The sequence below is a fragment of the Macaca thibetana genome, chromosome 18, assembly GCF_024542745.1.
Source record: "Macaca thibetana thibetana isolate TM-01 chromosome 18, ASM2454274v1, whole genome shotgun sequence".
NCBI classification, from domain to species: domain Eukaryota; kingdom Metazoa; phylum Chordata; class Mammalia; order Primates; family Cercopithecidae; genus Macaca; species Macaca thibetana.
In genome coordinates, this window is record NC_065595.1 from 46946359 (window position 1) to 47234716 (window position 288358).

General features: G+C 36.4%; 1 protein-coding gene and 1 long non-coding RNA gene across 3 annotated transcripts; both read right to left on the reverse strand.

The window, feature by feature from the left end:
* Nucleotides 1-10822: 10822 nt before the first annotated feature.
* On the reverse strand, nucleotides 10823-193128 carry ASXL3 (ASXL transcriptional regulator 3). 2 transcript variants are annotated; one of them, XM_050768312.1, is made up of 12 exons: nucleotides 192969-193128; nucleotides 163479-163561; nucleotides 126044-126152; nucleotides 124652-124760; nucleotides 109015-109136; nucleotides 99945-100062; nucleotides 98888-99007; nucleotides 79562-79725; nucleotides 30499-30595; nucleotides 28199-28304; nucleotides 21869-23825; nucleotides 10823-19164 (listed from the first exon to the last, which is right to left on the reverse strand). In XM_050768312.1, exons 1-12 carry the CDS (start codon nucleotides 193020-193022, stop codon nucleotides 15451-15453), a joined length of 6753 nt encoding a protein of 2250 aa, XP_050624269.1. In that variant the 5' UTR covers nucleotides 193023-193128; the 3' UTR covers nucleotides 10823-15450. The 2 variants fall into 2 exon arrangements, with proteins under 2 accessions (XP_050624269.1, XP_050624268.1); XM_050768311.1 differs by lacking the exons at nucleotides 163479-163561; nucleotides 192969-193128 and having other exon boundaries at nucleotides 126044-126884.
* Nucleotides 173100-179400, reverse strand: LOC126941566 (uncharacterized). The gene is made up of 3 exons (XR_007721356.1): nucleotides 178774-179400; nucleotides 176986-177172; nucleotides 173100-176012 (listed from the first exon to the last, which is right to left on the reverse strand). It is a non-coding gene; the product is annotated as an uncharacterized LOC126941566 (long non-coding RNA).
* Nucleotides 193129-288358: the final 95230 nt, after the last annotated feature.

Sequence of the window (288358 nt, forward strand, 5' to 3'; positions counted from 1 at the left end):
TTAAAACTAACTTAACTACCTAATATTCTATGAATATAATTTTTAATATTACCTAGAATGGCTTTGTGAAGTTGCATAGTTGCTTTTCCAATACTTAAAAGTTGCTATTACTTTTAATAGCCATAGAAATCTGATAACAGAAGTCACACATATTCAGAGAAGAAATGTTGAAGAATTCAGAAAAGATAAATAAAATTACTCACAATCTTCACACCTAGAATTAAACATTAACAGTCACTTGCAATTATATATATTCTCTTTTTTGATGTAGAGTTGTTTTCTCAGCAATAACAATTGGCTGGGTGTCATGGCTTATGCCTGCAATCCCACACTTTTGGGAGGCTGAGGCGGGAGGATCACCTGGGGTCAGGAATTTGAGACCAGCCCGGCCAACATGGTGAAACCCTGACTCTACTAAAAATACAAAAATTAGCCAGGCATGGTGGTGGGTGCCTGTAATCCCAGTTACTTGGGAGGCTGAAGCATGAGAATTGCTTGATGGGAGGTGGAGGTTGTAGTGAGCCAAGATCTCACCACTGCACTCTATCCTGGGTGACAGAGGGAGAGTTTGTCTCAAAAAAGAGAATAAATAAATAAACAGGTCATTTTTACATAACATTTTAAGTGCTATTTTTCACTCAACATAGTACAAATTACATATCATATCATTGGTTATTTTTCTCAATATTATATATGGTGATTGCATATTATTCCCACATGGCTAGACCAATTTATATAATCGGTTCTCTTTTGTTAAATATTTGCCAATTTTTCTAATATTTACTCTTACAGATAACTGTTGTGAAATTTGAAGGCTAGGTAGCCAATGATTTTCAGCCTTCCAATATTAAGTGGTAAATTAATAGTTTATATAGAGAAAGATTCTGGTACAATGTGTTTGTTGCTTTCTGATTAGAACTTTCTGATTAGAATCACTTAGAGTGATCCAACATAAAAACCTCAAGGGTGAGGGCCAGAATTCAGCATCCATTTCAATGCACTTTGAAGTTTCAGAACCATTAGCAATCTGAATAAAATTATATAGGCTGAGGACCTCAACAATAACATTACTAGAAAATGCACAAACTGGGAAGAACATTTAGCTTTCATTTGTCTCAATTTCTTCCTTTATTAAGTGGAAATGATAATATATCCTAACGTTAGGGTAATACTAAGGGAACAATGGTGTTTATCAAGAGTTCATTTCCAATTTCAAAATGCAGGCTTTGAAGACTCTGTTAGGAAGAATATGACTCTTTGAATACTAGAGATCATATATTGTGATCATAACAAACAACAAACATTATGCTAAGCAGTATATATGTATTCTACCCTCACAACAATCTTGCAGGTTACCGTAATTCCATCTTATAGGTAAGCTTGGACGGTCAGATGGGTTAAGTAACCCAGATTACATTGTTTGTAAATATCAAAATCTGAATTCAAACAAGACTTTCTGGTCCTATGGTCTGTGTTCTTTCAACTCTAGTATTCTGTCAGGCTATATACAGAAAGGTAGAGGTATAGCCAGCCAGACGAAGTTTCTTCCTGGTTCAGTACACAGTTATTGTATGCTTACTGGTTTCTCTCTTCCCCCATGGTACTTAAATATGGCAAGTGAGTATTCAGAGCAGATGCTTTTAGAGTTTATTGAAAGGTAAACCTTGAATTTATGTTTTTTGGATTTTTTAAGCCTTTGCATTTTTAATTGTCAAGTACAGGTCAAGTGGTGTATACAGTGTTCAGAAGTTTTGAAAAAAAGTAACAAAATACTCCACTAAACAAAAACATATCTCTACTGACAGTTTTCTTAAAATTTACAGCTAGCCAGGTGCAGTGGCTCATGCCTATAATCACAGCAACTCTGGAGGTTGTGGTGAGAGGATCAATTGTGCCCTGGAGTTTGAGGTTGCAGTGAGCCATGATACGCTACTGCATTCCGGCCTGAGTGACAGAATGGGGAAACAACAGGTGCTGGAGAGGATGTGGAGAAATAGGAACACTTTTACACTGTTGGTGGGATTGTAAACTAGTTCAACCATTATGGAAAACAGTATGGCGATTCCTCAAGGATCTAGAACTAGATGTACCATATGACCCAGCCATCCCATTACTGGGTATATACCCAAAGGATTATAAATCATGCTGCTATAAAGACACATGCACACGTATGTTTACTGCGGCACTATTCACAATAGCAAAGACTTGGAATCAACCCAAATGTCCATCAGTGACAGACTGGATTAAGAAATTTTGGCACATATACACCATGGAATACTATGCAGCCATAAAAAAGGATGAGTTTGTGTCCTTTGTAGGGACATGGATGCAGCTGGAAACCATCATTCTTAGCAAACTATCACAAGAACAGAAAACCAAACACCGCATGTTCTCACTCATAGGTGGGAACTGAACAATGAGATCACTTGGACTCGGGAAGGGGAACATCACACACCGGGGCCTATCATGGGGAGGGGGGAGAGGGGAGGGATTGCATTGGGAGTTATACCTGATGTAAATGACGAGTTGATGGGTGCTGACGAGTTGATGGGTGCAGCACAGCAACATGGCACAAGTATACTTATGTAACAAACCTGCACGTTATGCACATGTACCCTAGAACTTAAAGTATAATAATAAAAAAGAAAAAAGAATAAAAAAAGTACAGCTATTCACAACAAAGAAGACTGGAGCAGTCCACGCACACTGAAATTTACCTAAAACTGCATAGTTTAAAAGGGCAGCACCTTTGGAGAAAGTGGGTTCTTTCAGCTGACTTAATAACTTTGACTCTTACTTTCCTTATCTGAAAATGAGAAAACCACCTTCTTAGTTCTCATAGGTGGCTTTAGATCTAGCAAGGCCTGAGATAAAGTGATTAATACATAAGACCCTTTATTATCTTGCTTGGTGAATAAATAATCCTACTTTTTCTTAGAAGTCTAAGGACATGGGCAAAGGAAAAATAAATAATTTAAATCATTTACTGAAAAAGTTACACTTTTTGTCAAGTTGGGTCTTCAAAAATAGCTGATCTCATCACTCATGCAAGAACCTTGATAAACAGAAACCCTTACAAGTTCATTATCTTACCTTGTATAGGAGCCTCCTCTTCTTAATAGGAGATTCTGAGAATGAGAGATACTTTTATTTTAATTACCTACCATCGTACACTGAGATCCAGAGCCTTACATTTGTTTCTGCCTCTGCATAGGAGGCCTCTCCGCTTGTTGTCCACTTGACGTGGTCCCACACTTTCACATCTTCCATTCTCTATGCAAATATTCTTTCCCTCTCGGTTGTTTTGGGCTGCACAACAGAATACCATGGACTGGTGGCTTCAACAATAGAAACTTATTTTCTTATAGTTCTGGACGCTGGAAGTCCAAAATCAAAGTGACAGCAGGGTTGGTTTCTGGAGAGGTCTCTCTTCCTGGCTTGCAGATGGCAGCCTTCTTGCTGTGTCCTCACATGGTCTTTCCTCTGTGTTCACATGGACAGACAGAGATCTGGTGTCTCGCTCTTCTTATAAGGACATCAATTTTCTTGGATTACAGTCCCACCCTTATGACCTTATTTAAGTTTAATTACCTCATTATAGGTCTTATTTCCACATACAGTTACATTGGGTTTAGAGGTTCAACTTACGAATTTGGTAGGGGGGCCACATTTCAGTTCATAGCACCTTTTCAGCTAGGCCTTCTCTGGGAACCCTTTATACATTACAACCTCCATGCTCTGATATTTTTTATATACTTACGATGCTTTGTTTTCCTTCATAGCACTTACCACTTTCAAATATACTATATGTGTTTTGTATTTATCTCTTTGTTACCTGTCTCCATCCACTGGAACAAAAGCTCAAGAATGTTGACAATTTGTTCATTGTGGTACCCATAGCATCTCTGCCATGCCCTGGCAAAGAGAAATCTATGACACAAATATTTATTTTGTGTATTAATGAATTATCCCCATGTTATGCACGATGGAAGCAACTACAGATACCAAAGTAGAAGAGATATTACACCTTCTCTTCAGTAAATTTTAGTCCAGAGATATATAAGGCTCACCATAAATGAACTATAGCTCCCTGTAACCATAAGATATCACTCAGGGAATGACCAAAAAGGAATATAGGGATCTGTGTTGTGCACAGTCCAGAAAGACATTTGCTTTCCACACAGAAACTAACTTCATCAGATTTGCATAAATCTATTTGCTAAACTATGAGTCAGGAAATCAGATTTTTCCATTATTAAAGTTATCATTCATTTTTGGTAATATATTAGCCTACTATGAAACATAAAAACAGGTCAAATCTGTGTGTGGAAGGATGTTTTAAAATTCACCTTCACAGTCATAAACAGAAATGTCCCATGACCATATTTTAATAAACCACGTGTAAGAATAACTGAATACAGAGTCCAGTTTTTTCTTTCTGATAAATTACTTTGATAGTCTTAAAAAAAAAAAAAAAAAGAAGGAAATTACTTTTAGGTCTTGACGAAAGGGTGTTCCAACCGAAGAGTTCCCAAATCTTAGTAACCTGGAAAGGTGGTTTTATTTTTTTTCAGCATCACTTCATTAATCTGAATGTAAAACTATAGAAAAAATGTCTAATTTAGCTAGAAAATAACACTCATTTGCGTGCTAAGGTCTAGCAACAAAAGAATGTTAATGCACATTACTACCTATTACTACAACAGTGAACACAAAATGAAATGAACAGATGCTGATTTACCTTCTCTGGTGAATCATGCATGGCACGAAACTGCAATCCTGAAGCAAGCTAGACCATCTGTGCTGTTTTCTCCAGATGAGCCAAATTTGATGACAAACCATTCTCCATATATGGGAGTTTTTCTTTCTTTCTTTCTCCCCATTTTATATTAGAAAGCATAGTTTCTCCAATAGAAGATGCAGAAAACTATTTTGCATCTTCTACTATATTGCTAAATATTTTGACTCTGAGCCTGGATAAAGCAGTCTGGAAATTAAATATAACTTCAAAAGAGACATCTTTTCAGAACTTGCATTCCTCAATTATTCTCTCCATCCATACGCAAGCTGTTCTGGGAAATAGGATGACCCAGAAAGGTATGTTTGAATAGCATTTCTGATAAATTTCTTCCGCCTTATGATAATGTTTTATGGTACAAATTTTCTTGAAAAATCAAGTCACCAGAAAAACGCTGTATTCCGTGTAATTCAGGGCCTAGCATAGAGATGGTGATAGAAAAAATTTTGCTTATTGAATGTTGGATGAATTTTGGCACCGAAAGTGCCTTCATCTTTAGAATCCCTTGACAACTATTAAAGGTCAAGGAGTGAGGTCTTTTTAAATTCAGTGAGATGACACGTTTTACTTAAGTAGAAAAGGAAGTTAAAATCTCTTTTTGAAAATAGGAAAATGCAATTTCTCACTAAATGTAAAGTTACAAATTTCTTAGTTTCACATTATCTTCAAATAAATACTTATTAAGATACTTAAAACATTAGGTTGCCAGATGGCTTTAAGATAAATATTTGCAAGCAAGAGGTGATAAAAGATGGGTTTGGCCTGTGGGCAAGATGATGAGTCAGACACGAAGCAGGAATGTGAATCACCCAACGTCACGCTCTCACAGCTGAGGCAGGATGACAACACAGCATGGACCACTTGGTGCTACAGACTAGGCTTCTCTGTGGAGTGACAGTCATCGCTTGTGTCCTCAGTCACCAGCGTGGAATTAAGAGAGTGGTAGGATTCACTTAACCAGACAAGCGTGTCTTGGAAAAATACTGACACAGGTGAAGCTAATCTCTGGCACTATATATATCTTGGTGTTATCAGCTGGATGACTCTTGTATGCTTTCATTTTCTCCAATGATGAAAATATTTTCCTTCTGTGATCACCAGCAGAGTGGGGAGCTTTTATTTCTCAAAAGTACTGGATGACACATTTATAAGTTCCTTGACTTCAATCCAAACTTGCAGCTTGCATGTGTAACTCTTTGTTTTCTTATTTGAATCCTATTAAGTAACAGGAATAGTCAGAAGCAATTTCTTCTCCTTTAAAAAAATTAATTGCTCACTTTGCAATTTATATCAAGATACTCCATTTTTTGGCCATTGGTTTCTGTAGTAGTCTCTGTAACACTAGTTGACTTTTACATACGGGAATATGTCTTATATTTTTAAAAAAGTATTAAAGAGTCAACGACCACCAAGGACATCAGGCACCATAAATATTGTTTCAATATGTTAACTTCTAAAATGTCAATTATTAACATTACCAACATCTGAACAAATTCCTAGATTCATGAAAGAAGGCTTTAGGGACAGAGCTCTGAACTATGTAAAGGATCAAGTAGTAAATATAGAAAGCCATGCTTGCTCATGTCTGCCTGCCAGCATAATTTCACAAAGCCCCTGACTCTGTGACAAGATGCAGTTCTCTGGAAGAATGCTTTGAAGACAAAACTGGATAGAGCACACGGTTCCCACATCTCTTGAATGAGTCACTATATTCCTTAAAGGATAAATGACCCTAGGCCTTGCCTATTCCTACAATAAGATAATGCCTGCAGGGTCAGTGATTATGCCTCTACAATCTATAACCAGATGTACTCTTGCACCCAGAATTTGATATGATTTTGCACGTACTGAACCTTCACTGCCTGTATAAAAGCGATGAGCCAAAACAGTTTTGGAATAGTCTTATGGCACCTCTCTGAAAGATCTCTCCAAGGCTATAGTCCTGAGTCTATAGTCCCCAGTAAGACTTCTGAAGAAAACTAACTTTTAATTCTTTACAAGCTTGATTTTTTTTTCTCTAGTGGACAGTCAAAAAACTTAAAAAGATCATTATCAGAAAAAAACAGTCTCTTTATTGATGAACCCTGTTCCAGGAAAGCAATTGGTATACCGATGGGGAAAAACTTGCTCTCCTGCCCCGTGGTACTGCCCTTAAACCATGGCAGATGAGAGGAATATGTGTCCTTCTAGAGGTCTCATTCTCAGCCACTGGCAACCCTACATAGTTTCACCCACTTGGTTGCTTCCTTCCTCATTGAACCTTGCACATATCTTGGTTATATTTTTGTCAGACTAAATTATTTTATTGTCTTTCCCACTAACCTATATATTTTTTCAAGGTCTGAGACCCTCTGATTTTTCTAGGAATCCTCAGGAGTTAGCAAAATCTGTGTAGCAGTCATTGCATCTTCTAGCAAATAAGAGGATGAGCTTTTGTTTCTGATAAATCTTTATACCCCAAATCTTAGCTGAGTGTCCTTAACTTTAAGCTCTCTAAGCCTCAGATTCCTTATTTATTATAGATACAAAAATGGTGCTTTCTTTATACGTTTTTTAAAAATAAATGTGATAATACCTGTAAAATGCTTTGTGGCACTTGTTACACTGCATTTCACTAATATTATCAATTATTATTTTAAAATTAATACATTTAATAATGTTATCAACTATGACTTTTTAATCTTTATTTTTAATAGAAATTTTAAAATCATGCTATCTTAACTGTTATTTTAAATAATTTAATAAATTATTTTTAACGTTATCAATTATTTCTAAATGAATGCTATATTTTTTTAATAAGGCCTTTTTGGAACAGCTCTGGAAAATCGCTGTAGTATACACTGAAAACTCTTAAAAGTTTATCGATATGAAGGGAATTTGTAAAATCTCCTCCATATTCAGATCATAATGTCTTCTTTAGGCTTATTTTTTAAGGTAATAATATTACTGAAAGTCACAATTATAAAACTGGAATTGTAAGGACTGGTAGCTTTGATTATTCCCAGTTGCTGCCAAGCAAATCTTTTTGGATAGAAAAGTTTCTACCAAAGACTCTTTCCAATATCAGCATATGAAGAAGAAAAAGAAAGAAACTGGCTGCTACCAATCTCACAGTCTTTCTGATGAACAAAAGGTGAGGACATTCAGTATTTATCCAGGAGAGGTAATAGATTATTCATAAAGTCCTACTCTGAATATAGTTTGTAAAAGTTTTTAAATTTGTTGACGTTTTCTAAGCTACCAGCTAATTTTTCATAGCTTTTACTATTCTTCCTGGAGATGTAAAGATTTTATCAAAAATATGCACCAAAAGAAACAAAGAAATCTACATTGAACTTACAGGTTAAAGGAAGAAGGGGTATAAAATGTGTTAGTGGCTTCCACTTAGAAACCATTATAGAATACTGTCCCTATTCCTACGCCAATCCTTTCAAATCCTCATTTTAAGACAAACTGATTTGCAAATGATGTTCATATTACACTAGGAAATGTTTCATTTATATATAAATGGATACACATAAATGTTGTCACTTCTATAGGAGGAGAGAGAAACCCAGGAAAAGCTCACATTTCCTACCGTTACTGAGGTCAGTCATACTTTGCTATATCTGGGACGATGCTATAACATCCCAGAATTGGTCACTGAAATGAATCAAGGAAAATGGAACCATAGTTCTGCACTCCTCTGAGGTCCCTCAGTGTCCCTTCTTCATTGAAGAATGAAGATTCTGGACACACTGTTTTCCTGAAAGAAAATCATAATATGAAACTACAGATATAAGTTGAATCAACAGTGAAATATATTTTCAATTTAAAAACTTTTGACAAAATACTTTGTGATGACCCTATAGAAAATGAGATGGAACGTATATAACTTCAAGTGTCCGAGACCTTGTTTTAAAGGAGCTGGTGCTCCTACTCTCGGGCCAAGTTGTTATTTATGAGGAGTGTCCATTTGCACAGCATGGTGAGTTTAGTAAATGAGGACCTGTACACTTCAAAACTACTGAGTACATTTCAAATATTCTCACCACAAAAAAACAAGTATTTGAGATGATGACTATGTTCACTAGCTTGATTTAACTACTCCATATTGTATTCATAAATTGTAACATCACTTTTTAACCCATAAATATGTACAACTATAATTTGTGAATTTACAATGAAGAAATAAAAATTTTAAAATGAGACTTTAGATGGTAATTTTAGCTTAAACAAAGTACCTCTGAAACAGACTTTCCCATAAATACAATGAAGGTACTAAGTAAAAATCCTAACTGCTGATAAAAGCAGACTCAGGGGTTCCTTCATTCACAGAACTGCCATTCAGCCAGTCTTCGCTGATGTGTTTTTATAGGGCCATTGCTTTTGTGTAGCATGTGCTTAGACTGGTTGGTTGACCCTTCAAAGATTGTCAAATATTTTTAATACATGCTTTACTTAAATAGATAGCACAATGGGATATTTACTATAGTTGCAAAACTTAAAACTGGTTAAATAAAATGGTCAATACTTCAACCTTTGTTTTCTTAACTCAAGCGATTTTCCTCTAAGTAGTGAGAGTCATTACATTGGCAACTTGGGTAAAAGTTTCTGTAGGGATGAGGACTGGGTTCATTACTCAATTTAGACTTCTAAATTAGTTGTGACATTTGATTATTTCAACTTATCATTTTTGCAGATCACTGTGAAGCACTGTGTGTGATCTTCGCTTGAAATATTCAGTCTAGGCGATCTATAGACTTCAAATAATTTTATGGGATGTGAAACACTTTCTAGGATTTCTGTTCAATTGTCTTCTGTAGAAAGAAGGCCAAAACTGTTGTATCAACTACATGCTAGCTGGGATCCTTCTAAATAACATAATTATGTTCTATTACAATGAAGTATTTATGTGGTAAATACCGGATAAATCACTTGTTCTTTTATAAGTGCTATGATGGATACAAATAAATACTTCAGATTCTAACATAAATTATTATTTAAATTAGGCTACATTATTGTATTAAAAATAATGGGACATTTATACAAAAATTGTGTAATTGTACTTTTATTAAAATAAAAACGCACAGAGCATTCGGATAAGTTTCACTAAATGTCAGCTTAGAGAATGCTGAGCTGTTCAGTTTTATCCTAATAGGTTTTGGACTAGATAATGCCTGTGGGGTAATGCAATGAGAAACAATTTTAAAAACAAACTCTGCAATTCAAAATAAAATTAAGAAAGCATTTTGTAAATATGTTAGTAGAAAAAATCGTGGAAAAAGCATCATCATTGTAGTGAAAATAATGTAATTAACCTAGAAATACCCATCCTCTACTGACGTGAATAAATTGGACTTTTAGTATTACTATTAAATTTGGTTTTTGGAGGAGGAAAAAGTATTTTTTTTCCCCTACAAAAGTAAATATCCTCTTTCGCCATCTGGTGGCTAAACACAAAATTTTCTGTGTAGATGAAAAAACAACAGATTTAATAGCCAACTGTGTTTAATGCTTTGATTCATCTTACTGAAAAGATATGCATATTTCTTTAACCTAGGTAAATATAACTGAGCCAATTTTATTTTAATGGCTCACAGCATTTCACTCAAATAACTCTAGCTATAATATTTCATGTAGGATTTTTAAAAATTAACCAAAGCAATTCTTTTAAGAGATCATTTTCTGAATTATTCATTTTGAAAGTTAAAAATACATGTGATAGTAACAATTTGTTTAACTGAATGCTTTTTGGTATAAAAAATGAAGACCTTAATGAAAACAGAAAGTTCAAATATAGTCTTAAATGATAAGCATTAACAGCTACCATTCATTTCTGAAGTTTCAGTTTTAGCTTTTCCTGTTTTAAACATAGTTATAACTATATGTTGACAAGTCACCATTACCAAAAAGCAGCATGAGTAATTTAACAGTATACGGTTTAAGTTGTCCCTATACTTTTTTAAAATAGAATTTTCAATTGTTAGTACATTTAACATATATAAATTACTTCATTTTATTAAAAAATTAAAATGACAATTATTTCATGTTTAATTTCTTTATTTTCTCCAGAATATCTTAATATTGAAACCCAAGTTGTTACTTTGAGAAAGGGAAAGACAGAGAAACATGAAGAGACAAACACTTCATTTCATTTAACTTATGGTATTGTGAGCAGTCACTTTTGTAGGCAACACTTGTTTTCTTTGTAGAAAAGAAATAAAAAACAAACAGCACCATTAAAGAATGCATGATCCCTGAATTCTAAACAAAACACTGTCTAAAAATTTTTTTAAATGCTTGTTGCACTCAGTCACATTTAGTCAGGTATCAAAGCAAGCGTAACAGTATTAAATTGTTGCAGTCTTACTGAATCAACTGCTCCCCCTTCTGAGGATTTTACACACCTTTTCTGAGTTTTTCCTGTGGGAATAATATATTCTTTGGTAGAGGACTGAAGGAGGATTTTACTTTTCTGTATGCTGATATAAAATGTCTATGTAGGTTCAGGGCCTTCGCCCCCAATCTGTGTTTGTCATGCATGTTATGTTTGGGTTGATTTCACATTTTGCTGTTACACTGTAGGAGTAATACCGCCTTTAAAAAAGGCATTAAATGGCTAATGTCAAACAGATGTAAACATTCAGAATACTGACCAAAAAAAAAAAAAAAAAAGTACAAACGAACACACATTAAAAAAAAAAAAAAAAAACTACTGAAAATATGTACCATATCAGGTTTCCATGAAGTAGGGGACGGAGGGGAATACAGCAGTACAAGAAAATTATGGCAACCAAGTAAAGCACTTTCTTTGAAACATTCAAGAACAGTACAAATACAACAAAGTTTTTCTACAGTCTAAATTATTCTGCAACTATCAAATATAGTACAAAGCGAAATAGTATGTGCTATAAAAAAGCAGCTCCTTTAAATTATAGTAAAAATGCTTTTTGTTCGCTTTACAGTGACAAAGCATGAAGACTGAAGACGACAGGAATTTTATATTTAGTAACATTTTGGCTGCATAGGCCCCTGACAGTCTGATTCCGAGTTCCTGTTCTAGGACTCTTCACAATTGTTCTCTGGGAACGGAGATGGACAGTGACTCTGGGCTCTGCGTGCTCAGAAGGGGTCATTCCCACTAGGCAGCTACTGCCGTGCTGGGCCTCACCACCATACAGACGATGCTACCCTAGGCTTGGCTTCAGCTTCTAAAACCTGGGACTTCATTATACCACGGAGGAACTGGGAAACCAGAGGCCACGGTAACTTCCACTTTTGAAATTGTGCGAGGGTTTGTAAATGAAATGGGGCTACAGCAATGTGTATTCTTACTCTCCACTGCATTATAAAGCACCATATGCACCAGCTTGTTTTTGTGTGTTTATTTTGAACCAAGTAAGAATATCCAAGGTCCAGCAGTCAACTAAACCTTCTATATAGCTCATCCCAGAAACACACACCACCCCAAAGTCTTTATAGCAACCAGGCTCAACCTCATAGGTTTGTTTTCAAGTTTTGCTTTCTTCAAACTAGACCTTCGCAGGGAAATATATAACTATGGTGCTCAGTTCACCAAAATTTCTGCTATTCTCACTTTGGGGAAGAAAAAATGTTTTCATTTTGAAAATGAATTTGCATCAGAATGCTCTTATTAACATGCCCATTAACTAACCTAAATGTCTTTATACACCTCAGGCATATGCATATCTTATAGGAGGAGGATTAGGGAATAGCAGTTTTCTTCCTTCCCCTGCTCCAAAAGTGCTACTTAGGGAAATACATCCTTTGTGAGTAAAAAAAAAAATTGTATGGTACATGTGCAAGTTCTATTCCTGGTAAGAATAAAACTGTGTCCAGTAATCAGGATAATGCACGTGCTAACATTTGCACACGACACCACAATAACCATGTAGTAAATAACATACTCCATTTGCACATAGCAGATACATGTAGAAATCAGAAAACTAAGAACCTACTCAGTCAATTCAAATATACTGGCTTTTGTGTGTATATATATCTCAAATGGAAACCTATAAAATATCTGACCCACATTTTACATCTAAATTTCTCTTCTTCCTTTCCCTTATATTTTAGCTTAAAGATACTAATTTTTCAGTAATATAAACCATGTGAGAACACTAGGAATTTGAACTGGAGCAAAAAAAAAAAAAAAACAAACAAAAAAAACAAAACAAAAAAGCAAGGGCACAGAAAAATTATGCTAATCGGACCTGGATGATAGAATCCATGCACTATCAACAACTGATTCTCCAAGCCTGTTATGTGAAAAATCAAACATACAGAAGGACACTTTTCCTTATTCCCAATAAGCAACTTGCAGGCAGTATTCAATAATGAAGGAACTGGTAATGAGCTCAGTACCTCATCAGCCTCAGCTGTACCTCACATACCGAGTGCAAAGGTTCTGTAGACTGGAGTTTCTTCCAACACCATGTCAGTTACTGATGTGATGGGCTTCAATTTGCTGGTGTAGACAGTATCTGACACTGGTAAAGCAGTGATTGAGTTTGGAAGGAGTTGGCATGCAAGTGTCTATATTATAAGGGTGTCCCGCTGTGAGACTAAGAGCATGATCTTTGAAATCAGGATGATATCAGAGCCAGGCAGACAAAAGACACCACTGATAAGGATGCCACCCCAACACAACCTGGCGTGCAGTGAAGAGAAAACTAAGGATCCGCTGGAACTTATGCTGCATTCCTTGGGAAAGGCTGGTTAAGTGCATTGCTAATGTTCTCAGTCATTAGTTTTGCCAATTTTACTGTGAAAAACAGAAATGACAGTACTGAAGCACCAAAATCATGGCTACAGCAGCAGGCCTTTCTTTTCTTTCTAAGATAAAGTACCTCTCACTATCAGCAATTTGTTATTCGAAATGATGTCTCTATCACCTAAAGAAATTTGGCAACATCACAATAAATATGGAGAAAAAAACATATCATATAGTTTGTTATTATAAAAAATCACAAGTGTTCTTGTTTTCAGGAATGTAATTTCTGCTCATTCCAGTCAACTTTTAAGACGTGTTTTACGGGAATGTCAAAAAGTTTACAGTGACTAGGATGATCCCATGTGAAAATATCGGTCATTCTTACCCTGGATACAGATGATTCCCCACCCCCCCACGTTTGTTTTTCAAATTCTACAGCCACAATCAATCAATGGGTTAATGGCACTCCACATTTTGTGCTCTGTAATCTGAAGTTAAATGGGCGTGGTTGGTTTTTGTTTTCTTTCATCTTTCCTCAATGTGCATGTGCTTCTGAACTTGCTTTTGAAAACAGAGCCTCCTGAACTACGGCTGTCCTCTGCTTTGAGGGTGGCCAAAGTATATGGAATGTAGCTCAAATACTCAACACGCAGATTTTACTGGATGCACACAGAAGATAACTGTTAAGATGCAGTATCCCTTTTTCAAAAGCAGTTCCCCTAAATATGAAGAATGTATTGAATATACCTGAGGGAAAAACAAAACATGCCATACCTAGAACAGTTTTTTTTTTTTTGAAATAAGGGTTGAATTATATAGGTTGTAAATAATGAGAAAAATAATTGTTCTGAAAAATGTTGATGCTTTAGCCTTGGGTAGTCCCTCTTATCATCAATGACACTTTTAAAAGGAGAGGGCCAACCTCTGCAAGGTCTGAAGCCAGAATGCACGGGTGTCATCAATAAAGGGCTACAATGATTTCCACCCCCCCATTTTAATACCTAGTAATTGATTACCATGAATAGGATATTTACATTATCAACACATTTATGTGTTCATATACAGCATTTTATTTCCTTGCTTTGAATTTTAGGGCCTTTTTTTTTTTTTTCCAAACCTACTCTTAAAAGCCATACATGAAGCTCTAAAATCCTCTGGGCTTATGGCTATTGGCTGACCAATTGATTTCATATGATCAGGTGTCAAAGGGCTAGAACCAGATTGCTGGGCATGAGTCCCATGCTGCAATTTCAGATGTAGGACACACTTCATTACAATATGTGTACAAAATCCAAGGAAGATCCAGATATTCTGCCATAGTCTTTGAGAAAGAGTAAAACAGGAGGAAAGGTAATACTCAGGATAGTGGATTTCATCAATGGCATACCTCCTTTCATATATCTTTTGTGATAGGAGTAAATACAAGGAATCACACATTTAAATCAGACTCCCCTTTCTAAATAGGATTTAATCACTGTGGTAAAGCTAGGTCCAGAAAAGTCAACTGTAAAATTCCTTGCTGTAATGGCTCATCTATAGAAAAATGCATAACCACTTTAAATCATTCCTCTCATTCTCTTTATATATCTGCATTTCTGGTTATTAAGTAATTAAAAATTTCCTTTTCCTATCTACACCGGGGTTAAAAGAAAAACAAAAATGGGGCATTGACTTGTATACACATGGACAGAAAGAAACTTTCCAAAGCTAGGAATGGCAGCTGAACATGTAAAAGACATGCCAGTGAGCCATTCAGTTGGGAATGCATCCTCCCCTTTATGAGAAATGCAAGAAAATAATGCCATAGAGAAAAGGTACCTGCTTCAAAGCAAAATAAATTAGCATGATAGAAACCACTGCATTATTCGATGTGTTGCTGCTGATGCTATTTGGCTTTTCCGTGTGGAAAAGGGATACTGCATCTTTCACTCATCTCTTATCGTACAACCAGGCATGCTACACAGAGTTTTGAAGGACCTATGCAGTCGTCATGGCAGAAGGCCCCACAGCCTTTGCACACAATCATGGCTTTCAGCCGGCAAGAGCATTTCAGTTCCAATTCATCTGCATTGCTGCTGTCGGCAAAGTTCTGAACGGGCATCTGAGCGTTCTGACCAGGCAAGCCCGTGGCAGGATTGGAGCCACTTCCCAAAATCCCAATGGACTTTTCAATTGCAGATGCTGCCCTTTTGAAACTCGTGCTACCAAAGTGTATTGTTGGATAATTTCCACAGAGCTGCTGTTGTTGCTGCACCTGCATTTTCTGAGCAGCTAATTGGGTAAAAGGCTTTTGTGGCTCAGAAAGCAAATAGGAAGAGAAATCTGCATTTTTTAGTGCGAATGCTTTTAACTGTTCTTTCATTTCATTCTGGTCATAGGAAACTTGTTTCATGCCCAGTTCACAGCTGCTGCTTAAACCTTCCTCAAAAGAAAGAGGTTCCGATTTTATATTGCTACATATGCCCGTGGACTGTGGCCAACTAAGTCTCTTAGTGGTTTCCATGGTAACTGGAGGTTGTTTTGGATCGGATGGGACTTCTGCATTAGGGAGAGGTGGAGGTAGTGGAGGTGGTGGGGGGGGAGGCGGGGGCAAAGCCAAGGGTGGAGGGGGAGGGGGAGGGGGAGGCGGCGGCGGCGGCGGATGTACTAGCGCTTTGTTTGGCATTGCATGTGCAGTGCCTCCCACCTCATCACCTTCTTTCATGGGCATATTGGGGGATAACATGTTGGCTAACCTTAGCTGGTGAGGTGCTGAGGAAAGACTAACCTCTCCCAATCCCTTCTGTTCAAGATGCCTGTTGAAGGCAAATGCATTACACCCCACGGGGGTCTTGGAAGAGGCCTGTAATAGAGCTGCAGTAGGAATGGGGCCCCTGGCAGCCATAGGCATTTGGTAAAACTGCTGTCTGTGTGAGGTACCAGCGTCAGGGTGGAAGCCGCCATTCTTGTCAACATGAAATAGGTTCTGCTGGAAGCTACACGAGGGGAGCAGTCTCTTTTGCTGTTTGACCTCAGGGCTGTGAACAATTCTGTTCTGCATGGAGTGCTTGTTTAGCCATTCTTGCTTAAATGTCTGGCTGTGTCCCAGCTGACTCATGCCAGAATTGATGACACAAGGCACCCCTTTAACATCTGGCTCCACCAACAATTTTCCTGGTTCACATTTAACTTGAGTGTGTTCTCCTACAGTCCTAGCTACTCTCTTTTTGGGGTGGTTTTCTCGCTTTCTCATTTGGAGTGGTGCAAGAGTCCCTGCCAAGTAGCCCTTACCATCTGGATTTGGAGAGCTGGGCGGAATTTCAACGTTTCTCTCTGGCGCTGTTTTACCCACTGAGGTAGTTTGAAGAGGCAACGGAAGCCTGTTGATTTCAAGCTTGGCTCCCAATCTGGGTTGCGGCAACACTTTTTCCAAAGGCAGGTTGCCCTGTAGTAACTGCGTCACCAGCGGGTTGTTAGCCTCCACAGAGGACAGGCGACAGCTTGAGCTCCCTGCACCAGGGACTCTTTTCAGGGTGTCGGTAGCCAAGGAAATAGCCTCTTCCATGGGGCTCGAGGTGGAAGCTTTCACGTTCTGTGTTTGTTGTACACTAGAGGCTACCTCTGCAGCTGGAGGAGGCAGCTCAGGGCCGGGGAAGTCTTCAGTGTCCATTCTAAAGCCCTTGTCTGCTTCATGAAGTTCAGATTTCACAGGAAGAGCGACATTTGTTATGAGATTCCTGGGATGAAGTTCGGACACGTTCAAGTAGCTGGCATGTTCAGTTTTGATAGCCTTTGGACAATTCTGCTCTAGATATTCTTTTTGTTTACTTGAACCCGAGTGAGTAACCAGAGGCTGTCCTGTGCTCCTCATCCCATCATCACTCCAGCAAATCCGGTTACTTGGGTTATACTGATTGCTACAGGTTGTGTCTGCCTCACTTTTGAACGTAGCTGGGCCACGTGCCTGCTCAGCAAAGTTATGACTAGGAGCAGTTGGCTCATTTAATTTATCTGGAACAAGGGGTAATTCTCGGAGACTTGTGCAGGTGGCCTGCAATATTTTACACTCTTGTTTTGCTGCCGAAGCAGCAATGAAAGTGGAACTGTGATCTACACCTTCACTGGCAACTGGCTCAGGCCTACTAATCACAGAGACCTGAGGACACGCCATGGGCTGTATGGATGCCTCTGTCCTCACTGGCCTGCCCTGCAGGTCCAAGTTGGCTTCTGAACTTTCAACGGAGACAGTCAGAGACAAACTGGAGGTCAGCGTGGTGCTGTGGTCAACGATGACTTTACACGGAATTGATCGGTTTATGGCTGCTGGTGCAAAGCCCCCTTGTGGTTGCTGAGGTTTTCCAGAATTATCTGCCCTGTTTCGAGGCCCTGAATTTTTGTCCAGACTTTCAGCACTTAACTTGGGAGGACTATCATAAGAGTTTATTGTCAGCATGTTTCCACTAAACATTGCAACGGTTGGGTGTGCAACCAGAGAGTCTGAGACCGCTACGGAATCACTGCAGCTGAGGGCTGCTCTCACAGTGGTACCCATGGATACAGTGGCCTGTTCTTCACTCCCAGGTATGGCTATCTTCTCAGGAGGAAATCTGTTGTTAATTCCCGTCGGGGGAATCAAGACAGAGCTAGCGGAGAGGTGGTTTGGCAAATTGTTTCCGATGGAGGGAGTTGGCACAGAGGTGTACTGAGTGGAGACTAAGTTACTAGCACTGCTGCTTGATATTAGTAACTGCTTATCATCCATGGAGCTTGATATGCTGGAGCCCTCTGTAGTGGCTGAAATGGGAGTGCTTTCAATACATTTTGGTATAATGGCTATGCATGGAGTGTCAGTTCCCTGGATGGTTTTTAACATGCTTATATTACAAGCAGAAATTGTAGTGTTTGCACTGTCAACAGACATTAGGACGGAGGATTTATCAACAGAACTCACAAAGGGATGTTCTTTAATTGCTCCCGATACAGCAGTGCTGCAAACAGATACAGGGACAGAATTTGTATTAAAAAGCATGGGCACACTGCTATTTTCAGAAGAGGTAGATGAAACAATTTTCTCAGATACATGTGACACAGGTATGTTTTCCTCAGAACTATGCACAGATAAGTCAGTGGCAGTTTCTGGAAGTTTACTTGGGTTAAGAGACTGCTGTAGTACAGTGGTGGTCTCCCGGAGGTGGGCAGACTTGTTGCTAGGAGATCTACAGTTTGGATTGACAATAATGACACCAGTCGAACCTTCCATTTTTGTTTCAGGGGTAGAAGAGACTTCTAAGTTTGGAGGCCCTTCCTTTGAGCTGAGCAGAGGCAACCGGGTCTCTTTAGAGGTCTGGAAGAGATGGGCTCGAGCTTGATGCTTTGCAAAGAGCTTAGCCTTTGTCTGTTCTTTGATGTGTGCCAGGGTTCTCGCCTTTCCACCCTCTCCTGGGCTTCCCATGGCTCCAGAGACAATGCTCGCTGCAGCAGCTACGGCAGCAGCTGCAGCAGCCTCTCGCTGGGCCCGAGCTTGTTGGGCCCGGGCCTTGATATCTGCGAGGGTCCTGGCTCCTGTGTTCCTCCCGCCACTGACGGATGTGCTAGTGGATGCTCGAGACTCGGGTTTGGAGACTGGTTGGCTCTTGATTATAAAAGGTGGCCCAATTTTGGAAAGCTGAATCTAAAAGGAGAGAAAAAAAATATATAATGTGCTTCATATATGATCACAGAGGAGGCACGTAGAGGGTGATAATGCAAGGGAAAAGATAATCTCAAAATGTGCCATGAACTACACCTAAATCCCTGGATGTGCCTTTAGGGTATAAAGCAACAAGAAATGTAGCATGAATATAAAAAATTAAGTTTTTAATCTGTTTTAATCTACAAAAACATCCATTGTAACTTCATTTGGAATGGAAATGAAGCATCTTCTTAATGCGTCATATAAATGGATACAAAATTCATGCTTCTAGAATTACAGCAGGCTAAAAAGACTTCAAGATATTTAATTTTGAAATTATCTTTTTTAGTGGCATAAAAAACTGGAACTTCAACTCTATTTGTCTGTCTTAATTTGACCCAAAGAAAAAAGCCCTGACTGAGATACAATTAGAACTCTCATTTTGACTTTACACAAAGGAACTGTGATCCTAGGTTAATCACTGTGTACCTCAGTTTCTCCAATAACCTCTCTGAGCCAAGAACTCTATGATTTTTCCTTTTTTTAAAAATTATATTTTATGGTCTAGGGTACATGTGCACAACGTGCAGGTTTGTTACATATGTATACATGTGCCATGTTGTATGATTTTTATGCACTCCCATGCTACCTTGCATGCTGCTTTATACATGTATCATAAGAACACAAGAGAAGTTTGTAAACTCAGTTGTAAAATGAGACTAGTTATTTCTGGTCTATTTCCTTCAAAGAGCTGTTTTAAAGATGGAATGAGACTACATTTGTCAGAGTGTTCTGTTTTCCAAAGGGATTGTATTATCATTACATTTGCATAAAAGCAAGGGAAACTCTGATTTTCTGCCTCTAAAGAATTTATGCATTGGGCAGTTTCTTTTGATACTGGTAATCCACAATCTGCTGAATTTTGTAAATGTCCCAACCCATACTGTTTACCAATTCTTGGTAATTAAGAGACTCACAGATTCATCACCAAATTCATGAGGCACAAGGTCTAACAGCCAGCATTCCATAGCAAGGCTGTGTTGCTCTAGTCACTAAAAGCATTCTTAGACATGGCTGTGTAGAGCTGGAAAGACTCTAGTTGACATCCCTCATTTCACAGTTCAGGAAACTGAGGTTGTGCAGATAAAGCAGTTTGTCCTGCGGTCATATAACCAGTGAGTGACTAGAGCCTTTGGGCTTCTCATTCGGTGCTATTTCCATGTATTCTGTTTCCCTTTTTTCCAGATTATATATATATCAATTTAGAATTACGCTTTGGAACTTTGATAGATGAAATTGTCTTCCTGAGCTATCTTGTTTCTCATTTTCTTTTTTTTTTTTTTATTATACTTTAAGTTCTAGGGTACATGTGCACAACGTGCAGGTTTGTTACATATGTACACTTGTGCCATGTTGGTGTGCTGCACCCATTTGTTTCTCATTTTCAAACTGCTTGTGAAGTCTCTCTTCTATTCCAAAGGCCAAGAAAAGAAAGGATAATTTTGGGGAGAAGATTCAATTTGCTCTTTTAATATTTTTCCTAGTGTAAAAAATTAAACATATTTTAAATAATTAAACTTAAATATCCTTAAGCAAGAGCTCTTAAGACCAAACATCAAATATTCTTGTAGTATTTACCTTTTCTTCACAGTGCTTAATTTGCTAACTATGTGCTCAATAATATGGCAAGATGGTAACATCTTGCAAGATTCTGACATATCACAACCAGGATACCGACATTGATACAATTAGGATACAGAACATTTCCATGACTACAAATTTCCCTCATGTTGTTATCTATCTATCTATCTATCTATCTATCTATCTATCTATCTATCTACTATCTATCTATCTATCTATCTATCTATCTATCTATCTTTACATAAAGTCCATATGACTTTGAAAATTAGCTTTTGACAGACTGGCATGTTTAAAAATATCTCCTATGAAAAGTTTCTATTATTATTTCTATTGCTTCAGAAATTAAAATGCATAGTGAGTTTTTAATTGAACTTAATGCTCATCTTTTAGACCTCTAGAATCTTGCTTACTAGAGGTTGCTTTATTAAAAAGAGTAAGTACAACCATACTTTTAAAGTCAGCCTGTGGAGAACATGAGTCATATATAAAATGAAAATTTCATACATTTTATATCTACAGATAGAGCATATTTTTTTATTCAAGAAGCTTGAGATGTTTATAATTCTAGACCAATGCTATGATGGAATAATCCACTTTACGGTACAACAGTATAAATGCACTTAGATAAAAGCATCAAGTCAGTATAAATGACAGAGGGTAGAAACTCAAAAAAAATTATACTGGGTTTATGCCGTAAGTTCTCTCAAGAACGTTCATAGGACGCTACGTCATCTTTCACATGTTCCCAGGTTCACACAGGTCTCTGCCCTATACCTGGAAATCCCCATAAACCCAGGGGTCTCAGTGGCCTGGAGACATTTCCAGCCCTATTCTCTTTCTTTAATTCGTTTTTCTTTAATGCTGGGTCTAAACATATGCATGTATCTAAACTGCTTTTATGAATTCAACACAAGGTCATAAAGAAGATCATTTACTATTAGAGGATGATATTATAAATTGCTGCATAAAACCTAGAAGGAAGAAAATCTAATTATTCTTGAAAAATTAGGCTTCTAAATAGGAAAAGCCTATCTACGGAATTGTCTTTTGTTTAATACCATACCTTGAGAGGGGGAACCCTTGGTTCCTCTCTTGGAGGCTGTTCTTTCTCAGGTGGGCTGCTAGATGATATGTTCCGGGTTGACTGATCATCTTCTATCCTAGCTCTCTTTTCCTTACAGATTCCAAAGCTGTGTTGCTCTGCAGTTTTCCTCTTTGATATCTCTGAATCTCTACTTTCATTTCTCATCCCATCAGGTGACTTGGAGGGCTCTGAGGACTTGGAAGTATGTGAGGTTTCTAACCGACTCTGTGTACTCCCTTGCTTGTGTGTCTTATTTCTAGAGCCTTCTGAAAATGAAGTCTTATCCACTGATGAGATATACTGCTTGTCCTGTAATTTAGCAGATGGAAGCTCATTTCCCTTATTCTCTGTCTCTTCAGAAAAGACAGATAATTCCAATGGTGAAGATAACACTTTTTTTTCTGTTCTTTGCAGGACGCCATGATTTTTAACTTTTATCATTTCCGCAGAAGCAAGTTCTGGAATCGAAGCAGGGTAGGGCTTCTCAGTGTCAACATGGGATTTACAAGTTTGCTGACTCAGGGTTTTATTGTGCAAATCTTCAGACGGAAATGCTTCAGGAGTAATGGAAGAAGAACTCATTATGATGGGTTCGGGAGTATTAGATAGATTCTTCTGCTGTGAGGTAAGGTTCTCTCCCACAGGTTTGGCAGCAGCGGAAGACTCATCTTTCTGCGGGGAGAGCGGCTCTTCAGATACAGAAGGTGACTTTCTTTGCTGATGTGCCATTCTCTCATTTATGGAAGAGTTAGAAATTGGAGACGCTTCTGAAGGAAGTGGCAAACTGGATACAAAAGTGGTCTCAGAGGTGAGAAGCATGGAAGACACTGAAGAAGTTTCTGATGTTAAAGGTAAGTCGGACATCGGTGAGGTTTCTGATGTTAAAGGTAAGTTGGATATTGGTGATGCTTCAGATGTTAATGGTAAATTGGACATAAGAGATGCTTCTGATAGTTCAGGTGAAGTGGATATTGGAGAGATTTCTGACATCAAAGATGCATGAAGGTTTTCATCAGTGGAATTTCTCTGGTTGTATTTGTCTGTATTTTCAGTGCTAGACACCTCAGAACAAAATGTTGTCTCAAGGGAGGCTGGAGTACATGATTCTTCTGATGTGGACTGTGTTTCCCCTCCTGGGGAAGGCAGGCTGGTACAGGCTCCCTCTGGGCTCTCCGAAGAAAAGGACGTTTCAGAGATGCAGGCATTTTCTGAAAGCTGTTCTTCAGGGTCACTCTGTAGCTCCATATCTACAGAAATTCCTTCATTTGGAAACCGGCCTTCTAGAGAAGATGACCCTGTTTTTATTTTGGGGGTACTGGTCTCTATCGCAGTTTCTGACTCCTTACGTTCTGTGTCACTGACATGAGTCACAGATGAAGTGGAAGGAACAAGAGAATCACAGACTTCTAACTGATCGATAACAACTGTCATTTCTTCCTGGGGCGATTCTGACTTCTCTTCTATCTTAATTTCAATATGAGGCAAAGTTTCTAAAACATCATTCATCATAACACAGGACTCCAAGTTATCTTCAGGAGGTGCTGTTTGGGGTTCTTCATGAGAATTGGTTGGACTTTCAGACTCCTCAGAAAATTCAGGTATTGTCTTATGATTTTCATCCTGGCATTCACAGATACTAGTCTCTACCTCTTCTGTAATTTCCTCCTGAATTACAGATTCTTCAGGGATCAAGATATCCTCTGACTCCGATTCTGCCATTATATCTTTAGCTGGAATTTCTACCATAGGGCAAAGAGTAGCACAGAAACCGGGCTCTGGAGAAGCTGGGCTTTTCATGCTTTTTGACTGTTGTTCTGCCAAGGGTGTCTGTGCAGAAACTGGAAGGCCAGAAGTCCCACATGAAGAACTACTCTGAGCTCCGGCATTGTTTGGTCCAGTAGTGAGCTTCACAGATTCCTCTCTTGACATGCCCAGCCTGTACAGAAATTAGAGATAAGAAATTATTGCTCAACCACAAAACATGAAAGGTACAACTGGGATCTCTCAGGAATGCAGTGTTCAATAGAAGTAAGTGCATCAAATTACATTTATAATCACTAACATGCTTAATTTATGTAAACCAGTTTATAATGATGATGTTTCTTTGCTGCTTTTGTAATCTCAACTAATACTCTGCTTCTGGTTAAGAGCAGTCTAGATTTTTATTTTGTAAAGCAAGGAGATATGAACCTTACCAAGTGTTAGTAAAGGAATAAGAAAATTACATACAACAAAGTATTAGAAAATATTTATAATCACTAACATGCTTAATTTATGTAAACCAGTTTATAATGATGATGTTTCTTTGCTGCTTTTGTAATCTCAACTAATACTCTGCTTCTGGTTAAGAGCAGTCTAGATTTTTATTTTGTAAAGCAAGGAGATATGAACCTTACCAAGTGTTAGTAAAGGAATAAGAAAATTACATACAACAAAGTATTAGAAAATATTTATAATCACTAACATGCTTAATTTATGTAAACCAGTTTATAATGATGATACTTCTTTGCTGCTTTTATAATCTCAACTAAAACTCTACTTCTGGTTAAGAACAGTCTAGATTTTTATTTTGTAAAATAAGGAGATATGAGCCTTACCAAGTGTTAGTAAAGGAATAAGAAAATTACATACAACAAAGTATTAGAAAATATGAGCAGAAAAGCAAAATAACAGATAGGATATATATTTTTTAAATCCAGAAGTAGAAAAATGCTCTTATAATAGAAAATTATATAGTTTTTGGAGGATACAAGAGAACCAAGAAATTAAGATCAATGGAAAATGAATGAAATTCATCAAATTCTGAAATTGAAATGAGTTCCAAAGATTGGTTTTCTTAAACTAATCTAAGAAGTATTACTCAATCACCTTATTTTGGCATCTGTCTATGGAAATTTCATTAAATAATAACAGAACATATTTGGGGTTATCAAAGTTATTCTATCAGCTTACATTTGTGTGAAGCAAGACTTTTAAATTCTTTCATGCAGATCTCTTACTGTGAAGACATTCCATACATGACAGGTACCGAAAAATCAAGAAATAATTGAGCATGATGTTCAGGTCTTAAGGCAAATCTAAACAGAGTTACAGTCAAGGGTACTGTAAATCACTGTTTTCTGTCATATAATTTACATTGTCAGCATCAGATGGTAGAGAAACATGCTGCTCTAAATGAAGTTAAATTGGGGTACAGGCAATGAGAAAGATAAGCAGGAGAGAGAACATTTCCAGAGGAAAAAGCATATTTAAGTGAAGAAATATAGTCATAGTAACATTGATGCAAACAACACCTCAGTGAAAACCACTTTAACCTTTGCTTTTTAAAAATCCTCAATGTGAAAGGGAAATAACGTTGAATACAGTTTTTGGGTATTTGGCCATTGCCTTCTTTATTTAAATTCAGAAATCTCTGAAAAGGTAGAAAATACTGCCTTCATAAATATTCTCTTTCCTTTCAATGTTCTCTAAGATGAATTCAAACTAAGCTACAATTTATAACTATACTATATAATGAGAAGATCAGAAAAACAACATTACGGATAAATTTAAAGCAGAATAATCTTCCAGAAATAAGGTTCCCTGGGACTAGGTCAAGCAGAGGTACCATTGATACTAGAATAAGTACGTAACATACAGAAATCTATCCACTGGCAGCCAAATTTCTGCTAGGTGGTTAATAATATTATTAAACACGCAGATAGGTAAGTTTATATACACAACAGCACTGTATAAAATATGCCCATGTCAACGTTTTCTTATTTTCACAGAAAAACAGATTTAAGATTGCATAAGGCATAGGAGGAGGAAGATATTCACAGTTCCTCATACTACGCAAAGGAAAACCCTGGCCTCCAGAAATCTAGACACAAATTCACAAGCCAAGCCCTGTAATACTTAACATTTATACAAATGATGTAAAACAAATATAGAATAATACTATATTATAAAGAAATTAGGCAAGTGAGAATCATAATAAATACCTAAAAAAATTGAAAACTAAGACAGATCTTAACTGGACACTAGTATAAATGTTTAGACACATTTTTGAAAAAAAAACTTAGAGCAATGAAAAGGCACATGGTGTCAGTCAACTACAAACTGTCTGGTGGTAGGGGAATAAAGGTAACCTGGGAGCAACAAAATGAGAAGGGCAGTCAATGAAATATTCAAAATATATCTGCATGCAATATGTAATGAAAGACAGAAAAGATCAAGAGACAAGTCCAGTGATGTGAGAGGACAAAAGCTACTGATAAACTACAGCAGAAAAAAAAAAAAAAAAAAAAAAGGCTAAGTAGAAGTATGTTTTGTATTCAGAGCTTAATGACGGCAAGAGCTTAATTGTTAGTGTTTATTAACAATATCATAGCTGTCACCTTCTAGGGAAGGGGCCCTAGATCTGATATCTAAGGGAATCTGGAAAGCCTCTAAATTTCATGCAAAAAATATGCCTGTGCGTGAATTTTTCTGAGAAGGATTTGCAGGATTAAGACCCCAAGCAAGTTACTTAACCTCACTGTTATAAACCTGGGAAAATTACTTAGCTTCACTTTCCCTCAGCTTCCTAATTAAAAAAAATTATGAATAATGGTATCCATCTTATGAAATTGTTGGGAGGATCAAGTGAAACATTTGCAAAGCTCTTAGAAGCATATCAGAGCCAGTGTATACTCAATGATTATTTGTTACATGAAAGAAAGTTCTCTGTAATGTAAGTCCCTTGAACTGAGGTTCTCTGGGAGTAGAGCTTAGGTAGTCCTACAAACAACTGCATCCCTGGCATCCAGGAGAGTGTCTGGCACAGAGGAGATGTTAGATAAATACATTAATTTAATAAAAGAATGGATCTATCACTAAAAATTAAGAACCAATGCTTTGGAGGTACTATCTCAGTTAGGCTTCTGCCATTACTAAAAAGAGCGCTCCCAGCATTTTCTTTCACAGGCAAAAGGAGAGGGAAGAAGGCTCCTAAGTGGTCTTTAATCTTATCCTCCAGGGTTCTTAATCCTGCTGGGCAACAGCATGACTCCTGGCAAGCTTCTAAAACACAGACTCCTGGGCACAACTCCTAGATTTTGATTTAGCCAGGCTTGAGTGATATTGCTGGTGACTTCATGTGAAGACATATAACTAGCTTGTCACATTTTTAATGTTTGAGAAAAGACATTAATTATCTTTATTTGGTTTTGCTTAATATATATGTGTGTATATATACGTATATATATAAATATATACATATATAGTATATAAATAAATACACACACACACACACACACACACAGAAATCCTGGCACAGCAATTAAAAACAGGCCTTCCTACTCAAGAGGACTACGGAGTGCCATTTAGGACAATTCATGAAGGCCAGCATACTCTGAGCACCCTACTCCAAGTGGTCTGTTAAGTATCTAATTTCTTTACATGAAGAGCTCTCACGTGAGACTCCTTCTGGCATGTCTGTCTTTCCCCCATTTACAGGTGTAATTGTGTGAAATGAGATCACATGACATAGGTCTTGTTACCTGCAACCACCTGTGTCCTTTACACAAAATAACAACTTTCAAGCATTGATTTGCATGTGGGAGGTGGAGCGTAAGTTCCTCTAAGGGGGATCTGAAGTGACCGTCAATAGTAAGTTCTTAAACCCCTCCTTTTTTAGGGATCTGATTTTCTGAGACACTAATATTGCCAAAGCAGAATGTGTCTCTGCTAAACATGAGGCAAAGGTGAAACTGCTCTCAGGGTTAGTTCGTCTGCTACCACACTATGATGTAAAGGCTCGTGTTACTTAAAAAAGAAGCTCACACACACACATAAATTAAAGACAGATTACATTTGAAGAGGAAGATAAAGCAAAAGATAATATCTCAGGCTCTCCCCAAAACAAGGACTAAACAAAGATTAAAATGCATTAGGCACAGTCAATATTTTTAGAAAAATGTGAGAATTAAACACGTGCCTAAAATTACTTATCTATAAAGCATTAATCCATGAACATACTTGAAAACAGGAGAATTTTACTCAAATCTGTTAAGAAATTCAAAAGTGACTTCTTTAAGATTTCATGTGCTACTTTCAGACCAAAATAAAATCTCATGAACAAGTTATAAACCCTTGAAAATGCATTTTTTAAAAATTTAAGTGCTGATATACCACTATAATTTCATCTGCAATTTCTTACACTGAGGGACTACTGCCTTTTATCACAGGTTTATTAAGTTTTACAGCATATGAGTGTGCTATGTGAAGCAGAGAATTACATTTTCATTCCCTTCTCAGAGAAATGAGAAAAAATACTCTAGTACTTACTTTTCTCCATAAAACCTCTCAAAGAATTTTTCTTTCCAAGGTTCTGTTTTCTTTTCCTTCTCAATTTCTTGCCTTATCCGCAATTGCATCTCTGGGGTAAACTCTCCTAAAAAGAAAATGCTAATGTATTGAGTAAATGTGGTCACATCTTTTGCCAATTAATAAGGAAAACATATAATTCATCTGAGTAAACTTTTATGGATCTTGAAAAGCACTAGGACAAATAATGATAACATTTCTACAGCTTCCCTTTTTATGAACATCACTCAAGATGTTCATAAAAATGCTAAAGCTAAATGCTTTAGAAGAACGCTAAAGAATTTAGCAAATGTATTACATGCTAGGGGCTACAAATAAAAGAGAGTATATTCACCGTCCTTAAGGAAATCAGTCTGCTGGAAATAGACTATACTATAATGTATAAAGCCCTGTATAGGCCATAATAATAAATGTAGTGAAATACAGAAAGTAAAGCGCTTAATTCTGCCTACGTTGATTAAGGAGGACCACATATAGGAGCTGATTCTTGAGTTAAATTTTTAAGGTTACTCAGGCTTTTATAAAGTAATTAAATCACAAGGCCAGAGGTATGAATCCATATATTTATGATCTTTTGAGTGGCCAATTGTGAGTAAAACATATGAAGAAATAAAATGGGAAATAAAAGCTGAGGTCAGTTACCCAATAGATGTTCTAAAGAATGTTCTTCACTTTTCTATGAGAGACAGGGGGAGGTTCTGGTGGCATTCAGTGTAGAAGGAACATGGCCAAATAAGCTGTCTAGAAAAACAGGTCTGACAACAGAGTGAAGAACTGGAGGACTGCAGCTATAGGGCTACTGAATAGCACACAGGAGAGGTGGAGATACTGTTGGGCCAGTAGCAGCAGGAATGTTGAAGAGGAATCAAGTACAATCAAGTAACAGTTCATGACCAGATAGGCATGGAGAAAAGGAAGAGGATCAAAGACATCGGTAAGGTTTCAAACTGAGGAACTATGAGGACAGTTGTGACGTTATAGAAATAGAGGAAACAGAAGAAGGAGTAGAGAGGGAAGAGAAGCTAGTGAATTTAATATTGGGCATTTTGGTTTAAACTGCCTGTTATCAGCTAATGAGATCTGCTAAGCACTTGAAAATAAAACACTGGGGAAGGAGTGGGGGGGGATTAGGTAAGGGGGTGAGGGCCAGATTTGAAAATTCTTGGCATGCTCGCAATAGCTAAAACCAAGGTGGTGAATGAGGCAGCTTAGGGAATACTATGATTAGAAAAGAAAATGTTGGAGGCATCAGATGGAAGAATAGGGGATCATGAGGAAAGCTGAGCAAGGGCTGGCAGAAATGCAGCCCCAGAAAAATAATTTAAATTCTGTTTTTAAAATCTAAAGTAGATGGTTTCAAGTCAGATGGGGTGAAAAAACAAATGAGATATTGGTGAAGGAACTTGAAATGTAAGGACTGAGAACAGTAAATTGGAATTTGCCATTAGTAATTTTTTTTTTTTTTTTGAGACAGGGTGTCACTCTGTTGCTTTGGCTGGAGTGCAGTAGCATGATCAGTAGGTCAATCACTGCAGCCTCCACCTCCTGAGCCTAAGTGATCCATCCACTGTAGACTCTTGAGTTGCTGAGACTATAGGTATGCACCACCACGCCCGGCTGATTTTTGTATTTTTTGTAGAGATGGAGTTTCACCATGTTGCTCAGGCTGGTCTTCACTCCTGAGCTCAAGCGATCTGCCTGCCGAGGCCTCCCAGAGTCCTGGGATAATAGGCATAAGCCACCACGCCTGGCTAGTATTCTTCTCTAGGAGGAATATTTCAGTTATATAGAGTGGGCCCACCCTGACTGTAACAGTGTGAGTGTGTAAAGAGGAAAAATGTAGTAGCATTGGGCACTTTTTAGTCTTTCAAGAAACTTGGTGACTAAAGCAAGAATAAGGTGAAGCAGTAACATCCGGGGAAGAGATCATTCAGTGAATTTTCTTTAGGTGCCAGAATGCTTAAGAGAATACATAAGGGATCAAACAGTGTCATTAAAATTACCATCCCCAAGAAAATGTTGCTGCATCAAAAATTTTACGATGTTCAAGATAAAATTATGCTTTCTTCAAAAATATCTGACATCAATAATGTCAAGTATAACAAAAGAATTCGTGAACTCATTTGGAAAGGGATATGAGTTTTTACTAAATTAAAGTGTACTGTGGGGGGAAAAAGACTGGGAAATCAGAGAAAGGTACAAAGCTCAGAACAGTATGTGTACTCCAATAGGTCACATAATAATAGAAAATACAAATTTACCTTCTGCCAGTCGCTGTTTCCACCCTTGTGCTGCATATGCAAAGAATTCATTATTTAGAGCTGAAGTACTGAGGCGTAAAATTCCATCACTTCCCATCTAGGAAAATAAGCCGACAAAAACAAGGTTCCATCAGGAATAACTCAAAGCAAAAGTATGCAGGAAAGAATCAAAAATTGAGTGGTGTTTGGTGGTGTATGTGTGAGGGGGAGGAGGCGGGAAGGAGACAGAGAAAGGAGAAGGGAGAGTAAGCAGGAGCTCCAGTGAGAGCATGTGCAGGGTAGGAGGAAGACAGGAAAGCGACCCAACAAAAGATTGGTCTCCTGGGATGAATACTAGGAGATTAGATGTATGCATTCTGCTTGCTGATGTGTAGGAGACAGAAATAATTAGTGTTGTCCTTGGCTGGCTTCTTATGTAGTTGGTGAGTGAATTTAAAACACATAACAAGTTAAACAATGTCAAGCATTAGGTGAGTGAGAATTAAGAAGCTCAAAATGTAAAAGCTCGGAGAATATATGTATGTCGATATGAGAGTGTAGGAAGAACCTGATGCAGCCTCATAAGAGTCTAAGAGGATCTGGACAGAATGGTTAGAGATAAAAGCATAACGTATACTGTCAACGAGCATGAGCATTACTGTAGAAGCAGAACATAATGAACTATCAGTAACTGGGGCATTTATGAAGGTGTGAAGATGCTTTCATCTGGTACTAAAAGGCCTGGCAAACTGTAAACCCAACTAGATCTTCAAAGATTTCCTCTTACTTCCACATATAGAATTCATATATCCTAAGCACTGATTATAATTACCTGAAAACACACTTAGAGATTTCTTATCCTCATTTTTTTATTTGTTTTTGATCTTCTCTACACTCCGTTTTCACCTATTGAAATACTATCACTCTTTTAAAATTTAACTCAAATAATGCCTTCATGAATGTTTCAGTTGAATCATCATTCAGGAGCAAAGGAGAATACTGAACATAAAAAGCAAGTGTATTATCTTAAAGTGGATAATAGCTAATCAAAGCCAGCAAAGAGAGACACTGAGAACAAATGCAAGATACGCTGATTGTTGACGCTGTGACATCTACAGGGAGGCCACAGATTCGAGATCGTGAGGGTCTTCATTTAAGATGGCACTGGTAACCACACTAAAATATTCAATACACTTGAAAATTTTCAGGCAATATTTCATTTATTCATTGATTTATTGTTTATTCATGCTCAATTATTTCATCTTATTCAAAAGAAACTTGTTAAGCCACTCATATGAACCTATGTTCAGGGCACATGTATGGGTGCTGGAAATTCACTGGCAATAAAGAAAAATACCCTGTATTTATACTCTGAATATATTCTACATAGAACAGATACTTTTGGTCCTTGTACGCCCTTTACCCACCTGGGTTCAGCATGACTGATGTACAGTTACATCACCATGTCAATGTCCCACCTCATAGGTTTACCAAAGCTCTGATACATGAATGAATAAATGTCTCAGCTTCCCCATCCTTTGACTGGACAACTCTCGCACACTTATCTCTGCAGTGTGGTTTATGCACTCAACCAAATGGGTGCTGTTTGGTGCTATGTTCCCAATGGCTAGAATACATGGATCTGGGAACTAAGGGATAGAATGAAAAAACCTTTGCACTATCATTCCCAAACAACCACTTGCAGACTGCATGCATTCTGTCCCCATAGCTCTAGACTCTGTGGGATTAGAAGTCCAGGTTCCCAGCAGGGAATCACTTCTATTACAGCAGGGTTTCTCAAGATTGGCACTGTTGTCATTTGGGGCTAGATAATTCTTTTTAGTGGGGGCATGTCCTGTGTAATGTCGGATATTTGGCACCATCCCTGGACTCTACCCAGTAGATCCCAGGAGCAATTCCCCATCAGATGTAACAACAAAAAACATCTCCAAACACTGCCAAATGTCCCGTGGGGGCAAAATCATCCCTAGTTGAGAACCACTGCACTAGTGGATAATGTAAGGGTCCCATTGTAGCCAAAGCTTTGTCTGGTTACTTTGTATTACTCATGCTCTTGGACCAGTAGGTAAAGAAAGGAGATAGGATAATCAATCAGCCCTAACCATCATGAGGAAATAAGACTGCTGCAACAGGGAAGGGATGAACAGAAGGGTGTTGGGAATGCCGGGGATTCCCTGGGACATCTCTTGGTGTTATTCGTGCCTCGTGATTGACATCCTGACAGGGCAAGACAACCAATGGCTCAAACTCCTCAGGGATGGTGGTCGGGGTCACTTCTAGAAGTGCTAAGAGTGAGAAAATCAGAAATGAGTATCAAAGGAGGGAGATGATGAGCTCCAACCACATCCTTAAAACCAGCTTGAGACTGGCACAGCCTATAGCTGATCCACTAACCCTCTGGTCATAAGTCTTGTTATTTTCATTTTTTTCTTCTTTCCAATATATTAGTATTACGACCAGTTACTTTTTAAAGAGTTAAAGACAGAGGGAGCTTAATGTGAGGCACAAGATCTGAGTGGTACAAGAGGAAGTCTACACCAGACATTTCTGATACTCCACTTTATATCATCTTGGCTACATGAGTACAGAGTAAAGAGGGTAAACAGTTGAATCCACTACAGTTGAATCCACTTAGGTCCAATCTAAGCCTGTAACACTCTAAGACTTTCTCTGAAACAAAAAGAACTTCAAGTTCCCCTGCAGGTACAGCCTGGAGATGCAGAGTTTGTCCCTGGGTGCAACTCCCAATTTATTAGAGACAACAGACTGTAGAAAAATGCTTCATTCTCCTGCTGTCCTCCTGTGGAACAGTTTTGTGGCTCATTCTACACATTTTCTCCAATAAATGAGCCACAGTGGTCCAAAGGGCTTCTCTCCTCCCTGTCTCACCCTATTTAACACCTGGCTTTGGCTCTAAAATGACCTGTCCTCCAGTTCTTGTTCCAGTCCTGTTTCAGGAGGGAAAAGGTGAGGAGGTTCCTAAGTAAGACACCAAACCTAAAGAGCTTGGGCTTTATGCTTCACATGGGAGCAGCCCAGTAAATATACCATAGGCCCCAGGTTAGTCCAAGTTTTCCCCTCAGTTTACTCACGCATATTTATTACCTTTTTCAATGTAAGCCATGATGGTGGAAAGTTGTGAAGCGCCACTCTAGGCAATGGGAAACATCAAATTTTTGAAGCCAAGGAAAAAACCTAAAAGGTATGTGTTTAAAAAGATGACTTTGGTAGCTGTGTAACAGAAGAGAGAAGGAAAAATGAAACTGAGACATTGCTAGAAAGGGTATTGGAGTATTTCAGTAAAAGGCTATGAAAGAAAAACAAATCTGAGATATATTTATGACTGGATGAAGGTCTTCAGGATTAAGAAGGTAAAGTCATTGGGAGAACATTTCAGGAGACATCGAAGTTGCTCAGGATGATTCTGGGAGATGGGGTGGATGAAATGATGGCCAAACTTGAGTACAAGTCTTCAAGAAATGTTATAAAGGAGTTTTAGTAAAGCCAATAAGGGTGAGGACAAGATAGTCATATAAATGATATGCCTCTATGAAGTCTGACATTTTTCTACAAATATTAACTTTGAATAGATGTCCTTGTGATTCCAGAGCCTTGAGAAAATGGCAACTCAATTTAGAAAGATTAAAAGGGAAAAGGTATTCATATTGTAAAGACAGATTTCAATTAAGACTAATAGGTGGAAGGCAAGTTCTCTGAAGAGGGAGAGAAAGTTACTCACTCTGGAGCACATGCATAGAAGGCATGGTGGATTAGAATTATTCTGCATTTGAGGACTTAGACTTTGCCTTATAAACTTCTATAGTCAGTGTAACATTTAGCATCTTGCAGAGAGTAAGTAAGTTTATTGTACTGCCCTTGCTTTGGGTAGTGAAGGATTTAAAATTTAACTCCAGTAGCTGACATACAGAAGTTGAGTTCCATATATCCTACCAAGCCAGGGGCATGGTGAGTAATTAAAATTTCAGCATAATTTTAAGATACAAATAAATACCAGATCCAGATTAGCTCTGACAGATTCTCCAGATCTCAGCACATGGAAATGCAAGGCAGTGTGACATAAACACACTCAAGAATATGAAAGCTAGCCCTGGAGGAAAATATTTTTATTTTAAAAGAGAAAAATAATTTTAACTGCCAGATCCCCAGGCTGTGACAGACAGTACAATTAAATACTAGTGCTGAATTTGATTTAGGAAATAAATGCCAATGAAATGTTTTAAATACACCATTAATTTTATGGGTTTTAAGAAATACTGTCGGAAAGATATATTTGAATGAACTGGAACGATAAACATTTCTGAAAGATTTATTCCTAAGCTATAATGTGTTTTCCTGATTACCCAAAATAGAAATGTTCATTCCCCAAATCACCTAACTCTCTTATAATGAAGTATCTAACTATTGATAAGTTATAGTTCCTATTTCATTAGCAGGAGAAAAATTCTGAACATAATCTTTGTTCCAAAGGAAAATAAACACTAAAAGAAAACTTACTCACATAGAGATCCTTTTACAAAGGTGTATACTCTTTCTTGGTAAGTATATCATGTGTCTTTGGTATGGATACTATTAACATACATTTTAAGGAATGGGTGCCAACTCGAATTCAAAGGGTTAAATAAACTGTCCTCCTTGCGTATCATACAACGCTTGAAGAAGAATGCATGTTAATTGGGTGCAAGAATAGATTTATATTTGATAATAATCCTTTAAACCTCTACTTTCTAAACCACTGTTTTCTTATTTTGTGTTTCTTGCAAGTGATTCTAACTGCATGGTATGAGAGTTGCTGAGAAAAGTGAGTTTTGGAGTTAGAAACTGTCTAAATAATAATGGTGCACCGAGAAATACTAAGTAATCTGGACTTCATTCTACAGGCAATGAGGAGTCATTCAAAGTAAAGCCAAAACACGAAGAAAACATTCACACTGAGTATGTGCAGGTAAGATGATTGCTGCTGTACAGAGGGTAGCAGGATGAGCCTCTCTAATAGAATTAATGAGAGACATTTGAGCAGAAAGAAATGCAAAAGCAAGCCACACAGCCAGCTGGGAAAGAGTTAGCCAAGCGAAGAGAATGTAAATGCAAAGGCCCTCAGGTGGGGCTTGCAAGGAGGCCCTTGGAGCGAGAGAGCAGAAAGTGGGAGGAAGAGGAGCGGAGGGGACAGGATCACCCTGGGCCTTGTCACCCACTGTACAGACTGCCTTCTCCCTCGGGGGGGCTGGAAAGCCTTTGGAGGGTGTTGGTCCAAAGAATGATAAGTTCTGACATTTCCAAAGGTTAGCTCTGATTGCTGTGTTTAGAAAAATATTTAGAGTACTGCTGTCTAATAGCAATATAAAGGTGAGTCACATACGTGACTTCAATTTTTTCTACTAATCGTGTTGGAAAAAATAAAAGAAATAGGTAATTAATTTCAATAATGCATTTTCTTTAATCCAAACTATCTAAAATATTATTTCAACATATATTCAATATAAAATATTGTTAATGAGGTCTTTTACATTCTCTTTGAAAACGAATTCTTCAATATCCAGTCTATCTTTTTAATAGCACATCTCACTTCATATTCTAGTGAGCCATATTTCTAGTGCTCAAAAGCCTCAAGTGGCTAGTGGCTACTGTACTAGACAGCATAGCTTTAGCAGATAAAGATCTACCGGGCACACTAGTATATAGGGTTTTCAATAATCCAGGAATAAAATGATAGTAGCTTGGACTGGGGTAACAGCACTGGAGGCAGCGTGAAATGGTTAGGTTCTGATTACATCCCGAAGATTGAGCCAGCATAATTTGATGATAGATTAAATGTGTGGTATGAAAGAGGGCAGGTGAGGATGCTGATTATAATTCCCAGTAGATGTCTTCGATATGTTACTCCTACTACAGTGTAGAGGATGCCCTGGAAAAAGGCAAGACTAAGACAGGTATTTCTGTTAACTAGCATCAAGAGCCAGCAGAACCAATGATGAAAAGTTTTCAGATTGTTCAGGCAGTGGAAACAGAGAGGAAGGAGAACATTCAAGAGAAGTATAAAAACCAGAATTGATGGTACTGAGAGATAACTGGGGTTAAGAAAGATGAGACAAAGATGTGGAAGATGATTCCCAGGAATAAGGCTTGCTAACTGGGTAGAGGCTGGCACCAAACATCACGACAGGAAAAGGCACAAGGGGGAAACAGTATTTAGAAATAAGAAATGAAGGCTTTGGATATGTTGATGTCATTAACTGAGAATAGGGCAAGATGCTCAATGGTAAATATTTTTCCAAATAGGAACGATTAGCAAATAAAGTGTAGTTAGAAACATGGGTATAGATGAGAACATTCGAAGAATATTTACCAAAAGAGAAGATGGCTTAAAGCAGAGTCCTGAGGAATACTAATGTAAATGGAATGAGGAGGTAAAGTAGATCCTGTTAGAAAGACTAAGAAAAAGCAGAAAGAGGTAGGAAGAAAATCAGAGCAGGTGGCATCATATTGATAGGTGTAAGGGAAGAATGTGCTTGCAGAAGGTGATCTGTATTGTAGATGTGCTAATATCTATCAAGCCTTTTAGCATTACTAAGGTAAACAGTGTGTGCAGTACACTATGTTAGCTGCTGTGTCCAATACAAAAATCAATAGGATCTTTACAGCAAAGACAACCTAGACAGTGAGACACTAATCAGGAGTCCAATACAATATAAGAGAGTAATGAGCATATGAACTATCATATGTTGTTATCATTGAGCCACTTATACCCTGCATGATCAAGCACCCAATGCCCTTGTAGTCTACATCCCAGTACGAATAAAAGCCAGGGTATTGACTCTCTTTAAAAGGTAAATTTTAATTTTTTCCTTGCCACTAAGTATAATTCAGATGGCCCAGGAGATCTGAATGATATGCTCAAGATTTATCCACAAGGGAAAATGTTATCCTTTAGAATAACATAAAGATAGGCATAAAAATGAAAGAAGGCTGTTAAGAGGGAGGGATTCCCTAAAGGAGATAGATCAGCAGTATGCCAAAGACAATTTTGCAAATAAATTTTCAAAGTTATTTCCAAAATTGCAGTAAGACAATATTACCAAAATTGTGTTTTGAAAAACAGGTATTTTAATAGATAAATCCATCTAAAAGAAATGCATTCTTCCATACAATAAATATAGCCTGCATGTACTAAATATGGTTAAGTAGTTTCATTTACTGTATTATCTAGTATGCTAAAATTTATTTTAAATCCTGAAGAATAAATTATACAGTATTTCCCAAACTTTTAAACTTTATAATCATCTCACAGAACAACCATCAGTATCTCATGGAACAACTATTCCCCAGAATATAGTTTGGGAACTGATGCAATAAGCGTTGTAAAAGTATCATTGACAGAAACAGCCAAACGTGATAAACATGGGACAATGAATTTCCCCATGCTAGAGATTATGTCCCTCTTTAACAAATGAATATAAGTTTCTATTCTGAGAATATTGTGAGAACTAAGTATTCAGAATAAATAGTGAAAAAATATTAAAGATAATGTAATAAACCTTAACCTATAAGCTTGAAAACCTCAAGTCAAAGCCACTGAAGGAAACAATTCTTTGCAACCACTGTCAAAAAAGTCCTAATATATGTAATAATTTTTTAAGTATTGTGATTATAATGCTGTAATCAAGACTGTATCTAGTCATATGAGGGCTAAATAAAAACTGTTATACAGGCATACCACAAAGACACTGCAAATTCAGTTCCAAACTACAACAATAAAGTGAATGTTGCAAAAAAATAAGTCACATAAATTTTTTGGTTTCCCGGTACATATAAAAGCTATCACTATACTGTAGTCTATTAACTGTACAATAGCATTATGCTAAAAATCAATTTACATACCTTAATTAAAAATACATTATTTCTTAAAATGCTAACAATAATCTGAGCTTTCAGTGAGTCATAATTTTTTTGCTGGTGGAGGGTCTTGCATGGATGTTGGTGGCAGCTAACTGATCAGGGTCGTTAGTGGCTGCTGAAGGCTTGAATGGCTATGATAATTGCTTAAAATAAGCTGGCAACAAAATTTGCTGCATTGATTGACTCTTCCTTTCCCAAAAAAACTTATCTGTAATATGTGATGCTGTTTGATAGCATTTTGCCCATAGCAGAACATCTTTCAAAATGGGAGTCAATCCTCTTAAACCCTGCCGCTGCTTTATCAACTAAGTTTATGGAATATTAGAAGTCCTTTGTTTTTACTTCAACGATGTTCATAGCATCTTAACCCAGAGTCAATTGCATCTCAAGAAACCACTTTCTTTACACATAAGAAGCAACTCCTCACTTATGAAAGTTTTATCCTAAGATTGCAACAATTCACTCACATCTTCAGGCTATACTTCTAATTCTAGTTCTCTTGCTATTTGCACCACATCTGCAGTGACTTCCTCCACTGAAGTCTTGAACTCCTCAAAGTCATCTATGAATATCAGAATCAACTTCTTCCAAACTCCTGTTAATGTTGCTATTTTGAACTCCTCCCATAAATCAGAAATGTTCTTAATGGCATCCAGAATGGTGAATTATTTCCAAAAGACTTTCAGTTCACCTTGTGCAGAACCATCAGAGGAATCACTATCGATGGCAGCCATAAAAAATGCATTTATTAAATAATAAGACTTGAAAGTCAAAATCACTCCTTGATCCATATGCTGCAAAATATGTATTGCATTAGTAATATGAAAACAACATTAATCTCCTTTTATATCTCCATCAGCTTCTTCAGTGAGCCAGTGCATTGTCAATCAGCAGTATATTTTGAAAAGGATATTTTTTCTGAGCAGTAAGTCTCAACAGTGGACTTAAAATATTCAGTCAGCCATGTTGTAAACAGATGTGCTGTCATTCAGGCTTTACTGTTCCATTTACAGAGCAAAGGCAGAATAGATTTTGCATAATTCTAAAGGGCCACAGGATTTTTGGAATGGTAAATGAGCACTGGCTTCCACTTAAAGCCACCAGCTGCATTAGCACCTAACAGAAGGGTAAGTCTATCCTTTCAAGCCAGGCACTGACTTCTCCTCTCTAGCTATAAAAGCCCAATGACATCTTTTTCCAATTCCATCTGCATTGAAAATCTGTTGTTTAACACAGCCGCCTTCATCAATAATCTCAGCTAGGTCTTCTGAATAACTTGCTGCGGCTTCTACATCAACCACTGCTGTTTCACCTTGCACTTTTAGATTATAGAGATGGCTTCTTTCCTTAAACCTCATGAGTTAATCTCTGTTAGCTTCCAAGTTCCCTTCTAGCACATCTTCACCCCTCCAAGCGTTCAGAGAATAAAAAAGAGTTAGGGGCTTGTTCTATATTAGGCTCTGGCTTAAAGGAATATTGCGGCTGATTTGATCTTCTATTCAGACCACTAAAACTTCCTCCATATCAACAATAAAGCTGTTTCCCTTTCTCATCATTTGTGTGTTCAGAGGAGTAGCACTTTTAATTCCCCTCAAGAACGTTACCTTTCCATTCACAACTCAGTTAATTATTTGGTGCAAGAGGCCTAGCTTTCGGCCTATCTCAGCTTTCAACATGCCTTCCTCACTAAATGTAATCATTTCTAGTTTTCGATTGAAAAGTGAGACGTATGCAACTTTTCCTTCCACCTGAACTCTTAGAGGCCATTGTAGGGTTATTAATTGGCCTAATTTTAATACTGCTCTGTCTTAGGAAATAGGGAGGCCTGAAGAAAGGGAGAGAAATGGGAGACAGTTGCTCAGTGAACAGTCAGAACACATTTATGGATTAAGTTCACTGTCTTATAAGGGCATGGTTTGTGATACCCCAAAACAAATACAATAGTAAAAAAGATCACTGATGATATATCGCCATATATATAATAATACATTATCATATTTTAATATTGAAATATATAATTATAATAAAAATGCTTGAAATATTATGAGAATTACCAAAATGTGACACAGACACACAAAATGAACACATGCTGTTGGAAAAATGGAATGGTGCCCATAGACTTGCTCAGTGCAGGGTTGCCTCCAACTTTCAATTTACCAAAAAACACAGTATTTGTGAAGTGCAATAAAGCAAAGTAAATTAAAACAAGGTAAGCCTACATGGCTTTCAACCTTCCTCCAAGTAAGTTTTAAAAGTATGGCGTGGAATCAAGCAAAAGTGAACACAAAGTAAATTTTAGAGAGAAAATATTACTGAACAAAGCAGCACTTACATGGAAATGTGGAAGGCTTTTTGTCATTATTGTTACGATGGAGTTTTAAAGAAGATGTCATAATAAAAGCCTGTCTTCCTCTAAGCTGTCCTTTTCTACTACTTACTGCTTTTGTGATATGTATATATATGTACCTCTCTACATCCATCTATACATATATATACACATGTACTTTAATATACATACATGGAACACGCATACACATTTATGCAATTATCTATATACACACGTACATATATGTATATGTGTACATATAATTTTTTCTTTTTCCTTTGCAAATAGAATTTTTAGTCAATCCAACCACTTGGCCAAAATAATGGTCTCCTTTCAAGTGGAACCTTTTGCTGTTCTCAAGAGAATGAGAACTATCCTCCGGATCCCACCACATGACCTGTCTACATTTCCAAATCAGCAGAGGAGATAATCTGTCAGATGTTGGGGAGGCTATTCCTTAGAATAAGACTGTAGGAAAGCAATTTCTTAGGCCCCAATTAAAAGAAAGAAAACAATTCTCTTGTTCTAAGACAAAAGGGTTTTCTTATAATTGCTGCTAAGGATTTCAGCATATATAATCAGGAAAGCCATATTTGAGGGATGTATGCAATGTTAAAAGCAAATGAAACAAGGAGAATATTAATATTGATTCTCAAAAGGTTTCAGGTATTCAGTTTCAACTACTGTGCTTACATGGGATTTCCCTTAAGCTTTCATGCAATATTAGTTAAAACAATAACTATTTTCCAATGATACTATTCTACAGTTTAAAATTCTGACACCTTTTCTAAGAATCAATCTGTTTTCATATTCCAAAGACAGGAATTGCTATTAAAGTGCTATAATTTCTGATTCTTCAGCAGCCTGCTCAGAAGAGATGTAGCCTGTGGCAAAATCAGTAAAAATAACTGAAATAAAGACATCTGAAGGCAAAAATAAAGCCTCTGACAGATCACGCTTTCATCAGCTTCTCCACAATTAGAGAAGTGTTTGATGTTCACAGTACATCTACTTTATGACAAACTTGTGGAGGACCTTTGGCCACATCTTGGGACATTCTGCTGGGCCTCGATGAGAAGTGATGTTTTCAAAATTGGAACAAGTAGCAAATATGAGAATGTGTATGTTTTAAAAGAGAACCTTTTATAATTGTATTTTCTTTAATGTTCCCTCTGTGTGTAGCAGAGCGGGGGGGGATGGGGGGGGAGGGACTTCCAATGTACCCAGTCATGAATACTAATGTTTTATTTAGTGAAACTCAAGCTCATGTTCTTGTATAGATAAAATAAGGTTATGCTATAATGTAGTGGGAATCGATGAATCACTGTTTCCATTTGTAATACACTGAACAGCTGTGTTTAAGTGACTATCTATTAGTCATTCCTTTCTTTAACAAACATTTCACAGCATCTACTATGTGCCAGGAACTGTGAAACAGATAGACAGCTTCTGCTGCTCCAAGAGCCTTGCACCTAGAGCGGTAAAGGGTAAAATGTCCTTTTTAATGGCATGGGGCATACCTAGAGAAGGAAAGGATGCTATGAGAGTCCCCAAGTCTAGGTATCTAACATATCTTTAATTCCCCCTTGTAGCCTGGTAATATCTATGCCCAAAGGTAACTGTCTTATCCTCTCCTCCCCTTTAACGTTGGCCCTGATCTACTTCTTCTTCCATAAAAACGATAACAACAATAATAAAGACTATCATTAACTGAGTGCCTTCAACAACCCTAAAGATGGGTACCTTAGTCTGTCTGGTCTGCAATAAAAAAGTACCATAGACTGGGCAGCTTATAAACAACAAAAATTTATTTCTCACTCCTATAGAGGCCAGAAAATTCAAGATTAAGATATCAGCAGATTCAGTGTCTGGGGAGGGCCTGTTTCTTGATTCACAGATGATGTCTTCTTGCTGTTGCCTCCATGGTGGAAGGGACTAGCTAGATTTCTGGTGTTTCTTATAAGAGAATTAATCCCTTTCATGAAGACTCTGTCCTCATGATCTAATCATCTCCCAAAGTTCCACCTTCCAATAACATCACTATGGGAGTTAGGATTTCAACATATAAATTATGAGGAAACACAAACCTTCAGACTCTAGCAGTAGGTAAGCAGCAAAGTAGGATTTGACTCCCTAAAATAATACCTTTTCTATTATACCACATGACTTTCTTTAGTTCACATGCAGGCATTCATTCTTCCATTGAAAAAATTTATGTGCTAGATGCTGGAAATACAACAATGAACAAAGAAAGGCATGCTCCCGTTTTATCAAGTTGTAACTATAAATTGTGTTAGAGTCTCTGAAGAAAACAGAAGTACAAGAAGGGAAAATTCTGGGTGCATGCGTGTGGAGGAAGGGCTCTCCAAGGCATTTACTTTTAAGCAGAGTTGTATGTGAAGGGAGGGCAGGAAAGAGCCTTAGGGTAAGGGCAGAAGGAAAAGCAACCACAGCTCTGAAAAGGGAGGTAAGAAGTCTTGTTATGAAGGGAAATGATGCGAGAGTGTGGTAGCTGAAGGACTCTGTGGCATCACAATTGTTGCTGCTGTTTCCTCCTGTTTTATTTTTTGGATGGATATTCCTAGCTAACAAGAATCCACTCTCCATGGTTCAGTTTCATTTGTGAACTATGAATAACAAACTACCTACCTTCCCAGAGTTTTTTTGTGAGGATTAAATGAATAAATATATGTAAAATATTTTGAATAGTGCTAGCTTACACAAAGTTCTCAATAAGCTGAGATATAATATTTATTATTTGGTAGGAGGTGTAGCAGACATACTCTAGGAGCCCCTGATGAGTCACACACTTGTAGAATTTCTTATAGCCAATAGAAAACGGAGGAGGTAATGGGCTATCACTCCCTTGATTTTTTTATATTATATGAAATGTCATCTTAGCCAAAAGGGGCAGAAATATTCTCCTGCTGGCCTTGAAGAAGCAACAAAAAAAACAAAAAACAAAAAACAAACAACAACAACAACAACAAAAAAAACAGATTGTAAACTGCCTAAGTGGGTAGCCTTTAAGAGCTGGGGGCTTCAGCCCCACCACTGTAAGAAAATGAATTCTGCCAGCAACTTGCATGAGCTGGGAAGAGGACCCCATGCTGCAGTTAAGAATATAGATGTCAGTGCCTTGATTTCATCATGTTAACACCCAGAGCAGAAGAATCAGCAAAGCTGTGCCCAGACTCCTGACCATGAAAACTAACCTAACTCACTCTCAACCTATAGAGATAACAACGGCATGCTACTTTAAGCTGATAGATGTGTGGTAATTTGTTACACAGCACAGAAAACTAATACAGGGAAGGTGAGAACAACTCACTTGCTTGCTACTCCTTTCTTTATCAGTTGAGAGACAAAATTATATGCGTACATGAGCTGGGTGTGTTTGAGTGTGTGGGATATGGGTCTATGGGATACATAATAAGGGACTTCCCACAGTACTAAAAGCCAAAGAAGACAGATTAGAAAGAGCAGACTATAATCTCCATGAAGGCAGGGATTTGCACAGCATGACAGATTAGAAACTTAATTAATGTTGAAGGAACTCGTTTTGCCATGATTTAGTTGTATCACTATTTGGTGCCTCTACTTAACCCAACCCAGTTTGTGATACTTTTGTTAAGGTGTAAAAACAACAGATTTTATAAGGAACATACAGGTAGTAGGAGCTACTTTTAATCTTTGATGTAAAGTAACAAAGAGATAGAGAAAGAAGACAATGGATTTTAGCTTTTGCCTAGGGGTTATCAATGCTACAGTTATGTTACTGTAACACAACCTTCCAAAGTGCAATTTATGGCTTCTTATTAAATCAATTAGCTGTGCACAAACGAGAAAATGGGAGGTAAATTCCTTTCATTTAATTTGGTATGATTTAAATTCTACATATTCTGGTTCCTCTAAGGCCAAAAAAACTAAACCAAACCAAACCAAAACAAAAACAACAAACCAACGCCCAGCCTCTCCCAACCCGCAAAGCATCCTTCTGATGTATTCAAGACATTCCATGGTAGTCTCCTTAAGTAACCCAGCAAGTCACAGTGGAAAGAGAGCTTGATTTAAAGTTAGCAAATTGGTCTACTAAGCCCAGTTCTGTATCTTTACAGCTGTCTGAAGATGCTCCAATTTCTTAACAGCTTTGAGTGGCAGTTTGTCTCATTATTCAAATGAGGAAGTAAGCATACTTGCAAAGCTGTTACATGAATTAGAAATAATAAATGCAGATAACCTAATATACTAACATATGAGGAGTAAACATTAAAAAAATTAATATATAATAATACCAAGTGCTTAGCTTGTGATCCTTTAAATCATAGCATTCTCAAATATGCCATTAAAATGGAAGGCAGATATCATGATATTTAAGAAGAAACAATCAGAAGTGACTCTACTTTGAAACTAGGTATCACAACTGGAGAGTTTAATGTTTTGTTGCTCTAGTGCTGGCTGGTCACCCGACCTCTACTGTCACTGTTATTCTACTGAGATATCAGCTCTTTAGCCTTGAGCAAAATCAGTCCCATTACTCAGGCTCTAGCTGATTGACCTAGAGATCAGAGTTGGAGCCAAAGCTGGGCCAGAGACATATTACATAACTTAATTAATTAATCACCTCCTCGATATACAGGGAAAGAGAATCTGGGATACCAGAAGAGACACTGTGACATGAACAGATACCCTAGAAATATATAACAAAAGAACAGAGGTAAATGTAAATGCATGTTTAACATCACCTTCCCACTCAATTACTGTTTTTTTTTTTCAAACCAGCAAATCTCCATTTCTTACAATCTGAGCAAGGCCAAAGTAACACAACCAGAAAGTATTACACTGAGTAATCTATTATACATTTTCCACCTTGAAGACAGTATACAGTTCATTGAAGAAAGGAATTCCATTTGCAAAGAAAGCCTAAGACCATGAAAAAAGTTGGACTGCAAAGTAATTACAAGCCAACAGTTCACTTTATAGAACCCTATACGGGTAGGGTTTCATAAAGACTGCAAACCAACCTTTAAATTTTCCTAACAAAATGCCAAACATGCCACCTAAATTACACCAATCCCAAACACCTAGACAAAAATCCTAAAACATACAACTCTCCTCTTTCATTAGTAATAGAGAAAGCCTGTCATCTGACTTTTGAAACACCTATGCCACAATTAGCAACATGTCAAACCTTCATACTTTTACTTCCTTGTTTCCCAAAATAGATTCTATCATAGCAACTGATGAGAAGTTCCTAAGGAAATAAAGGATTTAAAGATCAATTAAGTTTGGGAAACACTATTTATACAAAGTTGAAATGTTTTCTTCACTGCAGAGCTCTGGGACTTTTACTATGCAAATGAATTAGCATTTCCCAAACTCATGAAAGCTCAGAACACTGCTCTCTATATTCGATGGGTCTGCTTTTCTACAGATTGTGTTCACTGTAAGAAATGTTGCTGTACAGTATCTATAGGTCAGAGCACTGGAGAATTATAAACCTATAATCTACTTTTGCACTCTATCCCTGAATTGACACGTCTTGCTAAACTCAGTTTAATGAACTCTCAACTTACCGTTAAGGACCAGAATAAGAATTGGCCTTTATGAACAAGGTCTTTGCCCTTTTAACAAAATTGCCATTGAGACTTTATTCAAATGTTGCTTGGCATGACTGACACTCAAACCAATGACTCCTTTTACTAAAAAATGAGGTCTATGTGACTTACTGTGTTTGTCTTTTACCTTTGCTGTCTGGAACCTCTGAAATAAGTGTGTGTTCACATCCAGGGCCCCCATTCAAGAGCATTTCTGACATAATGGGTACATTCTATCCCCTTCTCTTTATTACTCACCACTTGTCTCTTTACCTATGTGCCAAAAATTTTATTTTTTGATATGTGCCCCCTCAATTTTTAAATGTAAAGAGATCATAAGTAACAAAAGCAAATTTGAATACTCTCAGGTTTTCTGCAGATATTTGATTTAAAACATTACCCTTCCCAAAACTAAAGATAAAAATTAGAAACATCATTGTTAATGACAAAAATATCAGTCACACAAATATGATGTTTTAGACAGTAATCACATTGAGTTTTTCAATAATTACAAATCATCATTGGGCCCACTTTCTACAGAAAAATCACCCTTCCTTCCAGTTACTGTGGCTTGAGGGATAACAGAAAGCTAAGATGAATGTGTATAATGTGTAAGTGACATTTAAAAAGGCTAATGTGGGCCGGGCACGGTGGCTCATGCCTGTAATCCCAGCACTTTGGGAGTCTGAGGCAGGCGGATCATGAGGTCAGGAGATCGAGACCATGCTGGCTAACATGGTGAAACCCTGTCTCTACTAAACATACAAAAAATTAGCTGGGCGTGGTGGTGGGCGCCTGTAGTCCCAGCTACTCAGGAGGCTGAGGCAGGAGAATGGCGTGAAACCAGGAGGCGGAGCTTACAGTGAGCCGAGATCACGCCACTGCACTCCAGCCTGGGCAAGAGAGTGGGACTCTGTTTCAAAAAAATAAAATAAAAAAGGCTAATGTGAAAAGCAAAGTGATGATACAGCAGCAGAATATGTAGCCTACTATTTTTTTAATATGCTAACATATATAGTAGATCTGCACATGCCAGATTGGCTTTAGAGTGTAAAGAATGAATTTGTTGAATTTTTGGAGAACTTGCTAGTTTGGAAGCAGGTAAATGAACAACATTCTTGAAGGAACAGGGAATTTGGGAAGTTTCAATAAGGTCAAGTAGACTCAAGATAAATTAACACATCTACACATGCACAACCTAGTCATAATATTCAGCCCCAGAGTGTGGACACAATGACACAAAGCAAGAATAAAGTAAAACAGAAACTAAAATGCAGAGGCCTCATGTGACCTTCATGTCCATTGTCCTGAGTCGGTTACTGAAGGGGTTGAACTGAGGGAGGAGCGGGGCCTTCTACCAACTAGAAGCAACCTACACCTTCATTCACTCTCAGTGTGATTTGAAGCTTTGCAATCAGCTGTCCTTAGATAGGTAACTTTACCAATTACAAACTGAATTAAACCAGTCCACAAGAAAAAGTGGACAAGGGGTATGAAAAGGTTCCCACCCCAAAATGGATTCCAGATAACACTAATAAGCCAATTTAAGCAGAGTAACAGAGGAAAGCAGGCACAGGTTCTTGCCCTAGTATGAATTCATGTGTGTCACATGGAGAGAAAGACCTGGGGTGGAGAATGGGGGAAGAGTTGGGGGCCTGGTGGAACACGTACCCCACAGGTCTAGAGGATGTCATCAACTCAAGAAAGGAGTGATGGTCTAAAGCTGAGTTGGGGAAAACTTGGACAGAATGAAAAAGGAGCTTGCTTCTTATGGGAAATATGAGAACAATAAGAAATACCCATGGCCTGTTTTAGAGTTAGAAAGAACCATGTGTTTTGGGGCAAGTTAGTGTTAATGTGAAAGTGATTAAAATAGAAGATCTTTTAATGTTCCTTCAAGATCTAATGTTCTATGGCATAGGTAGAACAAAGGAAAAAATGACAGTAACTAGGTTCAACGAAGCAGCAGTTAATGGAAAGAGGGTGAAATGGAGCTAGGAAGGACCTAAGTGCTGCTGGATGAGGGGTGATTCCATCATCCTGGGACCTGCCTATATTGAATTCAATCTGAGCCCTTGGCAATGTGCTGTGCTGAAATGTAACAGAGAGACACTGTTGAGATGCAAAGCAACACAAAGTATGGACACACAGTTTAAATATTTTCTTCACTGCAGAAAAAGCAAAAGACAGTGATGACTTCCTGGAGAAAAACTTTATAAAAATAAGAAATACCACTTGAAATGTGTCTTGGAAGGAGGTGCAGTTTCCACAATTAAGGTGGATTGCTGGCCTTTTGTGGGCAAAAAGGAAAGATACAGAGGCCTTGTCATGTGCACATATTCACCCACCAGTAGGAATTGCCAGCACCTCTTATGCCATACAAATGCCTCCACCGACACACATGCAAGTTAAACACCCACTATGATGACTTGAGACCAGCATGTAACACCGAAGTTTTGCATGGGTTTTAACACATACAGAATTTTCTTTCTAGGAATGTACCTAACCTGAATTTTGGTAGAACACTGCACTTTGCTGCGTTAGAACTTTTATAACTGTTGTTCATGGAAAATTATGTTATGGAAGTTACCACTTGTGGTATTTCCATTAATATTCTACATATATGTATCAGTCTCTAACTGCAGCTCTTGCAATCATGGTCAGTTGATATATGCATGCAGTTATCCAGATGGCCTGCTCCCTATTATGTCAACATGGATGCTCATGCCTGACCACTGACATCCTAGAACACTTAAGGTTTGGATATTAAACATTTCCTTTTATATAGTATATGACATATATTTGATGAAGACAATGAATGAAAACTCACGCTGGGCATAGCGACTCATGCCTGTAATCCCAGCACTTTGGGAGGCTGAGGGTGGTGGACCACTTGAAGTCAGGAGTTCAAGACCAGCCTGGCCAACATGGGCCATCTCTATAAAGAATACAAAAAATTAGCCAGGTGTGGTGGCAGGTGCCTGTAATCTCAGTCACTCAGGAGACTGAGGCAGGAGAATCGCTTGAACCCAGGGGGTGGAGGTTGCAGTGAGCCAAGATTGTGCCACTGCACTCCAGCCTGGGCGACAGTGAGACCCTGTCTCAAAAAACAAAAACAAAACAAACAAACAAAACCCTCGATGTGGTAGATTGTTAACTGCCTCTCTGTATTCTCTGCCTCATTCTTGTATAGTAACAAACCCCACCTCTGATTTTGAGCTGCACTAGAGATGATCTTTCCCAGACTCCCTTGAGGTTACTGGTGGCTACGTGTCCAACTTCTTGACAAAGGAATGTGAGCACATGTGATGTATGTAACTTGTGCACTCCTGGTATATCCCCAGTCATTTAGCTAAAACATGGATGAGCCAGCGTCAACCACTGGGAAGGAGTGCAACAGCCTAGCAGCAGATGGGATAAAAAGAAGAAACAGAAGTACTATGCAACTAACTGCCAAACTCTCATGGATGCACTGGCTACTTGCAGACTGTTATTTGAGAGAAAAACCACTATCAGGTCTAAGCCACCATTTTCTGGGACTCTTTCTTACAGTAACATAGCTTCTACCTTGACTAACGCACCCTGAAAACCAACTAACAAATGCACACATACACACAAACATATAGACATACACACATGCAAAATACTGCAGAAAGTTTCAGGACTATCCTGAATCCCTGAAGCCTTTCTTGGTATTCTGAGCTAAATATTTTATAGTAATTGGGGTAGCTAAAAAGCATCTTAGGAAAACTAGCTTTAAAATCATCAGACGAACTTTTGTTTCAGAACAACCACAGGAATACTCACCTTATCAGCCAGTATTGTAAACTACAGGTGAAATAAGAGAGCAGTCTGAAATACAAAACAGATTAAATGACTGGCTCCTTCCCTAATAACCTAAATTCTTTCGTATCTCATCTTTATTTTCAGGCCTGCAAGCAAGTAATCTCAATGAGTGTCAAAATCTATTTAAGTACGTTAATGTTAATGCCAGGAGCAACAATCACTTAGACTCTAAAACTATAATACAATTCTTTTTTAAACGACAGAAAGCATTAAAATACCATCACTCATGTACTCTTTCCGTCAGTAATGAAAGATGAAATTTTAAAACAAATATATTCTGCAATAAATAAATAAATATATCAGGTGGAAAACAAACAGCCAAAATCATACTTTATGATTAACTACTATAAACAAATACAAAAGAATTTTTGCAAAATAATAGCAACTAGAGGATCAACAACAGTTCTCAAATTTCTGCCAATATGTTATCTAGTTTCCCTTTAATTCTATATCTCATCTTAAACAAATAATAACACCTAAAATATAATCTATTGTCTGTAAACCAGAAATTGGAGGAGTACATGAAACTATTTTCATATAGCATGAACATTTAAGAAATAAAGATTGCATATTTTATGACATTATCACCATTTTTTTCCAGCAATTGCAGGAATGTCTAACATTTTTATCTTTTTGACACAGTTTTTTTATTGCTGAGTGATATATAAGTGATTAGACCAAAAATGTAAGAGTGTGAGCCCCTGAGATAAATTTGCAGGGAGGCAATTGCTATGACAATACAGCCTTGGCTCTGCAAGGGATCCCCATAGGCTCTCCTAGACACAGAGTGATCTAATCACACCATATGGTCTCACCCACAGGACTCATAGGATCTATGCACAAACAATCAACCATCTAATTTATTCAAATGATAAAGGGGAGGAATGGCTTTTAAATTTCCAAGCTGTTTAAAAATCAGTTACCAGTGACACAATTCATTATCATAACTGAAAAATGTCTCCATTTAATTAAATAATAACCATACACTGAGAAGTTAACAATTAGTCATTTGGGAATTTAGATTTTCCATAATATGATTCCCACCTCATAAAGAGGAATAAAATGCAGTTAATATAAATGTTGTAAAAATGTGGACAAGAGGAGTCCAACCAAATTTTGGAAGAAGATCACATGTATTTTGAAAGCAAGTTTAAGGCATATTGCACAAAATCAAATATAAAATTAAATGAGAAGAACATTCATCAAATTTGCACATAAAGGCATAAAAAAGAGACAGCAAATGTGAATGCCATGGACATTAAAAATAAAAAATTGTCTATTTCACCAAAAGGAAGAGAGAAATTACGGCAATAAAACAAATACAAACATCTGTTTACAAAGGAAGATGTAATTTGGTTATTTTGAAATCAATGCAAGAATAACCATGGTATCTACATTCATTCTAAAATGACAAAATTGGACTCTGGGGCTAAAGTATAGGAAACTAAATAGAAAATCTAAATGAAATAATTAATCTGGCAAAATAAAAAAGTGATAACATTTTAAAATCAACCTTAGAGAAAAGAGTACAATTATATTCATAAGACAACAGTATTTTGTATGCAAATTTATTTTATCATAACATTTTTCAAGCATTGTATAAAATAAAGGCCTTGTTTTTCCCCGAACAAAAACTCATAAAAATTCAGTAAAGAAATAAAATTAGAAGTTTAATACGACCAAGTGAAATGAAAATGCATATATTTTAACTATATATTTAAAGATGATAGCTTGATGTACACTTCTTTCTTGTTTGAAAGAAGAGAAAGTAAAAACTGTTCATCTTCACCAATAGATTTACATCTAAATAAGTAGGAAATTCTAAATTAGATCATTAAGGACAAAAATTCAAGAAAAAATTGATATTGGTTGGAATCGATCCTATTTAAAAGAGTGCCCAGAAAGATATATGTCTTTAATAAGATAAAAAGAAATGGTCTAATTTTTATGTCTTTGAGCATATTCAGAAGCACACATTCAGAAGAACATGTTCAGAAAGCATTCCTTTACGTGAACTATGACCCACTGAAAGAGAAAACTCAAATGGAAAAATGAAGTTAATTATGGACAATTATTTCTAGCCCATACATTCTGCTGTCATAGTTTCTTAAACTAAAACTATTGCTAATTACAGTTTCCTAGCTAGCCTTAGTAAAGTGCCAAAGAAATAAGGTACAAGTGGGGGAAAAATAACACATTGATCAGTGACCATCAGTCAGTTTTGTTTTGTTTGAGACAGAGTTTCGCTCTTGTTGCCCAGGCTGGCGTGCAGTGGTGCTATCTCAGCTCACCGCAACCTCCACCTCCCAGGTTCAAGCAATTTTCCTGCCTCAGCCTCCTGAGTAGCTGGGATTACAGGCATGTGCCACCACGCCTGGCTAATTTTTGCATTTTTAGTAGAGCCAGGGTTTCTCCATGCTGGTTAGGCTGGTCTCAAACTCCCAACCTCAGGTGATCCACCCGCCTCAGCCTCCCAAAGTGCTGGGGTGACAGGCATGAGCCACTGCACCCAGCCCATCAGTCAGCTTTTAAGTTAGACTTACTGTACGTCCTGACAAGGAGCTAGGTGTCATGGTGGGAGTGGAAGTGATTAGGAAGCAGTGGTCAGAGTGGGGAGAAACATAACTCCAGTTGCATGTGTGACAGAACAGACAGTTCACTGCAGAGCCAAACAAGTTAGGGCGGAAGAATAGTCATTTTCTTTAATTTCTGCACATGCGACATATTTTACTTGAAGTGTAACATATATAGAAAGCAAATGAATCATAAGCATAGCTCGAATCACTTTTACAAAATGAATACTTTTTTGTTATCAGCAACCAGATTAAGAAACAGAACATTAACAACACTCAGAAGTGCTCCCTCCCAGGTACTAATCACTAAGGGTAATCTTTTTTTTTTTTTTTTTTGAGACGGAGTCTCGCTCTGTCGCCCGGGCTGGAGTGCAGTAGCCAGATCTCAGCTCACTGCAAGCTCCGCCTCCGGGGTTTACGCCATTCTCCTGCCTCAGCCTCCCAAGTAACTGGGATTACAGGCGCCCGCCATCTCGCCCGGCTAGTTTTTTGTATTTTTTAGTAGAGACGGGGTTTCACCGTGTTCGCCAGGATGGTCTCGATCTCCTGACCTCGTGATCCACCCGTCTCGGCCTCCCAAAGTGCTGGGATTACAGGCTTGAGCCACCGCGCCCGGCCCACTAAGGGTAATCTACCACCACAGATTAGTTTTGCTTTTTTTGACCTTTACAAAAATGGAATTACACAGTACATATATTTTGTATTGGGCAGTTATGCTCAATATTGTGAGATTCATCCCTGGTGTTGCATGTAGACGTCATTTATTCATTCTCATTGTAAATTCAAACACTGGAATACTATACAGCAATTTATTTATCCATTATGCTGTTGATAGGCATTTTGGTAGTTTCCAGGTTTTGGCCATTGTCAACACTATAGCTATAACTTTTTTGCTCTTGTTTTTTTTTTTTTTTTTTTTTTTTTTGGTAAACATATCAATGATTTCCATTAGGTATAAACATAGGGAAGAGTTTATATGCTAGGCCAACTTTAATTAATACTGTCAAACCATTTTTCAAAGAAGCAGTTCACTCCCACCAATATGAGTTCTATTTCACTTCCTCATCAACATTTGTTATTGTCAATATTTGCTTTTTATATTTATGAATGTGTGTTTTTCATCCTCCTGGTCAAGCAGTTGTATTACACTGTGATTTCATTTATGTTTATTTGATGACTAATGAAGCTGAGCAAATTTTCATATGTTTATCGGCCATTTAGACATTTTATGAAGAGCTACCTCATGTATGTTTTCCCAACTGATAGGAATTATTAGCATTAATGAGCAACTGTAGCAAAATTGTTGAATCAAAATATCACTGATTGATTAAAGTCAATGTCATTGCTAAATGTTAGCACCAAATATAAAATTAAATTTTGGAAAATTATACATAACCACATGAAAAATACCTTGGAATAAGCAAATTCAAATGAATGATGTGGAGAACCACTCCACATAAGTGGTTCTTCAATCTCTTAGCCTTGGGGAATTTGTCCTCCTGGAACCATTTGGCAATTTCTAGAGAATACTTTTGATTGTTAGGGACTGTAGGCAGGGGATGCTAGGTATATCTAGTAGATAGAGGCCAGGTATGCAGGTAAATATCCTATAAGGACAGGTAACCATCCCCAAGTCCATCCCCCACGACAGAGGATTATCCATTACAAAATCAGTAGATGGGAGACAGTGTTATATAGAACTTATGGACTGGAAGACTCAATATTGTATACATGTCAGAGTGTACACAGAAAATCTCTGGGGTGAAAGATAATGTTCATTATTTTGATTTTGATTATGGTTCCATCGGTGTGTTTATATGTCAAAGTTTATCAACATGTACATGTTCAATATGAGAGTTATTTTACATCAATAGAGCTGTTAATTTTTTTATTCTCAGAAACAATTTATGAAAACTGAGATGACAGAAAAGTTCTACAACTATTAAACAAATTGAGTCTGTAATTAAAAGTTTTCCCAACAAGATCTCTAGTTCAGTTAACTTTACAAGTATAGTTTTTCTAACATGTTGAAAAGATATAATATAAATCTTACAGAAACTTTGGCATCAAATAGAATATTCACTAGCTAATTTTAACAGAGCATCATTAATTGTATTACCAAAAACTGTCAAGGACATTTTTAAAAAGGAATTTTACAGGCCAATCTCCACTTGATCAGAACTGTAAACAACAAAATATTAGCAAACTGCATTTACATGTGCACGCACGGGCATGTGTATATAAGTTCATTCTAGGAATAAAAGGATCACTTAATATCTAAAACAATTGGTCATCTATCACATTAACATAATAAAGAAGAAAATAATCATCCTAATAGATACAGAAAGTATTGTTTGTGATTAAAACTGAGAAAACTAGGAATGGAAGGAAATGTCCTTAATATGACAAAAAGCATCTACAAAATATATCTGTTTTAAGCATCTTGCATAAAGATGAAATAAAATCTTTAAACCCAAGTTTAAAAACAAGATATAGATGCCACCTATCACTTCTCTTCAACACTATACCAAAGATGTTATCCAGTGAAGTAAGGTAAGAAAGGTATAAGCATTTAAAAATAATAAGTAAAACTGTAATTATTATAAACAACATAACTCTGGGTATTGACTGAGAGGATAAAAAAACTATACACTATTAAAATTAATAAGTAAATTAGCACATTCACTGGAAAAAATCAATATGTAAAAATTGATTTGTATATCAACAAAAATAGCAACAATTTATAATACCAGCAAAAATCAGCAAAGACACAGGAACAAATTGATCAAATGATGTATTACCTTTCCTAAGGGAACTATGAAATATTGAGAGAAATTAAGGAAGACCTAAATAAATGGAAAGACAAGTTACGGTCATGGCTTAGAAGATTCAATGTGGTGAAAGTTTCAATTCTTCCTTAAATTGTTCTATATATTAGATGCAATCCATAACCAAAATTCCTGTGCTTTTAGGAACATTGATATTATTATTCTAAAATTTCTAAGAAAATACAAAGGGCTTCCAAACAAGGAAAAAGAACAAAGATAGTGAGCTATCTCTACAAGATATCAAGCCACCAATGATCAAGATAACATGGTTTTGGTGTAAGACAGACAAAAAGACTAGTGCAAAGGAACAGTGTCTATAAATAGTTGCTCACGTATCAGGTCAGTTGTTATGACAAATGTAACATTACACTGTGGGCGGGGGAAAGAATGGCTTTTTTAATAAGATGCGTTTGGTCAACTGGATATGCACCTAAAACAAATTAATCTCTATCTCATGTCATACTCAGGTGGTTTGCAGATATAAATCTAAATGTAGCATAAGTACATCTCTTTACAAGATGCAAATAGACTTAATATATTAAGACAAATAAGCAAATTGGAGTACATTAAAATTAAGAACTTCTCTTCATCAAATGACAACACTTAAGAGAATCAAAAGACAAACCACAATGTAAGAATATATCCACAATATATTTGACAAAGGACTTATACTCTGAATTTATAAGAACTGACACAAATCAACAAGAAAAAGGTGACCCAATAAAAAAAAGCACACTAAAGACTGGAATATCCAAGTATCCAAAAATGCGTCAAGTGTTGCTCAACCTCATTAGTCATCAGATAAATGCAAACTAAACCACTGTGAACAACTGTAAAGTTCGATAATATCCAGTCCTGGTAAGGATGCTGAACACCATGAATGTTCACATATCACTGGTGGCAATGTGAACTGGTGTAATTATTTTGAGAAACTGTTTTAGTTTCATAGTATCTTCAAAAGCTGAATCTATGCATACTCTATGACTCAACAATTAGACCTGTAGGCATGTATCTCAAAAAATTTTATATTTAGGTGGACCAAAATCATAGATACTAAAATGTCCATAGAAGCAAAATCATAGATACCAAAATGCCCATGTTATCTTGATTATTGGTAGCTTGATAACTTGTAGAGGTAGCTCACTATCTTTGATCTTTTTCCTTGGTTATTAGAAGCCCTTTGTATTTTCATAGAAATTTTAGAATTTTAGAACATAATATCAATGTTCCTAAAAGTACAGCTATTAAAAGTAACTCCAAAATGAAAAAAACAAAAACAAAAACAAATGTCCATCAAGAGAATAAGGAATTACGATGTCACTCAATGGAAATACTACACAGCAATGAGAACTGTTGCTACAGACAACAAAATTAGCTAAATACAACAGAGTACATACCGAATGATTCCAGTATATAAAGTTCAAACACAGACAAAAGTAGCTGATGGTGAAAAAAGTCAGGAAAGTAGGTTATTTTGTGTGGGTATTAACCAAAAGGGCAACAGGAGTTTCCAAAATGCTAGGGTATGTTCTCTCTTTTTAAAAAATCTGGATGCATTATAAGGCTATGCTCCCTTTTTAGAAGAAATCATTAAGCTGTACAGCTATCAGGTGGGCACTTATCTGTATGCATGCTGCGTTCCAATAAAACTTTCACACAAAAATTAATGAATATTTTTTCCTTCCATAATTTCTTCAATTTTATAACTGATCTGTAGAACAAGAAAGATAAATACAGTAGTTGAGGAACATCTGGCATCCATAGTATCATGGAGGGATATTTGGAGGGAAAATTTGGAGCTTGTTGAATATAATGTGGGTCTAATATTTTTCTGCAGTTACCTGCAGCTTGGTATGTATTTAAAAATAAAAAAAAATAGAGTTCATACTTGATTTTGCTGCTGAAAATGTCTCTTTTGATATAAATTAGAAGTTTGTAGTAGTTAACTGATCATGCTTTAAAATGTAATAAACTGTCACACACATTAGATATAAGGAAAATATTTTCAGTTAAATTTTAAAAAAACACATAATATCCTCATTTGGAAATGAGTCTATATAAAATTGGTGGGCTGGTATCCCAGTACTTATTCTTCCCCAGTGAAATAAATATGTGGTAGATATTGAAAACATAATAAATGGTAGCTTCATTGTTATGCTATCTTCTGTAATATAAATTTATGCATGCACATTTTAAGATATCCAGAAAACAAAAATATTTATCTCTTAAGAATCAACTGTATATTGAAGTATTAAAATATATTAACATGATAAATATACCTAAGCTATTAAATATGTCAAATAATATCTGAAAATAATAGCATATTCAATTTTAACCAATTTTTCTTGGCTTTGTTCCTTTCCTGTCAACGGAATTTCTGAATGGATAAAATATTAGAAGAAAAATTTAAGAACACAGATGACAGAAAGTGACACTCTGGAAACTATCCCAAAAGGAAATTAAAGCAACTGGGTAAACTGAATCACTTAAAACATTTCCTCAACCCTCCATTGAAACAGACTTTCTATACTCACCATTTATTTAATGATACTTCTAATGTATAAAACACAGTATTTAAATAATCAGGATTTTGGTACTAAAATATCAATGAATAAAAACTAATCTGTAAAGGCTTAATACAACATTGCTCTAGGCAAGGAAATCATATTATAAATATCATTAACACCTTTGACTTCACACATTATCAATGGCAATGCTTCTGTTTTAAAGTACTGTACCATTTTCTAAGCTTGTGTATCTGACTGCTTCTAGATTATAAAATGTTGAGCACAGGCACTGTATCTACTCATTTTTATCCCCAATGGCTGTCAAAGAAATGGGACACTTACAAGTAGCAAAATGCAGTTTATGTTATTGTGATCACTGAAAACCTACCAAAATAATGACAAAATAAAGGTAAAAATCAAAGAAATGGTCTTCTTTGAGGAAACAGTACTTTAAACAATTACTTATTAAAATAGATATTTATAACGGAAACTGTCAACCTCCCTGTGTTAATGACAATCTGTAATATAATGCTCTCTTTAGAGGCATCTGTAATATCAACAAGCTTGGCAAACTGCAACTTTTCTTGAATGTGAAGTGTAACTTAAGATAACAGGAAAGAATATAAAGAAGTTTCCATGAGGTGTTTTTACTAACAGAAATAAGATGTTAATATGAATTTCATTTAAAAACAGTTATTGAGTACCTACTACATTACAGCACATATTGAAATATACATACACTACTACTATGTCACTTTTTGGAAAAGAGCAGTTTATTTAACAAGTGCCTTTGGCATACTTGGAAATCTAGCAGAAGAAAACAACTTTAAACCAAAATTTATTACCATACAAAAAAGTTACATAAAAAAATCTAAAGGTAGTAGTTACTCTTACAGAATGGTGGTGTGGGGAGCTCTGTGCAACTGTTCCCCGGAGAATCAATCATAATGGCAAAAAATATTTTAAAAATTACCCAGGTAAGAGTATCTGGAAATTCGCCCTAAGGGCATATAACAAATGAAGAAACAGTTATTCAAAAATTCTGCTAAATCTTGGAAACTACTGCAAGAATCTGTGTCACTTAAGTTCTGATCCATCCATTCCATCCTATAGATTCATGTGAGGGAAGCTCCTCTCCAGGCAATTTTGGCCAAAAAGTATGGAGAGGGACAGGAGTGGGAGTTGTGGGGGCATGATTTCTCCTCTCTCAATTCCCAGTTAATTGACACAGTAATCAATGGGAGAGGAAGAGGCAGGTCTGCAGCATTTCTCATTCCTTCCAGCTTCGAATTCCAAAGGCTAAATACCTGGCAAGTACAACCAAGAGGTCAAGGGCTCCTTTCTTTTGGGCAGCGGCCACTCTAGGGTGGTGGCTCCACCCCATGAGTGACAGGCCAAGAATACTAGGGCCTTTGCCCCACCTCATTCATAGGGTGGATGTTTCATTCCAGAAGAGGCAAGCTGAGTAACCCCACCCAGTGCTCTGCTACTAAAGCAAAAATGTTACTTCTGTCCCCATCTGGAGCAGTGACTCTAGATTTTGTACAGGCAAAGAGGAAGACGGTAAGAACAGAGAGTTTCTACAGTCTCCCTAAAGCAACCATTTAGTATAGAGTATAGGGAAGTTTGTGCCTAAGAGTGATCTTGAAACCAATGGAGATTTTGGTCATGAGCAATTTAGAGGAGACTGGTAGCTTTATGAACGTAACAAGCTAAAAAGTAAATCAACTAACGTACCAGAGAGAACCAGGGAAAGAGATAAATAAGAGGGGCTCCCTTGGGACCTGAACCACCTCAAAAACTGGCCTAAAAAACACACTGCAAAGGAACTGAAATTTAATTTTATCAGACTATGGAGCAATTTATGCCCAGCATATTGTTGAAAACAATAAAGCAATCAGGCAGCAATTAATGAACCTAAGGTCTGGGTGTGATAGGAAAGCAGATTATAAAATCTTGAGCAGTGATTATTATCTTAATAATTTTATCCCCATTGCTTATCAAGGAAATAGTAGACTTAGAAACAGGTTCACAATGGCAAATGTAATTTTACTGTGAATGGCAAATGTAATTTTACTGTGACCATTGAAAACCTAATTCATAAATGGCAAATGTAATTTTACTGTGACCATTGAAAACCTAATATAAATTAATTTATGACTGGCAAATGTAATTTTACTGTGACCACTGAAAACCTAATATAAATTAATTATCCCATTCCCCAAACCAAATATAAACAAACTCCTAAAAATTATGGTATATAATGATAAAATAAAGGTACAATTAAAAGAAATACTCTCCATCTCTGAGGAAAATATACTTTAAGTAATTACTACATTTCACTTAGCCATTCATAATAGCTTAACAGAGAGAGATCAGGGAAAAGGGAAGGTCCATGGTGACTGTGCTGATGACCAAGGCTGTGCCTCTTAATGCTGCAGAGAAAGTAGCTTCACTAAAATAATACAGTCAAATCGCTAACCAAATTAGTAAAAAGACAACAATAAAAACAATTCCTGAAGGAAGAGAGTAGCAGTATACATGGATGCCATAAGATATAACCTATAATATCCACTTGCAAAAAGAATGAGAGAGAGAGAGATACAGATAGGCAAAGAAACTGGAAAGAATGACTCAGTCTAGAAAACAATCAGACAAGAAAATCTTCTATGAAATGTTTGATGTTGGATTTAACAGAAAAGGTTTTTGAAGTAGGCATTTTAAATATCTTTAAATATCTAAAGTAAACCATGTTTACATATATTAAGGAAGGTATAATGACAGTGTCTCATCAAATACAGAACATCAATAAAGAGTGACAACGAAAAAGAGTGAGATGGAAATTCTGCATTGAAAGGTAAAATAACGAAAATGAAAATTTCATTAAGAGGGGCACAACAGTAAATTTGAACTAGCAGATGAAGGTATCAGTAAACTTTAAGATACAGTAATAGAGATTATGCATTCCAAAGAAGGGAAGAAATAATTTAAATAAGGAACAGACATCATAGATATGTGGGGTACAAGTACTACTATGGGTAGTAGAAGTGATAAGAGAGAGGAAAAGGAGAATAAAATAATAATAAAAAATGTTTAACTTTCTAAATTTGATGAAAAACTACCTACAAAGTTCAACAAATGTTAAGCAGGATAAATGCAAAGTGATTCATACCCAGACACATTCTGGTAAAAATGCTGAAAGCCAAGGAGAAAATTCTGAAAACAACAAGAGAAAAATGACTTATCATGTATAAGAGAACTATAATAATATTAACAGCTTGCTTCTCATCAACCCAAAACTCAGTGAAGAAAAAAATCATATACGATAACATTAAAAGAACAAAATAGTAAGGAATAAATTTAATAAAAATATAACACTTATACTCTGAAAACTAAAAACCACTATTGAAAGAAATTAAAGATCTAAATAAGTGGAAACTCATCCTCTGTGGACAGATCAGAGGACTTGGTATTGTTAAGCAATGATGACACTCCCTAAAGAGATTTATAGATTCAAGGCAATTCCTATCAAAATTCCATCTGGCTTCTTGATAAAAATTGGCACACTTATCTTAAAATTCTTATGGAAATTCAGGGACCCAGAATAGACAAAACCATCTTGAAAAAGAAAAGCCAAATTCCAAAACTCACACTTATAAAAATCTGAAGGGAAAAATTTTAAATATAAAAAGATTAGAATACTTTGGAGGATATTCATATATTATTAATGTAGGGAATATATTCTTTAACTAGACTGAAAAACCCAAATCATAAAGAAAAAGCTCACTTTTTTTTTTGTATAGCTGCTAATAACTTCAAAAAAAGACAAACGACAACAATCTTTTGGAAAATACCGTGTAAAATGCCCCAAACTGCTTTATTACTGTAACTTTTAACCCTCATCGTGCTCTTCTCTCTGACCTCGCTAGCATGTTAACTTGCTCCTACCATGACCATTCTTGAACTTGTGACCCGCTGTGTCTACTCAACCCTTTACTTTTACCCAGTCCATTGTTCTTTCTTCATTCCCCTCCTTTTCAAGTTCAGCTTTTCTGGTCCATCACGTCAACAAGATTCTTGCCCTTCCTGTCTTTTGAATACATCCATATGGCTAAAGCTCAATCTGTCGTGGATGGTTCCATTCTACAGCCAACATTTTTGGAAAAATTTAAGCAGAGAGGTTTGTTAATAAAGCATTCAATTTCAGGGCCCTTATCACTCTCTAAGGTAGCCTGATGTGCTTCTTTCAGTGAACCTGCTTTCTCACTCTTCAGTTGCTATTTCAAACTTCACTCTCTTTTCAGTTGCTATTTCAAACTTTATTCTCTTCTGCTCAAGCTTCTTACCTTCCTCCCTACCCTCATCCTACCTATCACTACCAGTACATGATCCTGATATCTATTTTCGTGGGGGGGGGGGGGCGGGGAAAGAACCTGTGGTGATGAGACAGGAATGCCCTAGATTTTCCACTAGGAAACTTCACATACATTTACCCACTTTCTTCCTCTCTTCCAGTTTTTCTGGAAGCAGTCCTCTGTCCCCTTTCCATGAAAAAATATCTCCACCAGTGCCTCAATAACCATCTATTCCACCCCTGCCTTCAGGGATCATTACAGTAAGCCACCAATTTCTATTTTTATCTTGATTACTTAATTGCTCCCTCTCATAGGGCCTCTATCACTTTGATCTCTAAACATATTAAATCCTTTGCCACATGAAAAAATAAACCAAACAAAACCTCATCTCTCTCCTTAACATGTTGTTCCAGTTACCCCTATGCCTGCTCCACTTTCAGGCAAATTTACTAAAAAGACAAGTCTGCATTCTCAACTTCTTTCTTCTCTAACTTACATCTTATTTAACTCCAACCTAGATTTCTCCTGAACAAATAAATGAAATGGTTCTCAAAAAATATGCTAATTATAAAGGAGATAAAATTATCATTCTTACAAGTGATATATTTATCTGAAAAACTCAATAATATCAAATAAAAACTTACAATTATCAAAAATTGAGTAAAATGGTCTAAGAAAAAAATAGCTTTCACATACACAAAACACAAGGATATTACAAAATAAAATACCCCATGTATTATAGCAATTTTAAAAAGAACAGTGGCCTCAAAATACTCAGCAAAAAATTTGAGATCTAATGCTCCATTTCGTTGTTCATGTCACACGTTACATTTTCATGTTCTTTGTAGGGGAATGTGAAAGAGTTCTATGAAATATTCTCCTTCCAGTCTATTCTGAAACCACTCCAAACTAGTTTTTCACCCCGAGAATGCTACCAAAATTGTGCCTGTCAAGATCACCAGTGAATCACATAGGTGAAATTGACAGTAAACCTGCAATCACCATCTTACTCAATACATGAGTAATACTCAATAATCTCTATCACTCCATCTTCAAATTTGCCTATTCTTTCATTTGCCAGTTCAAATTTATTACTGCGGCTCTAATGAAATTTTCATTTTATTCTACTCTTCAACCCAGAATTTCCATTTGATTCCTTCTCATTGTCACTATTCTTTATTGATGATGTGTATTTGGTGTGACACTGTCATTATACATTCCTTAATTTATGTAAGCATGGTTTCCTTTAGATATCTGAAGATAATTACAATGCCTGCTTTGTAGTCTTTTTCTGTTCAACCTAACATTAGAGCATTTCATAGAAGATTTTCTTGCCTGACTGTTTTCTAGACTCCTGAGTCATTCTTTCCTATTTCTTGGCATATATATGTATCTCTCCCTCTCTCTGTCTCTCTTTTGAAAAGTGGATATCTTAGACTATATTTTGTAGCATTTCTATATACTGTTACCCTCCCCTGCCTTCTTCAAGTCTTAGTTTTATGGTTGTCTTTTTATTAACTTGGTTAGAGATTTGGCTATATTATTTTAGTGAAGCAACTTTCCCTACAGCACAAAGAGGCACAGCCTTGGCCATGAGCACAGTCACCCTGGAACTCCCCTTTTCCCTGATCCCTCTGTTAAACTATTATGAATAGCTAAGTGAAGTGTAGTAATTACTTAAAGTATATTTTCCTCAGAGACAGAGAATATTCCTTTCCTCTCCTAAAAAATAAATCATGCCCTCCTTCCTAAATACTCAGTTCCTAAATAGCATTGGAAGTGTATTCAATGATACAATTCTAGTTTTATGCTACCCCACTTTACTGATGATTACTTTTCTGATTCTTCTGTAAGCTCATTCTCTTTTATTCAGCCATTAAAATTTGGAAATCTCCGACTTAAGCCCTCTTCTAAATCTATTCTATAGCCCTTTGTGTTTATAAAAATCCATGGTTTTAATTAACAGGCATACATCAATGGTTCCCAATTCCTTTTAACTCCACCTTAGAAGTTTAACCTCCAGACCTATAGAGCCAATTACTTATTCATTATTTCCACATAGATTTCTCAAATGCACCTCAGATGCAGCATGTCCAAAATGGAAAACATGCTATCTTCTCCATTTGTGCTACTAAAACAAAACACTCAAGACTGGGTAATTTATAGAGAACAGAAATGTATTTTCTCACAGTTCTAGGGGCTGTGAGATCCAAGATCAAGGCACCAGTAGAGTTGATATCTGGTAAAGGATATTCTATGATTCCAAAATGGCACCATGTTGCTGTGTCCTCACTTGTTATAAGAGAAAGAAAGTCCAGGCAGGTCTCTGAAATCTCTTCTATAAGGGTTTAATCCCATTCACAAGGGCAAAGTCCTCATGACTTAATCACTTCTCAAAAGGCCCCACACCTCTTAGTAACATCAGCTTGGAGTTCAAGTTCCAACATTTAAATCCTGGAGGGATACTTACATTCAAACCATAGTACATATTCTTCCAGCTTTACCTATCTCAGTTAATGGCACCACTATCCATCTCCTGGGCTAGCAATACACTGAAGCTGAGTCAGGGAAAACAATGTAGTTATAGTTCACAGGAAGGGAATAGGAGAATAGAGTATCATAGAGAGAAAATTCTGGAGTTCTTAAGCTGAATGTTTTTTAAAATTATCATGATTTTTTTGAGAGACAGAGTCTCATTATGTTGCCCAGGCTGGTCTCCAACTATGGGGCTCAAGTCATCCTTTCCCCTTGGCCTCCCAAAGTGCTAGGATTACAGGCACGAGCCAATGTGCTGGGCCATCAGCTGAATGCTGATCAGCCCACAAGTGTGAGAAAATTACCAGAGGTTGGGCAATAACCACCTGAAATGAATAGAGGTAACAGTGTCCTGTGCTTATACAGGGCCAGGAACAGCGCCTGTTCTCATTAGTCAGACTGGAAAATCATATGCCTCAGTGGTGGGGAAGACTTCACTATAGACTGAGCACTAATCTGGTTCTGTCTAAGATATCATAAGATTCCAAAGTATCATATCGTTTCCAAAACTTCAACTGCATCAAATTCATTCATGTGCCAGCTCAGAAGCTCTTTTTTCTGTTCTTCAAATTTGTATTTCCAGGGGGCTTTGTGCATGTTCACTACTTCTAATGTTGTTTCTCTTGCTAGACTATAAGCTTAGAGAAGGCAGGACTCACAACGATCTCATGTAACATAGTATCTCCAATGTCTAGAACCTTGCATAGCCCATCATACAATTTCAATTGATTTTGTAAAATAAGTATATTCTTTTGAATCAACTCAACTTTATTAACAGACACTGTTCCGATCATTTTCAATCTATTTTAGTAACACATAAAGAGTCATGTTCTCTGAACTGTCACACGGGGGTCTCTTTTTTTAAACTGCCAAATCTTTCCTATGTCTAGTTATTGATTTCTGTCCTTTCCTTCTAAGAGGGTGAAGTCAGTAGGTGTTGGATCACTCATAGACATTGAGACGGCTTCCATCAGAAACTCTGTTGGATCCTGCACAAATCTTTCATTCGCAAATAATCAGGAAAAAGTACATGTTTATGTTTACTCTAGATGACATTTGTCCAAGTTGAGGTTGGCAGTTGTGAGGAGCAGAGATTGATTCTTCAACAAATAACATTTTACCCATATATTTGGTGATACATCATTGAGGTGGAGCCTTTCTTCGGCTAGCAGGTCAGCTAGGCTTTAGCTGGAATGCAAGACAACTCCATAGCAAGCTCAGCCTGGAAACATTTTCTGCAATGGGATCTTGCTGTTATAGAGGCTAAATCCTGATGAACACTCCCAGAAAGCAAGAATGATATTGAGATGTGCTCCTCCTGACTGCTCCACCCTTGCCTCCAGCCCCCATCACTCAGAGCTAGTTCTGGGCAGGAAAAATCAGCAGTCCCTTCTAGTCAGAACCCACAGAGTTTCCTCCTGAGACAGTCACTCCCACCCATCATCCCTCTGGTTAATCTAATCTCACCTTCATTATCTCCTGCAGAAACTCCTCACAGTTTTTGGCATCTGGATGGCATTCTTCCCCTAGGTTCCATGACTGATAAAGAAATATATTAATGGGGAAAAGCCAATGTCACTTGAATGAGGAACTGGAAGTGGTGAGGGGAATTAAATATGCATATTTATACTAACGCTTTAATCCAGAGGTTCAAACGTCATGACACTGTTGATTTCCTGCTTAGAATTGATTCTTTTATTCCTTTACAATGAACTTTAACAAATTTTACAACTGGAATCACAGTATTTTCTCAGGCAACTATATTTTTTGAATAGGGTTTAATAACTACTGGGAGTTCTAAAAATGACTTTATAAGTGAAATCAGTTTTCTTTTCTCTAACTTTGACCCTAATTTAGGGGAGACTCACTGTATGACACCTGTTCATAATGATCAGTGGTGACCCTGGCCTTAGAATGCTCCTTACTAAAAGAACAGGCACTAATGTGTTATCTACCACATGCATGATTCTCTCCCTCAAACTGTCTCTTTTTCATATTTAGGACAAAGCAAATGTTAAGTCATTTATCATTCCTGGATAAACAGGCAGCTAAGAATTACACATACATGTATTATTAAGTAAATTATGTAAGAGAACAAAAAGAGAATTATATAAATATTAGAGGGCAATATTAAGTATTTAGTAATCCAATATGCTAGTGATAGTGGATTATACATGGCCAAAGATACCCTTCCAGGCTATGAAGCTGCTGCTTAGTAGCCTGTACAAAAGAGAAAGAAAGTGGTTTAATGCACAGAACAGTATGTTATTCAGGTTAAGTGATTTTGTGTTTCTCTATTAACTGCCTTATGCATGGACTAGAATCGGCTCTGTTTGCTGGATTGCCTATTATGTGCAATTACTTCAAAATCTCTAATTAATTGAGTCTATAGGTATTTTACATACACTGAAGCAGATACCCATGAACAGGATTTGATGTTAAATATCAGTTAGCTAAGAAATGAATAATATATAGGTAAAATTACTTTCCTCCATAAAGAAATTCCATCTTATTAAATAAATTATATATACCTCCGTACCCTCCATGAAGCCCAAATGGTGAGAATGAAAATATTCAAGCATGATTGGCCAGAATATCTTTGGCTATGTATGATTTACTATCACCAGTAAGTGACTTAGGCAAGAAGAAATAATGGATCTTCTAAGTACTTTAAGATATGCTTTCAGACTCAGCAAAAAAGCCAAAGTGTCAGCTCCATTAAAATAATTACATTTCAAACACACTTACTTTTATCTAAAGGCTTAAGATACTAGTATTTTTCATATATTTAATACTTTTGAATTTTATAATCTTTTAAGTAAATTGACATTTCATTATATAAACTATTGGTAGAATAAAATAACAGTATAATTTTTAAATCAATATATACAGTACATAGAGCAATCTCTAAGAGGAGCCTGAGTTATCGAAAATGTATGAGCTATTTCCACAGAGGAAAAAGACGGAAAGCCCATTCGCATTTGCATTTATAAAGGCTGCAAGACTTCTTTAAATATATACACTGACGCCAACAGAGCCATCAGAAATCAATAAATCACATTCTCCTGTGCTGTAAAACGTCTGACACATACATCCATTTTCCTAGTCCAAAATTCTCCGCAAAAGGGACTGTGTAAATGTTCCATTTTAGTTTAATGACATTCTCCACAGTTAAAATCATGTGCATTATTGCCAGTGAGTGCAGAACCGGAGGAACACAAAGCTAGATAGGATTTTAAAGAGCCTACACAGTACCTACCCTTCAGTGGCTAGTTATTTAACAGACCATAGACAACATAGATATAATGCGAAAAGAATTGAGAGTTTAGTAAAAATTGACTAAAATGCTGCAATTACCATTTGGACAAAAAAAAAATAGTAGGCATAACTTATTCAGAAGCAGGTGGGGGACAGTCTTATAAATATTTGCAGAGATAGCCCCGTCAGCCCTGATAGCACCACATAGAGGGAGTCAGAGAAGAACATCAAGCAAAAATGGTATCGATGACAGAAATGACAACAACCTATTCATCAGTGAGGTTCAATTTGAAAGTGTAATAAAAACTTTAATAGGACTCCACTTTAGTTGACATTTATTCCACCAGCTGCCATATATTTTTTAAAAGGTCACAACATTGTTCTATGTAGACACAGTTTATAAAGTACAAATTCTTAAAGAAAGGAGAGATCTGCTGTGTATAATCGAGGAGGTTCTAAAAATTCTCCAAGCACATCTTGCAGAGAGCTATGCACAAAGGCATGTCTGGCTACAAACCCGAGCAGTGAATTTATTAAGCCAATATTCCCATATGGGGGATTGAGGGAAGAACTACTTGTAATTCTACCTATCTGCTACCACTGACCAATCCTGCTCTGACTTCTTGGTTTCTCTGTATTTCATCTCTGAACCAAAATGCTGTGGTCAAGATGACTTTGACCCATGTGTTTGCCTAAACCTGATCATATCAAAAGTGTGTTACTCTAGTACCCCATAACACTTCATTTATCAACACACTTTCCTTCCTTCCAACCTATATTTTCCTCTCCGCTCAGTCGGCCCAGCTCCTCCAACCTTACTTTCCTTCCTATGCTGCCTGAAACTCATAATCAACCACATCTAATCAGTCAACAAGAACCTTACAAGTCTCCTAAAATCCTTCAACTCCTTCAAATTTGAGCCTTTGTAAATCTCTACTTTTACAAAGTCTAACTTCTGGCATATGTGTAGCCAAGATAAATGCATAAAGATTTAACATTGCTGGGGTGAAAAACATAAATAGACCAACTGTGTCCACTGCCATCTCTTCTCAAATGTGCCCTCAATGATTCTCAGCAACCACTTTTTTCTGCAGGATGAAATTCTCTATGAAAATCCACCAAGCCACTTTTCATGACCTTTTTACTCTCCTGAAATCCCTGATCCTCTAGTTTCTTAGCAGACGCTTAGATACAGCACCATGCAGGTGAAAACTTTCACTTCCTACTGCATTTTCCATATTTACTTATTTTTTACTCTTTCTTTCCTGCTTCCCTCTGATCTCAGAAATCAATACCCTTTTTCTTTTTCTTAAATAAGCTTTATGTCCAATTTAAGTCAATTCTTTCTTATGTATTCTAAAACTTTTGTCAGTAAATCAAATCGTCTCTCTTCCATCTTAAATTTCTCCAATTAACTGCCTCAATTTTAAGCCAAAAGCATGTTTAAGTCTACCCCAGCTTTAAAATATTACCAATCTTTTGCTATTCTCAAATGCACAATAAACATAATGCCAAAAACATGTATTCAGTACCTCCTTCTCCCCCAAATTCAATTGCCAAGTTTGGATGACTACTTCCAAAATGTCCAATGTGGACTGAATTGTGCCTCCACAAAATTCACATATTGAAGCCTTAACCTCAACATGATTTTCTTTGGAGATAAGGCTCTTAAAGAGGTAATTAAGGTTAAATGAGGTCATAATAGCAAGGCCCTAGGCCAAGAGGCCAAGTAGAGAGGCCTCAGGAGAATCCCACCATACTGGCACCTTTATCTTAAACTTCAAGCCTCAAGAACTGTGAGAAAATAAACTTCTGTTGTAAGCCACTGGGGCTGTAGAATTTTGTAATGGCAGTGTGAGTAGACTGATAAACAGTTATTTTCTATTCTATAGTATCTGTGGCTAAGGTTCTTACATTTATTAGACAAGTTAAATTAGCTTGCTGAGTAATTTCCCAGTCTATATTCACTCAATCACCACTTTGGGAAACCTTTACTGAGCACCTACTATGTGCTAGGCAAAATGAGGAGGAGAAACAAAGGACTGTCCTGAGGCCATTATTCCAATGAGGAAACAAACACATGAACAAGTTAATTAGAGACTATAGGGAGTGCCAGGAAGGAAATAAACAGAAAAATAAGTCAAGAAACTACTAAAGAAGGTGTTTTAGGTGGGAGGGGAGGCAAGAAAAGCTTTTTGTGAAAAGCTTGTGGGGGATGAGAAGGAGCTGGTCTTGCTAAAGGCATCCCTGTCAGGAAAGCATCCCTGCAGAACTATTAGGAAGCACAGAAGCTAAGACACAGAAAAGGCTTGGGTTTGAGAAAGAGGAAGGAGGGTATGGCTAACCCCCAGAGCAAGGTGGGGAGTCTGGGACTCCTCCTCCTCTGCTCTACGCTTCAGTCCCTCATCACAGCTCTTTTTCAAACACATAAATACATGTATGCCATGTACCAATGTAAAATCCTGGTATGTTCTACATAGCTTACTGACATTTGAAGCCTTTTAGAAAAATGCTTGTTCTAACCTACCTTTGTAGCCTCAATTTACTCACATTATATCCCAGCCATTTCAAATTATGTGTTGACAGACAAAAAGTACTTTTCTGCCTTTGCATCGTGGGGACAAGGAACATCATGTGGAGAAAAAGGGTAAGCTGGGAGTCGGACAAACCTGTGTTTCCATTCTCACTCCCATGGTTTTACTTGGAGAAAGTTGGGTTAGACCTTTTTCCTCCCCAACCCTCAGCTTCTACATATAGAAAGTGGGGTTGATAATACTGTTTAGAACATTATGGTAAGAACTGCTGATAATATATGCAGAAGACCCAGCATTATCCCTCATCATCATTACTGGCACATATCCTCTACTGGAATCCCTCCACATTTCTTTACCTGATAACCTTCCTGTATCTTTCCAGACCCAGCCCAAATGACACCTCCCCTTTCAAGCCTTCTCTAAATCTTTTTTTTTTTTTTGAGACAGAGTCTCACTCTGTCGCCCAGGCTGGAGTGCAGTGGCGTGGTCTCGGCTCACTGCAAGCTCCGCCTCCTGGGTTCATGCCATTCTCCTGCCCCAGCCTCCTGAGTAGCAGCTGGGACTACAGGCGCCGCCACCAGGCCCTGCTAATTTTTTGTATTTTTAGTAGAGACGGGGTTTCACCGTGTTCGCCAGGATGGTCTCGATCTCCTGACCTCTTGATCCACCCGCCTCGGCCTCCCAAAGTGCTGGGATTACAGGCGTGAGCCACCGCGCCCAGCCACCTTACGGACAATGTAATTATCTCCTCTATGTTCCCATAGCATGATACATATACTACAATCAGAGCACTGTTGTGTAATTATAGGCTTTTACATCTCTTTCTCCCCTCTAGAACAATTCTCTCTTTCAGGACAGGAACTGTAACTTATTAGCAGTTACATCATCAGAGCTAGCAGAGTCTGGTGAATTGTAGGCATTAAATATGCTTTGGTTGAATAAATGAAATGAAATATACATCTCATTCCTACCCCAAACCAGTATAATTTTCTTACACCTCTATTACTCAACTTCCTCACAAGGTCTGCTAGTCAAGAGTCCCAGCAAGCACAAACAGCTCCTTCAAGTTGGAATCATTTGAGGAGAGTAAAGTGATGACTTAAAAAGGTATGGCCCAGGGGCTGCAACACCAGAGGACAGTGCAGTAAACTAGAACTAATAATGGGAGCTAGTGTTTGACATGAATTGTGAGGGGAGGCAGAGCTTATCAGACCACAGGCAGAGAGAGAACTGTATGGAGAGGACATCCTGGTAGGAGCTGGCCAATGAATGAAGACTATGCTGTCATTGCAGGGAGGATATGATGCTCAATCTCACTTTTCTTTCTCTATTCAATCCATTGCTGTGACTTCCCAATAGCTGAACCGAATTAGAATCCAGACAGCCTTCTCTTCCCTCTTCCGAACATTTAGGTATGATGCTTAAAGCATTGTAAGTGTTTAGAGAAGGGGAGAGGGGTGCAGCCATGATCATGACAGTCCAGGAAGGGATCACAGAACAAAGTGGGGTGAGGTAGCATGGAGAGGTGGCCTGGAGAGGAGTTTTAGAGTCCAACCACAGTAAGGAGGGAACCTGCACTGAGGAGTAGCCTGATGTGCAGTGTCAGAAGTCTAACAGGAAGAAGAAAATGTCCAAGCAAGGTGGGTGGCCTGTCATCGAGTCACAGCCTGTGTGCAATGAGGAGATCATCCACATGGGGGCGGTATGGTAGCCAAAATGGAAGACTGGCTACCTACAAGGCAATAATCAAATATCTAGATATATTAAGAGTAAGATAAGCTGGTTTCTCACTGTCAGAGAAGTAAGAGACATCTATGGAAAGAGGAAACTAGAATGGACCATGGGGTATTAGATTAGGATTCGGGTTATTAGATTAGGATTGGAGGTATTAGTGAACTCAGGATTACAAGATAGAGATATCTGGAACTAAATGTAGATATAAATTGTGTTATGTTTATATATTATGTAAATAGGCTCACACACTTTCTTCTACATGATGTTCCTTGTCTCCAAGACAGAGAAGTTAAGGAAGCATTCACACACACATATACAGGTGCATGTACATGGGTATTCATACATATATATAAATGTACTTTTCTGAGATCTCTCTTAGATCTAGGAGCAGCAACATCCTTAACAAAAAAGAGCACACCTTTCATGACATCTTCCACTAATGGGAACCACGGCTCCCTGAAGAAAGGGTTCATTCCTGGACTGGGGCAGAGAAAGTATACTATAAGATCAGAACATTTTAACATGCTTCAAAATAAGGAAGTGATCAAAGAATGACTGATGTTGGGCATGGTGGCTCACACCTGTAATCCCAGCGCTTTGGGAGGTGAATTTGGGGGGACCACTTGAGGACAGGAGTTTAAGACAACCCTTGGCAAGATAGTGAGACCCTATCTCTTAAAAAAAAATAAAAATAAATAAATAATAATGGAGACATGTCAGAGGGCACAGCAGCCAGCTTTAATGGGCTCTTGTGGACCAAATGTGGGACAATTTAAGCATAATAGCCTAGTGAAAAAAGGAAATAATGAAGGTATACATATAGATGCACACACACATGTGTGTCTGTGTGTGTTTGTATATGAATTAATACACTGAAAATTTGAAGAGGAACAGGATATTTACACAGTTTAAAAGAACTTCCTCACAAAATACTATTTAATTACAAAAGGGAAAGGAGCAAGTTTACACTGGAAAAGCTTGGCAAATACACTTTAATACAATGATCAAGTGAACAGCACCAGTATTGAGTCAGATCAAAGTTGTGTGCCACCTAACAGGACGCAAGAAGAACGCAGCATAATTTATTTTATTTCTCCCAAAGGTACATAATCTGAATCTGAGTAGGAGACATTATGCAAACTCAAATTGCTTTATAATGTTCAAAAGTGTCAAGGTCATGAATATCATGGAAAGACTAAAGAACTCATCCAAATGAAGGAGACTACAGAGACATAACAACTCAATGCAGTGACAGATTTAGTACTGGATGCTGTTGCTAAACGTGACACTACTGGGACAACTGGCTAAATTTGGATAGAATCTAAGAATTACATGATAATCATCACTGTTAATTTCCTGATTTTCACTGGTTACACTGTGCTTATGTAAGACAACACGTCCTTGTTTATAGAAAAGATACCTTTCGGCCGAGTGCTGTGGCTAATGCCTGTAATCCCAGAACTCTGGGAGGCCGAGGCAGGTGGATCACCTGAGGTCAGGAGTCCAAAACCAGTATGGCCAACATGGCGAAACCCCACTTCTACTAAAAATACAAAAAATTAGCCAGGTGTGGGGGCAGGCAGCCATAGTCCTAGCTACTCAGGAGGCTAAGGAAGGAGAATGGCTTGAACTCGGGAGGTGGACGTTGCAGTGAGTTGAGATCACTCCACTGCACATCTGGATGTAAGGGTAAGACTCTGTCAAAAAGAAAAGAAAAGAAAAGAAAATACACCTTTCAAGTCATCATATATTGGGAGAGAAAGTGACACTGGATCATCTGGCTGCAGACTTATTCTCAAACGCCTTCACATTTCTAAAAGTTTATGATTATTTCAACATTTTTTTTAAAAAGATGATGGAGGGCACAGGCCCTCCTGATGCAGTAGTCCACACACAGGCTAGCCTTCTGGAGAAAAGCAGCACAAAGACTGAAGTGTGGGTATGAAGGAACAAATGAAAGATATCTTACTTAGTCTCCAGTGAGTTCCCTTTGTACATTTGACACTACTGCTTGTATATGATTGACACATTGATGATCTCTCATGGATTTGTTATTTTCTATCTATTCTCTGGCTCTTTCCCATCCTCGTTCTTATCCACACTCTCCACAAATACATGTAATTCTCTGTGGTGACTATGCTATCTCCCAATCTCATCAAATCCCATAGCAGACACAATAATCTATGAATATATTATCATTAACTCCATCTTCTACTGTCTTAAAACCTGCATACATAATGACTTTCCGGACATTTCAAATAGTGGAAGCATTTCAATCCAACATGTCAAAAATAAAACTTAATTTCGACTCCTCTTCAACAGGTGCTGTCAATTGCCTACCAAGCATATCCCCTGGTAAAACTTGTAAAAAACAGATTTTTACAGTATCTCTGACCTCTACCGTAAGTGCACCATTTTACTTCAGGAGATGATGAACACACTCTCTAAGCTCCAAGGACAGGCATATTTGGTTTAGGCCAATTTGTATATTCCATTCCCTTGGCTACAGTCATTGTTTAAGAAATGATCATGTGATCCAAATGGTACCAATAGTGTGAATCTTAGGTATTTTGCTTGAAATACTAGTATTCTCCCCATGCACTGAGGCAAGTGCTCACATCTTGATTCAGGTAGCCATCCTACACAAAGAGATTTGGGCTTAGAAAATATCAGCAAGGCAGAAGATTTTAGGAAGTATTTATTTAAATAATTAAATGGACCTTCAATAATAACTGAGACCTAGGACCAACAACAAGAAGCCCACTCAAACTTCCATCTTCTAATTAACTGAGCCAACAAATGTCCTTTTATGACTTAAAAATCTTTGAGTTGGACTTTCTTTTACTTGCAGTATAATGTATGAAGAATAAACTTAAGTATAAAACTAGATACAGCAATGTGATAAAACTGGGGTAAATTTAAAATATAATCTAAGATAAACAGAACTTTAAAAGACAGAATGAGAAGTACAAATATAGGAAAACAAAACACTCAGAAAGACTGCCTTAACAGCCGGCATTGTCAAGATAAATGTGAAACTCAGTTCCCATATTTTGAGGATGTAATACTGGAATGAACCCATTTCACATGGGTCCAGAGTAGGAGGTCCTTTTAGGACTACTTCATACTAGAAAACAGGAGAAACTTGGGTAGTCAAAGGAGGAAAACAAGAAAGCGAAGAGTTTCAGATTTTGTAAACTATGTGAAGACATAATTGAAATTTTAGGTATTTCCCATAATTGTAGGACCTTCCACTGGCTCTAATAAATCTATGTAATCAAATTCCCATTCCCATGCCATCTCCACTCATTATGGCCATGAAATAATGGTGTTCATCTTCATTTGGACATTTGCAATAAGTTAGACTAAAACAGCAGCAGTTTTGCTAGTTTGTTGCACCAAGTCACCTATCCCTTTCTGCTAGAAAAGAAGGTTGAGTCCACCTTTGACAGGAAGAGCATACTAGCTCTGAATTTCTTGCTATAAAATGCTGACAGGCCCACAGAGCTTCTCTTTCTTAAGTCACTCTAGAAAAAATCTCTAGTTGCCTTCTAGATCTTTAACAATCCCATTTTATAGCTGTCATTTATTCCTATTCATCCTGGTAGAAAATATGTCTGGAATTCATTCCTTCCATTTCCAACTCCAATACCAAGGTCAAACATTTATCTCATACCTCAGCTACTGCAACTGTCTCCTAACTAGCCTGTCTGTGTCTTATCTTTTTGCTGTCCAACCCATCAATCACAGAGATACTTGCTCCCAAAAAAGAAAATAAGGACTGCATTTTATGTATCCTTTGGATTCTCTTCCCTTCTCCTATGCCCAGGCATGAGAATACATGTTTAAACTATTTCTTGCATGTCATTTCCCATTTGACAAGTTTTTGATGGTACCTACTGGTGTCAGAAAAAGTTCAGAGTTTAGCCTACAATCAGGCCATCAAGGTTGTAGACCATATTCCCCTTCAGCAGAATAGCCCCCCATTTTCTCCTTTAGGTGGCTCCAGTCATACGGAGATACTAAATCTTCTGGAACACACAAGCAATATGTCTTTGTAAATAGCAGGCCTTTCCTTTGTAAAATTCACTTTTCTTTGGCTCTACTTAAGAAACACCTACCAGTCCTTTAAGGTTCAACTTAAGCATCCTCTCTACTATAAACATCTTCTCCAGTACTACATTCAGATTAAACTTCTTCATCCTCTACATCTTCAAAAGACTTTCTTTATACTTCTATTATGACATTTATGAGATTCTAACTGGTTTTATACTAAACTTGGTAAAACACTTATCCATTTATTAAACTTCTTTTCTAGTAGTGAACAGAGTATTACATTTCCATAGGAAGTTGTTTTCCTCCCTTCTGTTATTCTTCCACAGGATTTATTCTTGTATCCTCCACAAGATCCATTCCTGCATACAGCACACAATATATGCTCAGTAAATATTTTTTGAATAAAATAAGTTTCTCAATGGACTAAGTGTTATTCAAGGACGAGCATCGTGCCTTATTCAATTATATTTCTCACAGCGACTAGAAAAAGCTGAGTAACACAAACTGCTATAGGTTGAAGAAAATATTAGGCTTAGACTCTGGCCACCAATATTTTACTAAAACTAGGACAATCTGTTCTTTCGTCATTACAAAAATATGTATTGAGTACACTGTTGGTATGTTTTGGGGGTTGTGTCCCCTCCAAGCCTCATGTTGAAATGTGACCTCCAATACTGGGAGTGGGCCTAGTGGGAGGTGTTTGGCTCCTGGGGGCACATCTCTCATGAATGTCTTGGTGCTGTCCTCATAGCAGTAAGTGAGTTCTCCCTCTGTGAGTTCAAGAGAGATCTGGTTGTTTACAAGAGTCTGGCACTTCCTTCCTCTCTCTCTTGCTCCCTCCCCTGCCATATGACATGACTTCACCTTCCACCATGAGAATAAGCTTCCTGAGGTCCTCATCAGAAGCAGATGCCAACAGTATGCTTTGTGTATAGCCTGCAAAACCATGAGCCAAACAAGTCTTTTTTCTTTATAAATTACCCAGCCTCAGGCATTCTTATAACAATGCAAATGGACTAACACAGCTGTAGATGCCAAACCTTATTTCTGAAGCTGGAGACAGATTTGTAAACTACACCTGTGTTGAAGTGGAGGAAGTTGTTGTATAAGCTAATAAATCAGATCTCTCCCCCAAAAGTTTCTAACCCCTAAATTCTAAGTCACACAAGCTTGTAACTGAAGAGTCATCAGTGGCTCCTTCCTATACCTGCTTCAAGTGTTATTTGACAAAATGTAAAATTGTTACTATTGGAGGACGAGGTGGTGAAGGAGAATGAGGATAAGGATGATGACAGCTGCATTTTTCTCCTCCTCTTTAATTTCAACTCAATCCTCCAAAATCAAGCCCTCATTATACCTTTTGGGAACAACTAAAATTCCTTTAAAACTATTCTACTTTCATGTTTCCCATGCCTGTCATTCTCTTTCAGTACTGTTAGAATAATTTCCTTAAAAAGTAATGGTCTTATTACATCATAGCTCCATTCAAAATCCCTCAATGGCTTTGTATTACAGATGCAGGGAGAACACCATTCAGACTCCTCAGCTTCATATTCAAGCAATATTCCAAAGTCAACTTCCAATCTGTCCTTCCAAAATCACTTGCACCATTCTTCCTACAATCCAGACTTCCACCAAATTAGCTTTTGATTTTGTACCCTTGGACTCTCACTTGGCACTTTTCCATTCATTTAATTCAAATTCTACCTCTGTATCTCAAGGCCCAATTCAAGAATTTTAAATTTGACTCTGATATTTCCCTTCTGCATATAAAAGTGCAATATACTTTGTACTTTTCCCCTCAAGCTTACCTGTTTCTAACTCATATTTTGGTTATTTACAAACATAGTTTATGTATCCAACTACAGTACATTTAATCACTCATTCAATAAGCATTTACTGTCTTGCTATTACTCCAAAGCACCTAGAACATATCATATTCAGGGTAGATATTAAGTAAATGTTGTTGAAAGAGAAAAAACTCCTATTGAAATGAAAATGTACCCAAAATCAAAATAATCTCTTTCCAAATATGAACAATAATCACCACCAAAGAGATACATATATGTTGCTTATCATATTTAAATATGTATGAAAGAAGATGGATAAGTCGGTAGAAAACAGAATCAAATAAAAAGCTAAGAAAACTTATTCAAAGTAATATGGAAATATTGAATGAATTTTGTCCACTTCAATTCATGGATGTACCTATCATCTCAAGACACAAATTCATAAATATACATGCATTAAGTCCATCAATTGAAAATGATACACAGTTTCAGAATTTACTGAAATAAGAATCATAAGGGAATGTTTCATAGACAGCAGTTTATAAATTTTGTGAAATTTAATAAAAGTTTATGTGATGAAATTTTTTTCCTTTTCCTTCCTAAGCAAACAGCCTTAAAAGATGATTGATGCCTGCTATTATGCATCTATATTTGTATTTCCTTATTTTAGAAGCTTTTCAAAAATATAAAAATACACCTAAAGCATTTCCAGATATATTTTAAAAATGGTAAAAGGTGATTATTTATAGGCAATCATATTCATACTGATAAGACTCTCAGAGAGCAATTGCAAACATAAATTTTAAATGCCTTTTGGAAATAGTTGAGGATGAAAACATTTACATAATTTCTTAGAAACCCTGGCTTTTTATTGCTGCATTTCAATATTCCCTCTGGGCAAAGGAGCAGCTACTCTAAAGATTTATTTGATAATGGAATGCTTGATTTCTTTGTTTTCCCTTTCCAATGTAAGTTTATAGTTTTCACTCTACCACAGTGTACCGTATTTTAAAATGTGAATTGGCTCACTATTAAGAATAAAAATGGTTCTGTTTTAGCAGATTAAATAAGCTAATGACAGCAATAAATAAATACACATAAATTACAGAAATATATTATATCTGTATATAAGTCATCTTTGATAACAGCCCTGCCTCTTCATCATAATGTAACTAGTGGCTGATATCAAATGTCTAAAACTTCTACTTACCTGCCTATCCACTTCTGGGAGCAAAAGCAGGAGGTATTGTTGAAAATGCTGAGGTAAAGAAGCAAACGTATGTTTATTTATTAATGCCCTCAAGTTAGTGTTGACAAGAATAGATCCTGGGGTTTCTATGTCAATGTCCTCAGCTTTGGTCCATTTCAAGTGCCCTGTGACGAACAAGCAAGAGGCATGAATTTACTACAGGTAGAGGGAAATGTGTATGTACGTACACACAAACACAGCCATGTATATCTAGTGAACATGTATATTCAATTATATGTTTTTTTCTATCCCTTTTACAAATGGTATTTCAGAAGAGAAATTCCCAAAGCTTCTTCCATTATGTTTCTGTCTGGCTTCAGTTATCTTTAGTTTTCATAATGTATACTTCACTCAATATCTTCTATATTTTTAGCTCAAAGTAGCACCAGGTTCCAATAAAAAAAAAATTAGTTGTGAGTTTCCAGTTAATCAGAGTTTTCAAAAACTCCAAATGCATGAACAGTAACAACTACCATTCATGTAAGTTCTATAAGACCTAGGATTAGTGATAACAGAAACAACAGTACTGTTAATTTTAATAGGGATAATTATAGCAAAAATAGCTGTGTGTTCCTCATGTGTCAGGCAATGCACTAAGCACTGGATTATTTCAGAAGGTTCCTATTTAAGGCATTTCCGCGGGTGATAATTTAAAAAGCATTTAAAAAAAAAATTAGGTTGGGCGCAGTGGTTCAAGCTTATAATCCCATCACTTTGGGAGGCTGAGGCAGAAGTCTTGCTTGAGCTCAGGAGTTTAAGGCCTGTTTGGGCAAAATGGTGAGACCACATCTCCACAAAAAATATTTTTTAAAAATTAGCTAGGTGTAGTGGCATGCACCTGTGTTCCCAGCTACCCCAGAATCTGAGGTGGGAGGATCGCTTAAGCCCAGGAGGTAGGAGTGCAGTGAGCCATGATTGTGCCACTGCACTCAACCTCAATGACAGAGTGAAACTCTCAAAAAATAAAAAATAAAAATAAATTAGCCACTATGTCTGAAATGCAAATATGCTCTGCAGGATAATTCCACAACTCAAGGCACACTGACCTCCAACAGAAAGCTGAATGTAGAGTTCACATCTCAAAATCATGACACACAAGAAAATAACATACTATAAGGGACAATCAACTGAGGCATCAAACACAGAAGAATTATCATTCCATTACTTGAGCTACGATAACTACTTGAATGTGATTATAAAGAGTGTGTTTTAAATCAAAGGTCAGAAAAGTTATGGCTCATGATTTCTATCTGGTCCAACGCTTGTTTTACCACATAAAGTTTTACTAGAACAACATCGTGTCCAATTGTTTATATATTGTGTATGTCTGCTTTTGCACTACAATGTGGAGCTGAAGAGTTGTTACAGAAATCATCTGGCCTGTAAAGCCTACAGCATTTACTCACTGGCCCTTGACGGAAACAGTTTGCCAATCCTTGTTTTAAATAACTAAAGATAAAAGAGTGAATTTTTTTAATTATGAAAAAATAGGATACTATAATAAAAAACAGTCAACCTTTAAAGAGAACCAAATAATACTTCTAGAAATACAAATTTAATTAAGACATTTAAAAATGTTTCAGTGGAGAAAAAAATTATTGAGTCAGATACAAACTTAAGGAAATAATTAGAGGGTAGTGTAAAAATGATGAGTCAAAATGTGATAGGGAAGAAATACAAAGAATGTAATAAAAAGTCAAAATGCATATTTATAGAAGGTTCTGAATTTTTAAAAAATAGACTGCAGAGAGGCAATATTTGAATAGCTAAATATTTTTCAGAATTGAAATAATGATTAAAGTTCTTAAATAAAAGCTACATACCGAATCTCAAGAGAGATAAATACCCATTCCTCCATTTAGTGTTGAAATCTCCAAACATCAATAATAAAAGGAATATCTTAAAACCATTTTTAACAAAAACTTGATTATCTCCAAGAAATTACAATGAGATGAACAGAAATATTATCAATAAATCAATAAAGAAGACAGTTAAATCTCTTCAAAAGGGCAAGAGAAATTGTGTCAATTTAGAGTTTCATTTATAACTATGTCTCTAAAAAATGACAATGACGGCAATTATAAAATATTTTTGGTATCCTAAACCAAAACTCTATCCCTTAGAGAATCTTGCTAAAATAACCACTAGTGTGTGTTCTTAACAAATAAAGAAATTTTATCAAAGAAGAAATGCAATGGTTGCAGAGGCAAGGATAAGCAAAGAGACTAATAATAGACATGAGTAAATCCAAACAAACATTCATTGTAAAAAATAATACTAATGACTTATGGAGGAATCAAACAAAGTGGAAATAAAATACTTCACAATAACTATATGCAACATGGTAAGATGTAATTGAAATGAGAGCACCATAAAACTCTGATATGCTTTGGGAACAGCCATATGAACTAGTTCTTTATTTTGTTAAAACTGTATATAGCTATTGGAAGAAAAAAAAAGAATTATAATTTCCAAATAAATGGATAGATGGAAAAACTCAATCAAATGGAAGGCAGAAAAGGAGGAAAAAATTAAATAAAATTAAGCACAAAACAATCACAATAAAGGTAGCTGGATTTTCACATTAGATTTTAAAAATAACATCCATTTACTTGCTGCTTAGAAGAAATACACTTAAAATAAAAATTATATGGAAAGAATAATAATTAGAAAATGAACAATAAACTAAAAACTACTAATCAGAAATTCAAAACAACAAAAAAGCCAACTGCAATACTAACATCAGACCAGATAAACAAAGGTAAAAAAATCTATTATTAGGGATGAGAAAGATCATTCCCTAAGTGTATAAGGATTAATCTACTGCAAATATATAGTGACCTTGAACCTACATTCATTTAAATAGCACAGCCTCAAAATGTCAAACTCAGGTAATAACAAAGAAATTATCATCACATAATATTACCAGAAAGTCTTTTATTTATTTATTTATTTATTATTATTGTACTTTAAGTTGTAGGGTACATGTGCATAACGTGCAGGTTTGTTACATATGTATACTTGTGCCATGTCGGTGTGCTGCACCCATCAACTCATCATTTACATCAGGTATAACTCCCAATGCAATCCCTCCCCCCTCCCCCCGCCCCATGATAGGCCCCTGTGTGTGATGTTCCCCTTCCTGAGTCCAAGTGATCTCACTGTTCAGTTCCCACCTATGAGTGAGAACATGCGGTGTTTGGTTTTCTGTTCTTGTGATAGTTTGCTAAGAATGATGGTTTCCAGCTGCATCCATGTCCCTACAAAGGACGCAAACTCATCCTTTTTGATGGCTGCATAGTATTCCATGGTGTATATGTGCCACATTTTCTTAATCCAATCTGTCACTGATGTACATTTGGGTTGATTCCAAGTCTTTGCTATTGTGAATAGTGCCGCAATAAACATACGTGTGCATGTGTCTTTATAGCAGCATAATTTATAATCCTTTGGGTATATACCCAGTAATGGGATGGCTGGGTCATATGGTACATGTAGTTCTAGATCCTTGAGGAATCGCCATACTGTTTTCCATAATGGTGGAACTAGTTTACAATCCCACCAACAGTGTAAAAGTGTTCCTATTTCTCCACATCCTCTCCAGCAACTGTTGTTTCCTGACTTTTTAATGATCACCATTCTAAGTGGTGTGAGATGGTATCTCATTGTGGTTTTGATTTGCATTTCTCTGATGGCCAGTGATGATGAGCATTTTTTCATGTGTCTGTTGGCTGTATGAATGTCTTCTTTTGAGAAATGTCTGTTCATATCCTTTGCCCACTTTTTGATGGGGTTGTTTGTTTTTTTCTTGTAAATTTGTTTGAGTTCTTTGTAGGTTCTGGATATTAGCCCTTTGTCAGATGAGTAGATTGCAAAAATTTTCTCCCATTTTGTAGGTTGCCTGTTCACTCTGATGGTAGTTTCTTTTGCTGTGCAGAAGCTCTTTAATTTAATGAGATCCCATTTGTCAATTTTGGCTTTTGCTGCTGTTGCTTTTGGTGTTTTAGACATGAAGTCTTTGCCCATGCCTATGTCCTCAATGGTACCACCTAGGTTTTCCTCTAGGATTTTTATGGTATTAGGTCTAACATTTAAGTCTCTAATCCATCTTGAATTAATTTTCGTATAAGGAGTAAGGAAAGGATCCAGTTTCAGCTTTCTACTTATGGCTAGCCAATTTTCCCAGCACCATTTATTAAATAGGGAATCCTTTCCCCATTTCTTGTTTCTCTCAGGTTTGTCAAAGATCAGATGGCTGTAGATGTGTGGTATTATTTCTGAGGACTCTGTTCTGTTCCATTGGTCTATATCTCTGTTTTGGTACCAGTACCATGCTGTTTTGGTTACTGTAGCTTTGTAGTATAGTTTGAAGTCAGGTAGCGTGATGCCTCCAGCTTTGTTCTTTTGACTTAGGATCGTCTTGGAGATGCGGGCTCTTTTTTGGTTCCATATGAACTTTAAAGCAGTTTTTTCCAATTCTGTGAAGAAACTCGTTGGTAGCTTGATGGGGATGGCATTGAATCTATAAATTACCTTGGGCAGTATGGCCATTTTCACGATATTGATTCTTCCTATCCATGAGCATGGTATGTTCTTCCATTTGTTTGTGTCCTCTTTGATTTCACTGAGAAGTGGTTTGTAGTTCTCCTTGAAGAGGTCCTTTACATCCCTTGTAAGTTGGATTCCTAGGTATTTGATTCTCTTTGAAGCAATTGTGAATGGAAGTTCATTCCTGATTTGGCTCTCTGTTTGTCTGTTACTGGTGTATAAGAATGCTTGTGATTTTTGCACATTAATTTTGTATCCTAAGACTTTGCTGAAGTTGCTTATCAGCTTAAGGAGATTTTGGGCTGAGACAATGGGGTTTTCTAAATATACAATCATGTCATCTGCAAACAGAGTGGACCTCAAGCAATCTCCAACAGACCTACAGCTGAGGGCCCTGACTGTTAGAAGGAAAACTATCAAACAGGAAGGACACCTACACCAAAACCCCATCAGTACATCACCATCATCAAAGACCAGAGGCAGATAAAACCACAAAGATGGGGAAAAGCAGGGCAGAAAAGCTGGAAATTCAAAAAATAAGAGCGCATCTCCCCCGGCAAAGGAGCGCAGCTCATCGCCAGCAACGGATCAAAGCTGGACGGAGAATGACTTTGACGAGATGAGAGAAGAAGGCTTCAGTCCATCAAATTTCTCAGAGCTAAAGGAGGAATTACGTACCCAGCGCAAAGAAACTAAAAATCTTGAAAAAAAAAGTGGAAGAATTGATGACTAGAGTAATTAATGCAGAGAAGGTCATAAACGAAATGAAAGAGATGAAAACCATGACACGAGAAATACGTGACAAATGCACAAGCTTCAGTAACCGACTCGATCAACTGGAAGAAAGAGTATCTGCGATTGAGGATCAAATGAATGAAATGAAGCGAGAAGAGAAACCAAAAGAAAAAAGAAGCAAAAGAAATGAACAAAGCCTGCAAGAAGTATGGGATTATGTGAAAAGACCAAATCTACGTCTGAATGGGGTGCCTGAAAGTGAGGGGGAAAATGGAACCAAGTTGGAAAACACTCTTCAGGATATCATCCAGGAGAACTTCCCCAACCTAGTAGGGCAGGCCAACATTCAAATCCAGGAAATACAGAGAACGCCACAAAGATACTCCTCGAGAAGAGCAACTCCAAGACACATAATTGCCAGATTCACCAAAGTTGAAATGAAGGAAAAAATCTTAAGGGCAGCCAGAGAGAAAGGTCGGGTTACCCACAAAGGGAAGCCCATCAGACTAATAGCAGATCTCTCGGCAGAAACTCTCCAAGCCAGAAGAGAGTGGGGGCCAATATTCAACATTCTTAAAGAAAAGAATTTTCAACCCAGAATTTCATATCCAGCCAAACTAAGTTTCATAAGTGAAGGAGAAATAAAATCCTTTACAGATAAGCAAATGCTTAGAGATTTTGTCACCACTAGGCCTGCCTTACAAGAGACCCTGAAGGAAGCACTCAACATGGAAAGGAACAACCGGTACCAGCCATTGCAAAAAACATGCCAAAATGTAAAGACCATCGAGGCTAGGAAGAAACTGCATCAACTAACGAGCAAAATAACCAGTTAATATCATAATGGCAGGATCAAGTTCACACATAACAATCTTAACCTTAAATGTAAATGGACTAAATGCTCCAATTAAAAGACACAGACTGGCAAACTGGATAAAGAGTCAAGACCCATCAGTCTGCTGTATTCAGGAGACCCATCTCACACGCAGAGACATACATAGGCTCAAAATAAAGGGATGGAGGAAGATTTACCAAAAAAATGGAGAACAAAAAAAAGCGGGGGTTGCAATACTAGTCTCTGATAAAACAGACTTTAAACCATCAAAGATCAAAAGAGACAAAGAAGGCCATTACATAATGGTAAAGGGATCAATTCAACAGGAAGAGCTAACTATCCTAAATATATATGCACCCAATACAGGAGCACCCAGATTCATAAACCAAGTCCTTAGAGACTTACAAAGAGACTTAGACTCCCATACAATCATAATGGGAGACTTCAACACTCCACTGTCAACATTAGACAGATCAACGAGACAGAAAGTTAACACGGATATCCAGGAATTGAACTCATCTCTGCAGCAAGCAGACCTAATAGACATCTATAGAACTCTCCACCCCAAATCAACAGAATATACATTCTTCTCAGCACCACATCGTACTTACTCCAAAATCGACCACGTAATTGGAAGTAAAGCACTCCCCAGCAAATGTACAAGAACAAAAATTATAACAAACTGTCTCTCAGACCACAGTGCAATCAAACTAGAACTCAGGACTAAGAAACTCAACCAAAACCGCTCAACTACATGGAAACTGAACAACCTGCTCCTGAATGACTACTGGGTACATAACGAAATGAAGGCAGAAATAAAGATGTTCTTTGAAACCAATGAGAACAAAGATACAACATACCAGAATCTCTGGGACACATTTAAAGCAGTGTGTAGAGGGAAATTTATAGCACTAAATGCCCACAAGAGAAAGCAGGAAAGATCTAAAATTGACACTCTAACATCACAATTAAAAGAACTGGAGAAGCAAGAGCAAACACATTCGAAAGCTAGCAAAAGGCTAGAAATAACTAAGATCAGAGCAGAACTGAAGGAGATAGAGACACAAAAAACTCTCCAAAAAATCAATGAATCCAGGAGTTGGTTTTTTGAAAAGATCAACAAAATTGACAGACCACTAGCAAGACTAATAAAGAAGAAAAGAGAGAAGAATCAAATCGACGCAATTAAAAATGATAAAGGGGATATCACCACCGACCCCACAGAAATACAAACTACCATCAGAGAATACTATAAACACCTCTACGCAAATAAACTGGAAAATCTAGAAGAAATGGATAATTTCCTGGACACTTACACTCTTCCAAGACTAAACCAGGAAGAAGTTGAATCCCTGAATAGACCAATAGCAGGCTCTGAAATTGAGGCAATAATTAATAGCCTACCAACCAAAAAAAGTCCAGGACCAGATGGATTCACAGCTGAATTCTACTAGAGGTACAAGGAGGAGTTGGTACCATTTCTTCTGAAACTATTCCAATCAATAGAAAAAGAGGGAATCCTCCCTAACTCATTTTATGAGGCCAACATCATCCTGATACCAAAGCCTGGCAGAGACACAACAAAAAAAGAGAATTTTAGACCAATATCCCTGATGAACATCGATGCAAAAATCCTCATAAAATACTGGCAAACCGGATTCAGCAACACATCAAAAAGCTTATCCACCATGATCAAGTGGGCTTCATCCCTGGGATGCAAGGCTGGTTCAACATTCGCAAATCAATAAACGTAATCCAGCATATAAACAGAACCAAAGACAAGAACCACATGATTATCTCAATAGATGCAGAAAAGGCTTCTGACAAAATTCAACAGCCCTTCATGCTAAAAACGCTCAATAAATTCGGTATTGATGGAACGTACCTCAAAATAATAACAGCTATTTATGACAAACCCACAGCCAATATCATACTGAATGGGCAAAAACTGGAAAAATTCCCTTTGAAAACTGGCACAAGACAGGGATGCCCTCTCTCACCACTCCTATTCAACATAGTGTTGGAAGTTCTGGCTAGGGCAATTAGGCAAGAGAAAGAAATCAAGGGTATTCAGTTAGGAACAGAAAGTCTTAACATATATTACCAAAACCTGATAGATTGGATCAAAAAAAAATTGTCTTAAGGTTATAGAGGACTTTTACAACTCAATAATCAATCTTGAACCAACAAATTTAACACAGGGCATTGTACTGAGCCATTAGAGAAAGGAGTTTTTTCCCCAGCATTCAAAAGCAACAAGAAAACAAAACATAACACAACTGTCCAGTGAGTCTCAACAGATACTGAAGAATAATCGAAAGCCTCATCTTTCTGCCCCAAAAGAAATTAAATACAGTACCATATTACAAAGGTATCAATTATCTAATACCCCACACGTCCATTATATGTTTAGACATTCAAAAGCACACTTGTATGTACTTTACACGTTACAGAAAAAAAAAAAAACTGTAACGGAAATTATAAAGTATTTGAATTTTTAATGGTACCAAATTTTTTAAAATGCCACTCAACTGATTTTCAAGGTAAATTGCATATATTAGAGGGTAGAAGAAAACTGAAAATTAAAAGTTTACATATAAAAATAATGAAGTTAATGAATGAACTAAAGAATAATTAGAAAGAAGGAAAGATGAAAAGAAAAAAGCAGACATTCATTAAACAGAAAACAATAATGAAAACCATCAACAATAAAAAATATTTTTTATTAAGCTCTTAAAAGACATCTCTGGCCTGAGATGGTATAAACAAATGTGAAGAGGAATGAAAGGTAAGGACACAATACTTGAGAGAGTACATATTTAAAGGTAGATGTAATTATAATTAAAAGTAGATTTTAAAAAGCATATTATTATGACTCTTTGCAATGTCATTGAAGACAAATTATTTTAAGTTTTATACATTTCCAAATTTAACCTGAAAAGAGAAAGATAAATGTGTAAAAACTTTTTGAAAACTGAATTTGTGCCCTCTTTCCCACAAATACACAAAGCACAAATTATACAAATTATAAACGGCTCTAAAGATAAATTGTATGTGGGGAGGGAGACTTACTTTCTTGACTCTGGAACTCCCTATTTCATTACATACATATTTCAGAAAAAAAGAAAAAACCTCTTCAACTGACTTTATAAAAATAATATAACATTTATTACAAAAGAAAGAGAAGCAGGACGATATGAGAGAGACTGTACTAGCCAATCTCACAAATACATAAAATTTTACAAGTTGTTTCTATTCAAAAAATCTAGTATTTGTTGAGTTGAGATGTCGGGTATGCAGGTGTCTGTTCTACTAGCATATGTATTTTTCTATATGTTTGAAATATTTCACAATAAAAACCTTACACCAGAATTAGGAAGAAGCTTCTCTTCTCAGAAGTAGAGGCAAAGGCCAAACCTAGAGGCAAAAATGTTAAAAAATACATATATATGAAAAAAATTTTGCTTAATTCTTATTAAATGGCATAAATATTCTCATGTAACAGAGTTGAGGTCATTTATTGAGAGTGACTCTGATTGGAGGAAACGTTAGAAAACTGAGAAAAATGTAAAACTTTTTATTTTCTACTTCTGAAACATGTTATGAGCAATGTGAGAAATAGGAACTTACACTGCTATTATTTAGTATGGTATGAAATGTTTAAGAATATCAGAATAAAGACGCTTCAGAGAGGCACATAGTCTTTTATGACAAAGTCAAAAGAAGAACTATTTCAAAGATGTCCACCTAAGCAAAAATATGTTTTATGATTTTGGAACAAAGACAGAGAAGATGAACTAAATTTCTTGCCACAAAGGATGTTTAATTCCATTTTAATTATCCTTACACGTGTACTCTTAATTGGCTTAAGAACAATCCAATTATATATGATTGTCTTATCTCATTAAAGTTGGTACCTCATATCTCCCAACAGTACCCAGAGAAGGAAAAAAGATGTAGTCATTTTAGCGTTTAATTCCCAGACACTTGGCCTAGAGGGTCTGAGGTAGGGCAAAGGAGAAAAGAAGCAACAATTGCTACATTGCCACAGTCTATGCTATACAAGAAGACACCCGACTGATCTCATGATAAAACTCATGGGGAATGTGTTCCACTAGGGTGAGGGAAATTCTCTATTTGGCCACAGGGAGTTCGAAGACCACCAGCCTGTGAAAGTTGCAGGCTCCAGAACACTTGTTGATCACTGGGTAGTCTGCTGGCTTCCGGACTCACATTTCCCAGAAGGGAGCCCATACAAGGATTATGCATGAAGTGTGCACACACAGCGACACAGACACACTCACATAGAGAAGCACACGCAAAAGGCAGACCAGGCAGACAAGAAGCACTGCTCAAACACAGAGTTCTAACCCAAAGAGTTCCTCACGATCTCAAGAAATTAGAGAGGAACGATTCTGACAAACAGGTCTGCTAGGTGTAGTGGCTCACACCTGTAATCCTAGCTACTCAAAAGTCTGAGGTGGGAGGACTGTTTGAGGCCAGGAGATCCAGACTAGCCTGAAAAACAGCAAGAGCCTGTATCTAAAACAAACAAACAAACAAACAAACACACACTAGCATAATGGCGCATGCCTGTAGTCCCAGTTACTTGGGAAGATGAGGCAGAAGGATTTCTTGAGCTCAGGAGTTTGAGGCTGCAGTAAGCTATGATGGTATCATTGCACTTCAGCTTGCACATCAGAGCGAAACTATGTCTCTAAAATGAAATTAAATTAAGTGGCGCTCAGAGAAGAAAAATCAGCTTCCAAAGAATAAAATCTAATGGGAAAAATATCTATCAGAGGGCAAAATCTAATCAATATACAACATGAATCAATGTAGTCTTCATAAATGAAGAAATTGTGTAAAAAGTCTACATGGAGCACTGAGTCCATTAAAATATAGTACCAGGGTTAATGAACTATAGGAATTATGGTTAAACAAATAGAACATAAATGTTATCAACTTCAATATTCAAAAAATATTGTAACAAAAACATGCAGGTAGGAAGCTCTGTAGTGTAATTATTTCCCTATCTTTTTATAATATATTGTCCAAAGTTGAAATGAGTAGTTAAAAAGGTAATCATTCTTATTTCAGTTTCTCATATTTGTAATAACTCTGGAGAAAACTTTTTTTGTGGCAATATTTAACAATTTTGTTTTTTACTTTTACTTTTTTATTATTTAATATAAAATTAATTAAATTTTGTACTTTTAATTAAAATGGTGTAATACAGGTTTTCTAATATCTCTGGCTATAGATACACAGTAAGAAATGTCAAATAACGTTTATAATGCACTGGAGATAATTATTTTGGATGAAAAGATGTGCGGTTATTATTCAAACTTTATTTTTATATTTATGCTTTGGTTTATTTAAAGAGTATGTACCATTTTATAAACCAACAAAGCTATAATTCTTCACTCCGAAAACATTAAACCAAATAAAATACATTGGAATGAATCCCAGAAGTTAAGCCCACCACGGACATGTATTAAACCCCCCTTGGAGACATCCATTAGAAGCTTACATTTGTTTAGCAAGCACTTTTTAAACTCTTACCGTGTGATTGCGTGATTGCGTAGGAAGAAGTATAATTAAAACTACTTTAGGTCAATGACCTTGAATTCAAGGAACTTACATTTTAGTTAGGGAAAATTGTAAGATATCAAGATATAGAAAACAAGTGGTAAGAGTATATTACTAAAGAAAGTTTAAAGTATTCACAAATCTGTGTTCTAAGTGCCATGAAGACAGTGAGATGATAATGTACTAGGATTGTCTCAGAAATCTTCATGGGAGAGGGTTTTAAGTGGTTTATCCTTTGGTAAGGCAAGGAGAGAGGGTATTATTTAAACAACTGATTAGGCAAGAAAAACATATGCTTCTAACCGCATTTGCAGCTGGCACCTACCCTTCATCCCAGCAGATGAAGTTTCTACTGCCTGGTTATTTGGTAGTTTAACATTTACTGTTATAATAATTTTCAAGGTCTATAATAAAGGAGTCCTTGTAGATATTGTTAGCATTTGTTTTATGCATATCAGAACAGTGTTTTCTATTGTACTTGATTAAGAAATAGGAAAGGGACCACCAAAGTTTTGTTTTGTTTCTTTATAACCTCATCAGAGAAATACACACCATTTTAGAAGCACTATATTTTTCAACTGCACTCACCCCGTGACCAAGTCTATTCAATCAGTGGGCTACTCAAAGAAATATCATCATAGTTTTCATGCATAACCCTGGCCGTGGGCAAACAAACAGAACAAAACCAAAAACCTACATCAACAGTTGTAGCTTCCCAAGCTGGGTGGTATATTTCTCAGGAGAACTTTGAGATTACCATCAGAATTACAATGACTGAGGAAATTTTTTTCTTTTATTTTCAACTTAAGATTTAAAACTGAGGTTGAGAAATTTTGAAGCTTCTTATTATTATTCTTGTTTTATTGTGTGCTTCTAACCCTCTCTAGGGAAGCTGAGCATGAGAGAGTCTGAGGGGGCCTATGGTGCCTCCTGTACTGAAGAGTGTTGAGAGAACATACTGGGGTCCATTGTGTCTTGGGCTACACTCCTTAGATGTAAGGCCCAAGTGAAACCCATGCCTTGCACAGAGTGAATATCTTGCAATCTGATAAAGCAACTAATTGCTAGAAATCAAGAGAAGGCACTTAGGGGACAATTAGAAGAACTTTGTATCCTTTTAGGAAAATATCACAATGAGAAAAAAACTGTACACTTATACCCTGAACTCTGGTTTTCACTGGATTTTGTTTCAGAATTATTAACTTAAATTAGAACAGACTTACAGCATTTGTTTTAATTCAGCATGGTTTCAACAGGTTAGGACTTATACATACCCACTACTACCTAGAGAAGGCAAGTAAAGTAAAAAACCTCATTTCAAGACCATATGAATTAGATGTCTAACTCAGGTGGAAAAAAAATAGAATAGGGAATACAGGCTGTCTCTATCTGGCTGGCTAAAGGATATGAGGGGGGATCACTCCTTTGGATCTGCTACACGCTGGTATACAAAGAATGACCTTCTCCACAAACACAGGACCATTTTCATTCAAGAAGATAGGAGAAACTTCACTATGCTGGACCCCCTAGAATGTGTCATTCATTCATCCAAACTTCTAGGTCATTCAGTTAATTAGAATCATTCATTCCAAACTCATTGAGAACCTACTAAACAGAAGGGCTATGATGGTTGTAGTAAGGACTACAGATGTGGACAGAAAGGGCACTGTTCCAAGGAGTTAACAACTTAATGGCAAAGAGCAGAATGTATGTAAGTATGCCTTACAGAGTATTAAATATCAGTCTGATTCTAACAGGGCATTAAAAACATTACTGTCTAAAAAAGACACGGGTGGCCAGGCACGGTGGCTCACGCCTGTAATCCCAACACTTTGGGAGGCCGAAGTGGGCGGACCACGAGGTCAGGAGATTGAGACCATCCTGGCTAACACCGTGAAACCCTGTCTCTACTAAAAATACAAAAAATTAGCCAGGCGTGGTGGCGGGCGCCTGTAATGCCAGCTAATCGGGAGGTTGAGGCAGAAGAACGGGGTGAAGCCCGGGAGGCAGAGCTTGCAGTGGGCCGAGATTGTGCTACTGTACTCCAGTCTGGGGCCACAGAGTGAGATTGCGTCTCAAAAAAAAAAAAAAAAAAAAAAAAAGGGTTATTTTCTGGACATGGTTATATTTAAGGACCGTCCTTTCATTCCATGCTTTTTCATTTTCTACTGCTGGGCATATATTGGAAACTTCGAAAATACTACTGACTTCATTTACACAAAATAAGCCATTCCATTCAGCTGCTGGATAGGTTAGTCAGCCAGTCACAGTTCCTACCCAGTAAACACTTGCAGTTTACCTTTGACAGAATTGTACTTCAGCTGGCTTATTTTAAATCCCACCTTCTTCCTCCTTGTGTTTGATGCAGAATAGGGTGAGAAATCTTACAATTGCTAGCTCTCCTTCCATGTGTAGTTAGACCTGCACTTTAACACCTATGGTAGTCTCACCATGTCATTTCTTGTGTTTCCCTCAGTGGCGCCTACAGGTCTAAAATATAGGTTAGATGATTTAACATTCAGATTCTATCCAGAATGAACGGCTTAGACTTTGGAGTTAGATATGTCTTGGCCTATATCACTTAGTTGTGTCATTTTCATGCAACCTCCTTAAACCTTCAGGATCTCAGTTCCTTCGGCTGTAAAACAGACGTCATTCTACTGTACAAAATTGAAGTAAAATTAAAAGACATAACTTATGTTAAAATACCTAGACCATTCCATTACATATGGCCAGTGAATGTGACTTCACTTCTCCATTCCTCCATTAGTTTCATTATCTCCATTACTTTATAGTCTAGAACAAAGCAGGTTTGAAATATCAGGGGGCACTCCTTCATTACCTTTTAATTTGCTAACAATTTGCCGAAATCCTTCAGCAACACGATATCTAACATATAAGATGTTTAGTGGCATGCAGGATTTCCTAAGAGCAGACTTGTGTATCAGTCTTTATATCTTTCAGTTGACTTTCAGTATTAAAACAAATTCTGATTCTCTAATTCATTGAGCATGGACTTCAAGATACAAAAATCAGAATACCAGCTGAATTCTACCAGAGGTACAAGGAGGAGTTGGTACCATTCCTTCTGAAACTATTCCAATCAATAGAAAAAGAGGGAATCCTCCCTAACTCATTTTATGAGGCCAACATCATTCTGATACCAAAGCCTGGCAGAGACACAACAAAAAAAGAGAATTTTAGACCAATATCCCTGATGAATATCGATGCAAAAATCCTCAATAAAATACTGGCAAACCGGGTTCAGCAGCACATCAAAAAGCTTATCCACCATGATCAAGTGGGCTTCATCCCTGGGATGCAAGGCTGGTTCAACATTCGCAAATCAATAAACATAATCCAGCATATAAACAGAACCAAAGACAAGAACCACATGATTATCTCAATAGATGCAGAAAAGGCTTTTGACAAAATTCAACAGCCCTTCATGCTAAAAACGCTCAATAAATTCGGTATTGATGGAACGTACCTCAAAATAATAAGAGCTATCTATGACAAACCCACAGCCAATATCATACTGAATGGGCAAAAACTGGAAAAATTCCCTTTGAAAACTGGCACAAGACAGGGATGCCCTCTCTCACCACTCCTATTCAACATAGTGTTGGAAGTTCTGGCTAGGGCAATTAGGCAAGAGAAAGAAATCAAGGGTATTCAGTTAGGAAAAGAAGAAGTCAAATTGTCCCTCTTTGCAGATGACATGATTGTATATTTAGAAAACCCCATTGTCTCAGCCCAAAATCTCCTTAAGCTGATAAGCAATTTCAGCAAAGTCTCAGGATACAAAATTAATGTGCAAAAATCACAAGCATTCTTATACACCAGTAACAGACAAACAGAGAGCCAAATCAGGAAGGAACTTCCATTCACAATTGCTTCAAAGAGAATCAAATACCTAGGAATCCAACTTACAAGGGATGTAAAGGACCTCTTCAAGGAGAACTACAAACCACTGCTCAGTGAAATCAAAGAGGACACAAACAAATGGAAGAACATACCATGCTCATGGATAGGAAGAATCAATATCGTGAAAATGGCCATACTGCCCAAGGTTATTTATAGATTCAATGCCATCCCCATCAAGCTACCGAGTTTCTACACGGAATTGGAAAAAACTGCTTTAAAGTTCATATGGAACCAAAAAAGAGCCCGCATCTCCAAGACAATCCTAAGTCAAAAGAACAAAGCTGGAGGCATCACGCTACCTGACTTCAAACTATACTACAAAGCTACAGTAACCAAAACAGCATGGTACTGGTACCAAAACAGAGATATAGACCAATGGAACAGAACAGAGTCCTCAGAAATAATACCACACATCTACAGCCATCTGATCTTTGACAAACCTGAGAGAAACAAGAAATGGGGAAAGGATTCCCTATTTAATAAATGGTGCTGGGAAAATTGGCTAGCCGTAAGTAGAAAGCTGAAACTGGATCCTTTCCTTACTCCTTATACGAAAATTAATTCAAGATGGATTAGAGACTTAAATGTTAGACCTAATACCATAAAAATCCTAGAGGAAAACCTAGGTAGTACCATTGAGGACATAGGCATGGGCAAAGACTTCATGTCTAAAACACCAAAAGCAACGGCAGCAAAAGCCAAAATTGACAAATGGGATCTCATTAAACTAAAGAGCTTCTGCACAGCAAAAGAAACTACCATCAGAGTGAACAGGCAACCTACAGAATGGGAGAAAATTTTTGCAATCTACTCATCTGACAAAGGGCTAATATCCAGAACCTACAAAGAACTCAAACAAATTTACAAGAAAAAAACAAACAACCCCATCAAAAAGTGGGCAAAGGATATGAACAGACATTTCTCAAAAGAAGACATTCATACAGCCAACAGACACATGAAAAAATGCTCATCATCACTGGCCATCAGAGAAATGCAAATCAAAACCACAATGAGATACCATCTCACACCAGTTAGAATGGCGATCATTAAAAAGTCAGGAAACAACAGGTGCTGGAGAGGATGTGGAGAAATAGGAACACTTTTACACTGTTGGTGGGATTGTAAACTAGTTCAACCATTATGGAAAACAGTATGGCGATTCCTCAAGGATCTAGAACTAGATGTACCATATGACCCAGCCATCCCATTACTGGGTATATACCCAAAGGATTATAAATTATGCTGCTATAAAGACACATGCACACGTATGTTTATTGCGGCACTATTCACAATAGCAAAGACTTGGAATCAACCCAAATGTCCATCAGTGACAGATTGGATTAAGAAAATGTGGCACATATACACCATGGAATACTATGCAGCCATCAAAAAGGATGAGTTTGTGTCCTTTGTAGGGACATGGATGCAGCTGGAAACCATCATTCTTAGCAAACTATCACAAGAACAGAAAACCAAACACCGCATGTTCTCACTCATAGGTGGGAACTGACCAATGAGATCACTCGGACTCAGGAAGGGGAACATCACACACTGGGGCCTATCATGGGGAGGGGGGAGGGGGGAAGGGGGAAGGGGGAGGGGGGAGGGATTGCATTGGGAGTTATACCTGATGTAAATGACGAGTTGATGGGTGCAGCACAGCAACAAGGCACAAGTATACATATGTAACAAACCTGCACGTTATGCACATGTACCCTATAACTTAAAGTATAATAATAATAAATAAATTAAAAAAAAATAAAAAAAAAAAAAAAAAAAAAAAAAAAAAAAAAAAAAAAAAAATCAGAATACAAGAGATCCTGGGCTGGGCATGGTGGCCCACTCCCCAATCCCAGCACTTTGAGGGGCAGAGGCAGGCGGATCACCTGAGGTCAGGAGTTTGAGACCAGCCTGGACAACATGGTGAAACCCTGTCTCTACCAAAAATACAAAAATCAGCTGGGTATGGTGGCAGTGCCTGTAATCCCAGCTGAATAGGCAGGAGAATCACTTGAACCCGGGAGGCAGAGGTTGCAGTGAGCTGAGATGGTGCCACTGTACTCTAGCCTGGGCAACAAGAGCAAAACCCCGTCTCAAAAAAGAAAAAGAAATAAAAAAAGAATGACTAAAGATCTGAGCCCCTGAGAGGATCCTGATAATGGCACACCTTAGTAACTTTCAGTACTGAAGTAACTAAGGAAATAAATGGGGATGCCCCTGTGCCTTAAATTTTCATACACTCATTACATGGCACTAACTTTATGAAGGTTGGCAGCCGACTTTTTTTAACTAAAGGTCACTGACGTTTAAATTCCTTAGTGTATGGTAATGTGGTACTGTTTTGGATTTTTGGTATATTCTTTATATATCATTCTCCCACTATAGTTTTCTATTTCAGAAGCTACTTACATTAAAATACTTACTTTACAACACCCAGAGTACTAGGAAAGAATATGTCAATGTATAGGTAAGTATGGTTATACACAAACACACATTATTTTGGGCTAGAGAATAACTAAAATTATTTAGCCTTGAAAATAATGCAAAACAGAGAATTATGCTGTATTTAAAGATTTTAAATAAAAAAGATTCTGCTTTCCTAAAGGTCTCTTATTTAAATATAAATAAATCCTATTTAAAGTCTTTTTATTGGAAGTATGTCCCAAGATTTAGCAAATATGTCTGTCATATAGTAACAATTGAAAGAACTTTACCAAAAAAAAATCAAATAAAATCTTGAATTTTATAAACAGATACACTCTGCAAATAAGAATTATCTCAAGTTGCCAAGAAAGTAAGTGGCTGAACAGGTAATAAAGTTCACATCAATAAATCTGTAGTTTCTGCCAAACATTTTACAAAATATTATAATGATCCAGGTTATTATCATGACCCTATTCACAGGTAAAACAACTCAGAGAGAGAAATGAAGCCATCAGGATCCAGGTGCAGCAACAAGGCAGTGGCAGTTGAGAATTCTAGTGTTCAAACCAGGATATGTTTATTTCTGTCTTAATTCTCATGCTCTTTTCTGCCTGAATGCTGTTGGGGGTTCCTGATGAAAAGTTATCAGGAAAGAAGTATGTCGAAGAAAACCTGGTGCTGACTTGAAAGACCTGTGGCCTGTGCCTCCCACATTTCTCAGCAATTTTACATTATTTTTTCAGAGAGCCACTACTAAATATTTTAAGAAGCATAGACAAAAAGCAAGGAAGAGCAATTTTACTGCAGCAGACGCCACGGACAATGTACTCTCCAGTTCAGTGAACCCTTTATAAAGGTTGCATTTTTTTCTTCCAATACAGCATATTCCAATAAAGTATAACCTCGCTGCACAGACAAAGCACTACACATTAGATAGAATCACGACCCGGCAGATAATTATTTTACATGTATCAATTTTAAGTCTCTTATCTTTACCCTCTGCTTCATCCAATATTATCATTCACAAATTTAGTAATAGGCTTAAGACCATTCAGTTGTAACTACAATGTTTCCTTATTTAGCACCCTTTTTGGTTTTGATAAATGGAGGGAAATTTTAATTTCCTTGTTTAATCATTAAAAAAATGTTCTGAGAATTTTAGATAATTTATTTGAAGAAACATAAATTTCTAAAATGTGAAATGGCATAGTCTATTAAACACTCACCTAAACCAGACTTTTTTAATCGTTTTAAGTGCTGACTTGTTTGTTTTCCAGTGGGAGATTTTTGCCCATGTTTCATTTCTTTATCTGAACTGTCTGCTTCACCATTTTTAGATTCGGATCCTAAAAAAGGAAATAGTTATTATGTCATTATCTTCTCTAGCTGTCCTCGAAAAGAAAAATCTAAAATTGTTTGAGGAACTGTAGATATAATCTCCTTTTCTAAGAGTTAATATACTACCTTTGGCCACAATCTGATTCCCCTACTGGATATAAAAAAAGAAGCCCAATAAATCAATCAAACAGAACAAAAAGCAAGAACAGATGGCCTAATAGTGGAGTCAAAACTACGTTCACTGATCTGATAGCTTTTAAAAGAAATAGAGTCAGGTCTTTTGTAAAATACACGAATAAGCTTGAACAATACTATGCCATTTTGAGACAATGCAAGACAGAGACAGGAAGATGAAGAAGAAAGGAATCTTGAAGAGAGGGAGAGATTATACCTTTATAAATAACTTTATGTTGAAGTAGGAACAAAAAATACAAACGTTAATCTACAATAAATAGAATAGTACATAACTGATAAAGTGACAGAAGGTAAATTAGAAGAAAAGGTCAGGGCTGCACTGGGGTGAGAAGAATGCTGCCAGAACACAAAAACTAATAAAGGATTTCTGATTTTGCAGCACAGGACTGAAGAACAAATTCACACTCACAAAGAACTGCTTTTGATGGTATTATACATCAGCATGTGGTCCACCCTTAAAGTTCAACATTCAAACAAAAGCCAAAGCAACAGCAACCACAAAATTCACCTACACATTTTCTTACACCTACTGTCTTCATTTGCTGATGACGAGCAAGCTGGTACATTTTTCTTTTCTAAACTGGAAATAGTCTATATTTTTGAATCACTGAGTCAAAGGTATAAAAAAATTAAACCAAACCTTAAGTGGAAGTATTACTCAGTTTCAGAAAAAAATCATGACATCTCTCTCAGTGAGGAAGTCTCCTCCAGGAAGAAACTGGCCAAGCATATGGTATTTCAGCTCTTTACCTGAAGGCGAATCCGACTGCTCATCAGACACCTTCAATGGTGTCAAAACAACACGAGGAACAGTCTTGTTTACCATCATTGAGACTCCATTTCTTCTTTTCTGCTGCTGCCTCAAAGCCTACAAAACATAATCAAAAGATATGACATAAAAATATAGCCAAAATAATTGCTCATAATTGAATTAAATGACTCATTTGCCCATCATTAGACAGAACCTCTTAAGAGACTTAAATTCCACAGAGCCCTTAATTTCTCAGGATTCTTAATAGTTACCTTCATGTCATTTTCCCTTAAAAGCATAAAATCAGGCTTTGGCAAAGGGTATAAGCCCGAGACCATTTTCGGTATAATTCTAACAACAAAGCAGCACTTAATGGTTTCTTCTACCTTAGCACTGTGGCTTGAGAGTCCATGGAATTTGAAACTATGGCTCCCAAGTCAAATGAATGTAAAATAAATGTTTCGAAACCAGGATAAAAATATATGTGTCTGCACTTCTCTCGCAGGTGCGTCCTCTCCAGCGCACCGCTCAGTCAATCAAGTTAACACTGAGTGTCATCAGTATGTACAGCATGTAAGGACTACAGTATTGATGCACTCACTCAGCCGTGGGGAGCACTGCACAAAATCACTGAACATGGCAGGAATCATTTATTTCTGTGAAGGGAATCAGTCCTAATCTTGGAAACCTTGCAGCACTTGGCTTCTGTCTGCTTGACTTTGGGCATTAACCTTCAGAACACGAACATGACAGGTTCTAGCAAATCCAGGAAAAAATGAATATGAGAATAAATCTCTCCAAATGGGAGCACTTTGTGTTTCATAAATGAATCGACCACGGTGATGATAATGTAATAAAAGACATTTAAAAGTTTTGAAATACAGCTTATCTAGCTGATCACTTTATATAGAAAATTACCTGTAATAAAAAGGGTCTTAAGCACACGAAACTGAAAAGCCATTAAATTCACAGCCATAGGAATGCTAAAACTCCTCAAAAGGTTAAAAGGCTGGCTTCATACGGTCTCAATCCTTTTTATTCCTAGTTTCTGTGTAATTTCTACCAATTTTACAACATCCCAGTTACTTGATTAATGTTCTTCGACTGAGAGTTGTCAGAATCTCCTGAAAGACTGCCTTGACTGTATTTTCCCTTGCTGTCAAAAACCGATGTCCTTTTATTTGCAAAGGGTATTAGCCAATGTCCAACTTGTCAACCATAAGATTTAGCAACCAAATAATTACAGAAGTGAAAATTAAATACCATTTAAATGAAAGAAAGCATTTAAATTATGCATACAACTTATTCAGATAAGATTTAAAGCCCGATGAGAAAGTAAAAGCTTGAGAAATCTATTACAAATGATATGGTTGTTAATGATAACATAAGACATCTTTTCTTTGATTCTTACATTTACTAAGTTTTCATAAAGTACCCAGCTACTATACATGGGAGAGGGGCAAAAAATACAAAGATTAATAATATGCCTTCCTTCTCACCTTTAGCCTGCTGCCAATAATACATTTAATGAGGACATATGTGTTATAAAATATTTAAGACATTTACTCTTTCTTCAAGATGTATACATAATTGCACATAAATTTTGCACATAATTGAATCAATCTGTCTAGCACTGTATAAGGATTCAAAGTACTTTATAGAAATTAACCTAACAATCCAATAATAAAACAGAACACAGCAACATAGCAATTTAAATTACAATTAAGTCCATCTCTCCCCATTATGTAAGACTTCACAAAACAATTAAGCCTGCACAAAGAGTGATCAATTTTTAGGAGCCTTTATAGCATATATTTAAACTACTTCTCATGGAGAAAAAAATTAGGCATTTTAAAAATACTCTGTGTGTGTGTGTGTGTGTGTGTGTGTGTGGTTAGAGAGTTTATTTTAGAAAATATTTAGGGAAAAAAAGATGAACTAACTAGAAGCTGGAATCATTAAGTCAAAGCTGGCATGTCTTTTTAGAGCATTTGTGGTAAATAATAATTAAAGCAACGAAAATTTTGACCTCAATTTCTAGAGCTGAGAGGACTCTGCTATAGAAAAATTAGTAATCAGAAGAAAGCCATAATAAAAATAATGTAAGAATAAAAACCTGTAGCAATTTTTAATTTTAAAAAGACAAGGCAAGGATAAAGGAAGGTGACTAACACTGAGTCTGTTTGTATGATGTTTTTTGAATATATGTTTCCTGATCAGACCACCTGACTGTTTCTCAGTACAATATTTTTTAAAAGCCCTGGCACACACTATGTGTCTGTAGGCAAACAAAACTAAATGCCTACTGTATAAAAAGATTTTCTTTTTCCTTTTTTTTTTTTTTTTGAGATGGAGTCTCGCTCTGATGCCCAGGCTGGAGTGCAATGGTGCAATCTCAGCTCACTGCAACCTCCGCCTCCTGGGTTCAAGCAATCCTCCCACCTCATCCTCCCAAGTAGCAAGGATAACAGGTTTGCACCACCACCCCTGGCTAGTTTTTTGTTTGTTTGTTTTTGGTAGAGACAGGTTTCACTATGTTGGCCAGGCAAGTCTTGAACTCCTGACCTCAAGCGATCTCCCTGCCTCCCTCCCAAAGTACTGGGATTACAGAAGAATTTTACAGAATTTCAGAATTTTCTGAAAAATTGGCAGTGTGATGCAGTGGTTAAGGAGTTGTAGAGTCAGAGAAAGATTTAACTAACTAGCTGCTGGGTAAATGACTTGGGTCAATGTCCCTACAAAACAGAGGCAGCAGCGCAGGCAAGATGCTTTAAACAGAAAATCTGCACAACAGTGGTTATCAGAGTTTACCTCACATAGTAAATACTCAACAAATGTCATTTTTTGTTATTTATATAACTTATCCTTTCTGCAACCAACGCATTTTTGAGACCCTATTCAGCTATACGATAGCATAAGTGCTGCTGATCCATAGTGGTGAACATGAGAGTAGTTTTCATTATTCCACATTTTAGTAAAGGATTGACAAGGAAATACATGAAATCATATAAGTGTTTCACTCACATACAAGTGCTAAGAAAATTATGCCAGAAAGAGGAAGTAGAGTAACTTGGGTGGGGAGAACCACTCTAGAGTGGGATGTCAGAAATGGCCTCTCTGGAGGCAACAAAGGAGGTGAGACATAAATGACAAGAAGAAACTGGTTGTGTGAAAATTGTGGGGTCTCCAATAAGTAAAAAAATAGTATCATATCCACTAGCAGGGATAACTTTTGATTACTACAGAAATTAAAACAAAAACAAAAACAAAACAGAGTAGATGGAAAAAAAGGAGTAGGGAGTTTACAGAGAAAGCAAAGAACTCCAAAATGGTTGCCAAGGCTTTATAAAGATCGGAGGACTTATATTCAGGATGAAAAACATGAGGTCAAATACAAAGCTTCCCTTCTACCCTCCCCATACCATGCCTATGTCTCAAATCAGGAATTTCACTGGGGAAGGGTTTTCTGGTTTTGTTATTCCTTTGTTTCCTCTTTCTTTTTCTCCTGAGTTCCCCAGGATTAGGATTGAGAATAGGAATGAAAGACTAGAGCAAAGTTGTCTTAACCAGTGTTGTCACAGCCATGACATCATAACCTTTTGGGAGGCAGAGGGCCAACTGCTAGATTTGTATGGCCTGCATTAGTGGATGCATAAGAGGCTTTTGCTGGGAGGCCTTTGAAACTACGTTCAACACTGACGTAAACCACGCTCTCTCCAGCTGACCTCCGCACTTCCCCTCAGTGCAGGCTCTATGTACCGGGTTCCTCTCATCTAAGTAGGCAGCTTTCCTAGGCAAGGTCTTTACAAATTCCCCATGCTTGACTAGCTGTTCAGCACCTGCTCAGGATACAAGCACAGTCAGCATCCTTGTCCCACTGTACAATGTGTAGCCGAGCCATTATGGTCAGCCCTCTGATTTAACAAATCTCATAATCCTTCAAAATACAAGGTTTAGAACACACACCCCCAAATCTTGAGTTATTTTTTATACATCTGTTGGGGGTTGTTCAATCGACCATCTGGTCTCCTCTTAGTCCTTTGCGGCTATGTCTAACACCTCTCTTCCAAACAGGGTTACTGGTATCATACTGTCTGCAGCTTTGAGCTTTTGCTGAAATTCTAGGAAAACAAGAAAATTCCTATTATACATTATGCTACATATATAATAGAAATCATCTGCAAATTAACTTGTGATTATCTGTATTTGGGTATCTCACAGCCTAGATATTATAAATTCATGGAATAGATTAAGAAAATAGGATTAAGAGGATCACTTTAGATTGTTATGGATGCTGTGTCCTATACAGGGGTACCCTAAAAGAGGGGATGTTATTTTCTGTTGTGACAACTTAGAAAGGGCAGCTTTTTCTATTACACATTAGAGTCTTAATTAGCTAGTGGTGGCTCTGTTGATCTGTCTATAATGTGATTTATTTTGACAGATATTACATAATCAGTCTATTTGAGCCTAGATTCATTTTAGGGAAGGATATAAATGAGACACCTCCAACTGTCTCAAGCCTTAGCTGTACTGAGGAATGCTAATGGACTATCTTGTAGAACAACTTTAAATCCTGTCCTTTCAAATCCAGAAAGAAGCAATATCAAAATCAAAATAAACAAGCAGATGGTGAGTGTAAATGCAGTCTACTATGAAGAAATGTACCTTCAAGCCAGTCACATGTATAATGTTCCACTGTCCAAACCACACAGTACAATTTCAATATTGATGGTGTTATGAGAAGGAGTATAATTGGATTTACCAAGTTTAATGCTTTCAGGTATTATTTAATATGAAAGAAATTTACAAGCTTAACCCTGGAAATGAATGCACTTTTCAAAGGAAACACATACAACATAGCTAACCCAGTCTAGGAAAAGTAAAGATCATATCACACTCACATCAATTCAATTCTGGCTCTAAGTGCAAGGAAAGAAATCAAAAGATGCTGACTGTGCATGCTTTTCTCCAGTGACATATTGCAATACTTTCTTGCAAAAAGAGAGAGAGAGAAAAAAACCCTTTAAATAAACATTTGATTTTTCAGACAGAAAGCCTGTTAGATAGTTCTAAAAATATGGATTCGTTTTCATTCCTATCCTAATGGAAAAATAAAATAAAACTTCAAATCAGAGGCTTTTGTGTTAACTTGGAATTTTAAGCAAGTAATGCCTGCTTTATTTTAACAACGCAAAAACACAAGCAATGTAGCTTAAGAATGCACTGAATGCAGTAACTCTTCCACTGAAAATCTGAAAACATCACATGCTGTGAATGCTAAAAGTTAAATGATTAGAAATACATATAGAAAACAGTGGGCTGTTTCAGGCACCAACAACTTGCATTGCCGCTAGTGTGATAAATGTCAATGCCCATGTTCAGAAACTATTATCATGTAATATAACCTTTGGAATTTCACAGTATTGGTCAAACATATAAAGCTAAAGCAAAATACCAAGAATAGATCTGCTTTGCAATATCAAAAAGAAAATGCATCTGCAACTTTATGAATAAACTCTACTACCCTAAATAAATAATGAAGGAAGTCAAATAAACCAACACAAACAACATAGAAAGGTTATGTTCACTACCATGTCACTTGCTGTAAGAGAACTCATCCTTCTTTAACCTTTCATTATCTTGTGGCTGTTTAAAATTTCTAAAATTTAATCTTCCTGAATTATATTTTAAAATGCAGAATCTAATCTTTTCACACTTTTTAGGATCATAACTAAAATACCCAGGCAGAAAGAAGACAGGGAACAAGGTAATAATCAGCAATCTGCTGCTCTCCAGAGGCTTCTGAATATGCTTATGCAGGAAAAAAAAAAAGACAACTACTGAAATAACACTATATTATTCATGCAATTATACCCCACATATGATGTTAACTAACATTTTGAGGATTAGAAAGTAAAAGGGACTCAAATATTTGGGAGCAATAAAAGTATTCTATGTCAACAGTCAAGGGACATTATAGCTTCCAGATTGTCCAGCTTACAGTTACACTGCAATCAACAGTGCTATGACATCAAAGAGCCCACTTTCTGTAGCAACGTGCTTCAGGCGGGGGTAGAAAGTGGGGGCCTTCAGACTTAAGAAATTCTGCCTGGCATATTTTGTAAGACAGTTTGTTTTAAATTATTTTTTTAACTCCACTTATGATTATAAAGCTATTTGGTTTTAGGAATTAGTTTAAATCTACTTCTTTCTAAGAGTCTACACTGGTTAGTGTATAGACTACTAAAGTCCTACTGAATCACAACATATTTCTAATAAAATAATAATGACGTATATTTGAGTGTGTGTTATCAATATGGGCTGGCACTGAAGATAAGCAGCCTCTATTCAGAAATGCTATTTTTAATAAGTATGCTGTATTGCTTTCCATATGCTATATAACAACTCAAGTATGTAGATTTTCTTGGATAGTATCAAAAATTCATCTATACTATTACATAGCATATGCTGAAAGGCAGCATTTGTGAAGAGGGCAGAATCTAAACTACGGTTCTGGATTCAAACGTCATCTCTAAGATTTACTTGCTTGCGGGGTGATCTTGGGCAAGTTACCTAACTTGGGTCTTAGTTTCTTCCTTTGAAAAATGGAGATATAAGTACATACTTCCAAGCATTTGCATGAGAATTAAATAATATATCCCATGTAAAATGGAGAGTACAGGGTCTAGAAACCATAACAGTTAATTATCAGCTAATGTAATTATTTTTAAGATCATTCTCCTGGCCCTAGGTTCATATGATTATGATTTGTGCATGTATACATACACGTGAAACATATATTCACAAACACAGATCACATGTATATGGAAATATATACATATATATGTATATAACACACTTAGAAAGAATTCTGCATGGTCATAGCCATTCAGCTATCCAAAAGAAAAGAAAGCTGTAGATTTGCTGAGGTTGCTACAGTTTAAAATGCTGCATGTTCAGTCAATTTTTGCAATGCTGTCTTAAGAAATTCAGCAATTACATGGAATCTGGGCAAAATTCTGCAAGAACAGCTTTTCTTCTAAATATGTTTCCAATATAAGTTTGATTATTAATCAAATATTAGCATATTTGCTCTATATTGAGCCATATTCTCCTGGTTACTAATTTGCTATAGGTTATAAAATAGAAGTTTTAAGAAATGAATTAATAACTCTTTCAGGACATTAAGAAGCTTTCAAGACAGGATTCTTAAAACAAAGCTTAGACTCTAAGCAAGCAGTGGCAGTTCCCATGAAAATATGCTCCACAAAAAACACAAAACAAAAAAAATCCCTTAAAATTGTGTAATGTTTTAGTAATTGCAAAAAAATGTTCCAATAACACAAAACCAAAATGATGAAAGTACAAATTAATGATATAGAACAATACAGAAAGCTGTACCTTTATATTTCTATTCATATACAGGAAGATTTCATGGTGTGCACATTTTTCAATTCACTGAACCTCACAAGTATGTTTCATTTATGATCCCATTTATGTTTCTTAAATACCACAGCCACAAGTGTCCATTTTCGTATCTTTTCTTCTATTCTGGTTAGTATTTTATTACCTGCATCTTATTTGCTGTCTGAATGAGTCGCCCAGGCTTTGCTACCTACATCCATTTTTTATTTCATCAATTAAAAAGGGATCTCAACACCGATTTCAGTTTTGTTCTCTGGCATCTAAAACATTTCAAATGCAGTAAGTGGCAAGCTCTCCAAAGGGTACTTGACCTATGCAGGGTGAAATATACTGCTACTACCTTCAATATAATAACCAATGAATGGCAATGCTGCAGTGTCAATAACATGAAATAGGAAGGTGACATAATTCAGCATAAACATGCTAAGTTTCTTTCCTGTGTTTTCTTGTCTGAGGTACAGGAGAAGACAGGTAGAAATGTTCTAAGTCTAGAAGTTTGGATGTGCACATTAAGAAGCTTTAGTGGTTGGTGGAACTTAAAAAACTATTTTAGAAAATATAATTTTTCTTTTCCTTGTGATAAATACATCACTAGACTGATACCTCTAATCCTGGATCTGGTAAAGGTCATCAATGGGTGGCTGAAGGGGGAGTTGTTATAGAAGGATCAAAATAGAATGTACAAGAGGAAAGCACTTAAGGGGAAACTATGAATTCAGGACTAAATACGTGAACCTTCCATTTACTGACACTCTTTGTGTTGTTATCATACGATGGCTCCATCTAACCATAACATCTCCTCCTTTTCTTCTCTGCACAATTCAGCATTTGCCAGTATAACAGAAGTCACTATTATTTCTATGAGCCACTCACTCTACCATGTGCTTTCATCCTATTACCTCAGTTAATTACTCAGATCAATCCCAGGAGCAAGATACTATTATTTTCCACATTTTCTATATAAGGAATTTAAGATTCAGAGAGGAGAAGTAGCTTGCCTAGAGACAGCAAGTGAGTAGCAAGAATTTAAACCAGGGTATGTCAGCGCCCAGAGCCCAACCTTGTAAATATCCCCTCCTTGCACCATCTCAGTGCAAGGCCACAAAGGCCCGTACTGCCTCTGTGACAGCAGAATAATATGGCAACTTTAACTGCCATTCAGCACCAAACAACACTCATTGATGAATACTCCAGATATAAGTAAGCAACACTCACTATTTTTCCTATTTGTAACTTAATGTATCTCAGTAACAACAAATAAATTATCATTTATTTTTATACTATCAGATAAGCACAAAAAACATAGATGTTATTTTTTAAATATGCAATGCATTTATGAACCCAACAGATTTACTACTATAAATCACACATAGACACACAAAATCTTAATACAAATTTTTATGTATTTTCAGTGGATGCATATTCCTTCTTCTATTTTACATTAAAATTTTCAGTCAAGTCTCTCCTAGTTTTTTTCTTTTATCAAAGATTAAAATTATTGAACTGAATATCATGGATGGGGTTGAATTCAGGAAAATTCTGCTTTCTGATTCCTAGGTTCCTACCTACTTGACCAGCAAAACGAACATTACCTTAAGTACACAGAACTGAAGGACAAAGAATAAATGGCAGCTATCTTACCTGTTTAAGAGCCTTTTTGGTGTGCTGCTGGAAGGAAGACACTAACTTGCTTTGCACTGCTGTGTTAGTAAGGCTTGAATCTCGAGTGGAAGATGCTTCATCAGTTACCTGCTTTGAACAAACTAGAAACAGAAAGAGATAATGATATTACTAATTTGAATTCCTTTTTTTATATCCACTGTAATTACACACTTGGAGCTTTTCTCCAATTGAAAATGGATACCTAAAATAAAGCAAAATAGCACAGCAAAAAGAAGAGTATCTAGATATGAAGAAACGGAATCATTTAATAACTGTGTGGCCACAGTTCCATTTAACCTTTTTAAGCCTTCCTGTCCTTACCCGCAAATTGATGATAATTTCCATGTCACTGAACTATTGTATGGACATAAAAAATAGACAATATCTGCCTCAGGAGCTGGGAGTCAGTAGGTACTATCTGAATTTGAATATGAAGATTGGGTAATGCACAGTATTCTGAAAAAAAAAATCTAAATTAATGCAATTGTTTTAAATCTACCCAGCCTCACAGGTATTATGATTCTTCTACTTCACAGCCTTACTACTATAGAATCTGTGACCTATGGGACATGTTTATTTTCTCCTACGGGCTGAGTCATAAAGCATGGGTAAGGAAAAAAGAAATCTGAGATGCTTGTTACCAACTCAGGATAATTATTTTGAGGAAAAGGGTGCTCTCACAGACTACAATACAACTGCCCATTTTTATCAGAGTCAGGCTTGCATGTTGTCTATTCTATAGAAGACTTTTTCTTCCAAAAGACTGCTTTTTAGGAGAATCAACGTCTCACTGACTTGGGTGACCAAGCAGAGCCCACAGGCAGTGTCTGCTCTCTGAAACCCATGTTAGAGCCAGAACTCTACCTTTAGTTCTCCTCAAACTGAGAGACTTCTGAGTCCTCATTTGACTCCTCCTCAAACTGAGAGACTTTAACACTGAAATGGTTTGAGTAGGAGCACAGATGCAGGCCCTTTTCTGTATACACTGGGGGAGAAGGAGTTTGGAAAATCAAAATGAGGAAGTACTATGATTAGCGACAGAATGGAGGCATATGTCAAAGGCAGGAGGCAAGAGGAAGTCAGAAGAAAATAACTTGAGAACATATTGTAAAAAAGCTCAAAACATGACTTTTTAAGGGCACCAGGGTTAATGCTAATTCAAGAAAACTTTTCAAGTGATGGCAACTTGAGAGGTTTCTGACCTGAGTTTTAAAAGAAGGTGAAGAAGTAAAAATTATTGCAGCAAAAAGTGGGAAGCACAGGCATACGCACCTTGAGAACACTCAAGTAGCTTTTGATAGACTCAAACACACCTTGCCTAGAAATAATCATGCAGCCCGTGAGAGACAATTTTGGGAAAAAAATAATCAAATTTTTTGTTAATACAGAAAGTAATCAGACAAATGAACAAATTTAGGAAACTAAAATAACTGTTAGTTATTAATGCCAGACACTTCCGGCACGTGATCTGATTTAATCCTTGCAGCTTTCTTGTAACACAATAAGGTACATATTTCTATATTCGAGAAAGAAAACTAGAGCTCAGAAAGGTGAAATAACTTGCCCATGGTCATAGGGCCAATGAAACTGCAGAGATGGGATTCAAGGCCAACTTAGTCTAGCTTCAGAACCTATGATTTTTCCACTTACAATATTTGGTTTCAAAAGTCAAGATCTGATACAGAAAATATCATATCGAAAGAAGCATAATTTAGTTGCGTGATACGGAAACTAGAAGTTAACAAAGGCAGGGGGAAACAAGTCACTCAGCCGCCGACAAGGAAAAATTGAGAATTGTGAGTAAGTGACGGGTCTAGGAAGTACTATGGTTGAAGTAGCAAAAAGATTTGCGGATGAATATAGTGAGAAAAGTCACTGAATTAAAGATCAGATGACTTTTTTCGCTTAATATGATTTTTTTCCTTAAGACGGTCTAAATGTTCTAGTTAAGAAACAGTTTATTACACTGATCACATAAACTATGGTTCCTAGGCTTCTCTCCTTAAAATAATGACTAGCATAATTTGTAACACCTTGCCAAAGCTTATTTATCAAGAAATATAAATAATCATCAGTTTATAGTCTAAACATAAATTTATAGTATTTACTGATAACACAGGTAGTCTTTTCAATGTTCTGAAGTCTATGAAATGTGACCAACTGAGGAGGTGACAGAGAGATGGCAGATAGAATATATGATCCCAAATGAACAGATCTCATGTACGCCCAGCCAAATGTAAAGTGTGCATTAGTGAATATGTTTTATTACTTTCACATTCTTATAATGGCATTTATACCCAGAAAACTGGAAACTTACAGGTTAGTTCGTTTAAAGGAGAACTAAATGCAGTCCAGAGATATTAAGGAACTTAGGGAAAATATGAGAAAGCTTCTGCATACTGGGCGTCTAAATACACTTCCAATTTGTTTAGAAAATGCTATTATTCCCATGTCTTTCAAAGGTAAACTTCACTTCAGCAGGATTAAACAATAACAAATTCTGACCCAGTGTACATGTAACTGAGGCCTCGCATCCCTCTTATTTTCTGAATAAGAAAATAAGCAATATGCAATCATCTGTCCTTCCTGAGGGTAACTGTTATACAGCTCACCAGTTGCTCTATTTCTGACCTAAGAAACCATCAGATAATTGGGATACCTATTTCAGTATCAGCACATACACTGCATCATTTTGGTTAAATTCATTATGGCACTATGTTGATAGTGATTGACATCTATTTATATATGTTGTATCCAAAAGAAAGATTCTATTCAACTTAGAGCCCAGAACTTCAGACGGAGGGCAGGACAACAGTTGAAACTGCATTAAGGAATACCATGCAGTTTGTTCTAAAAATGATTCATTTTCCTTAACTCACTGCTTTATCTTACACTCCATTCTAGACCCAAGAAAAACCTCAAGAATACCTGTCTGAGGTAGTCAATTTTCTCCCTAATCCCTCTTTCTAGAAGTTGTTCCTGACGTTATTTCTCCAGATCAAAGCATATTTCCCTAATTATTTACTTCCCTAATTATTTATTGACATAATAACTATAGAACCTTAAAGAAAAGCAAAATGTAACAGAAAAAAAAATATGTGATTGTTCCTTTGGGTTGAATAATTTATTTTTAAGAAAAAAAAATCAGGAAAGAAAAAATGGGTGGGACATATTTGCAATTCACACATAGGCTTCACTCAGTGTGCTCATATACATTTTTAAATTACTGACAAATATGGACCTTTTTTCATGGACATTTAAGTTGCTTTATTCATTCGTTTTCCATGCATATGACGTGAAAATAGCTGAATCTAAAAACACTAATTCACTGAGTGCAGCTGGCCTGTGCAGGTTCATGCAGATTCATATTCTGACAAAATGCAAGGTTTTCACTTCTACTTATTCTTGCAGCTTTCTTAATAATAGATGTGATAAATAAATAATGAAGGACTCATTTTAAACAGTTGCCTGAATATTTATCTAACAGACTGACTTTGGCCTCTGAAATACAAGCCAAAGGAAAACTAATGTTAAAGAAAGGATCAGGGAAAATCCCTTGCATGTAAAATTACAACAGGAGCCAGGAAACTGAAGAATTAGGACAGATGTTTTATCCAATAAATATCAAACACTGACATGCAGTTTAGAAAGTGATATCTTCTTGGCATTGAGAACAGAACAGGAGCTATCTTTTCTAACTGTGTACTGGCATGATCACAAAACGAATGCCAGGACCTTATACCTTGAAATCCCACAATACAGTCTGTCCTTTTCAAATTGAAGATGAGGAAACAAAATGAGACTAGTTCTCCCAAGAATTTTTATCATTCCACATTTTTTAAAAGGTATAAAAATACTATTTCTGTCTACATTTTGCTTGCCTACCAAAAACAGGCAAGCCAAAAGGATAGTTAAAAGCTAATCTGCTGATTTTAAATTTGCCTCTCAATACCTCCACTCTTACTCCCCAAACCCTCCCTCATAATACTCTATTTAGAAGACCTGGGAGCAAAAGGAGGTGGGAGATTACAGGTAACCATGAGACAGCCTTGAAGGCTACAGAAGTGGTAACTGCTCCAGCAAACCTGTGGGCTTCAGTGTCTCCAAGTTGTCTCTCTCTCCTTTTAATTTACCATTCAATTTGAAAATACTATTGAACTAGAAAATGTAGATTAGAGTTCCTATTTTTAAAGCTGCAAGCTAGGGAGGGGATATGGCTGGTATTCCCTCCTAATGTAAGTACTAATCCACTGACAGATGTACAAGAGGACACCCACAATTGTAACTGTGACCTACAACCCAGGATATAAAGGAGCAATCAGAAGGCAAACTTGATATGTCTCTCTTGTCTCACATCCTGCCTACCTCCCGATTCTCACCCTCTATAATCCAGCCAATCTGGAGACTCTTCAGTGTCTTCTGAACACATCTACTTGCTGTGTTTGTTGTACTTGGTCTGATTGTCCCTTCTCCAAATATCCTTTCCCAGCACTCTGCCTGGCAAACTCATCTTGGCAGTCCAAATTCTAAACAGCTTTCCCCAAAGCTTCTCTGACTATCCCAGCTTCTGAGGTAGACTTGCTCCTCCCCTAGCCATGCTGTCTTGGAATTTAGTGTACGAATTCATGACAGTCCCTGCAATGCTGGTGCTGTTGTCTGCCTCAGCAGCCACAGGCTCAGAAACTCAGGGATTTATATGCAAAGATGGGCACAGAGCAGTCGATCTATTAGTGTTCACTGAATTTTTTAAAAATCAAATTTTAAAATATCAAATTCAAAAATTTTGTTTAGAGTATTTTTGAAGTTAACTTTCAACTATGATTTTTAAAAATAATTCATGAAAGTGGAGGTCAGCAGAGCTCTTCTTTATGAAAAAGTACATATAAAATGAATTGTTGTAAACTTGAAAATAGAAGCCTTCTTAAATTATTTTCCCAAATTATTCTACAGTCAATTAGGGATAATATGAAAGCCAAATGACAGAATTTCCTATGAAAGACAGTAGGAAGTTGCACGACCTGCCACTAATTATAGATAGATTTCTCTTTGCCATCTTTACTCATTGCCTTATTTAACGAGTAAAGTCACAGTTTTGTGCTTTTGCATGGGGAAATAAAAATAAAATTTAAAGTCAAAATTAGAAATCACAATGCTTACATAAAATGGCAGAAGCTGTGTGGGTGCAGAACCACAACACAGACCAGGATCTGTACATTATATAGTCGCTGCAAAATAGGTATTGTGTACTATTAATTGCTCTCTGTCCCACTGAGCCACCCAATAAGTAACAAGCTATCTGAGGAAACTGGTGCTCAAAGACCTAATAAAGACAAGGAGGGGAGCAGTCTTTTACCAATTTCATTTCTGTAAGTTCTCTTTCCAAACACTCTCTTTCATTCTTGTGAATAATCAGACTAGATGTTCTCAAATCACAACAGTTTTCTGTATGAATGATCTTGACATACACTATAGGCTTAAAAAAAACTTAAATGAATAAAAAATTTAACTCAAAGGATACATAGTATATTAGGAATAACACTGTGGGTACACTGTTAGAAGTCAATAAAATCTGAACAGAGGGCTGGGTCTTAGAGGAAGTTTATTGGTTTATTGATTAATCATTCATTCAATTGCACAACTCTTATTGAGTACTTTCCCTCATGCCAATCACTGTATAAGATGCTGGGGGAAAAACAGTGAAAAAGATCCAATACCTGAGTTGGAGGCCATAAGAATTTTTAAAAACTGTTTTCAATGAACAATAGACCATTAATTCTACCTGAGGAAAACCACGGATGAAAACTAAACAATAACAAATTTGTTTTGAAAGATCAACAAGCAGACAATTCAGAAATATCCCCAAATGGCAAATAATCACAAAAGTTTATGCTTGGGTTATGCTTTGTTTTATGTGCAGTATTTACATTTGAAATTGTGTAAATCATATATTTCGGATATATACAGCCAGAAAATACATGCTACAAATTGTTAAAAAGACTTGAACAGGGAAAACTATCTGACTCCAATTAAATCATTCCTGAACTCCATTTTTAAAATCCTTTTTGCATTCGGCCTACGCAGAATTGCCTTTTCTAAAAACATTTGTTTCAATACAGGTATAGGTATTTGGGTTTAAGCAAATTTCCTTGTTACATTAAAAGAAAATCCAAAGGATATAAGTTGCCAAGAAAAGTTAGTAATTAAATAGATTAATAAATTGCTAGTAATACTAGCAATAAAATAATGGGAACAGCAACTTTTTCCTAAGACCCTTTCAGAGGACAGGAGTCTAAAAATTATAAGCACTGATGCTCTTGATAATATTTAGAATATCTTCTATAATGAAATATACCTAATATAACTGGAATGATTACTATATTTTATAACCTACTTCATTAGCCCAATGAAGCCTCTTCTTCAGAAGAGATTTTCAGAAAAAAAGAGCAAAATAAACCAAGAGGAATGTTGAACCAGATAATAATTATACCAACTATATATCAGTGAGAACATGCTGCTGCAAAATGTCATCATGCCAGAGACCTTAGTGATTTGGGTGGCTGATATCATATGGTGCAAATGCCATTCACCTGCCACAGAAATGGATATGCCACCATCTCATTACAATGGCTACAAATGGTTCACAAACATTTTGATTAGAACACTGAAGCTCCAAAGGTAACTAGGAAGACCATTGTATACACTAAAGATGTAGCTATAAGAATCTCTTCTACAAGCACTCAATTTACCAGCCAGGCCAATTTAGTTATACTGTTATCTCTGGATATTCATAAAAATATCTCCTTAAACACAGAAGAGAGAAAACTCAAACCAAAAAATAAATACATTTAGTAGGAAAAGCATATATTGTAGTTATCAGTCTTTAGCCACCTAACCTCCTCCTACCATAGAACCAACAAGGATTTTGCTCACAGGGTAATGGAGATTAATAATACTATATGCTGTTTGTGTGGGAAAAATAACATCAGAGGCTACTTATTTTATACTGGTATAACCCCTGTGATCTTCCACACTGCATCAGGTTTCTGAAACATCTGCAGAGAAATAAAGCAATCAGCCTAGAAAATGAGAAACAGAAAAAAGTGGACAGGAAGGAGATCAGCAAAAGGTTGGTACAGGTTAAGGTTAAGTGTTTCATTCATGGGCATCACTACTAATTACTTCATACTTTACCATATAAACTATGAACTCCAATGTACGATAAAGGGGAATCAGGTTAGCTATCCAGAAGGCAGTTTGAGAAATGTTTATACAACATAACTGTAAAGAAAAGTGAGAGTAAATTATCTGGCATCAATGAAAAAGTACTTTTTTTAAAGAACATGAGTGTTTTGTTCATATGTACAGTGACAGATTATATAAATCAAACAGAGTATTGGCTAGTTAAGATGGATAATTGAGGGAATACCTTCAATTCTGTTTTTATTTGAGGAGTTTGTTGTTTTGAGATCATATTCTGTTCTCGATCTGTATATTATGAAATATTTCTCTCACAATTCAAGAAGAGAGGTGAAAGTATGCTTAAATGGGTCACTTTGTCGCACTTAAAAAGAAAACTTTTTCCTATATGACTCTGGACTGTTAAAACTGACCAAAATCCATTTAGACAAGAATGAAGTTCACAGTTCAAGAGGAAATACGTAAGAAAAAGAGGTCTCTAAAAGATAAAAGAAATGAAAAGTATCTGTAAATAATGTTTGAAAGAGTTGGGATAAGTCGTTTAGAGAAGTTAAGATGAAGGGGTGACCATCTGTTGTTTATCATCAGAGCACAGAAAAAATAAAAAAGAAGGAAATTAGTTTAATTAAAAGCATAAAAGATTTCAACATAAAGAAAAAATTCTTCTCTATAAAAGTTATCAAGAACACAGGGAGAAGTATAAAGGTGACTGTGTGATTTCTATCTACCTGATCATATAATAGTAGAACATTGTCTACTTCAATTGACTGGTTTAAGAAAAACACTGGTAGGAGAGAGGAACTAGGGCTTCAGGATCTTTTGAAGTTCCTCATGCTTCTTGTGAACTGTATAATCTGGGGGCTGGGATAAAAGAAAGGAGGAGAAAGAGGGGGCAGTGGAAGTTCTATATCCTGCCAGTGGTCATTTCTGACTCTGAAGATTATTCGCTTTCCTCTGTGTTTTCTTCAATGTGTAACTAAAACAACATAATTTTCACATACTTAAGTTTCTGTAGACCACCAATGTAGAGCAGGTGTCTCCATGAGCTAACAAAGCTGTTGCCTAAAATACAGAGCTGTTGAATGAAAGACAAATTAGCTTAACCCCCCAAAATTAGGGGAACTGGTTCAGGCATAGAAGGAATATCCTTCCTGTCACCTGCAAGATTCTTAGGAATGGCTGCCGGGTAGCTGGTTACGCTGTGTTACCTTTCTCCACGATCATGTAGAAGCCTGTTGGCGCTCTCCTACCCCCAACCTCCTGAACACAAAGATGCAGACACACACCATCCAATGTAAAACTACACTGGAGCATTCACAGGCAAGTTACTGTAAAACCTCCAGCAAAACGAGACCAGGAATACCAACCGACACTGAGTAGGTGAGCAACATCTTCCAAAGTTACTCAAAACACTCCCTGCACAACTCCACGGTCACCCTCATTTTCCTTTTTTGTAGTCTTGTATAAAACCGCTTCATGAGCTGTCAGTGTGACTACTCCCCAGGGTGTCTGGACCTTTTTAATGTATGCCCCAATTTCTCCATGAAGCTTCTCATCTGCATGTAACTGATGTCTCAATTGAGATTATATTCACACTTCAGGCCTCCTTAACACACTTTTCACTTTTGATAAAAGACCCCTCAAACTGTAGCCTCTGAGCCAATGAAAACAAAGAGTGAGCTGAGTAACGTTTCATTAAGTTAACACAACTCTGCCAAGAATCACACAATCAGAAACCTACTTATAAAACTGGCCATAAAGAATAATGAAAAAGGACTCCATAAAATTCTTCAAATGTTGGAACCATTATTTGCCCTGGGATTTAAAGTCTAAAACATAAGATTCTTTTATTTTTTTCTTTTTCCCCCCAACAGAGACTTTTAAAATACTACTACTTCTCTTGCTAGAGTGCTGCTTCCTCCCTGAAAGTCATTAGGGTTAAGAGCAAGCAGAACCTTTTTTGATCTCTGTGAATGAAATGTGTACAATCTCTAGTTTCCTCATTTAAAAAGAAATATATAGGATGCTTACTGTTGATTTTAAGCGTGAACTATATTAGGGCCACAAAAAGAGAAACTTAATAAATTGTTAATAACAATTTATAGAGGATGAAGAGGGTGAAGACTGCCTATTGATGGTATCATTTCACATAAAATATGTATGAATTCTGCAGACCAGCAACACATTGTGGGTCAACTTAATATGTGTTAGGAAACTCATGATATATCAATGTATTATGCTCAGAAAACAACTCAGACACAAACATACCCATAAATCTCTGACTAAAATAGACCATAAAATTTATAATATTTTATTTGGGTGACACAGATTTATACTTATACAGGCATAAATGGTCATGGGTTGTCAACACAGATATATCGAGTAATTCACCTAAATCACTCTCTGATCTCTAAAGTTTAGCTTTTAAAATGTCAACAGTTTACATTCTCAAGTCTAATTCTTATTAACTTGAGAGACTATTCAGAAGTCAAAGAAACACATAAACATAGTTCTCTGTCTTGTAAATTCCACAATTAATAATATACCACTTTTCCTACATTGTAAAATTTTGCAACAAAACCTTGTAACAAAGTACCTTGGCAACACATCTCCCATTTTAAAGGAATATTTCCCTGCCCAGTTGATTCCAAGAAGAGGACTAAAGTATTATAATCATTATCTTAATTCTGCCTAAGGACTCAAGTGTTAATGACTGGAATCGAACTGCTAAAATTCCTTTCTTATCAGTTTTTACAAAATACTTTCTTCTCAAATACTTCTATGCTTATCCCCTAAATGGTACAGCAAGTGCCAATAAATAGTTGTCAATCTGATATAACACTATGGTAGCAGAGGCTTATTCTTTCAACGCATCAAGGGTATGTTACAAATTGATGGTTAATATTCTTCTCAATACTCCCCAGTCTTTCATCCCAAAGGATGAATATAAGAAGGAAAGATGAACAAAATAGCAAAACAGATGATGTAGTCATCCCCCACTCCCTTTCTCCCTCCTTCCCTACTTTTCCCTCCCACACCCCTCTCTCTTGCTCCCTCACACACACATCTACTCATATACCCGACCTCCTCTCTCTGATCACATTTTCAAAGTTTATTTGTACAGCTGTAGGGAAGTGTGGAAAGTATATTCATTCTAACTTTTGGTTCAAATATATATTAGAAACAGAGTAAGCAAGGAAATCACCTAAAGCAGAGTTTCCTGACATTTATCACTGAATTGCAAGAAATCAAGAAATCAAGTGGTATGCCACTACTTTATTGGGATAAGCCAGGGGTTCCTCTTTGTCAATGTCTTAATTTTAGGATCATAATAGATGTGTACTAACGTTGGAAAGGCAAACTGTACCAGTGATGACTGGCTAGTAAGCGTTCCCTGTGGTTCCAGGCAAGGTATCAGAGTAAGGAGAGCCTGGCCTTTGGTGTCACACCTGGGCTTGCAATTTGGATGGCACATTTAATCTAAGTTTGTTCCCTCACAGGTAAAAATAAAAGTACTCAATACATTTTCAATATCTAGGTTTGAAAATGTGTCCTGAGGCTAGATTAATAAGCTATACCCAGAGGTACAGGGTACTTACATGGAGATGCAATTGTGGTTTGCAATAAGATGCAGAAGTGAGCAAGTCAAGGAATACTCAAGGAAATAAGCTATTTACTATTCTTTCAGTGATTTCCCAAAGTTATTTCCTGAATGCAACTTCAAAGAAGAGGTCAGGAAATCTAATTTGTGTCACATTAGCTGGAAATGTTTGGGTATGTGTTATTTGGTGAAGCGCCTACTCACATTTTACATGAGGGAAGTTTGCTTATCCCTGCTTTGGCTTCACTATTGGCCGAGTGCTTTCATGCTATCTGTCACCCTTTCTCAGCTACTAAACTCCCATGGTTTCTCTGGAATTTAGGATTAGTCATTATCAAAATCTCCTGCAGCCTCCATATTTTCTCTGAAAACTCCCTCTACTTCTTAATATATAAAATCTGGCTGTCTTCCCAGCCAGGACACTGGCTCCTCTGGAATGCTCTCAGGTGGTAGCCTTTTTCTTTTCTACACCTCTTGTACCACTGGGCCTAGAAATAGAATAAGTGACCTATATTCCCCTCACTGTTCCCTCCAAAACATTCTCCCTCCCTTGTTCCTATGATGCCCCCAGCATTGTATCTCATGTCATCAGACTATATTACTAACTATTCAACCTACTGTACTTATCTGCCAATTCTTGATTATTTTTCATTTTTTGAATATGTTAGCTGCTAATATGACATCCTGTCAATGTTAGTTCTACTATAATTGTTTGTTTCAATATCCATGCTGATGATTCTCTAATATCTTATGCAAGGGTCACCACCAGCCTTTAAAACAAAAGGTGCAAAAAGGAAAAGGCAATCTTTTTTCCAGATGGACCCAGTCCCATCCCACAGCACTAGGCCGGGCAAATGGAGGGGTGCTGAATTTCAACCACTGATGCCACCTCATCCAGGCAACTCTTGAGTGCACACGTGGCCTACACACTCTTGATAGCCTGAAACCTAACCCCCTTCTTTCTTATCAGCTCAGAAAATACATCCCATAATAGTATCCTAAATTCAATCCATGCATTCTACTCTCACATCACTTACACTTCCAACTCATTTCCTTTAGCACACCAAATCAAACAACCTTTTCACACCAATGAGACTTCCTTCTTCACACTATCCTTCAGTCACCTCCACATCGGCTTAAATTCTATGGACGGCCGGGCGTGGTGGCTCAAGCCTGTAATCCCAGCACTTTGGGAGGCCGAGACAGGCAGATCACGAGATCAGGAGATCGAGACCATCCTGACTAACACGGTGAAACCCCATGTCTACTAAAAAAACACAAAAATCTAGCCAGGCGAGGTGGCAGGCGCCTGTAGTCCCAGCTACTCAGGAGGGTGAGACAGGAGAATGGCGTAAACTCGGGAGGCGGAGCTTGCAGTGAGCTGAGATCCGGCCACTGCACTCCAGCCTGGGCGACAGAGCGAGACTGTCTCAAAAAAAAAAAAAAAATTCTATGGACATTTGCCTTCATTACTCCACTTCATATACCCTTAACTCCTTTCTTTCTTGCTTGCTTCATCATCACATTTGGCAAAACCCCAGGGTCAGTCACTATACACCTCCTCTGCGCTTGTAGAGTGGTCCTGAACATGACTGGAGAAAAATGGACAACCATGTAGGCTGGTCTCTTAGTAAATTCAGGATGAATAACCTTAAGAATGTCCTTAATGCTGTCAGACTCTCTCAGACAAATATTTTGTATCTTCTCCTTAAGTCTACAAAACTACCTCCCCTATTCTCACCCTTAACTGATGGACTTGTTTTCTATTTCGCTGAGAAAAATAACACACACAGCAGCACACTTCTACAAGCCCCTTCCACATGTACTCGCCTACCTTCACTTCTACTGAAATACCCTCGCTTTTCCTACTGCCTCCTTTAGAGCACCTGTCTACATCTCTTGCTAAGACCAATCTTTCCATTTGCTGAATAGGTCCCATTCTCCCTCATCTAAGCAAGGCATGACAACAGAACACCCCTGCCACATTATCAATTTTCCTCAACTGAAATATTCCCATTAGTGAATAATTTTCTAATAACCATTTCCCATTTTTTAAACTGTCTCTTGATCCTTTCCTTTCCAGTCATTTTCCCATTCCATTCCTTCCCTTGACCTCAAAATTCCTTGAAAGAATTGTCTACACTTGTGGTCTCTAATTTATCTCCTCCCATTCTCTTGAACCCACTTTATTCAAGCTATGGTCTTACGATCCCACAAAAAATTACCATTGTCAAGTTCATCAACACCCTCATAAAGGTAAATCCAGTGGTAATTTCCTAATCTTCATCATGAATTCACATTATCAAAAGCATTGACACATTTGAGTCGCTTCACCCTCAGAAATACTTTCTTCATTTGGTTTCCAGGACAGAAAATCTTACCGTGTCCATTTACCTTCAGTCTCACTGTTTTCTACACTCTCTCCAAGCTCTTAAAATTCAAGTGCCCCTGAGCTCAGTCTTTGGGCCTTTTTTCTTTTCTATTTACCTTCAGTTCCTTGGTAATGTCATCCAGTTTCCCGTCTTTAACTACCATCTATAAACTGGCCACTTCCAAATCAGTATCTCCAAAAAGGATCTTTCCCATAAATTTCAGACAGATAAAATCAGTTACTTACGACATCCATCTAGATATTGAAAAATAATCTCATGTCCAGAACTGAGCTCCTGATCAACAACACCCTTGCCCTTAACTGGTTCCCTTGAAGATTCTTCCATCTAAACTAAGGACAATGCTATTGTTCAACACGCTCACATACTCAAACTCTGGAGTCATCCCCAACTCCTTTCTCTATCTCACACTCACATTTATCTGTCAGCAGCTTCTGTCGGATCTACCAGAATCCAATCACTTTTCATCTCATCCACTGCTACTACCTGCCTTCAAATCAACAACACCTCTCCTCTAGATTATGACAATAGCTTTCTAATGGGTGTCCTTGTTTTCTTCCTTGTTCTCGTATCTTTTTCATAGTTAGTGATCCTGCTAAAACCTACATGTGGCCATTGCCTTTCTAGCTCAAAACTCTACAATGGCTTAATTTCTCACTCAAAACAAAAGCCAGCATCAAGGCACCATATAACTTGGCCCCCATAACTTCCCTGGCTTTGTTTCTTACCATACTCTCCCTTGTTCATTTTGGCCTCACAGCCACACCAGCCTCTTGCTGTCTCTGGAATATTTCAGACAGTCTCCTGCCTCAATGCCTTTGTATTGCTGTTCCCTCTACCTGGAGTTCTCTCCCCTGAACGCCTGTTCTCTCATGCTCCTCAGGTGTTTCCAAAATGTAACCCTCTCCCCTCCTCCCCCACTCCCTTATTTTGCCCTGTATCACTTGTCACCACTGAATAAGCTATACATTTTAGATATTGATTTTGCTTATTTTCTCTCTCTCAAAGAAAATAAGCTTCATGAGAGATTTGCTTTTGTTTTTCACCACTGTAACTGCAATGTCAAGAATAGTACTTGGCACGTGAAAGAAGCTCCGTATATATGTTGAGAGAGCACACAAGCACTCACCCAGGCACGAGCGCCACACTAGGAGCAACTGTAATAAGATTCTCCTTCACCCTCCTGAAAGGGAAAAGTATGCCCCACTCACCTCCCCTTTTTGAAAGCCAGAAATTACTGTGATTCTCTGCCTTTTCCCCTCTCTAATCACAAGGACCAGCCAAGGTTCACACCATTACCACAACAATTGGGGGGATGCTCAAAAAGCCTGGGAATAGGGACAACAAGTCAGATGAAAAGTAAAACATCCATAAAGCAGTCTGCAGCCATTCTTGTAATTTCCTTAGGACAATAAGCTGTGTTTTTCCTATATTAAATTCACAAGCTTTGCTACAGATCAGAAAGGAACTGAAGCAGTATCAGTCTTACAGGGTCTATCAGCACACAAGTTTAAATAGCAAGAGCATTCAGTGAGCATGCAGAGGACAAACAAAGGGACTCCATGGCCATTAATAAAATGAATGACTTTGGGTTATTACTGAAATACGGTATTTCTGCAAACATCCTTTAAGGTTTGTTTGTTTAAAGGTAATTTACTGATTCCTATGAGTCTACCGACAGAGACTTTAATTACACAGTTTTCTCTCAAATCATGATCTGGGTCCCTTTGTGGAACCAGTGGGTACAGTAGAAGAAAGCACTGCAGCTATTGTGGGACAAAGATTTGCCAAAATTGCAGTGCAGAATTATGTACACCAAAAGAATCACAATATAATTGTCTTGAGGAAGATAAAAATAAGTTCACATGTAAAATTCAGAGGATAAAATTCAGAGGTGGAAAATGCCCCCCCTTAAAATTCTGGAAGGGTCACTCGCTTCTCAAAAGTGTCTAACAAGAAAATATCTTATTTGGCCCTCTTTTCACTGTGAGGAATGGTAACACTGAGCTTCATTTGCAAAAGACAAACCAAGGAACAAAGCTATTATAAAACTACTTGTGATTACAGGAAAAAATCAGCACAATCAGAAATAAAACATTAGCATTCTCAATCCTCCCGTAAGAATGAAACCACTAGATACCCCCAGTAACCCTCTCACTTTGCAGGAGAAATATACGGATACTTAAAGAAGTATTTAAGAAAATTATTCAGGGAAATATGTACTGTTAAAAAACAACAAAAGCAAAGAACTATATACTTCTTTTAGATGCTATCCTTTTTGAATCAAAACACCTTGATAAATCTCAGGGGTAAAAATTTGGAAGACAACTGTATTGATAATGGTGGGCAATTCAATTAATGAATCCTTGGCATTCTATATAATTTTTAAGAGAACAAGGGATTATATTTTGGAATTCATCACACTTACCTCCATTTTCTTCTCCACGGGCATTTGCCTCGGCCATATCTGTACCATCCAATTCAGATTCACAGACTAAATCCAACGTGCCATCTGCTGGGCATGACGACTCCTCTTTCTATATTATTTTGAAAAGTGATGATTTATGGAGAAGATGTATTAGCAACTAAAAACATTCAAAATACTTGCAGAATCCTAAGTATGATCAGTTATTTGTGATTTAACATTTCCATACTAATTTACCTTTTAATGTAAAATCATTCTTGGGTTAAAAAAAAAAATGGGTAAAGCCCATTGCTACTGTTGATTTTTTTTTTTTGGATAAACTTTTAAAATCTATACCCAAAAAAAGTTTCCTTTTGACATATGTTGTTTCCATTTTTTTTTTCAATTCTACATTTTTCCTCATGTAAAGAAATGGCTTACCAACTCAGAATTTTAATCAGTTACTTAAATACCCAACTTGCTACAAAGAGCAATGGAAAAATTACAAGTCTTTCTGATTAACTAACCGGTGTTATTTTCTGAAACACACACGGTGGACCACAGCCTGATGCTTAGTAGCTAAAGAAGAATCCTTGCTTTGTTGTCTAGGTATAACTTTTGACATAAAAAACAAAACAAAACAAAACAAAACAATAAAAACACCTTATATGTAGTTAATGAACTTTAAATATAATCCATGACTTATTAAGGCAGAAACTTCTTTCTAATTTCTAAGAAATAACACAACGAATTTACTTATTCCAAGTTACACAACGATTTGTAGACTATAAGCTTTTGTCTTCTGGAATTTTGCATTTCAGGTGGCATTTCCCCTAGATAAAAATGGGAATGCCTTTATAAAAATTATACTAAAATAATTAAGACTCAGTTATCTGAAGCTTTTATTTCTCTCTTCTTCTCATACAAGTGTGCATTAGTAAAACTTCCTTGAGATCCCCATTTAAAATTGAATATTAGATTCAATTCAATGTTTTCAAGCAAAATGAATAAATGTCTTATTTTTATAAACGATAAGGGTATACAGGTGTGAAGCCTGTGTATCAACTGACGGTCATTAAGTCAAAGAGTCCATGGTAACTCTGATCATCTTAAACTCCTGGCCGATGACCCATGACACTCCTCCCCATAAATTTTAAGGAATCAAGAATTTTAAGGAAGCCACAACTATTCACCATTACCATATGTCATGGAGTGAAACCACAGATATGCTTTACTTAAAGAAAAATGTCATTGTTTATTCTTAATATGAAATCATTTTTAAGACATCTGTAAACATTTAAAAGGCATAGGAGTCATTCTTCTACTCTTCATCCAAATCTAATTTTGTTTACCTTCACATGTCTGAAAAAATGCATGATACATAGTAATAACAATATGCAGAACAATGCAACTTACTTTGAGAGCATACAGGCCTGACTTTCCAGGGATTTTGAAGAATGTTCCATCCCCTATTCGAGTGTTAGTGTGAAGCATTGCATTCAGACAGGCTAATGGAGAGGTTCCACTAGAAAATAAAAGTGTGCAAAAATGAAGCAGTTTGAGGTACAGCTTCTATTGCAAAACTGTTCTCTGAGTCTCTCTCTCTCTCTCAAAAAAAAAAAAAAAAAAAAAAAAAAGACCTCTTTGCATGCCTTTTAAAAATACCCTCCCAACCCTGAAAACATCTACATTACAATAAAGGGCCAGTCCAGTTTTACCAAAGTTAATCAGATGCATCTGTCTTATAAGGCTTCAGGCAAAAGTCTCTTGAATTGAAATTATGCTTTTATTCATAGAGTAACCAATACTGTATTTTACAGACACCAAAGCCCAAATACTTATGTGGTGTTATTTTACAAATAATACCATGAAGCCTTAGCTTTTAAATATTACAGACAACTTGATGGTTGCACTTGAATGATCAAAAAAAAAAAAAAAAAAAAAAAACCCACCAAGTTCAAGAGCAGCTCCATCCCATAGGTTTAAAAGCAACAAAAGAATAATAAACCAGGGAAGAACTGATTTGAAATTATAAGTATTTAAGTTACTCACAGGACTGCATTTCTCACATGGCAAAATAAGAATGTACATATGTGTTTAGATCTCTGATACAGCCTCTACAATGACATCCTTTTCTCAGTTAGATATGTCAAAGAAATATGTATTGGGAAATTCTGTCCAGCTAACAGAATTCTGTAGTAAACATGCAAGTGATTGAAATATAAGATCACTTTTTAAAGAAATCAAACAGCATTAAACTAAATATCAAAGGACATATGTATAAACATTATTAGAATGAGTTCATATACTTGAATGATGCTTATAAAATATAAAGTACATATGTATTTCCTGGGGTAGAATTCAGAACAAATTTTTGATTGCAAACTAATTATTTAGAAGCTAGAATTTAGAGCTACAATTATTGCCTTTTTAAATTATACACCTATATACATTTTACTTCCTAAAATGCCAAAACATCAATATCTGGTCAAACCAACTTTAGTTAAAAGCCCTACCCCCACTACCCTCACATGCTTCTGAGGAATTATGGGTATTTAATTCATATTCTGAGACAATACAGCCTTTAGGATATGAAGCTTTCAAACTTTGAATTAATAAGTTCCGAATTCTAACTTTAAATTTTGAGGGTAAAAACATAATTTGTGCTCCTAATTAAAAGTTTTCTAAAGACCAAGACTATCAAACCTCTTATATGAAAACTCACCAGTAAAATGCAAAAGTCAAATATGCCGAATTGCCAGAACACACTTAATAGCAAGGCAGCATACATATGCATCATGGTCGTAAGAATTTTTAAGTATTATCATCCTACAAAGACAATTATTTTAGGAAGCAGCTTCTCTTTGCCAACATATAAATATGACTCCATTGAATTTGATAGGAAACAAGAATCAATATAAATTCAGTCACAGAACAATGCAGTTGTAACATTAAAGTACACATGGAAATAATGTTGTGTTTAGGTAATATCTTTCCTTATGAAGCTCCTACAACTTTGCAGACCTCATTTCATTATTTTCTCTCACAAAAGATTTTTCTCACATTTAGAGTGGGCCCAGGCATACCTATAAAGTAAAATATATTCATCTCCCCAGAAATGTCTTTCCATGAATCAATTCCAAATAAATCACGCAATACATGTTATACTGAACACTGCAAATACGTATTTTTACATTATACTCTTCAGACAAAAGCATAGAAAATTTGAAGCTAAGAATGATTATGCCAGATTTTTGGAGTTTTAATTTAGTGGAACTGTCAGAAATACAGACTTTCCGTAGGGACTTGGCAAGATGATGTTAACACGGCAAGTAAAACAGAATCCAATACATAAAAATGACACAATGTAGAATTTTAAAAATATAACTTAATAAAACTGTTCACCTAATATGAAACCTCACAATGCTGTTTCTTCTCTTTATTCCTAAGGCCCTAATCCATATGAGTCCAAGAACTCAGATTCAGCACGTTAAATAATAATACAGATTTAAAGGCAATGACTAAGTACAAAACAAATGTAACATGACTATAATTTACATTTCCTTTTTAAGGTATAGCAAGCTAAAGATAATTGTAGAAGATAAATTGGCTATTAAATAGCAATTTAATGCTGTGCTTGCTGCAAACATATGTGATAAGCACCCAGTTTTCTACAAATAATAAGCTCTATTAAGCATGAATACATTATTAAATGATACTTTTTAGTAACTCAATAAACACAAGATTTACTATGGAAAAATTTAAAAATATGTAATTCACAATCACAACATCTCCAAAGTCTCAATGACTATTGCAATTTCTATAAATCTTTCCCAAAAGAAACTTGTTTTATTTCAAAACTATACAACATTTGCATTAGAAAACAATTTGTAATCAAATGCAAATTTCACAACTAAAATCACTCACTGATTAGTCACTTAGTTCTAAGCACACTTTATGATGGGAAAACTAGTTATTCAGGTCCATTTTATTTAAAAACAATGAAAAATACACATCAAAAGAGCTAAATGCTTGCTAAAAGGTAACTGATTCATCCAGCGTAAAATATACACAGGAAAATGTATTTCAGAAACATTTCACACCATTTCCTTATTGCTGTTATCCTCAGCAATTCCATCAACCACAGAAAACTTAGACTACATTTGCTGCAGAAACGTCTTAACTGCTATTGAACAGAAATAAACAAAAGTCTCATGTCATTTTATTATTTTTATATTCAGAAAAAATAGAACTGGCATGTATACTATATATTGTATATACATATATATATCTTCAACATAAAGATTAACTGTGGGTAAAAAAACGAGGCAGATGTACATGCTATAAAAGTTTGTATTCTTAGATAGAACTGATCGCCTTCTATGTAATGGTTCTTCTTTTTAATTTGTTCAACAAAATTTTCTTCACAGTTAATGCAAAAGCTCATCACCTCAGTCGGAATTCAGAGGTCTGAAATCCCGTAACTATATGTGTGTATATATGAAATAATAAAACATCAAAGTTTTAATGTAAAAATCTCTGAAATTTCAAATTTACTTACTTTCTAACAAGATGAATTGGAAAAACCGCGATATCCCGATTTATAGAAGGAAAACAAAAAGAAAGGAAGAAAACAAAAAGTTAGTTTTCCAACTTAAAACACAATTCTTCATCTCACCATTTCAACAAATAGGACAATGCACAGGAAACCCACCAAAGTCAAATTTGGCTGCCTATGGGGAGGTTGGGGAAAAAAAAAAAACTGGGGCACTGGGCTGAAAGGTGACTTTGATTTTTTTCCCCTAATACTTCTATGATGTTTTCATTTTGTTCACAAAGCCCATGTATTTCCATATAATAAATATAACTAGAAATAAATAAGCAGGACAATATTTGTCCCCAATTCTTTTCTTTATCCCATCCCCTATAATTGGGCCCTTTCCTACACACCTGCCAGGGTAGATATACAGCTTATTCTACTTGTTTGTTTTTCCCCCTGGACTCTAAGGCTGTGGACCCTTCTGGTTTGTTTTCATTTCCCACAACCCCTGAAGCAGAACAGGGGTGGAATTTGGAGGCAAGGGAGCAGGCATAATTTAAACTGTCTAGACATCAAAGAACCCCTAGAGATGCTTTACAGAGCCCAGTGCTGTGTGAAATACAGAAAAACTATTGCTTTATATTATCAAATTGCTGATGGAACACACACAATTTTACCGATAGTGAATACTTAGTGAAAGGAATGAAAGGCCTATCTATTAAATAATTTTAAAAACCAGACAGAATACCTGGGGAATGCAATTGGAAGACTATTTGCAGGCATGACAAAGAAAATATAATTGTGAGCCATTATTCCTTTACATATAACATAATGATTTAAAATATTTAAGTAATACAAATATTAAACTATTTTATTATATTAATGTTACGTCTTAATAAAAATTTCAGATGTAATCTATTTCCTGCAAACATTTCTTTTAATCTCATTTTTAAAATATGGGAATGTAAAAAAATTAGTCCAGTGCAACAAAAGCATAAAAACTCAACAAACTCAAGCAGTTATTAAACATCATAATTAGTTACTGTGCTAAGTACTATTAATACAAATTAATATAAACAATTATATGCTCATTCTTTCAAAAAAATTAATAATCGCTTCTTTCAAGCACTTCAAATATTAGCTTTGAGAAAATATAAAGAAGATATTTTAAGAGTAAGTTAGGTGGGTCTCGGGTGCAGGTAATATTCTAATTCTTGATACAGTATCTGTGTTCACTTTGTGAAAACTGTTTAGAATTTGTAGACTAAATTCTGCATATACTTCAAAAAATGTTTTTTAGATATTAAAAAATTAATAATGTACCCTTAGATTTATTTATTTAATGGGCATGTACCTACTAGTGGAGAAGAATGGGGATGGTTCCTAAACAGACATAGTAACCCAGCGTATGTCAATTGACAACTCAGTAACCTAGATGATAACAAACTACCCTAGAAAAATCAAGGCCAAATGAACTTATTACTCTTGGGAAATATTACTATCCATAAGAAACTCTCTAAAATGACTGAAAATAAAACTTTAAAATTTAGAGTCCTTTATATATGTTACCTGAATGATATCTATATGTATGTAATATATGTAGTTATATAAGTTATCTGAATAATTCCAATACAAAATGTTCTATTCTAAGCCTCAAATTGGATAGTGAAGAAACAGTGTTGCAGACTTCATGGTCTCTCTACAATCACTAACGAAAGCTTTTATTGTGCACTAACAGAGGAATAACAAAGACTCAGAAAATATAAACATAAATGGGAATAACCCATCAAATCAGAGATGGGTCACATTTCAAAGGAAGATATTTTGTGATTTGCTATGTGAGGATATCCATGTGGTTTTCAATATTCAATAGGTCTCTAGAGTAATGTTCAAATGCAGCCTTGTTACTCTTTTTATCAGGAGGGGTTGAGACAAAAAATAATTATCAAATAATATATGCTGTACACTTTAAAAATTTAGAGAAAGAACTTTGAACTCCAGACCTCAATGTGTATCTCTGGTTGGCATGAACATGTCTCTCTGTACAACAAATAAGAGATAGACATTTGAATTTAGAACCCTTATCCTATTAAAAAACCATCAAGATATCATTAGATAGACTATAGCGATTCATACAGTCACACTCACTAAATGGACCTACTGTTTTAGGAATCAAAAATTCCAAAACATTAATACAAGGACAAAAATTTGCTTAGTAGTACTTTAAAGCAGGATCTAGAGGGAAATTAAGAAATATCCCTATATAAGTATAAACCAAAACATACGATCTATATCATAATTTTCAAAGACCCTAACTAAAATAGGTGAGGTGGTTATCTTTAATTATAGACATCTAGTAAAGAACATGCCACATACACACCTAGACACTGACAGCTGTTCTTCTACAACGACGTATGTCATGACATGCTGTATTACCACCCCTATGCTGGGGAAGGCAGTGGTGAACAGCGAGGAAGACTGCAGGCTCTGGAACCAGTCAGCCTGAGTTCAACGAGCTGAGTCATGTTGGACTTAACTTCTCTAGGTCACAGGTCCCTCGACTCTAAAATGTGGAGAATAAAACTCACTCTGTCCTAGAGAACTAATCCGAAGATTAAATGAGTTAAAATATATAAAGCACTTAGAACTGTGTCTGGTATGTGGCAAGTGTTCAAAAATTGTCTTATTTTCTTAATACTACCACTACTAACCATAGTAACCAACATCTAAATGTAAAAAGAATGACAAATGGAAAGAAATTAATATTTCACAGCTTGTTTGAAGAATTGGCTCAGGTAATATTTTAATTTTTAAAAACATTTAAATTTCTAATTTCATTTTCATCTCAGTATCAAAAATAAGTGAAGACATGGGCATGTGTACACAGCTCGTCCATAGTCTCTCACATGTGGAGAGTATTAAAAGTAACTGATAACTTAGAAAGGGGACAGGGAGAAGAATGATAGCAACACATCTATTACTATAGTTATCATTTATTGGGCATCTATAATGTGCCTGGGCTTTCACAACTATTATCTATATTCCTCATGGCCACCCCAAAATGTAAGCATGATTCCCAGTTTTACAGACATGACTGAGATTCAGAGATGAGGAATCTTACTGAAGTCAGATAACAACTAAGTGATACAGCTGAAATCTAAATTATAATCTGATTCCAAAGTCTGTGCTCTTTCCACTATCTCACATTCTCTCTCCATAGAACTGCCTCCTCCATTTAATCTAACTTAAACACTTAAGCAAATATTTAGCACTTTGAGGAAATACATTTTTAAAGCCACATGCTGCTAAATGATAAGGTGACCTACTTCATTTTCAATACTGCATATAGCAATGACTTATCCAGAGTAGATTTCAAATATAAAGAACTAGGCTGCAGAAGATGACACTGTTGGTTATCTTCCTCTGATAATGTCACCAATGAAAACAAAGGAAGAAGAAACTTAAAGAAAATATGATAGAGGCCGGGCATGGTGGCTGATGCCCGTAATCCCAACATTATGTGTGGCAAAGGCAAAAGACTGACTTGAGGTCAGGAATTTGAGACTAGTCTGGGCAACACGGTGAGACCCTATCTCCACAAATATATATATTTGTGTATTTGATAAATATATATATATATATAAACCATAAATAAGATATATACACACACAAGAGGTACACACACACACAAAAAAAAAAATACGCATGCACATATATACATATATGTGTGGTAGAGAATTCAGATCCATAATTGAGATGCCTCTTTATCAAACTGTGTCATTAAGAGAAAACACAATCCTTCTACTGAGCAAACATTTATTGAGCACACTACGTATGTATGTCAAGCTGATCTTGAAATAAATTTGTACTCCAACAGTGTTTTGCACATAATAGAAATGTAGACTGAACTGAACTAAATTTTCTGAATACATATGAAATGACAGGGGACTCAGCAGAAAGGCAGCCTTGAGGCATGTTGCAAACAAGAGAAAACCATTTGGAATTTAAATGTTATCCTTAGTTTATTCCAAGGAGATGACTGAGATGTGATCATGTACAAATATATCATGTCATTGACTCCTATGCAGAGGCAGTCAACCCATGGCCATAGGTGGCTCTTCAGGACTTTTATCCTATTTCCCTAGCCCTGCAAGCTCAAAAAAGTTATTTCCAATTAGGTCAAAAACTATATCTTACAAAATAAAACAGTAAATTTCATATATTAAAAGAACAGACACTGTAATTATATCTGGTATGAGGTAGTTTCATACCAAAATGTAAGTTTCTATATTCAACCTGCAGCTACTCATTCTCACCCATTGTATTAGCAATAGCTAATACTCTACCATTTCCAGAATCTGTTCTGTGGGATATCTGTCCCAAGTGCTGCTCAGAAACATTCTCAAATGTGTTTGGGAAATGTATGTTGCATTCTCCTTTTGCAAACTCATCAAATACATTAATAAGTATTATTGAAGTCTCTGAAAAATCCTATTTAATTCTGTGTTTCCTGATTATATACAATAAAAGAATCCTCTCCACCATAAGATTAAACAACATCTCCTATCATGGCATGCCAAAAAATATACTTAGAGAAATGTTATACCATATTTACATGATTAGGATAACTAGGAATAAAGCGCCTAGCAGTCAGCACTCCCAGGAATGTTTAATTTTACTAAGCAAATGTTAAAAGATTACTTCAAAAGTGTGCAAAAGCTCTCTTTTTTTCTGTGAAAAATACAGTGTGATTATTATATTCCCTGTATAAGTGTATAAAATTGAAAAACACATCCAGGAAGTGTAAATAGCATTGAAAATTTACAAACAGTATCTCTATGTACTTAAAAATACTATGTATTTGCAATACAGGTTGAGCAGCCCAAATCTGAAAATTGGAAATGCTCCAGAATCTGAAATTTTTTGAGCATCGACATGATGCTCAAAGGAAACAGCCATGGGACCTTTTAGGATTTCAAATTTTTAGGTTTGGGATGCTCAACTGGTATAACACAAATATTCAAAAATTTTAAAAAGTCAAAAATCCAAGAAACTTCTGGTCCCAAACATTCTGAATAAGGGAAACTCAACCTGCATTATATTACCCAACAGATGCCATGTATAACATGAAAATCATCTCACACATCTCCTCAGAGCAGATCTTCCTCCTGATCCCCACCAGCCTCACTCAGCCATGGGTATAATCTTCCTCCTCCAGTACCCATTCCATGACTGATGCATCACAAAGCCCCAACTAAGTTCACCTGAAACCTTACATGTTTACTTTATTACATTTATTTCAAAAAATATTTACCTCATTCACAAGACAATTCTATAATCTCTAACTGGTCTCCCCGCTTCAACTCCCAAGTCCAATTCATCCTATACACCGGTGCCAGATAATTTTCTTATTTTAAAACAACAACAGAAACACTGCTCAGATTGCTTCTTAGCCATGCCATTCACTATTGTTGAATCAGTGGTTTTCACTGCCTACCAAAGGAGGCACAAAGTCCTCAGGCCAGCATTAGGGTCATCTACAACACAGTTGCCATCTACCTCATTTTCATCTTCTCCAACTCTCAGAACACTCTCCTATAATCCAATCCAACTCAGTAAATCACCAACCTTCTACAGCTTCCCATGTCTGCTCTGGCTACCATCTGTATGGGGAAGACTTTTACAACCTAGGATATCCCCATTCCTCTAGAACAATCACAATACTTTTCATATCTTTCATGGTTTATTTTCTTTGAAAATTGTTTACATCTTTAACTTTCCTGCCCTTACTACTTCCAACAAGTTTGAAAATTCCACAGGAGATAGACATATTTATTTTTACATTGCCTGACAAGCAATACCAATGTACTCGAAAGTTGTTTCTTGAAATAAATTTAATCACTGCAATAAAAGCTATTACAATCATGGATGTGTAGACATAAAAGACATGCAATGAGCATCACCAAAATTCTTTCTAAATTCATAGATGCAATCATGTCTGTGAAGGACTCTACACACCAAAAGGCTGCAGTGGCCATCTTACATTCGCACACCCTGCATTCTTTTCTTTTAGGGACTCTCCCTTTCATAATGATGTGATTCCAGTATCCATCGAAAAAATAGGATTGATTTCCCCACCAGTAAGGCTGGCCAGATTAAACTATCTACTTGGTCACAGAAACTGGTAAGCTGGTGGAAGTTTGAGTATATTTTCAAAAACGGATACAGAAAAAAAAGGAAAGAATATACATTATCTTTCAGTAATAACATTAGCTATAAAGACATAAAAGGGAAAAGCTGGTGCCTATCTCTGCCTCCACAAGGCCAGGGTCTGAAGGGGATAAAGCTAACCAGAGGAAAGCAAAGCAGGGAAAGAAAACAGGAGAAGAGATCATGGGAACTCCTGCATTGTCTGGTCATGTTGAAGATCAACCTGATAGACGTCCAAGTTAAATAAGCCAATAAGTCTCTAACTAGTTTTATTTTGGACGCCGAAGAGAGAGCTTATATGACTTGTACAAGCTGACTATTTTTCTAGGCCTCATTTACTTAGCCATAAAATAATGAGTTTAAAATACATGCGTTTTGAGGCTCTATTAATCCATTTCTGGTTAAGGTTTTAAGGGCAATTAGTAATAGTTCGACTATTAGCTTTCTGAAGTCCATTCCAATCAGGCTGCCTCTCGCATGTTTCTCTCTCCCTCAATGCCCACAGCTCTCCTCTCTTCCTACTCATTTGTCAAGATCCCCTCACCTTCACCTCCTAAAAGCTACTAATCACCTCTGCAGTCCACAATGATGTTCTCTGCACTTCCAAAGGCATTAGAGCCCATGCTACTATTGTAGCATTTAGTTCTTTGCAGTCTACCACCACACTGCTTGACAGCAACAAGCTCCTTGAGGACTCTGACTTAAATAAAGATTCTTTGTGTTCACCTCATAGTGCCTTGTGAGATTTGAGCACTCAGAACACATTCAGGGGCTTGTTGACAAGCTAACATTTTACCATTTACAGAAAACAAAATTTCAAGCTTGACAATTCCATGTGTTGGCTGAGGACATCCAGAAATGGGAAATATTAAATACTCCAGTGAGAGCATAAACTGATATAACCAATTTGGAAAGGCATTTGGCAAGATCCAGTTTTTTAAAAAACTGTGCATGCTCTACAGATCAGCAATCCACTTTTTGGTACAGACCCTAGAAAAACACATACTTTCACAAGAAGACATTATTAGTTATAGGAAAAATAAACTGTAAATAACTTAAATGTTCAATAGGTTATGGCTACAGATTTAGATATACTTCTCCTATAGATTCGTAATAAAAGTATAAATCCTGAACTATGACTATACCCAGCAAATCTATGACATTGTTGCTTCTGAGGAGAAAGAAGAGGAAATCAAAGCAACTTCAGCTTTTTCTGTTAGACTTTATATATATATATATAAAAAGAAGCAACTATGCCACAAGCAGTCCACAACTGCTAATTCCAGCTACTGTTTGTTGGAACGTGGGTACTCTGCTGTATTTTCAAAGCAGAAAAAAAAAGCTTCATTATTTTTTTCCTCACAATGTGAGTTTTTTCTAATTCTATCAGATACTTCCCTTGATTCAATTAACGTTTTCATGCAAGCAAATGTAATTACATGGAAAGTGTAAAAGTACATCATTATACCCAGTTAAAAGTCCTCCTAACTCCCCTCAATCCCATCCACTGCCTCAGAAGGTCAATCATGATTTCTTCCAGATATTTTTGTATTTACATTCCTATCTATGCATATACTCAACTTTATGGTTTAGATTTTTACATTTATTTTCAATACAAATGAAAACAATTTTTGCTCTTAATATTCTATAGAATTTAGTGTTTTAACATTTTACTTTATTAATTGTTACTTGAATTTTTTTTTTTTTTTTTTTTTGAGATGGAGTCTTGCTCTGTCATCAGGCTGGAAAGCAGTGGCGTGATCCTAGCTCACTGCAACCTCTGCCTCCCAGATTCAAGTGATTTACCTGCCTCAGCCTCCCGAGTAGCCAGGACTACAGGCGCACGCCACCACGCCCAGTTAATTTTATTTATTTATTTATTTATTTTTTTGCATTTTAGTAGAGACGGGGTTTCACTATGTTGGCCAGGATGGTCCCAATCTCCTGACCACATGATCCGCCCTCCTCGGTCTCTCAAAGTGCTGGGATTACAGGCATGAGCCACCACGCCCTGCATGAATTTTTTTGTAAGTGTATATTCTGCTTACAAATAGTGGAAAATTGATAAGATGTATAAGGCATTAATGTAATTTGACATTACCAAAAAGTAACATATCAAAAATGCAAATTAGTTTAATTATAAGATTTTGGATGTTTTTAATATTCATGTAATGTTCTTAAGAGTCTATAAAATATATGTACTCTATCATAATTTTGTATAAGTATTTCCTTATTACAGAACACTTAGTTTGCATTTAATTTCATCCATGAAAAAAGTGCTACAATTAAGACTTTTATATAGTGTTCCCTTTGTGTATGTACAACCATCTACCTACAATAGATAAAAAGATTGTACTTCCAGTTGGAAGAGTGCTTTGAAAATTTTAATAGCTACTTCCAAATTACCTTCTAATGAGAGTAACTACTTAATGATGGATAGTATCAATCTTTAAATTTTTGCTAATTCACTCGAGGAGTGGAGATGAAGAGGCCATTCCACGTGGGAGGAGCAGCATGAGGGCAGCACAAACGGACAGAAATGAATGTGGTGTGCAGGAACATGATTCCAGAGTGGGGAGTAAAAGAGAGAATAGGATAGGAATCAGATTCCAAAGGGAAGGTCCACACCACTTCATGGTGCATGACATTTGGTTCCACAGTTTAAATGCCATGGCAAAGAGCTTATTCTTCATGCAGGAGATGACAGAGAGCCCCAGAGGACTTTAACAAGGAAAGTGCTCTTGTCCATTTACTAGCACAAAGATAGATTTAAACTGAGATACACCTAGAAGACAGACCAGTTAGAAGTCTGCAGGACTGGCCTGCAGGGAAGATGGAGCAAGCTTTGTCAGAGAACTAATGGTAGGCAGCAATGTGAATAAAGTCAAGAAATACATGCTAAGACAAAAGCAAAACAAAACAGTAGGCTGTTTTTTCTTGTTGTTTTTTGGACAAAGACACTGACAAAATGTGTGAGATAAAAGGAGAAGGAGCTTCGGACTGAGAACTAGAGATGAATGGTGGTATAATTAAGATGGATAATACAGAAGAGATTAGCTTGACGGTATGATGAATTTAGTTCTGGACTCAGTGATTTAAAAGCATGCATCCAAAATTCAGATATGTACATGCATCAGAGAGTTAATGGTGGTGTTCAGGATAAACACTGGGGCAGCTACCAGTATAGACAGTATTTAGAAAATGGTGACAAGTGATTAACACAGTTGTAGAGTAATAAGAGAAAAATGACTGATGTGAGTTCATTATATTCCAAACTTCAGAAAACTATATGAGAAAATATTAATAAGATCAAAGAAAGGAAAAAAATCCTATAAGAATTTTATTATAATATGATGTATACTCTAGCATCAGTATATAATTGTTTTATAAGCCAGAATAAATCTCTCTACTCATAGGTAGAAATAACCTGTAAGTAGGAAGCTATCTGGGAGATCTGGCCAGAAGGAACCATTCCTTTAAATACAGTTTCTTCTTGGTAAAACAAGAACATTACTAAACGCAAATTGAAGAAAAAATGAGAAAAATCACTCAAAATACCAACTCCTGAATATAACTCTAAGCACTATGTAAACTTTCTTCCAGCCTAATTCTTTCCATTCTAAAGTTATTATTTATTTAAATGCTGAATAACAATATTTATTATATCCTTTTACATACTATCACAAACCTATCAAAAATATCACATCAAACGGTTTAAAATATTCTGTGAACTTGTTTCAAGTTAGTGGTCCTCAACCTGGCTGTATGTTACAATTTTAGGGAAATTTTAAAAAATGCAAATTTCAGGGCCAACTTTACACTTATTAAGTAAAAATATCTGGGTGGGGTTGAGGTGTCAGTGTTTTCCTAAATCATTCCAAATGATTCAAATGTGCAACCAAATTTGAGAGTCACTGATATCAGTAGGGAACATTTAAACCGTCCTTTAATTACAATTAAAATAGCACTGATATGAATATCTTAATGCATATTATATTCTTTTCTTATAATCAAGAATACTTCATGTTAGGTTTGTAGAGTGGCATTATTAATTTATGAGATATGGGTTATTCAATGACCTTTGTGAATAATGCCAACTGACTTTTCAATGTGTTGTTTTGGTTTACATTCTCACCAGCAGTATATAAGCAAGACGCATCACTTGGAGTCAAGAATGAAATGCAAAGACTGATTAATTTATTAGGGAACCATAAAACAATTCTCAAGGGTTGCTTTAACTCTGATTTTTAGGATAATTAGTAAGACTGAATGCTTATCCACATATTTGTTTATTCCTTAGTTTTATGCATTGGAGCTCCTCTGCTGTTCATGTCCTTTGACCATGATGCTAGAGGGTTATTGTTTTTTCTTGTTGTTTTAATAATCTCTTTATATAATACCTCTAGCATATTAACTAAAAATATTTTCTCCATGGTTTGATTGTGACTTAATGTTTTGTTTTTCATATGCAACATATAAAATGTTATATAGCCAATTATCTCCATCTTTTCCTTTGTGGCTTATTTTACAGCTTCTAACTGTGAAAAGTTATTTCCCTGTCAGAGGTGGATTTAAATGTTACATTTAAATTTTTTCTAATTTTTTTCTAATGGTATGACTTTTCATATTTACATTTCAATTGCGTCTCTATCTTTCTCAACATAAAACACATAGTACATGTTAAAGAAAAAATTATTTTCAACGTGTAAAAAAATCACATGTTGAAGAAAAGCATATTACATGTTGAAGAAAAAGTTATCATTTGTAATTGTTTTCTATGGTTCAGGAAAAAAACAGCACAGTTCCCTTGTTCATTACCTAATTTTTGATTCATCCTCCTACCCCTTTCTCTCCAGAAAATTCTGGTACTACTCATCTGAAATTCCTTGATCAGCAGAATGTCAAAAGAATTCAGGTCAGCATTTTTTCTGGCTATGGGAAAAATTTTACCTTTAAATGTTTGATAAAGGAAATGTCTAAAAATAACTAACCTAACCACTAGTGTTAAGACTGGCATTCATAACACAAGACAAGTGCCAATTTAATTTAGCTTCTTTCTCCTGCCCCTTCCTCCTCTTTCTTTATCCACCTATATTCTCAAGGTGCTTTGTCCACTGGTGGTTTCCATTTTGATTAGAAGTGCTACCATAGAAATATATTTTTTAAAACATAGCTTTCTAGAAAAAAAAAGCCGTAGGTTTCTATAATAAACTGTAAGTTTTGTGAAATTCAAACATCATAATTATTTAAGGTGGTATGAAATATATATATGTAAAATACAGATAAAATTATGAAGTAAAAACAAACTTTACAAAAGGACCAATTTCAAAGTAAGTCCTCTCATGGAAACAAAAGGCTTTGGAAAGGATGTATAAATAGAAAGAGCAGTGAATTTAAGCACCCTTCCCTTCCCCAAACTTAGTATGCAACACTTAAAAATACATCTTCAGAATACAGTAGTAGGCCTAAAAGAAATTCAATACACCCAGTTCTTGTTTTAATTTCACCCTCAGGGAAATATGATTCATGAGAAACATAAGTTCAGAGCACGGGGTCGCAGAAATGCTTACACTTGCTACAAGCCAATATTAATACTCTTCTTCCATACATTAAAACCAGTAAAATAAAGGTCAGGATGACTAGGATCAATGTAAATGTTTAAAGAGAATAAATAACAATGTTGCAAGCTAATGGTTTTTACAATTTATAAAATTATACATACATATTAATAAATTCCACAAGCAATGCTACTAATCAGTTATATAAATATTACCTTTGTTTTACAGAAATACCTTCCTTAGGAAAAAATGTGCATTTTGATTACCCATGAGGAGAAATGTATCTATAAACAAAATAAGATTTCCTGTGCATTATTTGACAGCAATATCAATGCTCCAACCAGACACAGAGACTCTCCAGAGAACAATTCCAATAACGAAAAAGGAGAATATGTAAATGTAATCGGGGTAGAAAAGAGAATTGGAGAGCCAAGGTAATAGTTCAAGAAAAAATTATCTTATTTAATCAACTAACAAAATGGCAACTGATTAAACCATTGCTAAAATTATCGAGAACTACCTATGTTTATGTAACAAAAGGAGAAATATTCTTCTGTTTCCCTTCATTTTTCAATCTTCCTAAAAACACAACTTGGGATATCACAGCTTCTGGCCATTTGGCAAGCATCTTATTTAAGTAAGCACAACTCCAACCAACTCATTTAACTTGAATTAATGTTCTTGGTCTTTTATATTGCCACTTAAAGCTTTCAGGAAATAGTTCCTGGATACACCTGCCACCTAATTTCATGAAATCAATATTTCACTAAAGCTAAGTCAGGAAATCTTAAGGTGCTGAATTCAATTATAAATGTTACTTCAGGAGTTGATAGTAGATAAAATGTAGCATTGACACTGAAAATCATTACAGTTAAAGGGCTTTGTCTTTTGGGGGTGTGGGGGGATTGTTTTCTAAGATACCAGTAACAATCAGTAAAGACAACATGATGTTAGGGTAACAGTAACAGCTTTAACCTTTCTAGTGTCAACGTCGGTTTATAAGCACAGAAACAACATTCTCTCTGACTATACCTGAAATAAATCTATTTATAATGATGAGAGACAGCAATCATCAACATAAAATGAAAACTACTAGAATGAGTTCAAACTTCATCCAAAGATGAAAACAACTATTTACTGAAATCCAGACAAGTTACTCTTTAAGTAGAACACAATAATTCACCATATCTCTGTCATATGTACCATATTATACTTAAAAGCAGTGGTAAGCCAAAGTTCCACGTAGAAAAATTTTTGCAGACACATTAAAAACAAAAAAGCTTTTATACACAGCAAACACCTGATATTTGTCTTCAAATGCTATCTTTCCTCAGATAATTACTAACCACCTGATTGCCTTCCATGCACAGATCCTTAGAGTAAGTTTCTAGGATCTGACGTGGGGTATGTTTACTTCATTTTCAGCACAGACAGTGAAGAAATGTCAGAACAAAGACAGAAAATCCAAAATTCTAAACTCGTTCATTTGATAATCTTAAAATTGTTCCTTTTATCACTTGGCTTTTCAAACTAAGTGTGAGGAAAACTCTGGAAATTTTCAAAATAAACATTATCTTAATACATTCCTACGTCTCTCATTTCCTCCTTGGTTTGTTCATGTCTCCTAACCATCATTTTCTTCTTCTTTTCAAAATCTTTTCTCTAGGGACCTCACTTCAAGTCTAACGCTTGCTTGTGGCCCACAGTGACGGAAACACTGAGCTTTGGAATGGGCGAGACTCAGGCTCAGATAACAGATCTTTCCACTTATCATTTTGTGAAGTTAGGCAAGATACCTAGCTTCTCTCAGCACCAATTTCCTCATCTGTAAAATGAAGAAACAGCGCCCACTTCTCAATGTTACCATGAGGAATAAATGAGCTAAAAAAAAATAGAAACTGCTTGGCTCAGTGCCTGACACTGATCAGTTACTACATAAATGTTAGTTTCCTGCCTTTTTGCCAAAATGACATTGAACAGACAGTTCTAATGATATTTACGGATACATACATCTGGGTTTTCTTTTCAGTTCTTTACCTGTATTCTACTCTTAGACCTAATAAACTTCTTCCATGTTCAACACTCAGCAAGCTTTTCATTACTCTAAAGGAAAATACTGAAATCATATTATATAAATAAATAACCAAGAAGAAGCACCACATTTCTAAGCAACATGTTCAAAATTGGAGAAACTCTAGTATATTTCTTGTAATAATTTAAAATGCATGAGCAGTTTAAGGCAAAGTAGAGGCAGTATTTATGCTGCAAATTCCTTAAAACTGCAACCCAATTTGATTCTTAGTAAAGCAGAATCAGAATAATGAAGTGCTTTCAGTGAAGATAAAACAGTCACTGGGAAAAATCAGCCTCAAGAATATTTATTAATGTCATCATGCTACTTCGTTTAGAAGGGTCCCAAGCAAAAGAGTGAACAAGGAGACTACAACTTCAGCAAGAAAGATCATGGAGATGCAGTCAATGTTCACAGGGAAAAAGGCTCTGGATATATACAAGAAAGGAAAATAAAACGCTTCTATCTAGTATTACATAGGATTTTCACGTTTAGATAAATTTGTGGTTATAATATGGCCACAGTTTACACAAACTGTAATTCAGACAGAGAAATTAGAAAGCACACCAGAGTCTCTCGAATTTTCACTTTCCAACAATTCACACTTTCTCACTTTCCATTCTAGTCTGCACTGTCACACTGACAAAACAGAAATAACATATGTGAGCGACACCAATCTGGGAATCACTCTCATAACCTTCTACCCAGTCATTCAAATCGCACTGCCTGACCTTCAGGTGTCCATTTGTCCTCTCATGCCCACTAAATGACAGGGGAATGAGTGACTCTTATGGGGTTCCATACGGGAAGACCCTCAATGTCCATTTTCACCCAACGTCACTAGCTGGTACCTACCCGGAAGGAATGAACGGAACCACTCCAATGCAATCCCAGCCACTCCTGCTAGTTCAAGCATTCGGTTCAGCATCACCTCATGACCAACACGAAAGCAGCTGAGGCTCTAATATAATCATCATGGAAAGTTGTCCCAAATCCTTCATTGGAGGAAGATCCTTCATACACACCAACGCTGTCTCCAAGCCATGCCGGGGTCTGAAACCAGACTGGAAAATATTATATATGTGTATATATAGTAAAACTCCCACAAACCACTTTCTATGACTCTTCTACTTTGTCATATTTATTTACAGCTGCTTAACCAATCCTATATATATTGCCTTCTCAAGATGAAAATATGAACATTTAAGGAAAGATCCTTTCCATAGCAGAAGGTAAACTTAAAGCATATGAAGACCTGGTGCTGCCTGTTAAGGTAGTTGAGGTGATCCCAAATGGAAAATAGTTTGTCCTGAAGGGAAGAAAGAAAACACAATATTGGTTTCCAAGGCTAATCTAAACAGGGTGGACAGAAATCAGTATTCAAAAGAGAGTGAGAAAAAAAAAAAAAAAAAAAAAAAAAGCCTTGACTCAGCAGATAGAATAGCAATGCCAGATTAACCCTTGAAGGTCTGTTTGATATTATCAAATGTGTCTTTACTCCTCCTGAATCCCACCACTTTCATAATCCTAACTACCATCACCCTGACAGCATTATCCGACTCCCTCCTGATCAAAGAGCGCTAGACTGATTGCACTTGCTTATGATGGAGCAGGGCCAGGAACCTTAGAAAGAACAACAACTTGAAATGGTAAGAATTTTTTTTTTTAAATGATCAATGGAGCTCCAACAGCTATCATACATAAAAAGCAAAAAGAATTCAACCCAACTAAAAGAATTTCAGTTTTCCTTCTCCTTAATGAATAGGCTTTTAAAAAACAAAGTAATAGACATTACATAGAGTATTTAAAGTTTAACCAGATAATTCACTGTTTTTCCCCCCCTTGGGTCCTTTATTGTAAGATTGAGGACTATTTCCTTTTTGCTTGCCCCTTTCACCTAAACTAATATAATAGTGACTACTGAAACTTTTAGTCCTACTGCCGAATTTTACCAACTTCCTCTAGTTCCAGAATCATCTAAAACAAAATTAAGTGGGGTAAATCACTGCAGTATTATTTTCTATGTACTTATCCTAAATTATTTTTGAGTCAAACTGCTATCTATAAAAATGCTCATCACATATAATTGCATTTAAGGTTAATAGAATTCTGTCTTCTTACCTCCATTTAACTTGCTCTACTAGCCAGACTCATTCCATCCTTGTCAGTTATTTTCTATCTATATTAAAACAAAGAAAACTTGGAAATACCCATTTGGTATACTGCCTCCCCTACCTACTTGGTATATATTTTGGTTCCTATGTCAATTATTCTGCTGATGTCAAATACCTAGAAATCTTTTAGATAGATTTGGACCTGAGATAGCAAACATAATACTCATTATGTTTTTCTGGACATCTTTACTAACTTTACTGTATATCATAAAGAATAATAAGTCTCTCACTAAGGATAATGCAAAGAATTGACTCACCTAGGCATAAAACTCAGAAAACATTATTTTGCAAGAGAGAGTTCACTTGGTTGCTTAGTAATATGATGTAGTTTTCTTCCTAAAATTTTAAATTCTCATGTTTGACATACTGACTTCTTGTTGCATAACCTGAAGTTCCAACCACAGTCAAGTATAAGAATCTTCTCAAACCATTCGTTATACAAATATTGGCTGTCTAAGTAATATATGTTCAGTCAAATAAACATTTGCTGTGATGACCACTATGATCTAGGAATCATACACGATGTGCAAATGAGTAAGGTATACCACCAGCTATCTTGGAATTCATAGTTTAGTTGAGAGAGTTATTAAAAAAAAGTGATAGTGATACACTAGAAATTCCCCCAAGGAATACAAAAGAAGAAACCATATTTCTTTGGGGAGCACCAACAATCTGTATCTTAAGTGATAAATGAGTATTAAGGTGGCAGTGATCCTAATAACCAACAGAGGCTAAAGCATTAGTGTATGTATGTGCAATTTACAGGAATATCAGAAACCAGATTACTATTCATAATTAAAATATATTATATGCTGTATTTAGTTTAGTAGGCGGCAAGTTATTGCAGTATAATGGAAAAATCCTAGCACACAATGAATGTTCAATAAATATTAAACTGAGGATCTCAGACAGAAGCACACAAATAATGACACAGATTTTCCAAAGAATTATTTCCTACATACATATGCACCTCCTAAGAGACAGCAAATTTGTTTTGTTCCCTAAAGTCTCTTCTCCAAATTTCCATCTTGTGTATATGAAGCTTCATAATCACATTTCAAACAAAATTTGGATGACGGTGCAGACACAGGACTTTAAGACACATCCCTTTTCCCTCAAAACACACCCATCAGATAATGGGCAGAGATACTGTCGGGATACTACTGTTAACACTTATGAGTACGGAGGGTGGGAAAGTAAAGGAAATTCTACATTGATATACATTCAGGAGACTGAAGTGACCTAAGCAGCTAAAGAAATACACCACTGCCCCCACCAAAATACAACAACAACAACAACAACAAACCTGAGCACTAGTATGTTAAATGAATTAGGATTTATTGTAAATGAACTGTCATTATACCAAACATGGCAAATTAGGAAATATAAATAGGTATAATTTGCTAAATAAAGTTTTAATGTTACAGTAAAAAAAAAATGCCCTCTGAGTTACAAACAAGATCCAAATAAAGCATCTCAGTTAATAAAGGATAATTTACTTACAGGTAGAGTGTACATCAGGAAAATCCCAATCCCTGATATTGGAGTCCCAACATTAGTTTTTTTTTTAATTTTATTTTTGAGACAAGGCCTCACCCTGTCACCTAGGCTGGAGTGCAGTGGCACAATCACAGCTCACTGCAGCCTCCATCTCCTGGGCTCAAGCCATCCTCTCACCTTAGTCTCCCGAGTAGCTAGAACCACAGGTATGCACATCACACGTGGTTGATTTCTTTTTATTTTGTACATAAGGGGTCTTGCTATATTTCCAAGGATAGTCTTAAACTCCTGGCCTCAAGTGATCCTCCTACCATGGCCTCCTAATGTGCTGAGACTACAGGCATGAGCCAGCACACCCGGCCCCAACATTAGTCATTAATGTATATTAAAAACAACTCAGGCTCTGCTTCATTAAGTAACAGTTTTATATTTTGTCATAGAATCTGAATAAAGAACACTAACTAGACTCCCTTTTCTAACTACTGATGAAATTTTAGATAAAAAATTAATATTATATATTTTAATACGTCTTATGGAAACATGAAGCATTTGGTACCAGTAGGCCAAAATACTACTATAAAATATCTTAGAATATAAATTGGATTTCATTCTATCTTGATTAGCTTTCTCCAAATTTCTAACAATGGCAACAAACAGTGACATCTCATAAACTAAATATCTTACAATTGACAGAACATTTTTTCAAGTTTTTGCAAATTATTCTGTTTTTATAATAGTTTGATGCAAGAATTATGATTTCCCCTGTTTTACTGGAAAGACAAGAAAAATAGTCTAGGTGACTTATCCAAGATAACACATTACGTTCAAAGCAGAAACAGAGCTAGAATTCAATTTTCCATTCATTCAATCTGAAAATATCACAAGTCTAGTATTAACAAGGACACCATGGGGAAGAGAAGGATCAATGAGACGTGAACTCTACCAATTAAGGAAACTGCAGTCCTATTACAAGAAAAATTGAGACAGTTTATTAGATACTGCAACAGAGGAACACACATATTATGTTAAAATGAAATTGCAAGGATAAAGTAATGAAGCTAAAGGAGTGAAAGAATTCTTCACAAGGAGGTGGATTTGAATTAGGCCTTGAAGGTGGGGGTGGAGACCAAAAATTGATTAAGGCCATTATAGGCTCAGCATTGTCACAGAGACCTAAAAATATAAGGAGTGTCTGTGTAAACTATATAGGTAATTTTTTTCAAATGAAAAAGTGATAATATATCTTTAATAGAAATCAAGCCCACACATGGTATTTAATGAAAAAACAGATATGGCAGAGGCTGGTAGTTGTTCTCCAAGAAGGACCCTTCCCCACAGTTAAGCTCCTCCACTTTTTATCTTGGAACATGCCTCCTCAAATAAAGATTTATTCTCTAGCCTACCTTTCAGCTCAGTGCAAGTGTATGCCTGACCAATGGGACATGAGGAGAACTGTTTATTCAACTTTCAGAACATGTCTTTAAAGGGACTATGCATGCCCTTTCTTCCAGCTGCAAGCTATCTCAGACCACTGAGATAAGAACAAAATCCTAGAGACAGCAAAGCAACAAGATAGAAGGACCTAGCTTCCTTGATATCCTGGAGTAACAGCTATCTCATAACTCATAGGACTACCCACCTTCAGACTCCAACATGCAAAGTGAACTTCTATTTGATTATGTCACTTAAATTTTGAGACTCCATGATACCAGTGCAAACTTACACATCAGCTTATAGAATAGACTGTGCTATAAAGTGAATAGCTAATTTATTGGATCTCGATTCTCCAAACCTAAGAAAAACAATCTGAAAATATTTAAATTAACTGCAAAGGGTTTAATAAAATCAGCAGCATACACTTGTAACAGGCTATCAAATGCATGTTTTAATTTTAGTCTACATAGCAAGCCTAGACAATAGGAAGGTCAGGGATCAATATCACCATTTTACATGTGATGAATAAGACAACACATAGTGAATTAATTACACAAAGTATTTGATACTATGAATTATATTGGATTTAGCCACTTTTAATCAGTAAAATAATCATTACATATATTATATACTGCATTTGATACACTAAAGATCCATTCATGAAGAAAATTTAAATGTTACTAATGCCAGAAAAAATAATCAGTAAATGAAAACTTGATTTTCACTGTCACTTCACATTACTTCACAATGTTTTCATTTACTGATTGGACTTTTCAGACCACTATGTTTTACTGTGATTATATTTAAATATTTAATTGCTATCCATTTTATTATTTACAGAGAACAGAAGAGAAATTCAATCAGAAAACATAAAATATAATGCAAGTAAAGAAACAGAGTAGGCTGTAAGTCCATGGGGAAAATCTGAAAAGAGAGTAGCTGTTGGACAAACCCTCTTAATCAAATTGTCTACAAACAAATCTACTGGCCCTTGTCTCACATATCCCATAGTTAAATGCATTCCAAACAAAAACTTAAAAATAATACTCAATTCAATGATTTCTTCCTGCGAGGTCTTCATTGGCTCACCATGCCTTACTGAACTCAATGGCTCTCTCCATCAACGCATGGCGGAAATATGAGGCAGTCACAGCCCTTTCCTTGTTCTTTTCAGTCTTCCTTTGGGTGAGGTCTTGGTGGCAACAGGAAGCCAATGAGACCAGAATCAAACATTTTAGTTTCACTATTTGAAGTATATAGTACAATCTCTCTTGCATCCCTAACTCCCGCCAACAGTTTTACAACTATTTACTATTAGGTAGGTGCAAAAGAAATTGTTGTTTTTGCCATTCCTTTCAATACCCAAACCCACTGAATAGTACCTGAGAACTATTTCAATAGTTCCATTTCAATAGTACCTAAGAACAGAACATTGATCCTTCTTTCTTTACACAGGGTTCAGCCTTCACTTACTTTTGAATATGCTTTTGTACATTCTTCTTAAATTTTGCAACAATAAGCCTCTTCTAAGTTTAAAGATGAGTCAGATATTCACTAGTCCTATCGTTGTGGACAACTCACTTACTTTTTCTAAGCCTTAGTTTATTGATTTGTGAAACAAAAGTCTAAAAGTATATGATCTAAAATGTCCTTACCAGAAACAAAATATAATTATCAGATAAACCTCATTCATGTCTTAGTTTGCATCCTAATGCGGTAGGGGCTGTTTTGAATGATCTGTTTTGAAAAGGAAGTTTGCTCTCAGATCAATTCTCACAAGCTAAATTGGGATAGTAATAAACAACAGTAAATGGTCCATGTAGAAACTAGTCCTGGCCTTCTTTTTGCCAAAGGACACAACTCCTTAGCTATTAAAAATTATGTATCCCCCTATCCTCTTATCACAAACGTACACTTTTAATAAAGACGAGAAATTGTTGGGGAAACTAGGTGGTTGGAAGTCGAGTATGCGGAAGACCGGATTTAAAACTTTAAGTAACTATCTGCTCCAAGTTACTCAAAATGCTTCAGAGACTATTTCATAATCCCCCATCACCTTCTTATAAGAAAAGGAGAGAAGACTTTACCACTCTACTTGCTATAAAAAGTAATTTATAAAACTTTGGGAATTAAGTTATAATTGGATGACTTATTTTTGGTAATACAATAAAAAAAGAACAGAATTGAAAAATAATAAATAATTCTCATCTTAGCAATCAAGTTAAAATTTCGAAAAGTTAAATAAAAACAGAGTAAGCCATAAAAACTTTGGCAATTCCTACTAGTACTCCCTGTATTCTTGTTTAGTACTTTCCTTCTTGTAGTGGGGGAGAGTGGGAGAGGAGGCTTCAAAGTGAGCCTTGCTAATCTTAACATTTAAGAAATTAAGATCTGAGCTATTCTTTAAACCACCTCACTGACAACAACCTGTTCCAACAAATCTTAATTAATGCCAATTTTCTATTTCTGGCAAGCATCAGGTCATCTTCAATGAACACAAATTAAGCTATAAACTGAATAATCATTGTATGAATTGTTGTATTTCATGCAGATATGCTAGAGAATAACTACATTATGAATTTAAGACAGCCACAGTGGCCTGCAACATGCTCTGCTTGGCAATTATGCGTATGTCTTTTGTAAAAATAAAAAGAAAAGTGTAATGTTTTCAGACTTCCCAGTGGGAGTGTAACAAATGGGTGATAGGAGAGTGGTTGAGCAAGTGGTCATGATAAATATTCTGCTTATTCTCTGCTTAAGAACATTTCCTAAAGGATGCAGTCATGCTGCTTCGGAAACTATACTGGGGTATTCATTCATTCAGGCCTCCTTTTCTTTGCCTAGACACGTATCAGAAAAGGAAAAATGATGTTAATAACTTAGCCTCCCTCTACCTCCACCCAAACATTGGATTATCTACATTTTGTTAGCAATTATGATTTGACTAGTAACAGTTAGCAAGAAACAAGAATTTCAATCTATAAGTCCAAGATCAACAATAAAACCTTGAGAGTCTCATGAAGTCTTTAGTTCTCCCATTACCCACAGTATGTTTCCCGCTCTCGAGGCACCGTCTTCTAAAAACAAACAGTACAAAGTTACATTTAAAATATGTCATGCTGCTGTCCATAAGCCTAAATCTTTACCCAAAATGATCCTCCTCATGTTAGACAAGCAAAAACAGTGTGAGGTTTTGCATCCTCCAAATGTAAGTGGGTTGTGGAAATTTTTTTTTTTTTTCCATTCTTCAAAACTATTTACAACTAGCCTATAAACTGAAAGAGTTTCAACATACCTGTCTTTGACAAGCCAGACTTTCATTTTGGTGAGTAATCATATAGGACAGCAACAATCAGGCAGAAAAACTGCCAACAGCAATGGGAGAGTGTTCACTCAATAGAATCTTATAATCAATACTTTTTTAAATCACAGTTTCATTAGACTTAGGCTACAAATGTTTAAGAAGGTTAAGAGCGATTGGCTTTAAGTCAGACATCAAATCCCAGGTTTATCATTTTCTAGCTCGACGAACTTTTTCAAATTACTCACCCTCATCTGCCTCTGATTCTTCACCGGTAAAATGGGGAATATAGTATCTACCCATCTCAAATCTTTTGTTTCAAGGTAATTTATGTGAAGTCCTTGGCATTAAGCTTAATATAAAGGATCAATAGATGTTAGGTATTATTTTTATTATCATGTCCCTATTTATTAATTTACTTGACATACTACATAAAACACAGCATTTCAGCACTATGCCAAGAAAATTAATGGTACAAAGGAATGAGTTCCTTACCTTTAAGAGCTTATATTTGTGTTGGAAAGACAACACTTTTTAACATGTTGGAATATCATATACATGAATAATTCAAGAGAGAATTTAGAAATTCTCAACTTTAAAATCAAAAAATAACATTAAGTATGAGGCTTAAGACATCTTCACAGAGAAGAGGCTGAAAGACCTCATTAAATAACACAGAAAATGGTCTGAAATACTCAAAGGCAGAAATGGTATTTTATTCATCTATTAACCCCCACAACTTCTACAGTCTCAAGAACACAGCATGTGCTGAATAAATGTTAATGGAATGAACATATGCCTTAAAACTTCCCAAAAGTAATCAGGATCTTACACAGTAAACACTGAGTAGGCACTTAGTAGGTATTTAATTAACTTAACGGTAATAGCTACATCTCCACAACTTTATCTTAATTTCTCTGAGGTCCTCTAATTTCTGTGATGTTCCTCTAATTTGACAACTAACCACCCCGCATATATATACCTAAGTACTAAGAACAGGCCCAGGAGATGCATACTAGCAGACTAGAGAGAGTCCAGAGATCATATGGACATCTCACACTGCACCAGCACAGTCCATAACTTATTAAAAAAAGAAACTCAATAGAATAACGACCTGAACTCCAGTCAACAATTATCAATTTCATTTCTGCTTGGGTGTGTGAGAAGGCATAGGATAAAGAGTCTTTTCATCGTCCTAAAAGAACTAGGATTTATTTTTAGGAATTAAGTGCTATTGCTTTTAGAAAACCTGGCTCAACAAAAATAAAATTTTTATTCCTTCTGAAAACAAATCAACTATAAAAAGAAGTCCCCATGTGAGCATAACAACTGTTTTGCATTTGAATTATGTTGTCAAGTTCAAAACAATGAAGCAAAACTAAAATCATTTTGGCGAGTGGCAATTAAGGGCACAAGCAATAAAATAAGAGATGAAGAGCACCACTTAGAAAAAATAATTAAATAAAATCATCCCAGTTAAATGCCTATTCCTCTTCAAAGATTTTCACCTGCATAGGATACTTGAAAGACTCACACACAATGTAATTTTACATCCATTTTGGGTCCTACTTCTGCACTGAAATATTTATAGAGTGTTCAGTGTTTCTGGAGTAAATTATACCTAGATCTTGATAAAGCTGAAATCACTAAAATTACCTTTTTTTGCTCAATTATATGGAAGAATGGAGAAAGAAAGTTTGACAGCATAAAAAGATATATTAAGAAATGGCCATTTCGTAGCTATAATTGCATAGCTTAGTGGTTATTGATGCCCTGAGGCATCGATATATATGCAGTCACCACAGCTATTTTTACCAAAGGCTTCAAATAAAATGCAAGTAAGTTTATGTTACGTGAATACACACATTATATTTGTTTTGTTTTATTTTGTTTTGTTCGAGACAGAGTCTCGCTCTGTCGTCCAGGCTGGCGTGCAGTGGCATGATCTTGGCTCACTGCAACCTCTACCTCCCAGGTTCAAGCAATTCTCCTGCCTCAGCCTCCCAATTAGCTGGGATTACAGGTGCAGGTCACCACTTCAGGCTGATTTTTGTATTTTTAGTAGAGATGGGTTTCACCATGTTGGCCAGGCTGGTCTTGGAAGCCTGACCTTAGGCAATACGCCCACCCTGGCCTCCCAAAGTACAGGGATACAGGCGTGAGCCACTGCACCCAGCCAATATTTGAATATAAAACTTCTTAATTTTATTGGTTTATACGTTAGGAATAACATATGAAAACACATATGAGTAGGCAAAAATGGAAGCATGGTACTGTGTTAAGCATATTGTTATAAATAACTTCCAAAATGAAATATGAAAAAATTCTAGAGATATTATGTTATACTATGAATTCTAAAAATCTTCCAAATTCTGAATCACGGTTATGGACTGAATGTCTTTGTACTTTCAAAATTCATACGTTGAAACTATAACCCTCAGTGTATCTGCATTTGAAGATGGGCCCTAGAGCGAAGTGATTAAGGATAAATGAGGTCCTAAGGATGGAGCCCTGATCCAATAGGATTGGTGTCCTTATAAGAAGAAACAGTAGACAGCTTGCTGTGTCTCTGTGCAGACATATGGAAGAAAGGCCAATGTGATGACACGCAAGAAGGCAGCCACTATAAGCCAGGAAGAAAGTCCTTACCAGAAACGGACACTGCCAGCCTTAATCTGGGCTTTCTGCCTTCCAGAACTGTGAGAAAATAAATTTCTGTTATTTAAGCCATCCACTCTATGGTATTTTGTTATGGCAGCTTAAGCTGACTAAGACAATCACAATTAAGTCTGGGAGGACTTAATAGTGATTAAGAGTCATCTTCCAAACTCACTGCATTACTGAGGCATTCTGTATAAAAAGTATTTCCTTCCCATTCAGCAATCCAATCTTACATCAACAATGGGATAACTACCAGAAATGTGAGTGCCTGTGCACGCACATGTGCGCGCACGCGCGCGCGCACACACACACACACTTATTTGAATTCTTGTGGGGCTCGACTTCTACTTTTCAAATCACGAAAAAAGTAACAGGAGACATTTCACAATGAACCACAAATAGTCAACTATGGCTGCAATATCAGATGTTTGATTATAAAGGCTTTACAGTTACCCAAGCCCAAGTCGATTACGATTGTGCTGAAAACTTGAAACCTGATCTTGCTGGGTAGCATTTCACATAATGATTTTCTACTCAGAAAATGCTGCCACAGTAATATATAATCTTATCATTCTCCTCAAGAATTACTTTATTTTGTCCCTACATTTAAAAAGTTTAAGTTAAAAGAAGCCTAACTTATTAGATACTACAGAGTTATTTTAAACAATTAGTGATATTCATGTGCAAACTATGACTTCTTATTTAATCAAGTTACACCATTTAACTCAAAACTAATTAAATATGTACAGAAAATATACAATGCCCCAAAACATTTTAAATGACATATTTTGGGTAAAACCAAATGTATACAAAATTGGCCAGATTAGAAATTCAAAATTTTATCTAAATGTAAGGTGTAATGTAGGCTTTACCATTCATACATAAGCCCTATAGTATCAGAATATTATATAATAGATTTATCCAGATACCATCTAACTAGAAAAAAGTACCATATTTAATTTAATCAATCAATCATCAAACATACAAAAGACTGTAGCTTTTGATTAATCACTTTAAGTGATTAATATGTGTGATACAGTCTCTTGAATTTAGGGATACCTCATGTTTTGTGTGTTTCACTTTATTATGCTTCACAGATACTGCATTTTTTACAAATTGCAAGTTTGAGGCAACCCTGCATCAAGCAAGTCTATTGGTGCCATTTTTCCAACAGCATTTGCTCATTTCCTGTCTGTGTCACAGTTTGGTAATTCACACAATATTTGAAACTTTGTCATTATTATATCTGTTATGATGTCCTATAATCAGTTATCTCTGATGTTACTACTGTAATTGTTTGGAGTGTCATGAACAGTGCCCATATAAAATGGTAAACTTGGTCAAAATTCTATGAAGGCTAGGAGAGGTGAGGAAGCTGCAGAAGAAAAGTTAGAAGCTGGCAAAGTTTGGTTCATGAGGCTTAAGGAAAAAGGCCATCTCTATAACATAGAAGTGCAAAGTGAAGCAGCAATTACTAATGTAGAAGCCCCAGCAAGTTGTCCAAAATATCTAGCTAAGATCATTGACAAAGGTGGCTATACGAACTAGATTTTCTATGTAGACAAAACAGCCTACATTCATTACTGAAAGAAAATGCCATCTAGGACTTTCATAGGTAGAGAGGTGAAGTCAACGTTTGCTTTCAATGCTTCAAAAAACAGGCTCACTCTCCTGTTTGGGGCTAATGTCACTGATGACTTTATGTTGAAGCCAATGATCATTTAGCATTTCGGAAATCCCAGAGCACTTAAACATTATGTTACATCTGCTATACCTGTACTCTATAAATGGAAAAACAAAGCATGCATGACACCACATCTGTTTACAAAATGCTTTACTGAATATTTTAAGCTGTTAAGACTTACTGCTCAGGAAAAAAAAAAAAAAAAAAAAAAGATTCCTTTCAAAATACTACTGTTCACTGACAATGTATCTAGTCACCCAAGAGATGAGGGAGATGTACAAAGAGACTAACGTTTGCTTTCATACCTGCTAAGACAACATCTATTCTGCAGTCCATAAATCAAGGAATAATTTTGATTTTCAAGTCTTCTTATTTAAGAAATATATTTCTGGCCGGGCGCGGTGACTCAAGCCTGTAATCCCAGCACTTTGGGAGGCCGAGACCGGTGATCACGAGGTCAGCAGATCGAGACCATCCTGGCTAACATGGTAAAACCCTGTCTCTACTAAAAAATACAAAAAACTAGCCGGGCGTGGTGGTGGGCACCTGTAGTCCCAGCTACTCAGGAGGCTGAGGCAGGAGAATGGCATAAACCCGGGAGGCAGAGCTTGCAGTGAGCTGAGATCCGGCCACTGAACTCCAGCCTGGGCGACAGAGTAAGACTCCATCTCAAAAAAAAAAAAAAAAAAAATATATATATATATATATATATATATATATATATTTCCTAAGGCTATATATATATATGTATATATATATTTCCTAAGGCTATAACAGCCATAGATAGCAATTCCTCTGATGCATCTGAGCAAAGTGAACTGAAAATCTTCAGAAAAGAGTTCACCCTTCTAGATGCCATTGAGAACATTCATGATCCACGGAAGGTGGTCACAATAGCAACATTAACAAGAGTATGGAAGAAGTGGATTCTGATCCACTTCAACACTTCAGTGGAGGAAGTAACTGCAGATGTGGTAGAAATGACAAGAGAACTAGAATTTGAAGTGGAGCCCAAAGTTGTGACTGAATTATTTCAATCTCATGATAAAACTTTCACAGGTCGGGAGGTGCTTCTTATAGATGTGTAATGAAGATAATTTCTTGAGGTAAAATCTACTTCTGGTGAAGATACTGTGAACATTGTTGAAATACAAATAAATGATTTAGAATATTACATTAACTTAGTTGATACAAAGCAACAGCACGGGCTGACTCCAGCTTTAAAATAAGTTCTACTATGGGTAAAATATTGTCAAATAGCATTGCATACCACAGAAATATTTCAGGACAGGAAGTGTCAATCAATACAGAATACTTCACTGTTGTCTTACTTTAAGCAACTGCCACAGCCATTCCATCCTTCAGCAACCACTATCCTGATCAGTCAGCAGCTATCAACATCAAGACAAGGCTCTCTCCACCAGCAAAGTGATTATGACTTGTTGAAGGTTCAGATGATTGTTACCATTTTTTTTAGATAGGGTCTCATTCAGTCACCCAGGTTGGAGTGGAGTGGCACCATCTCAGCTCACTACAGCCTGACCACATCGGCTCAAGTGATCCTCCTGCTTCAGCCTCCCTAATTAATATCTGGAACTATAGATATGTACCACCAAGTCTGGCTAATATTCTATTTTTTGTAGAAACAGGGTCTCACTGTTTCTGTTGTTGTCCAGGCTGGTCTCAAACTCCTGGGCTCAAGTAGTCCTCCTTCCTTGGCCTCCCAAAGTGCTGGGATAACAGGCATGAGCCACCATGTCCAGCATAAAGTATTTTTTTAATTAAGGTATGCACAGTGTTTTTCAGACATAATGCTACTGCACACCCAATAGACTACATTATATAAACACGACTTTTATATGCGCTGGGAAACCAAACAATTTGTGTGACTCCCTTTTATGCAATATTCTCCTTACTGTGATGGTCTGGAATCAAACCTGCAATATCCTCAATGAATGCCTGCATTATGGATTCCTTATTAAGAAATGCTACTATAAACTGAAGTCAGTTTTGAGGGAAAAAAAAAAAAACAGATTTGCAAAGGGGGAAGGAAGACTTGGGATAAGATGACCAGATAAGAAGATAGTGCAATAATCCAGGTAAGAAATGAAAAGTATCTGAAGAACTGCAAAAAGTATGGTACACAGAAAGAAAGACGTGCTTAGGAAGTAAAACTAACACTACCCAGAACCATCTGGCCATGACGTCCGGGGAGTTAAGAATGGCACTGATTGAGATTTCTAATCTGAGTAATGATGACAAGTAAAATTTTATGTCAACTAAGAGCTAGATTATTCTCGAAGCTTGCTTATACACATGTACACACACAAATATATGCAAATTGCCCTGTGTTTCTGTTTAATAACACCATTGTCTCATACATCCCTCTCTAAGTAGCTGACTGTGCACACCATTTACACAATGAGAGAATTAGATGTTAACAAATGGCAGGGATGACACTGTGAGCTAACACTGTAATTCTAAAATGCCCAACACAAACAAACTAGACCACCATTTCAGTATTAAAGGAAGGGCGCCAACATGGAGTCTGCAGATAAGAATTGATTTTGCAGTAGAAATTACTTGCGTTTATTTCTTATCTCTAGGCAAAACATTGCAGCGGCAAGAAAGAATCATCTCCTAAAGCACTAATTAGCAACATAAATCTCACCAAGAGCAATGCCAAGAAATTTTATTGTTTGTCACTATACATGGTAATAGAATTTCTGACATGTTATCCCCCTAAAGAAATGCAACATCTTTAATAAACCACAGTACAAAGTGGAGATTTTAATTTCAGCATATCATAACAGAGATTGCAAAACAGAAAACATAAAAAGTCTTAAACAAAACGAGGTAAAAATAAATTCCGGAATTATCAGTGGAATAAAAAATTCTCATTGATACTAGAATAATGACAAAATCTGGGATGTCAATGCATGTTCTACATCACAAAATCTAAAATATGTCCATTATTCTGAGGAACACTAAACATAACAGATACTGTTTATAAAACTTTTTAAAATGTCCCTACTGAAATATATAATTATAGGTTGCTTCTCTGTAAACAGTTGATGAAATTTAACATAGTTTTTAAATCTAAAGTATGGCATCTCTAATATTGTTAAAATGTACCTCATAAATACTGTCTTGCCCTCAACCCAACAGAGGTTTTCTTAATTGCTTTGTGTGGTTTGTGTGTGTATATATATTTTAATTTTATGACCACTTCAGGCTCATTATAAACTATTTGCCTATTACCAAATAATATAAAACTAAATCACAGTTCCTGCTACATTAGTAACAGGTATCTTATAATGATAATGTCCAGCACATACAAAAATTATTCCTCACTGATGAATGGTTGTTTTGCTCTCACTACATAAGTCAGGTAAGCCTTACTCCATGACCTTGCAACCCCTGGATATGTTACTATTAACAGAGCACACATTTCTTTGGAAGCATCACTTGAAAAATTATGTGAGACATGGCATCAAAAAACACATCCTCAGGCATCAAAAATCCCACAGTCCTCTTGGTAAAGGAATGATAACTTCTGAACAAGCAAATCAAAAACAGAAAATCAGAATTGGAATGACCCCCAAAATCATCCAAAGCAACACTGTAACTAGACTTACTCCTCTTTTCTAAACAAATATTTTCACTTACTGCAGACGAGAACATACTCCACGGCAGCACCCTAACTCCCTGAGGAAGGAAGTGGGGATGTTTAGCTGAGAAGTCCAAAGAGGGATATCAAATATCCATCCACAAAAGCAGCAGACTGGAGTATTCACATTTTAATCCCATTTATAGAAGCAGCATGGCTATTTGATTATATGATTCCAATCATCTGAAAAGCCTTCCAATACTTTGATTGATCAACTGCTGACAATTAATAAACATAAAGGAGCAGAAACCCTAAAAACACTCAGAATCAGTGAAGCAAGTACACAGAGGGACCAGAATAAAATGACATTAATAAAATCTTCTATCCTATTATACAGAGGGGAAGTAAAAATTACCAAGAGTATTTTCATAAGAAAGAAAACCAGGTCTTAAAAAATCATTCTATTTTTTTTTTCAACAAAACCACATGTCCTTCTGCTAATTTATTATATTCATATTTCATACTTCTTTTTTACCCACATGGAAGGTACTTATTTCATTCTGGCTTTTCCAAATAGAATTTAATCCTACTGTACACATTTCATCAATAATATGGAGACACAGAACATGATGTAAAAAGTCCTATTTTTATCATGTCTACATGAACATTATATGATTTAAAGTGTCACTTGTAAAGAGGGAAACACAGCATACAATGTCAAATTTCACCTCAAATAACAGTAACATATGTACTGAACACATTCAAATATCCTCATTAGTTTTGCCAAAATTACTAATGTAGTTTTTCTATTATAAGTTACAAGTTTAAACTAGTGGCTTTCACAGTGTTTGAAAACAAGCAACAGCACGATAACTTCAGTTGTTCACAGATAATCTGCTGGAAACTATCAGCATACATATATTTAATGGGATTTCCACAAACCTGTTAAGTTTCTTTTGATGTTAAAAATAACTACTATTACATATCATTAAAAACACAACATGTTAAAAAGAAGTTTCTAATTCTGAATGCAAGCCAAAGTCATTACTAAGCACCAGCAAATTAACATCTTGAGAATGAAGATTATTGACTAAACAACTATTTATTGAGTGTCTGCCGAGAGCCAGAAGCGTTAGGTACCCTGCCCTTAAGGAGCTCACACATAGGCAGGGAAGACATACAAAGACAAAATTACAGTACAGCGAGGTAAGCGCTATCGGAGACCTGCCTGACACATACAGAATGAAGGACCCCCATAGTACTTGACACAACTGGCCTTGCTTTGAGTACAGGTTGGAATGATGATGGTGGCTGAAGACCTTATCTTCTATTGTCTAGAAATGCTAGGTACAGTAGAGGACTGTTTGGGGGAGGACCATTAAAACATTACCTCTCATCCATAGAAGAGACCACCAGAGGGTTATGGCCATATTAGTAACTTTACAAGCACTTCCCTGTATTTAATCACGCATATTACTAATGTGCATTTCTTGAAACACATCATTAGTAAATACCTAGAAATCAATCAGCTATGTTTGACCTCATGAAGGTGGAATTTCTAAACTTTACTTAAGAAAAACACATACAGTTACATTTCATTTACTCAACTACCTTAAATATTTGGAAAACATTTAAGAACTTGGAAAGTAGCAAAACAGTACATTAAGGAGGCAAAATAAGTGTCCATATCTGCTCCTTGAAACAACATCCATACATACAAGACAGTCCTAAACTCACTCAAAAGCTAGGTATGTTTATTTTAGAGGTGACTCTAACAAGAAAATTAGAACTAGAAAACAAGGGAACAGGGAGCACAGATGCATGAGTCGTAAGTAATGGATTACCATTGACAAGAAGGGGGAAATTTAAAGAAAAAGAATGAAAAAACAAATGGGAGCACAAAATGCATAGTCTGAGGCCACTTGATGCAGAGCAGATTTTACAGAAGAAAACTTTAACTGTGTTCTCTTTCTTTGCTTTTCCTTTTCCTATTCAAACTGGTAATTGTATGCAGGTACTTCACTAATACTATACTGGTTCATGAGTATTTGTAACAAAGGACTTTTTTCTTCCTTACAGAAGGACAAATAGTGACACAGTGGGTGAAGTGGAGAGACAGATTCAATTTAGAGGACTAAGGAGTTACATTCCCCATTTCAGCGTTCTTTAATTACTCTTTGAAGAAGTTGGTTTTTAAAATTTGTTTGTCTTTGTTAACTACGCATGCTGAAAGCCCTCTTATATACCATTCTGGGAGGACCAGCATTTTGAAAATTTTGAAATAATGCTATAATATAACAAGTGTAATTAAAATGTTGTTGTGAGTCACAGTACAGGGATTTTTATATCTCCAGCTTCATAACAACTGATAACAGCAGAGTCACTCCTGTGGAGAAGAATATCTTAATGAACGAATTTCAAATGTCTGCTTTTAGGAGGTGCTTTTTATGTCCACATTGGCAGATTCCTCTGGCAACAACGCCCACATAAGACAGTTGACATCCTTAGATTTTTAGCCCTTCTTTTCTTTTGACTATGGCACAAATATTTTCAGTGCTTTCTAATTGTCATAAATATTTCCAGGGTTACTGACAGGTGGCAAGAAGAAAATTAATCTCCTGTTTTCCTGATTTTGTTCCCTAACTCCTTAAACTGACATCTGGGTTAAAATAGGATCTCCTTTAACAGAGTTGTTAGGTACTGTTAGCAACTAACCTGCCCACTGCTGCCTCCACTTTGTGGGGGAACAATTAGTGCAAACACAATGTGGTTATATTATCTTAGGCTACTTCTACAGAGCAGGCAGAAAAAAAGTCTCCAAAATAAAAAATGAAAATTTGAGCATAGGTTTCCTGTACCCCAGTAAATTGTGATGTCTATGGACCTACCTTGCAAAAGATACATTTTAAACAGCTAAAGGCTGATGTTACCCACACGTTAAAGTTATAGGAGTTATAGCTGAAACCTACTTTTCACAAAAAGTCAGCCTCAGAAGGATATTTATTTATCTTAGCAGTTTCTATATCCACATCAAATGAAAACATTCAAAAGGTAGTTCGGTAGGTTTAATTTCATCAAGTTGTGACTACTGTATGCTCAATGGCTTACAGATGGACAACTCATGTACACAAATCTATTCTATGTAACAAGGCTGATTACATACACATATGACAACATCATAGTTGTTTTATCCTATAGTAAACCTTTTTCTCCTTGAGTAATATCATCTATACGGCCCTAACTTGCTATCTAAAACCATAAAATTAATACCTAAGAATAAAGAATCATCACTGAAATATCTGGCAACCAAAAGAAATTCCTGTTATATGCTACAACATGAGGAAACCCTGAAAACATTATATGCTAAGTCCAATAAGCCTTTCACAAAAGGCTACATATCTATATTCCACTTATATTAAATGTCTAGAATAGCAAGTCCATAGAGACAGAAAGTGGACTAGCAGCTGCCAGAGGCAAGAGTAGTTGGGATATGGAGTGACCGCTAATGGGTGTAGGGTTTCATTTTAGGGTGATGAAAATGTTCTAAAGTTTGATAACGTTGATGATGCAGAACTTTGTGAATATAACATAATCCACTAAACTGTACATTTTAAAAGGGTAAATATTAGGCTCAACAGTTATTACAGGATGCACCAAGTAGAGTTTCTTAAACATAAGAGGACTAGATTTTCAACCACATTTACTGGCACTGAATTTTATCAAAGTGAGCTCATCTTTATATCCTGGGATCTACCTATTAAACCTGTAAAAGTGTTTCTCTTTCACCACCTGGTTTCAGAAACACGATCTCCTCTTACAAGAAAAAGAAACAGGAATAACTTCAAGGAGGGGCTAAGTCACACAGTGCTGTTCTTTGTTAAGAAAGTACCTCCTGTATCAATCCATCTAATGTAATGTATTAAGGTAACAGGCAAGTCCAAGGAAATCTTAAACCATCCAACTACTTCTCAATTAGAAAAGAATTTGTGGGTAGTTACCCAATTCACAATCAACTACAGTATCAAAATCTAGATACACCTACTGCTCAGCAACGAGTGGCAATTATTATTTAATGAAAACAGAAAATGTTTTAAATATGGATACTGACCTTGTTTCTTTTAACCCTTCTTTCTGAATGACTTCCAATATCTGCTTTGCTGTCATTGGTGAGTTGGGGTGTTTTTCTAGTGCCTAAAATATAAACATAAGATTCCGAGATTATTGCACGGCAGCATACAAAATGAAAATGTACGTGAATCATGCATTCTCTGTTTATTTTACTACAGGGGAAGGGGCTTTTACATCAAAGTAAGAGTCCATCATACAGGTCAGGTGCCCAAAGGGAGAACGTAATTTTTTTGGACATTTAAATCGGAAATTTCTGCAACAAAAAGGGGCCATCCTTCAAACATGTCACAAAGGCATACACACCAAAAAAGAAATGTGAACCCTAAAGAAAACAAGTTAACAAATGTATATAATTTCCTTTATTTAAAAAGTTTCTAATATTTTATGGTGAAAGTCATGTTTTCAGGCTGTTAAAATGTTTCCTAAGATTCCAGGTCCTTGGAAACATGGAGCCTGAATACTACCAATAGAAGAGAACAGAGTGTGGTCACAAACAGCCTCACTGGATTCATGCCCAAAATATTGAAAGAAGCATACAGGAACCCAAGTAACTCATTACAGTGTGTTTTCCAGTTCAGCTCAGTTTCCTTTCCTTTGCCTTTTCCAATTAATTTCAAGTAAGCCCTTTCCTCTTCCATTTAGCCTATCTCAGTCATATGAACTCAGTCCCATTCTCTTTCTCTCCTCTTCTGCCCTACCTATCTTTTGTGAAAGGGGTTCTTTTAAACAAACGGTGTGGAATACACAGGACATAGCTGATTATTTCCACAGGTCTTAGACCATCAGCCCTGGAAATCAGGTTCCTTTATTTTTCCAGGGACTTAACCCCATGTGGTGGAAACAATAAACAGTAGTGCCCCTACTGTGCACCAACATGAACTACAGGGACCACATCTGGGTACAAGAAACAAGTTACACACATCTTCACAATGACCTACTCCAAGGGTAGATGACACCTAATTAAAGATGCTATGCAGGAGCTTCATGCTCAAGTCATGGCCTCTTGTAACTTAGAAACACTAGAGTTCCAATCTATTATTATTTGAAGAATCATAATTATTAAGAATTAACAGGGTCATTCTGAAAATGTAAACTTGAAAAGGCTTCCAAATCTGTTCAAAATGGCTCTGTGATCTCTTATACTGTCAATAACCAAATTTCAACTGCTTCACAAGTGAAGGCTCTGTTCATCAAGGCCCTTCAGTGTGTTGCATGCAGCCTGCCCATCCTAACTTTTCAGATACTTTCCTATTCTCTCCTTTCTAGTTCCCAGGAAATTCCCCCTATTCCCAATCCTGATCAGCCCCGTCCTTACTCATAGTTGTAAATTCTTTAAAGAATACAGAAATATGAGCCACACTACAACAAGGGTATAGCAACAAGTATGTGAAAGGGAAAGAAGGAAAGTGGTCCTCGCAGAGGAGGACACTGTAGAGCTGAACTGAACACTGGAAAAGGGGAAACAGAAACATAGGCGAAGTTGTTTAGGGAAGAGGAGTATAAATATATTGGAAAAAAGGCAATAAGGAAACTGCACAATAGAGCTGAAAAGGGGGAAAGAATAGAGCACAGGGGAAAGAGGAAGAAGGCGATATGAAAACAAAAAGCTGACAGAAGTTTTAAAATAAGAACTGTAAGTAGAACAGTACATAATTATGAATTACTGAAAGGAGATGCTGTGTTCACATGGACTATATATAGGGTGAGCACTGCCTCAAATGAAAGGCAACGGGTCTCTCATAAAAGATATGGGCAGGAGGTCAATAGACACAGACACACAGGAAGCAAGCAAGGAAGAGGGCAACTGGAGGGAAAGGCATACGATGGGGAAAGAAGAGAAAGATAGGAGGAGGGTGAGAAAGGAGGAAAATTGAGCTGAACTGGGAATGTCTAAAGGCAAACTGATTAAATCTAGAAAGGGCCAAAGAAGAAACTCCAGTGTACTGGACAATGTTTTAACGGAAATTTGGGTGCACTTGAAATTGGGGTTACTCACTGTGGAGGATTCCCTGTTTCTCTTCCTGAGTACAGGCCCCTCAGCACACCTGGACAGCTCCTCCCAGCAATTGAGAGAATTTGGATAGCCCTGTCCCCTTCTCTATGACATCACATCCTACTCTACAAAGGAAGTAAAAGTGCCAAGAATTACATCATGAAGTGGATGAGAGGCAGGAAGGAAATGATGAAGCCACACAAAACACCAGAAGCCACCCTCAATTCCTGCATGACAGAGAACAGAGACAGAGAAGGAGAGGTTCCTGGGTGCGAACAAGCTTTACTGATTGAGCTGTGTAAACATTAATAGAACAAAAGATAAGGAGAAATTATCTTCACAGAACAAAACATTGATGCCATCAAAATAATGTGACACATGGCAGAGACATGAATCAGACTCACAGACAGCCATACTCTAATACACTGAGTAGGGCAAGCCACAGTCGGAGCACAATGGCATCTTAAGCTACCAGACCCAAACCTTAGACTAACTGTCCATTGCCCCAACAATCTCTTGACCATAAGGCACTGCCTGGTCTTGTTGTTGCTTACATTTTGGATGTTTGGTGGGAGATCTGTTTTTTTGTGTTTTTTGTTTTGTTTTGTTTTGTTTGTTTTTTCTATTGTTACACAAGCAACTATTCATCAGGCTTTTCCATTAACTTCTACTACTTTAATGTTTAGAAATTCCTTTTATCCAGAGAGCATGCAAATACCTACAAGTGTTTCTTTCAAGTAGTTGTTTTTTAATTCATCTGGAATTTATATTTTTTGCCAAGGTGAAATATTAACATCTGCCCCCTCCTCCCATAGTAAGCCTCACTTCCCCAACATAATTTGTTTCATACGCCACACATGGCTAGTGAGGCATCCTCTACCATATGTTAAGAGTAGGGCAATGAAAACGTTTCAAAATGTGAAACCTAAATATAATTGTGGGAACCCAATATATAAAACACACAAATGCAGAGCTGTTCATGTTGAGCTGGAGATGAGAGAGCTCGGACCCCCACACTTACTCCCTCTAATGGCTGACGGCACTTCTGGGACTTTTAAGAGTCTCCAGAGGAAACTGCATAACCTGTCCTTGGGGGGCTTGTCCAGGGGTCCCACTAGGTCCCACTGATCTTTCCATCAATTGCTGAGTCAACACTACACTGTTTTAACTGCTGTAATATTATAATACACTTCGCTCGCTGAACAGGACACTGCTCTGATTATTCCTTCTTAAGTTTCTAAATATCCACTTTATTTTTTCCGGATGAAATTGAGATTGGAATTCAACGAAACATCTAATTACATCTAATTAAATTCCGACGAATTTTATACATCATTCCAATTAAGATTTACTTTGTAACCTCTAATAAACATTTTATTATTTTATATTTTCAGTTGCAACTTCAAATATACTTTTTTCAACTAATATTTCCCACATTCTATTGCTAATACATATAAAAGTCACTGAATCAGGGTAATTATTATCTATATGAATAGTTAATTAACAGTTTTAATAGCACACAGTATACAATCATGTTTTCTACAAATATTGTGAATTGCTTCTCCTTTATAATAGCTGTACGCTTTATTTATCTTTTCTACATTATTTATATTGGCTAACTAATCTTTCTTAGTCCGTTTCAAAAAATTTTTGCTGAAAATTTGAGCACTTTACAATTCATTTCCTCAAAAACAGGCCCCTAAAACTGCTGAGTTTCGCTAAGAATATCTGTAGCTAGAATTATTAGAACTAGCACTGCCAGGAAGATTGGAATTACAAACCACTGGCCACATATCACTGTCTCTTCACAAACCAGAGTCTGTCACAGTGCTCAGTCTTTACATAAAATGTCCTTTCTTTCTTTGTGAAACAAATTGTTCTCTTGTGTTAAAGCTATATTTGTGATCTTACTATACTCAATCTCTGAGATGTCTTGCATCTCTTATATACTGAAGTCTTTTCAATTCCTAGTTACTTTCTTTCTTCTTCACTTCTACTCCATGAAAGGTTTCAAATTCAACACTGCTCTCCACAAACGGGACTCTCCATGCCTAGCGCACAAAGCATACACACAACTAGCTACGTTCCTGGTTGTGGATCTATTTTTCACAGGAGGTAAACAGATGTACAGAGCTGCCAAATATACCATTACATTCCACCTTCTTATCTAACTAACTCTATCAGGGCCTATCTCAAAGACTTATACATTCATACAGTTTTGAGGCAAGAGTCTCATTCCAGAAATTCCTCCACCCCCCATAGACTTCTACATGTCCTAGGATGGGGAGAAAAAATAAATACAAAAAAGGACCTGTAATACGTGCAATATAGATAAAGGAAAGAGAGAGACGATTGGCCAAATCATTTAGCGCCAAGTTAAGAATGCAATTTTATGTGTGTTAGGTTTGGTCCTTAAGTACCTTTTTGGTCCAGGAACACTGGCTCAAGCATATTAAGGCTTACTCAAGAATTCCTTGGTATCTCTCAAAGAGAAAACTCATTCTAAGTAACTCTAAGATAAATACATTGGATTAGTGTTCCTTTAAAGGTTAAAATTTTGGCCCTTCTGGCCCTAAATAAAACTTTCTGAGAGAGCTTACTTATTTGATGGTAAAATGAAAAATAATCCCTACAATTTAAGTATCATTTCAATGATAGATGTTTACATTTGTGGAATTCTACGTGGGTATCAGTGACCAGGCTTTTTCCCTTTTTCTAACATTAATGTGCCATCTTTCCTTAATCAATACTGGCAGTTCATTAAAGTGTTCAGATGTTTAGGGCCTCATGTCCGAGGTAAACGATTTTGGGGTTATAACAACAATAAACCATTATATACCTCTTTACAATTACAAATGACTTTTATACAATGTATTTTATTTTATTTGCTTCATACAATACATATTAATTTATTTGATCCTCAAAACAATTCAGTGAGATGCATAGAGAAGTATTATTAACATTCTCTGAGATGTGCAAAGCTGAATTGGCTCAAGGTCACAAAGCTAGTGAGTAGATGAACAGGACTTGTAGGCATGATGATACTGATGACAATGTTTAAGTATAATAAGAGCAGCTAATATTTATTAGACAACTCCTACGTGCTAAGTCCTCTCTGGGGGCTTTCCATTATTACAAAAGACTCTAGAGTTAATATATTTAACGTTCCCTATTTCTACTACTCTTGAAAAGCCTCAAAGGTCCATGTCATTTTGATGAAACATGAACTTGGGTTACTGATAGTCTTCAGATGAGAAAATAAATTACATCAAAAGTGACAGCACCTCAGCAAATGCCCAGTATTCACAGCTCAATTAGGTTGTTCTTCACTCCCAGCGTATGTAGCTGCTGGTTGAAGGGTTAAAGATGATACTAACAATTTTCTGTTCTATTTAAATGTTCTTTATGGTAAAATTATATGCTATTGTATAGCAGTCCCCCACCTTTATGGCACCAGGGACCGGTTTCACAGAAGACAATTTTTCACAGAATGGCAGGGGGGAATAGTTTCTGGATGAAACTCTTCCACCTCAAACAATCAGGCATTAGATTATCATAAGTCAAGGTATCATTGCTCTCACAAACCCCAGTTCAGGAATTTCACACTTAAGAACAATCAGCCCAGACATGGTGGCTCATGCCTGTAATCTCAACAATTGGGGAGGCTGAGGTATGCAGATCATTTGAGCCCAGGAGTTTGAGACCAACCTGGGCAACATGGCGAGACCCTGTCTCTAAAAACTTAAAAGCAAATAAATAAAAATAAGCAAGGCATAGTGTTGTATACCTATAGTCCCAGCTACTTGGTAGACTGAAGCAGAAGGATTGCTTCAGCCTAGGAAATTGAGGCTGCAGTGAGTAGTGATTGCAACACTGCATTCCAGCCTGGATGACAGTGCAACATCCTGTCTCAAAACAAATGAAATATGTGTGTGTGTGTGTATGTGTGTATATATATGTGTGTGTATATATATATGAACAATCAGATATTAAATTCTCAGATAATGGTTTAAACTATATATTCCCTTGGTATAGCACCTGTCAAAATTATCATTAATGAGTGTTACCTTGTTTAATGATCTTCCTGCTCACTGTAAAACTCATGTATTCCCGGGCCTTGGTCCTGATTCACATCTATATCTCCAGATTGTAGCACTACTAACTAGGCTCCAATAAACAAAGACCAAGTTAATTTGGGGAAATATTTTGAGTCATTCTATATTTGGAGCTTTTCATAGAATAATAATGAAGGTTGTGAGCTCTGGAGGCAGATGAACCAGGAACCCCTACTCACTAGCTGTCTGATGTTAGGTAAGACATCAGAAATCTCTGAGTCATAATTTCTTCTCTTCCTTAGTCATAAAAGTATTGTGAGGACTAAATGAGATAATGAATGTAAAGGACTTATTATTCCAATGAGCCAAATGACTGCCTACAGTAATGAGTGTTAATAAACAGTAGCTAATATTATTGGCTGAAAAAAAAAAGACTGGCTCCCTTTGAACACAGTCTAGAAACGCAGATTTTTTTCAATACCAAGAAGAGCACTACCAAAAAATCAGAGGAATTAAATGTGGTCTCTTTAAGATTTCCTAAGTAAACTTCACTAGCTACTACAAATCAGGCTAGCCACATATTCTCATCCCTCACTGCCTGACCACTTCCAAACGTATTCCACCAATGATGCACAGGAAAGCCTGCACCATACTGTGCCTGGTTTCCTCATGGCATGCTTTTAGATACTGTTCAGATGACTAGGAAGAAGAGCATACTAAAGGACCAATTATCTTGTTATGCTTGTTACAAATCAAAAATATAGAATACCAACAGTAACAACTTACTTCCAACAACATATACTAAAACTTTCAAGCAATTATGATATACGGTATCACAGAATATTCATGAGAAGGAAATTCTGTTTTATAGCAACATATTTTAGTTGCCCAGGGTCATAAAACCTGAGCACAGCTGAAAGAAATGATTTTTGGAGTTTCAAACAAAGCGGTCATTCCCTGAATTTGCAGATGAAATTCTATGTAATAGAGAAGTGAATTCTAATTTCCTGCGGGATTTTGGCAACTTTTTTGGACCTCAGTAAGTTTCTAATCATTTAAAACACTTCGCATTCCTTTTTCACACAGAAAGAAAACAAAGTGGCAGACACTCAGAATTTACACAGTGTTCTAAAATAAAGCAAAAAAAGAATAATTGTTTAAATAATGATATGTAAAACTTGTTTTACAAAGTAAAACTTATCTTTAACGAACGACAGGGAAATCTTTCTATTACAGAAATTTGCAGGCAGTCTATTCTCTTAAGAGCTCAGTAATTATTAAAAAGTTTTTTCAGTACTTCAAGTAAAAATTGTGCTTTCCTTTCATTTCCATCAAGTTATCCTACTTTTTGCCTTTGAATATAACACTAATTATTTAATGTTAAATTACAAACACTGTTTTATCACGTAAGGTCAAAAGGCAATCGTGTTATATAAGTTTACAAGTATGGGATTCAATATGTTATACACAAGATACGTTGCCACATGTTTTCAAACACTATTCAGGCCAAGTCTCCCTTTGTTTCCAGACTAACAGATCCTTAGTTTCTTCATCAATCTTCATGTAAAATAATTTGCAAACACAATCACCCAAATCATCCTTCTCTGAACATTCTTGAGTTTTCCAGTGACACTTTTAAAACACATTTAAGAATTATATTCATTTAAATAAATGAGCTAAAAAACTGATAAATATTTTAACTGTAGCTTGATCCAAATACAATATGGGGAAATCATTTTTTTCTATCTGCAAGAACTACATTAACCTAATACGACACATGCTCTTTTTCAGCAGCCACCTCACATTGTCACTCAACTAAAAGTTCCAGATCTTTCAATATTTGCTTCTGAAATTGCACCCACAGCTCTGTAGTGTGTTTTCCAAACCTGCCAGACATAAGCATATATTTGTTTTAATACACTAGTGGTTGTTTAAATCCAGTAGTTTAGGCTAGAAATCCTATTAGTGCCAAACAGCTGATTATTGAAAGTAACAGTTAAACTCGTCCCAGGAATGTCCTCCACTGGATTTCTACATGCCTCCAAAAAACCTGCTGCATAGAAGGACACTGTGATCTCAAGTGGATTTTATCTTTTTAGTTACACATTATTTTCTCAAGCTTACACAGTCCTTTTGTAACCCCCATTGTTTTCCAATTGCTCAGTTTTCTTTATTTTTTCGGCCACCTATTTGACAAGCATGATTTTGATGTATTCCTCCAAGTTATTCATGACAGAGCAAAACAAAGCAATGGAAAACAAACTGTTATGGCTGCCATTGGGATCTCCTTTCAGACTGATACTGATTACTCAATCTATACACTTTATCTATACACGTTCAATCCAAAACAAATTCATTTAATTATACTATCACCCAGTTTATAAATGTCCATCACTTCTAAACGAGTTTTACAATAAATAGACTTACATCAAATGACTGGCTGAAATTTAGCTCTAATATGTGCATCTTCCTGATGTATAAGTCTAATAATCCTATCAAAACTAAATTAATTTAGTTTGACATGAATTAACTTAGAGAATCCATAATGCCTTGCAGGGATATGATCATCCACTTCTATATGCTCACAGTCATCTCTTCAACAATGTATTTTATTGAAGGTTGAGGTGAAGCTCAATAGTCTATAATTAAGAAGTTTACCCTTTCTAAAAATGCAGTTATTCTGCATTAAGCATTATTCTAACATGCATATGAGCTCATTTAATACTTTTAACAACCCTCTCACATAGGGCCTATTGTCCCCCTCATTTTATAGATTATAGATGAATTAATGAAGATACAAAGGAGTTAATTTAATTTGCCCAGTGTTACACAGCTAGAAAGTGGGAGAATGAAGATCCGAACCCAGGCCTTTGGACAACTGCTCTCCTGTTCTTTGTGATTATTCCCATGGTTATCCACAACACTTCCTGGTCATACCTGCAGATTCTTTCAGTGTCTTGTCATCGAGGCTCATACATCATCATTTCTTATCCCATATAACTTCTCTCATGTAACTTTTCTTATCACATCTCCTTGAAAGAAACTTGCACTAGTTTAAAAGAGACTAATCCAGTGAAATGTTTCAAAAATGAGAAATCATGCCCGATGATAAAGTTACTGTGACTTTGATCTTGAACACTGTCCCAATTTTATGGCAGTTAAAACGTGGAGGCAGACATTAGTTAACTCTCATTAGCTGAATGAAAGAAACATGAGTTTGTCAGATCAGATAAATGCTTTCTTATTTCTAAACTAAGAGAAGTGTCTCACATAGACATTTTTATACAGAAGCACTGGGGGGCAATGGACAATATTTACAAGGAGGGTTAAGTAAAAGCAAACATAGGACACATAGTAAGTTTTGTTATAGAACCTCCCATAAAAATCTAAACATAAGACAAAAATATAAATGAGAACATCAGATGAAACAATTAAAGTAGACAATCTTCCCAAGATCTAATATGATTAAATCAAGATTATATACTCTAACAATTTGGGGTTTATTTATATTTTACTACTAGTAGTATACATAGATCTATAATAACTCTGAAAACTATTTGTAGATGCAAGATTAATACAATATTATGAAAATTAATGTGCTTAGTGTATACTTTTGCCTACATATGAATACTAAACCCCTGCCCTTATGGAAACAGACAACAGGGATATGCAGCATTCCCTGCAGGATAACATGAAAAGCAGCAATCAGTCAAGACCCTAAAGTTTTAAATCTTGGGAATCCTTATAAGATGCTGGTGTTAATAAGAGCAGCTAATGCATAATGCTAGAAAGCATTCAAAATAAGCTAGGCATTTTTCTAAGAACTTGACTTACATTAAGACATTTAATTTCACAGTCACCCAGTTAGGCAGATTTGTTTTCTGTTTGTTTGTTTGTTTTCTGTTTTTCTTTTTGTTTTGTAGATGAGAGAACTGAGACACCAACACATTAATTCACTTTTAATTCACTTATACCAGGTTATTCCCAGGTAAGAAGCAGAACTGGGATTCAAATCCATGCCTCCTTGTCCAAGTGTTTCACCATCACAATATACTGCCTTGTACCAAATGGTAAAAGTTCACTTGGAAAATAATTTAACAGTATTATTAAAATGTAAAAGGCAGGCACTCTCATTTACTGAACCTCATCTACCTTTAGGTATTTTTCTTACAAAAATCCACAGCCTATCTTGCATGTACAATGAAGCATTATATGAGATTATGGCTCCAAAATAATGAGACATAGTCTAAGAGGGAGCTGGTTAAATAAATGAGGGTACATACATACCATAAAATAATAGAAAGAATAAGGTAAGGAACAAGAAAATATGTTCTGACATGGGAGGAAGTGGTAAGTAAAAATAAACATGTTGAACAACAATACATAGAGAGGATGCATATATTCCAGTGTCTGTGGTGTACATATACATGTTCCCATAAAGTCTCACCCACATCCCCGCCATATAAAAATATTAGTGTTAACAATTGTAACCCTGGAGACTCTACACATTATGTAATTTATATAACTTATGCATGTATTATATAAGTTATATAGTTGTTAACAGCTGATTTAAAAGTCAGCTCAAGGCTAGGCGCAGTGGCTCATGTCTTTAATCCCAGCACATTGGGAGGCCAAGGCGGGTGAACTGCTTGAGCTCAGGAGTTCGAGACCAGCCTGGTCAACATGGTGAAACCCTGGTCTCTACAAAAAATACAAAAATTAGCCAGGCATGGTGGTACGTGCTCAAGTCCCAGCTACTTAGGAGGCTAAGGTGGAAGGATCTCTTCAGTCTGAGAGGTGGAGAATGCAGTGAGTCAAGATCACGTCACTGCACTCCAGCCTGGGTGACAGAGCCAGACCCTGTCTCAAAATGAATGAATGAATGAATGAATGAATGAAATAGAGAACGAAGGTCAGCTTAAAAACAAAACAAATACGAATACTCAACCAACAACAGAAACAGTTATGTGCCTTATACTGTAATCATAGTGAAGAATATAAAATACAAGAAGACTGAAATTATTCCAAAGCAAACATTACTCATCATTCAATCTGAGTCAGAAAAATTATTCAATGTTATTCCCACAAACTAGTCTGAAATGACACAGCATTCAGATGTATCTGCCAGAAGAAATTAGTTGTAAAATATATCTTTAGATAATCGTATAAAATGACTTTGTTATATGAAATTATTTGATTCTGTCCACTTAAATGTTGAAGAATGACAATGATGTTTATTTTGTCACAGTTAACAGTAATTATTTTCTCCTGACTACAGATGGACAACAGCACCACCACCTCAATAATCCATTCATTTAACAAATACTCACCAACCACATACATACACCAAAAATGAAATACAATAAAATTTGCCATTACCATCGCTGGAGACACTTATTCTCTGGCTTACTACAGTGGGGGAAGGGAGAGTGGCAAGCATCTAATTTACTTAGAAATAGATTTAAAATGAAAGGAAGGAACTAAACTATATGTCTTCTTTCGTATTCATTCAAAATGCTCATCTACTCTACATAGAAATGACCCCTGCCTACTCTGTTTCCAGTGGTGGTATTATAATTCAGATTCCATGGAATTGTTATCATCTTGGTATGTGTTTGCTGCTATATTTCTAGTAACTAGCATGTGGTAGTTGTATAATAACTTGCCTAACAAAAAAAAAAGGAGACGAGAAAGAATTGATGTACTCAGTTTATTGTTGTCTGTGCACAATTCCCCACTTCCTTCTTCCGAAGAATGCCCTTTCTCATTTTGGTTTCAATGGAAGCTGTTATATTGCTGACAGTTCACATATTCCTGTCATATTCCTTCAGGAATAAGCAATTCTTGAAGAGCTGCCTATTAAAGATGGGAAGGAGGGATGGCTGGAGGTGGGGACACAAAGAGGGCCAATCATTAATCTTCTCCAGGATGTACAACCCTAAAACTCAAGAAAACACATCTTGATTACTTTTTGGTAATGATACCATGTGAGGAGAGCCTGCAATTTGCTGGAAGCTATGTTCGTAGGCATGTGAGCCAGGCTCAGAAAATAAGCATACTGTGCAGAGACAGGATGGGAGAGTCCTAGCTACTTTCATTCTTACTCTCCAAGTATTACCTAGAACCTCCTACTTTGCCGCAATGGCTTATAACTTATGAGTCTTCCAATAAATTCTCCTTTTCATTAAATTGGTTAGATGACCAAAGGTTCATAACCAATGTGCTCATTATACTAATTATTGAGCCCATAGTTGATTCCTTTCACAGGATATTTTTAAAAGATACAGGATATACAATAAATGCTTTTAAGTCAGATGCTAACTTACCTGCTTCCTTTAGATTAATAAAACCATAGCAATTCCTAAAACCGCATCACTGGCAACCCAAATTCTTAATAAACAAAAATTCTGAGAAGCAGGTTGTAGTTCTTTGTTAAATATGCACTTGATCCATCCAGAAGTAGTATCTAAAAAATTAAACATTTTACAACAGTGGGAGTCCACGGGCAAAGTTATAAATAATTCTAGTGGTAAAAGTTCTTTACCTAGAACTTTGATGAGTAATAGGTGAAGAAATTCCTGATTCCAAGCCTTCAAAAACAGGACTAACATTTTAAAAATATGAAGCAGGTGTCCTAAGAGCTTAGATTTTAGACCACAGGCTTTCTACAGACCAGTAGACTTAAGCAAAATGTGTGTTCCTGTTTCCAATTTGAGTCATGCATAAATATTTACCATAATGGTTTATACCACAATCCGAGTCAAAGAACTCCCACCCTGATTTACTATACTCAATTATGATATAATTAAAATATCTGCATCAAGATTTGTGCTAAATAGGCCAGGCATGGTGGTTCATGCCTGTAATCCCAGCACTTTGGGAGGCCAAGATGGGAAGATCACTTGAAGTCAGGAGTTTGAGAGACTGGCCTGGTCAACATAGTGAGATTCCATACATATATATATATAAAGATTTATGTTAAATGAATTCAGGGCAAATATTTCTACATGCTTCTTGATGTACTACCTACCTTAATATGAGCCAAGTTTTCCAACCCTCCCCAGTTTACCCCTCATTTCTCGTCTTCTTAAACTATGTGCTAGAGGAATTAAGGTATATTTATAAGCAAGCAGGACTGGTTTCAATCAGCCAGCATTTGTTGGTATGAAATAGGAGGTGGATCTCTTTGAGAAGTCAATGGAGTATTAAAACTTGCCTTTGCCAACAAAAGATTCTGCATGAAATCAGATAGTCCCTGTTGCTTCCCAGCCTTCCTTAGTCCTGATTTTACAAGCTGAGTTGTGCTTACAACCAGGCTGGGAGCTCATTATACTGTAATATCACGTTTATTTTGATGACAGAAGGAAGAAAAATTATTAACTCTGATGTGATCAAAACAATCATCCCTTTGAAAAAAAGAAATACAAAGTAAGAGTTACCTATTAGCCAACTCTAAATCAGGACTCACATCAAGTCTTGCTTAGATTTTTTCCCAGAGGTTGCCATTCAGCATTATTAAATTTTGCCTAAAGATAAATTAGGCCAGATGTTGTTCTCTTATATTCGCTCAGCTACAGACAGTAGGGTTTAGGCCCACAAGGAATCCATCTCTTCAATGTAAGTTATCTATAGAAAAAGTATTGAGAGTGCTGTTAATTACCCTTGCATTCAGGTTTAAAAGATAACTACGCCTGCCATCAGGTATGGAGGACATATAATAATACAAACATCTGGATAATCTGTAGGTGTTCCAGTCATAGGGGATATAAATGTAAAATACATCAGCTCCATATTATGGGAAATTAAAACAAAAATATGGGAGATTTAGTTTTGTGACCTTAGCAATTCAGAGATAGCCTCACCTATAATAATATTTCAGTGGCTGCATACCCATATAAAGGCTAAAATTTTTAAAGATAAAGGAATTTGCTGTGAAAATCAATGCCTCCTGCAGATAAATTATGCCATAAACAAAATTACAATTTAATATGTAAGGGACTGTGTAGTTACAACTTAATCCCTGTTTGTGAGAAGGACGGGAAAAAACCTCCTGGTTTTGAGGTTTTAGTTTACAGCATGAAACAGATATGGCTGAATATCAGTAAGTTGAAGGATTGAACAAACATCATTCGTCTGGTTTAAGATGCATGTGGTCAACACATTCCTTGTGGTATGAAAGTCTGCAGGCTTTCAAGACCAGTTTTCTTCATTTTTCCCCCCTTTTCCTACATGAAGGGGTTGGGCTCAATGGGGAGTCTGTGAGCTGCCAGGAGTTTCTGTATGGGATATCTAGGGAAGAGTGGAAACTGGTGGGAAACAGCCCGAGGGTAACTGAGCCCTCAATGGATGAGAAACATAGACTGGAATCTCTGAGACAGACAGGCTGGGAAATATAATCTGCTGGTGGGGGTACTTCTCTCCCAGCACTCCCCTAGGTCAAAAAAAAAAAAAAAAAAAAGTGGCATAGGGGGATAAAGGAAAGAAAAGAAAGGAAGAAAGAAAGAAGTATTGTTACAGTGTCTGCTTTCCCCTTCTCAGTGGTGTGGAAATCTGGCCATACCTTTTCAATGAAACACAATTTGTCTCAACTTGGGAACTTAAACTCATTTAAAATGTCCAGGTGCCCTTTCTCTATCTTTTCAACAATCTTGGAATTCAATTCCTTGTTAACCATGATTGTTCTACTCTCTCTGGTTAAAAAACTTTCCTCCTCAGTAGACAAATGGGAGGAAAGACAGTTATTTTATAAGGCAAAAATATAAACAAGATTATCTTAAGACAGAATACAAAAAGATTTCCCTTGTAATGAAAAAATTTTTTACTGGTTTTACGAGTTTAAAATAACAAAACATAAATACTGGAAAGGAAGATTTTACAAATCAATTTAATGTAATGGAGAAGGAAAAAAAAACAAAGGGACTTAACTTTGTTTTCCTAACAGATCTCTGAAGCATGTAATTATATATTTTAGTGCCTCATAAACAAAAGTAAAGGGTGGCCTGGAATAAAAACACCTGTTTTTCTTATAAAGATTGACTCTGTCAGGATAGGCAGAGATATGCAACAGTAAAAATCAACCCCAAAATCTCAGCAGAGTGAAACAAATGCTTATTTCTCACTGACATCTACATTTCCGGCCAAGAACCAAGTTAACTGAAATTCCATCTTGTCACCAGCTTCTGTGATCAATACAACCAGAAAAGCAATAAAGTGAATAAAATACTGACCCGTAAAAGCTGCAAGTCAGAGGTAACAAAACAAAAATGGTTATGCCTAATTCAAGGCAGCAAAGAACTATGATGCCACCACATGTCCCCTAAGGAGGAAAAATGAAAAAAACTGTCATCAATCTAATCCTTATAAGGTGATATCTACTTGCTCACGTATTAAAGACAGAGAAAGATTTTTATTTAAATAACTTAAAATACCTTTTTTCCGTTGTGGATTCTATTTAATATAAACATGTACAAACACACATGAAAAAACTTCAAACACTGTTTTATTAAAGTCCCATTATTTGTTTCCCCATTACCCATTTCTCTAGATGATACCTTTCATGTGCTTAGATTTGCTTTTGAACTGAAGCAAATGAACTGCCTACCACTAGCACCTAGCACCAAGAAGATAAAAGATAAAATTTCATACAAAGATAGGAGAGGGCAGACTCCCCGGATTAAGGGCTTCATTCTCCACTAAAGCTTTTAACCAATGGAAAAATGCATTTAACTTTCATGAGTGCATTTCCTACTACGAAGCTGAGCTCAGAAAACAGTGAATTCCAAAAAAAAATAAGTAGTGTCGCCTGTAATCCCAGCACTTTGGGAGGCTGAGGCAGGCGGACAACGAGATCAGGAGATCGAGACCATCCTGGCTAACACAGTGAAACCCCGTCTCTACTAAAAATACAAAAAATTAGCCAGGCGAGGTGGCAGGTACCTGTTGCTTGAGCTACTCAGGAGGCTGAGGCAGGAGAATGACGTGAACCCAGTAGGCGGAGCTTGCAGTGAGCCAAGATCCTGCCACTGCACTCCAGTCTGGGTGACACAGCCAGACTCTGTCTCAAAAAAAAAACAAAAAAAGTATCATTAGAAGATTGAAAGGAAATGCAATATCTAGATTTATGCATTCATTTTTTTTTTCCTGCTGACAGACCATCTATTCCTATTTAGTTACTGGAACGTGGTGTGTAAACAGAGCATTAGCAAAAAAATGACAAAGAAATAAAAATTGGAGAAAGGATGAGAATAGGAGATAATATTTTTGTTTACATTCAACAGCATGTTTCTTTTTCGCATTCTCTCATTAAAGATCCTGGTGGACCCAGACTAAATGTGTTTTCTCTTTAAATAGTAGCAACTCTGCCCAGGACTGAGCATGAAAAACATCAATTCTCAGAACCATCCACTTTCCAAGCTGAAAAAGTAGAGATAAATTTCCACAAAGCTAAGTAAAATGTGTTATAAAGAGGTAGAAGGAGAGAAAAAAAATTTTCTGAAACACTACATTTGATTTACTTGGGCTCTAGGGAAGGAGAAATGTTGTCAAATGAATAAACAGAAAATGGCAGCAATAAGACTAATGTCCACAAATTTCTACATGAAATAAGGAATCATTATCTGATGCTGACCTAATCTCAATATTCAGAAAATGAGTGAGGATTCATTCAATGGAGAAGAAACATTTGTTCTCTTTGGTAAGTTAATATCATCTAAGGATTATGATCAATAAAGGTTCTTCTTGGCATTTTAGATAGTGAATAAAAATATTTACTTGCATCCAAAAAGTACCTGGAAGCTCCACGAAGAAATGTATATTTTAGTGTGTTAAGATCTAAATAGTACTTGGATTCTAAATTGTGTCAAACTATATTATAAATATTATATATAGACTATTCCTATATAACCATAAAGAAACTTGTCTGTGGGGGAAAATAGAACAGAAATCATCCATGGTAACTTCTAGCCTCTAAATCAGGAAAGTAGGCTTCAGTAGAAACAGACCAAAGAGATATTTAGGTTCTTTATAATGGCTGCCTGAGCTTTAACATATATTTAGCATAAAATAAATATCATAAAAATAATACCAGAAGTAATGAACGAAGAGTACCTACATTAGAACACTTAAGGTCTAAAGTCAGGCAGACCTAGATTAGAATCATTCCTCCACAACTTACAAGCTAAGCAAGTTAATTCACCATCTATACAGCAAAGGCAATGTCATTTATAATTTGTTTTTCCAGCATACTTTCCATCTGCCTTTTATTGGTGCTTTTGTGTAATTTTTGTCTTCTCTATGTGATCCTTATATAGCAATCAATCATGATACCTGATCTTGGCCATTGCTGTTGGTGCAGGAATGGGCATATCAGCCAAGCAAGGATAAAGTAAAATCTTCTTTGGGATTGGCATTTAAAAAATAAGAGAGAGATATGGGCTTGGGAGAGGAAAAGAGACTGAGATTGTCTTTAGGCTGTCCTGGCTAAGGTTTGACAACATACGTAGGTGGTGCCAGTGGCCATCTTATCTTGTCCAATACCTGAATAGAATCCTGCCTACACCATGAAGCCAAGAAAAAAACAAAGCTAAAAAAAAAAAACCATAGAAAGGCCGGGCGCGGTGGCTCAAGCCTGTAATCCCAGCACTTTGGGAGGCCGAGGCAGGTGGATCACGAGGTCAGGAGATCGAGACTATCCTGGCTAACATGGTGAAACCCCATCTCTACTAAAAATACAAAAAACTAGCCGGGCGTGGTGGCGGGCGCCTGTAGTCTCAGCTACTTGGGAGGCTGAGGCGGGAGAATGGCGTGAACCCAGGAGGCGGAGCTTGCAGTGAGCCGAGATCACGCCACTGCACTCCAGCCTGGGAGACACAGCGAGACTCCGTCTCAAAAAAAAAAAAAAAAAAAAACCATAGAAAGCAAATACCTTGATGACATTCTCTAAGTCCCTACATCACCTAGAACTGAAGTTCATTCCTGGATTTCTCCATTATGTGAGCCTTTTTCCTTAAACTAATTTGAGTTAAATTTGTTCCACTTGTAACTGGGAGAAACTCAACTAACACACACTCTAAATCTCAATTTCTTCATTTGAAAAATGTGAATAATAGTATAAAATGTCTCCTAGGTTTACTCATAGGATTAAGCAATATAATGCATATAACAAGTTTAGTTCAGCATCAAGCACATAAGTACCCAATCATTACTAGTTCTTATTGCTATTATTAATTCGTGATAAAGGTATTACTGTCCTTTAGTAAAAATGTTATTATGATTGATATACTAAGGTTATTCCATTATATAGAACTCCTATACTCTTAAAAGGAGGCTACAACACTAAGTTTAAGAATAGTTTACTAGCACGTATAAAGGAGATTATTTACTTTGCAAACATTTCCAATCTATGTTGTAATCAATGTACTAGAAAACAGTTATCTTGATTTGAAAGTCAGAGCAAGCCTTTTTTCTCTCACTATATCCTGTTCGTTTCTCTTACTGTACCCTAACTTTCTTCAATCACCCCTTCAGAGTAATACCATCTATTTCCTACAGTACTTAGACTCAAAGCGGGTACCATGAACCAGTTTCACTTTTAAATAAGTGATTGTAAATGCAAAAAGAATCATTCTCAGTGGAGGCAACTCTAGAGTCAGTGAAACTAATTACAAAGTTGTTGCAGGAACTTCGCAAGATGGAAGCTACCAGATACTAACATTAACTGGCATCTTTAACGTCAGACACAAAACTACACTACACACATTATCTTATTTAAATACTCCAACTACTCTTTAAGGTAGATATTATTATTACTTTATTACACAATGAAAATAAAATTGAGAGATGTTATGTAACTTTCTCAAGGTCAAACACATAGTAAGTGGCAGAATCTGGACTCAAACTCAAATCTGCCTGACTCTTAGGACCATCATTAATCTACACTGTCTCCATAACCCATATACAGCCTGAATTAAGGTAAATGACAGTGGAAATGGATATATAAGTGTAGTATTTAAAAACAAGGATCTGAATTCAGAGTAGAAGCAAAAAGATGAAGGTGGCAGAAGTCTGTGATTTACTGGGTATAAAAAAAACATAATAAGGTATAACACTGACAAGAGGGTTTGTGGCTTGAACAAATGTAGAAATGGTGGTGGCTTTACTGGGAAATGAAAGAAAGGAGGAGAAAACTTGATGAGAGTGGGAAAGGGATAAGGCATTCAGCCTTAATGTTGTGGACTTTATTGTTGCTATGAAAATTCAAATGGAGATATTTCACTACAGGAGTTGAAGGGGCCATATATACTTTCTCATCGCTCTCTAGCAGCTAAGGTACAGACATGGGACCTAGAGTCCGCCAATTTGATTCTCCTCAATGTGTATTTTAATCTTCAACATGGGATGCAAAGACAGCAAATTATGAGACTATTCATGACATATGGGGAACACTGGCAGTGTCTCATGCAATAAGCATGGAGTCATGGTGGTGATTATTATTGATGGTATTAGTGCCCACAGCAATATTCCAACTAGACTATTCTTGAAGCATGACCTTGTCTGTGTGTTTTTACTGCCCAGCCTCTAGTGATCCCTATTTGTCAGGCCTCATTCTCCAGATCCTTTTTGATTATATGATATAGTTTATGACCTCCAAAAAAACAAAACAAAAAAAAACCTGCTCCTTTTCTACTCAAATTAGGAGGAGTTGTGTTCTGTTGCTTGCAATCCACAATTCTGAATAATAAAACCAATACATTCATCACTGTATCATGTACAGAATTAAGGGAGTCCTTTCCCCATTGTTCTTGCATCATCCCCAACCCATAAGCTAGATAACAATTTGCTAGATATTAAGGGGAATCTTAAAATACTTCAAATAATTCATAGACTGACAGTGATAAAATGCAATCAATAAGTTATATACCACAGCATGATCCACATTTTAAAGCAAATATATATATACACACACATAGACACTAAGTAGAATAAAGGCAAGTCCACCCATAAACATTAAGACAGAGTAATAAAACTGTACAACTTCAAAAATAAGAGAACCTGTAGCAACTATCAGATACAGAATGTATATTATACCTCTTTAAGAATAACAATTTAACTCACAGTAGAGCAGACATCACATCCATTGATGCATGAACATGACAAATGAACATTTCCAAAGTACTAAGGATAAAAAATTATCAGCCAACTTTTATAACTAGCTAAATTATCATTCAAAGGTGGGGGTAACATGAGATCTTTTTGTTTTTTCCTACTAAGTTTCTCCTTTTATTTTTTTAATTGTAATCCACAAATTCAGGGGATAATGCTTCAAAAGGGTGGCTTTTAATTACTTTTGTACCCAATCTTGACTGTATTCAGATTCAATATTTTGAGGATAGGAAGGATTTCAGGAGAGAGGAATAATGACAGGGTGAGGATATGTGACCATCTACTCATCCTTTTATTTTCTAATTTTTATAACTTCATGTGAGTCTGTATCTCAAAGTTAAAAAGTTTAATAAAAAATATTTTTAAAGGTGAATGCAAAACAAAAACATTTCACCACACAAAAACTAAGAATGTTTGCTACCCAAAGACTTTCACATAAAAATTATAAAGCTGTTAAAAGCAATTTAGAAAGAGGGAGTGTGATATAAGAAAGTTGAACATAGAAGTTGATTAAATAAGCTGATAAATGTAATCAATTAACTAGTGTTAAAAATAACTAATTTGATGTGTTTTAAAAGAATAGAACATAAATCTAAGTCTGTAGAAATTGCTACAAGATGGGAGGGGTGGTGTGGTGTATAATAAATAAAACATGCTAAATTCTGTATATTATTAGAAAATGCAATGATTTATCACTTTAAAACAGTGTTGTCATTACTGAAAAGGGCTTCTCATGGCCTCAGGTACTTTCAGTTAAAGGTAATCACAAACGTTTTAAACAGGAATGACTCAGTAAGATTATAACTGTTCTTAAAAAATAACTACAGCTTCAGTAAGTAAGATTTGGAAAAGAGACCAGAGACACAACTATTTGGAAGGTCAGAACTAAGTAAGATGTAGTGAATGAAAAGAGGAGGAGTTAAATGTGAGCTATATTCAGAAGACAGAATCTACTACTTTCTCTGGACACCATGTGCTTAGGAACACATAGATAACCCCCTAATAGACAGGAATGCTGTCACATTCTTCTTTGCCCAACGCATGACACAATTGTTGAAAGTATCCAATAAATGTTTAAATGAACTGGATAAATTTCATTTGAAATATCTACAATACATGAAGATAGACAAAAGAAATTATTAACAAAATCCTAAAATTCAGGGGAAAGATCAGGGCTGACATCCTTATCAGAGGAGACTTGCCATTGGGCTAGGCAAGCTGACCAAGGGTGTGGGGCAAAGAGGAGGGGGAGGAGACATCCTGAAATATACCAACACTCAAGGGGCAACTGAGAGAAGGGGACACTCAAGTGAGCAGGAAGGAGTTAAAAGTGATGGAAAGAGAGCAATGAAACCATCAAGAAAACCATCAAGAAATCTGATTTTTAAAAATTAATTAAATTTCTGAGATTTACAAATGAGAGGGACAAGAAATGAAAAGAAAAATATTACAACAATTTCTAATTGCAAGGTTTTGAAGACATAATACATTTTTTTAAAAAAGAAGGCAATTTATTATATATACTTGTTAAAATAAGGGTTTATTTGTTGTGTGGACATTTGGGGTGGTGGTGGGAGTGGAGGGTCACAGAGTCCTGATGTTCCAGGCAGTGACTTAGTTCTGTGGCTATGTCAACAAGGATTTAATGCATGTGCAGATTACATATGTAGTAATTTATTTTTGACGTTAAAAAAATGAAGAATAAACAACAGCCTCACTGTATCATGACTCTATGACTGAGCTGGAAAACAAACCCAAAGATCCAATTTCAATTTCTAGTTCCTGAAAATTATTAAAATAGGTTCTAATACATTATGGTTAATAGTATCTTAGAAATGTCATTCACCTTCTGAATAAAGGATGGTCCATCCTGTTCCCTTCTATAAGTCATAAATAATTACGATGATTGACTTTTATTTTTTAAATAAACAGATGCATGAAGAAAAATGGAATACACGTACCTGCCAAAAATACCAATTGTGCAATTGTTTTAAAAAATCATAATCTAGTTTTCTCTGGACTAATTTACGCTACAGATATGCAAAATAAAGCAATGATAAATAATTGTATCATAAATTATACATGTATATATTTAGGAAAATCTTACAATTCCTAAGCCTGTCCACTGAATCTAAATTGCACTGCCTTGGAGAATTCCTCAGATTCTAAGAGTTCCACCAAAGCTAAGGTCTTGGATGTCATTTAAGTTATATATTTCAGCTATTAAAGGCAATGTTCTGACAAGCCCTTTGGCGCTAACCCCAGGGCATAAATTTGCCTTAAAACTACAAAAGAATGTGTCAGAGGGCTATATGTCAATCAACCAGGAGAAGTGCCTATTCCCAATTTAGTGTTGTCAGTTGCTGACATTAAAACCAGCAACAGTTAATTGTTACTACTTCAAGTGGGAATACTGAGGGAAGAGGAGAGGTAGGTGTCTAAGTTCAGATTGATAAAGCTATTAATTGCTACCCCTTTATGTAGATTTGTTTAATAATGAAAACAATGTGGCTAATCATATAATGTTTCTATTTGTTCCACAAGGGCTCTTCAGGGAAAGTTTCCGTCAGGGCTAGATTTTGGCAGCTACCAACTGTGCAGGGACAAAAGCAGAACAATCAAGGCACTCAGTGCTGGCAAATAGCTGAAAGTGGTTGTATACAGATGCCCCTCCTCCTGGCCCTATCAGGAAGGAGCCAGGATCTGCCACTGATGAACTTTAAAGGAAAAGTTCAAAATGTAAAGGAAGATAATAATTTCAAGCAGAATGTCAGAAGGAAAAGAGGGAAGGAAGGAGGAAGAGAGAGTGAGAGGAAGGGACTGAGTGAGGAGAATACATATGTAGGCAACCCGAAAGGCAGGGAATAAGTATGATATAGACTTGGGCCCTCCCTACGCTTCCATGCAACAGATCAATTAAATTCACATCAGTTTAAACACCCATATTGTTTTTTTTTTAAATGAGAGTTTACATAGAAAATTATACATACGTACACACACAGAGACACACATACACACACGCATACATACACACACACATATAAACATAAAATGTGTATATATGTGTATGTGTGTGCATGCACAGACACACATATATATATTGTCCCAGCCTTGCTTTTTACAGACAGGATGATGATATTGGGGATATCATTAAACCACTCTCAGAAACAGTTACTGGGATAGTCCTAGCTACTGACTAATCTCAACAGGGTATTTTAGGGAACAGAGTGCACTAAGAAGTCTTACACAAATGTAATGTATATAATTTACTGATTTTTTTTTTCACTTTGCCTCATTTGGTAAAGGACATGAGACAGAATTAAATTGTATCATTTAATTTTGTTTTCAGACTCTTTAGTACCAAGTAATGAAAACATTCAGAAACACCCTCAGACCACTGGTGCACCCTCCATCACTGTATAAATGTATGTCGTAAGACTTATGATATAAGTGATATTCATTTTGTTTTGTGCTTCTTTGTGTGTGTGGGGGGGGAATGGGGAGTGAGTCTTTAATTCCCTTTCTATCACCACCTAACTACAACAGCCCCATAGGAAAACTCACTGAATATTAAAATGGCTTTAAATCCCTCCCCAGTCTGATCACAATTACAGTTTCAATTCTATCCCAGTGCCTATGCCCCCAAGTCTTCTGGTATTTCTAGATCCCTCCACTCGTCACCCCTATCCTCTTGCCTGCACCTCACCTCTGCCCATGTCGTTCTCTCTTCTTAGAATGCTCTCTCTTCATCTGTTTAAACTTACTCATATTTCAAGGCCAAACCAAGTTTAATCTAATCCATTGAGCATTCCACGATCACCACACACCACATAGCTTCTGCCTTCTGTAAATCTGTAAATGAGCACCTGCTTGATCATTCATGTGTCACCTACAGATGGTGTCAGCTCAGTCATCCTCCACTTTTTCTTGTTCCTCTACCAAACTTTATACTGCTTAAGGATATATCTTTTTATCCTCTACAGCATCTGAATCATATATGTAGGAGCCTGCAACGTGTTTAGGGGCTATATTTCACTTCTCCAATGCATTTCAGTGAAGTTTAAAAATCACTACATTATTAAATGTTGAATTCAATTCCTTTATCAGTTAACTTTTCTGTAGTGAAATTCCCTTCCAGGTACAACTCTACAAGTCTAAAAACCACAGTACACCTAGAAAATAGCCCATTTCTGGCATCTAAGAAATCATCTGTTACCCAGGAATTTGTCAAAAATAAAAATAAAAAATAGAAAAACTTAAGAAATAATCAATTCTTAAAATTCACTTTCATGTCAGCAGGAAATAAAAAATTAACAACCTAAACACCAGGTCTAAGTTCCCATTACTCATTCTTTCAAGTACATTTTTATTCAGCTTGAAACTCATATTCTTTCTAAATAGGCATAGAGATCGTTAAACTCTTTTTTATCTTTCAAACTGTAAAACAGAAATTTAGGTTCCATGTTTGAAAGAAGAGATGATGAAGTATAGATATAAAGAAATGATGCTATGCGCAGACCACAGAAAACAGCTGAATCAAACCAACTGAAATTTTAGTGATTAAAAATAAAACTACATTTGCAAAACTGTATTCGCCAGGTTCATGATCCAACTGCATTGTCAGTTATGCTCTTGTGTACCTTTGGGGTGAACCAAATCACACGCCAAAATGTTTCAGCTCTTGAATGCCTGATTATAACCTAAAATCAAAATACCATTAACACAGTGAGAAAATGTCAATGGCAGTACACACCCTCTCCCCTATCACCATGCTTATCACTCCTGAAAAATTGTATTTATCTCTCAAATACAAAGACAAAAGGTAAGGCAACCAGTACATTACACAATTATGAATTGCCTTTTAAAAATTTTAACAACTACCAATACCATTCAGCTTTATTTTATAGAAACCCTAACAGTTTATTTAGAATGTAATGCATTATGCAAAACAATCTACACTGTGCAAAACATTCACATAGATTTGCTTTATTAATTAAACGAAATCTGTGTGAATGTTTTGCACAGTGTAGATTAATTTTTAACACAATATGATTCACCAAATTTTAATTGATTTAAAATCTTCAGTAACCCTGCTGTGTTGTAAAAGGTTATGTGCCTGTCTTCTTCCAACAATGAGGTGAATTTGTCATTAAAAATGTTTTACCCAAAGGTCACCTTGAACTACCAAGAAACACACACACACACACACACACACACACACACAGAGACAGAAAGAGAGAGAGAGAGAAACCAATCAACAAACTAATGTTCATTATCTGTGTGAATGTATCTAAACTACAAGTAAATGAATCAGCCATGTTACCAAGCACAAAGCTATTGAAATAGTTAAGATTTATTTTCAGGTGTCACTGAGACTAAACAAAGATTGTAAGGAATAAAACAAATAAAAGGAAACTCAGGGAACAAATTAATACATTAAACTATTATCTTAAAAGCAGCATTCCCTATAGAACAAAGTGATGAGGATATCAAAAAGCACTTCTCAAAGCAATATTTTTGCATGTCAAAAAAGAATTAACCTAGAATAAATATATAAATAACAGTATGTTCTGTGTTAAGCCAGTAACAAAGAAACCCCTTAGTGCAGTAAAACAAAGTCCTGTCAAATCCCCATTTTTTACAAAGAAGCATGAAGATCGTTTCACAATGGTTTAAACTGTATTTATAGTAACAGAGTGAAGACTTGAGATAAAAGTCAAAAGGATTAAAGTCAAAGCCCCAGCTCGACATGAGTTATGATTTTGATTTTTATTCTTATTGTGGTCTACAAATATTAAGACAGAAGATACTTCCATGTGATTGTGGGATCCTCTGAGACTCTACAACCTTAGAAGAGCAGATAAAACAGATGAAAATGCATCTGGTTTGGGAGCCGACTCCATATTAAATGGCAATGCGCAAAGTAACAACTACAACTGCAGAAGGCTGTGGGGGAGGGGAGGAGGCTAAAGGCTGAAATTTCTGCAACTGATGCAGGGCAGAAGAAAAAAGAAGGGGAAAAAAAGCTGTGGTATTACTGTTGTAAAATGGCAGCCTGTTAATAATCACTGCATTCCTGAAACACAGGCAAATTATACCACCACTCCTCCTTTCATAGAGTAAGCAAGCCTAACCCATATAAGCATTACATACTTCTTTGAGGAAAATGATACAGCTTGATAGCTGCATCTATATCTAAAACAAAATCCCTAGAGTTGCCACTCAAGAGTTTACAAATTTGGAAACCATATACTTTTTCTCACAAAGAAAGAAAATAGAAATTCTGTTGTGAACTGGAAAGTCTTAGTTACAGTAGAAAGAAATATTCTCTTCCACATATATTTTTCTTTAAGTGAAGGCAAAGCTACATTTATACATAAGCTTTTGGTCATGGTTCAAAATATCTATTTTGCATTTCCTCTCCCCTGATGTCCTATCTTTCAAGAAAATCACACACATGCGCGCGCACATACACACACTCACTCCAGCAAGAGAGAGAGATATAACATATTCTGCATGAATTGGAAGATCATCATTCTTAATGTTAATTTGAGTACTCTCTCTTTAGTTCATTTATTGCAAAAACCACATATTGAGTTATATATTTCTATCCATCCTGAGTCTTTACTTTTAAAATCAGGCACCTCATTTAACATTTGATGAAGAAAAGGCTAAAAGTCCCTAACAACAACAGCAAAATCATCAGGAGCATTGTAAAATACAAAATGATAGTATCTATATCACAGAAATGCTTAAAATATCTTATTTTAATTGAGTATAAAGAAATGCTATCAATTATAAAAGTAAAATTTATCATGCAAGTTTAGAAGAGAGTTCAAGTCCATATGCATTCATGTAATCATAAAGAGAAAATGAAAATTAACCAAATATTAATTTGGTTAATGGTGACCAGTTATCACCATTAACCAAATGGATCAATTTCCCCTTTCTTCACAAAATAATAATCAGATAAGTTACTTACATAAATCATAAACTTCTGAAAATGACATTTCCAGTACAATTCCTTGCAATTTTATTCAGTATTTGATTTTAACTGTCACATTTTGAACACATACACATTTATACAACTACCAGGGGAAAAATAACTTGAACCAAATTGAAAAATTACCATAACTACTAGTTCAATATGTCTGGTTAAAATAGAGACATCTGGTCTATCGTTCTTTTGTGTTGATGACTCCTAGTGTGTCTTTTCCCATCAACGAACTTTTCGAGAGGAAAACCCAACTTTTAACAAAAACCTGTGACTTAGAAATCTCTTTCAAATTCTATCAATACAGATATATCATTATTAGATCAAATAAAACACAGTATCTTCCAGAACAGTAACATATACTGATTGAATACAAATAGCTAGCTTTAAATTCCATCAGAGTAATGTTATTTATTAAATAATTCTCTGCAGGCAGATATGGCTAATTCATGAATCATTATTTTTAAATATTTATAAATCAACTCATTGCTCACTTGCTTAAAATACACACTGAAGCTCTCTAATAGTACTTGATTGCCACTCCACGGAACCTGAATAATGCATTTGCAGAAGCCTTGCACATCCCCACACAATTCTGAATTAATGGCCGAGCAAACAATAAGTAATGTACTATGCTCCAGCAAAAACTCAGTGATAACATCAATCTGGCATCTACTTAACACTTACTGCTTACTTCTCACATTTTCTCGACAACTTAGTTTCCTCTTCCAGATGCAGTTCATTAAAGAATCACTATCACCTGCCCATTCATCCACAGAGTGAGAGATTTAGCGATTAACATAATCACAGATAAGGGGAGAAATAACACTACGAAATTAAGAGATTAAGTAAAGGGACCTGGGCACTCCAGCTACCAATAACTAGATTGCAATTAAAAAGGACTTTGTCACTTCTTCGCTGGGTAATAGGGCCAATTATCTAAAACCCTTTGCTAGAATCCAGATACATACCAGAGCAAGGCCCTTCAACCAAACTCAGATAATTACTTTTGACAAATGTTCTCCTTGAGCATAATGTAGTTACTCAAATGCTTTTCAAAATGACTACAGTTACAGTAAAACAATCTTTACAAAGTCAACCCAATAACACGTCCTGCTCCCCCCTCCCAAAACCCCCGCTGCACGCAGTCTGCTTTCTTTTGGCCAATTTATACCAGATAGTAAGTTGGTGAATAAATATTTAATTTATGCAGCCAAAACCCTGAAAGGCTTAGCTTCAAATGTAATGCCTGGCATTCCCGAGACACACTGTACAGAAATATCCTTTTGAAAAATCCTTTCACAGCTGTCCTTTAAAAGAAGAAGATAGGGAGAAAAAAGAAAGAAAGAAAAGAAAAACCCACACATATACATGCATCAAACCAAAGACGCCGACGCCCCTCTGCCAACCGGCATTTCTATAGAGACATTCTTTCGATGATTAAAACGTAAGCTCCGAAAGGTTAAAGAAAAGGAAAAGCAGCCAAGTAACACCGCCCAGGAAGCCAGCAGTAAAATACACCTAGCTGTACACTCTTAATAACCTCTCACTATAAATGACACTGACCCAACTTCACCAAACACACATACACACAGACACACACTCACAAATTGCACACACGTGCACAGAATGTACACACAAACATCGAGCAGAGCACAATACCTACAAACACAAACGAACTGGAACCACACAAAACATACACTATCAGTGTGCACACATAATGCACACGACACGGCACACAGACACGCAACCACCTAGCCCACATGCACACGCCCCACAAGTCCGTATCGGACACACACCGTGCATGCACGTGTAAAATGTTTGAACTCACAAACGTCGAACATACACACAGACTGTGCACAGAGTTATTGATGAAATTCCGGGGGGTGGAGGGGCCGGGAGGGAGTGGTAATTGCCACACAAAGGTCTCCGGAGCGGCAGAGAGGGGAGTCTAGCGGCGCCGAGCGCTCGGAAATTCACCCGTGGAGAAGGCACAGCCGAGCCCCGAGAGCGAAGTACGGGGAGAAGTGTCCCGGGCGATCCCGGACGCGGGGCTCCCGTAGATAATCGCTGCGCCCCTCCGCGCGCGCACGCACATACACAGGGGCCCCCGGGCGAGCCCACTCCCGCAGAATAACAAAGAGCAGGAGCCCGGCGAGCGGGCGGCGGCTCGGGCTGGAAGTGGCCGTCTCCGCCGCCGCGGAGCGGCGCGGGGCGAACTGCGGGGCCGGCGGGAGGCGCGGGCGGCGGGTGGGGGGCGGTACGTACCAGGCGGGCAGCCTCGGCCCAGGTGCGGTCCTTCTTCTTCCTCTTGTCTTTCATGTTTGCATCTCATTGATGGTTCTGATGATGACGTGGGGGATTCCACGGGGTGCTCGGGGTTCGGGCGCGGAGACAATGACCCAGTGACCCGGTGACCCGCACTCGCTCCGCGGGGGGAGGTGCGCGGGCGGCGGCGGCGGCGGCGGCGGCGGGTGGGAGGGATGGAGCGAGGGGGTGGGGTGGAGTGGGTGGGGGCGCGCGCGGCAGCGGCGGCGCGCGGCGGGCGGGCCGGGGGCGGGGGCGGCGGCGGCGGCGGCGGCGGCGGGGGGCCTGGGCAAGGGGCGGGGGCGGCGCCGGCCGGGCTCGCTCGTGCGGGGCTCGCGCTGCGCCACCGCCGCGGCCGCCGCGGTGACAGCTCCGGGGATGCTCCGCTCGGCCCCGCTCACAACAATACACTCTGACGTCACGGGGAATGGCGACGCGGCCGCACACTCGCCGCGCTCACACTCGCCGCGCTCACACTCGCCCTCTCGCGCGCGCACACCCGCGCACACTCGCCGCGCGCCCCCTACTCCAGCCACGCCCTGAAACCCTCGCGAGACCCCTCTCCCTCCAACCCTGCCGCCAAATTCCCGGGGCGCTGCCCACTTGGTGCAGGCCGTTCCACCCGCTTCCCCCTGTCCCGCTCGGGCCGAAAGCCGCGGACACGGTGGCCTTTGGAACTTGTGTAGGAGTCCGCCCCGCACCTCGACGCCTCTGTCCTGTGCGCTCACGCGTGCACTCTCACTCATACACACTCCCCACTACTCTACTCTGTTGGACTCCCTGAACCCTGTCTCTGCTTGGTTGGGGGAACTCCCAGAGCCTTGTTGAAAGGGTACAGAGCCAATGTCTTCGGATACAGAACTAATAATGTACGTGCAACTTAACACAATGTTGAACCACCTACAGCATCTCAAACAATGCAGGACCAAAGAGCCGAGATCGTGGATCCACGCAATGCCGTACCGTAGCGCTAATTATTTTTAAACAGCGTGTAGTCAACATTCTGTAGAGTAAAACATGATGCACATGGGAAAAACTGAAAAGCTAACGCTTGTGTATTAAAATTATTTATAATTTTCAGGTCTGAGATACATGAAGTGTTGGATTATTATCCTTATTAGCGAACTACCAAAAAATATGTTAAGACTTAAAAGTTGATGGTAATCTTTTCAACTTCATACATCTCTAGTTTGGGTTGGTAGAGTTATTGTTAAGCAAAGAAAAAAATGACGCTGTGACCCACACAGTAATTATGTGTATTTGTCTTGAGTATCTGAAAACAAAAAGGTCACTTCTACCTGCTTATTTTTCTGAAGTTATTTCCTGAATAGGATATTAATGGCATATAAATAGTACTTTGTGTTTTTTCATACACATTATCTCGTTTGATCCACAAAACAGCTCAGTTAAACATATATTTTCCCTTCTGCTGTACAAATGAGGAAATGAAACTCAAAAACATGACAACGTATCCAAGATCTCTTGCTAAATCATTTTTAAGAACTCAAGTCTTTTGACCCTAATCTCATGTTGTTTATTCAATTCCATACTGCCTGTTTAAAACTACTCATGTCTAGAAAATGAACGCTTACATCTAATGAAAAGATTTATGTCTGAGAATGAGAACAATTAGAGTAAGGTGATTCCTTTGAGAGCACTGTCAAATGACTGAAGTAATAAAAATGTTTGATTACCAAAATTTAAGCAGAGACAGTTCATAATCATATAGAGCTGCATATAATTCTTTTAGAATATTTGTTTTATTAATTGATTAGACTGAGGAAAAGGCTATGCATCAGTTTTAGAAAATATCAAAAGATTATCTCCACTTTTTCTTTTTCTAAAATGGATTTAGAGAACGCGCTGAAGTTATCCCTAGGGGAAAATTTTATCCATGCAATTTGCATAATTCTATCCAGGTGTATTATATTTTTACTTTACATTTCAAATATATTAAATTTGAATCACGTTCACATCTGCTTTTATTTTCCAGAATTCTCTTTATGGCTAACGTAATTGATATATTTTCAAAGTATTTTCATTCTGTTTTTTCTTCTACTCAGAAATACCTATTTTAAGCAATCAGACCATAACATATAATTTGTTATTTTCTGTGAAATAGTACCTAATAAGAAGTTTTGGAGCCAGCTAAAGGAAAAATACATATTCAGTTATTTCACAGAAAGGCCAATTTCTGGTTATTAAAGAAGAGAAAATATATTGTCCTACTTAAACAGATGTAAATTGATGGTTTTTTTAAAAAAAGCTATTGTTTATGCATTCATTCTCTGACAGAGAGTTGAGTATAAGAACCAATATTATGAACTCACTCTTAGATTCTGCCTCACCTTTTGGGTACTTGAATATAAATAGTCCATAGCAGGTAAGTCTGGTTAAAGACTTGGTGAATAGTCTATGTCAAAATAACGTATTTTACAGAGCACAAGAAGAGGAGTAGGCCACCATTTCAAAGAGACCATTGTTAGATTTCTTTCTTCTACATTGACTTTGTGGCAGGGGGCAGGGAATAGATTAATCAATTACAGATGTTTTATAATTTGGTTAATTATATGAATAGCTTTTCAACATAAAGTGAAATACATTATAAGAAATGTACAAGTAAATTTCTGTGAAAATTAATGGGAGAAAAAACTCTGCTGGGGAGATTAAATAAAGCTTTAATAAAGAGAAGTTTTCAGGTGGGATTTGAGGAACGGGTAGGATTTGAATATTCACACTTGTAGGAATGGAGAAAAGCTTTTTCACACACAAATGCAGTACAGGCCAGTCAGGACAATTGAAACCTAGGAAAATATTAAATTAGATAGATGACATCTACCAAGCACTGCTTACATTCAATTAAATTCATATCAGATCACATATATTTCAAGAACTCTTGTTTTAAATGAGTAGTAACTCAGGGAACATGCTCCAGTTAGAATTGCCTGTAAATCCTCCATTGTCTGAGTCCCCGTCCCAATTATACAGTAATGAAGATCCCTCCAGAGTTCAATTGGCATGTAGCACCACCTTCTCTGCCTTCCACCTCTTTCTTCATTTCCATTCCTACTAATAGTTCTGAATTCAACAATGTAAACTTTTGTGCATATCTCCTCTCATCAATTCCAGCAGATTTTTTTCATTTCCTGTAATGTTTATTGCAACATGTTTAACAATCAATAAACAATAGGTATATAACCCAGAGTAAGAAATATTAATTTACATATGACAAAATAGAGGACTTGGAAAATGGTTTACTGGACAAAATGGAGGTTTACTGGAAAATGGGCTAAGTTAATGTGAGGCTCCAAGAGCAGAAAAGAGACACCTAAGGATTTGAGGACAGAAGTTGTTTGTTCATTTCTGTGGTCCCTCAGGAGATACAGACTTTCACGATGAATCCTAATCAAAGAGTTCACCAAATATGGGAAACTTTAGGTGTTTCAGGCAGGGATAGGGGGCTGGGATTCCTTCGGATTCAGACTCCTTGTGTACAGGGCTACCATCCACATGCCTGTCGAATGTTGTGGGAGGAAGTCTGGATCAAATAGAAATATCTTCCATTCCTCTCCCACAAAATCCCACCAGCAGGAACAGCACAGAACAGTAGGTGGAGTGGGGAAGGAGTAATAAAAGATGAGGGATGAGAATAGAAGCCAGGGTGGTAGGGGAGGTGGAAGAGGTCTTTGTTGGTCTGATGGCCATGCCCCATGGGTTTTATTTCTGAAGTAAGTTTGTTGACTGTGCGTAAGCTTAGAATCTCTGAATTTTCAAATAATAACATTTAGTAATTTTAATTTTTCTAAACATCTTTTGTTAATGATCATTTAGAATCTAACTGGTCTGGAAAATCCATGAAGGTGATCCCCTTGTCTTCTTTGTCCACTGCTCAATTCACTAAATTTCAAGTGCTAAGCAAATTCCCTGTCATACTCTAAGGTGCAATAAATATTTACTGAATAAAAAATAAACCACTGGAAATAAAGGAAAATGATCTCTTTTATTTTTAATACAACAAACGTCCAGCAAATCAAGATAGAGTTTCATCATTTTACTTAGTATCATTTTTTCCTGTCCTATTTGTAGTTTACTGAACAGTTTAGGAAATGTAAAGTAAAATAAAGCTAAGTATCACTATTATTCATTATGTGTAGTCAAGTATTACTGAGTGATGCTCCTAAGGGCAAATGAATTTTGACCTTGTCCCTTTCATTCTACTCCTACATATCCTTTACTTTTTGAGTCCCTCATTATATCTATTTAAAGTCAGTTTATCCTATGAATATAAACAAATTAGCTTCACTTCAGGAACATGTAGAAGTCTTAAAAATATTACCTGAAAGTAAGTTTATCTAAACTTGGGACAATTCTTCCACTATGACATGAGTAGGATAACTGTGATCTTTTTATTTTTACTTGCAATCTATAACAGTTTAATACTTTAAGATTTCAGCATATTTTAATTATGAAGATATGTGTAGCTATAAAGAAAATTAAAATTTTATTTTCTTCAAAATTTTTCTTTAGGTTATTTCATTTATATTGTCAAAGCATATCATTAAAAAGACAAATTAGAACTATTTTGAGACTCATTTTTAATTCTCTGGCCAATTTGTATTGTTTGTATATTTCAGTGCACTAGTTGAAACATAAAATTTTTCATCATATATCCAGACCCTTGGCAGCTAAAGTGTTCTTAAATCTGAGGAAAAATAGAAAAAAGTAGCTAAAAGTATTTCCGTAGTTTTCTTTTTCACTTTCTTAAGTTGCTCTTTTTTTCTGTTTTATCTCTCTCCTTTCTTTGTGCAACAACAAACTCTCCTTCTGAGTAGAGCCCTTCATTCAAGAATTTACCTTTTTCCCCTTTAAACCCTTAATTAGCCATAGAGAACACAGTCTGATTTATGGCCTAGCGTTTAACAGGACTCACACTTAATCCATTACACAAAGAGGGATACACATATTCCCTAACAACACCACTCATTAGTTTATACAAGATGAAAACACACACACACTTAGCAAATGTAAATAAAGCTTTGCATGATGCTATCTTATGCATATATAATGTGATCAGAATTTCAACATTGCAGTCTAACACCTTTTTGCTTATTTTCAAAACTACAAATTAGATTTTTCTAGGTAAACTCTAATTCAATCCCACATTTAGTGGATTAGAAGGAAAATTACATGCTGCTAAATTCATCTTTATGTAGAAAGAATTTCTTCGTTCCTAAAGACTAGAATTCTAATTACAGCTACTGTCTCAGACATAACGGAATCTTGGTCATTTACTGATATGATGTTTCCCTCCGTTTTCATGTTTACCAAAAGAGTAAATTTTGTGATGGAGACCCCCAAAAAAGAACTGCAGAAGGATCATTAACAAGTAATTTATTCCAGTAATTTTGTACCTAACTGCTATTTTACATTGTACAGTAAAACATAGGAAGTATACCCGTTAGATAGTAACCTGATACTGGAACGTCCTCTCCATTCTATGCATAGCACCAAAAGCTCAAAGGAAGATATAAAGCTATTCTGCAACTTTTAAAAGGATGGATTGAAGTGATGGGGAGATAGGGCTCCTTTTGTAACTGAAGAATTCTTATTGCTTTCCTGTTGAGTTTTATTGCAGGGGACACGGCTGATCATCTTAGCCAACACACTTCCAGTAACCAAGGGGTGACATGATTGATTAGCTAAATAGCAGGAATAACTGGAAGATCTCTTAGGAGCCCATTGTGGCCAAGGAAATGTCATCCAATTGTTCATTGGCTTATATGGGGAAAGAAATAAAGGTGGCGGGGAGCGCAGGAATTGCCACCCCCACTGAGGCCCACCTATTAGTGAGTAAAGCAGTAGGACTATATTTAAGAAAAAAGAGAACAATGACCCTGCAGTGGCAGAAATCTGTTCAGCATTTTCATAGCCCCAGTGAGGCTGGGAGTGAGGATAGAACTAAGCCTATTTATCTTCTGTGTGGGAATAGAGAGATCCAGAAAAAGAGATTCTTGCTCACCCACTCCCCGTGACTTTCTACCACTCTATCACATTTAGGCAAGGTATCCCCAAGGAAAAGGATCAAAGATAGTTATGACATTTAGATGTCAAAATAATGAATCATGCCTTTTAACAATATCTGGATTGAGTTGCTGGTAGGAATTTTAATCAATGCGCATTTTTTAGTAGAAAATTCTTTTCTCTCGAGACCCTCCCCTTTTTCAGACCAAGAGGTGATTAACTCCATAGTAGATTGTCTAGATCACTTTTCTACCTAACCTATAATCATCTAGTTAATTTCTATTTTATAAAACTAATCTCCCCTTTCTATTTGTGGGCTTATTGCTAAGTTCTCTATGTAGTCAAGGAGTGTTTCACTTTAATAACATTTCTAAAGTTTTGAAAATTTTCTATTCTTTTGTTTTTTACTGGAAGTATAATTAACATAAAATAAAAGGTATAGGTCTCAAATGTTTGGTCCGATAACTTTTAATAATTGTATATTACCTAGTAACTATCATCCAAAACAAGATACAGAGCATTCTCATCACCCCAAATGTTTCCTTATGCCATTTCCAGTCACTCCTCATGCCTACAGAAACAACCACTCTCAGACTTCAATCACCGTAGATAAGTTTGGCCTGTTAATAGACTGTTAGTAATTTCCCCTATTGGTAGCTCCATCTATTTATTTCTGTAATGGTGTCAGGTGTATTTGATGAAGTCTAATTTATATATATTTTTTTCTTTTATGGTTAGGATTTTTGAGTGTTACCCAAGAAATCTTTGCCTACTCCAAATTTAAGAAGCCATTCTCCTTTCTTTTATTCTAGAAGCTCTATGGTCTAGGTTTTACATTCATATCTATGATCTAACTGTAACTAACTTTGTTTATAGGATGAGACAGGGATCTAATGTTTTTCACATGGCTATCCAGATGTTTCTATACAGTTTATCATTATTACTTTTACTAATTGAATTGACTTGGCACTGTGATCAAATGTTAATTGACCATATATGTATGACTCTATTTCCGGCCTTTATATTTTATCGTATTAACCTGTTTGGTTACACTTATACCAATAACAAACTGCTTTGATGTCAGTAGCTTTATAGTGACCTTGAAATGAGATACATAAATCCTAAAATTTTATTTTTCTCAAGATTGTTATGGACTTTCTAGATTATTGCATTTCTGTATACAATAAATTTAAAGAATCAGCCATTTTTATATGGATGACATTGAATTTGTAGACTAATTTAGAAAGACATTCACAGTATCAAAATTGGTATATCCATAAAGTCGAATTCATTTTTGAGGGATTTCATGAATTTATATCAGCCATGTATTAAAATGTTTGATGTAGTACTCTGGGACATGTTTGTTACATTTATTCCCAAGTTTTGATATTTTCTATGCTATTCAAAATAGTATTTAAATTTGATTCTTGGTTTATTAGCTAATAATATATAGAAATAAAATTGATATTTCAATGTTGATCTTATATACTATGGTGTTAAATTCACTTTTGGTGTTATAGATTCAAGTAGTATTTTATATGTATATGTAGAATAATTATGTTGTCTATGAATAAGGGAAGTTATATTTCCTTTCTGATTTAATAAATTTTGTTTATTTTTCTTGCTTTATTGCACTGACTAGGTCTTAAGGAGCAATTCTGAGCACAAGTGGTGAGAGTAAACACACTTACCTGTTTACATCCTTAAAGTTGAAGTAAAGAGATACATGTTTCACTTAAGTATCATATTGGCTGCATGACTTTTGCAGATACAATTTATCTGATTCAGAAAATTCTCCTCCTTTCCTAAAAAGCTCACAGTTCCTTCCCTGTTTTCTGAATAGGTCTTAAATTTTGTCAAAAGCTTTTCCGGTGGGTTTTTTTTTTTTTTTTTTTTTTTTTTTTGAGACGGAGTCTTGCTCGGTAGCCCAGGCTGCAGTGCGGTGGCACGATCTCAGCTTACAGCAAGCTCCACCTCCTGGGTTCATGCTATTCTCCCGCCTCAGCCTCCCAAGTAGCTGGGACTACCGGTGCCCGCGACCACGCCCAGCTAATTTTGTTTTTGTATTTTTAGTAGAGATGGGGTTTCACCATGTTAGCCAGGATGGTCTCGATCTCCTAACCTCATGATCTGCCCACCTCACCCTCCCAAAGTGCTGGGATTATAGGCACTTTACTGTATTTATTCATATGATCATAAGATATTTTTATTCTGCTGATGTAGTATGTTACATGGATTCATTTTCTCATGTTACACCTTATATTTCTATAATATACCACTCTTATTCATTTTAAGTTTACTTTTATATATTACTGGATTTACTTTTTCTAATATTTTGTTATGATGTCTGTCTTTATGCTCATGAAGAATTTTAATCCTTTATTATTGATTTTTTAATATCTTCTAGATATGTTACTATAGTATTGGTCAATTCATAAAATAAATTGGAAAGTTTGTTCCTTCTTTGTATGCCAAAATGCTGAAAGAATAGTTGTTAGATTAGTATTATTTCTTCCTTAAATGTTTTGTAGAATTCATTCCTGAAACCACATAGGACTGAAGTTATAATTGTGTGTGTATGTGTGTAAAGGGTTTTACAGCAAATTCAATTTCTATGATGTATGATAGGCTACTTATTGATTTTCTCTTTTGTTTCTCTGAATTATATTTATTAAAGTTTCATAAATTTTACTGAATTTATAAATTTATACAACTTGCATGCCTTGCATTTAGCCAATGTAATTTTATAATTTGAGGTTTTATTTCTGTAAATATATACGTTTATGCAACCACAACCTTAAACTAATTTTACAACTGTTTGACCATCCCCCAAAAAATGCCTTCATGCTCATTTGAAGTGAAATCCAGTTTCTAATTCCAGGACATGGAATCACATAATGTGCAATCTTGTAAGTTCGGTTTCTTTCACTTAGCAAATCTATTTTACATTTATCCATTTTTGTTGCATTTATCAGTAGTTTGTCTCTTTCTTTTTCATAGTATGCTACTTTATGGATAAGCAACATTTTGTTTATCCATTCACAAACTGAAGTATATTTAGAATGTCTATAGCTCTTGGCAATTATAAATAATAGTGCCATGAACATTTGTGTGCAAGTCTTTCTGTGGGCATGTTTTCATTTTTCTTGGTAAATGCCTACAAATGGAATTGTTGTATTGTATGGTAAATACATGAGCAAATTTTTAAATTGCTCCATCTTATTTTAAGTATGTTTACAAAGTGACACAGTATTTTTGGTGAAATGTGTATTCAAATATTTTATCCATTTTAAAACTGTGTCTTTCATCTACTTACTATTGATTTTTAAGACTTCTTCATATATACTGCATGTAAGTATTTTACCATATATGTGATTTATAGCTAGTTTATCCCTGTATATGACTTATCTTTTAATTTTCCTAATGGTATCTTTTGAAGAGCAGAAGATCTCAATTTTGATGAAACTCAATTAGCCAAATTTGTGTGTGTGTGTCTGTGTGTGTATGTGTGCGTGTATAGAGTATGTTTATAGTATCGTATCTAAGAAATTTTTACCTTACCAAAGGTCACATATTTTTTCTCTTGTTTTCTTCTAGAGATTTTTTAGGTTTAGCTCATAAACTTATGTATATGACTTACTTTGAGTTAGGGTGTGGATTTTATGTGTGCTGTGAGCTACAGGTATCAGTTTATTGTTTTAATATATGAATATCCAATTATTCCATAATCATTTGTTGAAAAGAAAATCCTTTTCTTGATTGATTTATCATGGCACATTTGTCAAAAACTTGATCAACCATGATTATATGGGTGTTTTTCAGCACTGTTTATTGGGTTACATTCTTATATGTGACTTTCTTTATGCCAATATCACATCATTTTAATTAGTATAGTATTATTATAAATATTGAAATCAGGTAGTATAAGATCTTGAGCTTTGTTATTTTTTTTGAAGTTGTTTTAGCTTTTTAGGATTCACTGATTTTTCACATAAATGTCAGAATCCACTTGCCAATTGATTTCTACCCAAAAATGGGAATGGTGAAGCTGCTGGTATATAATCTGTATCAAATCCTTCCACTGTCTTCTCACTTGCATTATTTATGATGAGAAATCTGTTGTCATCCTCATCTTTGTCCCTGTGTTCCTAACCAGTCTTTTTTCTCCCTGACTGCTTTTGGGATTTTTTATTTATCAGTAGTTTTGAGCAATTTTATTTTAAATCTTTGGTATAGTTTGCTTTCTGTTTCTTTTGCTTTTGGTTCATTGAGCTTCTTGCATCTATGAATTTATAATTCTCACCAAATTTGGAAATGTTTCAGCCATTATTTCTTCAAATGTCTTTTCTTTTTAGTAGTTAATCCTCACAATCCTCCCCAGTAACTGGATACCTTCTAAGAAAAGGAATTATATCTTTATTGCAGCACTGTAACACCATGATTAACCCAAAGCCTAGTACGTATGACTTGTCGACCATTATCTGAATAAACTAATGTATGCATTTCCAAGCAATAAAGATAACATTTGTTTTACTCACTCATTTTGCTTAGGCAGTGTATATCTGAATATTACTATCTTTGGTTAGACATAATTAAGTGATTATATGTCACCAGTTTGGATTAATATAATTATCAGTCTTTTGCAAATTACATCGAAACATCTCTGCAAATTACATCGAAACATCTCTGCAAATTACATCGAAACATCTCAGTCTAGGACACTACAATGTGACTTCTCCATTTATCCTTGTATTTCTTTAAAGTCATTGTCACTCCTATATATAAAAGGATCATGGCAGAAAAGGAAGAAGTGAGAGAAAAAGAAGTAAAGAGAAAGGAGGAGAGGGGAGATTCAGTTGGACTCTTCCTTTCAATGCTTTCATGATCAATATAAAATTTTCTGACTCTCATATTATTTGCAATGCCACACTTAGAGAAATTTTATTAACATTTTTATGTATCAAAATAGTCAAATATTTGTTCATGTTAAGGACAATACACATGTAGAAATAGATGCTTCTTGGGAATGTACTGATTATATTAACAATACTAGCTAACATTTATTGATCACTTATTATACCACTGGCATGGTAACAAGTACTTGATTTACTTATTATTTGCAAGAATATTATAAATTATGTACTATTGAGACAACCAAATGCTTTGGCAGATGAAAAGGGGTCCCCAGAGAGTCTCCAATCCACCCTGCATGTGTTAACACCAGGTGCTTTTGTGTACATGAGGGAACCAGCCCAGGGCCTTGTCTGAGCATGCCCACATGTGCACTGCAGTGGAGTGCACCCATTGAGGTGGAGCCATAAGCTGGAAGAGGAGACTGGCTTCTTCAGTTCCTGTGTGGTGGCCTGGAATAAATCTGTGAGGTGGGGGACCTAGCAGCAGGATTCCATCTCGTTTTGCTGAGGTATTATTATTTTTTTCCTTTTTTTGCCCAATAAAATCCTGTTCTTCTAACCCTTCAATGTGTTTATGTGTCTAAATTTGCTGGTCATGTGACAAGAACCTGATTTTAGCTGAACTAAGGAGAAAAATTTTGCAACATTTTGGCGCCCAATGTGGGGCTTGAGGAAGGGTGAGTAAAATGTGAACCAAAATATCTTTTGCTCATTTGCTTCTAAGCCTTTTTGTCCTCTGACTTCTTCTGAGGGTAGAAGAAACAGTGCACCACCCCACCCCAATAACTGCAGGCACCTGCAGCTCCCCCATCCCCCTCCCAGCTGGGGCCAGGAAGCCGTTTGTATAAGAATAAGAGGTACTTCCCCCAGGCTCAAGGCTGCACTTTAAACTTTTTTCTTCCTTTCCTCTAACCCTGAAAGCAGTTAACACAGTCCTACACTTTAAGCTTTTCTTTTTTCCTACACCAGGTCAGAAGTTAACTTTTTTTTTTTTTTTTTTTTTGAGACGGAGTCTTGCTCAGTCACCAGGCTGGAGTGCAGTGGCGCAATCTCGGCTCACTGTAACCTCCACCTCCTGGGTTCAAACAATTCTCCTGCCTCAGCCTCCCGAGTAGCTGAGATTACAGGTGCGTGCCACCACACCCAGCTAGTTTTTGGATTTTTAGTAGAGATGGGGTTTCACCCGGTTAGCCAGGCTGGTCTCGATCTCCTGACCTCTTGATCCACCCACCTCAGCTTCCCAAAGTGCTAGGATTACAGGTGTGAGCCACTGCACCTAGCCAGGAGTTAACTTTTAAGAGAGAGGTTTTTTTTTGTTGTTTTTCTTTTCTTTTTTTTTCTTTTAGAAGATGTTTTACTAGTCTAGGAATGATAAGAATCACTGTTGACATTATCTGTAAAATTTTAGTTATGAAAACGGATTTGTGAGGTTGGCCTTAAGCTGTAGCCAATCTGATGTGCTTTGCATGACTTTCTGTATGGTCAGTAGTTAACTTTGCTGCAGGTTCCCATCTAGTTTTATATTCTTGGGAATGTGACCCGTAAACACATGGCAATGTTTTGTTTAGCCTCCACCATTTTACAATGGCGGCCAAGTTCAATCCTGGCTCAAGGAATGAGTCCTTTCTGGTTTGATATCTGCATAATTTTTGCTGTTTACTCTCTTCCCCTCCATGAACCACTTTGCATTTTCCTTTCTCTGAGCCCCTGGGAGTCACCTTTGGTAAAACCAGAAATATTTTCCACTTGGTGTGGCTAATGTCGGGAACAAGGGATTTAAAAGGATTTTCTTAAGAAGCATGAAGCCTAATTAAAAGTGGATATCCAAGTTATAGGTATATTTAAAAGGCCTTTATGTTTTCTTTTCTTGAATCTTGTTTTGCTGGCAAAAGGGTTTTTTCTCAGTCAACTGAATTCTTTTTCTTTGTTGTGTCTTGCCACTCTTAATGCATGCATGAGAAGACAAAAATCCAATCAGGAGATCGGCAAATGAAAAATCTCATGGCTCCTGGTGTTTTTTCTGCCTGTTTGTGTAGTTATATATGTGTTGTGTGTGTGATGTCTATAAAAAGAGCTCTAATTAATTGGCCTGAAGGAAGACAAGTGCTTGGATCAAATATTTTTAGAGGGAAGATAAAAGCTGTGGTAACTTTCAGTTCCTGTGACTTTAATCTTTGAAAAATAAAAACAACCTTAAAGATCATTGGTAAAATGCAAATGTCACCAAAATGTAAATAGGTGGACTAAATTATGTAGGTCAGATTCTAGGTTTGATAAATTGTTTAAGGTTATAAACTGCTTTTTTGGTTTTTGAAAACTGTTCAACTTGCCTGCTTAACAATTGGTAAGGCCTGGGACATATGGAATTAACAACACCCTTAATTGTTCTGGAAGGAGTAAAACCCTGGCTGTACCTTGTACATAATTAAAACAACTTACCAGGTTTCACATTAAAGTTAAAAATTGCTAGGAGTTACCATTATAATATGTAATTGAGACTACTGGAAACATATTTACATATAAAGTGTGTAAGAACAGTAAAGTGTGTATTTAGTAAAAGATTATAAGAAGGCATGGAGATGTAAATTCCTGCCTTGCGTTGGTTGAAGGATTGATTTGAATTACATAAGTTGAAGCTGAGGGTTTAAGAAGTGATAGAAGGACTGTAAAAATTAATCTTGCAAAAATTCCATGTGTGAATATATTGACTACATTTAAAAGTGTATAATATGGGTTTTCTGTAAATTGAGCATTGAAAGAAAAGCACAACTAGGTACTTTTTTTTTTTTTGAGATGGAGTCTCGCTCTGTCACCCAGGCTGGAGTGCAGTGGTGCAATCTCCACTCACTGCAAGCTCCGCCTCCCAGGTTCACACCATTCTCATGCCTCAGCCTCCCGAGTAGCTGGGACTACAGGCACCCACCACCATGCCCGGCTAATTTTTTGTATTTTTAGTAGAGACAGGGTTTCACCATGTTAACCAGGATGGTCTTGATCTCTTGACCTCGTGATCCGCCCACCTCGGCCTCCCAAAGTGCTGGGATTACAGGCGTGAGCCACCATGCCTGGCCACAACTAGGTACTTTTAAGGCACTAATCTGCTCTTTAGCAAAATTTGTAAAGGGTTTTTTTTTTTTTTTTTTTTCTTTTTAATATTTCTGAATCATCATTTTGGCAAAATAAATAATTTATAGTCATCAGAAATTCTATTTCATAGTCTCAAGTGACTTAAACTTCTCACGTATTTAACAGGTTTCTCAATATCAAACTTCAGTTTCAAAATTGTCTTTCCTAACGTCTGGCTTTTGGATGCTACGGAGCACCCCTGGAGTTTCCAAAAGAGAGGTAAACAGGATTATTTGACATGTTTAGTTACATGGGATTGCCATAATGATGTTCAATCTTATTTAGGTTACATTTTGGGTGAATAATACTAATATATGTTCCAAAATTTAATGATATTTCTAAAATTCTAATGGCTGAGTATATGCTATAAATTGCAAGGTTGTTAAGTTATTGTATGCCATAGAGATAAATGAATTTATTTGCCAGTTGTGATTCTGACTATAACCACCCTGGACATTTTATGCTTCAGAGATAATTGCTGTCTTGTTTTGATCCTCTTCAAAACATGGTTTATAATCAACTATAGTACTTTTACAGATGCTCTCAAATGCAGATTTCTGATAATTTTGGAGACTGTAACACTAGAATAAAGGAAAAACCTACCAGACTCAACTCATGAAGAGCTGAAATGTTCACAAATATCAATCAAAATAAGAATTAACTGAGTGGACTGAACTAATAGAAAACTGACTTAATCTTTTTGACTTTTGCTTGGAATATTGCTGATCCTTGTTTTGTTTTTCAGTAAGTCAAGGAAACTTATTTTGGGCTATTTACAGCCTTTAATAATTAAGAAAGCTATACTCCTATGTTAACAAAATTTGGAGCATGTTTGTTTCTCTCTGCCTGGTTCCTCTAGAATGTGGAAACTATCTGTGAGTATTTTTAACTTATGGCAATATAGTTGTTTGCTGCAGTGCAATAAGAATGCATTTTCTTTTGCAACAAGGCACATTTGGAGGAACTGGTGTTTTACCAAGGCTTTGACTGGAAGAGTATACTTCCCTTTAAGGAGGCAAGCTCAACTTTCAGAGCCAATAAGAGCCTATTGGAAAAAGTGGCCTCCTACCTTTGTTTACACAGTCCCTGTACAGGGTTCCTAACTTGCTGTGAGTAAAGATTGTCACTTTTCGACATGCCCAGAAACCACATGCTCTTTGAATCTCAAGAAGAGAGGAGTTTACACAACACACAGGTATTTGCAGATACAAACCCATGGCTGGGCTAGGCTTTAAAAGGTCTTATCTGAGATTCCTTGGGGAACAGAACAAAGCCAACCTAAAAGACCTATGTAGAAATAATTATTCTTGCTGCACATTGTGTAAATAAAAAGGCCAAGTATAAGACTAAATTATATTTTGCAAACAATGCAGTCCTATCATGATCTGTTTTTAACACAAATGAGGACTAGAGAGAGAGAAATTATGTTGCACAACTTGTCATACATTTGTCATTAAATTCTAGACTCATTAGCTGTTTTTTAAATGTTTGCCTACATTTTAAACTAACTGTGCTTATTCCTGTAAACCAACCAGCAATTTCCAGCTGCAGCTCGAAAGGAACAAGAGGGATTGTTAATGTAAAAATCTGGATCAACATTCTAGTTCTGAGCAACTATCCTGCAAATCTTGCCGGTTTATGGATATAAATAGGGTGCACATTACCTGGAGCTTTCCTTTTTGGGAAAGTAAGACCAAGGGAGCTAACCAAAGTCAAGCTCCATGCACGCAAATCTTAACAACATGACTATAGCTACCAGTTAACTGAGCACTTCACAAGAGATCCTTTTCTCTCCCTTGTTGGGGGATGACTCAATTCCACATCTTCACCTTAGCATTTAGCTTATGAGGAGTCCATACAACACCCACAAAACACGTTTTTCTCCCAAACTCAATTCCAAGCTTCAAGTGAAAGCCCTAGGAAAGAGAATTGGATTTGAGGGATCCAGAGGTAGATGATAATGGAAATTAAAAGGCATATAGCAGGTGAGCATGACTAATTCCTGCCGATTAAGCCAAGCTTCCTGTTTCATGGATAAAAGTCATGCCAGTATCCATGGCATAAATGAGGTCTAGGGAATTCAAAGGCTACTGACAGCAGGGGAGATGGGGTGTATGTGGGTACAAGCAGATATTCTCGTCCCTGTACCTCCTGTTAACATAGGTGAAATCTGCTTTGACACCCTGGGTGGCACCCTGTTGTGGTCGCCAGGACTTGGGGATACAAGCATGTAGGAAAGGAAGAAGATTGCCTCGTTTTCTCTCCTTCAAGTACCCTGGGTATTTGCTAGGAAGAGAAAGAAACCAGAGATGCCTGCTCCCCACTTTCCAGATAAGTAGCCATGCATCTGCAGTCTGTACCACTTTCAAATGTGTCCTGAACCCCTGAGACTCCTCTGAAAAAAAACGCCTTCCTTTTTCCTTTTTCCTCCTCTGTCCCCTCTTCACTAATAAGTAATTGTGTCTCTGTACTATGGAAAACTTCACTCAAATGCATCCTCCAAACTGGGAAGAGTTAATTTCCCAAAGCTTACACTGATTGGCGTAGGATTGGGCACAGGAGAAAGGAACTCAGAAGACTGACATGCCAGAAAAAGGGTAAATGGTTTTGTTTTGTTTAGTTTCTACCAGTCATGCTTTTGGCTTCCATTTCATTGTGCAAACTGGTAAAAGTCATCAGGATTTTTGAGTTGTACTTGCCTCACACTTACTTTGTTTTGATACATGTTTTCTAATAACCTGGTTTGTCTCTTGTCACCTTCAGGCCATGAAACTCCAAACAGTCATGCAACTGGAGCCTCAGACGATGGCCCCTTCTCTTGGGGACCCTTAGATAGGCCTCTCAGGGAGCTCTAACTGCCGTTTTCCCAAAACAGAACCCCCTGTTGGCAGGGAGCAGTTAAGATCAGTCTTTGTCATTATCCTTATCCTTATCCTTATCCTTATCCTTATCCTTATCCTTATCCTTATCCTTATCCTAACAGCAGTTAGATGTACATCTTTCAAGGGGGGAATGAGACAGCCAAATTCCTAGGCAGATAAAAATAAGTTCCTGGAGAATCTCTCACCCACCCCACAAGTGTTTACATCAGATGCTTTTGTGCAGATGGGGGAACTGCCCAGGGTCTTGTCTGAACATGCCACATGCACACTGGGGAAACAAGGTGGAGCCATAGGCACGTTCCTGTGTTGTGGCCTGGAATCTATTTGTGAGATGCGGGACCTGTAAGCAGGACTCCATCTCACTTTGCTGAGTTTTTTTCTTTTTTTCCCCCTTTTGCCCAATAAAATCCTGCTCCACTCACTCTTCAGTGTGTCTGTGTGCCTAAATTTTCCCAGTTGTGTGACAAAAACTCAGTTTTAGCTGAGCTAAGGAGCAAAATTCTGCAACGCTGTTTTTCTTCCTGTTTTAGGGAGGAGGAAGCTAAGCTGCAGATATGTAAATTGCAGAAGGTCATACAACTTGCAAATGACAGAGCTGAGATAAAACTTGATGTGATGCGAGTCAAAGTTTGTTACTTGCACCTATTCTGAGAAACTACACCTTCACACAACAGAATACAATTTTCTACTATAAAATATTTCTTTATTTTTTAAAAAGTGAAAACGAGGATACATATTATTATATCTCGGATTTTGTTGAAATATATATGCCACAAAGAGATTCTGAGTCAGTTATTGACATATTTTAATCACATATACTTGTAAAGAACATTTCTTATTTTCTTCTTCTTTGTATGTATATATGTTTATTTAGTAAAGCATGCTGAACATGTATTTGATTTCCTTAAAAACTTTTATATAATTATTTTATAAATAAACTTTATATTCTAGAACCGTTTTAGATTTATAGAAAAATTACAAAAGTATACAAAGTATTCCCCTATACATCAGTCAAGAGTCCCATATTATTATACTATTATGGTATGTTTGTCACAGTTGATTAATTAATGTTATCAATATCAACTTCATATTGTTATAAACTAAAGCCCATACTTTATTCAGGCTTCCATCACTTTTTACTTAATGTTCTTTTTGTTTCAGGATCCGATAAGGGTACCATACTCATATAGTTACCATATTGTCATATCTCCTTTGATTCTTTTTGGCTGTAACAGTTTCTCAAACTTTCCTTGGTTTTGATGACTTTAACAGTTATGAGAACTACGGGTCAGGTATATTTTCAGATCTGTGATAGGATGTCCCTCCATCGGAATTGGTCTGATGTCTTTCTCATAATTAGAATGAGGTTATTGTTTTTAAACGAAGGCCAGAAAGCTTAAGTGTCATTTTAATCACAAAATTTCAAGAGTACATACTATCAACATGATTTATTACTTTTGATGTTGACCTTGGCTACATCGCTGAAGTAGTGTTTGTCAGGATTCTCTACAGTAAAGTTCTTGTACCCACCTTCCTTTTCATACTGTACATTTTGGAAGGAAGTCACTATGTGCAGTTACATTAAGAATGAATGAAGTATCTACATAAATTATTTGTATTCTTCTGCATAAGAAATTTGTTTATTCTTCCCATTTATTCAGTATTAATACCCTTTATTTATTACTAATATCACTGTGAGGTAATTGATATTTATTTTATAGTTTGAGTTATTTTCTTTCTTATTTTTTTCTGAGACCGAGTTGTGCTCTTGTTGCCCAGGCTGGAGTGCAATGGCACAACCTTGGCTCACTGCAAGCTCTGCCTCGTAGGTTCAAGTGATTCTCCTGCCTCAGCCTCCCGAGTAGCTGGGATTACAGGTATGCACCACCGCACCTGGCTAATTTTGTATTTTTAGTAGAGATGAGATTTCACCACGTTGATCAGGGCTGGTCTCAAACTCCTGACCTCAGGTGATCTGCCTGCCTTGGCCTCCTAAAGTGCTGGGATTACAGGCATGAGCCACTGCCCTCAGCCTGACTTATTTTCTAATACATCTTTCTTTATTTTGGTGCCCAAAATGTTCCAGCTTTGGTGATTCAGAATTCTTTCAGATGGTTTCTGTGTCCTTTTGACACATACCCATCACTATTTCTTTGAGCATTTCCTTATTTGCTGGTTTAGAAGATGCCCCAGTGAATCTTTTATATTGCCTGTCCCAGTCCTAGTATCCTCATTTCCTGAGGAGTACTGGTTCTTTTATTGGAGAAGAGTATTAGAAACCAAGCTTGTAGTGGGAAGTTCCACGTTCTTTATTGTGTAGCACTTGTTGCTACTGAAGTGTTATTTTTAGCTCTTCTCAGCTAAGAGTTCAAAAAAATACATGTATATATCCTAACTGATATACAGTCATGAGTCACTTAATGACAGGGATACATTCTGAGGAATGTGTCATTAAGCAATTTTCTCATTGTGTGAACATCATAGAGTGCACTTACACAAACCTAGATTGTATAGTCTACTACATACCAATGCCATATGACACAGTATATAGTATGTTTATATAGTATGTAAACCTCTACAGCATGTTACTGTACTATTTTCTATAGGAAATTGTAACACAATGGTAAGCATTTGTGTATCTTAACATATCCAAACACAGAAAAGTTACAATAAGAGTATAATATAAAAGACTACAAACGATACAGTAGTGTAGGGAACTTACCATGAATGGAGTTTGCCGGGACCGGGACCGGAAATTGTTCTGTGTGAGTCAGTGAGTGAATGGTGAGTGAACATGAAGGCTGAGGACATAACTGTACACTACTGTAGTAGACTTTATAAACACTGTACACTTAGACTACACTAAATAAATTAAAAAAATTTTTATTCAATAATAAGTTAACCTTAGCTCACTGTTATGTTTTTACTTTATAAACTTTTTAATTTTTTAAAACTTTTTGACTCTTTTGTAATAACCTTTAGCTTAAAACAGAAACACGTTGTACAGCTGTACAAAAATATTTCTTTATATCCTTATACTATAAGCTTTTTTCTATTTAATTTTATTTTTATTTTTTACATTTTAAACTTTTTGTAAAAAACTAATACTGAAACACACATATTAGCCTGGACCTACATGGGGTCAGGAGCATCAATATCAATGTCTTCCACCTACACAATGTTTCACTGGGAGCCTTCAGGGGCAATAACATGCATAGATCTGTCATCTCCTATGATAGCAATGCTTTCTTCTGAATACTCCCTGAAGGACATGCCTGAGCCTGTTTTACAGTTTACTTTTAAAAATAAGTATGAGTGCACTATAAAATACCTGTAATAAGTATAACATAGTAAATACATAAACCAGTAACACAGTCATTTATTGGTATTATCAAGTATTATATACTGTACATAATTGTATGTGTGATATACTTTTGTACAACTGGCAGTGTAGTAGGTTTGTTTATACCAGCAGCACCAAAACACATGAGTAATTCACTGCTTTTTGATGCTATAACAGCAACAATGTCACTGGGAAATAGAAATTTTTCAGTTCCATTATGACCTTACGGGAAAACACATATTATAATACATGCAGTCTGTCATTGACCAAAACACTATTATGCAGTACATGACTTATATAGATATCTGTAAACATTTTTGGATGTAACAATCTGTATCTATATTAAGGCAAACATGAGTTCATATTGATGTCTCCAACTCTTAATTCATTTCCACATGGATCATCCTATCCTTTTCTCCTTACTTATTTATGACCTCCCACTACAACGAGAAGCTTGGTTCCCACCATCTGTCATCTATTTACTTGAATTGCTGGATTCTAGTACACATGCATAGCTGTATTAGATATTATTCCAGCTATCTTATGGCTCCCAACAATTAGGAGCTGGCCTCTTGTCCTAAACTTTGTGACTGCAGCAACTTATGCTACTCTGTTATCCACCCCTCGGTGGATAAAAGTACTATGATCATCCTCAGGTATTCTTTTCTTTCTTTCCCTCCTAATAAGAAATACTATGCCCTGAAATTCCCGCGGCAGTAAAGAATGTGGAACCACAAACTCCTAATGACAAAACAGCAAAAACCTATCCACATTCATTTTATAAAATAAGTCACTTCTACTTACAGGCATGTAAAAACAGCACCAGCTCAGACTCTGCCCTACCCCACATTTTTGAAATACATTGATTATGAAGAGGTTATGACTATGTCTGTCTCTGAAAGTGTTGCCTCTCTTCATTAAATACACAATTAGCACAAATGTTAATAGTAGGCACATGCATAATTGAGTTCAAAAAACTCAGTTTGGAGTCCAGATCGATGCCACCAAATTTCTCTCCTGTGTGATGTACTTCTTTATAATTTTGTTAGCATGTCAGATGTTTTATTAATATTTTATAACAGAAATTAAATGTCTTGAGATTTCAAAATCATCACAAATTGCTCCAGCTCCACTCTGTTGGTTATTATAATGTCATCAAAATCCTTTCATATATGTGTAGAAACCTCCTTACTGGAACTAGTTTTAATTCCCAGTTTGTAGATATACGGAAGGAAGAAACCCTGTGAAATTTAATTTTAATGACGCTGAAGATTTGGAAGGGTGCTTTGGAAATCAGTGTACATTTTTGTCTTCTAGGTGGTTCCCATGGTAAAGAATATTCAGCACTTTTTTGTTTTGTTTTGTTTAAGGAATCAAATCTCTTCAGTTTTATTTTTTTATCTGGCCTCCTCTTTAAAAATTGACAAGGAAAAGATTACAAAAGAATGAATATAAATAGCAGCTGTAGAATACATTCTGCCAAGAATAAATTCTGTGTTAGAATAGTTGATATATTAAAGCTGCTTTATAGAAAAAAATACTTTTCTTTGCCGCTTCTTAATCAGTGAAGATTCCACTCTCTCTTTCATTGAAACTAGGAACTGTATATATGTGAACAGACAGAAATGAGAAATTAAGGCATATATCAAAAAAATCATTTCAAATGAATGTCTTTATATAACAGCAGCCCAATAATTACTGTTGAATAGAAGAATATTTAGGAAATGTATTAATAAAGTTATTTTTATACTAGATATATAGATAAAGAGTTTTATTCTTCAAGCTTTTCACCCTAAAAATATTTAAACAAAACTAAAAGCTAAGGAATAAACACATATATTTTCCACCTAAATTCAATAATTATTGGTAACGTATTGTTAATTTTGCACTTGTTCTGTAAGTGTGCATTTATGTATTTGTGTGCAAATAGCTTTAGCTATAAGTTTGCAAGTTCGTGGTGAAGAGCTCTTTTTTGGTCCCCATTTCACTGTGGTGTGGAGTTTGAGGGTACATTTAGCCTCAGAGATGATTTACAAGGCAGCTGTAACATCAGAGGCAGTGTTCTTGCAACTTATTTTTCTAAGCATATAACCCAGAGTTAAAATGATATATAAAATATTGATACATATGCTACTGCTATACAACTGTGTACTATATTAGTGCAGTAGCAAATTTATATATTATCAAACATAAATAAAATACAAATTATAAAGTTCTAAAGATTAAATAAGATGCTGGGAGTGTTGACTCACGCCTATAATCCCAGCACTTAGGGAGCCTGAGGCGGGTGGGTCTCCTGAGGTCAGGAGTTCGAGATCAGCCTGGCTAACATGGTGAAACCCTGTCTCTAATAAAAATACAAAATTAGCTGAGTGTGGTGGCATGTGCCTGTAATCCTAGCTACTCAGGAGGCTGAGACAGGAGAATCGCTTCAACCTGGAAGGCAGAGAGAGGTTGCAGTGAGCCAGGATCATGCCACTGCACTCTAGCCTGGGCAACAGTGACACTTTGTCTCAAAAAAAAAAAAAAAAGATTACTACACATTTATTCTTTATTTTAGTTAACTTATTAATACTAGCAAGTATTTCTGTTCTCATTAAAATATCAAATAATCAATATTTGTTTTTAGTGAAAGCACTGTAATTAAAACTATTTTTTAAAAGCTTGTTTAATTCTAAATTAACTAACTAAATCAGAAGTAGAGCTAATTTTGTTCTAAATTAGACTGACTTCACATCCAGTTTCTAATGGTTTTAGAGCTGAAAAGGCACTTCACAAAGATACATATGACTAATGTAAAAGGTTTCACTGGATTAATCGTGATATACATATTTCAACCATATTTGCCAGTGATGTGAAGAGTTTTGTAGAAGTTCAGCTAACATTTCCATCTTCTCCAGTGCCAACCAGTTGCTTTAGCAAACTACTTGCCAATTGGAAGATGTTAGATTTTAATAATTTTAGCAAATTGGTTAAAAAGACATTTCTGAAATTTTCATTTAGAAGATAAGAGGTTAGAAATACTGTTTCAATTTTTTTTAATTGGCCATGTATGGCAATCTTTTTACTAGAGTTCAAGTAATGATCATTTCAAAAACAGAATTGCATAATAATAGTAATATTTTAAACATGTTCCTTTATACTATGAGATTCTTTTGAAAAAGAAGTTATTTTTCTCAGTTAAAATGGTATCTGTCCCATTTAGTTAATAAGTAACTAGGTACATATACTTTTATTTCTTCAAATATCTGTAGACAACATACTGCTGACAGTTAGTGTTACCATAAAAAAGACCTATAAAATCAAAACAAATGTATTTTTATTTAAAAAAAGGAAGCATATAACTTATCTTTAAGCTCAATGACTTTTGAAAGTACTTCACCGTTGGATCTTCAAACTGCTGTGTGGTACAAAAGGTTTTCAGTGTTCCTTCTGATATCTTTACAAAGTGTTATAAGAATTCTACCATTTAAAACAGTATATTCTATGAAGCCAGTTCACTCAGTAACTTTAATCAATGAGTCAGAGGGCCACTATCAGGGCTTTCCTGTTGCATAACTTCTTTTCTTCTCTTCCCCAGGATACTTCACATTGTCTCCGTGTATATATGCCAGCATCACTCTACATATTAAATAATAGAGAAGTATCCTTTTTTCCATTTTTCTTGTTTATTAAAAAACCTATAAATATGAAAAATCTAATATTTATTTTCAGCTCCTCAACACATGATCTTACATGTTTCCTGGGATATGTACATCTTTTTGTTGGCGACCATAGATGTAAAAGATATTTGCAAAAGATATTTCAAACTTGGGTAATTCAAGCAGTCTCCAATAGCAGAAGTAATATGCCTTGAAGAACATCTATGTCAGGAAGGCTCACCCTGCATCAGTGCTCAGGAAGATCTTTCCAGGAGATCTGCCCAGAAAAAGCAGACATGCAGCACATCCGGTCATGTGGGAAGGGTGTCTGTCAAGAAAGAGAAAGGATAGCCATTCACAGGATTGCACCATGAGGCTCATGGATTAGAAGTTAAGATGATAGCAATGAGATCAAGAGTGTTAAAAGAAGGAGCAGAGTGTACATATGGGGCTTGCCTGCAATATCTAATTGGGCTTTAGCTCACAATGGAGAAGTCTGATGGGAGAGGAGTGCGAGGGAATGAAAGAACATAATATTCATGGTGGGCTTTGGATCCCAAGTATGACTCTGTTTTAAGACCCATTGGAAGTTATAATAGAGGTTGTGCTACATACTTCTTCCATCAGTCTGGATTGGCTCTGAATTGAAGATAATTATTCCTGCAGTATGTAGAGAAAGAGCCAAGAAAGAGACTGATTACAAATGGAAGATAATTGCATTAACATTTTGTGAGATATTATTTAAAATGCTTGTCATCCATAGAAGGTAGTATGGTGAAATCTGCCAACTCAGTTAAGTTCCATATTTCAGTGTAACTGTCAAGTTAGCTTATATGCTGATCTTTACCTATTAGATTATTTACTAGTATCTAGGTATCTACTAGATTTCCTAAAGGGAGTCAGCCACAGGGGCTTCCACATAAAAAATACTTCAGATTATGAACTGGATTTGAGACAAAATTCCACCATTCACTATCTGTGTGAACTAAGGAAGTTGTTTATTATGAACCAAAGTTTGTTTGTTTTTCTTTCTTTCTCTTTCTTTCTTTCTTTCTTTCTTTCTTTCTTTCTTTCTTTCTTTTTCTCTTTCTTTCTTTCTTTCTTTCTTTCTTTTTCTTCTTTCTTTCTTTCCTTTCCTTCCTTCCCTCCCTTCCTTCCCTCCTTCCTTCCTTCCTTCCTTCCTTCCTTCCTTCCTTTCTTTCCTTCTTTCTCTTTCTTTCTTTCTTTCTTTCTCTTTCTTTTTCTTTCTTTCTTTCTTTCTTTCTTTCTTTCTTTCTTTCTTTCTTTCTTTCTTTCTTTCTTTCTTTCTTTCTTTCTTTCTTTCTTTCTTTCTTTCTTTCTTTCTTTCTTTCTTTCTTTCTTTCTTTCTTTCTTTCTTTCTTTCTTTCTTTCTTTCTTTCACAGCATCTCGCTCTGTCACCCAGGCTGGAGTGCAGTGACATGATCTTAGCTCACTGCAATCTCTGCCTATCTGCCTCCTGGGCTCAAGTGATTCTCATTCCTCAGGCTACCCAGTAGCTGGGATTACAGGTGTGTAGGTGTGTGCCACCACACCTGGATTTTTTTTTGTATTTTCAGTAGAGATAGAGTTTTGCCATGTTGGCCAGGTTGGTCTCAAACTCCTGACCTCAAGTGATCTGCCTGTCTTGACCTCCCAAAGTGCGAGGATTACAGGTGTGAGCCACCCCACTCAGCTCCCTCAGTTTCTTTAAGTTTGAGGTGAAGATAATAATCTGCATCTCATAGGCTTCCTCTGAAGATTAACTATATTATTTTAAAAGATTTTTAACACAGTATTTGACATATACCAAGTGCTTAATAACTGGTAGCTATTACTAATATTATTTTTAAAGCCTCAATATTCTATGAATGAAAGAACAAATATATCTAATCTCAAATGTTTATATTTTGAAAACTATCTAGACTTACACTGATCTTATTCATGCAGTAAAGAGGATAGTTCTGGAGACTGCATATTCAGGGAAGATAGAGTGGGTTAGATGTACTTTCCTATTCCTCCTGATAAGTACAGTTAAAAATCCTGGACATCATATATACACAAAAATATAAAAATGTTAAAAGGTGAAAAGGAAGAAGTAAATTGGCTTGACAATTTGGGGATCCAAGGGACAGTACATAAATGAGTTCCCTGGATTTTGTATTTTGTTTTTTTGTTTCATATATACTAGGCAGGGTATTAAAGAAGCAGACTACCAAGAGATGCCAAGGGTGCAGGAAAAAAGGCACCAGCAAAGGTCTACTGTCTCTAAGCACAGGACCAGGAAAGGGACAGCCAGGCAAGACACAACACTTACTGTGCTATGCCAGCCAGATATTCCAAGAAGAAACCCATGAACCCGTGGCTCTATCCCTACTCATGCCAGCAAAGACCATATGGGCATCCTGGATGTCTTTTTTTTTTTTTTTCTTTTTTTTGAGACGGAGTCTCACCCTTTCGCCCAGGCTGGAGTGCAATGGTGCAATCTCGGCTCACTGCAACCTCTGCCTCCCGGGTTCAAGCGATTCTCCTGACCCAGCCTCCGGAGTAGCTGGGATTACAGGTGCGTGCCACCACGCCCAGCTAATTTTTTATATCTTTAGTAAAGATGGGTTTCTCCATGTTGGTTAGGCTGGTCTCGAACTCCTGACCTTGTCATCCACCTGTCTCGGCCTCCCAAAGTGCTGGGATTACAGGCATGAACCACTACACCCGGCCTGGATGTCTATTCTTACCTGACTATGATGAGGTGCCCCAAGCCCTCTTACTCCCACACCTCCCAAACCCTTATACCAGGGTTGTATCAGAAAAAGCTGATTGGGGGCCTGAGACTTTCATCCATGCCAGGTGTTGACAAGGTTCCCCTATCCCGGCAGTGTCAGTAGAGACCACATGGGGAGCCTGTACCTTCACCTTCGATTGGTGGTAACAAGGCATCCTTTCTTTTCCCTGCCGGTGCGGTGTTGGAGTAGGCCTAAGGAAGAGCTTAGGCTTCTACCAGGGCTCAGGTATAATAGGCAAATCCTCATGATAGAGGTCACATGGGGGGCCTGAACTTCCAGCCCATGTATTGATAACAAGGAGTACCCTCCTCTCATCCACCCACGTGTTATAGGAAGCTGAGTCTAGGCATAACATTATGTATACACAGCTTACCACAATTTTCTAGTGTTGAAATTTTATCAGTTCAAGTAAAGTGTAGAAACCATACTTTACATCCCTTTACCCTCTCCCATTTATAATAAATTGTTTTAAATAATATCTATTATCTCTGTATATAGTAGAGAGTTATTGAGAGCCACTGTAAACAGTGTTTATGCTGTGTTTATAGATGAGCCTATGCCTAGACTTCTACCTCATTTGGCAGTAAGGAGGCAGAGTCAACTTTTCCCACATAGGAGAGGTGTCAAAGTGTTACTAAAACACAGGATTTAAACAAGAACCAGAGTCTCATAGCATAATATAAAATGTTGGGTATTCATCAAAAGTCATCATACCCAAGAACATCTTTACTTACATAAGAAAATGTATCAACGATGCCAACACTGAGATGACACAGATGTTGGAATTATATGCCAAAGATTTTAAAGCAGTCCTCACAAAAATGTTTCAACAATCAGTTATAAACATGCTTGGAACAAATGAAAAAATGGGAAGTCTCAGCAAGAAATAGAAGATATGAATAAGAACCTAAAGGAAATGTTAGAACTAAAATATACGATAACTAAAATTAAAAATTAAATGGATAGTCTCAATAGCAGAATGGAGAAAACAGATGAGAAACAGTGAGTGAACTTAAGAATAGAACAATATAAATCACAATCAGAATAACAAAGAGAAAATAGACTAACAAGAGCTGAAACTATTTTTTTAATGAGTTTGCAGCTTTATTTCTTGTCCTGTCTTTATTTGGTTTACTTCCTGATGTTAAAGTAACTTATGTTAAAATACCTAGACCATTCCATTACATATGGCCAGTGAATGTGATTTCACTTCCTATTCCTCCATTAGTTTCATTATCTCCATTACTTTGTAGTCTAGAACAAAGCAGGTTTGAAATATCAGGGGGCACTCCTTCATTACCTTTTAATTTGCTAACAATTCAGCCGAAATCCTTCAGCAACACGGTATCTAACATATAAGACGTTTAGTGGCATGCAGGATTTCCTAAGAGCAGGCTTGTATATCAGTCTTGATATCTTTCAGTTGACTTTCAGTATTAAAACAAATTCTGATTCTCTAATTCATTGAGCATTCATTGACTTCAAGATACAAAAATCAGAATACAAGAGATCCTGGGCTGGGCATGGTGGCCCACTCCCCAATCCCAGCACTTTGGGAGGTCGAGGTGGGCGGATCAACTGAGGTTAGGAGTTTGAGACCAGCCTGGCCAACATGGTGAAACCTCATCTCTACTAAAAATACAAAAAAATTAGCTGGGCGTGGTGGCAGGTGCCTGTAATCCCAGCTACTTGGGAGGGTGAGGCAGGAGAATCGCTCGAATCCGAGAGGCGGAGGTTCAGTGAGCCGAGATCACACCATTGCACTCCAGCCTGGGCAACAAGAGCGAAATCCGTCTCAATAAATAAATAAATAAATAAATAAATAAATAAATAACAAAACAGCAAAGAAATCAAATCACATAAAAAGAAACAAGGAAATATGACACAATACATGCAGTTATAAGATAAAATGGCAAAGCTAGTGACTAAGCATAACAATGCAGTCAATAGATCAAATTTATTTTTCTACAAATAAGTGAATGAAATTCTTATCTCATAAAGCAAGACCTAACTCTTCCTGTATACAGAGACAATCCAAAAACAGAATGATGCGGAAAAGTTATAAATAAAGTAAAGATGTATTAGACAAATAAAACATGATAAAAGCAGAGTTTGCAATTCTGATATCAAAATATAATTTAAATCAAAAAGCATTAAGCCATGACAAAAGAGGAAATACTTTACTTCTAACGGTCCTATTTTATAACATAAATATAGCTGTTAATGAATATTTATTTTTCAAATAACACAGCAACCACTTTTGAAAACAAAAGATGGAAACAGAAAATTTTCCTTTCTGGAAATTTTAAAACCTACTATTAAACAACTTTTGAGTGAAAGGGGAAATAAAAACAAATATTAATTTTTTTAAATAATGAAAATTCAATTACTACATAGCAGGCCTCATGGGAAATAGTAAAAATATAACTACAGATCATATAAAAATAAAAAGGAAAGGTTAAAATAAGGGCATTAAATTTCCAACTAAGATGAACTAGAAAATCAACAGCAAAGTAAACCAAAATACCACATTAAGAAGGAAATAATAAATATAAAAGCAGAAGTTATTGAGTTAAGCCCAGAAAACTGATAACTCTAAATAATAAATAAAAAATTTTGTTTGAAAAACAACAAAATATTCAAATTTCTAGTTAATTTAATGAAGACAATGGAGAAAACACAGACATACAAAGTAATAAATGACACAAATTATTTTGTAAAATATTGAAAAAGGCGACTTTGAAAATCTCTATGCAAATAGATTTAAAAGCCTAGAAGAAATTAATAAATCACATAAAAATGATTGTTACCAAAATTGGCCCCATTAGAGTTAGGAAGTTTAACCACACCAATTTCTGTAGAAGAAATAGAAAAAGTTATTAAGGAACTACTCTACAATTAAGCACCAGGCTCAGTTAGTTTCCCAGAGGAAATCTACCAAATCTCCAAAGAACAGATAATCACAATGCAATGTGAAATGTATCTAGTAGAGAAAATGAAGAAAAATGCCCCAACTTTTACTTTTGAAGTTACTTTAACATCAGGAAGTAAACCAAATAAAGATAGGACAAGAAATAAAGCTGCAAACTCATTTAAAAAAATAGTAAAGATATACTATAGAACCACATTTAAATGTATTTATTTCAGGAATGCAAGATTGATTCTCTCTCCCTCCACACACCCACTCACACATATATCTGTAAATCAAGAATAAGGCAAATATTCCCAATTCCCCCTCTATTTTTTTCAACACTGTACTAGAGGTATTGCCCAAGCAACAAGCATGTGAATTAGAAAAGGGAAAGTAAAAAATTCTCTATTAGAGGAAGCTGCAATAGTACACCTAGAATACCTAAGAGAATCAATAATATTTCTAACCAATAAAAACAAGTCAAGTAGCGGGATATACAAATGATATACAAAAATCAATAAGCTTCATCTACATAAATAGCCAATTAAAAAATAAAATGATAGAGAAAACTGTCTTCAATTGCTGAAGAAAAAGAGATAGTTAGAAATCAATTTAACAGGAAATGAGCAAAACCTATGAGAAGAAAAGTTTAAAATAGTCCTAAAAGTCACAAATGTAGGTTTGTACATATTCTTTAACAAGTCAATATCATAAAGATGTCAGTCTTCCTGAAAGTACTTTGTAAATTTTACACAAGTCAATAAAGTATCAACAAACTAGTTATATAAATCCAGAAAACTTGATACAAAATTTAATGTGGAAAAATAATCATGCAATAGCGAGAAAAACAATGAAAAAGAGAAACTATAGGGGACTAGTCTCACAAAATATTAAATAAATCAATAGTCTCTCTAACAAAAGCAATATAGTATTGGTCCATAAACAGAAAAACCTGTACAGAATAGGTTTTTCAGAAACAGACCAATGTACATATGAAAATTAAGGGTATAATAATGTCATAAGAAATCACTAGGCTAAAATAGACTTTTTAATAAATGGTGCTGAGATAGATGGTTAACAATTTTGAAAAAGATTAAGATTCATGTCTCACACTATACATGAGAAAAAGAAATCTCCAAATGAATTAGTGACCTAAATTTAGAAACTACATACAGTTAGTAAAAGGAAACATGTGTAAGTTTCTCAATAACTAGGATGTTTAAAAGGCTTTTTAATTATGACTCAAAATTCAGGTGTAATATTTAAAAATTGGTAAATTCTACTATATTTAAAAAATGCAACACTTTTGCATGGCAAAGACACAGTAAAGCACATCTAAAGACCAATGAAAAACCGGAGAAAAAATTACAATTTATAGCACAGCTAAAGGGCTAGTATGCCTAATACATAAAGAACTATAAATGGCTTCATAGTGACTGTCTTAACTAGAAGTATTGGAGTAATTATTCAATTTATTTCTGACACTTCCTTGTCATAATCATAACCATGTCTTTCATATAAGAATCATCCTATGTGTAATTTTAAAGAAAACATACACTTCCGTTATTTAAATTACATTTGAGTGTAGCTATAAATTCAAAATACTGAGCCTTGGGCAAAATTGTCTTTTGGCAAATTGAACTGAAAATCATTTGATTGCAAAAGTCATATCCACAACTTGATTTTACACTGATTAGCTAGGTCATTCAGGTTTTAAAAGCAAGTTTCTTTGCCTCATCCCCTAATCAATTTATTGCTTTGCCTTTGCAGTTCTACTATGTATTCTGGATAAGTCTATAGGTAAATCCACCACAGTCTCTTTCACTAAACGGATGTTAATGAATACAATATTGAGCTTTTTTTCTTGGCTAAATTACCTCTAACAAGACATTTTAGAGTTGATTTAATGAAGTGCACTAGGAAGTTAAGTAAGTGGCTTATTTCATTAAATGAGACAGGTTGGAAGAAAGTAAACACAATAAATACTGTAAGGTGTAGGTAATTCTATTGTTTACAAAGTATTTTTAAATCCTTCAAGCATTGCAGCTTTTTCTACTTTAGGATACTATTTGGACATATCTATTATTAAGCTTGCATAGCCACATCCATATACTATTATTATACAGTTTAAATAAGTTAGTAAAATCATCCTGGACCACAATAACAATACATAAAATAAATTTACCAATCTAATATTCGGGGAGATAAGATATAATAAAGTGATTAATGACAGAAGTTTGCATTTTCATTTGAAGGATTTCAAAATACTTTGTAAACATTAGAATTACCTACGCCTTACAGTATGTATTGTGTTTATTTTCTTCCAACTTGTCTCATTTAATGAAATAAGACACTTACTTAACTTCCTAATGCACTTCATTAAATCAACTCTAAATAACCATTTTTGAGGTTCGATATTTCTTGTCCTTTATCTCCACATAGAGCAATAAATTATGTGGTTGGAATAAAGATTATTTTAGGCCGGGCGCGGTGGCTCAAGCCTGTAATCCCAGCACTTTGGGAGGCCGAGACGGGCGGATCACGAGGTCAGGAGATCGAGACCATCCTGGCTAACACGGTGAAACCCCGTCTCTACTAAAAATACAAGAAAACTAGCCGGGCGAGGTGGCGGGCGCCTGTAGTCCCAGCTACTCGGGAGGCTGAGGCAGGAGAATGGCGTGAACCCGGGAGGCGGAGCTTGCAGTGAGCTGAGATCCGGCCACTGCACTCCAGCCTGGGCTACAGAGCGAGACTCCGTCTCAAAAAAAAAAAAAAAAAAAAAAAGATTATTTTAGATTTTTCTCTGGAGTTGCTATTTTCAACATGTTTTACTAAAATTAACATTGGAGCAATTTGGTACATTATTTCTCAAATTATAACTCTAACTGTGTAAGCTGGAACTATTCTCCTTAAATTCACAAATCCTCCTTAAATCTAACTCTCCTGCTGTACATTGATGGTCATGAATGATGATAAGCCCCGGCAATTACTAATAGTTTTCTGGTGAGGGCCCTACTGTAAGGTCTGGTGAATAAATCTGCTCTAAGAGAACACGCATTTCTCAACCTCTGAAGGTTGTTTTGCATTGACATATTGGGATATATTTTTCAATGAGAAGAAACTATTATTCTCTTCTGATATTGTAGACCTTACTGCCTAAGTGTCTGCCTGAGTTCTTGTACCGCCACCACCAAAACGTGTAAGACTGGGAACAGGGAAGAACCAAAATTCTATTAAAATATCTAGGTAAAACTTTTAGAATTTTCATTACAAAATTGACAGTGCTTACCAATGTGTATCTCATAGATCAGTGATTTTCAAAGTGAGGTCCTGGAACAAAAGTAGCAGCACATGGAAACAAATTCTCTGATCCAACCCCATACCTACCTACTCTATGACCTACCTTACCTTAATCTAGTGCTGGGGCCCAGGACTCTGTAGTTTAATAAGCTTTTCAGGTGACGCTGGTTACAGGTCCAAGTTTTTAAAAATTGCCTTCTTAGAACAATCATCATTAAAATGGAAGTACTTTTATTCTGTTTTCCCCCCATTGATTTATTGAATCAAATTTCAGAAAGAGCTATAGGCATATTTCTTGGTGTTCTTTCCTTATCTGAATTATTTTTTCTCATTTTTTTCATCTGTATTAATCAAAATCTTAACTGCTATCAACCTTTTAGCTGTTAACTTCCATGATTGAGTACTTCTGGGGTAAATGCATGTGCAAAGGCTTTCAGGCCACTTTACGCTTAGATAACTCCAACATTAAACACAGCGCAAGTAGACACGAATTCCAAGGATATTAGAGAGGTGTTTATTTTTTAGCTAATAAAGCCTGAAGGAAACCTTCCAGAAATTTCTGCTTGAGTCCCTGGTCTAACAATTTTATGTGAGGAGTCTCTTTAAGGTAAATTTTAGATCCTCAAATGAACAGTGAAATCCTTTCTTTCCCCTCCTTCAGTATGTGGTATAACTCCCAGCTATTCAGGGATGAATTTGGAAGCAATTACTTTGATGCATGTGTGATTGACTGAATTGGGCTCCTCCTGAATATTAGCTGTATCCATTAGAGAGAACCCAGTTTTCCTACTTACTTATAAAATCTAGCAAAATTCAGGTTTACTTGGCCTTTTCTCCTTTGTATTTCCCTAGATACCATACTTCTGCTTCTTTATTCCCTGCTTGGACTCTTTCCCAAACCACTTCTTTCTATTTTTTTCCAGCTTAATTTTTACTTCTCACCTCCCCTTTTGTTCTAACTCTACCACTGTTCTTTCTCCTAATTTTATCCTGATTCCTTTGTCATGTACCGGCTGGTTTCAATTAAGGAAACCTTATGTTTACTCTTTTAAGATTCACACTTGAAAACAGGCTTCTGTCATAGATAAGTGTACTTATTGTTAAATGTACTAATCCTGTTCAGAGATACAACAGTATTAAAAATAATGAGATTATTGGTTGTGGTTTCAGATGAACCGGAAAATAAAAATCTTGCACAAGATCTTGATCTGCTAGGCTTCCCCTGCCCCCCTTTTCCTTGCTCAATGGTTTATTACTTTTTGAAGGTAAGCTCTCAAAGCCGGAAAGCTTTAAAACCATCCTCTAATGAGCCCTACCCATTCCTTATCATTCTTTACAAAGTGCAGACTTAGTGTTTTCTTTCTCTTGCTTTTCTAAGAGACTGTATTCAGATTATTTTAAAGGGCTTAGCATCTAGGAAATACTATAAACTTGCAGTGCTGCTTTAATGCATATATACCTTGAGCAAGATCACAATATTCCTCTTTATCTTTTCTTAGACAATGGAAATGTCACATGTCCCTAGAGATTCTTTAGTGCTATACTTTAATAAGTTAACAGAATTCAACTTCACTCTTCCTTTGGCTGAGTAATTACAAAAAGGACTGGGCTGATACATATTAAAGTCTGCCAGTAAAAGCTGCAATCTCACTCATTGGTGATAGGCAATGCTTCTAAATGTTCTTCACTTGGAGTTTTCCAATTATGTTAAACAAACCAGTGTCCTAAACTACCAGTTCTCTAAGTTTGAAATGCTGTAAAAATATAAAATACTTATTTATCACATCACTAATTCTTTGTTGCTTCAGTTCTGAGGTATTCATCTAACGTGCAAATATGTGGAAGATAATCCTATAGCTCCTCTCCCATATCAGTGTAGTTGAGAACTCTAAAACACTTTCTTGGCATTCTTTAGACTTTGTATCCCCAGATTACACTTAATTCTCATCAATTTGGTTGAAGGAAGTTCTGTGCCACATTAAATGAAATAAGAGACAGTTCATTTATTTTAGTTTATCCTGTCACCTGCATGACCAGAAAATAATAGTTTCAACAAATACACAATAATCTAGTTATAGACAATATAACTAACTTGTTTAGATTACTAAGTGCTTATACCTACTTTGAAGAATATAAATACTTAAATATACTTATAAATCAGATATATATATATTTTTTTTGAGACGGAGTTTAGCTCTGTCACCCAGGCTGGAGTACAATGGCAGAATCTCAGCTCACTGCAACCTCTACCTCCCAGGTTCAAGTGATTCTCCTGCCTCAGCCTCCTGAGTAGCTGGGATTACAAGCATACACCACCATGCCTGGCTAATTTTTGTATTTTTAGTAGAGACAGGGCTTCACCACATTGACCAGGCTGATCTCGAACTCCTGATCTCAGGTGATCCGCCAGCCTTGGCCTCACAAAATGCTGGGATTACAGGCATGAGCCACCGTGTCTGGCCTAAATCAGATATTTTCTAAAAATTATTTTTTAAAATAATTAAAAAAGGAAAGTACACAGAAATTTTATAAACAACTGTATGTACATACTGAAATGTATAAGCACTTACATTTTATCTTATTTGCTTTGTAGATTATAATAAAAAAATTATAGGTACAGTTATAATTTCTTATAATTTCTATGATCAAAACACTAAAGAAAAAAACGTGTATTGTACACTATAACTATCACTTCTATTCTCCACTATGATAAATTTGATATAGGTTCTATCAGTTCCTAGTGTATATTTTCACACACACACACACACACACATATATATGCATTTATGATTAAAATACAATTTGCAGGTGGTGTTTTAACATTTTTATTTAAATGGTATCATACTATTTAGTCATTCAATAACTGACTTAAAAAATTTGTACTTTCCAATGTATAAACCTGGTTTATATAAAATAATTTTCTACTGTATACTATTATTCTGCTAATCTACATTCTTAAATCGACTTTAATATTGATAGCTAGTTTTTTGCTGTTACAATTTTACAGTAAAAAACTTGGTATATATTACTTTTTATAACCATATGGGGGTGTTTTTTTCATTAGGGAAGATAACTTTAAAATTGTTAGATCATAGGGTATGCATATTTTTAATTTAGCTAGACTCCATTAATGTGTTGAACAAAGTTGTTATACCAATGTATACTCCCACCAGTTGTGAGTAGTTTCAGCTTCTTCACTTATTAGCCAATACGTAATAATGTCAAACATTTAACAATTGTTAACCTAATGAGTGTCATGTTTCATTATGGTGTTAGTTGATACTCAGACTTCCTCTTTTGTGAATTTCCTATTCATATCCTTTGTTCGTTATTTTTGGATCTTCTGTACTTTACTCACTTATCTGCAAGAATTGTTTTTTGTATTCTAGATACAATATTTGTGTTTACTATACTGCAAATATCTTTAAGTGTGTTACTTGTCTTTTAACTTTGATGATGGTGTTTTATACATACACCTTGTTTTTAATTATTATGAATTTAGATTATAATGTTTTTTCTGATTGACCATGAAAGTATAATAATAATTCTTGTTCCACTTCTTCAATATAATTCCAACTTGACATTCAGGTTGAGAAGTAATATTTTATTTTTTAGGTAAAATGTGTTTCAAACAACGTCCTTATTGAGAATCCATTATAATTATTATTATGCTTCTTTGGTAAATAATATTAGTAAGCTTTGAATCCATAAGGGACATAGAACTATATGTTACTGATTAAAGACTAGTTTTAGAAAGTTTCTACATCCTAGGGCAGAAAGGACCCTTAGAGATGGCCTTTTCCTCCCTTTACACGCAGTAGAAATAAAGTCCAGGAAATATTGTGACCAAAAGCCACGGATCCTGGGGAACACGCAGCTAGAACTGACCTCTATTTATTCCTAGTTCAGAGCACTTTCTATTGAGCCACAATCTAAGTATTTCTAAGAACTTGGACGTTTTCACTTTTCAGATTTAAAGTTAGTGTTATTCTTAAATGGCCTATATCCTTTCCTTTCAGGAGAGTGACAACGGACTCAGTACTCAGATTTTTAGGTAACATCAGCCTTCTTCACGATGGGAGAAGGTAGGAACACATCAATTAACTTAGGTTCTCTAAGCCAGTGAGTTAAGGAGAAGGGCAAGCGTGCACATTAACCACACATGCTGCTTTTCCTGTGGGCTCCACTCTGCAGGTGGCAGGGAAACCAAACGGAAATGAATCTACCAATTTCAACTCCCAGCAAACTGTTCCCACATTCAGAGAAATTCTCTAGTAAAGGCTGAACAAATCCCAGGTTTCCACGTACAAGAGTTAATTTTTGGATGTTTTTCATATTACGAAGAATGTTAACCATGGAATAATTACACTGTAATTATCTTGTTTGAATTATATGCTTACAACGTATTCCTGTAGCTGGAAAATTACTAAAATTTGTAAATGCTTAATTACTTACTTTTTCCTTTATTATATCTATATTATAGATACACATCTGTTACGAATAATAATCCATTTATTTATTCAGTTCTGTTGTTATTTTTTTACAGGAAGAGCTTGTGGTTGATATGGGGATTAAATACATATGACTAGGAATACAGCTTTGGGTCAGTGTGCAGCTATTTTGAAGGGCAGCTGAAATGCTCTCAAACATAACCTGAGCTTTTTATTCCCTGAGCTGTTTGAAAGCAGGAGTCCTTTCATCTTTCTGTGGCAGTTCACCATTTATTTATATATTTTAATGGTAGGTTTCCTAGTTCTAACATCAAGGACTATGCCTTCTTTCTAGTTTGTTCGATTAGTGATCCAAGTAAAACTACAGGGTACTGGAGGGAGAAAGAAAAAAATTGTAATTGTCCTAACACTGTAGTACTCTCGCATAGGAAGGAAATCTACTTCACAAGCGAGTATACATATGCAATTCCGATAGCATAAAGCATTCTGATTTTTAGAGGTCGGTCTGTGTCCCACATGATATTTTCTAGTTGCCATGGCAATTACTTGTTTTCATTGGGTAACTGAGCGAATGGCCACATCTGTTCTTGCTGCACTCTCTTTCCCCGCACCTAACACAGAGCATAGGGAATAGATTCACTTCTCAGTGCACAAAGATTTATATGCATAACTGTCTCCACATCAAGGGGAGGCTGTAAATCTCAGGTCAGAGAGTCACACTTGCCCTTGAATACCCTCCTTTTTTGTGCCCAAATGTTCTTCTATTCTTCTATAAACACAACTAAATATGCATTTATTCAGTGGAGAAAGATACATAACAGTCCCCTTAGGCAATACATAAATAAATATACATGTATATAGATATATACTGAAGACATGGTAACTTGTTCACCGGTACAATGATATTCTGGAATTCAAAATAAAAGATTCATTTGGATACACTTAGTTGCATCTATTTTTTTTCTTTTAAATAAATATGTCTTAATTGGCGAGGTTCTTCAGGTAAATAAGTATTCAGATACTTTAGTTTTGGTGCTAATTGGAAGTAGAAGACCTTTGGCACCTTGTTAAATTTGTACTAGCCTCAGAAATAAATAACAGCTGCACTGAGTCAATTCTTTTTTTACTTCTCTGCATCCCCAGAGTGAGACTAGTGATAACAAATGTGTGTAGAGATAATCATGACAACATTAGACTCGATAATAGAGTCATAAGGGAAAAAACTTCTGGTATTAATTTTATGTGCTTTTTATTTTTGAAAAAAGTGTTTTATTTAAATTTAATGTAGTTCCATTTTAAATTTAGGGATATACATGCAGGTTTGTTACATGGATTGCCTAATGCTGAGATTTTGGCTTCTAGTAAACTCATCACCCATAGTGAATATGAATCCAGTAGGTAGGATTTAAACCCCTCCTTGCCCCCCAACCCTCCTCTCTTTCGGAGTCCCCAAAGTCTATTATTTCCATCTTTATGTCCACATGTACCTCTTGTTTAGTTCCTACTTATAAATGAGAACATGTGGTATTTTATTTTCTGTTTCTGAATATTTCACTTGGGACAATGGCCTCCAGCTCCATCTGCATTGCTGCAAAAGGCAGGATTTCATTCATTTTTATGGCTGTCTAGTATTCCACATATATATGTGTATATGTAAAACATTTCCTTTATTGATTGACACTTAGGTTGATTCCATAACTCTGCTATTGTGAATACTGCTGTTATAACAGCACAGGTGGCTTTTCCATAAAATGGTTTCTTTTCCTTTAGGTAGATACTCAGTTGTGGGATTGTTAAGTTCTATTTTTAGTTCTTTGAGAAATTTCCATATCATTTTCAATAGTGGCTGAGTTAATTTACATTCCCATCAACAGGGTATAAGTTGAAAATGCTTTCAACTTCTCCTCTTTCAGTAAGATATTGGCTGTGGGTTTGTTGTATACAGCCTTTATTGCTTTAGCTATGCTCCTTTGATGCCTAGTTTGTTTAGGATTTTTATCATGCAGGGGTGTTGGATTTTATCAAATGCTTTTTTCTGTATCTATTGAGATGATCATATGTTTTTTGTTTTAAATTATGTTTATGTGATGAATCACTTTTATTGATTTGCATATGTTTAACCGTCCTTGTATCCCTGGAATAAAATCCACTTGATTGTGATGAATTATCTTTTTGATGTGCTGCTGGATGTGGTTTGCTAGTATTTTGTTCAGGATTTTTGTGTCTGTGTTCATCAGAGATATTGACCTATAGGTTTTATTTTTTTGCTGTGTCCTTGCCAGATTTTGGTATCGAGATGAAAGTGGCCAAGCATAGTAGCTCACACCTGTAATCCCAGCACTTTTGGAAGCCAAGGTGAGAGGATGACTTGAGTTCAGGAGTTCAAGCAACATATCCTGGGCAACATAGCAAGACTCCATCTCTACAAGAAAATAAAAATAAATACAAAAGAATGAAATGCTTTCATAGAATGAGGGAGAAATCCCTTCTCCTCTATTTTTTCAAAAAGTTTCATTAAGATTGGCATCAGCTCTTTGTACCTCTGGTAGAAGTCAGCTGTGAATCTGTCTGGTGCTGGGCTTTTTTTTGGGGGGTTGGGGATTTTTAAAATTATTGCTTCAGTTTCATAATTCATTATTCCTCTGTTCAGGATTTCATTTTCTTCCTGGTTTAATCTTGACAAGTTGTATGTTTACAGGAATTTTTCCATTTCCTCTAAGTTTTCTAGTGTTTGCACATAGAGAATATTCATAGTCATATCTGAGGATCTTTTGTATTTCAGTGGTATCAGTTATAATGCCACCTTTGTCATTTCTCATTCTGCTTATTTGTCTTCCATCTTTTTTTTTTTTTTTTTTTGAGGCGAACTCTTTCTGTTACCAAGGCCAGAGTGCAGTGGCACGATCTTGGCTCACTGCAACCTTTGTCTCCCAGGTTCAAGTAATTCTCCTGCCTCAGCCTCCTGAGTAGCTGGGATTACCAGTGCGCAACACCATGCCTGGCTAATTTTTGTATTTTTAGTAGAGACGGGGTTTCACCATGTTGGTCAGGCTGGTCTCAAACTCCTGACCCTGTGGTCCACCCGCCTTGGCCTCCCAATGTGCTGGAATTATAGGCATGAGCCACCGTGCCTGGCCTTCCCTCTTTTTCTCTTGATTAATCTATCTAGCAGTCTGTCAATTTTGTTTATCCTTTCCAAGAACCAAAGTTTTGTTTCATTTATTCTTTGTTTGAATTTTTTTGGTCTCAATTTCATTTAGTTTAGCTCTAACTTTTGTTATTTCTTTACTTCTTCTAACACTGGTTTGGTTTGTTCTTGTTTTTCTAGTTCCTTGATGTGTGATACTAAGTTATTAATTTGATATCTTTTTAATCTTTCTGATGTAAGATTTCAGTGCTGTAAACTTTCCTCTTAACAGTGCTTTTGCTATTTGCTGAAGTTTTGGTATGTGTATCTATTTTCACTTGTTTCAAAAATTTTTAAGCATCTGCCTTAATTCTGTTGTTTCCCAAAAGTCATTCAGGAGCTAAACTAAACATTCAAATTGTTTAGTTTGCATGTATTTGTGTGGTTTTGAGAATTCTTCTTGATATTAATTTCCAATTTTATCCTACTGTGGTCCAAGAGTATACTTGATATGATTTTGATTTTTTTTGAATTTATCGAGGCTTGCTTTGTGACCAAACATATGGCCACTTTTCAAGAATGCCCCATGCCAGTACCAGCTCTTCTTCTTTCTGAAGCATAGGAATATTCAGGAAAATTTACCCAATTTTGCTATCAAAGTAGACCCCCAGAAACAAGAAATTAGAGAACACCTGTGAAATATTATAAAAGATGAACATCACCAAGGTATATAGTCATGAGACTATCCGAGGTCTGAATGTTACCTAGGCTGTGTTTCTTGAACTCCTGTGCTCAAGCCATCTTTCCAACTTGGCCTCTGAAAGTGATGGGAGTACAGGCATGAGCCACCAGGCCCAGCTACTCTCATCCTGATACCAAAATCTGGCAAGGACACAACAAAAAAGAAACTTACAGGTCAATATCCCTGATGAAAATAGGCACAAAAATTCTCAACAAAATACTAGCAACCCAAATCCAGCAGTACACGTCTTATGAGAATGCATATTCTGTGGTTGTTGTGTGGAATGTTCTGTAGATGTCTATTAGGTCCGTTTGGTCAAGACTCCAATCTAAGTCCCAATTTCTTTGTTTTATGCCTTGATGATCTGTCTAATGCTATCAATGAGATGTTGAAATAGCCCACTATTATTGTATGGCTGTCTATCTCTTATGTTCAGTTTTGTTAGTTTTATAAATCTGGATGCTTCAGTGGTGGGTAAATATATATTTAGGATCATTAAATATTTTTGTTGAATTGAACTCTTTGTCATATAATGCACTTCTTTGTATGTATGTACATATGAATGTATTTATTTTTTACCGTGATTGATTTAAGGTCTTTTTTTTTTTTCCTGATATAAGAATAGCTAGCTCTACTCTTTTCTGTTTTCCATTTGTGTGATATGTCTTTCTCTATCCCTTTACTTTGAGTCTGGGGTGTCATTACTCATTAGGTGGGTTTCTGAGAGGGAGAAGATGGTTGGTTCTTGTTTTTTTTGTTTTGTTTTGTTTTGTTTTCAAATAATTTTCCAATCTATATCTTTTAAGTAGTGAATTTAGGCTATTTACATTCAAGGTTAATATTGATATGTGAGGTTTCATCCCTGTCATGCTTTTCTTAGCTAGTTGTTTTGAGTCTCAATTGTGTAATTGCATTATAGAATCTGAATTTTGTACTTTGTACTTTGTACACATGCTTTTATGACAGCAAGTATTATCCTTTCATTTCCGTGTTTAAAACTCCTCTGAGCATTTCTTGTAGGTCTGGTCTGGTGGTGATGAATTCCTTACTGCTTGCTTGTCTGGGAAAGACAGTATTTCTCCTTCATCTATGAAACTTATTTTGGCAGGATATAAAATTCTTGGCTGGCATTTTTTTTTTTTTTTTTTACTTGAAGAAGGCTAAATCTTCTAACTTGTAATGTTTCTGCTGAGAAGTCTTCTATTAGTCTGATGAGTTTACCTTTATAGATGATTTAGCCCTTTCCTCTAGCTGTCTTTAAAATATTTTTCTTTAGCATTGACCTTGGATAGTCTGATGAATATATACCTTGGTGATGTTCATCTTTTATAGTATTTCATGGATATTCTCTAATTTCTTGTTTCCACCTCAGTAGCAAAATTAGGAAAATTTTCCTGAATTTTTCGCTCAAATATGTTTTCCAAGTTGCTATCTTTTTCTTCTTCTCTCTCAGAAATGCTTGTTAAGTTGCATGTTTGGTTACTCTACATAATACCATATTTTTCAAAGTACTTGTTCATTTTCAAATATATTTTTCTTTATTTTTTCCAACTGGATTAATTTGAAAGGCTGGTCTTCAGGCTTTAAATTTATTTCTTCTGCTTTTTCTAGTCAATTTTTAAAGCTTTCAACTGAATTTTGAAATTTATTTTGTCAATCTTTCAATTCCAGAAGTTCTACTTTGTTAAAAATATATCTATTTAATCTTTTATATCCTAAGTCTTTTTTTCGTGTGTGTGTGTGTGTGTATGTTTGTGTGTGTGTATTGTTTTTCAACTGTCTCTTGGATATCATTGAGTTTCTTTGCAATCTATATTTTGAATTATTTATCTGTCATTTCAGAATTTTTATTTTAGTTCAGATCCATTGCCAGAGAGCTAGTGAAGTTCTTTATAGCTGTAAAAATATTCTGCCTTTTTGTACTGCCAGGATTCCTGTACTCATTCCGGCTCATCTAAAGAAACTGCTGCTTATTTTTGATTTTGCTATCACTTGGATGGGAATTTTACATTTTTATTCTTTTTTTCCTAGATGAGACAACTGTAATGTATATTATGTTTGGTTGTTTGGCTTCATTTCTGGATGTTTTCAGGAAACCAAGGATCTTTATGTGTTCTTTGCTTGTAGATGGCTTTTGTGCAGTGGCTTTCTCAAATGCTGCTTGTTGTAGCGATGTATTGGATGTATGAACTGACACATTATGTCCTGCAGGGCTGAGAATGTAAAGGTTTCAAGAAGCTTTTCTTGTACATTAGCACTATGCCTTTATGACAGCAGCTTTTCTTTCCAACTTCTATTTTAAGTTTAGGGGTACATGTGCAGAATGTGCAGGTTTGTTTCATAGGTAAAGGTGTGCCATGGTGGTTTGCTGCACAGATCATCCCATAACGTAAGCATTAACCCCAGCATACTTTAGCTATTCTTCCTGATGCTCTCCCTCCCCCCAGCCCCTTCCAACAGGCACCAGTGTGTGTTGTTTTTAACCCCATGTACCTGTGTGATCTTGTCATTCAGCTCCCACTTATAAGTAAACACATGCTGTGTTTGCTTTTCTGTTCCTGTGTTAGTTTGGATAATTGGATAGTTAGTTAATTGGAAGCTGAGGATAATGGCTTCCAAGTCCATCCATGTTCCTGCAAAAGACATGATCTCATCCTTTTTATGGCTTCATAGTATTCCATGGTGTACATGTATAACATTTTCTTTATCCAGTCTATCATTGATGGGCATTTAGGTTGATTCCATGTCTTTGTTATTGTGAACAGTGCTGCAATGAACATATGTGTACATATATCTTTATAATAGAAAGATTTACGTACCTTTGGGTATATACCCAGTAATGGGATTTAGCACTGTATTTGGTGGTGCAGTTCAATCTCCCGTCCAGTCGGTGGCACTTAGGAGTAAAACCTGCTCACTCTGGGACAGCCTGACAATGAGAGGAGGCATCTGCCTTGATCAGGCAGGTGAGGGAGAGCTCATGTTGGGGGGTGCTGAGGCCTCAGGGATAGAGAAGGGTGGGACTCTGCTCTTTGTCCTCGGCAGGCAGGAATGCCATCCTCTTTCTTATCATGCCCTTGTCAGTTCATAAAAATATCATTTTTTTTTCTCCTGGCCATGGCTAAGGACCATGTAAATGCCCCTCTTGCCACTCTTACAAGAATAGGCTTAATGCAGAGCCTCTTCTCCCAGTCCAGAGCAGCAACACTGTGATGTGTCTGCCCTCCATTCCTCTGATGGTGACATTGTGTGTAAGGAGGGGTAGATGGGCTCCCCCCTTCATGGAAGCCCATGAAGTGCAGGCTCATGTAAAACGGGAATGCCGCCACTACATTAAGCACTGGAAAGACTTTCTCTATGTGCACACATGCTGGCCTCCAGTAGGGAGAGCCTCTGCTGCATCCGCAACAGCAGGCAGTGGGAGCAGAAGATAACCCCCACTCCCCATCTGTTCCCGGAAGCCAGTGCCACCTCCCTCGATGATTGGCACATGCCTGCATTTCATTTCTCCCAAGGAGGTGTTTAGTAGGCTGGGACTCCCTTCTTTAGGAGAAGCCTGCTCAGAAGGATAGATCTGCAGGGAACCCACAGCTCCCTAGGGACCCAGTGGTCTCCTGTGATTGCCAGAGTCAAAGCTGGTTGCGGGGTGTCTTTGTGGGGGATCTGGTGATGTGAAAACTCAGAGGTGTGGTTCCCCAGGCAGGGCAGTGGCCTACAATGGGTACACAACAGTTGTTGATGGAGAAGGTTCTGGTGCCCCACTATAGGACTATACAAAAGGATTACAACATTTTATTTAGTCATCTCAGAGGCCTTGAAGTCAGTGAGTCCTGACTTTGAATGCCATAGCTCTGCATTTATTAACTGCTTTGAGGCATGTTACCTAATATCTTGATCCCCAGTTTTCTTATTTCTAAAACCTGGAAAATGATAGTTATGTATCTGTGATGTTCAAAATTGAAGTGCCTGGAATCATTTCATGTAGGTGCTCAACTGAGACTTTCCCTCTTTATACCATTCCCTGCTGACTTCTCCATTCACCATTAGGCTACTTTATTTCCAATTCAGTTGATTTTTGTTGTTGTTGCTAATGGAAAAAGTACATCATTTAAATCAATGATATAAAACTTAGAAAATTTGAGTTATAAAATTTGAGAATTCTGGCAAATAAATTCTGAGTAGAATGCAACAACTGCAGAATGTACATTCTTTTCATCAGCACACGGGACATTCTCCAAGGTAGACCATATGATAGGCCACAAAACAAGTCTCAATAAATTTAAGAAAATCTAAATAATATCAAGTATCTTATCAGATTACAATGAAATAAAACTGGAAATTAACTCCAAAAGGAACCTTCAAAACTATACAAATACATGGAAATTAAATAATCTACTCTTAGAATAATCTTTGGGTCAACACTAAAATCAAGATGGAAATTTAAAAATTATTTGAACTGAATGATAATAGTGATACAACTTATCAAAAGCTCTGGGATACGGCAAAAGGGGTACTAGGAAGAAAGCTAACAACTTTGCGATATAGCATTAAGTACCTACATCACAAAATCTGAAAGAGCACAAATAGACAAAATAAGGTCACACCTCAAGGTACTAGATAAACAAGAACAAACCAAACCCAAACCCAGCAGAAGAAAAGAAAAAACAAAGATCAGAGCAGAACTAAATGAAATTGAAACTAAAAGGACAAACAGACAAACAAACAAAAAAACAAAAACAGAAATAAAAAAACAAAAAAAGATAAACAAAATTGATAGACTGTTAGAGACATTAACCAAGTAAAGAAGAGAGAAGACTCAAATAAGTTCAGTTGGAAATGAAATGGGAGATATTACAATGATATCACAAAAATACAAAAGATTATTCAAGGCTACTATGAACACAAACCAGAAAAATCTAGAGGATATGGAGCACAAACCAGAAATAAGCACAAACCAGAAAATATAAAGGAGATAGATAAATTCTTGAAAACATATTCATACAACCCTCATAGATTAAATCAGGAAGAAATAGAAACTCTGTACAGACTAATAACAAGTAATGAGATTGAAAGAATAACAAACAAATTGCCAACAACAAAAGAAAACCCAGGACCAGATAGGTTCAAAGCTGAATTCTTTCAGACATTTAAAGAAGAATAGGTACCAATTCTACTGAAACTATTACAAAAGATAGAGAAAGAGGGACTGCTCCCTAAATCATTCTGTGAAGCCAGTATCACCCTACTACCAAAACCAGGAAAGGACATAACAAAAAAGAAATCTACAGACTGATACCTATGATGAACATAGATGAAAAATATTCAGCAAAATACTAGCTAGTCCAACAGCATATCAAAAAGATAATACACCATGATCAAGTGGGTTTCATACCAAGGATGCAGGGATGGTTTAACATTTGCAAGTCAATAAATGTAATACATCACATAGAATTAAAAATGAAAATTACATGATTATCTCAGTAGATGCAGAAAAAGCATTTGACAAAATCCAGTATCACTTTATGATAAAAACTTTCAGCAAAATTGGCACAGAAGGGACATACCTCAAAGTAATAAAACTCATCTATGACAAACCCACACTGAGTATTATACTGAATGGGGAAAAGTTGAAAGCATTACCCATGAGAACTGAAACAAGACAATGATACCCAGTTTCACCACTTCTATTCAACATAGTACTGGAAGTCCTAGCCACAGCAATAAGACAAGAGAAAGAAATAAAAGGCATCTAAATTGGAAAAGAGGAAGTCAAACTGTTGCTGTTTGCTGATGATATGATCGTGTACCTAGGAAACCCTAAGGATTCATTGAAAACCTCCTAGATCTGATAAATGAATTCAGTAAAGTTTTAGGATACAGAATCTATTTACACAAATTAGTAACACTGCTATACATCAACAGTGATCAAGCTGAAAATCAAATCAAGAACTTAATCCCTTTTACAACAGCTGCAAAAAGAAAAACCAAAAGAAAACAAACAAAACAAAACAAAAAATTAGGAATATACCTAATCAAGAAGGTGAAATAATGAAATATCTCCAGAAAGAAAACTATAAAACACTGCTGAAAGAAATCATAGATGGCCCAAACAAATGGAAACACGTCCCATTCTCATGGATGTGTATAATCAATATTGTGAAAATGACCGTACTGCCAAAAGCAATCTACAGATTCAATACAATTCCCAGAAAATACCATCATAATTCTTCATAGAACTAGAAAAAACAATTCTAAAATTCATATGGAACTAAAAAGCAGCCTGCGTAGACAAAGCAGAACTAGGCAAAAAGAGCAAATCTGGAGACATCACATTACCCAACTTCAAGCTATACTACAAGGTTATAGTTACCAAAACATCATGGTACTGGTATAAAAATGGGCATGTAGATCAATTGATCAGAATAGAGGACCCAGAAATAAAGCCAAATACTTACAGCCAACTGGTCTTTGACAAAGCATACCGAAACATAAAGTGGGGAAAGGACACCCTATTCAACAAATGGTGCTGGGATAATTGGCAAGCATCATGTGGAAGAATGAAACTGGATGCTCATCTCACACATTATACAAAAATTAACTCAAGATGGGTTGAAGACTTAAATCTAAGACCTGGCCCCATAACAATTCTATAAGATAACGTTGGAAAATCTCTTCTAGATGGCTTACGCAAAGAATGCATGGCTAAAACCCAAAAGCAAATACAACGAAAACAAAAATTGATGAATGGGATCAAATTAAACCAAACAGTTTCTGCACAGCAAAAGAAACTATCATCAGGGTGAACAGACAACCTACAGAATGGGGGGAAATTTTTGCATTCTACCTATCTGACAGTGGACTAATATCCACAATTTACAAGGAACTTAAACAAATTCACAGGAAGAAAACAACCCCATCAAAAAGTGGGCAAATGACATGAACAGACACTTCTCAAAAGAAGGCATTTATGCAGTCAACAAATCTGTGAAAACAAGTTCAACATCACTCATCATTAGAGAAATTCAAATCATAACCACAATGAGACACTATCTCACACCGGTCAGAATGGCGATTACTAAAATGTCAAGAAACAACAGATGCTGGTGAGGCTGTGGAGAAATAAGAACGCTCTTACACTCTTCATGGGAATGTAAATTAATTCAACCATTGTGGAAGACATTGTGGCGATTCCTCAAAGATCTAGAACCAGAAATACCATTTGACCCAGCAACTGCATGACTGGGTATATACCCAAAGGAATATAAATTATTCTACTATAAAGATACATGCACACGTATGCTTACTACAGCACTACTCACAATAGCAAAGACATGGAATCAACCCAAATGCCCACCAATGATAGACTGGATAAAGAAAATGTGGTATCTCTACACCCTGGAATACTATGCAGTCATAAAAAGGAATGAGATTATGTCCTCTGCAGGGACATGCATGAAGCTGGAAGCTATTATTCTCAGCAAACTAACACAGCAACAGAAAACCAAACACCACATGTTCTCATTCATAAGTGGGAGTTGAACAATGAGAACACATGGACACAGGGAGGGGAACAACACACACTGGGGCCTGTTGGTGGGGTGGGTGGAGGGAGAGCATCTAGACAAATAGCTAATGTCTGTGGGGCTTAATACCTAGGTGATGGGTTGATAGGTGCAGCAAACCACCATGGCACATGTATACCTATGTAACAAACCTGCACGTTCTGCACATGTATCCTGGAACTTAAAATAAAATAAAATTTTTAAAAAGTGGGCAGAGGAACAAATAGACAATTCTCAAAAGAAGACACACAAATGGCCAAGAAACATATGAAAAAATATTCAACATCACTATCAGGGAAATGCAAATTAGAGCCACAATGAGATACCACCTTACTTCTCTAAAAAGTGTGATAATTAAAAAATCAACATATAATAGATGTTAGTGTGGATGTGGTGAAAAGGGAACACTTTCACACTGCTGGTGGGAATGTAAACTAGTAACTACTATGAAAAACAGAATGGAGATGCCTTAAAGAACTATAAGTAGAACTCACATTCAATCCAGCAGTCTCACTACTGGATATCTAACCATAGGAAAATAAGTCATTATATAAGAAAGACACTTGCACATGCATGTTTATAGCAGCACAATTCGCAATTGCAAAAGTGTGGAACCAACCTAAATGCCCATCAACCAAGTGAAAAAAGAAAATGTGTGTGTGTGTATACATACATATATGTGTGTGTAAATATACATAGATATGTGTGTGTGTGTATACATATATATAGAATACTACCCAGCCATAAAAGGAATGAATAATGGCATTGCAGCAGTTTGCATGGAGTTGGACACCATTATTCCAAGTGAAATAACGCAGGAATGGGAAAGCAAATATTGTATGTTCTCACTTATAAGTGGGAACTGAGATATGAGGATACAAAGGCATAAGAATGATATAATGGAATTTGGAGACTCAAGGGGAAAGGTGCAAGGCAGGTGAGGGATAAAAGACTACACACTGGGTAGTCTTGTAATCCTGTCTGTAATCCCAGCACTTTGAGAGGCCAAAGCGGGTGGATCACCTGAGATCGGGAGTTCGAGACCAGCCTTACCAACAGGGTGAAACCCTGTCTCTACTAAAAATACAAATATTAGCCGGGTGTGGTGGTGCATACCTGTAATGCCAGATACTTGGGAGGCTGAGGCAGGTGAATTGCTTGAACGCGGGAGGCGGAGGTTGCAATGAGCCGAGATCACGCCACTGCGCTCCAGTCTGGGTGACAAGAGCGAGAGACTCCATCTCAAAACAACAAAACAGACAAACAAACAAACAAAAATGAGCTTTATTCAGTAGTGCATTTTTACATTTATCTTAATTGTCTAAAAGTATAATCTGATTCCTTTGCATACTCATCAAAATATTGTGGCAATTACACAGGGAAGGAAATTGTTTCCTTTAAAATACTGGTAAAAACAAAATTCCCATTAACCAAGCTTTACTACGTATGTCAAATAATCATCCCTTTAAAAAACATATTTTCCTGTAAAATGCAAAGATACAAGCAATAAACTACAATATTCTGCCTAAATGAACTAATAACAACTATAATAAATATTTCAAGATACAATTATAATGGAGATCTCTTTATGATATTATCTTTTTGCTTATTATGATTGTGAATAAAAATAATCTAGTTCATGCAACAGGTAAATAAAATACAATTTCTAACCTAAGTCAATGCTAAGTAATGCTTTCACTTGAGATTTTGGATTTTCCTTTTCTGTGAAGATTCAGACTTGAGGCTCAGACATTTCAACTAAGGGAGAAATACAAATAATGGAGTGCTTTTGACTTAATACTAGTGTATCAGGGATTTTTTTTTTTTTTTTTTGGCAGAATTGAACAGATAGCATCCCCATGCCAAGTCTGCCCTGTGGCCATATCACACTTTACTATTTGCAGTCCTGAGACAAAACTGGGATGTAAAGATTTTAGGTAAGTGTTTCGTAACTTTGCCTACTCTATTTATTATTATTATTTTTTGTCTTCACATAAAGTCAGTTGTGAGTGAAAAGCGGTTTCTTGCAATTTCTTAAATTTAACTCGTTGTGTGCTTTCATAAATGACAAAGCCTATTTTTCTTTTAACTAAAATTGTTCTCTAAAAAAGTACTCTCTCTCCAGCTGTGAAACTGATTGATGTTTTTAAAACCCCCAAGGAACTTGTGCTGGCAGCTAAAGTTGCAGTTTCAAAGAAGAAAAAGATGTGATATGTGTTTCTACCTAAAAAAAAAAAACCCACCTTGATTTCTATTTGCAGAAGCAGAATCATTATGCATGAGGTACTGAAAAAAATCAATGTAATTAATCAACATTTCAAAATTGAATCTATTAATACCTAAATATTTTAAAATTTAAATTAAATTACTTAAAATATTGAAATATCTTCAGGCCAATCTAGCATTCTAGTAAGAAGTGATCTAGCTATGAATTTTTAAAATGCTATATTTATTTTTATGAAGTTGTTTAGAGCTGGGAAAACCATTAAAAACCCATTTAATAGAAGTTAAATACATTATAATATTTATATAGATACACTGAGATTCTGAATTCCTGGTAAGAGACAAGAGAAGGGAGACAAGGGAGAAGAAACAGAAGTAATATTTCTTACTCCTGCTTATAAGGAGTTGTTGTTTTCAACTGAGCTGACCCAAGCTACTGTGGCCATCTGTCATTAGAGCATTCTTCAACTGTCTGAGGCAGGTGAGAGTGGTAAAAAGTTCCTCCACAAACCTTCTGCTAGGTTATATGTTATAATGAAAGCAATATTCAGGCAAATACTGCCACAATTAAATATTTATTAGCAGACAAGCATAAAAATACTAAACCAATTCTTTTAGACTTAGTGAAGTCTCACTCCTCCATCCTTAAGGAATTGTGATAAAAGTACTTTGCATGAAACTTTTATTACAGGCAGATGCTACAATATTCTAACAACGTGATCAGATAAATGTCAGATGGGAAACAAAATCCTCATGCCTAAATGAACTAACGAAAGCCACCAAAATAAATATTCCAAGATAAAATTATAATGGACATTTTAAAATGAAATTATCTCTGTGCTTATTACGTTTGTAAGTAAAAGCAATCTAGTTTAAGTGAAAAGTAAATAAAACACAATTGTAAACTCAGTATAGGGCAAAGCAGAAGAGAGTCATAGAACACTAGCTCTCCTTTCTGAAGAACCTGCAAGTCCCATTCAGACAACAGTGTAGAAACGTGTGCAATGTTACTAGCGCTTCAGTTTGAGATTACAAAATTAAAGTCTTAACAATTGATCATTTATTTATTTTCCAAATTTTCTTTAATGAATATGTATTATTAATATAATCAAAAGTAAAATTGAAATGAAACACGCCCACAGAGAAATACAAAATTACTGTAGTGGGGATAAGAAGAACTGTAATGGTATCAATTTCCTGACTACAAACTTCCATATCTACTATGCCCTAAAATCATGTTGATTCTTCCATCCATTTTCACAGAAAACCATTAGCTATCCAGAATCTTACTATGGTCCATCACTTTTGAGAACATCAGATCTCCTGGGTTATTAACAAAGAAACAATATAAAATGTTATTTATGGTAAGTAGCCTTTAACTATTCATCAAGGAAATTGGTCTGTAATTTTTTGTTTTTAATTTTGTTTTTGTTTTCCTGGTTTTGGTGTCAGGGTAATACTTTCTCATTGAGTTGGCACACATTTCCCCTTCCTCTACTTTTTGAAACATTTTGTATAAGAATGGTATTTTTTCTTAAGAAATGTTGAATAGAATTTACCATTGTATTCATCTGGATGTAGTCTTCTCGTGTTTTACTTGTAAATTCAATTTTTAAAGGAGATATGGGGCTATTCAGATTTTCTATTTTGTTATTTAAAATTTGTTTTTTACTTTATGGTGCTTTATTTATTTACTTTTTCTTTTTTTGAGATGGAGTCTCATTCTGTCACCCAGGCTGGAGTGCAGCGGCCGATCTTGGCTCTCTGCAAGCGCCGCCTCCTGGGTTCACGCCATTCTCCTGCCTCAGCCTCCCAAGTAGCTGGGACTGCAGGCACCCGCCACCACGCTCGGCTAATTTTTTTTTTGTATTTTTAGTAGAGATGGGGTTTCACCATTTACAGGATGGTCTTGATCTCCTGACCTTGTGATCTGGCCTCCTCGGCATCCCAAAGTGCTGGGATTACAGACGTGAGCCACCACGCCCGGCCTATGATACATTTATAGTAGATTTTCCTTTGGAGCTAATTTAGCTCTCTACTAATGCATGACCCTTCAGGGGCCCCTTCTGGAGGCTGCAGGTGTTCTGCACAGGTTCTTTATTCTGGCTAACTGAAACACACATGTCCATTTCTTTGTGAGCTACATAGAACATGCAGCCTACACTTTCTTTTTCATTCTTTGAATTAACTTGAAGATTTCTGGACCCCTTTTTCTGTGTGGTTCCCATGTCTTGGTTACTGTGCCTACCAAATTTCTAAGTACCTCTGCCTCCTCAAACTCTGATATCTGTGCCGTCCACATACTAAGACCCTGCTTTGGTTTCCGTCCCTGTGTCACATATCAGAAATATCTCCAAGCAAAATGCTGGGAAGATACAGGACATGCCTAGTTTTCTATATATTAGTATGGTTTTGGTACAATTTTCTGATAGTAGTTTACCTAAACCAGGTTCTTTTGGTTCCTATTTGCCTGACAGAATGCTTTCACTTTTTAAATGATTCAATCTTTACAGGTCTTTATTCTTTATGTCTTTATCTTGTAAACAGCATATATCTTGATTTTGTTATTTTAAAGTCCAATCCTAATATGTGTCTTGCATAGTGAGTTCGGAAAATTTATATTTCATCTATTTTTAAATATACTTTTATCTAATTCTATTAGTTCACTTTATTATGTAATTCTGCCCTTTTTCTGTTTTAAATCTTATTTTACTTATATTTTCATTTTTATCGATATCTCTCACCTCTAACAAGATGATATATTTACTATACTTTCTTGGCCCTCTTCTACACTCTCCTTTTGTTCTTATTAGTTTGATGTTGCCAAGATTTTATTCTGTGGCAATACATACTTTGTTTTCTCTGATGCTCACTATATTTTAAAAGAAAACAATAAACTTTGCTGACATAATCTGTTCTTCATATGTCTTCTGTAGCATTGCATAGATTTATTAAAATATAAAAATGTTATAATTAAAAATGTTATGAAAAATGTATTTAAAACTGTTTCCATGTAAATCTCTTTTGGGGAAAACCTAAGGTTTTTAATTCACGGGAATATTTTTCTTTCTTTCTTTCTTTTTTTTTTTTAATAAATTTTGAGAGGAGAGCTTTATTTCTTTTTTTATTTTTATTTTTATACTTTAAGTTCTAGGGTACATGTGCACAACGTGCAGGTTTGTTACATATGTATACTTGTGCCATGTTGGTGTGCTGCACCCATCAACTCGTCAGCACCCATCAACTCGTCATTTACATCAGGTATAACTCCCAATGCCATCCCCCCCGCCCTCCTCCCCGTGATAGGCCCCAGTGTGTGATGGTCCCCTTCCAGGGTCCAGGTGATCTCACTGATCAGTTCCCACCTACGAGTGAGAACGTGCGGTGTTTGGTTTTCTGTTCTTGGTGATAGTTTGCTGAGAATGATGGTTTCCAGCTGCATCCACGTCCCTACAAAGGGCATGAACTCATCCTTTTTTATGGCTGCATAGTATTCCATGGTGTATATGGGAATATTTTTCTCATGCCCTAATATTTGATTTACCGTGGCTAGATCTAAGCCTCTATATTCAATTTTTTTCAATGCCTTCAAAATATGATTCCCTCTTTATATTGCTTCCAGTGGTATTGAAAAATGTGTTGATCTGATTATTTTCCTTGATCTGCTCCTTCCTTCTGAAGATTTTAGAAGTTTCTGTTGTCTCTGATATATTCTTTAATACCCAGGTGTGTTCCTCTAGTAATCTCTCCTCTTGAAGAATTCTCTTACACTAGAAATTATTTAGCTGTCTTCTGAATGTTTGTGTCCCCCCAAAATTTATATAATGAAGCCTAACTTCGAGGCGGGCGGATCACAAGGTCAGGAGATAGAGACCACGGTGAAACCCCGTCTCTACCAAAAATACAAAAAATTAGCCGGGCGCGGTTGCCGGCGCCTGTAGTCCCAGCTACCCGGGAGGCTGAGGCAGGAGAATGGCGTGAACCCGGGAGGCGGAGCTTGTAGTGAGCCAAGATCGTGCCACTGCACTCCAGCCTGGGGGACAGAGAGAGACTCGGTCTCAAAAAAAAAAAAAAAAAAAAATTATAGTATTAAAAGGTGGGGACTTTAGGAGGTTTTAGGGTTGTGAAGGTGAAGCCCTCATGAATAGATTTTTTCCCTTTTTAAAAGAAGCCTGAGGGATCTTGTTTATCCCTTTTCTGTAATGTGAGGACGCGGAAGGCGCCATGTGTGAGGAATCAGCTTTCACCAGTGGCTGAATCTGCTGGCGTCTTGATCCTAGAGTCTTTGGTCTCCAGAACTGTGAGAAGTAAATATTTGTGGTTTAGCAGTGTTTTTGTTACAGCAACCAGCAAAAACTAAGATAAATTTTATTGATATTCATTTTTTTAAATATTTCCTCCTCTCAATTTCTATAATTGTTGATGTTTTATTACATATATATATAAAATAAATATATGTAAAAATATTTATTATAAATATTTTTTCTTTTATGAGGTGGAGTCTCACTCTGTTGCCCAGGCTGGAGTGCAGTGGCACGATCTCGGCTCACTGCAAGCTCTGCCTTCTGGGTTTACGCCATTCTCCTGCCTCACCCTCCCGAGTAGCTGGGACTACAGGCTCCCGCCACCACGCCCGGCTAATTTTTTGCATTTTTTTTTTTTTTAGTAGAGACGGGGTTTCACTGTGTTAGCCAGGATGGTCTCGATCTCCTGACCTCATGATCCACCCGCCTCAGCCTCCCAAAGTGCTGAGATTGCAGGCGTGAGCCACCGCGCCCGGCCCGTATATATTTTTATTCTAATTTCCATGTCTCTTAAATTTAATAAAAGTTTTTATTTACATTTTACTTCTTCCTTTTGGGTAGTTATTCAAGTGGATCTTACAATTACAAATTCATTTTTCAGTTATATCAATTCAACATTAAACATTGTACCCTTTCTATCAACCACCTTATTTTTCAAGTCACTTTTTCAATGTGTTGTTATTATAATTCACATTGAAAATATCTTGTTTCTCTTTTAATATTGTTAATTTGTATTATTACATTTATTTAAACTTTTTTATTTGTTTGTTGTAATGCTTCAGTATCTGAAAGCCTGTTTTGCAATACGCTTTTTTTCCCCCTGGGAATGAATGTTCTCTTCAATATCTTATTGCTTCATTCTTGTGGACATTTCCTCCTGGAAGTATTAGCTACTCTGTAAAACAACATGTATCAGAGGTCAGATCTCAGTTTGTAGAGCCCTGTGGGTTCAAGGACGGAGAATGGACGTGGATTATAATTTGAGAGCTCCAGAGGAGAGAAAATCGCAAATAATCACTCTTCATCTGGAAAAATTCTCATTAGAGTTTCAAGCTTTGTCTTTTGGTAAAAGCCAAATTAAGAAAAATGACACCTTATTTTCTGTCAGCTATTGGTGAAAGTTCATTAAAATCTTTAATATAATTGTAGATTTGTCTATGTCACCATTTAGTATGTCAGTTTTTACTTGATATACTTTCAAACATGTAATTTTGTGCACATAGACTTAAGATTTTTATGTCTATCTGATGGATTGTCTCCTTTATTATTATCAAATGCACCCAATAACTCTGGTAATGCTTCTCATCTCTTTACTTTGAAATATTCTGTGTCATAGAATTTATGATTTATCTCTTCTAATTATCATATCATTAAAAATGAGTCTGGTTCTTATTTTATTGAAATATCTGTTCAATTTAAATTGAATTATCTATATACTTAGGTCAATAGTTACCATCTTGCAATTTGCTTTACATGTGACAGATCTCTTTATGTTCATTATTCTATCAATTCTTGTCTTTCTTTGAATTAGTAAAATATTTTTAATTATTTTATTTTGCTATCCATAATACATTCTTTAATTATTCTTATGTATATACATTATTTCATTATTCTTTGTGTGGTGACCTTAGAGATTTCTAGACAGTGGATGTATGATTTAATGTATCTCATAAAATTATTGGTCTTTATCACTTCCTTGATAATGCTAGATCCTAGAACACTCTAATTCTATGAATTCTATCATCATTTCCCTTACTATTTTCATGCATGTTAATTCTGTAGGATTTTAAATTCCACAACACATTACAGTTATTATTTTGCATATACAATATACTTTTTCTATTTTAGGCCTGTCAAATGAAACTGTAGAATATGCAATATAATTTTATAAATACCTCCCTATTTATTAATTGGTCTTTATTGCTTCCTCTATTTCAAAGTAGCTATTTGGCATCGTTTTCATTCTGCCAGTAGAATTTTTTTTTTAGAAATTTTGTTCATGGTTTCACTCTCACTCTCTCTTTCTCCTCCCACTCCTACCACTTTTTCTTTAGATAGTCTAATTAGAGGTTTATATATGTTTTATCTTTTCAAAAAGCCAGCTTTTCGTTTCATTAATTCTATTGATTTTATCTTTTCAATTTAATTGATGATTTGCTGTGATTTTTTTCTTTTTTTTAGGCTTGATTTTGGCTTAAGAGTATTTACTGTGGCTTTAATTGCTTGCTTTTCTCTAATTCCCTAAGGTGGAAACTTAGATTATTTGAGATATTTTTCTTTTCTAGTATATACATTTAATATTATAAGTTTCTCCGTAAGCATTGATTTTGCTGCATCCCACAAATTTTGATAAGTGGTATTTTATTTTCATTTAGTTCAAATTGTTTTTAAAATTTCTCTTGAGACCTCTTTTACCCATGTATTATTTAGAAGGGTGTTATTTAATCTCATATATATATGTATTTATTTATTCTCCAGCTATTTTTCTGTGATTCATATCTAGTCTCATTCCATTGTTATCTAAGAACATACTTTGTGTGATGTCTATTTATTAATTTTCTAAGTTGTTTTGTGGCTCAGAATGGCATATCTTGGTGAATATTTCATGTGAGCTTGAGGAGAATGTGTATTCTATTGTTGATGGATGGAATATTCTATAAATGTCAATTAGATCAAATTGATTGATGGTGCTGTTCAATTCAACTATATGCTTTATGATATTTTTTCTTTTTTTTCTTTTTTTTTTTTTGAGATGGAGTCTGGCTGTGTCGCCCAGGGCTGGAGTGCAGTGGCCGGATCTCAGCTCACTGCAAGCTCCACCTCCCGGGTTTACGCCATTCTCCTGCCTCAGCCTCCCGAGTAGCTGGGACTACAGGCGCCCGCCACGTCGCCTGGCTAGTTTTTTGTATTTTTTTTTAGTAGAGATGGGGTTTCACTGTGTTAGCCAGGATGGTCTCGATCTCCTGACCTCGTGATCCGCCCATCTCGGCCTCCCAAAGTGCTGGGATTACAGGCTTGAGCCACCGCGCCCGGCCTGATATTTTTTCACTGTTGGGGTTACTGATAGAGCAATGTTGAAGTCCTCAAGTATAATAATGAATTTTTCTATTTCTCCTTGCAATTCTATCAATTTTTGCAATGTGTGTTTTGATGCTTTGTTGTTAGTTGCATATACTTTAACAATTGTTACATTGTTTTGGAGAATTGACCATTTTATTGTTAAGTAGTGCCCCTTATTATCCCTAATAATTTTCCTTGTGCTGAAGTCTGCTTTGTATATAGTTAATATAGCTATTCTAGTATTCTTTTATTTTTATTATTATTATTTTTTGAGACGGAGTCTCACTCTGTAGCCCAGGCTGGAGTGTAATGGCATGATCTCAGATCACTGCAACCTCTGCCTTTCAGGTTCAAGTGATTCTCCTGCCTCAGCATCCCGAGCAGCTGGTATTACAGGCATCCACCACTAAGCCCAGCTAATTTTTTTTTGTATTTTTAGTGGAGATGGGGTTTTACCATGTTGGCCAGGCTGGTTTTGAACTCCTGACCTCAAGTGATCTGCCTGCTTTGGCCTCCCAAAGTGGTAGGATTACAGGCATGAGCCACCACACGTGGCCTCTAGCATTCTTTTGATTAGTGTTACCATGGTATATCTTTCTCCATCACTTTACCTTTAACCTAGATGCCTCTTTACACTGAGACCAGCTCGGTCATGGAGACACTAACCCAGTGGCACTAGAGGAATTAAAGACACACACACACAGAAATATACAGTGCGGAGTGGGATTCAGGGGGCTGACAGCCTTCAGAGCTGAGAGCCATGAACAGAGTTTTACCCACATATTTATTGACAGCAAGCCAGTGATAAGCATTGTTTCTATAGATTATAGATTAACTAAAACGGGAAACAAAGGGATGGGCTCTGGCTAGTTATCTGCAGCAGGAACATGTCCTTAAGGCACAGATTGCTCATGCTGTTGTTTGTGGTTCAGGAACGCCTTAAGCAGTTTTTCCACCCTGGGTGGGCTAGGTGTTCCTTGCCTTCATTCCGGTAAGCTAACAACCTTCAGCGTGGGCGTCATAGCCATCAGGAGATGTCATGGTGCTGCAGAGATTTTGTTTATGGCTAGTTTTGGGGCCTGCCTATGGCCAGATTTGGGGGCCTGTTCCCAACATCTTTATATTAAGGCAGGTTGTAGACAACATTTAGTTGGCCTGTGTCTTCTCTTCATTATTATGACAGTCTCTGTCTTTTAATTAGAATATTTAGGACACTCACATTTAAAGTTATCATTGGTATAGTTGGATTGATATATACCATGTTTGCGAGTATTTTATAGTAATTGCAGTTTTTCTTTGCTTCTCTTCTCATTTTCTTCCTTCTCTGGTTTTAATTGAATATTTTATATGATTTTATCTATTATCCTTCTTAGCATATCAATGAGCTTTGTTTAATATTTGCTGTAGCTGTGGGTGCCAGAGGGTTCAATTTCTCTAGTATCTTTATTTTTTTTCTTTCCTGTTATCTTTGAATTTCCCTAAGAATCCCTTTAAAAACATATTTTGTGTCTTGCAGCTCTTTCAGTTGCAATTCAATGTTCTTACACTTTTGCCTTATTGATGTTGTGGTAAGGTGAGGGAGAGAGGAAGCCTTTGATAATCTTTTGATTAAAATCAGTGTTTTAGTGGGCCTGCATCCCTGAGTTGTGACCTTTTAAATGCTTCTCAGAGGCCAGGTGTGGTGGCTCACACCTGTAATCCCAGCACTTTGGGAGGCGAGGAGGGCGGATCACAAGGTCAAGAGATGGAGACCATCCTGACCAAGCTGGTGAAACCCTGTCTCTACTAATAATGCAAAAATTAGCTGGGTATGGTGGTACATACTGGTGGATCCAGCTATTTGGGAGGCTGAGGCAGGAGAATCGCTTGAATCTGGGAAGTGTAGGTTGCAGCTGAGATAACACCACTGCACTCCAGCCTGGTGACAGAGCAACACTCAGTCTCAAAAAAAAAAAAAAAAAAAAAAAAAAAAAAAAAAAAAGCTTTCTCAGTTTTGTTTATTTCTTCTCTGGGTGAGGCAGAAAGGATAGATAGTGCTGGAGTTGGCTAATTGTCTTTTCTGCAGGTCAGATAATGCTCTGATAAAGTCTTTTCCCTTGGAGAGTAGGTCTTTTCTATATGAAGAATGCTCTGGTGTGTTTTCAAAATGGATACTTACCATTCCCCCTGCCAGAATCAAGAGGACATTTTTATTAGATTTTTGAGAACCTGGCAGAGTTCCTAGAGTTAAAATCCATGAAATGATGGGGCCTGAAGGCATTTTCACTCTCAAGCTTGTCTACCTATCCTCAGCTTCCAGCAGTTGATGAAAATGGCCATTTATGTGTTTCTAGCAGATTATGGCTCCAACAGCTTTGACTCTAGGTAAGCAGATCTCAGGTGTGCCTCTGTATTCACGTCCCTTTCCTAATTTTAAGGTGGTGGTTTGCCCTGTGATTTCAATTCTCTGATAAAGAAAGTCATTGACTTTTAGTATGTTCTGATTTTGTGTTGTTCTAAGCATTGGTGACTTACAAGGTTTTAAACAGCACAGCTCTAGAATTTCAAGTGCTTTATATGTTTAGTGCAAGTTTGTAGGCAACACATTCTGGCCGTTTCTGTCTGAAAAACCTCTTTATTTTACTTCCATCAAGGTACAATGAAAAATACTTGTACTGGGTAAAGAATTCTAGGTTAGTAGGTTTTCCTTTCAGTTCTTTAATTGTGTCATTCCATTGTGTTCCATCTTGAGTCTCATTTTTCTTCCATTGCAGGTAATGTGGTCCTTTCTCCTCTCTTGTTGCTTTTAGGATTTTTTTCTTTCTTATTGCTGCTCATCAGTTTTACCAAGCCTAGGGTAGCCTTCTAGGGATTCCTAGAGATTTTTGAAGATGCTCAGACATGTCAAATCTTGCCTATGGTCCATTCTCTCTCTCTCTCTCTCTCTCTCTCTCTCTCTCTCTCTCATTCTCTTTCTTTCTCTTTTTCACTGACTCTTATTGCACATTTTATAGGTCTTTTTTGTACATTGTTGTGGGTTTCCAATAATCTGTACCTTAGTTTACTCATGCTGTCTCCTGCCATTTCTAATTTGGTGGTAAACATATCAGTAACTTTCTAGTTTAGACATTGTATTTTAAGTTCTAGAATCTCAGTTGTGTGTTTTTTCTTGTATATTTTAATTCTCTGATGAAACTCAATAGTTTCAATAATTTGTTAACTATTTTTCTGAACATATCAATTATAAGAATTTGAGTCTTTGTGTGCTAACTCCAATATATGTATTATATTTGATTATTTTGTTAAAATCTATTTATTTCCTCTTGGCTTTGGTCATGTCATCTCTTGGCATACCTAATAATATTTTATTATATCTTTCTGATGATGTTATTATGCTCTGAGACTCTTTCCCCCTTTTCATGCTAAGTAAATAGGATTGAGTACTGGTTGACACTGTAATAAGGCTCAGTCTACCTCTGGTTTGTCCTGTTACTAGCCTTCATGGCTTCTCAGTAAAAATATGCTTGTATTCATTGAAGCTCCTCCTGCTAGTCTGTGTCCTCTCAGTACTGCAGGATGACATAACATTCTTTGCTCTTTTTACAGATTTTTGCCTCAACTTTTTAGTATTCTGCAACTGAGAATATTTAGAATTATGTCAGTGTTTAAAAAGGAGCCAATTCTGTAGCTGAGACCCCACAATTTTCTACTTTTGTCTCCCCAATATCATGTGTTGGCTTACAGTTCACCTTTCCCTGCAGGTGTCCTCTGTCCTACCAAGCCAGGATTTTTAGCCTAGAGCATTAATTTCCCCAAGTCAGTAAAATGACACCATGGTAAAATTTGCCTCATATCATTAGTTCAGTATTCCTGGTGTATTTACTGTGGCCTTTGTTTCTTGAGATAGCACACAATTCAACTGTGGCTCTCATTTTAGCTCTCTTGTTTCTTGTCTCATAGAGCCTCAAAATGTATCAAATGTGCCTGGTATTGAGAATCTACTTTTCTCAATTTTTGGCATGTTAGTTAATTTGACAATGCAAAGCTCTACTATTTTCTTGGCAGGAATTGCCTCCTGGAGACACCTGCACCAAAATTCTGTATTTCTCCTGCTGTGTACCAAGGCAATGATGAGGAAGAAGCAAAAGTAGAATTCCAGCTACCTCTTTACTATTTTATCCTCCAACAGTAACCCCAAATATGCAGTTTGCAAATATTTCCTCCCATTATTTGAGTTGTCTCTTCATTTTGCTGATGGTTTCCTTTGCTGTGCAAAAGCTTTTGAACATGATGTGATACCATTTGTCCATTTTTGCTTTAGTTGCCTGTGACTGTGTGGTATTATCCAAGAAAGTTTTGCCTAGTCCAATGTCCTGGAGAGTTTCCCCAATGTTTTCTTTTAGCAGTTTTAGAATTTGAGGTCTTAGATTTAAATCTTTAATCTAGTTTGATTTGATTTTTATATATGTTGTGAGATAGGGGCCTACTTTCATCCTTTTGCATATGGATATCCAGTTTCCCCAGCACCATTTATCAAAGAGATTGTCCTTTCCCCAATGTATATTCTTGGAACCTTTGCCAAAACTGAGTTCATTGTAGATGTATGGATTTATCCCTGGGTTCTCTATTCTGTTCCACTGATCTATGTGTCTGTTTTTATGCCAGTATCATACTGTTTTGGTTACTATAGTTCTGTAGTGATAATTTAAAGTCAAGTAATGTGATTCCTCTTTTTTTGTTTGTTTTGCTTACATTAGATTGAGTTTTTCTGGGTCTTGTGTGGTTCCATATAATTTTAGGATTTTGTTTCTATTTCTGTGAAGAAATCTGCTGTAATCATTGGGTTTGGGTTGCTTTTGCTGTTCGAGTTCTTCAAGATGCATTGTTAGGTGGTTTATTTGAAGTTTTTCTTATTTTTTGATGTTTAGCGATACATGTATAGCTACAGTACTATAGCTGTTAGTACTGACTTTGCTGCTTCCATTATGCTTTGGTATGTTGTGTTTCCATTATGATTTGTTTCAAAATATTTCTAAATTTTTCCATAATTACTTTATTCTATGTTTTTTTTTTGAGACAGAGTCTTGCTCTGTTGCCCAGGCTGGAGTGCAGTGGCGTGATCTTGGCTCACTGCAACCTCCAACTCCCAGGTTCAAGTGATTCTCCTGCCTCAGCCTCCTGAGTAGCTGGGACTACAGGCATGCGTCACCATGCCTGGCTCATTTTTGTATTTTTTTTAGTAGAAACAGGGTTTCGCCATGATGGCCTGGCTAGTCTCTAATCTAATTTCATTATTGATCCACTGATCATTCAGGACCATACTGTTTAATTTCCATGTATTTATATAGTTTCCAACATTCGTCTTGTTATTGATTTTCATTTTTATTCCATTGTGGTCAGAGAAAATGCTTGATACGGGTTCAGGTTTTTTAAAAAAATGTTTTAAGACTTTTTTAATGATATAACCTATGGTCTATCCTTGAGAATTATCCATGTGCTGAGGAAAAGAATGTGTATTCTGCAGCCATGGGATGAAATGTTCTGTAAATATCTATCAGGTCCATTTTTTCTATAGTGCAGATGAATTCTGATGTTTCTTTGTTGATTTCTGTCTGGAAGACCTGTTCAATGCTGAAAGTGGGATGTGGAAGTCTCCAGCTATTATTGTGTTAAGGTCTATCTCTCTCTTTAGTGCTAATAATTCACTTCATATATCTGGGTACTCCAGTGTTGAGTGCATACATATTTATGAATACTATATAATATTGCTGAATTGCCCCCTTTATCATTATATAGTGACCTTCTTTGTCTCTTACAGTTTTGTCTTGAAATCTATTTTGTCTGATATTCATGTAGCCATTCCTGTACTTTTTGGTTTTAATTGGCATGGAATATCTTTTTCCATCCTTTTATTTTCAGTGTATGTGTGTCTTTATAGGTGAGGTATATTTCTTGTAGGCAACAGATCCTTGGATCTTGTTTTTTCATACATTTGGCCATTCTATGACTTTTGACTGGAGAGTTTAGATCATTTACATTCAATGTTATTCTTGATAAGTAAGGACTTATGAATATCATTTTTTTGTTTGTTTGTCTTATGGCCTTCTCTTCCTTCTTTACTCCATTCTTGTCTTCTTTTTAGTAAAAGTAATTTTCTCTGGTGATATGATTTAATTTCTTGCTTTTCATTTTCTTGTATCCATTGTGTATTTTTGATTTGAGGTTATCATGAGGCTTGCAAATACTATCTTACACCCCATTATTTTAAGTTGATAACAATTTAGCACTGTTTGCATAAACAATCAAGCAAAAAGAAAACTAATAAAAACTCTATTCCTTGACTTCATCTCCCTACTTTTCAAGTTCTTGCTGTTTCTATTTATGTCTTATTGTACTGTCTATGTCTTGAAAAGTTGTAGTTATCATTTTGGATTGGTTCATCTTTTAGTTTTTCTACTTAAGATAAGAATGGTTTACACACCACAGTTATAGTGTTATATCTGTGTTTTTCTGTGCACTTACTATTACCAGTGAGTTTTGTATCTCCAGGTTATTTTTTGTTGCTCATTAATTTTCTTTCTGACTGAAGTTCTCCTTTTATAATTTCAGGAGGTCTGGTGTTAATGAAATCCCTCAGCTTTTGTTTGTCTAGGAAGGTCTTTATTTCTCCTACATATTTGAAGAATATGTTCACCAATATACTATTCTAGGCTAAACTTTTTTCCTTCAGCATTTCAAATATGTCATGCCAGGCCAGGTGTGGTGCCTCACGCCTGTAATCCCAGCACTCTGGGAGGCCAAGGCAGGTGAATTACCTGAGGTTAGGAGTTTGAGACCAGCCTGACTGCTATGGTGGAACCCTGTCTCTACTAAAAATACAAAAATTAGCTGGAAGTGGTGGTGGGTGCCTGTAATTCCAGCTACTCGGGAGGCTGGGAGAATCACTTGAACCTGAGAGGCGGAGGTTGCAGTGAGCCGGACTCCATCTAAAAACAAATATATATATATATTTAAATATATATTTATAAATTAAAATATGTATTAAAATATATATTTTATATATATATATAGAGAGAGTCATGCCATTATCTCCTGGCCCATAAGGTTTCCACTGAAAAGTCTGCTGCCAGACATATTGGAGCTCCATTGTATGCTATTTGTTTCTTTTCTCTCAATGCTCTTAGGATCCTTTCATCCTTTCTTCATCCTTGGTCCTTGGTGAATTTGGTTATTAAATGCCTTGAGGTAGCCTTCTTTGGTTTAAATCTGCTTAGTGTTCTATAACTACCTGCGCTTGGATGTTGATATATTTCTTGAGGTTTGAGAAGTTCTCTGTTATTATTCCTTCAAATGAACTTTCTAATCTCATCTCTATCTCTACCTCCTCTCTAAGGCCAATGACTCCTAGATTTGCCTTTTTGAGGCTATTTTCTAGATCCTGTGGGCGTGCGTCATTATTTTTATTTTTTTTTCTGTTGTCTCCTCTGACTGTGTATTTTCACATAGCCTATATTCAAGCTCACAATTTCTTTCTTCTGCTTGATCAATTATGTTATTAAAATACTCTGATGCATTCTTCAGTAAGCCAATTGCATTTTTCAACTCCGAACTTTATGGTTAATTCTTTTTAATTATTTCAGTCTCTCTTAAATGTATCTGGTAGAACTCTGAATTCCCTCTCTGTGTTATCCTGAATTTTTCTGAGATTCCTCAAAACAGCTATTTTGAATGCTCTAACTGAAATGTCACATATCTTTGTAACTCTGGGATTGGTCTCTGGTGCCTTATTTAGCTTGTTTGGTGAGGTCATGTTTTCCTGGATGGTCTTGATGCTTGTGGATGTTTGTCTCTGTCTGTGCATTAAAGGGTTTTAGAGGGGGACATTGTAATCCTCTCAGTATGAGCTTGTTTGTACTCATCTGTCTTGGGAAGGGTTTCCGGGTATTGGAAAGAATGTGGCTGTTGTTATCTAAGCTGTATTGGCCTTAGGGGAAACCCTAAGCCCACTAATGCTGTGGTTCTTGCAGACTTGTAGAGGTAACACCTTGGTGGTCATGGGTAAGAATTCTCTGCATTACCAGGCAGAGACTTTTATGCTTGTCCCTTAGATTTTTCCAAACAAATGGAGTCTCTCTGTCTCTGCTCTGAGCCACCTAGAGCTAGGGGTGGAGTGACACACAAGTACCCTTGTAGCCACCATCACTGGGAGTGTATTAGTTCAGACCTGAAGGCTGCACGTCACTGGGTCTCACCCATGGCCCACTGTAAACACTACCTGGCTATAGCCTATGTTTGTTCAAGGCCCTGGGGCTCTACAATCAGCAGGCAGTGAAGCCAGTCTGACTTGTGTCCTTCCTTTCAGGGTGGTGAGTTTCCCTAGGTCCTGGGCAGGTCATGAGGGGTTGTCCAGGAGCCAGAAACTGGAGTTAAAAACCTCAGAAGTCTACCTGGTAGTCTATTGTATTGTGGCCAAACTGGCACTCGAATCACAAGATGCAGTCATTCCCACTCTTCCTTTCCCTTTCCACAGTCAGAAAAGCCTCACCCCGTAGCCACTACCACCATAGGCCCAGACTACTGCTGATGTTCACTCAAGGTACAATGGCTCTTCATTCAGCTTGTGGGAAATGCTGTCTGACCTGGGACTTAACCTTTAAAATTGAGCTCCTCTTTGGCCCAGGGCACATCCAGAAATTCCACCCAAGAGCCAAGGCATGGAATTGGGGACCCAAAGACCCTACTTGGTGCTGTACCCCTCTGTAGCTGAGCAGGGACCTAAGGTGAAAGATAAAGTTCCTCTACTTTTCCCTCCGCTTTTCTCAGGCAGAAGGAGTTTCTTTCCGTATCGTCCACAACTGACAATGTGCTGAGACTCACCTAAAGCCAGCAAGTCTCAGAGTCTCACCCAAGGCCCATGGCATACTACCTGAGTTTTGCTGCTGATTATTCAGGGGGCAAAGGCTCTTTAGTCAGCAGGTGGGGGTCCTGCCAGGACTGGGTCCTTCTCTTTAAGGTATGGATTCCCTTCTAGTTCAGGAAGTGTCTAGAAATGTTATCCAGGAGCTAGAGCCTGGAATAGGGGCCTCATAACTGTGCCCAGTGACTTATCCTACCGTGGCTGAGCTGGTATCCAAGAGGCAAGATACAGTACTCTTACTCTTTCTTCTCCTGTCCTCAGGTGAAAGAAATGTGTTTCTTGTAGCCATGAGTATGCAGCTTGAAGTTAGGGGAGGGGTGGGACAAGCCTTCCCTTAGCCACCCCAGCTGGTGTCTCAATAGGTTGCATGCCTCTCAAGTCCACTGGCTCTTAGCTTAGTTCAGCATAAGGAACTTCCCTAGCCGTTGCAGTTCTTGTGCATAGAATGCCTATTAACTTTATTTAGGACTTCTGTACACGTTAGTCTGTGGTGGCGAGGCTTGACAAAACTCAAGTTCTGGCCATTGGGATGGGCAATTTTCCTCTAGCTAGGGCTAGTCTGAATGTTCCCTCTGTGGGCAAGCACCAGCTGACTTCAGCCCGGTTTTGCTTTCTGTTGTGACAGGGCAGCACTGAAGTTCAATGTAATGTCCCACAATTGCTGCACTCTCTCTCTCCCAAGTTCACAGATTCTCTCTGTGCCATGGGGCCACTGCCTGGGGATGGGGTAGGGATAGCAGGGGCAATTCAGAAATGTGTTTCCTACCTGCTTCAGTGCCTCTTTCAGCAATATAAATTTAAAACCAGGTACTGTGAGGGCTCACCTGATTTTTGGTTGTTATGAATATGCTTTTTTTGTGTAGATAGTTGTTAAATTTGGTGATCCTGAAAGGGAGATGATCAGTGGAGCCTCCTATTTGGCCATGATGCTCCACCCTTCCTCCCTATCTAGTTTTTCTATTGTTACTCTTGGAGGAGGGAGACAACCATCATACCTTTCTAATGTCTTACAAGAGGACCAGTCTAGAATTCTTCTTAATTATGTTAATTTATTTTGTAACAATTTCATTACTTTATAGATTTACTCATATTACTTTCCATGGCTAACTAAATCTTATTACCTAAAAAACAAAACCTCTATTTTAAAATAATATAAAGTAATGAAAATAATTGAATCCTAACTCACACTAGATAACATGACAGTTCTTAGTTTTTACCTATGTTTTACCTTTTGATTCATGTGCTTGAAGAGCTATCTATCTATCTATCCAATAACTTGCAATGGAATGACCAGAATGACTGTGCGTATATGAGAGCAGGGGGATGGAATTGTTAAATCCAGATTCTTGGACCCTTTTCACAAGTAAGGAATTTAAATTTGGGTTGGGGAGTAAGGCCCCATAATTTACGTTTTTTAACAAGCCTTTTCTCCCACGAGGATTTTGATTCATGTTTTATTTTGAGAACCACTCCTCTAAAAGCTCTGATACACACATATTTACTTTCTGAAATGTTCATTAAAATGCAAATGCAAAAAAAGTTATTAATATCGTTGTCATGACTAATTTAAAATTATTAATGAGGCTGGGTGCGGTGGCTCATGTCTGTAATACTAGCACTTTGGGAGGCTGAGGGGGGTGGATAACTTGAGACCAGGAGTTTGAGACCAGCCTGGTCAACATGGTGAAACCTCATCTCTATTAAAAATACAAATATTAGCCTGGCATGGTGGTGCAGGCCTGTAATCCCAGCTACTCAGGAGGTTTAGGCACAAGAACAGCTTGAACTCATGAGGCGTAGGCTACATGAGCTGAGATTATGCCATTGCACTCCAGCCTAGGTTAACACAGCGAGACTTTGTCTCAAAAGAAAACAAAAAAAGATTAATGAAGTTGACTTTAGTTTTCTTGGTTTGATTATTTGTTAATTATACTAGTTTAATCAATTCTTCATGTCAACAAATGTAAGATTTCTGTTTTCACTGCTTTTCATATTCCTATCCGGAAGGCGAATCTTTAATCAATGCAAGTTATGGCCCACCGGTCACCACTGCATATTCCATTGACTTGCTAATGTCATACTTTTGAAATAATGTTATATTCAATTCTGTTTTCAGCCTTTCATTTGGGAGTTTTTTAAGGTTAAACATCTCCAAAGGACTTATACCTTGTAAGTTTTGCTTAGGGTGTGCACAAGCATTATCTCCACTTGTGAAAAAGGACAATCTCAGTAATACAGATAAACACACATGTGTTATGGGAGAGGGGGTAGAGAGTGTAGAACTATACAGTACTTTAACATTTTCTCTGGGGAATCTACTTCTTTGAAGTTAGACAGCTTTTTGTTTTCATCCCTTAGAACAAAAAGTCTAATTATCTTAACTTTTCCCAGACAACTGAATTGAACAGTTCATTCCTTCTAGGGTCCCTAAACTCATTCTTTAGGAAGGGGAAAGGCTTTCTTTAGTGATTCTGTTATGGTTTTGGTATCTCTTTTGGTGGAAAAAGGTTTTAAAAGCCTAAACATTTCATCTCTCATGTAGCCTTCTAATGCAAATCTATTTATATATGTACTTAAAAGTCTTTGTATAATATCTGTTTTGTTCACCTTTGTACAACAATTCCTGGACCACAGGGAGGTACTCAGTTCAGATATCTTGTATCTCTGAGTTTGAGGTTAGAATTTTAGGAACTTTTCACTGTCATTCTCATATACAATCTACAGGCAGGATATATTTTCCTTGAAATATTTTCCTGCTCCACTTTAAATATGTAGCAAGTATTATCTTACCCCAGAAACTTGTGTGCAAAACAAACTAGCGACTACTTTTCTTTCCTTCTTTTCAATCGCCATAATTTTGGCTCCAAGTCTCTTTCCCTCTAGGTTCATAGGAAATTTCCATTGTATCTCACTGCCATTTTTATTGAGTCAGAAGCCAGAGTATGAATTCAGCAAAGCACTGGGAACTGAATCCAGAGTTGGAAAAGAGAAATTTTAAAAGCATAAGTGATTACTGACATATAAATAAAATGTATCTCCCCAAAAAGTTCAGTGAAGCATAACCTCACATATCAGAGAAAGACATCTGGCTTCAAGATGGCAAGCTAAGTATATGAGAGAGACTGGGAACAGATTAAATCTAAATGCTGTTAAAAATCTTATCCTGCATGAGTATTAAAACTTTAAAGGAAATCACTATTTTTGAAATAAACCTTAAAACTTCTATATTTATGGGTAAGTAACTGGAACAAAGAAAATAAAATCAGACAAATAATAGACAGAATTATTTTTTAAAAAAGAGAAAGATCATCATATGTATAGAACACCATATAAGATGGCAGGAGTAAGTTCAAATAAATAAACAATAATAACAAATTAATTTTGTTAAATTATCTTAGCTCTTTATAGTTAAAAATTAAGCTGCATTTTATTTACTAGGCCCATGCTTAGAACAAAGTGACACCGGATTGCAAAAAATAAAGAAATAGAAAGAAAAAGATTCTAGCAAATGCTAACAGAAACAAAATAACTAAATTCTATTAACAATGATGTGATGATCAGAATTCAAGGCACAACAATAAAAAAGATTGTCTTTAAAAGTGTCACATTTCCAATAGTGATTACATTCAAAAGGCAGGTGTGTAAGTTGGGTGTCAGAAACATAGTGGGAGAAACCCATGCAACTGAAACTAAGGAATAGCATCAGCTCAATGTGGCTGAAAGAATTTGAATACTGAAGTCCAATTTAAATAATTAAAGGACTTGTAATCTCCAAGAGGGAAAAAACAAAGTCTGACACATCAATACCCATTGTTCTTGCATACATGATGTATGAAATAAAACAAAAATTTATGAGACATGTAAAGTTGCATATTTTCCTTCAGTTCTTCTGATGTGGTTTCCTTTTGTTCTTTGAGCATATTTAGGACAGTTCATTTAAAGTCTTTGTCTAGTAAATCCAATGTCAGGATATGCTCAGGGAAAGTTTCTGTGAATTGCTTTTTTCCCCCTGAGTATGAGCTATACTTTCTTGTTTCTCTATGTGTTTCATATTTTTTTTAAAAAGTGGACATTTAAAATAGGCTTGTTATTGCTGTTCGTTACTAGTGTTAGTGTTATTGCTGTTTCTTGTTAAATACTTTTAAATCTATATTCTTTTAAATCTGTGGCTACAGATGTCCGCTCAGTTAGTTTAATGGTTAGCTAATGAATGACAGAAATTTATTTAAATGCCTGAACAACAAGTCTAACAGATTTTGCCAAAAGTCTCTGTGCGACTTGTGGGGCATTGCTTCATTGTTCAGGCGGACAGTTTAAAAGTCCACCTTCACCTTTACTTCTCATTTGTACAGACTTTCAATTTCATACAGAAGTGAGAGGTTAGGGTCATCTTCCATCTTTTATGGCTACGCCTACAGCCCTACATCTGCACATGTCCTTCCACATTCCTAGGAATATGTCAGAGTTTTTCAGCCACCTATGTATATCTCATTCCCAAGCTTTTCCTTTAATGGTTTTGGATCTGCTTATTTGTGCTAATAGTTATTGCCACATGAGATATTAAATAATTGTGACTGACTGTTTTTGACAAACAGCTTCAGAGAAAAGAGTATTTACACTGAGTCAGCTCAATGTCAGATCAAATGAAGACAAGCTTTGCTAGTGGGATTGGTCAGAAAGCTCCAAAAAGGTCAAATATTGATAGTTTTCTTGGAATTAGAATTTTGAGAAGATCCAACCCTGTTCTTTGCCCTTTACAGGCTCCTAGGCTGTCGGTTTTCACTGTGATTTTGGAGCAATTGTTTTTCAAGGCTACAAAGGGGCTAGTACAAAGGTCATGGAACTGGGAAAGTTAAAATAGTACAAACCTCACGATTCTTACCAAGATTCAGCCAAAATTCTTGAATAGACACTCCCACATTGTTGAATACCTTTGGTTAATTTCCATTGTTCTGAAAACATTGATTTTAACAAATTTTTGCCAGTATTATGACTGATTTTATGGAGGAGAGGTTTGTTGGAGGTCCTTACAGAGCCATTCTTGCTGACATCCAGCAAAGAGTTCTTAGATTTGACACCAAAAGCGTGAGCCATAAAACAAACAAACAAAAAAAGATAAATTAGGCTTCATGAAAATTAAATCTTTTCTCTTTGGAAGACTCTATTAAGAGAATGTCAAGACAGGTCAAACAGTGGAGGGAGATATTTGCACATCACATATCTGTCGAAGAACCTGTATCTAGAATACAGGCAGAACTCTCAAACTTCAACGTTACAAAAACAAACAATACAAGTAGATGATGGGCAAAAAACTTGAACTGATATTTTACCAGAGAGGATATGTAGATGAAAAATAACCACATGCAAATATGTTCAACGTTGTTAGCTATTAGATAAGTGAAAATTAAAACCACAGTGGGATATCACCACACAACTATGAGAATGCTCAAATAAAAAATATTGATAATAACAAAAGTCAGTGAAAACATGGAAAACTAGATCTCTTATAGATCACTGGTGGGAATATAAAATGTTACAGGCACTCTGGAAAATAGTCTGGTGGTTTTCTTTAAGAATAAAAATGGTCTTAACATATGACCTAGCAATTGTATTATTGTGCAAATAGGGCAAAGAAATGAAAACTTATTTTTGTACAGAAACTTGTACGTAAATGTTTCTAGCAGCTTTATAATAGTAGCTAAAACCTAGAAAATATCCAAATGTCCTTCAGTAGGTGATATGGTTTGGATTTTTGTCCCTGCCCAAATCTCATGTTGAATTGTAACCCCCAAAGTTGGAGGAGGGACCCGGTGGGAGGTGATTTGAACATGGGGACGAATTTCCCCCTTACTGTTCTCATGATAGTGAGTTCTCATGAGATTTGGTTGTTTAAAAGTGTATAGCACCTCCCGGTTTGCTCTCTTTGTCCTGCTCTGGCCATGTGAGATGTGCCTGCTTCACCTGCTGCCGTGATTGAAAGTTTCCTGAGGTCTCTACAACCATGCTTCCTGTACAGCGTGCAGAACCATGAGACAATTAAACCTCCTTTTTTTTTAATTAAATAAATTACCCAGTTTCAGGTATTTCTTTATAGCCATGCAAGAATGAACTAATACAATGGGTTTGGTTAATGAAACAGTACATTCATGCCATGGAATGCTATTCAGGAATAAAAAGGAGGAAACTATTAAAACATGCACTAACTCGCTTTAACCTAAAGGAAATTATACTGAGTGAAAAAACCAATCTAAAAAGAATATATACTGCATCATTCCGTCATATAACATTTATGAAATAACATCATTACTGAACAGAAAGACAAATTAATGATTGCTGGTGATTATGATACGGAAGCAGGAGTTAATGTGGCTATCAAGCATTAGAATGGAGGAGTCTTGTGGTGATGGCACAAGGAGTCTTGTGGTGATGGTATCTTGACTGTGGTGGTGGTTAGCTAAAGCTATGGATGTTATAGAATTTCATAGAGTTATACCCCTGTCCCTGCCTCACACAACTAAGTGCACATATAACTGTTTAAATCTGAATAAGCGCTATACATTGTACCAATGGTGATGAATATTTACCAGTAAAGTTTCAGCCATTCAAATCAAGCAATGTGTTAAAAGAACAATGTCTTATGACTGTGTTGAAGGCCATTTGGTACCTACTAAGTACTCATTTATTTCTTCTCGAGTAACCAAAACTCTGATTTTAATTCAGTCACTAGTCTGGCCAACTTAAAAAATATATATATTCTTCTCAATTTTTTGGAGGTTGGGTGGCTAATGAAATGCAACGAAGAAATGGTGGATTGTAACTTCTGGGAAAGCTATTGTTTCCCTGCTACTCACCTTTTCATTTTTCTGGCCTCTGATGAAGATGTGAGGGCCGGATCTCTGGTGATAATCTTGGAATTACAAGGAAAAACCAATTTATGTGCTTGAATTGCTGAACCAATGTCAGCAATTGCTTTACTCTAGACTTCTGGTTATTTCAGAAATATAAGATTGTGTGTGTTTAATCAACTATAGCCCTGTTTCTCTTATTAGTAGCTGAATGCAATTCCTAACTGAAACACTGACCAAAAATTTTATTCATGTATTGCAATAATGGGTTATGAGAAATTATATCAAGACAATTATCTTTGTTCATACACTAAAGAAGAAAAGTTATATAATTATTTCAATGGCTGCTGATACAGAATTTTATAAAGTCTAATATCCTTTCATGAAAATAACTCTTAAATAATGAGAAAAAGAAAAATACTTTCTTAATGCATTAAAATCACCTGATAAAAACCTAGGGAAACATATTTAGTAATGAAATATTAGAAACATGCCCTGTAATGTCAGAAATAAGTACAGAATATCTACTATCATTACTATTATTGAACAATAAGTTAGTGATTGAAGTTAAATTAGGAAAAGAAAAAATGACTTAAAGATTGAGAAGAGATGATCTATTAGTCTTCTTAGAACATTTCAGAGAAATGTTTTCAGAGTTCTAGTAAAAGAACTTAGCAAGTTGCCTGGATAAAATTCCCCATGCAGAAATCAAATTTTTAAAATTATTCATCAATTAAAAAATAAAAAGAAAAAATAAGAACCTGTTTACAGTAGCCTGGTTAAGAACAACAACAATAAACTAAAAAATTCAAGATGTGTGTAAAGAAGGACATAACAATTCAATGCAATGCTATAAATAGATCTAAATACACAGAACTATGCTACACTTATAAATGAAAATATTCATTATAAAAACATTCATAGAGTCAGAATGAGCAAAGTTTTGGGGAGCAATGGAATTGCTTTGATTGTGGTGGTGGTGGTAATACACATGTGTGTGTTTGTCAAAATTCAGAATGATACACAAAAAGAGATTAATTTCCCTGTAAGTAAATGATACCCCAACATAATTTTTTTAAAACTTAACTGGGAAATTTTCAATATGCACCAATAAAAATTGTTGCAATTGATTCAAACTATAAAAAACTGTCTTTCTCAAATTAGTCTAATCAAGAGAATATTTGTAAAACAAAAAGTAAATGTGATTTTTTTAACAGTCAGCAAAAGTAAAAACAAACAAACAAACCTGGCAATAAAAAGTGTCAGTAAATATGTGGAGAGCAAGACTTTTTCTAAGTTATCTTTAGGATATCAATACTGTAAATTGATTTGCTCACTTTAGGCAGAAATTTGGAAATACAATTAAAAATAAATTTTTCGAGCCTATGACCGTGCAATTCTGCTTCTAGATATGCATAATTTTAGGCAAAATAAAGTTCACTACAGCATTATTTGCATAATCAAAATATCAAAAACAATGTCTTTCATAAAAGTTTAAATCAAACATGGAATGCACATTTTATGAAATATTATCTGTGAATTAAAATACACAATCTGCAGGTATTAACACAGATACTTAAAAATCACATATTGTATACTACATAGAATATGGTACCACCAAAATAAAAACACACTCAAGAAAAAATTTGTAACAGTACACATACACATTAACTGAAGATAAAAAATGGAAATATGAAGAAAAGACATAATAGTAATTACCTTTGGGGAATGAAAGAGAATACTGGGATTGAGGATGGAGACCAAAGGTAATTTTAGATTTGGTTGTAACTTACTTGAAAAATGTAATACAAAATTAGCATTATTTTGTATTGCTGTAGGTAGTACAGATAAAAATGAATTAAAAGGGTCTGGTAAGTATTTCTGTAAGTAAGTTTTGATGGTGGTGCTCTATTAAAGGGCAAAAACTAATTTTGAATCATACTGGATTAATACTGAATTAATATAGATAACTTCTCAGAGATTCTATGTAAGATACTTTGGGGGACACCTAATAAAGAAGAAGAAATTGATGATTTCCTTCTTAGGAAATATGAGGAGGTGAATTGAGTTTTGAATTTGAAGGAAAAATTGGAATTTGCAAGTGAAATGGGCCAGAGTGACTAGAATGACCACAGGCAAGCGCACTGGCAAAGGGAGCAGTATGTACAAAGGCCTCAAGCCCTGAATGGGAGTTAAAGTGTAGTGTGACTGAAAACACATGAGGATTTAGAAGGAAGGGGCTCTACAGAAGCTATAAAGAGAACAGAGGCTGGAGATAAAAATCTGGGGTAGATTGTGGGGCCTTCATGCAGTAGAAATGCATATGTTGTTTTCCTGTTTATTAAACTTTTCTCAAACATTTCTACCTATACTACCCATTCTTAAATTGCTAGTTCAAAGCCCATGGTGCTTTCCTCAACTACCCTGATTTATTTTGAGCTTTCTTTTTCAGAATGCTTTTAGCACCTACAGTCTGTATCCATCATTTTGACACTTAAATGCCTACATTCTGGAAGGTTTTTATATTGCTTCAGTTGTCTTTACTGTACAAAAAAACAAAACACACAAAAGAAACAAACAGAAGAAACAAACAGAAGAAACACACACACACACACACACACACACAAAATAATTACACTGGGTTATATATTGTTCTTGTATCCTGAAATGACTGAATAGGGTGTAAGGAACATGATGGATACCCATATTTTCTAAGTTGAACTGAGAAGAGATAAAGTAATAGTTTCCAGATACTCCAATAAAAAATTAATAATCAATATAAGCAACAGAGTTACATAGAGTGGGGACACAAGGAGTAATTTATTTTGGTCCTCATTTTGTTTATTACTTAGCTCTGGTTCTCAGAAAGGTAGTTTTGCTTCTTTGTGATTTTCATCATCTATAAAGTAGGGGTGATAATAACGTGTGTAACATTTGTTGAGTGTTTTCTGTATGTTAGGAACATTCCTAAGTTTTTTTTTAACACAGGTAACAGGTAAACATTTTCACCATGACACCTACATAAAATAACAGATAGATTTCTTTAGATTTCTAAATCAAATCAGATCTGTCTTAATCTTCACCTGGCAGGGTTTATGAAAAGACATTCTCAATAGTCCCCCACTCCACAATTCTTGGGATTGATATGAGGTTTACACAAGCTAGGTTTACACAAGCTAGGTTTACACAATCTGGAGAAGTTGGATTTGACTTAGTCTGTATGGGAATCACTTTGTAAGTGTATTGTTCAATTTTAGAGGCCCATTCAAAGTCAAATGGCTTTGCAGCTCCTAATATTTATTCCCCTTCTTCCTTTCAATGACAAATTCAGTATCTAGCACTTCGCTGTATGCCACTAGTTCTTAATTGGAATATGGAGGATTTGGTCCTCCTAGAGACATTTGGCAATAATGGAGACAATTTTGGTTGTTGCAACTTGGAAGGGAGGTGCTAATGGCATCCAGTGGGTAGAGGCCAGGGATGTTGTGAAACATCCTACGATGCATAGAGCAGCTCCCACAAAAAAGAATTATGTGGCACAATACATCAGTAGGGTCAAGATGAGAAATTGCTCTCAGCTACAGACTCATGAAAATTGTGCTGATTACTAAGAACTAAGGAGTATGACCAAAACTCCGCTATCCTAGTATTCCTCCACCTGCTTTAGATGCAAGACTCCCGCTATGTCTTCTGTCTTCCTCAAAATGCACCAGCTGCCTTCCATTCACTCAATTTGGCAGAAATTGCAGCTTTCTTTCAAACAGCAGTTTGGTTCTTTCAAAGACTCATTTGAGGTTTTCTTAGGATGGATCTTGAAACCCAAAGAAATTGATTATTTCTGGAGCAGAGAAGCCAAGTAAACATCAGACTGGCTGTCCATACTACCACAAGAAAAACAAGGTAGGAATTAAATGATTCTGTAACATTTTCTAAAATAGAAAACTGAGCCTTGGGAGAGAGAAAGCCACTTATTTAAGAACACTCAGTTTATCAAAGAGCTAGAGCATAATTGAAATCTAATCTTAGCAGTCCAATGCTATCTTTTCTGTGATATGTAAAGATCATATTTGACTATGAAGTTGATAGATACTTTAAGTCACTTTCAGAGTCACTTTATCCAGGAAAACGTAAAACAGATGGAAGATAATGCATGTTCCCCTGTAGCACATGTTTTATTTTAAAATATTTTAGTGAAATATAATATACACACTAAAAAGTACACATGTCATATGTGTACAGTTTGATGAATTATGACAAATTGAGTCTACCCCTGTAACCAGTAAGCCGATCAAGAAACAGAACCTTCCCGGAAGCCCCGTTGAGCTCTCTTGCAGTCTTGAACCCTTCTCCTCCATCATTGTAACATAATTTTTCATATCTAGATCCTCTGAAGGTGTCTCTCAGGAGTTCATTATAATACCAGTAATACCAAATTCTATTTTCTCTATATTTTGTCTTTCCCTTTCTTTCTCCCTCTCTCCATCCCCCCTCTTTCACTTTCCCACCTCTTCCTATCCCGTTTCCTTCCTTTTATCTTCTTAGCTATCATGAGTTCACTAAATATTTTCCTTCATCGCCTTTAATATATTAGGGCAAATGTAAAGGAGAATAGGCCCTGAAACAGAAGAACAATTGCAGCAAATAGGAAACCCTACAAAGTTATGCCACTATCACCATAATGCTACTTGCTCATCTAAATCCATTACTACTATGCACCTGGGTCCTAGGGAAGTAGGCATAGTGAATATGACTTTCAGAATAAAATGCCACGTGACTGGAAGAAAACCACATAGACTGCCAAAAAACAGGAAACAGGAATGGCAGCCAGCATAAAAACAAAACAAAAACTATCCCTCCTGGATTCTTCTTTCTCCTCTGCTGCTTCTGAGTTCGTTTAACATTGAAAATCAATAAATTAGCACTTTCAAATGTTCCATGGACCAATTTCCCCCTTGTGTAGTAAGGATTAGTAAATTTTTACAAATTAGCATAATATTTGAATTATGGATTATATGAGCCACTTTTTTAAAACAATGAGACTGAAGAATGGAAGAAATGGGAGTAACACCTGTTTTATAAATTAATTACATTGCCACAGAGCTTTATGTTAGGCAGCTGTTGTGTTTTACAGGGTGAATTCAATGAGTGGGATATCCAAATCTGGGGAATCATGAGCCGTATGAAGTTGGAGTTTTTCTTTCTTTTTTTAAAGGCAATTTTATTTCTAAGTGCATTCAGTGATTCAAACTAAAGTGAAAAGCCCTGCCTGATGAAGGCCTTGCTGACTCTGCTTTAAGTACTAGAATAAGGACACATCTGTAATTAGCACATTAATTGCTTTAGCACACATGGTCACTACGACAGTATTTGAAAACAGCTGCAAATAGATTAAACATTCCTAGGATCTTCATCTGTCAATTTGCTCGGCATATCCCTTCTTCATAAATAATGTAAAATCTGAATCTTAGTAAAATTTTCATTTATTTGCATTAGTGAAGTTCTATCACGTGAAATAATTCTATAAAAATCTGGGCAAATGACTGTACTTATTAAGGCTGTGCTGAACCATACCAACAAATCAGCTGTTTTCCAGTTGATTTAGTTTATAAGTCAATCTTGACATGGCACAATTTACTTAATGAACTGCACCGGGATTGAATGGATCATTAAAATAGCCCAAAACTGCCCAAATTCGATTTTAGGTCTTCTCTTATTGTAGTGGAAGGCAACATTTATTGTTCATTTTTCTCCGCAAAATTTAAAAATATCTACCATCTTGTCGCACAATAATTTTTCTAAATATTTTTATGAAATAGAAATGATTCTACTTTACAATTATTAATCAATCTTATTGAATGTTATTGTCTAGTATTTTTTGTATTCTGACTGGAATTTTAATTAGCCTCTCAACTGCTGGTTTGCTATTGGACAAAATTCAGTAGTTACTCCTGTTATTCTCAGAAGAAACAAAATGTTTTTTCATAGCTTATAGGTACTTCATCACACAATCACTTTTGTTTTTAAATAACAATTTCATACAAAATAATACTTATTTCCTGAAATAATTTTTTGGTTCTCAGCTTGTAATATATACATATTTCAAGGGCAGTTATCAATGTATTACATTTAAAGTAATGTAATTTAAATTCAGGTTTTCAAGGAGATATACTGTAGTCTCTAACAAGGTCTTTTTGAGGCCAAAATTGAGATTCTGTATAGGATAGTATTTGAGAGAGTTTAAAATTAACGCTAATGCTCCATATTTGCCCTGTGGCTTTGGCTGCTCTCCCAGCTCAGACTACAATTTAACAAGCATGGGATCTGTCTTTACCACCTCACAGATGGAATTAATCTTTCCAGTTAACCAGCGAGTGACATAGGAAGACCCTGAGAAAATGGGACAAATATACAAATGCTGGGTTTGGGAAGGGCCATCAGAAAAACTCCTGAGCCCGGGGCCTGGCCTGAGTTGGGAAAGGGAGGAATAGGCAGGTGAATGTGGGTCTTTTAGTAGTTAGAGACAGTACATGTAACATTCCAGTTTAATGCATTTCCTAGTTTTGCCTAAAGATGATAAGAGAAAATGGTTCCCCATGATACACTGTATGAATGCATTGAGCACTACCTAACAAAATATCTTGTCTAGTAATTATTCATAGAATGAGTTTTTAATAAATACTCGATCGAGGAATGAAGAAAACGAGAGTGTAAAACTCATACACGTTTGGATTTTCCTAAATAAAATGATTTGGGAAATTTTGTCATTGTTTTGTCCTCTCTTTCATGTTGGATACAAGTTTGATTTGCATAAATAAGTTATTTTTCGAATGTTTTAAATCAGAGTGAATTAGTTTAGCATATATTCTAATTATTCATCTCTATCCGTTTTCCAAATAGTACTGATTTAACTGAAATTTATAGCAGTGTATGTGTGTGAATTCTAACGATCCCATTCCTTAATTCATTCTGTTAATAAATGTGACTATTATTTGCATTAAGTGGGAATAGCCCTCTTACATGTCTAGCAGTTTATTGCTTATATTGAAAGGAAAAACCTGAAGAAGTTTCATTTTTCTTTTTTCTGTTTTTTTGGCATTTGTCAGTGTACAAAAATAGAAGTTCTTTCTTTTTTATTTGAATAATCTTCTCATTTTGTGTTTCATGAATATTTTTCTCATAAACTTTATTAAACAAATTTCCATGTTAAGATTTAGTTTAGTTATTTTGCTTACATCTCATGGTCTTTTTAAGACTTCTTTTTTGAAAATGCATTTAGCTCAGCAAAGTTAATGAAAGACTGCATTACAGGCATTTCCAGAAACATCTGTAAATCATGAGACATGATGAAAAGATGTTTCACAAATACATATTCATGATTAATTTAATGACATGACGAGCTAGCTCAAATGAAATACCTATGTATTATGAATAATTAACACTGTTACTTTATTAAAAATATCAATTTAATGAAAATAGTTTCTAGCCCGGATTCACAGTGAGTAAATTACTATGCTATAGCAATTTTTGTTGAACTTTAAGCTGTTTTTCTGCCTGGACATCTAGGAAGAAATGAAATTTTTATGAGAAAGTTATCCCCAGAATATAAATATGCCCACTGCCTTTATACCCCTTTACAGCTCTTAAAGTAGGCTGTTGTCAAAACAGCCCAGCCTTGACATAGCTGGAACGCAGTGTAAGAGCATTCTCCCCTATGGCATCCTGAAGGATGTTATTGCTGAAATCAAGCAGGTGGTGGCACTCTCCTCCACTAAACTCTCCAATGCGACCAATCAGGCTTATACCAGAGGGATGTTTTGTAGCAGGAATGGATAGGAAAAGGATTACAGGAAGGGCTGTTCCTTGGCAGGATTTCACTTGAGTTACACTAAAACAAGGATTTGTTATTTTTCTCTTTATTCTGAATCTCTGCCATAGGATCCTCTTAAAATTCTTTCCTAAGTAATTCACACGCCTCTAGATTGTGGTTCTAAACAAATTGGACACGGTATTACCGTGTTCCTTTCTCCCCTGTTCTTCTTTTATGACAGAAAATCTCACCTCTTTTTAAGAATGTGAAGCCCACTTGGTTTTAATAATATGCTGCTCTGTGCTTCATCAAAGAAGATCTGTGTTGCTTTTGCTTTTATATATGTGTTGCAAAAATCTTCTTTATTGTTTCCTCCTCTCTCTTTATCTTTCCTTCCTTCCTTTATTCCCCATTTTCTCTTAAAAGCATTTTTGCTGTACGCCGAATAATGACCACTTAAATATTTCTACTTCCTAATGCCTAGAACTGTGAATGTTGCCATATATGGCAAATGGGTCTTTATAGATTCTTGAGTTGGGGAGATAGTCCTCGATTGTACCGATGGGCCCATTATAATCAAAACAGTCCTTATAAGAGGCAGGCAGAGGGAGTGAAAGTCATAGGAATAGGTGATATGATGCTAGAAACAGAGATTGGGGTGAAGTGCTTTGAAGATGGAGGAAGGTGGCCGCAAGCCAAAGAACACAGGCAACCACTAGAAGATGAGAAAGGCAAAGAAATGGATTCTGTCCTCAGAGCCTCCAGAAGGAATCAGCTTTGTTGACACCTTCAATGGTGAAATGGATTTTAGACTTCTAATCTCCAGAGCAATATGCAAATGAATTTGTGTTATATTAAACCACTAAGGTTGTAGAAATTTTTACGGGAGCAATATTAACTTCATATGACTTTCAAAAAGAAAACTAAGTCTAGGCCAGGCGCAATGGCTCACGTTTGTAATCCCAGCACTTTGGGAGGCCAAGTCAGATGAATCACTTGAGGTCAGGAGTTCAAGATCAGCCTGGCCAATATGTCGAAAACCCTCTCTACTAAAAATACAAAAATTAGCTGGGCATGGTGGCGGGTGCCTGTAGCCCCAGCTACTTGGGAGGTTGAGGCAGGAGAATCACTTGAACCTGGGAGGCAGAGGGGCGAAGGTTGCAGTGAGCCGAGATCTCACGATTGCACCCCAGCTTGGGCAAGAGAGCAAGACTCCATATTTAAAAAAAAAAAAAAAAAAAAAGTCTAATCAAGAAAATCAAGAATCTGGTATTATTACACATACTGTTTTAAAAACAAAAGTATTAGAGACTAAACATTGAACACTGAGTGAAAAATTTCCTGCCAAGCAGAGAGTTCAACTGGGCACAGAGAGTAGGTCAGCTGTTAGGTGGAGGTCAGTGGAGAACAAGGTAGAATTATAAACACAAAATACTGTGAACTGTTTCTGTCCCATGTTAGGAAAGCAACATCTCTGAGTGAGGTTGGCTGGCTGTGGGACCATGAGGGGCCATCCATGCAAGCCCTGGACTGGCTAGCAGTGATCTACCGGTACCGTGTTGACCTGTCTAGTGATGACAGCCTCCCGCTCCCACGTGACATGCTGTTTTAGTCCGTTTAGTGTTGCCATAACTGAAGACCAGAGGCTGGGTAATTTACAAATAAAAGAAGTTTATTTTGCTCACAAGTCTGGTGGCTTGGAAGTCAAAGATCAGGTGGCCAGATCTGGTTGGCTCCTGATGAGGGCCATGTGTGGCATCACAACGTGGCTGAGAAGCAGACAGTCAAACAGTTGCGTGCAAAGAGAACAAACACGAGAGGCAGCCTTGCTTTATAACAACCCACTCTCATGGGAACTAAGAACTCATGCCTGCAAATGGCATTAATCTATTCATGAGGGCCCAGCCCTGTGATCCAAACACCTCCCACTAGGCCCACCTCCTAGCACTGTTGTAATGGAAATAAAATTTCAACATGAGTTTTGGTGGGGACAAACTCAAACCATAGCACATGCCCCAACTGGGATTGTGTCATCCACTCAGATCTGCACTGGGATTAGTAATGTAAGTGGCAGGTCGGGGTTTATGGAGAGAGTAGAAAGGAGGAGGAGAGCCATACATAAAATGTTAGTAACTGCATTGGAAATGAAGAGATAAAACAGGGGGAGGGAAGTAAGACTAAAAGTCATAACAAAATATAACAGCTAACACTTATGAAATATTATCAGCTAGGGATGTTTAAATTTTCAGCATTATTAAATCATTTATTGCTTAAATCCTATAAGCAATAGTGGGGAAGGGGTTACTATAATTATGCTATTTTATACTGGGGAACCTTGGGTCCTGACAGGTTTTATAACTTGGTTAAGGTTACACAGCCTGTGGCCAAACCGGGTCCAAATTCAGGTCTTCCTCACTCCAAACTGAGCTTTTTCTGCTACCTGTTGCACCGAACTTGCTTTGAATTAGTGTATTGTCTCAGTTCATTCTATCTTTTTAATTTGTTGACTGTGTGGTATTTACCACTACTGCCATTAAAAATGGCTATGATCACAGCTCTGTGGGACTTAAATGATTACAAATGACACTTCACATCAATACTCAGTTCCATTTCCTGTATCACAAGGTTTCCTTGTTAACCTGTCCTATATAAATTGTTATAAGAATGTAAGCTCAACATAAACATGTTAAGTCTTGCTTCCTTTCTACAGTATTTGTAACATAAAATTCATGAGGCTATCTCTCTCTTTGGTGCCAAAACCCAAGGTTAAAAATAACAAAATCCATCATTATTTTTCTTTGTTTTTGTCATCAGATCCAAAGTTTATGCATTTGTTTAAAAGGTCATAGTTGTGATGATTTACATTTGTATTAAGTCTGAGACATATGTCAGGTTTTATCTTATCAAAAAATATTTTTCAGACAAGCATAGACTGTATTTGAGGGATAAACCACATATATACTTAGGGTACTTAGAGAGTGATACGTTTTTTTTTCTGTTTCTTCTTTCCTATATACGGAAGAGATATTGCGAGATAATGGGAACATCATGTCATTATCAAGACAAAGAAGGAGTTAGAGATGTTATTCCACATGATAATAAAAAATGATAGACAAGGAGGAGCCCATCTTCGTAAGACAAAATGTCTAACTGTGTAACAGATGCACTAGTCACAAAAGCCAAACCCTCCCCCATGATGATTGACCACTATAAAAATCACATTTTCAAACAGAAAGAAACAAAGATGACATAGGGACGCAGAACTTATACGATGAAAAGAGAAGAGAAAGGGATTACCTTGAAGGGAAGTGACTCTAGTGAGAGACACAGTCTATTGGCACAGACAACAAGCATAGGTTGAAGAACCTTCACACTTTGATAATGTAGATTATACATCGAAAAGAACAAAAGAGAAATTTCAGACCTTCCATATACTTCCCCCACTCATAGATTCCATTTATTTTGGAAAATAATGCAAAACTGAAGAGAAGGCATATTTTGTGCATATTCTGGACTATCTGTTGGCTGACTATTAAAGCTTTCTCTTTCTGACTGTATTCTCTATATTCTCTTCATTATTAAGAGTGGTTCCTGTGATGATGTGTAGATACAGAGCCAAATACTTTGTTACGGGAGGAAGTTCAAGGGAGCATTGCTTTGATGATCAAAAAAGCTCCCACTTTTAGAAGAGCAGCCAAAACAGAATCACAGTTAACCTAAACTAAGATTAAGCCAAGGTTCTGGGATGATTGTGACAGCTATTTCATAAGAATTTTCACTTAGCTGAACATGTGAAGTTTTTCTTGTGGCTGATGACTAGCAGAAAACACAGAAATGATTTAGTAAGAAACTGAGCAGATTCTGGAAACTTTGGAATGTATGTACACATCAGTGACTCCTCCTCTATTTTCTTTTATAATCGACCAAAACAGTTTATTAAAGTTAATGCAGCAAGGAGAAAACTGTCTTGGTAATTTTATTAATGTCTAAAAAGGATGAAACTATGGAACGGTATTTACTTGTAGAGTTTTTAGGGTCATAATTGGGTAACATTTTTAACTTAACTTTTGATTTTGAGATGATTATACATTCACATACTGTTATAAGATATAATACAAAGATCTGATGTATCCTTTACCCAGTTTCCCCCAATGATAATAACTTATAGAATTATAGTATATTATTACAACCAGGAGAGTGGCATTGATACAATGCACGGACGTCATTCAGACATCTGAAGTTTTACTTGTATTTGTTCATGTGTTTGTGTGTGTTTATTTATTTCTATGCAGTTTTATCATATGTGTAGGTTCCTATATCTGCCACCAAAGTCAAGATACAGGACATTTCCAACATCACAAGCATACTTCTTGCTGCCTTTTTATAACAACACACACTTTCTCCCTACACCACTTTACCACCACTTGGAGTCAAACGTGGAAAACGTTTTCTTACTTAGTTCCCTTTACTTTCTGTACTTTTAACTATCATTATCCTGAATATCAGATGGTGTTATAGTTTACATTTCAGCAATTACGTATGATTCATAAAACTCATGAGGAGAAGGATCACCTATTGTATAGACCTATATTGTCCCTCTTTCCATTGTTCCTCCTATTACTCCAAGATTTCTTCTTTTTTTTTTTTTTTTTTTTTTTTGAGATGGAGTCTCGCTCTGTCACCCAAACTGGAGTGCAGTAGCCGGATCTCAGCTCACTGCAAGCTCCGCCTTTCAGGTTCACGCCATTCTCCTGCCTCAGCCTCCCGAGTAGCTGGGACTACAGGCGCCCGCCACCTCGCCCGGCTAGTTTTTTGTATTTTTTAGTAGAGACGGGGTTTCACCGGGTTAGCCAGGATGGTCTTGATCTCCTGACCTTGTGATCCGCCCGTCTCAGCCTCCCAAAGTGCTGGGATTACAGGCTTGAGCCACCGCGCCCGGCCCAAGATTTCTTCTTTTATCATTTCCTTTGTTTTTGAAGATCATCCTTTTGCTATTACTTAAGGATAGTTCTGCAAGTGGCAAATTCTTTTAGTCTTTCTTTGTCTGACAATGTCTTTATTTCCTCTTCATTTCTCAAGAGTTGTTTTGCTAAACATGGAACTCAGTTAACAGCTCCTTTTTGTCAGCGCTTGATAAATGTGGTGTGACTTCCTTATGGCCTTCCCGTTTCACATGAGAAATCCACTGTCATTGGAAGGGGTGTTCTTTTGTAGATAAGGTGTCATTTTTATCTGGATACTTCCCAAATTTTTTTCTTTGTTTTTAGCTTTTGGCAAATTTGGTTATGCTTTGTCCTTGTGTGGATTTCTTTGATTTAATCATATTTAGGATTTGTTCAGCTTCTCAAATGTGTAGGTTTATGTCTACTGGCAAATTTGGGACACTTTCAGCTATTTTCAAAAATATATTCTTTTAACCTCTCTCACCTTCTCCTTTTTTTCTGGGACTCCAATGATACAAATGTTATGTGTCTTGTTCTTGTCCCCCAATACCTAAAGCTCTGCTGATTTTGCCTGTGTTATTTAGATATGATAAATTCTATGGTGCTGCCCTCAAATTCACCAATTCTATTCTCTGTCATTTTCATTCTACTGTTGAGCCTACCCAGCTGGATTTTTATCGCTGTTATTGTATTTTCCAGTTCTACAATTTTCCTTTTTAAATTTTTTTTTTGTAAAAGTTATCTATTTTTAAAATTGGATTCAGAAGATTTGTAGTTGTTTGTTGAAAGCTTTTTATGATGGCTATTCTAAAAGCCTTGTCAGATAGCATCAACATCTAATTCACCTGAGAGTTGACATGAGGTAATTGTATTTCTGATTCAAGTTGTGATTTTTCTGATTCTTGGTAAGACAGCTGATTTTTAATTGTATTCTAGGCATTTTGACTATTATGTTAGCAGACTGGCCCATTTAAGTATTTTCTTTTGACAGGTACTCAGTGTTGAGGGTTAGCATGTAGGTCCTGGCTTAACTTATAGGGCTGTAGACTCAAAAGAAGTTTAATTTCAGAGCCTCTGCAGTGCTATTTTGGTCTGCTTGGTTTATCTGTTGTTGCGGGGGCTCTGATTGTCTCTGCTGGTGCTGCTCGAGGGTTTAGAAAGAGCTTCCGCAGAGTAGGTTGCCTGGTACCTTCTCACAAAAGATGCACTTCCTGGGTTGGGTGCTTTTTGAGGAGGAGTCTCCCTTGCTTTTGCCAACTCCTACCCCACCCTGCTCCCCCAGTGTGTTTTACTGGGGAGAGGATTCTTGGGCCAATCAGGAAAGAGAGCCCTTTCTACGCTAGGCACTTGTTGCTGTGGGATTCCCCTTCAGAGATAGAGAACATGTCCCAAACCTAGTACTTGTTGTGGCAGGATCCCCTTGCCAGTGCTGCCCTACCATTCAGCGTCTCTTGGTCAGTGAAGGTAATCTCAGGGCAAGAGTATGATTCTCTGTCTGCTTATTGTTATCCCGCCTCTCTATCCATCACCCTTGCCAATGTTATCAGCTTGCCTGGTGTTGTTGGCTTGATTTGGGAGAGGAATGAGGCTCTCTGGGCCATCTTTTGCTGTAAGGTTGAGCGTCAGGAAATGTTGGAATTGGATTGCCTTTTTCTGTTGGGTAGTGTCTTAGTCTAGTCAGGCTTAAATGAAAGACATTTATTTCTTACAGTGATAGGGGCTAAGTTTGAATTCAGAGTGCCAGCATGGTTGAATTCTGGTGGGGGCTCTTTTCCTGGTTTGCAGATTACCATCTTCTTATTATATCCTCACACTGGGAAGAGAGAGATTGATTTTGTGTTTCTTCCTTTTATATAAGACAATTAATCCCATCATAAGGGATCTACCCTTATGACCTAATCTAACCTTGAAAACCTCCCAAGGCTGAACCTCTAAATACCATTGCACTGGGGATTAGAGTTTCAACATATGAATTTGTAGAGACACAAAGATTCAGTCCGTAACAAGTGAGGATTCGTGTGACACCCTTCTGCTGAGTTGTTTTTCAAGTCCAATAGTTCCTAACCAGTTTGTTTTCCTCTTTTCACCTTTCAAAGTTCTTTTGTGGTTGCCTTGTGTAATTTTCAGAGTTTATCATTGTACTAGGCGAAGAGGAACACAGAAAAACAATTCTATGCCACATCCAATTCCCTCTTTCTTAATCACTCTCTGGAGAAATATCACAACAAGTTCAGGAATCTGGCTTAGTCTATTAGTTTACATGATGCTGCCAGATCTAGGTGGGAAGGCAGAGGTGGGACTTAGTTTTTCCTGTAACTGGCCTGAGTTCAGGAGCCAGTGAAGGGGAAAAACCAATAGGAAAATCACTATCCTTTCCCTACAAACCAAATTTTATTTTATTTGCCTGAAGTTTTCCTACAGCTATAGGGTATGCTCAGTCCATTAATCAGGCAAATAGGTAGTACATTTTGTTGTATATAAATCATACTTCAGTAAAGCTGATTACAAAAAATAGACCCAAGGATAAAATCTGATTAGTTAAACTACTTTTAATACATCAGAAGCTATTTAAAATCTATCTTTGAAAGACATATCTTTGAAGCTTGTCTTGAGAAGAATTATGGCTATGGTTTTCATTTAATTGAGGGAAATTTAATATGAAAATAATCTAATACATAGAAAGCCTACAAACCTTTTTAGGAGACTGTAGTAGCAAGAAGGTGACCAACTTGGATTAAAATGGACTTTGGTTGCTCAAATTCAAAAAGGTGTCCCTGACCCCCAATATTTTACAGTTAAAAGGCAGGCTATGAAAGCTACTCATCTGCAATTGTCCAAGGAAGGAGGGATGTCTCAGAAGACTAGTAAATAGTAAAGGGTCCAAACTAACACGTAGAGAGAACACTAGATAATGGAGCCATTCCTAGGAGCATAACAAGGACTTAATCAAGGCACATTCCAATCTCCAGAGTAAGAGAAACATGCTACATTTTCCCAGGTGGATTTCAGAATTGTTATGGGCCAGGGACTGATTATCTCTGTTTCCCCATCCCTCCCCACCCCCTTTTGGGGTAGGACTCTTTCATTTTTTAATTTTAATTTTTGTTAATTTTTAATTGATACATAATGATTGTATATATTTCTGGGGTACATTTCTCCCTTTTTGAAAGGAGACACTGTTGTAGCTATCCTGTCCCTATCTTATTATTGCATTTTGGATGTGAATGGTCAGATAACTTATCTTTTTACTTCATAGGTCTCCCGAAGAGCAACATCCAGGGAGTCACATTCAGATCTGATGCAGATCATAAGATTCTGAGCTTCAAGGCTGATGCTCTAACAGGAAGAGACACTGGGGATCCTGGATTGAGGATCATGTTTTGCAAATGGGAGAGACATGAAATTTACAATTAGAGGGAATATTGTAGTAGAATTTTAAAAAATGACCAAACATTCTTTCTCTTCCATCGTAGGTGGAATTGATTTTTCTACCCCATGGATTTGCGCTGGACATGTGACAAGCTGTGGCCAGTGGGTCCTTAGCAAACAAGGCCAACAGAGGCTTGAAAGGCATTTGTTCTTTGGAGCTGTGATCCTCCATCACCAGTTTCCAATAACAGATTCTTGACACTATCCTCCACCTGTCCCACCCTTTGAGCCTCCACTGGAAGCATGATTTTTTCTAATGGTTGGTTTAAGGCAACTTAGGCTGTCTCTATCATGATCAGCAAAATCCATTCTTTCTTCACCTCAGCTTTGTTTTAAAGCCATTCCCACGTTGTTATGCATCTGTACATAATGTAGCACCCCATTTCCAGCTATCAAATCTTTATTAGTTATCTATACTCGTTTAACAATTTACCTCAAAGCATAGTAGCTATAAAAAATATACGGAAATCCAGGCATGCCTTAGATAGGTTCTCAGCTTTGTGGCCTCTAGCAATGCTGGAATCAAGGTGTTGGCCTAGAGATTTAGGTCCCATTTAGAGGCTCTACTGGGGAAGGATCCACTTCCAAGCCTAAGTGACCGTTTGTAGAATTCAGTTATTTGTGGGTTGTACTACCGAGGGCCTCAGTTTTTCTCTAGTGTTTGTCTGGAGGTCTCCCTAAGTTCCTTGCCATGTAGGCCTTTAAACCATGACAGTGGGTGGGTGTGGTGGCTCACGCGTGTAATCCCAGCACTTCGGGAAGCCGAGGCTGGTGGATCATCTGAGGTCAGGATTTCGAGACCAGCCTGACCAACATGGAGAAACCCCATCTCTACTAAAAATACAAAATTAGCCGGGTGTGGTGGTACATGCCTGTAATCCCAGCTACTTAGGAGGCTGAGGCAGGAGAATCACTTGAACCCGGGAGGCGGAGGTTGCAGTGAGCTGAGATCGGGCCATTGCACTGCAGCCTGGGCAACAAGAGTGAAACTCCGTCTCAAAAAAACAAAAACAAAAACAAAAAACCATGACAGCTTGCTTCATCAAAGTGTATAACCTGAGAGGGTAATAGAAAGAGCCAAAAAGGAAGTTACAATCTTTCGTAAACTAATTATAAAAATGTTGTAGAATTCTATTGGTTAGAAGCAAGTTACTAGGTGTAGCCTACACGGAAAAGGAGAATATCACACAAGGGTACAAAATTCAGGATGTTGTGGTCACTGAGGGTGGTCATAGAAGTATACCTATCACAAGGAGGCAGGAAGAAAGATAGGTTAGGGTAATGAATTTTTTTTTTCTTTTTCCTTTCTGCTTTGAGACTCATTTCTGGCAGTTGCTTTACCTCTACTAATGGGCTGCCACTACTCCATAGCTCCGGTAACATAATTTCAACCCCTGCCCCTTCAAACCAATGCGTGGAAATGTTTTCCTGTCATTGGTAATTTCTGGTTGCTTCAACACTTCCTCGCTCTTTCCCTTAATCCAATCCTTCTTCTACAGATGTCTCATTCATTGAAGACTTTCCTTCTAAACCCATCTGAGTTGACTTTTGTTTTCTGCTGGGATTCTGACTCATGAAGTTGGTTTTTGCTATGAAAAAAATTTGTTTTAATGGGGTAAAACTTGTCTATTTTAATAACTGCTTTTCTTTTTGTTGTCGTACTTTGAAAGGCTTTCCCTTCTTCCAGGTAAAGAGGATGTAGCAAAAATTGTTACCCTCCCTGTTTATCTCTAAAGTGTTTATGGTTTTATTTATTGTAAATTTAAATCTTAGTTCTACTGGAAATATATAAGCAGTGAAGTTATTTTATCTGAAAACTACCCATTTATGGTACATTATTTATTTAATAATATTTATTTTTCCTAATGAGAAATGTCACCCATACTACATATTAAATTCATATATATGTATTTCAATTTTAAATTATCTCTATGTCATTTAACATACATTAGACCACACAAAGTGGAAATATATTTAGTTTATTCAATGAAGCTGATATAATTTTAATTATCCAAAGTTGCCCTAACAAAGCAAGGCACTTTTTTCATTCTGAATAAAATTGCAAAAGTCTTATATAAAGTGTTTGCAAATTGAAACTAGAAAGTGCTTTTAAAAAAATAAGGATAAAGCAGGGCTTATTCTGGAAATACAATATCAATAAATCTTTTCATTAAAATTTATAATTACAATGTGTTTTAATTGTGACATACTGAAAAGATGTTTGATATAATATAGCAATATCTTTTAAGAAAATCTTAAAATAGGAATAAAAAATCTAAGTTAACAAAGAGCATATTCAAAAAATCACTATCAAACTAAATTCTGAAGATCAGAATATTCAGGAAGACTCATTATTACTTCTGTGACTCAATATTGTTGGTGGTCCTTGCTAATGCAGTGAGAGAGGAAAATTCACATGAGAAGAAACAAAACTATCTTCAATTGTTGGTAGTCTAATTCTATACCTAAAAAAACAACAGGTTAATAAAATCTCCTAGAATTAAATTTTTTAAAAGTTTGTTGTACCGGGTACGGTGGCTCACACCTGTAATCTCAGTACTTTGGGAAGCTGAGGGAAGATAATTGCTTGAGCCCAGGAGTTCTAAGCTTCAGTGAGCTATGATCAGGTCACTGAACTCCAGCCTGGGTGACATAAAGATCAATATGACTTCTCTGTACAACCAATAAACACACAGGGATGCAAAGGATAAAAATAATTCATGCACCATTGGAGTAAAAGCTATAAAATATGTTGAAGAAATTTAAGGAGGGTTGTGTAGGACATATACTAAGTTTTTCATAAAATACAATTCAGCGGCATAAAGCAAGACCTGAAAAATTGGATGTGTAAATTTAATACATTTTAAAATAGAAAACCTACAAATTTTATGGAATTTTTGAATGGAGAAAACGATCTGAAATTTCACATAAAAAACTAAATATTTGGGAATTGCCAAAAGTAATGAAGAAAATAGGGAGGGAGGACTGGTTTAATGGAATTAAAAATTGGTCACATTGGCCGGGCGCGGTGGCTCAAGCCTGTAATCCCAGCACTTTGGGAGGCCGAGACGGGCGGATCACGAGGTCAGGAGATCGAGACCATCCTGGCTAACACAGTGAAACCCCGTCTCTACTAAAAATACAAAAACTTAGCCGGGCGAGGTGGCAGGCGCCTGTAGTCCCAGCTACTCGGGAGGCTGAGGCAGGAGAATGGCGTGAACCCGGGAGGCGGAGATTGCAGTGAGCTGAGATCCGGCCACTGCACTCCAGCCTGGGTGACAGAGCGAGACTCCGTCTCAAAAAAAAAAAAAAAAAAAATTGGTCACAAACCACTACACTACAAATAGCATAATTTTTACCAAAGAATAGGCATAAATAGATATAAATAGTAATCTAATGTATGACAAAGATGGCATTGTAATTTACTGGAAAATAACATTTAGTCAAACTGTGGTATCATAATTGGCCACCCATGTGAATATGCATCAGTCAAAACCTCTGTCCCACACTGTATTCAAACTAATATTCCAGATGGGTGAAGGATTCAAATAAAAATTAGATTATTATACAATTAATTTAATAAATACAGTGAATTTATTATTTAATAAATACAAGTTAATAAATGTACATAAGTTATTATATAATAAAGACAATTTAATAAATATGTATAATTTGTTGTATAATAAATACAACTTATTTATTATACAATAAAATTATAATTAAGTTTAAGAAAACATTTGTATAAATTTGGTGGAAGATTACATTCCCTAGAAAAACTGTAAATCCAGAAGCTATATTAAAGGAAAGATAAACTTATCAGAGGAGATAAGGACAGTCAGTTTAGGTATGAAAAAGCTACCATAAACAAGCCAAAAGACTAGTAATAAACTAGGGGAAAATTACATCTCATGTATGTAATATTGCTAATATTCCAACAGATTTTATATGTAAGATAAGAAAATATCCCACAATTTGTTGGGAAAATAGAGGCTACAAATTAGGAATTCACAGATAAGGAAATGCAATGGCACAAATATATGAGAGCTGCTCACCCTCAAAATTAGTTAGAATAATTTTAATAAGAGCAAAATGAAGTAACAATTTCACCCTTCGCACTGGCCATGATTTAAAGGAACAATAAAAGAAAATGAATACACTCATACGTTGCTGATGGCAAAGTGAAACTTTTCAGAAAGTAATTTCATAAAACTTGATTAAATACTTTGAATCAAATGAACTACTTTGTGAATCTCTCCTATAAAAATAAAGGTGCGTGTGCACGTGCGCACACACACACAATTAAAATAAAGGTGCGTGTGCACGTGCACACAGACATACAGAAGAATAATTGTTTTTAGTAGTAAATGTTGGAAACAAACTGAGTATGAAATATCTACAATATGAAATATTATATGATTTTTAAAAGAGTGAGAGACATTTATGTTCATTGGCCTGAAGGGAAGTTCTTGTTGTATTGTTAAGCAAAAAAGGCAAGTACAAGCAAAAAAGGTGTATGATATGATTCCATTTTGGTAAAAACCAATGAGCAACAATAACGCACAAAAATGTGTGCGTGTGTGTGTGTGTGTGTAAAAGTTGGTGAAGAAACACACTAGTTATATACTGTCTGAGTCTGGGTGGGGTTTGCTGTAGTTTGAATATCCTCCCCAAAACTCATGTTGAAATTTTATTTTCATTATAAAAATGTTGAGAGTTGGGACCATTGAGGTGTGGTTGGGTCATTGGACTCTACCTTCATGAATAGATTAAAGTAGTTATTGTGAGAATGGGTTGCTGTAATAATGAGTTTAGCCTCTCTTGCTCTTGCCTTGTCTTTCTCTTCTGCCTTCTGCCTTGGGATGACTCAGCACAAAGGCCCCTACCAGATGCTGGTTCTTTGATATTGGACTTCCTAGCTGCCAGAACTGTAAGAAATGTTTTTTTTTTTTTTTTTTTTTTTTTTTTTTAAATAAATTTCCAGTCTGTGGTATTCTGTTATAGCAACAGCAAAACAAACTAAGACAGGGATGTACATTGAGTACAC

Excerpts from the sequence above, each read along its gene's own strand:
- ASXL3 (XM_050768312.1), bottom strand. The coding sequence starts at position 193,022 with ATGAAAGACAAGAGGAAGAAGAAGGACCGCACCTGGGCCGAGGCTGCC. Across the intron at positions 124,761-126,043 it reads CAGGCCTGTATGCTCTCAAA|AAAGAGGAGTCGTCATGCCC; the intron begins GTAAGTTGCATT and ends AAAATAATATAG. Across the intron at positions 109,137-124,651 it reads CCGTGGAGAAGAAAATGGAG|TTTGTTCAAAGCAGGTAACT; the intron begins GTAAGTGTGATG and ends TTCTGTTTCTAG.